This window comes from Ranitomeya imitator, chromosome 3 (assembly GCF_032444005.1).
Source record: "Ranitomeya imitator isolate aRanImi1 chromosome 3, aRanImi1.pri, whole genome shotgun sequence".
NCBI classification, from domain to species: domain Eukaryota; kingdom Metazoa; phylum Chordata; class Amphibia; order Anura; family Dendrobatidae; genus Ranitomeya; species Ranitomeya imitator.
Window position 1 is genome coordinate 662,275,171 of NC_091284.1, and position 288,358 is coordinate 662,563,528.

The window sequence follows — 288,358 nt, forward strand, 5'->3', positions numbered from 1 at the left end:
TAAGGTTTAGTCCCCCCCTCCACAAAAAAAAATCATGATGCAACTTTTAAGGTTCTTGCACCCAAAATGCAGCAAAACCTGATACCCTGCATTTTTTACGGTGTTTATGCTGCATGTTTGCACTTACCTATTACTTTCTATGGGTGGAAAACGTTGACAAAACTCTGAAAGAGGTTACATGCTGCAGTTTGCAAAAACACAGCAGTTTTCAAAATCAGTCAGGAAAAAAAACAATGCGCGTGCATGATATTTCTGAAATCTCATAGCTTTTGCTGGCACTGTAGAACACAGCTTAAAATTTGCATAAAAACATGCAACAAATTAAAAAAAACGCAGCAAAATCACAGCGTGTGAACATAGCCTAGCTCTCATCTGTTACTGGAGTGGAACTTGAACTACTCTCCACGGTCAACCAAGTGTTTCAGTGTGGAAAAATATGATGTATAAAAACAAGTAATAACTCAAAATAGGTACAATAAAACTAAGAAAAAGAATGTATAATGATATTATGTAGTTTCATACTGTGAATGTTGGTAGAAATGGAAAAACTCTTCACGTATATCTGAAGTGTTTCATGGTATCTCTTGAAATCCTCTTAATTGAAGGCTGCCCCATACTAGAACATGGATTACCAAGAGTTCAATCACAGATACATGGAGTAATCTGAAGTACAGTAAGATGGATGAGGTATTCCTCATGTAAAATCGTGTTACTTTATACCCTTTTATTTCCTTTCCTTACAATGAAAAATAAATAGTTGTATATCGGATACGTCTATAGTGTCCGGATAGAATATCCCACCCTGGTTTCCATCATAAAATCTTGAAGGCGGTCTTTGATTTCCATAGTTTACACTTTTATCTCCGTCAGTCAGTAATACAACACGTTGACTCTTATAACATGACCTTATAATCACAGACAGCTATCATTTTCATTAACAGACGATTTATCTAACGCGGGCAATCCTACAGTCACCAAAGAATAGTCATTTGTTTTGGTTTTGGTTCCCTTCTTCAGGTTCTTCATTTGTGCTAGCTGCAGTTGGCTTGAGTTGTATGCCAGTGCTGGGATGGTGTTCACTAAAATTAATTGTAAAGGCTTCTTTTCCTCCCTGTACCGGCACTGAATATAGCGCGAGAATGCAGAACGGTAGGTTTTGTTGAAAAGTGTATAAACCAGTGGATTTACTGCTGATGATAGGTAACCAATCCAAACAAATACTTTCAACAATTCTCCAATAACATGCTTGTTGCATAAGTCCTTGCAGAACACAGCCATCACATTAGTGATGAAAAATGGACACCACATAATCACAAAGAGGAAAAACACAATCCCCAGGACCTTGGAGGCTTTTTGCTCATTGCTGATGGACTGCATAGTTTTTCTTCCATACGGAGCTAATTCTTTTGGCAAAGAACGCTGAAATAGTTTCTCAGATGAAAGAGATGTTTGCGGGAGGAAACTGAACAACGCAAGCTTGCTCTTTGCCCCCAGGTTATTGAAACACAGGTCAGCTTCTTTCTGGAGTGATTTTATAGTTAAAAAGTATGTGACCACCATTATGATTAGAGGAATGAAAAAAGCCACAAAGGAACCAACAATGATGAAGAGATCATCAGATAAAGAACAGTTTTCTTGGTTGAATACTTTGCTGTCGTCCTGGAGGCCGAACACAGGCACTGGCATGGAGATACCTGAAGAAAACATAAGAAAAGTGGTAAATATTAATAGTTCTGGAGGCTGAATATAAGGCTACGGCCATGTTAACACGTTTACTATTTGGTCAGCATTTTACAACAGTATTTGCAATCCAAAACCAGAAGTGGAACAATTAGAGGAAAAGTAGAATAGAAACACGTCACCACTTCTGTATTTTTCTCCCACTTCTGGCTTTGGCTTACAAATACTGAGGTAAAATACTGACCAAATACTGAATGTGTAAACGTGGCCTTGAGAAGACCACCAACCTTGCACATTTGATGTAGAGTCACACTACCTGGTCTGCTTCGATTGCTTCACATTACCGCCATTGCAGAGACCGGCAGTGGTAAGTTTGAATCACGTCTCTCCTGCCTTTACTCTGCAGCTAAAGCATGCTTTATTCGTAGCCTAGCACCTTTTGTCACTGGGTTGGCCATCTTGGATGCAGGACAACTGATACACTGGCCTCAGCAGACTAATCTGGAGCCAAAGGGAGGGTACCAATTATGATGACCACACATGACAAATGCATTGTCACTTTTCAGTGTTAGGGTGGAGGGTTGCTTTAACACTGCTGACAGCTGCCCTCCAACTATCATCTAGAAGAAAGGTAATTGTGACCACTTATCCTGGGGTGACTTCCCACTCAGCAAAGCTAACATTAACTTCACACACTAGGCATCAAGCAAGGAAGAATGGTCATGATCACATGCAGACATATTATGACACCATTGCATTGGGTTGTACTGCAATTACTGTATATAGAAATCAAAACCCTTGCATGCCAAAAGTCAGTGTGTCACCTCACTACATATCTCCCACCATGGGTTTTATATATATATATAGTTGTTAGACACATTCTATTTTATTGTGTTTTTAGGATAAACAGATAATAGCCCACAGTGTCAACCATATACTCGTTCACTTAAAGCAGCAGGAGAACATGCTGATACTGTGAGAGCTGAGAATGTTTTACTTTGTGATTACAAAGCAAGAGAAAAACAGCAGATGTCATGATGTAAAGATCACAACCAAGAGAAGTTTGCAGATAGATTGTAGTGGATAGAAAGAATAGGATTGTCTGTGAAAACATATTAGTGATATAAGGATACTAACTGAATTTATTACCATCTACACAGATGAATATTGTCGCATGGTGCCTGTACAAACAAGCACTTTCACAATTAACTGCTTATTCAAAAAAGCAGCTGTTCTTGAGGATTTAACAGTTTTGTTTGCATCTCGTTTCCTAGGAGACCGACCATCACTGCTGACTAGCTTGCAAGCACTTCGCGGAAACTTTTTAGGATTAGGAGATACTGTACAGGGGCACTACAGAAATCCAGTCCAGTTCCAGTTGCAAAATATTGCTTAGAAGCTTGTAAGCTCTGCACATGGTCTGCTGTCTAGTGGCGGTGATTGGTCTCCAAGATGGCGAGCTGTAAAGAAAAGGATTAATAGCTGAAAATTTTAATAAGCTGTGATTTGCTACACTTTTTGTAATTAAAACCAACCCTTTAACTATTTTTAGGCATATTTATATTATTACATAATGTAGTAGGAGTGTGCAAGGAAAAATTTGGCAGCCATATCATAGACTCAACATGTCCCTGCGTTAGTGTTTGTTTCCCTTCCTTATCCTTTACATGACTTTTGGGCCATTTTCCACACTCCCTTGTTCCATGGGAAGGAGAGTGGGACTAGCGATGGCTGGTCCCCCTCTAATGCAAGGGGTCAGGAATTAATATACACTGTCCTAAACTATAATTTGTTGTTCAGTACTTTAACCAGACATTCCCACAAGTTCACATGATAGTATTAACCCCTTTACCCCCAAGGGTGGTTTGCACGTTAATGACCGGGCCAATTTTTACAATTCTGACCACTGTCCCTTTATGAGGTTATAACTCTGGAACACTTCAACGGATCCCGGTGATTCTGACACTGTTTTCTCGTGACATGTTGTACTTCATGATAGTGGGAAAATTTATTTGATATTACCTGCGTTTATTTGTGAAAAAAACGGAAATTTGGCAAAAATTTTGAAAATTTTGCAATTTTCCATGTATGAATTTTTATGCCCTTAAATCACAAAATACTTAATAAGTAACATTTCCCACATGTCTACTTTACATCAGCGCAATTTTGGAACCACATTTTTTTGTTAGGGAGTTATAAGGGTTAAAAGTGGACCAGCAATTTCTCATTTTTACAACACCATTTTTTTAGGGACCACATCACATTTGAAGTCATTTTGAGGGGTCTATATGATAGAAAATAACCAAGTGTGCCACCATTCTAAAAACTGCACCCCTCAAGGTGCTCAAAACCACATTCAAGACGTTTATTAACCCTTTAGATGTTTCACAGGAATTTTTGGAATGTTTAAAGAAGAATGAACATTTAACTTTTTCACAAAAAATGTATTTCAGCTCCAATTTGTTTTATTTTACCAAGGGTAACAGGAGAAAATGGACCCCAAAAGTTGTTGTACAATTTGTCCTGAGTACGCAGATATCCCATATGTGGGTAAACCACTGTTTGGGCGCATGGCAGAGCTCGGAAGCGAAGGAGCGCCATTTGACTTTTCAATGCAAAATTGACAGGAATTGAGATGGGACGCCATGTTGTGTTTGGAGAGCCCCTGATGTGCCTAAATATTGAAACCCCCACAAGTGACACCATTTTGGAAAGTAGACCCCCTAATGAACTTATCTAGATGTGTGGTAAGCACTTTGACCCATTAAGTGATTCACAGAAGTTTATAATGCAGAGCCTTAAAAATAAAAAATCATATTTTTTCACAAAAATGATCTTTTCACCCCCAATTTTTTATTTTCCCAAGGGTAAGAGAAGAAATTGGATCCCGAAAGTTGTTGTACAATTTGTCCTGAGTACGCTGATACAACATATGTGGGGGTAAACCACTGTTTGGGCGCATGGGAGAGCTCGGAAGGGAAGGAGCGCCGTTTGACTTTTCAATGCAAAATTGACAGGAATTGAGATGGGACGCCATGTAGCGTTTGGAGAGCCACTGATGTGCCTAAACATTGAATCCCCCCACAAGTGACACCATTTTGGAAAATAGACCCCCTAAGGAACTTATCTAGATGTGTGATGAGCACTTTGACCCACCAAGTGCTTCACAGAAGTTTATAATGCAGAGCCATAAAATAAAAAATCATATTTTTTCATAAAAATGATTTTTTCACCCATTATTTTTTATTTTCCCAAGGGTAAGAGAAGAAATTGGACCCCAAAAGTTGTTGTCCAATTTGTCCTGAGTATGCTGATATGTGGTGGGGAACCACCATTTGGGCGCATGGGAGAGCTCGGAAGGGAAGGAGAGCCATTTGGAATGCAGGCTTAGATGGAATGGTCTGCAGGCGTTACATTGTGTTTGCAGAGCCCCTAATGTACCTAAACAGTAGAAACCCCCCACAATTGACCCCATATTGGAAACTAGACCCCCCAAGGAACTTATCTAGATGTGTTGTGAGAACTTTGAACCCCGAAGTGTTTCACTACAGTTTATAAGGCAGAGCCGTGAAAATAAAAAATAATTGTTGTGGAAAAAAAAAAGTTTTTTTAGCCCTCAGTTTTGTATTTTTCCAAGGGTAACAGTTGAAATTGGACCCCAAAAGTTGTTGTCCAATGTGTCCTGAGTACGCTGATACCCCATATGTGGGGGGAACCACCGTTTGAGTGCATGGCAGAGCTCGGAAGCGAAGAAGCGCCATTTGTAATGCAGACTTAGATGTATTGGTCTGTATTCATCACATTGCATTTGCAGAGCCCCTGATGTACCTAAACAGTAGAAACCCCCCACAAGTAACCCCATATTGGAAACAAGACCCCCAAGGAACATATCTAGATGTGTTGTGAGAACTTTGAACTCCCAAGTGCTTCACTACAGTTTATAACACAGAGCCGTAAAAATGAAAAATCCTTTTTTTTCCACAAAAATTATTTTTTAGCCCCCAGTTTTGTATTTTTCCAAGGGTAACAGTTGAAATTGAACCCCAAAAGTTGTCCAATTTGTCCTGAGTACGCTGATACCCAATATGTGGGGGGAACCACCGTTTGGGCGCATGGCAGAGCTCGGAAGGGAAGGAGCGGCATTTGGAATGCAGACTTAGATGGATTGGTCTGCAGGTGTCACGTTGCATTTGCAGAGCCCCTGATGTAACTAAACAGTAGAAACCCCCAACAAGTGACCCCATATTGGAAACTAGACCCCCCAAGGAACTTATCTAGATGTTTTGTGAGAACTTTGAACCCCCAAGTGTTTCACTACAGTTTATAAAGCAGAGCCGTGAAAATAAAAAATCCTTTTTTTTCCACAAAAATTATTTTTTAGCCCCCAGTTTCGTATTTTTCCAAGGGTAACACTTGAAATTGAACCCCAAAAGTTGTCCAATTTGTCCTGAGTATGCTGATACCCAATATGTGGGGGGAACCACCGTTTGGACGCATGGCAGAGCTCGGAAGGGAAGGAGCGGCATTTGGAATGCAGACTTAGATAGATTGGTCTGCAGGCGTCACGTTGCATTTGCAGAGCCCCTGATGTAACTAAACAGTAGAAACCCCCCACAAGTGACCCCATATTGGAAACTAGACCCCCAAGGAACTTATCTAGATGTGTTGTGAGAACTTTGAACCCCCAAGTGTTTCACTACAGTTTATAACGCAGAGCCGTGAAAAAAAAATATTTTTCCACAAAAATAATTTTTAGCCCCCAGTTTTGTATTTTCCAAAGGTAACAGGAGAAATTGGACCTCAAAAGTTGTTGTCCAATGTGTCCTGAGTACGCTGATACCCCATATGTTGGGGTAAACCCCTGTTTGGGCACACGGGAGAGCTCGGAAGGGAAGGAGCACTGTTTTACTTTTTCAACGCAGAATCGGCTGGAATTGAGATCGGATGCCATATCGCGTTTGGAGAGCCCCTGATGTCATAAGCACACAAGAAACAGAAGCCACCAAAAATGTCCGCACACCACCAGAGTAATATGTAAAAAATACAAAAGCTTTATTGGTAACATCATTTAAAAACATTTAAAACCATGTACAACGCCCTCCGTACATACATAGTTATAATTGTGCCCACTGCGTGCCGCAAAGAATACCATATAATAATGGACCGTATGCACAACCGTCCATAAATCCTAAATACAATATCAAGATAATATTAATAAACAAACTGTATAATATACCAGCATAGCATGGACAGTTCAAAATAATGAAAGCCTGATAGCAAAAGCCGCCCCATCATAATACATGGCCCCCCGCACACTGTCCCTATAAATCCAGGGAGTATAAAGTAGAATAATACCCTAGACAAGAGAGCAAGTGTCTCCAAAATGAACCAACATACCCAGTAAGATCGTGAGCCACAGAAAATGCAGAGGCACAAAGGTATGCGCTTGAGAGGCACCAAGGAGCAGAGGCTCAGTTATGAGGCTAGGCTACCGCAGGGCAGTAATAACCGGAGGGAAAGGCCAACAGCTTTGTCAGGGGAAGTGGCTGTACCATATCCAATGAGGCTTTTAAATACCTGATAATTGACTGACTTGCCTGATCCAATCTGTAGCTGGCCGGAAATGGAGACCGGAAAACCGGAAATGATGCAAAGAAGGGCAAAGAATAGGTACGTACTGAGTATAGAGTAGCGCATGCGCCGGCAAGAAGGTCAGGCAGCACAGAAGGTATCGAGGAGCTGGATTACAAATGAATGAATACCGCGCAAGCGCAGCTCCCGGGAGCAGAGATGGTGACAGTTCTGAACACACAACTGTCAGCATATCCGGAGCAAGCTGATAATGGGCGCAAGGAAGGACCTACATCGAAACCAAGGGGTAACGGGAACAAAAAAACGCCAAATGAAACTTGGTATGATAGTGAGATATGGCCTAAGGGGAAGAATTGTAATATTGAGGCAAAGAAATACAAAATACAGTTACAAATAATACATGCAGATAACATTGCTATACCATCAACCAATAATTTTTTTTTTTTTTTGTATATGCTTGGATTTTTCTAAACACCTTATGGTGTTTGTTCTTGGGCTTGGCAGCACACGGTTTATTCTAGCCTTTTGTTATTAGAGTAGATACTTAATATATTCAGTGGCTTGTCTGTATCCTTGTGGTTGGCATGGATTGGAATGCTAGGGAAGCGGCATGGAAGGCCTCGGCCTCTGCAGCATTTATGGAGACTACTGGTAAAGGTCCGGATTCGGATTTTGCACCTATGTATCTATGGAGCTTACTGCAGCGCAGAAACATGGTATTAGATTACTTTGGAACATCAGGTGTCTGGAGGAATACTTAAAATTAAATTTAGTACCAAGGGGATTAAGGATATCCATCTTCCCAGCATGGGAACCCTCGGGTACCTTCCGCATGACATAGGAGGAAGGGTTGCTCCGTTGCTCAGAAATCCTAATCAATATGCTTATTGCACATGGTAGGGAACTGTTGGTACAGGTGAAGACTGAAATCAAGGATTTGGAAAGCAGGCTCAGTAAATTTGATGAAGTATCACAAGTCCAGCCCTTCAAAGTGAAACTTAAAGAGGGACTAGACAGATATGATAAAGAAATTATGGATAAGAAAAGATCCAAATTTTTGAGGGATAAATCGGATTTTGATCAAAATATTGCCTATAAATGGAGACATCAGGGTAATCAACGCCGGGGACCTAAAAGTGGACAGGGTCCAATCAATTCCTCCCGGAATATTCCAACAACAGATGGCCCCTCGTCAAGTGATTTTTTATCATCCGCGGAAAGCGACATAGAACCAGGACCCGGACCAGGCGAGGGCGCGGGAGACATAGGTCTCTTTACCCGGATCACCAGGAACAGGGGATACAGACCCCCATATCACAACAAACGGAGGAAACAACACAAGTGATCCCGTCAGCGACTAATAATGATGGTGAGTCGGCTAATCGGACTGAGCATGACACACTGCAGATCGTTAATTTGTCCCAATATCAATTAACATCTATAGAGATGGCAGTATTAAGGAGAGGTTTGACGTTTTCGCCCGCACAAAGTACTGATAAATTCACTCTGATCAAAGATCTTTTTTTGTTCTGTAGGAAAATTGTCCTACAGGTTTTGAATAAACAGCCACACAGGTTTTCTTCTTTGGATCAGACTGAACACAGAGTTTTCCAGGACCTAATGGAGCTTCTGCAAGAGGGTGAGTCCAGTACAGGTAGGCCCAAATTTCCTCACAAGAACAAGTCTTCTGTATGTCCACCCTTATCTATTGTACCATCTGTTAAGATCTTCTTCGAGATGGTTAAACAAGATATTGAAGCATTACCCCCTAAGACAGGCGTTAGGCCTAATTTAACTCCTCAGGAACAACGGACCCTATCTGGCCTAAAATCTAATAAGGAATTTTTAATTAGGGAGGCGGATAAGGGGGGTAATGTGGTCTTGTGGCCTCATGAACTATATCTCGAGGAAGCAAATAGGCAGTTGAGTAACCAGCAATTCTACCGCAGATTACCTTCCAATCCTACGGGGGTGTTTTCTATCAAATTGAGAGCTCTCATGATAGGGCGTTCGAACTGGGAGTCATCAGTACTAATGAATGGGACTTCATTTGGGTAGAGGAACCAATCATATCTACGTTTTACATGTTACCCAAAGTACATAAGAGCATTAACAAACCTTCGGGTCGACCAATTGTATCTAGCATTGGGAGTCTCTGTGAAAAGGCGTGCACATATATTGACTTTTTTTTACAGCCATTTGTACTTAATTTACCATCCTACACCAGAGACTCCTCACACTTTATCAGCAGATACAAGGGGTTGGACCTGTTACCGGGAGAAATTATGGTTACTTGTGACGTAGAGTCTCTCTACTCGAACATCAATCATGATGATGGCTTACGGGCGGTGACGTTCTTTCTTGATCAACAAACCAACTCGGACAGAATGCATGACTCCTTCATTATTGATTTACTAAGTTTTATTTTGAGACACATTTTTTTCTTATTTGACAGGACTTTTTACATCCAGACATCCGGTGTGGCGATGGGGGCACGCTGCGCCCCAGCCGTTGCAAATCTTTTTTTAGGGTGGTGGGAGTTCACGTTCGTCTATGTCTCCAACCTATTCACCAGCAAGGTACGGCATTGGTCGCGATTCATAGACGACATTTTCTTTATTTGGTCAGGTTCTATTGAGGAATGTCAGGAATTTTTGGACGACCTCAATCATAATTCTCTCGATATTTTTTTGACTCACCAGTTCTCTTCCGATGCAGTTCAATTCTTGGATTTGGAGATCAAATGTCAGAATGGCAAACTATCTACCTGCCTGTATCGGAAACCCACAGCGGTCAACAGTCTGCTGGAATATCGCAGTTTTCACCCAAGACACACGAGGGATGGGATTCGGAGAGGACAGTTTCTCAGGGTGAGAAGAAACTGCACCAATGATGAGGACTTTCGGAGGGAAGCGCATGATCTTACGGAACACTTTAGGAGGAGAAACTACCCTAAGAAATGTATCTCTCGTGCCTACCAGGGAGCAAGATCACAGTCACAGGATACCTTGTTGGTTTCAACGAAGAAGAAAACGGACAATTTTGCACGTTTTATCTTGGGATATCATACCCAGTGGAACCAGGTAAGGAGTATCCTGAATAATCACTGGAGAATTTTGACCACTGATACACAGACGGCACAGGTAGTAAGCCCATGACCCTTAGTGACTGCCAAAAGGGCCCCTAATTTTAGGGACATACTGACGAGGAGCCACTACACCAGGCCCACCCATAGACTCAACCGGGGTATTGTCCTGAAAGGATCTTTTCCGTGTGGGAATTGTACTGTATGTCCCTACATGCATCCCACATGTGATTTGTTCATTAATCCCACCGATCAGATGTCACATAAACTTAGGTCCTACATCAATTGTAGAACATCTAATGTCGTCTATGCCATTATTTGTACTTGCCCTCGTATCTATGTAGGCCAGACTTCACAGGAGCTGCGCCGAAGGATACAGGAACACTTTTCAACGATCCATACAGCGGCGGCTGATAGGGATAAGGGCAAGACTCTAACCACGGTGGCAGCCCACTACCTGACTCATCATGCTGGGAGTTACGCCAACACGAGGGTGATTGGTTTGGAACACCTTAGGACCTCTGGTAGGGGTGGTTCACTACACAAGAAACTGTTGCAGGTAGAGTCCCGTTGGATTTACCTGCTCCACTCCGTTACACCCTATGGGATTAATGAAGATCTCCTCTTTACAGGTTTTCTTGGATGATCTTCCTTCCCTCTTTGAATATCAGCCTTACACTTCGTTGGGTGGTGCATATAACCCAGTGACCTATGTATAACTGGAGAATCGTACTGGCTGGTGAACTAGGTTACGGAGACTCTTGATCATTATCTTTAACTTTGGAAGAAGGATTATTATGGACTATCAACAAGGCATCTTATGGGATCTTTCCTTTTCTGATTTGGATGAAGCCTTTCTGCATATGGAGTCTGGAGTACATATGGACTTTTATTGAATATACGGCGGAAATACAGATATGGATGTGCACCCATATTGATCTATGAATTTTCTGTGATACTATATTGTTGGAATCTATGCTTTTATAGTGTTGTTTTACTATTCTTATATACAAACAACTGGATCCCGGTTTAATTTTTTGATCCAAATGTATATATATAGTTATTTCAGTAACATTGTTTAATGGTATACCCATTTATCCACATAAGTATTCTTGTCTATCTGCTATTTATGCATTTATTGGTTGATGGTATAGCAATGTTATCTGCATGTATTATTTGTAACTGTATTTTGTATTTCTTTGCCTCAATATTACAATTCTTCCCCTTAGGCCATATCTCACTATCATACCAAGTTTCATTTGGCGTTTTTGTTCCCGTTACCCCTTGGTTTCGATGTAGGTCCTTCCTTGCGCCCATTATCGGCTTGCTCCGGATATGCTGACAGTTGTGTGTTCAGAACTGTCACCATCTCTGCTCCAGGGAGCTGCGCTTGCGCGGTATTCATTCATTTGTAATCCAGCTCCTCGATACCTTCTGTGCTGCCTGACCTTCTTGCCGGCGCATGCGCTACTCTATACTCAGTACGTACCTATTCTTTGCCCTTCTTTGCATCATTTCCGGTTTTCCGGTCTCCATTTCCGGCCAGCTACAGATCGGATCAGGCAAGTCAGTCAATTATCAGGTATTTAAAAGCCTCATTGGATATGGTACAGCCACTTCCCCTGACGAAGCTGTCTTTGAACAGCGACACGCGTTGGGCTTTCCCTCCGGTCATTACTGCCCTGCGGTAGCCTAGCCTCATAACTGAGCCTCTGCTCCTTCGTGCCTCTCAAGCGCATACCTTTGTGCCTCTGCATTTTCTGTGGCTCACGATCTTACTGGGTATGTTGGTTCATTTTGGAGACACTTGCTCTCTTGTCTAGGGTATTATTCTACTTTATACTCCCTGGATTTATAGGGACAATGTGTGGGGGGCCATGTATTATGATGGGGCGGCTTTTGCTATCAGGCTTTCATTATTTTGAACTGTGCATGCTATGCTGGTATATTATACAGTTTGTTTATTAATATTATCTTGATATTGTATTTAGGATTTATGTACGGCTGTGCATACGGTCCATTATTATATGGTATTTTTTGCGGCACGCAGTGGGAACAATTATAACTATGTATGTACGGAGGGCGTTGTACATGGTTTTAAATGTTTTTAAATGATGTTACCAATAAAGCTTTTGTATTCTTTACATATTACTCTGGTGGTGTGCGGACATTTTTGGTGGCTTCTGTTTCTTGTGTGCTTATGACTTTGTATATCAGCCATCAGTCTTGCACCCCCTTGACTTATCTAGTTTATTAGTGTAGTGCGCTAGCTATTTTTTGTATTTGCTTGGAGAGCCCCTGATGTGCCTAAACAGTGAAAACCCCCCAATTATAACTGAAACCCTAATCCAAACACACCCCTAACCCTAATCCCAATGGTAACCCTAACTCTGACACAACCCTAACCCTAAACCCAACCCTATTCACAACCGTAAATGTAATCCAAACCCTAACTTTAGCCCCAACCCTAACCCTAACTTTAGCCCAAACCCTAACTGTTGCCCTAAACCTAGCCCCAAACCTAACCCTAGCCCTAACACTAACCCTAGCCCCAACCCTAACCTTAGCCCCAATCCTTACCCTAGCCCCAACCCTAACCCTAGCTCTAACCCTAGCCCCAACCCTAACCCTAACTTTAGCCCCAACCCTAACCCTAATGGGAAAATGGAAATAAATACATTTTTTAAATTTTATTATTTTTCACTAACTAAGGGGGTGATGAAGGGGGGTTTGATTTACTATTTATAGCGGGCATTTTAGCGGATTTTTATGATTGACAGCTGTCACACACTAAAAGACGCTTTTTATTGCAAAAAATAGTTTTTGCGTCTCCACATTTTGAGAGCTATAATTTTTCCATATTTTGGTCCACAGAGTCATGTGAGGTCTTGTTTTTTGCGGGACGAGTTGACATTTTTATTGGTAACATTTTCGGGCACATGACATTTTTTGATCGCTTTTTATTTCGATGTTTGGGAGGTAGAATGACCAAAAACCAGGTATTCATGAATTTCTTTGGGGGAGGGGCGTTTATACCGTTCCGCGTTTGGTAAAATTGATAAAGCAGTTTTATTCTTCAGGTCAGTACAATTGCAGCAATACCTCATTTAAATAATTTTTTTATGTTTTGGTGCTTTTATACGATAAAAACTATTTTATATAAAAAATAATTATTTTGTATCGCTTTATTCTGAGGACTATAACTTTTTTAATTTTTCGCTGATGACGCTGTATGGTGGCTCGTTTTTTGCGGGACAGGATGACGTTTTCAGCGGTACCATGGATATTTATATCCTTTTTTGTGATCGCGTTCCAGTTTTTGTTCGGCGGTATGATAATAAAGCGTTTTTTGCCTCGTTTTTTTGTGACAGTGTTCACTGAAGGGTTTAACTAGTAGGACAGTTTTATAGGTGGGGTCATTACGGACGCGGCGATACTAAATATGTGCACTTTTATTGTTTTTTTATTTAGATAAAGAAATGTATTTATTGGAACAATTTTTTTTTCTATAATTAGGATTTTTTTTTTTTTTTACACATGTGAATTTTTATTTATTTTTTACTTTTTTGCATTGTCCCGGGGAGGGGGGGACATGATACTATAGGGTCAGATCGCTGATCTGACACTTTGCACAGCACTGTGTCAGATCAGCGATCTGACAGGCAGGGCTGCAGGCTTGCCAGCTCCTACTCTGAGCAGACGCTGGCAAGCCACCTCCCTGCAGGACCCGGATGGAGCCCCGCGGCCATTTTGGATTCGGGGCTTGCAGGGAGAAGGAGGTAGGAGACCCTTGCAGCAACACGATCACATCGTGTTGCTCAGAGGGTCTCAGAGAAGCACGCAGGGAGCCCCCTCCCTGCGCGATGTTTCCCTATGCCCCCCGGAACGCTGCGATCATCTTTGATTGCAGTGTACCAGGGGTTAATGTGCCAGGAGCGGTCCGTGACTGCTCCTGGCACATAGTGCCGGATGTCAGCTGCGATAGTCAGCTGACACCCGGCGGCGATCGGCCGCGCTCCCCCCGTGAGCGCAGCTGATCGCGCTGGACGTACTATTCTGTCCTTGGGAAGTAGGGCCCACCCCACATGGACAGAATAGTATGTCCAATGGTAGAAAGGGGTTAAAATATTGTCAGATTTTCATTAAAAATGGACGATTTTTAATCTGTATTGTCATCAGTATGGCATTAATTTTTATACATCAGCAGTTATTAACCCCTTCACGACATGTATGGCGCATGTCTGGTCTCCCCCTTTGATGTGGGCTCTGGCGCTGAGTCCACATCTTTTCCTGCACATCATAAAATTTCAACAGCTGACATGTGCCCCTAACAGCCGCCGGTGGAATCGCGATCCACCCACAGCTGTTAACCTGTTAAATGCCGCTGTCAATACAACAGCATTTAACATGATCACGTCGTATCACGAATCCTGCCCATCGGTGCTCATAGCAAGTGAGAATTTTTGCCACACAGAGCAGGGCTGAAGCCCTGCTATGTGTAGCATAAGCAATCGGATGATAGCAGCTTCTAGTCTCCCATGGAGACTATTGAAGCAAGTTTTAAATAGAAAAAAAAGTTTTCAAATAATAAAAAAAATTAAATTTAAATCACACCCCATTCAAAATAAAATAATAATAATAAAAAAAAAAATACACATACAGTACAGACCAAAAGTTTGGACACACCTTCTCATTTAAAGATTTTTCTGTATTTTCATGACTATGAAAATTGTACATTCACGCTGAAGGCATCAAAACTATGAATTAACACATGTGAAATTACCGTACATACTTACCAAAAAACTGAAACAACTGAAATTATGTCTTATATTCTAGGTTCTTCAAAGTAGCCACCTTTTGCTTTGATGACTGCTTTGCACACTCTTGGCATTGTCTTGATGAGCTTCAAGAGGTAGTCAGCGGAAATACATAGTAACATAGTAACATAGTTAGTAAGGCCGAAAAAAGACATTTGTCCATCCAGTTCAGCCTATATTCCATGATAATAAATCCCCAGATCTACGTCCTTCTACAGAACCTAATTGTATGATACAATATTGTTCTGCTCCAGGAAGACATCCAGGCCTCTCTTGAACCCCCCGACTGAGTTCGCCATCACCACCTCCTCAGGCAAGCAATTCCAGATTCTCACTGCCCTAACAGTAAAGAATCCTCTTCTATGTTGGTGGAAAAACCTTCTCTCCTCCAGACGCAAAGAATGCCCCCTTGTGCCCGTCACCTTCCTTGGTATAAACAGATCCTCAGCGAGATATTTGTATTGTCCCCTTATATACTTATACATGGTTATTAGATCGCCCCTCAGTCGTCTTTTTTCTAGACGAAATAATCCTAATTTCGCTAATCTATCTGGGTATTGTAGTTCTCCCATCCCCTTTATTAATTTTGTTGCCCTCCTTTGTACTCTCTCTAGTTCCATTATATCCTTCCTGAGCACCGGTGCCCAAAACTGGACACAGTACTCCATGTGCGGTCTAACTAGGGATTTGTACAGAGGCAGTATAATGCTCTCATCATGTGTATCCAGACCTCTTTTAATGCACCCCATGATCCTGTTTGCCTTGGCAGCTGCTGTCTGGCACTGGCTGCTCCAGGTAAGTTTATCATTAACTAGGATCCCCAAGTCCTTCTCCCTGTCAGATTTACCCAGTGGTTTCCCATTCAGTGTGTAATGGTGACATTGATTCCTTCTTCCCATGTGTATAACCTTACATTTATCATTGTTAAACCTCATCTGCCACCTTTCAGCCCAAGTTTCCAACTTATCCAGATCCATCTGTAGCAGAATACTATCTTCTCTTGTATTAACTGCTTTACATAGTTTTGTATCATCTGCAAATATCGATATTTTACTGTGTAAACCTTCTACCAGATCATTAATGAATATGTTGAAGAGAACAGGTCCCAATACCGACCCCTGCGGTACCCCACTGGTCACAGCGACCCAGTTAGAGACTATACCATTTATAACCACCCTCTGCTTTCTATCACTAAGCCAGTTACTAACCCATTTACACACATTTTCCCCCAGACCAAGCATTCTCATTTTGTGTACCAACCTCTTGTGCGGCACGGTATCAAACGCTTTGGAAAAATCGAGATATACCACGTCCAATGACTCACCGTGGTCCAGCCTATAGCTTACCTCTTCATAAAAACTGATTAGATTGGTTTGACAGGAGCGATTTCTCATAAACCCATGCTGATATGGAGTTAAACAGTTATTCTCATTGAGATAATCCAGAATAACATCCCTCAGAAACCCTTCAAATATTTTACCAACAATAGAGGTTAGACTTACTGGCCTATAATTTCCAGGTTCACTTTTAGAGCCCTTTTTGAATATTGGCACCACATTTGCTATGCGCCAATCCTGCGGAACAGACCCTGTCGCTATAGAGTCCCTAAAAATAAGAAATAATGGTTTATCTATTACATTACTTAGTTCTCTTAGTACTCGTGGGTGTATGCCATCCGGACCCGGAGATTTATCTATTTTAATCTTATTTAGCCGGTTTCTCACCTCTTCTTGGGTTAGATTGGTGACCCTTAATATAGGGTTTTCATTGTTTCTTGGGATTTCACCTAGCATTTCATTTTCCACCGTGAATACCGTGGAGAAGAAGGTGTTTAATATGTTAGCTTTTTCCTCGTCATCTACAACCATTCTTTCCTCACTATTTTTTAAGGGGCCTACATTTTCAGTTTTTATTCTTTTACTATTGATATAGTTGAAGAACAGTTTGGGATTAGTTTTACTCTCCTTAGCAATGTGCTTCTCTGTTTCCTTTTTGGCAGCTTTAATTAGTTTTTTAGATAAAGTATTTTTCTCCCTATAGTTTTTTAGAGCTTCAATGGTGCCATCCTGCTTTAGTAGTGCAAATGCTTTCTTTTTACTGTTAATTGCCTGTCTTACTTCTTTGTTTAGCCACATTGGGTTTTTCCTATTTCTAGTCCTTTTATTCCCACAAGGTATAAACCGCTTACAGTGCCTATTTAGGATGTTCTTAAACATTTTCCATTTATTATCTGTATTCTTATTTCTGAGGATATTGTCCCAGTCTACCAGATTAAGGGCATCTCTAAGCTGGTCAAACTTTGCCTTCCTAAAGTTCAGTGTTTTTGTGACTCCCTGACAAGTCCCCCTAGTGAAAGACAGGTGAAACTGTACAATATTGTGGTCACTATTTCCTAGATGCCCGACCACCTGCAGATTTGTTATTCTGTCAGGTCTATTAGATAGTATTAGGTCTAAAAGTGCTGCTCCTCTGGTTGGATTCTGCACCAATTGTGAAAGATAATTTTTCTTGGTTATTAGCAGAAACCTGTTGCCTTTATGGGTTTCACAGGTTTCTGTTTCCCAGTTAATATCCGGGTAGTTAAAGTCCCCCATAACCAGGACCTCATTATGGGTTGCAGCTTCATCTATCTGCTTTAGAAGTAGACTTTCCATGGTTTCTGTTATATTTGGGGGTTTGTAACAGACCCCAATGAGAATTTTGTTACCATTTTTCCCTCCATGAATTTCGACCCATATGGACTCGACATCCTCATTTCCTTCGCTAATATCCTCCCTTAAAGTGGACTTTAGACAAGACTTTACATAGAGACAAACCCCTCCTCCTCTCCGATTTTTACGATCCTTTCTAAACAGACTGTAACCCTGTAAGTTAACTGCCCAGTCATAGCTTTCATCTAACCATGTCTCGGTTATTCCCACTATGTCAAAGTTACCTGTAGATATTTCTGCTTCTAGTTCTTCCATCTTGTTTGTCAGGCTTCTGGCGTTTGCAAGCATGCAGTTTAGAGGATTTTGTTTTGTTCCAATCTCCTCGCTGTGGATTGTTTTAGAAATGTTCTTACCTCCCTTCTGAGTTTGTTTTCCTGGATCTTCTTTGTTCAAGTCTAATGTTTTTCTTCCCGTCCCCTCTTCTTCTAGTTTAACGCCCTCCTGATGAGTGTAGCGAGCGAAATGGTTTTTAATTCACAGGTGTGCACTCTCAGGTTTAATAAGTGGGATTTCTTGCATTATAAATGGGGTTGGGACCATCAGTTGTGTTGAGCAGAAGTTTGGTGGATACACAGCTGATAGTCCTACTGAATAGACTGTTAGAATTTGTATTATGGCAAGAAAAAAATCAGCTAAGTAAAGAAAAACAAGTGGCCATCATTACTTTAAGAAATTAAGGTTAGTCAGTCTGAAAAATTGGGAAAACTTTGAAAGTGTCCCCAAGCGCAGTTGCCAAAACCATCAAGCGCTACAAAGAAACTGGCTCACATGAGGACCACCCCAGGAAAGGAAGACCAAGAGTCACCTCTGCTTCTGAGGATAAGTTTATCCGAGTCACTAGCCTCAGAAATCGCAGGTTAACAGCATCTCAGATTAGAGACCAGGTCAATGCCACACAGAATTCTAGCAGCAGACAGATCTCTACAACAACTGTTAAGAGGAGACTTTGTGCAGCAGGCCTTCATGGTAAAATAGCTGCTAGGAAACCACTGCTACGGACAGGCAACAAGCAGAAGAGACTTGTTTGGCTAAAGAACACAAGGAATGCACATTGGACCAGTGGAAATCTGTGCTTTGTTCTGATGAGTCCAAATTTGAGATCTTTGATTCCACCGTATCTTTGTGCGACGCAGAAAAGGTGAACGGATGGACTCCACATGTCTGGTTCCCACCGTGAAGCATGGAGGAGGAGGTGTGATGGTGTGGGGGTGCTTTGCTGGTGACACTGTTGGGGATTTATTCAAAATTGAAGGCATACTGAACCAGCATGGCTACCACAGCATCTTGCAGCGACATGCTATTCCATCCGGTTTGCGTTTAGTTGGACCATCATTTATTTTTCAGCAGGACAATGACCCCAAACACACCTCCAGGCTGTATAAGGGCTATTTGACCAAGAAGGAGAGTGATGGGGTGCTATGCCAGATGACCTGGCCTCCACAGTCACCAGACCTAAACCCAATCGAGATGGTTTGGGTTTTGAGCTGGACCGCAGAGTGAAGGCAAAAGGGCCAACAAGTGCTAAGCATCTCTGGGAACTCCTTCAAGATTGTTGGAAGATCATTCCTGGTGACTACCTCTTGAAGCTCATCCAGAGAATGCCAAGAGTGTGCAAAGCAGTCATCAAAGCAAAAGGTGGCTACTTTGAAGAACCTAGAATATAAGACATAATTTCAGTTGTTTCACACTTTTTTGTTAAGTTTATAATTCCACATGTGTTAATTCATAGTTTTGATGCCTTCAGTGTGAATGTACAATTTTCATAGTCATGAAAATACAGAAAAATCTTTAAATGAGAAGGTGTGTCCAAACTTTTGGTCTGTACTGTATTTGGTATTGCCACATTCAGAATCGCCCAATCTATAAATGTATAAAAATAATTAATCTGATCGGTAAGCGTCGTAACGAAAAAAAAAATCAAACCGCCAGAATTACATTTTTTTTTGTAGTTACAACATTGCATTAAAATGCAGGAAATCAAAACATTGTGTCCAAACCAAAATGGTAACAATAAAACCATCAGCTCATCACGTAAAAAATAAATTTTCACCCAGCCCCAGATCACGAAAAATGGAGATGGCTACGAGTCTCATGACTCAAACAATGACGCATTGTTTCATATCTACGAACTCGTAATGACCTCGAGAGTCATAATGGCAGGTCAGGTTTAGCATTGGGTGAACATGGTAAAAACAAAAAAACGATTGTGGCATTGCACTTTTTTTGCAATTTCACTGCACTTGGATTTTCTTTCCCCTTTTCCAGTACACTATATGGTAAAACCAATGGTGTCTTTCAAAAGTACAACTCATTCTGCAAAACAATTTCTCACATAGTCATATAGATGGAAAAATAAAAAAGTTATTGCTCTGGGAAGAAGGGGAGCAAACAACATAAACTCAAAAGGGGGTAAAATTTTCAAGATCAAATACAGTTTTTTTTTTAACTATGTTAACAATGTCAATGCAAACTAGTAGTCAATATGGATGACCTGCATGGGATCCAATGTTTTTTGGGCAGCCATACCCACAGTCTTGAATAGTGAGTTAATGCAAAGTACAGAAGAGAATAGTGTATGCTAACATTTTTTTACGCAGACATCTGGTAAAAAAAATAATCACCTCATCAGCCCAATTGAATAAATTGGGCTGTATGATATCAGTTTTTTACATGGATAGCCCCCGAACTGAAAATATGGTTGTGTGAACATAACCGAATAGTAATAGAAAGCTGCGAGTTATCTGCAATCCGTATACAGTATAGTGTATGGCTGCTTCTATTGGTAGAAGGCCAAGCTGTCCATACAGCACTTGGTATCAGTATGATTGTAGACTGTGGGGCAGATAACCAGCATATGCACAACAAAGCTCAGCTATAGCAGCACAGCAATAGTTGAGAGAACTGCAATCCCAGCTAAAGGCAACCTGATGATGTCTGGTAAGAGCTCGCCCTCCTTATCAGATATGGAGTAGGTGAAAGCAGCTACTGCCACTTATGGCTGGGTGAGTGTAAAATCTGCTGCCCAGAAGTGCCCACCACTGTCAATCTGTCAGCAGCATTTGTCAGCTCCGCTCAATTGCTTCTAATGGGCAGTCATGTGGCAAGTTGTGCTGAACCACCCATTTACCTCTCTGATGGAGAAATGAAAAAAACCCAGGCAAATTGTAATGTTAACTCATTAGATGAAATTATATACACAGAAATCTACCTGTGATTAGGAAAAAAACTTGGCTGCTTTCTTTCATACATGGCATCACTTCTATCTAGTGTCTTTGACTGGTATTGTAGCGCTTCCCCATTTATACCAAATGCAACAACTGGAAAAAACTACTAATTTCCCTTATTTATTATCTGTTAATATAGGGGTCCTGACAATAATAAGTAGATAATAGGGAGCAGTAAGACGGCCATATAAATCGGACCGAGATCAGACCGCAATGCACGGATTGGCTGGTGGCTTTCCCTACCCGAACGTGACGGTTTCATATATTTCAATGCATCTGTCAAGCTTGGGTCAGGAGAGCCAGTCCAAGCATTGTGGGCCGATCTCAGTCCAATTTATACTGCCGTCTGACTGCGCCCTCCAGGGAATTCTGTACATGTATTTCTCAGATCTATACATTTATAATTACCAAGGGTAAACTGCAAATACCATATAACCCTATTAGTAGATCTTTATGGTCTATTTGCCAGTGTTGGATGTGCTGAATTTTACGTTTCTGTGATCGGATCTGCATTCCTTAATGTCATCTTCATGTCAACATCACAAAACAATCCACTAAAGAAATTTCTCACTGTGTTTATCTCTATCAAATCAATCTTTGCGTCTTTGTTATCTTTATCAGTTTTCCTTTCATGCGGTAACACAGTAGGGAATGAGTCACGAAGTGGGGAAGGGAGGGCTGCGGAAAGCATAAGATTTAGGTCATCCAGAGTGAATTGCAATGTGAAAGCCCCATGCAGTGTACAGCATTAGTGCTTCAAGAGTCCTACTTAGAATGGCAATATTTAGTTACATTCCTCCTCCTTCAAAATGATGCAAAATGCAACAGGGAATTGAAGAATCTGTTTAAGCTTGACTTGTCATCTGCCATGCAGTAATATTATGTAACAGGATCTTCCTAAAAAATGGATGTACAATAAAACGTATACACTTCTAATGCATTATATTCAGCCTCTCTTGTAAATGTCATAATTCTATAATAATGTGCTAATTCTTTAATATTTTATATATAATTATTCTTAGTGATTTTGAGCAAATAGAAGCAAATATACAGTATTGTATTCTATGTCCATTGTGTCTTATGCATGAGTGTATATACTGTGTTTCTCTGGAAACAAAGTGTTATATTAAAAGAATGGTATTTAACAGGGAGAAATGCAAGATTACACATATGGGCAAGAAAATGAAAATTACATCTACTGAATGGGAGAAATAGAACTAAGCAACAGCACATGTGAAAAAGACTTGGGTATACTAATCACAGACTGCACATGAGTGAACAGTGTGATGCAGCAGCAAAAAAGGCAAACAGTTCTGGGATGTATTAAGAGAAGCATAGAGTCTGGATCACGTGAAGTGAATATCTCCCTCTCAGGTCTGGTTTTAGAAAAAGTGGGGCCCCAAATGCTCACATATTGCACCATCACACAGAATCATTTCTGTTGTATTTACTAGCACTAAGTTCAGCGTAATCGACAATATTGAAGTCATTCAACGCTTGTTTCCTGGCCTCTTTATGGTATGTGCCCACGATCTGTAATGTCTGCTGCATCCAAAGCGCTGTCGGCTATTGAACACAGGTGAATCCGCATTTGTTCATTGCACTGTGAGGATTCACCGCATCCAATACATTGTACGGGTGAAATTTATCTTGCAGTCCCCCTCATAGAGTGTAATTAAGTACCCTCATAGAGTATAATGCAGCCCCTTCAGATTATAACGTAGCCCCCTCAGAGTATAATGCACCCCCTCAAAATAAAATGCAGCCACTTCAGAGTATAATGCAGCCCAACTTCACACAGTATAATGCAGCCCCCACTCCCGCACAGTATAATTCAGTCCCCCCAAACACACACAGTATAGTGCAGCCCCCTTCACACACACAGTATAATGCAGCCCCCAGAGTATAAAACAGCCCCCTCAGAGTATAATGCAGCCCAACACACAGTATAATGCAGCTCCTCAAACACACAGTATAGTGCAGCCCCCACACACACAGTATAATGCAGTCCCTTAAGAGTATAATGTAGCCCCCAGAGTATAAGGCAGCTGTACACACAGTATAATGCAGCCCCACCTCACAAACACATACACTGTATAGTGCAGCCCCCACACACAGTACAATGCAGCCCCCCACACACAGTAATGCAGCACCTACACACACAGTATAGTGCAGTCACCCTACACACAAAACATTATAGTGCAATCCCCCACACACGTTATCATGCAGCAGACAAACACACACAATACTTACCTCTCCTCCTTGTTCCATGTGAGAAATAGATCACTCTGTTTGTAATGACTCTATATAATATGAGTTTCACTTTTTGTACTGAAGAACTGAAATAAATTAACTTTTTGATGATATTCTAATTTTGTGAGAAGCACCAGTATTTCATATAAAGTTGGTGCGAATTATTTCACACAACCCATTCCATCGGCCATGGCTGTGGTCTGTGGCCCCTGGACAGGAGAGAGAACTGCCTCTCACCTGGTGGCATCAGCAGCCCTTATTTTGATTTGCTATCCTGGAATGACTTCATCATTGTGGCTTGATGCACATGTGATGTCGCACCAGGCCACATAATCAAAAGAAGACCTGCAGATGCCACCAGTAAGTGGTGGACCTTCTTCTGTCTAGCGACTACGCACCACATGACTCCATGAAATTGGAAATGTTAATAAATTCACAATAACTTTAATTACAAACAATTTCTTACTATACTATCTCAAATAATTCTATAATATTAGAAAGCTATGAACAGCTTCACATTCTGTCTTTACATAGACAGACTGTACATGATATAGGCTGAAGTTTTCTAAGCAAGTCGTTAAAGCATATTTGGTAACGACAGAGAAAAGCTGCGGGTAGGGAAATGTAGTATTATATGCTGAACATTCTGAGCAGAGAGCAGTAGTTTGTCATAAAGGGTGGCTGTCCACTCTGGCTCAGAGAGGGATCTGGAGCAGAAGAATCCCCTCTTTGATGACCACTTTCTCTAAAAGGATATTGCAGTTGAAGACCTAGGCTTGAAATCAGCTTTACGCCGAATCACACTACCGTACAATACGGCTGAGTGCTATGCAATAAAACATCGCATAGCACTCGTTCCAGTGTTACTCTATGGGGCAATTCAGATCAGCATACTTTTTCTGTGCCGTATTTGGCATGCGTGTGAAATCACAGCATGCTGCGATTGGCACCAAGACTTGGCCGTGTCTCCGCTCACTCACACTCATATAAGTCTATGGGTGCGAGTGACACAACACACGACACTCGGATATCATCCGAGTGCGGTGCAATACACACCGATGCCAGCAACGGAGATGCAGAAATTACTTTCTCCGCCTCCTCCACAGCTGTGCTCCAGCCCTCTCTGTGCGAGAGGTTTGGGGCACAGTAGCATGACACTCGGTTTCCGTACGCAGCAGAGCAGGAGCCGAGGGTCATTAGCATATCGCATCCGATGCCATACGATAGTGTCACCCCAGCCTTAGGGTATGTGCACATGTAGGATGGTCCACTGAGGATTTTTCCGCAGCGGATTTGATAAATCCGCAGGGCAAAAACACTGCGTTTTTCCTGCGGATTTATCGCGGATTTACCGCGGTTTTTGTGCGGATCCCACTGCGGTTTTACACCTGCGGTTTTCTATTATGAAGCAGGTGTAAACCGCTGCGGAATCCGCACAAAGAATTGACATGCTGCGGAATGTAAACCACTGCGTTTCCACGCGTTTTTTTCCACAGCATGTGCACTGCGGATTGCGTTTCCCATAGGTTTACATTGTACTGTAAACGCATGGGAAACTGCTGCGGACCCGCAGCTGTGGAAACGCTGCTGATCCGCAGCAAAATCCGCAGCGTGTGTGCATAGCTTAAGAGAGACAGTTGCATAAAACATACATACTAAAGAGCCTATCCTAAAAGCAACAAAATACTGTAAAGTGTGAAGATGGGTAGGCAAAATAATCCAGCCCAGTGAGATTGGTTGCCCTGGACGAATCAGAAACAAAAAGTGTGGTCGCCATCAATCACAAAAAAATCTTATTCTGGAGAAAGTGCTTTTTTTTGTAATATTTGAGACATATGTAATTCGCCTCAAACGGTCCGGGACAGCAAAAGGGCTGGAAGCAGTGACTCGTGGGCGGCACACAGTGGCCACCTCCTCCACCTCATTCCGACAACTCGAATTCACCAGTATTTACTTTCTCGTGGTGCAGTAGTGGTGAATATAATGTGGAGGAGAGAGCTATCGGCACTACCAAGCAGGTGTGATGACTTCATTAAATTGTGCCTGCTGTGGAGCCTAGGTCTCCAGTGTATTGACTAGAGCAGTGCGCCCAGGAAAACAGGGGTAGAGGTGAGTAGGGTTTGTTTATTTTTTACTGTCATTCACTTTTAGTGGGAATATGTGGGGCCATAATTATGCGCTGTGGTGGCCATCATAATGTGTTGGGGTCTATAGGGAATCAAACTGTGATGGTTATCATTCTGCATATAGGGAGCTGTGGGGGATTATACTATATAGGTGTAATAATTATGTGTGTTGGATCATACTTTTTGTGGGGCTGTCAGGGCCATCATATGATTGGCTGCTGGTGGGGGTTCATACTGTGTGTGGAACTGTTGGGGTATTCCTATTTTGTGGGGGCCATCATACTGTGGTATCATACCTTTTAGGAGGCTGTAGAGGCTCATACTGTGTGCGAGGCTGCAAAGTCATCTTACTGTGTTGTGGAGGCTATAGGGGAATCATACTGTGTATGGAGGCTTTGTGGTCCAGTGTAATGTGTGGGTGCCGTAGGACCATTATTCTGTGTGTAATAGCTGTGGGGACAGCATATTGTGTATAGGGGACTATGGGGATATCACACTGTTTTGGGGGACGCTGATGATCATAGTACAAAGTCTGAATAATAGTAGCAGTACGATTTACAGCATTTTTAAAACTTTCTGAAAATCAGTAAATTATATCGTTTTGGTCTGCTGAATAAAAAGCAATAAAATTAATTTATAATGATATATATTAATGATAACATTGAACAGAATTAATTTCAATGTATTGGTTTGGCCGTCCGCAACAGTCAGTCTCTCATGTGGCCCTTCAGAAAAATTAATTGCCCACCTCTACAGTAAGATTATTTAAAACACTGCTATTCCTCCTCTAATTGTGTATTTAAATCCCATCACTGGAAATATGGAAGTATAGTGATCATGTGAGAATTATTTGCAGACCTCGTACATTTTCTCATTGCTACATTGATTATTACTTTCATTTGTGTTTTCTATCACAGCAAAAACCTATTTAACAGAAGTTGCATTTACCGTGACCGGACACGTCTGTTCTTACTAGGAAATATATGTGTTTATACTGTATGTGTGTAATATATCTTATACTTCTTTCAACAAGATTTCATATTTCAAAGACAGTTGTATAAATCAAGCATCAGTGTTTGTCACATCTTCCCTTTTTACCAGTTTTTTTCAGTATGAGAAAATCCTCCAACAATTCATGTGCCATTCATGAGGCTTGTGTTTATTATTGCACTCTGCATGTATGATGTATTGGAAACATAATCCTTTTACATTTTAGGAAACAAAATAAACAGCTACAGAAATTATTGATCAAAGAACATTTTAGCAACTATAATATATTATTTCATCTTTTTTTTTTTAAATATGACATACACACTTTTCTTAAAAAATGCCATGTAATCCAAATTAAATTCTTATCAGAATTTTCCATCAGCATTTGTAAAACTCAATAGTGGTGCAACTCATCCAGCTTTTCTTTCTGTAGGCTCCAATCCTGGTTTTGGCTTAAAAATACTGATCCAAAATGTAACCCGAATAGTCAAGTGTGAATGAGGCGTAACATCCTTCTATATGCATTAATCCTCTTAATGACGCATGCCGTATTTGTACAGCGCTTGTTGGGTGCCTCTAGCAGAAGGAAGTGGAACCAAGCTCCTGTTAGGGATCTGCAACACAGGACTAAGGTAGAAGGGGGAAAACTGACCCTGCACTATGACTAAGCTGAAACCCTACGATGGAGTGGGCGACCCATTCCTTGCGAATAGACCCACCGGCGATCCTAGGTTAATCTCAAACGAATCTCAAACAAAGATAAGGGGAAGGGATTTCCTAAAAGAACTAAGGACTGGGTACAAAAAACGATCACTTCCTAATAGAAAACACAGAGAAGGCTGCAGAAACCAATAGAAAACAGAAACTAAGGCTAGCAGAACCAGAGATACCAGCACTGCACAAATAACACACACAGAACACAAAGCAAAGCACCAAGCTAGAGCTCAAGCGGATTAACACTGTTGTCCAGCAAGGACTGGGAGGCAGGTGCTAATAAAGAGCGATACAAACACCTGACCCAAGACAAACCCGGCACCAGAGGAAAAAGACCAGCAGCCAGAAAATCACAAGAAAATGGCGGATAGTCACAAACTAAACAGATTCTAACAGCTCCGCCCGCTGCTGTTAACCTTTTAAATGTAGCTTGTAATCTCTGTCAGTGGCACTTAAAGCCCCGTCACACATAGCGACGCTTGAGCGATTCCGACAACGATACGACCTGTCAGGGATCGCTCAAGCGTCGCTATGTGGTCGCTGGTGAGATGTCAAACAGTGAGATCTCACCAACGACGCAGCAGCGATGCGGCGACCTGTAGCGACCTGTAGCGACCTGTACAACGATGCTATTTCATGACGATTCAATGGGACGTCCTGTCAGCGAGGTCGTTGGTAAGGTGTCAAACACAGCGATGTGTGCTACCCAGCGGGACCTCAACGATCAAAAAATGGCCCAGGCCATTCCGACACGACCAGCGATCTCACAGCAGGGGCCTGGTCGCTGCTATGTGTCACACATAGCGAGATCGCTACTGAGGTCGCTGTTGCGTCACAAAACTTGTGACTCAGCAGCGATCTCGCTAGCGATCTCGCTGTGTGTGACGGGGGCTTTACAGCACGCACGGTGCACCGCTTCATGTGCCCATCAGCCCCTCTATCACATGATTGCGGGGTGTTGATGAGTTATAATGGGTGTCGGGGGTCAGCTGAAGACCCCCTGCCTACCATAACAATGCTTCTATTAAGATAAGATGGTGATCTGTCCTATATACTGCAATATAATTTTGGGTTCAAGTCCTATAAGGGGATGAAAAGAAAATAAAGAAATAAACACATATGATACTGCCGCGTCCGAAAAAGTCCAAAGTAACATAATGTGAAATCAATTAACCTGAAAATTGTAACAAGAAAAAAAAACAAATCAGCAAAACTGTGATCTTTCAGTCATTGCAGCTTTGCAAAAAAAATTCAATAAGAAGCAATTAAAATCTTGTATCTACTCCAAAATGGTATAAAAACAACCATCAGCTCGCCATGCAAAAAACAATTCCTCACACAGCTCTACTGATGGATAAAAAAGTCAAGGGTCTCGGAAAATGGCAGTACAAGTATATTTTATTTTTTGAAATATTTGTATTTTTTTTTTACCACTTAAAGATGCACGTTTGGAATTGCTGTAGTTGTATTGATCTGGAAAATCATTTTTTACCGAACCATGAACACCTTAAAAATAAACCCCCGAAAAACAAATGCAAATGTATTATTGTGGGTTTTTTCACAATTTCACTGCACTAGTACCAGTAGTTTGTTTTGCCCTGTTTTGCCGTACATCACATGGTAAAATAGATGGTATCATTCAAAAGTATAACTCATCTCATAATACGTAAGGTTTCATACGGTTAGGTAAGCGGAGAATTAGGAAAAGGGTATGGCTCTTGGAAGGTGAGTAAAAAACAAATGCTGAAAAAACAAAAATGATCTGGTCCTTAACCCCTTCATGACCGGTGGATATTTCGTTTTTCCGTGTTCGTTTTTCGCTCCCCTCCTTCCCAGAGCCATAACTTTTTTATTTTTCCGTCAATTTGGCCATGTGAGGGCTTATTTTTTGCGGGACGAGTTGTACTTTTGAACGACATCATTGGTTTTAGCATGTCGTGTACTAGAAAACGGGAAAAAAATTCCAAGTGCGGTGAAATTGCAAAAAAAGTGCAATCCCACATTGGTTTTTTGTTTGGCTTTTTTGCTAGATTCACTAAATGCTAAAAATGACCTGCCATTATGATTCTCCAGGTCACTACGAGTTCATAGACACCTAACATGACTAGGTTATTTTTTATCTAAGTGGTGAAAAAAAATTCCAAACTTTGCTAAAAAAAACAATTGCGCCATTTTCCGATACTCGTAGCGTCTCCATTTTTCATGATCTGGGGACGGTTGAGGGCTTATTTTTTGCGTGCCGAGATGACGTTTTTAATGATAGCATTTTGGTGCAGATACGTTCTTTTGATCGCCCGTTATTGCATTTTAATGCAATGTCACGGCGACCAAAAAAACGTAATTCTGGCGTTTCGAATTTTTTTCTCGCTACGCTGTTTAGCGATCAGGTTAATACTTTTTTTTAATTGATAGATCGGGCGATTCTGAGCGCGGCGATACCAAATATGCGTAGATTTGATATTTTTTTTTATTGATTTATTTTGATTGGGGCGAAAGGGGGGTGATTTAAACTTTTATGTTTTTTTTATTTTTTTCACATTTTTTTAAACTTTTTTTCTTAACTTTTGCCATGCTTCAATAGCCTCCATGGGAGGCTAGAAGCTGGCACAGCACGATCGGCTCTGCTACATAGCAGCGATCTGCTGATCGCTGCTATGTAGCAGAAATGGAGGTGTGCTGTGAGCGCCGACCACAGGGTGGTGCTCACAGCCACCGCTCATCAGTAACCATAGAGGTCTCTGGGACCTCTATGGCTACAATATACAAGCATCGCCGACCCCCGATCATGTGACGGGGGTCGGCGATGACGTCATTTCCGGCCGCCCGGCCGGAAGCGGTAGTTAAATGCCGCTGTCTGCGTTTGACAGCGGCATTTAACTAGTTAATAGGTGCGGGCAGATCGCGATTCTGCCCGCACCTATTGCGGGCACATGTCAGCTGTTCAAAACAGCTGACATGTCCCGGCTTTGATGCGGGCTCACCGCGGAGCCCTGCATCAAAGCAGGGGAGCCGGCATCGGACGGTATAGTACGTCCGATGTCGGTAAGGGGTTAAGGGATTAAATAAACTCTTTTGTACATTGTGAGTGCCGCAATTCTTTATTCTTCTGTGTAGAATTTAAAGTTTGCTATCCTGTCTGATGTTCATTGGAGACCGTGATTTGTGCTATACAAAGCAGTACTGTACTGTAGTATTGGAGTGTATAGTAGAAGCGATCATATGACTGCAGGTTCAATTTCCGTCAGGGGACTAACAAATACAGTGAAAAGAAGAAAAAATATATAAAAGTTAAAATCACCTCCTTATTCTCCCATTAAAAATAATGTTAAAAAATTCACATATTTGGTGTCCTTATTTCCGTGAAAGTCCAATCTATCAAAATCTGAAATTAATTAAACTGATCTGTAAACTCTGCAATTCCAGAAAAATTTAGCTTTACGGTTTTTAAGCCTCCACAACACCACAAAATTGCAATAAGGAGCGATCATACATCGCATCTTTTCCCAAAATTGTATCAATATAAATATTACAGTGCCTACAAGTAGTATTCAACCCCCTGCAGATTTAGCAGGTTTAATAAGATGCAAATAAGTTAGAGCCTTCAAACTTCAAACAAGAGCAGGATTTATTAACAGATGCATAAATCTTACAAACCAAAAAGTTTTGTTGCTCAGTTAAATTTTTATAAATTTTAAACATAAAAGTGTGGGTCAATTATTATTCAACCCCTGGGTTTAATATTTTGTGGAATAACCTTTGTTTGCAATTACAGCTAATAATCGTCTTTTATAAGACCTGATCAGGCCAGCACAGGTCTCTGGAGTTATCTTGGCCCACTCCTCCTTGCAGATCTTCTCCAAGTTATCTAGGTTCTTTGGGTGTCTCATGTGGACTTTAATCTTGAGCTCCTTCCACAAGTTTTCAATTGGGTTAAGGTCAGGAGACTGACTAGGCCACTGCAACACCTTGATTTTTTGCCTCTTGAACCAGGCCTTGGTTTTCTTGGCTGTGTGCTTTGGGTCGTTGTCTTGTTGGAAGATGAAATGACGACCCATCTTAAGATCCTTGATGGAGGAGCGGAGGTTCTTGGCCAAAATCTCCAGGTAGGCCGTGCTATCCATCTTCCCATGGATGCGGACCAGATGGCCAGGCCCCTTGGCTGAGAAACAGCCCCACAGCATGATGCTTCCACCACCATGCTTGACTGTAGGGATGGTATTCTTGGGGTCGTATGCAGTGCCATCCAGTCTCCAAACGTCGTGTGTGGTTGGCACCAAAGATCTCGATCTTGGTCTCATCAGACCAGAGAACCTTGAACCAGTCAGTCTCAGAGTCCTCCAAGTGATCATGAGCAAACTGTAGACGAGCCTTGACATGACGCTTTGAAAGTAAAGGTACCTTACGGGCTCGTCTGGAACGGAGACCATTGCGGTGGAGTACGCTACTTATGGTATTGACTGAAACCAATGTCCCCACTGCCATGAGATCTTCCCGGAGCTCCTTCCTTGTTGTCCTTGGGTTAGCCTTGACTCTTCGGACAAGCCTGGCCTCGGCACGGGAGGAAACTTTCAAAGGCTGTCCAGGCCGTGGAAGGCTAACAGTAGTTCCATAAGCCTTCCACTTCCGGATGATGCTCCCAACAGTGGAGACAGGTAGGCCCAACTCCTTGGAAAGGGTTTTGTACCCCTTGCCAGCCTTGTGACCCTCCACGATCTCGTCTCTGATGGCCTTGGAATGCTCCTTTGTCTTTCCCATGTTGACCATGTATGAGTGCTGTTCACAAGTTTGGGGAGGGTATTAAATAGTCAGAAAAGGCTGGAAAAAGAGATAATTAATCCAAACATGTGAAGCTCATTGTTCTTTGTGCCTGAACTACTTCTTAATACTTTAGGGGAACCAAACAGAATTCTGGTGGGTTGAGGGGTTGAATAATAAATGACCCTCTGAAAAGACTTTTCACTAGGGTTGAGCGAAACAGGTCGAACATTTTCAAAAGTCGCCGACTTTTGGCGAAGTCGAGTTTCATGAAACCCGATCCGACCCCTGTGCGTGGTCGGCCATGCGGTACGCGACTTTCGCGCCAAAGTCGCGTTTCAATGACGCGAAAAGCGCCATTTCTCAGCCAATGAAGGTAAACGCAGAGTGTGGGCAGCGTGATGACATAGGTCCTGGTCCCCACCATCTTAGAGAAGGGCATTGCAGTGATTGGCTTGCTGTCTGCGGCGTCACAGGGGCTATAAAGGGGAGTTCCCGCCGACCGCCATGTTACTGCTGCTGATCTGAGCTTAGGGAGAGGTTGCTGCCGCTTCGTCAGAAGCAGGGATAGCGTTAGGCAGGGTCCATTAACCACAAAACCGCTTGTGCTGTAGCGATTTCCACTGCCCAACACCACCTTCGGTGTGCAGGGACAGTGGAAGCTCCTTTTTTTTTTTTTTTCCTCAGCGCTGTAGCTCATTGGGCTGCCCTAGAAGGCTCCCTGACAGCTGCATTGCTGTGTGTACGCCGCTGTGCAAACCAACTGCTTTTTTCAAAGCACAAATCCTCTTGTTCCTTCCTTTCTGCACAGCTATCTTGTTTGTTTGTCCACACTTTTTATTTAATTTGTGCATCAGTCCACTCCTTATTGCTGCCTGCCATACCTGGCTGAGATTACTGCAGGGAGATAGTAATTGAAGGACAGTTCCTTTTTTTTTTTTTTTTTTTTTTTTGTGGGAGATTAAGATTGACATTTCTGCTAGAGTGCCATCTCTGTCTGTGTCATCTCTCACTCAGTGGGCCATAGAAAGCCTATTTATTTTTTTGCTTGATTTAGGTTCCAAAATCTACCAGAAAAAATCACAACATCAATCAGTGGGAGAAAAATATTGGCCTCAGGGCTTGTGTGCCACTCCTTACTCCTGTGTGTGCCATCTCTCACTCAGTGGGCCATAGAAAGCCTATTAATTTTTTTGCTTGATTTGGGTTCTAAATTCTACCTGAAAAAATCAATAAATCAATCAGTGGGAGATTAATATTGGCCTTTGGGCTTGTGTGCCAGTCCTAAGCGTGCCATCTCTCTCTCTCTCAGATAGTGGGCCATAGAAAGCCTATTTTTTAATTATTTTATTGGGTTTATAAATTTTCCCTGGAAAAAAAAAAAAAGTGGGAGATTAATATTGGCCTCTGGGCTTGTGTGCCAGTCCTGAGCGTGCCATCTCTCTCACAAATAGTGGGCCATAGAAAGCCTATTTATTTTTTTGGTTGATTTGGGTTCATAATTCTACCTGAAAAAATCAATCAATCAATCAGTGGGAGATTAGTATTGGCCTTTGGGCTTGTGTGCCAGTCCTAAGCGTGCCATCTCTCTCTCTCAGATAGTGGGCCATAGAAAGCCTATTTATTATTATTTTTTTTATTGGGTTTATAAATTTTCCCTGGAAAAAAAAAAAAGTGGGAGATTAATATTGGCCTCTGGGCTTGTGTGCCAGTCCTGAGCGTGCCATCTCTCTCACAAATAGTGGGCCATAGAAAGCCTATTTATTTTTTGGGTTGATTTGGGTTCCTAATTCTACCTGAAAAAATCAATCAATCAATCAGTGGGAGAAAAATATTGGCCTCAGGGCTTGTGTGCCACTCCTTACTCCTGTGTGTGCCATCTCTCACTCAGTGGGCCATAGAAAGCCTATTAATTTTTTTGCTTGATTTGGGTTCTAAATTCTACCTGAAAAAATCATTAAATCAATCAGTGGGAGATTAATATTGGGCTTTGGGCTTGTGTGCCAGTCCTAAGCGTGCCATCTCTCTCTCTCAGATAGTGGGCCATAGAAAGCCTATTTATTATTATTTTTTTTATTGGGTTTATAAATTTTCCCTGGAAAAAAAAAAAATGGGAGATTAATATTGGCCTCTGGGCTTGTGTGCCAGTCCTGAGCGTGCCATCTCTCACAAATAGTGGGCCATAGAAAGCCTATTCATTTTTTTGCTTGATTTGGGTTCCAAAATCTACCTGAAAAAAATCACTAAATCAATCAGTGGGAGATTAATATTGGCCTCTGGGCTTGTGTGCCACTCCTGACTCCTGTGTGCGTCATCTGTCACTCAGTGGGCCCTAGAAAGCCTATTTTTTGTTTTATTTGTTTTCTAAATTCTCCCTGAAACAATCATTTTATTTTCTTTGGTTTCTAAATTATTCCTGAAAAAAAATCATTTTTTTTGTATTTTTTTTTCTCTCAAGTCTCCCTGAAAAAAAAAAAAAAAAAAAATCTGTGGGAGATTCATATTGCCCCTTCTGCTTGTGTGCCAGTCTTGACTCCTGGGTGTGCCATCTCTCTCTCTCTCCCCAATTGTGGGCCATAGAAAGCCTATTAATTTTTTTGCTTGATTTGGGTTCCAAAATCTACCAAAAAAAATCACTAAATCAATCAGTGGGAGATTAATATTGGCCTCTGGGCTTGTGTGCCACTCCTGACTCCTGTGTGCGTCATCTGTCACTCAGTGGGCCCTAGAAAGCCTATTTTTTGTTTTATTTGTTTTCTAAATTCTCCCTGAAACAATCATTTTATTTTCTTTGGTTTCTAAATTATTCCTGAAAAAAAACATTTTTTTTGTATTTTTTTTTCTCTCAAGTCTCCCTGAAAAAAAAAAAAAAAAAAAAAATCTGTGGGAGATTCATATTGCCCCTTCTGCTTGTGTGCCAGTCTTGACTCCTGGGTGTGCCATCTCTCTCTCTCTCCCCAATTGTGGGCCATAGAAAGCCTATTAATTTTTTTGCTTGATTTGGGTTCCAAAATCTACCTGAAAAAAATCACTAAATCAATCAGTGGGAGATTAATATTGGCCTCTGGGCTTGTGTGCCACTCCTGACTCCTGTGTGCGTCATCTGTCACTCAGTGGGCCCTAGAAAGCCTATTTTTTGTTTTATTTGTTTTCTAAATTCTCCCTGAAACAATCATTTTATTTTCTTTGGTTTCTAAATTATTCCTGAAAAAAAACATTTTTTTTGTATTTTTTTTTCTCTCAAGTCTCCCTGAAAAAAAAAAAAAAAAAAAAAAATCTGTGGGACATTCATATTGCCCCTTCTGCTTGTGTGCCAGTTTTGACTCCTGGGTGTGCCATCTCTCTCTCTCTCCCCAATTGTGGGCCATAGAAAGCCTATAAATTTTTTTGGTTGATTTGGGTTCCAAAATCTACCAAAAAAAATCACTAAATCAATCAGTGGGAGATTAATATTGGCCTCTGGGCTTGTGTGCCACTCCTGACTCCTGTGTGCGTCATCTGTCACTCAGTGGGCCCTAGAAAGCCTATTTTTTGTTTTATTTGTTTTCTAAATTCTCCCTGAAACAATCATTTTATTTTCTTTGGTTTCTAAATTATTCCTGAAAAAAAACATTTTTTTTGTATTTTTTTTTCTCTCAAGTCTCCCTGAAAAAAAAAAAAAAAAAAAAAAATCTGTGGGAGATTCATATTGCCCCTTCTGCTTGTGTGCCAGTCTTGACTCCTGGGTGTGCCATCTCTCTCTCTCTCCCCAATTGTGGGCCATAGAAAGCCTATTAATTTTTTTGCTTGATTTGGGTTCCAAAATCTACCAAAAAAAATCACTAAATCAATCAGTGGGAGATTAATATTGGCCTCTGGGCTTGTGTGCCACTCCTGACTCCTGTGTGCGTCATCTGTCACTCAGTGGGCCCTAGAAAGCCTATTTTTTGTTTTATTTGTTTTCTAAATTCTCCCTGAAACAATCATTTTATTTTCTTTGGTTTCTAAATTATTCCTGAAAAAAAACATTTTTTTTGTATTTTTTTTTCTCTCAAGTCTCCCTGAAAAAAAAAAAAAAAAAAAAAAATCTGTGGGAGATTCATATTGCCCCTTCTGCTTGTGTGCCAGTCTTGACTCCTGGGTGTGCCATCTCTCTCTCTCTCCCCAATTGTGGGCCATAGAAAGCCTATAAATTTTTTTGCTTGATTTGGGTTCCAAAATCTACCAAAAAAAATCACTAAATCAATCAGTGGGAGATTAATATTGGCCTCTGGGCTTGTGTGCTACTCCTGACTCCTGTGTGCGTCATCTGTCACTCAGTGGGCCCTAGAAAGCCTATTTTTTGTTTTATTTGTTTTCTAAATTCTCCCTGAAACAATCATTTTATTTTCTTTGGTTTCTAAATTATTCCTGAAAAAAAACATTTTTTTTGTATTTTTTTTTCTCTCAAGTCTCCCTGAAAAAAAAAAAAAAAAAAAAAATCTGTGGGAGATTCATATTGCCCCTTCTGCTTGTGTGCCAGTCTTGACTCCTGGGTGTGCCATCTCTCTCTCTCTCCCCAATTGTGGGCCATAGAAAGCCTATAAATTTTTTTGCTTGATTTGGGTTCCAAAATCTACCAAAAAAAATCACTAAATCAATCAGTGGGAGATTAATATTGGCCTCTGGGCTTGTGTGCCACTCCTGACTCCTGTGTGCGTCCTCTCTCACTCAGTGGGCCCTACAAAGCCTTTTTTTTTTTTTTTTTCCTAAATTCTCCCTGAAACAATCATTTCATTTTATTTGTTTTATAAATTCTTCTGTAAAAAATAATTTTTTTTTAATTTTTTTTTTTCTGAAGTCTCCCTTTTAAAAAAAACAAACACAAATCAGTGGGAGATAAATATTTACATTTGCGCTTCAGTGACAGTCCTGCGTGTGTGCCATCTCATTTGTTGCCAACAACAACAGAGTGTGTAACATTGTGGCTGATTTTCGTTGTGGTCTCACCCACCTGTAAAGGGGTAGCTAAATCATACTGAAGTTATAGCTCACCGTGTAAGTTGTGTGACAGCAACAAATACCGTTCGTTTGGTAACGTTTTTAAAACAATGAGGAAGTCTGGTGGAAGAGGTCGTGGCCGGGGGCGTTCATTGTCAGCTGGTAATGAGGGTAGTGGTAGTGGTGGAGCATCAGCTGGTCGTGGGAAAAAAAATATTGCACCTAAGTCTGGAGCTGTGGAGCCAGGTTCGTCGTCTGGCTACACAAGGCCTCGAACGCTCCCTTTTCTGGGAGTAGGAAAACCGCTTTTAAAGCCGGAGCAGCAAGAGCAAGTTTTGGCTTATCTTGCTGACTCAGCCTCTAGCTCTTTTGCCTCCTCTCGTGAAACTGGTAAATGTCAAAGCAGCGTGTCGTTAGTGGATGTTCACGGTCAGGGACAAGTCGCTTCCTTGTCCTCTTCAGCAAAAACAACAACAGAGAAGAATGCAGCAGGCGACACAACGGGTTACTCCATGGAGCTCTTTACACATACCGTCCCTGGCTTAGAAAGTGAAGCAGTTAACAGTCCATGCCCATTACAAGTTGAATCTGACATGGAGTGCACTGATGCACAGCCACAGCCAGACTACTATCCTGGTCCTTTGACTCAGACCACAACATTGCCATCGCAGGGTGCTGATCAAGAATCAGACCCTGATGAGACTATGTTGCCCCATCACGAACGCTATACCACCAACCGACACGGTGACACAGACGAAGTTGCACACGAGCTACAAGAAGAGGTAATAGATGACCCAGTTCTTGACCCCGATTGGCAGCCATTGGGGGAACAGGGTGCAGGCGGCAGCAGTTCTGAAGCGGAGGAAGAGGGGCCGCAGCAGGCATCAACATCGCAACAGGTTCCATCTGCCGGGCCCGTATCTTGCCCAAAACGCGTGGCAAAGCTAAAACCTGTTGGAGGACAGCGTGGCCATCCGGTTAAAGCTCAGTCTGCAATGCCTGAAAAGGTATCCGATGCTAGAAAGAGTGCAGTCTGGCATTTTTTTAAACAACATCCAATTGATCAGCGCAAAGTCATCTGTCAAAAATGTTCAACTACCTTAAGCAGAGGACAGAATCTGAAAAGTCTCAATACAAGTTGCATGCATAGACATTTAACCACCATGCATTTGCAAGCCTGGACTAACTACCAAACGTCCCTTAAGGTTGTAGCACCCTCGGCCAATGAAGCTAGTCAGCAACGCAACATCCCTTCCGGCAGTGTAGGGCCATCATTTTCCGCACCACCTGCAGTATCTGTGCAGGTTTCTTTGCCAGGCCAAAGCCGTCAGGGTCAGGGAATCACCAGTTTCATAGTAGGAAACACTGCATCTAGGGCACCGGTGGCAACAATACCATCTCCCACCGTCTCTCAGTCTGCCATGTCCACCGGCACCCCCGCTAGTTCCACGATCTCCAGCTCTCCAGTCCAGCTCACCCTACATGAGACTATGGTTAGAAAAAGGAAGTACTTAGCCTCGCATCCGCGTACACAGGGTTTGAACGCACACATAGCTAGACTAATCTCGTTAGAGATGATGCCCTACCGGTTAGTTGAAAGCGAAGCTTTCAAAGCCCTGATGGACTACGCTGTACCACGCTACGAGCTACCCAGTCGACACTTTTTTTCCAGAAAAGCCATCCCAGCCCTCCACCAGCATGTTAAAGAGCACATCGTCCATGCACTCAGGCAATCTGTGAGCACAAAGGTGCACCTGACAACAGATGCATGGACCAGTAGGCATGGCCAGGGACGTTACGTGTCCATCACGGCACACTGGGTAAATGTGGTGGATGCAGGGTCCACAGGGGACAGCAAGTTTGGGACAGTTCTGCCTAGCCCACGGTCTAGGAAACAATTGGCTGTAGCCGTTCGCAACCCCTCCTCCTCCTCTTCGTCCTCCTGCAGAAGCGAGAGCTCGTCCACAGACCGCAGTCGCACAACCACTCCATCCGCAGCTGCCACTGTTGCACACCAGGTCTCCCATTATGGGGCAGCTACTGGCAAACGTCAGCAGGCTGTATTGGCTATGAAGTGTTTGGGCGACAACAGACACACCGCGGAAGTTCTGTCCGAGTTCTTGCAGAAAGAAACGCAGTCGTGGCTGGGCACTGTAGATCTTGAGGCAGGCAAGGTAGTGAGTGATAACGGAAGGAATTTCATGGCTGCCATCTCCCTTTCCCAACTGAAACACATTCCTTGCCTGGCTCACACCTTAAACCTGGTGGTGCAGTGCTTCCTGAAAAGTTATCCGGGGTTATCCGACCTGCTCCTCAAAGTGCGTGGACTTTGCTCACATATCCGCCGTTCGCCCGTACACTCCAGCCGTATGCAGACCTATCAGCGTTCTTTGAACCTTCCCCAGCATCGCCTAATCATAGACGTTGCAACAAGGTGGAACTCAACACTGCACATGCTTCAGAGACTGTGTGAACAGAGGCGGGCTGTTATGTTTTTGTGGGAGGATACACATACACGGGCAGGCAGTAGGATGGCAGACATGGAGTTGTCAGGTGTGCAGTGGTCGAAGATTCAAGACATGTGTCAAGTCCTTCAGTGTTTTGAGGAATGCACACGGCTGGTTAGTGCAGACAACGCCATAATAAGCATGAGCATCCACCTAATGCGTCTGCTGATGCAAAGTTTGACGCACATAAAGGATCAGGTGTCTGCAGCTGAGGAAGAGGAAAGCCTTGATGACAGTCAGCCATTGTCTGGCCAGGGCAGTGTACAGGACGAGGTAGCGGGCGAAGAGGAGGAGGAGGACGAGGAGGATGATGGGGATGATTATATTTTTAATGAGGAAGCTTTTCCGGGGCCACTGGAAATTGGTGGCGCGGCAAGGCCGGGTTCTGGTTTTTTGAGGGACACAAGTGACGTGGATTTGCCTGAAACTGCCCCTCAACCAAGCACAACCGCAGATTTGAGAACTGGAACTTTGGCCCACATGGCGGATTATGCCTTACGTATCCTCAAAAGGGACACACGCATAACTAAAATGATGAATGATGACGATTACTGGTTGGCCTGCCTCCTTGATCCTCGCTATAAAGGCAAACTGCAAAATATAATGCCACATGAGAACTTGGAACTAATATTAGCAACCAAACATTCAACTCTTGTTGACCGTTTGCTTCTGGCATTCCCTGCACACAGCGCCCGTGATCGTTCTCACACGAGCTGCAGGGGCCAGCAGACCAGAGGAGTTAGAGGGGCAGAAATCAGAAGTGGCGTTGGCCAGAGGGGTTTTCTGACCAGGTTGTGGAGTGATTTTGCTATGACCGCAGACAGGACAGGTACTGCAGCATCAATTCAAAGTGACAGGAGACAACATTTGTCCAGTATGGTTACAAACTATTTTTCATCCCTTATCGATGTTCTCCCTCAACCGTCATTCCCATTTGATTACTGGGCATCAAAATTAGACACCTGGCCAGAATTGGCAGAATATGCATTGCAGGAGCTTGCTTGCCCGGCAGCTAGTGTCCTATCAGAAAGAGTATTCAGTGCTGCAGGTTCAATACTAACAGAAAAAAGGACTCGTCTGGCTACCCAAAATGTAGATGATCTAACCTTCATTAAAATGAACCACAACTGGATTTCGAAATCTTTTGCCCCACCTTGCCCGGCTGACACCTAGCTTTCCTATGAAAAGGTCTTGCCTGTGGACTATTCTGAATGCCTTTTCCAATCTCGTAATTTTCAGCACCTGATTGTCCAGCATACGACATGTTTACACCTCACTAAATGGCCAAACTCCCCACACGGGGCCGTGGTATCGACACTTGGCGACAGCACCCGTGAGAGTGCAGTTTGTCTGAAGAGGTGGGTGAGCCCGCTTTTGGTCGATGGCACTGCCACTGGGCCCCTCCTAGTACAATAAAGTGTCTCTGGCGGTGGTGGTGCGCACCCAACGTCAGACAAACCGTTGTAATATGAGGGGCCCTGGGCCTGTACTGCCGGCCACAAGACAGTTTCCCCCCACCCCAGCTCAAACAGTGCTCTACCACTTGCAAAATTATCTCACAGCTCCACCAATGTTTAGTCTATGCGCTGACATCCTTCAATGCCTGCCACTGACAATACCATTGTATTGACATTTTTGTTATGTTAGGCCTTCGATGCCTGTCTGTGGTCACTCCTTCCACTAGGCCTCCACTGACCACACCACTGCTGCCCGTGTACCCCTGGAACCAATTTAAAATTGCCTACAGCCATGTGTTATTATTTTAGGCCTTCGATGCCTGTCTGCGGTGACTCCTTCCACTAGGCCTCCACTGACCACACCACTGCTGCCCGTGTACCCCTGGAACCAATTTAAAATTGCCTACAGCCATGTGTTATTATTTTAGGCCTTCGATGCCTGTCTGCGGTCACTCCTTCCACTAGGCCTCCACTGACCACACCACTGCTGCCCGTGTACCCCTGGAACCAATTTAAAATTGCCTACAGCCAGCCCAATTTTTTTATTTTAGGCCTTCGATGCCTGTCTGCGGTCCATTCTTTCAACTACTACTACACTGACCAGGTCACTGCTGCCCGTGTACCCCTGGAACCAATTTAAAATTGCCTACAGCCATGTGTTATTATTTTAGGCCTTCGATGCCTGTCTGCGGTCACTCCTTCCACTAGGCCTCCACTGACCACACCACTGCTGCCCGTGTACCCCTGGAACCAATTTAAAATTGCCTACAGCCATGTGTTATTATTTTAGGCCTTCGATGCCTGTCTGCGGTCACTCCTTCCACTAGGCCTCCACTGACCACACCACTGCTGCCCGTGTACCCCTGGAACCAATTTAAAATTGCCTACAGCCATGTGTTATTATTTTAGGCCTTCGATGCCTGTCTGCGGTCCATTCTTTCAACTACTACTACACTGACCAGGGCACTGCTGCCCGTGTACCCCTGGAACCAACATCAGAAAATATAAAAATAAGTATTTTGCTTACAAAAAAGAAAATACTGGAGAGATATCAAATGCAGACATTTTAACATTAAAAACAAACACACAACTAAAATCTGGTACAGTACTAAAAATGGCCACCAGCTACAATTACTTTCTCCTGCAAGTAGTTAACTGAAAGGTTTTTTAAATTGAAAACACAGATATGGCATCCACCGAGTGTTGTCCTGTCGCGTCTTCTTTATATTATTGCCGAGAAGATGCAAAACAATGAAAATAATAAAATCATTAATTACCAAAATAATAGAGAAAGTCAACACCACATTGCAAATAAACATTCATTCCAAATAAAGAAGCAGGGCGCGTCTGAGGGTGAGTATATACCTAATAAGAATATAATCACCCTCGGACGCGCAATGCTTATTTCCAACAGCCTTCCTTCCTAAGAATCAGCCCTTCCGTGGTGTAGAGAGACGTTGTGTTACACTCCAAGGTGTTCCCCAGGTTGCCTTTCCTGAGCTTCGATCTTCCGGCTCTCGTTTAGTAGTTGTTGGAAACTACGCTGCATTAGGCCTTCAAATTGGGTATGGGGTGTAGAGAGAGGGTGTGTTACACTCCAAGGTGTTCCCCAGGTTGCCTTTCCTGAGCTTCGATCTTCATGCTCTCGTTTAGTAGTTGTCGGAAACTACGCTGCATTAGGCCTACAAATTGGGTATGGGGTGTAGAGAGAGGGTTTGTTACACTCCAAGGTGTTCCCCAGGTTGCCTTTCCTGAGCTTCGATCTTCCGGCTCTCGTTTAGTAGTTGTTGGAAACTACGCTGCATTAGGCCTTCAAATTGGGTATGGGGTGTAGAGAGAGGGTGTGTTACACTCCAAGGTGTTCCCCAGGTTGCCTTTCCTGAGCTTCGATATTCCGGCTCTCGTTTAGTAGTTGTTGGAAACTACACTGCATTAGGCCTACAAATTTGGTATGGGGGAAACTTTGGCGCATCTGCGGTCCCTCCTTCCTCTAGGCCTCCACTGACCTGTCTACTGCTGCCCGTGTTCCCCTGGAACCAATTTTAAATTGCCTACAGGCAGCCCAATTTATTATGTTAGGGCTTCGAAGCCTGTCTGCGGTCCCTCCTTCCACTAGGCCTCCACTGACCTGTCTACTGCTGCTGGTGTAGAGAGAGGGTGTGTTACACTCCAAGGTGTTCCCCAGGTTGCCTTTCCTGAGCTTCGATCTTCCGGCTCTCGTTTAGTAGTTCTTGGAAACTACACTGCATTAGGCCTACAAAATGGGTATGGGGTGGAGAGAGATGGTGTGTTACATTCCAAGGTGTTCCCCAGGTTGCCTTTCCTGAGCTTCTATCTTCAGGCTCTCATTAAATTGTGGTTAAATGGAACAACTGCATTTGGCGTACTAGTTGGTTTGGGGCCTACTATCGGTGTCTGCCACTCCTTGCTGTTCTCCTGGTTTCCTGTCCTGAAATTCCATTTTCAGGCTCTCGTTAAGTAGTTGTTAATGTTAGACTGCATTTGGCCTACTAGTTGGGTTGGGGCCTACTATCGGTGTCTGCCACTCCTTGCTGTTCTCCTCCACTGAACAAAGCTGTGCCGCCTGTTTACTACGGTTGCCAATTTTGAACTGCATTTCGACTACTTACTGATTTGGCCCTACTCTCTGTGTCAGCCTCTCATTCCAGTTGTCCTCCACTGCAATGCCCCCTGGTTATTCCTGTGTTACCAATTTTGAACTGCATTTAGCCCACTTTATTCTTTGGGCCTATATCTGTGTTTCCACTTCATCGTGCCCATTGCCCAGCCAGTGATAGATGAGTCTGCTGGTACATTGACCCATAACGCAACATTCCCCGTGCATGCTACACAACAACATTGTGACCCTGCTGAAAGTCAGGTTGCTCTTCCCGCATACCATACCACCTTACACGGGGACAAAGAGGAAGGTGCAGATGAAAGTGCAGGTTCCTTCATCAGGTGGGGGGAGGAATACTAGTTGGCGACGTCACTGGCACAGGGCCTCTCATAGTACGCAAAAGTGTTGCTGCCGGTGGGAGGCGCCCCCGCCGTGCAAACACACCGCTGTACTTTGAGGGGCCCTGTGCCAGTGCCAATGCCAACAAGTGGGCCCCCCCTGCTTGCTCAGGATCACAGCACTTGCAAAGTTGAAATACTTACCTCTCCCTGCTCCACTGCCGTGACGTGGTCCAGATTTCCTGGGCCCACTAATTACTTGAACCAGCCCTACCCCACACAACTTTAGCCAAATGACCCCCAATTTCAAATGCCTTCCAATTATTATAAGGTAAATTACGCTTGACAAGCTTCATTAAGAAGAATGGATGGTTTTGACATTAAAATGGGCACTCTAGGTGTTTTCCTGGCCCCCACTCACTGCCGACTATGCTGCCCCATTGACTTGCATTGGGTTTCGTGTTTCGGTCGATCCCGACTTTACGTCATAATCGGCCGATTTCACTCGACCCGACTTTTGAGATAGTCGGGTTTCGCGAAACCCGGCTCGACTCTAAAAAGGTCAAGGTCGCTCAACTCTACTTTTCACAATTTAAAAAAAAACAAAACAAAGAAATAACATTCTTTTTTGCTGCAGTGCATTTCACACTTCCAGGCTGATCTACAGTCCAAATGTCACAATGCCAAGTTAATTCCAAATGTGTAAACCTGCTAAATCTGCAGGGGGTTGAATACTACTTGTAGGCACTGTATGTCAGAGAACAAAAAGCAAGATTTCACACAGCCACATCAATCATAATTGAAATCTTACAGGGCTCGGAATATGGTGACACAAGTAGTTTTATTTTACAATATTTTTTGTCACTTAAAAAAAGACAAAAAACATTGCTATGTCTGTTTGGTATCCCTGTGATTGTACTGACCTGGAGAATCATATTGCGAGGTAATTTATACCTTACAATGAATTCTATAAATAATGAAAAATTTTTTTTTGCCGATTAGTGCTTTTTTGTTAGCAATTTCACTTGGATTTTTGTTTAGCAATTTCACTTGGATTTTTTTTTACCGCTTTCCAGTACTTAACATGATAACAAGAATGTTGCCACTTAAAATTACAACTCGCCCCACAAAGAACAAGCCCTCATATGGCTATGTCGACTAAAAAAAATACATTTTGGCTTTTGGGAGAAGAAGTAAAAAGCAAAACACAAAAACGGAAGATTGCCATTTTTAAACACAGAAAGAAGTTAAATAGCTTTGGATTGCAAATTCATTTCAATAATGCAGCGAATGTAATCACTCAGCATATGTGCTGAGGGTCCACAAAGACGTAACCCTAGGCTGGGAAGGCTAGGAATTGTCTGCTGAATTTAAGCGGCTTCACGTAGAACATTCTATGAATATGACTCGTTCCGTACAAAAACTTGTTGAAAACGCAGCATTCAGTTGTAACAGAAGAACTGTTGAGAGCCAAATTGGAGGTAAAAACTAGAAAATCGATTCTGGAATATATTGAAAAGAATTGAGAAAAAAAGTAATTTCTTTTCAGGCAGACGTAAAAGAAAATAAGGATAAATAAGTTCCAGGCAGAGATAAAAGGGAAAGAAGGATAAATAAGTTCCTAAGCGATAAGCAAGATTTTAATAGTGGGAAATAGTGGAGTAGCAAGAAGAATAAACGGATTCACAAATTTAAGAATCAAAAGGACACAGAATACTAGACAACAGACTAGGGATTGGGCTCCTTTTATGGAGATGTACTACAACAACAGTATGATGGACATTCCTAATGTCCAGGTGGCTGATGTTGGGGAAACCCAAAGGCACCGCATTAGAAATGGTCGACAAAAACAGAAAAAGCAACAAAAACATTGTCAAGAACAAGCAAGTGTCTTAGAAACCGTAGGAGAACTTGCTAAGGATAGCCAATACAGTACAGTTTGTGTACCAATTAATATTGTACACCATTAATGATTTATATTTCCTTAACATTCACCTATCAGTTGATTGCTTATTAGCGTTATCGAAGGGGTTTAATTTTTGGATAACTAATAGTTTTACATTTTGTGATTTCGAAATCGACTTGTAAAAGGCTATAGATTAATTTACATCTCTTATATGCAGGTCAGGACAAGCAGACTGATAGAGAGAAATAACATTAATTATGAATCCTTTGGGATTTAGTGTTAGCCCTCATTTTACAACCAAGGATTGAAGTTGACCATGTCCATTAGTTGATGTCTCGAATGAGGACTGAGCAATTTAGAAGAAGATTAACTTCACCAATGTAACGCTATCTACGGTGAATTTGCCCTTTTCTGCCGATTCAGCTCTAGATTTATTTTCCCAACAATTATTAAAAGACGTTTAAAGGTAGCCTGTCACCAGAATTTCCCAATATAAAGTTGGGCCAGTACTAGTAATCCCTCTTCCACAGCATTCTAGTATGCCGCATATATGTCCCCAATTCCCTATGCAAGTCTCAAAAAAGAGACAGCTAGTTCCCCAGTAAGCGGCTTAGTAGTGGAAACAGCCACAGCCTCGTCCATCACTCGTTAATCAATTGCGTAATTGCCCTAATGATTGGAGGCAGCACGTTGCATTCCCCTGACAACCTGGTGGCAGGGGTGAGATCTGGGTAAGCTCTCTGGTGTCATCTGCGACAAACTGGTAATAGTGGTGGGATCTGCAGGACCTTACGGCTTAATATCTTTGACATATTTTATATGCGCATGCTGCCAGGAGTGGTGATAGATATAATTCCTTGATGAGGAAGCAGGCGGCGTTGATACTACAGATACACTGGGTTCTCTTTGTTTAAATGACCAAAATGATTTAAGTCATTAACTATAAATATTTTACGTTTCCTCCATGATATCTTTTTAATTGATTCTTTTATTGCATAATAAGTAGTATATTTGCATGCAGTTTTTAGTGGTGAATAGTGTGTCCTCTGTGTGTTTTGCAATGATTGCATACATACATTTGTATGTAAGAAAATAATATGACATCAGGCATCATAGCCTACAGGAAGCATAACCAAAACAGCTGCTGCTGAGAGTCTTTGTTCCATAATGTGGCCATGTGTACTCACTAAAGAAACAAGAAATGTTTTTACCAATGGTGAGGGCCATAATTCTCTCTTTTTTTCTGAGTGGAAGTCTAATATCTTGATAATCATTGTTATTAAATAATTATAATATAATAATTCAAATTAAGAATATGGAGTAAATTAAACATGTAAAATGAAACAGACTTCTCATTAGAAGTCACATGCATTATGTCAGATCCCAGACAAACTAATGAAATATGTACTGCAACATATGTTTATCCTGCAGTATTTTACAATATGCACTATGTTTTTTTTAGCATTAACTACACTAATGGGAAGAAAACATGAGTTAAAATTACTAACTGTCCATTTCAATTTAGTTTTCCCATAATATGTTAAAAATCTAATAAAGTAAGATATAAGGGTAGCTGTACTTTCACTTACTGTACTTTCAAGTAACTTTTAGAGAAAACTGTTTTGCGTATATACATGAGGAATAACTGTATTTCTGGCCATTACTGATACACACCTCTCTCGGTTATCTCTGTTTGCTTCCTCTGCGTCCATTGCCCTCTGCTGCGCTCCACGATGGCTTTTCCCGGTTGCCCTAAGTAGATCTCCCTAGACATATTTAAGGCCCATTAACACACACCTGTGTTTTAGGATTAATTTTATAGTGTTCCTTATTTGATATTCTCCCTTATCTGTACTACTGTTTTTCAGCTCACATCCATCCCACGTCATCTATCCGTCTGCACCTGAGTTTCCAGTTAGTTCTAGCCCCCACGATTCCATGTGTTCTCTAGAAGCTGCACTAACACCTGGGATCAGTGTGACCATACAAACCAGAGGCTTAGTGGATCCACTTCACTTGGTAATCCCTTACAATTACATGATGTGTATCCTACATTTTTACCAGTTTTTGACCTCCAGGCTCTATCTCTAACTTACAATTCACTCTGACTTGCTGGGTAAATACTAATTGCAAGCTAACTTGTGTCTGAAGTCATGACAGTTCTAATGCATTGCAATGCTGGTGCAATCAGACTGCAGAAAGTGAAAGTCCCATAGAGGGGGTAAGTAATAAAAAGGTGTACAAAATTTAAAAAAAAAAAATCACGAAATAATGAATTGTACCCATAAATAAATATATTTAAGAAAAAAAGTACACATATTTGGTATTGCTGCCTCTGGGACGACCCTACCTATTAAACTGTTCCACCAGTTAACCCCTTCAGTGAACACTGTAAAAAAAAAACCGAGGCAAAAAATGATGTGTTTTCATCATACCACCGAACAAAAAGTAGAATAAAACGTGATAAAAAACATGAAAGTAAATATAGATGATATTTGCTGATACTTTTTGAAGGACTATTTGGTCATCATGGTGGCTCAGTGGCTTTTCAGCGCTGGGGTCCTGGGTTCAAGGAGTGTTTGTGTGTGGGTTTCCTGTGGGTACTCCAGTTTCCCCCAAACTCCAAAGACATACTGCTGTATCTGTTTGTCCCAAATTAAACATAATCCCACAATGTCTGAGGCAGATGATTCATCCTCAGTACAGCTCCTTCTTACTTCTCATGCACAATGACCTCAGTACAGGTCTCAGAGCATAGCTGGAGCACACTTTTCCATATTAGTCAAGGAGTCATTTCCAGAGTACAGGTTCCAATGGCAATTAACATAGGCACAGACCTGTCAATTCAGGGTAGTGGGAGGGGAGAAGTCACCGGGGACCCACCTGTCCAAAAAGTTTCCAGAACTGCTCAGTTCCTGGCTTTTAAAGTATGTGCAACATGTATCACCTGTCAGGTTCACTTTAAATCAACATACAATTTAAAGGAGTTGTTCCCTTTCAAAAATGCTTTTTTCCCTATAGATTTCCTTAATGGTAAAAAAATAAATCGTGCTTTATTTACCCTGCCTGGAACAAACGCTGAGTCTTGGTGCCGATTACATCACATCAGAACTGCAGACTACATGAGGAATCGGGAGCAGCCACCGAGATTTAATGCTAGACCCGGGCAGGGTAAATAAAGTGCTATACGTATATTCTTTTACTACTAAGCTAACCTATAGGAAATACTTTTTTGAAAAATTCATTTAAGTACTTCAGCCGTCATCCAGGGTCTTCACCATATAAGTCTTTAAAGTTTAAGAGGCTTAGTAACTTCTGCACTGGAAAGCAGATTTCACCTACTTTCATTGATTTGAGATGTCCATCTCTGAAAATTAATGTAAATTGGTGTGTAAGAATTTATGTAGCTTTACAATATGGATGAACAACGGCCAATAGACAGTCCAGGGGCTGTACCTGGAGAAAAACAGCATACCTTTTTTCTAGCATAGCCCCTTTAATGTAAGGGTATGTGCACACAACATCAACTGAACCCGCCGAGTTCTTCAAGCAGAAAGCGCTTTACCTTTTTTTCCTGCAGCTTCTTTTATGTTGGTTTTTGGACGGTTCTTGAATCTTTTTCCTACAGTTTTGGTCCTTCAGAGTTTTTTTGGGAAGATTTTCCCATTTTTTTTACGTCTTGCCATCGTTTTCTGGTCATCTTTTCACCCCATTGAACAATGCTAGCAGTTTTAAAAGGAAAATTAATTGAAAGACTCTCCCACATCTAGGCGTCGTTTTGGCATCTTTTGAGCTTTCTCATTGAAGTCGCTCTATACTTTACAAGACAGAGTGGAAAATGCCTGAAGAATGGTCTGCTTACTTCTTTTAATTGCTTGCCGTTTTTAGAAACCTGAAGTGGTTAAAAGATGTTCAAAAGCCTGAATGTTTACACAGTGTCTCCTTTTTACTAAGAAATTATAGGTTTTTAAGGTGATTTCCGTGGCAGAATGTGCCTGAAAAAGACATTTTATGCACATACCCTTAAAGGGAGCCTGTCACTTGAATTTGGCGGGACCGGTTTTCGGTCATATGGGCGGAGTTTTCGGGTGTTTGATTCACCCTTTCCTTACCAGCTGGCTGTATGCTGGCCGCAATATTGGATTGAAGTTCATTCTCTGTCCTCCGTAGTACACGCCTGCGCAAGGCAAGATTGAACTCGGAAAACTCCGCCCATATGACCGAAAACCGGTCTCGCCAAATTCAGGTGACAGGTTCCCTTTAAGGGCAGCATGGTGGCTCAGTGGATAGCACTGCAGTCTTGTGGTCCTGGGTTCAAATCCCGCAAAGGACAACATCTGCAAAGAGTTTGTGTAGGTTTCCTCCTACATTCCAAACACATACTGAAAGGGAATTTAGATTGTGAGCCCCATTGGGCACAGTGATGATAATCTATGTAAAGAGCTGCAAAATATAATAGGCCTATATAAGCAAAACATAATAAAAATTATACAGATTCCCACCAGGCATATTTATGTTAGCGCTTTTGCAGTTGTTATTCAGCAGGCTCACCACGTTTTCTATGTGTAATACGGTAGTTTAAAACTTAATATAATAAACTGCACACAGAAACCATACTTTAGACCAAAATACAACACATTTTAAACAATTGACTGGCTGTGATAGACGTGGAAATTGTAAAACTGTGCACAGGTAAACTGGGGATAAAGTAACAAGTAATTGTGCAACTATGTCCTTTGGTTGGAGATATGTTTTATGTAGAGCCGCTGTGAAGCAGAACAACAATATTACATCCCCTTAAATGCTGGTTACAGTGTCTGGGGATGATGGAAAAAGCACTCATGTGCACAGTTTCTCCATAAGATACAATGTTATTTCAAATACTCGTTACACGAAGAGCTATAATCACTCTTAATAGCTGTATTTCAACAGGACTTGAATGAACTACACGAATATAGTCCAGATACATACTGTACATGCTGTTTTTAAGCAGCCACCTTTATAATAATACAGCAGCTTTAGATGGATTGAAACCTGTGCCTAATGCCATAAGTATTTATAGGGATTTATATTGTATTGTCTTTGCTTTTATTTTTAATGCAAATTTATTATTTTTCAAGGTATGATTACACGTATACATCTAATTCATTAAAGCAGGATGAATTAAAAAAAGTAAGGCATTTACTGCCCACTTTGATGAATTAATGTTAAAGGGAACCTGTCACCCCGAAAATCGCGGGTGAGGTAATCCCACCGGCATCAGGGGCTTATCTACAGCATTCTGTAATGCTGTAGATAAGCCCCCGATGTTACCTGAAAAAGGAGAAAAAGACGTTAGATTATACTCACCCAGGGGCGGTCCCGCTGCTGGTCAGGTCGGATGGGCGTCTCCGGTCCGCTCCGGCGCCTCCTATGTTCTTTCCATGACGTCCTCTTCTGATCTTCAGCCACGGCTCTGGCGCAGGCGTACTTTGCTCTGCCCTCTTGAGGGCAGAGGATAGTACTGCAGTTCGCAGGCGCCGGAAAGGTCAGAGGCCCGGCGCCTGCGCACTGCAGTACTTTGTCTGCCCTCAACAGGGCAGAGCAAAGTACGCCTGCGCCGGAGCCGTGGCTGAAGATCAGAAGAGGACGTCATAGAAAGAAGATAGGAGGCGCCGGAGCGGACCGGAGACGCCCATCCGACCTGACCAGCAGCGGGACCGCCCCTGGGTGAGTATAATCTAACGTCTTTTTCTCCTTTTTCAGGTAACATCGGGGGCTTATCTACAGCATTACAGAATGCTGCAGATAAGCCCCAGATGCCGGTGGGATTACCTCACCCGCGATTTTCGGGGTGACAGGTTCCCTTTAATATTCCTCTTGAGTCTTTGCAGTTTAAGATTTAAAGAAAATCTGTCAGCAGGTTTTTGCTATATAATCTAAGAGCAGCATGAGGCTATGGGCCCAATTCCCGTAACGTGTTACTTACTGGGATATGTGTTGCTGTTTCATTAAACTTTGTGTTTTATCAGCAGGAGATTATCACTAGAGGACTAGTTGCCTCTTGTTATGTAGTCCTCCTGCTTTGTGTAACTCCGCCCCCACAACTATTCGACAGTTTTCGACAGAAAGCTGCCAATCAGTGTTGTGGGCAGGGTAAGGCTATATTCAAATGTCTAGTAGTGATCAGTTAGAACGGATACAGCCGCTATCTGTCGGCAAGAAGGTTATGTAGATACAACTTTTTACCCCGTTTTTAAATAACTGATCTCTACTGGATCAGTTTTGTTTAACATTGAAGTCTATGGAAAACGGATCCGTTAATTAGACATCCATTTTTCTTTCATTTATAACAGATCTGATTTTTGCTTACTGAAAAACGCATCCGGTCCTGGATCGAGTAAGCAAAAAAACAGATGAAAGAAATACTGTACAATAAAAGAAAAACGGATAGCTGATTAACGGATCTGTTTTCCATAGATGTTAAAAAACGGATCCAGCAGAGATCAGTTATTAAAAAAGGAAGAAAAAATTGTGTCTGCGCAACTTTTATGCAAGCAGATTGCGGCTGAATGCATTCTAACTGATCACTACTGAACAAGTACAGGCTGGAGCAGGCGCCCATCCCCCATGCGGCGCTAAGTGGAGGCCGACATGACAGAGGTTGGGAATAAAGGAAGGTGGGAATGAGTCATTTTAGGGAGGTGGGTTTATGGTAATGAGAGGGGGGTTTATAGGGCTAATGGGGGTAGAGCGAGGCACTTTCCCGCTCTGAAGCGCAGCAAGTAGTCTTCCTCGCTGCTCAACTTACCATGTCCTCGGTAGCGCAGGTCCTGGAGTCCCTCCGGCAGGCAGCGGAGAGGCAGCCGCCGGGTTGGCTTGAAGCCTAGGTGGCAGGGATCATCGGCGGCGGAAGCGGTTCAGTGGACATGGATCCTGAAGGACCGCGGCGATCCCGTCGGGTACATCCCCTGAGCGGCTATCCAGGCCTCAACGCTGGCACAGGAACCCCTCCAGGGACCCTCTAGGCCGGGCGCCTGCATGCAAACGTCCCAGCAGGCCCCGGTCTGGGAGGAATCCACCGGCCGGGCTGAGGCCTACAGCGTTGTGCGGGCCTTCCCGCTCTGTGCCGGGGTCGGAGTCAGCGTGCACTGGGGCTGCAGAGGATGCCAGAGACGTCACAGCAGGCTGCCGGGGTAGCTCACCTGGCAGGCATCCTGCTACGTCACCGGAAAGGAGTCAGCGGTGGGGTCACGCGACTGATGCAGCGGCAGGTGGCACCCCAGTGGATACGGGGTTGCTGCACCTAACAGCAGATGGCGCTCCTGGCGCAAGTCAGCACAGGAGTGCTGGCGGTGGATCCCAGCATCCCTCTCCACATCATGGAGCGGGCAGGGGGTCTGGATTCAGCAGGGATGCCCCAGTTTATGGGCCCGCTGGCTCATCTGCAAGCAACAGACTCTCCGTTTCCAGGGCGGTCAGGCCCTCGGCTTCGTTATCAGCGGGATCCATCGGGTCGGTGATTAGCGGACCTCCTCTCCCAGAGGGTCCTGGGGGAGTCTCGAGGTCATCATTGGACGGGACGGATGCACGCTCAGCGGCTGGAGGGATCACAGCTCTCTCGCAGCCTGGTGAGTATAGCTCTATGTCTAGTTCATCTACGTTGTTATCTTAGTCTGTAGGGGTCGGTCAGGTGGGGGTGTCGGGCGTAGATAGTCAGGGCGCTCGGGCCTGTTCTGCTATATGGATTCAATTGGGGAAGCGCATCAGGTATATGGGGGTCAGGCGTGGCTATGATATGACGAGCAGTTTAGGCAGAGAAAGGCGATATGGCCTGCTATACATTGGGATCAAAAGGATATTGGCTTATGGCTTCGGGTGATGGCACCCACACGGTTGGGCCAACCCTTTCAGGGTGGGGCCGGGGGCACCGGCCAGCCCGCATCTCAAGGGACCGCTGCGGGGTCCGGGAGTCAGTCGGGGGGCAGAAGTATGGCTTATGCTGGCAATTTAATGAGGGCCAGTGCAGGTTCGGCTCTACGTGCCGGTTTAAGCACGTGTGTTCGCACTGCAGTGGTTCCTCCCATGGTGCCGCAAGATGTTTTAAAAAGAACAAGTCAAAGACCGAATCCAGTAATTCAAAAGGGGGCGACACCGGTGAAGCTGGGCGCGATGGCCCCTTATCTAAGTAGGTACCCTGACAGGAAGGGGGCCGAACTGTTACGGTCTGGTTTTCAGGATGTTTTAAGATACCGGTTCCCCCGTTTGTTATCCCTAGGTCTTTGAAAAACCTCAGGTCTGCTGAGGAGTATGCTGGTGTGGTCACTGAGAAATTGTCGAAGGAGGTTGCATTGGGCAGAATGTCAGGGCCATTTCAGAACCCCCCTTGTGTGGATTTGGTGGTCTCCCCGTTGGGTGTTGTGCCTAAAAAGGAACCTAATAAGTTCAGGCTGATTCACCATTTGTCGTACCCCCGGGGTAGATCTGTCAATGATGGGATTGACCCTGAACTCTGCTCGGTCGTTTACACGTCATTTGATGAGGCAGCCCGTTGGATTCGTCGTTGTGGTAGGGGAGCGCTTTTGGCGAAGATGGACATTGAATCCGCTTTCCGCTTGCTGCCGGTTCACCCTGAGAGTTTGAGATTATTGGGGTGTTTTTGGAACGGCATGTTTTTTGTGGACAGATGTTTACCGATGGGCTGTTCCTTTTCATGCTCGTACTTCGAAGCGTTTAGTTCGTTCATTGAGTGGGTTGTGCGGGACACATCGGGTTTTGATTCAGTTATCCATTACTTGGATGACTTTTTGTACATTGGTCCTGCGGATTCCAGGTGCTGTGAATTCATTTGGCGATCAGTTTGTTGGGTGGCAAAGCTCTTAGGTGTGCCGTTGGCTCCGGGTAAGACTGAAGGGACTTCTACATGCCTTTCCTTCTTGGGCATTGTTATTGACACAGTGAACTGGGAATTTCGGTTACCGGAAGAGAAGGTGGTTGCTTTACGGCTTGAGGTTGCAAGGGCGAGGTGTGTGAAGAAGTTGCAGTTACGTGAGGTTCAGTCACTGCTTGGTAAATTGAATTTCGCATGCCGCATTGTTCCGATGGGGAGGGTTTTCTCCCGTAGACTAGCTGCCGCCACGAGCGGGGTTAGCGCGCCGCAGCATTTTGTACGCCTAACAGCTGAACACAGGGCTGATTTGGAGGTTTGTGATAATTTTTTGGCAGATTACAATGGTAGGTCTTTGCTAATGGAGGATGTTGTGGTTAGCACGGAGTTGGATTTGTTTACGGATGCTTCTGGCGGTGTAGGTTTTGGGGCCTACTTCAGAGGACAATGGTGCGCTATGAGTTGGCCTGCTGAATTGTTCATGCACGGCTTGGTAAAAAATGTGACTTTGCTGGAGATTTTTCCCATTTTGGTGGCGGTGCACTTGTGGAAGTCTGAGTTTTGTAATAGGAGAATCTGGTTTAATTGTGACAATATGAGCGTGGTGTGTGCTATCAACAGCCTATCAGCATCTTCACCTCCGGTGATACGGGTTTTGCGGCAGCTAGTGTTGCCCTGCCTGTCTTTGAATGCGCATGTTACCGCCACTCATGTTCCTGGGGTTCAGAATTCCATTGCTGACTCATTGTCTCGTTTGGAGTGGGATCGATTTCGTTTGCTGGCTCCGACGGCGGAGGAACTGGATCTGGAATGCCCACCGGAACTCTGGAGCGTGGTCTCAGGGCAGCAGACCAATTGATACGGGCTTTCTTGGCTCCCAGCACTTGGGCCGCTTATCAGTCGGTATGGGGAGCATGGGAAGGGTGATTGGAATCCTGCCAGGGTGGAGGTTCTGCGGAAGATCGGGTGGGCGCCTTATAGTTGTGGCTGAAATACGGGGCTAGGGTGGGCTGGTCCGCCGCAAAGGCGGGGCGTATTTGTGCAGGTTTGGCTTTCGGCTTTAAACTTAGGGGGCTTAGAGATTTGACTAAAGTGTTTTTGGTCCTGCAGGCGTTTAAGGGGTTTGGTCGACAGAGCGGTGTGGGGGACCGCCGACGCCCGGTTTCTTTCCAGATGTTGGAATCTTTGGGGGAGCGGCTGCCGGAAGTTTGTGTTTCGGATTTTGAAATTGCTCTTTTCCACTTGGCTTTTTCCTTAGCCTTTTTCGGGGTGTTACGGATCGGGGAGCTGGTGGCTCCGAGCAGGTGCAGACGTGGAGGTTTGCTGGCTAAGGACGTTTTACTGGCTAATGGCTGTTTGGAATTTTGGATTCGGCGGTCAAAAACGGATCAGCTGGGGAGGGGTCGAAGGGTGGTGTTGGGGGCAGTGGTTAATTCGTTGATGTGCCCCATTCGTTGCTTACAGGGGTTCCTTAGTTTCGAACCGGAGAGGTCTGGTCCTTTGTTGTGCCATGCAGATGGGTAATTTCTGTCAAAGTTTCAGTTCATAGCGGTTTTTAGACAGGGCTTAGCGCTGATGGGTTTGGACACGTCTCGGTTTGCCTCGCATTCCTTTCGGATCGGGGCAGCGACTGAGGCTGCTTCGGGTAGTTTGTTGCCCGAGGTGGTGCAGAGAATCAGGAGATGGGAGTCAAACCGTTACAGGAGTTACATTCGGCCCTGAAGGGCTGGGGGTCGTTATGGGGTTTAGAGTGTTGTTTGTGCGGTGTTCAATGTTAAGTTTTCCCCTTTTGTTGTAGGTGCCAAACCCCTCTTGGTCTGGATATTGAGACATTCTTATGTCCATTGGGGCGCTCGACGGGCCGATATGCGGCGAGATGGACGGCAGCTCGGTTTCCATCGGGATGTGGCGGTCGTTCGCTGGTTAGGTTTCCGGGGCATGGAGTGGAGCAGGGTCAGCCAGGAGGTGCACAACAGTGCTCAGCTTGACAGGCCTCCAGACATCCTGATGCTCCACGCGGGAGGCAACGATCTGGGTGTTCATCCTTTCCAGGAATTGGTAAGGGACATTAAACATGACCTCTTACGCTTGTGGTTGACTTATAGTGGTCTAACGGTGGTTTGGTCGGATATCGTGCCGCGCAGGTGTTGGTGCCACTCGAGATCGTTAAGATTAATAAGGCTCGGATCAAACTTAATCGAGCTGTGTCCGGTTTTGTACAGCGGAATGGGGGAGTGGCGGTGCAGCATGTGGAGCTGGAGGACAGGGGTGAGGAATTTTTGTTGGGTGACGGTGTGCACCTAAACACTGTGGGTATTGATTTATGGGCACTCGATTTACAGCAAGGTATCGAGAGGGCCATGGCAATTCGGTGTGGTGGGATCTCAGGTCTTTGAGGTGGTCAAGAGACCCTCATTGTGGCGGTTGGGAGGGGTCCTTGAAGTTGGTGCTAAATTGCGCTGGGGGGTCCGTGGGTATATGGATTCCTCAGTTGGTCTTATGTGGTGGTTATTTGGTCTGGTGATTTTGGGGGGATTTGGCCCAGCGGTGGCTTGATCCTCAGGGGTTCAATGGACGATGGCACCCTTCGGGGTGATTTGGTGCTCCCGAGCCAGGGGGTAACGGCTGGGAGTAAGTTACGGTTGGTTCGTCCACTGTTTGTTACGGTTTGTTTAATCACCAGAATTCAAGCTTCAAAGACCCACCCCCAATTTATTTATTATGGTTATTTATGTAATGTTAATTTTGTTTGTTTAATAAAGGCTGCTGTGGCCAAATTTATCCAACAATGGCTTTGGTGTCGTTTATGGGTTTAAGGGGGGGGGGGGATCTTCGGTTCCAGGGGGCTGGAAAAAGGTTAGGTACCCTACGAGGATTGACCACACCATTTTCATGCAAACATCACCTTATAAAGAGCTCAGCATTCAGGGAACTGGTAGATCTTCAACAGATAAAATTGTGAATTTTTCAAAACTACAAGTAACACTGTAAATGATACATTGCTGGAAAGGGGGTCTCTGCTCCAGAGAGTGCTGCTCTCAGATTACAAGGCAAAAACCTGGTGACAGATTCCAATTTCTGTCCAAAATATCAGCCATTTTCCAATTTACTATTGTGACTGTTCTTATTCATTTCACTAGGATTTGAGCTATAGTATACGTGAACGGCTATTACATGGAACAGTGCTATTCTGGCTCCAGATGGCGCCAGAGCTGAAAACAGCTGATCGGTAGGGGTGCTAGGTTTCGGAGCACTGATTTAATATTAATGACCTAACAAAAAGTATTGGACAAACCTTGATGTAAAAGTATCTGTAATTTTTTTTTACCTTTTCAGAACTTTTCCAAGGCTATTTACAGTCTTTTCCTATGTAAAGTAAAGGAAATAATTATTGTTCCCTTGCTGAATTTGTAAGTTTGCCAACTGACAAAGACATGAAGAGTCTATAATTTTAAGGGTAGATCAATTTTAACATTGATGCATGTAAAGAAGCTGCGGAGACACCATCACGTGTTTCTCGACGCAAGCAGTGAATAGCCAGGCCTTTCCCCGGGAAGGAACAACCACGGGAAGGGCAGCATCCTATGAAGGAAAGCCACCTATGCCAAGCATGGTATCCATCCACAGACAGCTGTTTCGGGGTTTTTGCCCCTCATCAGTGTGGAGTAGGAATCTGGCTATTAGGAGCAGTGCCTAGTAAAAAGGTTATAAAGGCACAGATGATTGGCCTCGGGGAGACCAAAACATCCAACACCGCGGAGACACCATCACGTGTTTCTCAACGCAGTGATTCCAGAACACTGCCCCCATCCCTAATGTAACGGGGGGTTGTGAAGGTCTTCAGACAGCTCACTGGTTTTATCCATCATGAGATGTTTCTTGTGTGGCACCTTGGTAAGGAGTCACCATTTTATACAGCAGGACATCAGTTGAACGAGCCAATATTATTTTTATTAAGTGCCAAGATTGCGTTCTAATTACTGATAGATTTCAGCTGGTGTCAGGACTTTCCATGGCTTTTTGCACCTCTTTCTTTATGTGTTCAATACTTTGTCCCTGTGTAATTTCTCATTATAATGCATAACTTAATTTATGGACATCTATGGTTTAATTTCTTTGCATGTGTGGATTGGATGGGCTGTTACCGACATCTGGTGAAAATTTCATGTCAATAGTCAATCCCCGAAACAGCTGTCTGTGGATGGATACCATGCTTGGCATAGGTGGCTTTCCTTCATAGGATGCTGCCCTTCCCGTGGTTGTTCCTTCCCGGGGAAAGGCCTGGCTATTCACTGCTTGCGTCGAGAAACACGTGATGGTGTCTCCGCAGCTTCTTTACATGCATCTGCATATTTCCCATAAGGGATGGGGGCAGTGTTCTGGAATCACTGCGTTGAGAAACACGTGATGGTGTCTCCGCGGTGTTGGATGTTTTTGTCTCCCCGAGGCCAATCATCTGTGCCTTTATAGCCTTTTTACTAGGCACTGCTCCTAATAGCCAGATTCCTACTCCACACTGATGAGGGGCAAAAACCCTGAAACAGCTGTCTGGAGTGAGGTTTTCTGGAGCAATCCAGACCCTTTTGCAGAAAATTCTGTTTTTTTCTGCGATCGTTTGTACCGACAGCTTTGAAGATGAGTTATGTGAAGAACACCATCCGAGTGACGTTGGAGCCATCTATCCGGGCAAGGAACAGCGTGGTCTTTATTGTACGTGACCCTATTGAGGAAAAGGCTGGAGGAAAGCGGGAGAACATCTGTAGCATCAATGAGTTCCCTAATCAAGGTAGCTACGATGTTACTTTTATGTCGGAGCATTATTGCCTGAATGTCTATGAGTGGTTTCGGAATCATGCCGGAGATCCCTGTTTGAAGGGAGTCAAATGTGAACCACTGTTTGGTCTTCAGGAAAGGCAGGTGACTATCACTGTCTATAACCCCTTTACTGAACCTGCATTGTTGGAGAGCTTCCTCTCACAGTATTGTGACTTAGTTTCAAAGGGAGAGAAGCAAGTGAACTGTTTAGGAATCTTCAATTGTCGATACAAATATCGTGTAAAGTTCAGAAGAGATCCTGGCAGTGTGGGTGGGTTCAGACACCCTCCGGCGAACTTCTCTGTGGCAGGGCATAGGGGTTTCCTCACGTACCCTGGGCAGCCTCTGTTTTGCAGGAGATGTTTCTCTTTTGGACATGTCCAGGCAGACTGCCAGAAGGGGCAATGTTGCCGAAACTGCAAGAAGGAGGGGCATATGGCTGGTGATTGCCCGATGGCTAAGACCTGTGACGTGTGTGGTAGTAGTGACCACATGTATAAGGATTGTCCGTGGAGGGCGCCTAGACGCTCAGAGAGTGAATGGAGAGAGGAGGAGGAGAGAAGGAGGAGGTTGGCGACTATCAGGAAGGAAACTGAAAGAATGGAGAGAGAGGAAAGGAGGGAGAGGGAGAGGGAAAGACGCTCTGTGACTCCAGATGACATTGTGCTAGCACCCCGTGGTGCTATGAGTGATGCACAGAAGGAAGATAAGGAGTTTTGGTTGGCGGCAAAAAAAGTAGAGAAGGGGTTTAAGAAGAAGGAAGAAGATCAGGAAGAAGATGAGGAAGAAGATGATGACTCTACTGTGCCTGAAATGTTTTCTCTTGAGGAAGCAATGGATGCAACGGAGGAAGACGTGCGTATTTCTGAAGCTGAGAGCCCTGTGCACCCCTCAGATCCTCAGAATATTAGAGGGCTTTCTTCAGATCAGGACAGGGGTGCGAATAAGTGTCAGAGGGAGGAGGATGGGGAAAGTGATGAGGCATGCAGTAGTATGCCTAAGAGGAAAATTGGGCCAGCTAAAAAAAAAATGGAGTGAGCACGAAGGGGTTAGTGGTTCAGAGACTTGCTGTTCAGTCCGAATGGCAGAGGAGGACAATGGTGATACTGGGTAAAATGAAAGCTCAGTGGATCTGTTGTTTTTTTTTTTTCTCTCCTTTCTGTGAGTCTTGACCTTTGTCAAGGGCTTTTTGTGTAATGTGTGTAGTTTTGTGGTAATTTTTGCATTGTTTTTTGTTTTTATAGTATGGGTTTTTCTATAGTTTCTCAAAATGTGAGAGTTTTTAAGAAAGCGAGGAGGAGAGCAGCAATTTTGGATTTTTTAGCTATGCAGAGTGCATCTATTTTTTGTTTGCAAGAATGTGGGATTGTGGATGGTGTGAAAGGGGATGAGTGGTCTTATGGTGCGTCTGTGTGGTCTGGTAGTGCAAATAATAGAAATGATGGTGTGGGTATTTTAGTTAAGGGGCAGGAGGTGGTTTTGAATAATTATTTGGTGGTGGAGGTGGGGAGGTGTATCTTAGCAAATTTTGAATATAAAAATGCTAAGTTTTGTGTTATCAATATTTATGCGCCAGTAGAAAAAAATGAGCGTAAGTTATTATTTGAAAAAGTGAAGCTTTTTGTTCCAGGAAGAGTGCCTGTGGTGATTGTGGGTGATATGAATTGTGATGTGGGGGGAGTGAATGTGGATGTGTCTGGAAAAGTTTTGCTGGAGTTAGTTACTGACTTTGATTTGAGTGATATGCAGCGTGTGTGTAAGGTTAACCCTTTGTTAGATACCTTTTTTTCTGATAGTGGAAGAGCACAGTCCAGGTTGGATTATTGTTTTATTTCTAAAAATATTATTCCTGTTGGATATAAGCATGATAGGGTCATTTTTTCGGACCATGTTTGTGTGTTGTGCGAGTTAGATATTAATGTTAGTGGTGTGTTTGGAAAGGGTTTGTGGAAATTAAATGTGAAATTGTTGGAAAATGAAGCTGTGAGGAAGGAGTATGTGAGAAAGTATGAACAGTGGTGTAAAAGTAAGGAAAGTTTTGGGAATGTTTGTGAGTGGTGGGATTGGGTTAAGAGGCAGACAAAAAAGTTTTTTAAAAGTGTGGGGTATGAATTTGCGGCAATTAAGAGGGAAAAGTTTGTTAAGTTGAATGCCCGTTTATGTTTATTGTATAAATTGAGGGAAGGAGGAATGGAGGTGGAGGAGGGGATAAAAAAGGTTAAAAAAGAAATTAAAGAGTTTTTGGAAGAGAAAGGGAAGAGTATTATTTTTAGGGCAAAAATTGATAGAATGGAGCAAGATGAAAGGTGTTCGAGGTTTTTCTTTAAAAAGGTTTTTGGGAAAAAGCAGAGTATGGGTGTTTTGAATGCAGAGGATGGAAGAGAGGTAAGTGGGGAGGATATGTGTGAACATGTGGCTAAGTTTTATGAGGAGCTGTATGCAGTGAAGTGGAGGGATGAGGCTTTGGAGGAGGATGTACTAAGTGTATTAGAAAATAAATTGAGTGAGATGGAGAGAGAGAGAGTGATGGGTGAGGTGACAGGTGATGAGGTATGGAAGGTAATGAATAGCATGGCGTTAAATAAGACTCCAGGAGAGGATGGTCTTCCTATAGAGTTTTATAGGGTGATGTGGCATGTGATTGGTAAGGATTTTGTGGATGTGTGTAAGTATATGTGGTCTAGTATGGAGGTGGCTGAGAGTATGCGTGCAGGGATGGTTGTGTTAATACCTAAAAAAGGAGATTTGAAGAGTTTAAAAAATTGGAGACCGATAACGTTGTTGAATTGCGATTATAAGATCTATGCGAAAGTAATGGCGAATAGGATGCGTGATGTGATAGAGAGTGTGATTGGGGATGAACAGTGTTGTGCGGTGCCTGGGAGACGTATACATGAGTGTGTGTGTATGTTGAGAGATTGTTTGTGGGACTGTATGAGTCGGAAGAAGAGTGTATTTGTTTTGAGTTTGGACTTTGAAAAGGCGTATGATCGGTTATCACATAGTTTTTTGTTCCGGGTATTATTGAGAATGGGGTTTCCGCCTGATTTTGTTTGGAGGGTGAGGAGCTTATATAAAGACATTTATAGTTGTGTTTTGATGAATGGTTCTGTGGGTAGAAGAGTGAATGTTTTTTCAGGTGTGCGACAAGGTTGTCCTTTGTCTCCTGTGGTTTTTATTTGTGCGATTGAACCGTTGCTTTGTATGTTGAGGAAAGATAAAGTGATTAGAGGAGTACAAGTGCCAGGAGGTGGAGGGAGGGAATGGAAGGTTAGTGCTTATATGGATGACGTGTGTGTGTTGTGTGATTCAGAGTATTCTGTGAGGCGGGTGAAGTTATTGGCATCTATTTTTTGTGGTGCGTCAGCATTTAAGGTGAATTGGGAGAAGAGTGAGTGTAAGGTTTTTGGGGGAGGGGTTTTAAGTAAGGATGTAGGAGTGAATGAGGTGACTGGGTCTATTAAGGTTTTGGGGGTGAAATTTTCAGAGAGTTTGGATGGGAAAGAAAGTTGGGATGATGCGAAAGGAAAGGTTGAGCGGAAGTTATGTTTTTGGAAGATGAGAAGTCTTTCGTTTTTTGGAAAAATCTTAGTTATTAAAAGTGTGATTTTGCCTATTTTCTTATATATTGCAGTGGTCTTTCCGCCGGGGTATATGTGTATGAGGGGGTTAAATAGGATTCTGTTTGTGTTTTTGTGGAATTCTAGAATGGAGAGGGCTAGGAGGGAGGTTTTGGTGAAACGTTTAGAAAAAGGTGGGTTGGGTTTTTCAAACCTTGAGGTGTTTTTTGGTGTAAATATTGTGGTTTTTGTGTTGAGGGTGATTAGGATGGATGGCAAGTTTTCTTGTCTGTGTAGGTTTTTGTTTGGGGCGTATTTATTTTGTTTGAAGTGGCGAGAGAGGGATCTGAGGTATCCGGTTGCTTTTGACGTGCCTAGATGGTATGTGTGGGTTTATAAATTTTTGGTGAAGTATGAGTTATGTGATGTGGATGTTAGGTTGTTGAGTAATAAGAAGGCTGTATATAGGATGATTGAATGTAGAGAGACAGAGTGTGGAATAAACATGGTAAGAGGGAATGATATAGAAAAAGTATGGAAGAAAGTGCGGTTAGACGGTATGACGAATAGGCAGAGTGAGATTCTGTGGCAGTCTTTGCATGGAGTGTTACCAGTTAGAGAATTTCAGAAGAATCGTGGGTTGGGGAGAAATGATATGTGTCCAAGAGGTGGGTGTGGTGGAAGGGAAAGTGTAATACATGTGTTTTGGAATTGTCATTATGCTAGGGAGGTGATTGGAAGAATGGGACCGTTGTGTAAAGAATTGTGTGGTGTGAGCTTGTTATCATTCGAGTTGTTCATGTTTGGCTTGGGAATGTGTGATGGAGTGAAGGAGAGAGTGTTGTGGTTAATAGTTGCATGTATAAAATAAGTATTATGGGATGTGAGGAATGTGTATGTTTTTAAGAGAAAGGAAATTGTAGTAAAGAATAGTCTAAAAGTGATTTTGGGGAAGATGTATGTGTGTTTTCTATGGGATAAAAGAATAAGGGGGGAGGTGGATGCCGAAGGGATTTGGAAGGTGAAGAAGTGGAGATACCTTGTAAATATGTCTTGACTTGCTTTTTCTGATGTTGTATTAAACTGAAATTTTCCGATGATGATGGGAACAGCTTTTGTGTTTTGGATTTGACGCAGCTGTTTGGGATTTTTCTTTGGTCTTGGATTTCTGGACCGTGGATTTTCCCATCTGAGGGAAAAAGAAAAAAAAAAAAAAAAAAAAAGAAACAGCTGTCTGTGGATGGATACCATGCTTGGCATAGGTGGCTTTCCTTCATAGGATGCTGCCCTTCCCGTGGTTGTTCCTTCCCGGGGAAAGGCCTGGCTATTCACTGCTTGCGTCGAGAAACACGTGATGGTGTCTCCGCAGCTTCTTTACATGCATCTGCATATTTCCCATAAGGGATGGGGGCAGTGTTCTGGAATCACTGCGTTGAGAAACACGTGATGGTGTCTCCGCGGTGTTGGATGTTTTGGTCTCCCTGAGGCCAATCATCTGTGCCTTTATAGCCTTTTTACTAGGCACTGCTCCTAATAGCCAGATTCCTACTCCACACTGATGAGGGGCAAAACCCCGAAACAGCTGTCTGTGGATGGATACCATGCTTGGCATAGGTGGCTTTCCTTCATAGGATGCTGCCCTTCCCGTGGTTGTTCCTTCCCGGGGAAAGGCCTGGCTATTCACTGCTTGCGTCGAGAAACACGTGATGGTGTCTCCGCAGCTTCTTTACATGCATCTGCATATTTCCCATAAGGGATGGGGGCAGTGTTCTGGAATCACTGCGTTGAGAAACACGTGATGGTGTCTCCGCGGTGTTGGAAATTTTAACATTGAGAGATAGAATATAAAAAAAATCCAGAAAATCACATTGTATAAATTATATACATTTATTTGCATTTTGCAGTGAGAAATAAGTATTTGATCCCTCTGGCAAACAAGACTTAATACTTGGTGGCAAAACCCTTGTTGACAAGCACAACAGTCAGATGTTTTTTGTAGTTGATGATGAGGTTTTCCATTCTCCCATTGATGCGGTTAAGTAGTCCTGCGCCCTTAGTGGAGAGACACCCCCAAAACATAATGTTTCCACCTCCACGCTTGACAGTGGGGATGGTGTTCTTTGGGTCATAGGCAGCATTTCTCTTCCTCAAAACTCGGCGAGTTGAGTTAATGCCAAAGATCTCAATTTTTGTCTCATCTGACCACAGCACCTTTTCCTTGTCACTCACAGAATCATCCAGGTGTTCACTGGCAAACTTCAGATGGGCCTGCACATGTGCCTTCTTGAGCAGGGGGACCTTGCGGGCCAGCAGGATTTTAAAGCTTTACGGCGTAATGTGTTACCAATGGTTTTCTTGGTGACTGCAGTCCCAGCTGCCTTGATATTATTAGCAAGTTCCCCCATGTAGATTTAGGCTGATCTCTCACCTTCCTCATGATCAAGGATACCCCACAAGGTGACATTTTGCATGGTTTCCCAGATCGTTGTCGATTGACAGTCATTTTGTATTTTTCCCATTTTCTTACTATTGCACAAACAGTTGTCTCCGTCTCACCCAGCATCTTACTTATGGTTTTGTAGCCCATTCCAGCTTTGTGCAGGTCTATGATCTTGTCCTTGACATCCTTATAAAGCTCTTTGGTCTTGCCCATGTTGTAGAAGTTAGATTCTGACTGATTAGATGAGTCTGTGGATAGGAGTCTTTTATAAAAGTGACTATGTGAGAAAGCTGTCTTTAATTCAAGTGACGAGTTGATTAGGAGCATCTAACTGGTCTGTAGGAGCCAGACCTTTTAATGGTTGGTAGAGGATCAAATACTTATTTCTCACTGCAAAATGCAAATACCTTTATATCATTTATACAATATTTATACAATGTGATTTTCTGGATTTTATTTTTTTTGATAGTCTATCTCTCAATGTTAAAATTAACCTACCCTTAAAATTATAGACTGTTCATGTCATTGTCAGTGGGCGAACTTACAAAATCAGCATCCTTCACTGTATCTGTAGCATCTTTTGTCAGCTTGAGGCTGAGCCTACTGCTTATCTTCCTATATCTAACCCTGTAAAGCTGTATTTTAAGTGTGAACAGGACCTCTCCCATTACAAGCTATCTCAGAGTGCTCTCTTTGATACAAGGTATAAGGCCGGAGTCACAAATGCGAGAAAGACGTCTGTATCTCGCATGTGAAAACCAAGCTCTGGCGTCGGCACTTGGGAGCGGAGCGTGCGGCTCCATGTGTTGCTGTGAGGCCGCACGCTCCGCCCTGGAGTGCTGGCGCCAGAGCTTGGTTTTCACATGCGAGACACGGACGTGTTTCTCACATGTGTGACTCCGGCCTAAGAAGGAGTAATATTTTATCTATCTAAAGAGTGAAAGTGGTTTCCCTGGGAGAAAAAGAATGTTGAATCTGCGGGTCCTGTAACATGCACTTCACCCATGCTACACCTTAATTGGCTTATCCAACTTGAGTAACAAAAGTAGAAGGCAGTAAAAAAAATATAGTGAAACCTCTCCAAAAGATCATCTCTCTGAGAAAACCACACCCTTTTCCAGGCCAGATTGTGTAAGATATTCAAGCCTTGTATATGTTATCTTTACTGACCACCTTCTTTGAGAAGACTACCTTTTAGGTGACCACTTTTTGATGCAATTTTAATATATCTACAGCGGGCGAAATAAATATTGTACACGTCACTAATTTTCTAAGTAAATATATTTCTAAAAGTTATATTGACATGAAATTCTTACGAGATGTTGGTAACAACCCTGTTGTGAATTCTGTGGTCAAGCTCCCGCCTGTGGTCATGAGTGGTACTTCAGCTGGTTCTGTCTATGAGCTTCCTTTGGTGGATGTGAGTGGGGCTGCGGCTTCTGAGTTTCCTTCCTCAGGTGACGAGGTTAAGTCGTTAGGTGCTGCTCTATTTAACTCCACCTAGTTCTTTGTTCCTGGCCTCCAGTCAATGTTCCAGTGTTGGTCTTGTTCTCTCCTGGATCGTTCTTGTGGCCTGTCTACCCTGCATAAGCTAAGTTTTGCTGGTGTTACTTTTGTTTGCTATTTTTTCTGTCCAGCTTGCTATATTGGTTTTTCTTGCTTGCTGGAAGCTCTGAGACGCAGAGGGAGCACCTCCGTACCGTTAGTCGGTGCGGAGGGTCTTTTTGCGCCCTCTGCGTGGTTGTTTGTAGGTTTTTGTGCTGACTGCAAAGCTATCTTTCCTATCCTCGGTCTATTCAGTAAGTCGGGCCTCACTTTGCTAAAATCTATTTCATCTCTGTGTTTGTATTTTCATCTTTACTCACAGTCATTCTATGTGGGGGGCTGCCTTTTCCATTGGGGAATTTCTCATGTTTACGGGCAGCATGGTGGCGCAGTGGTTAGCACAGCAGCCTTGCAGCACTGGGGTCCTGGGTTCTAATCCCACCCAGGACAACATCTTCAAAGAGTTTGTATGTTCTCTCCGTGTTTGCGTGGGTTTCCTCCGGGCACTCCGGTTTCCTCCCACATTCCAAAGACATACTGATAGGGATTCTAGATTGTGAGCCCCAATGGGGACAGCGATAATAATGTGTGCAAAACTTTAAAGCGCTGCGGAATATGTTAGCGCTATATAAAAAAAAAATAAAGATTATTATTATTATTATAAGAGGTCTGGATACACATGATGAGAGCATTATACTGCCTCTGTACAAATCCCTAGTTAGACCGCACATGGAGTACTGTGTCCAGTTTTGGGCACCGGTGCTCAGGAAGGATATAATGGAACTAGAGAGAGTACAAAGGAGGGCAACAAAATTAATAAAGGGGATGGGAGAACTACAATACCCAGATAGATTAGCGAAATTAGGATTATTTAGTCTAGAAAAAAGACGACTGAGGGGCGATCTAATAACCATGTATAAGTATATAAGGGGACAATACAAATATCTCGCTGAGGATCTGTTTATACCAAGGAAGGTGACGGGCACAAGGGGGCATTCTTTGCGTCTGGAGGAGAGAAGGTTTTTCCACCAACATAGAAGAGGATTCTTTACTGTTAGGGCAGTGAGAATCTGGAATTGCTTGCCTGAGGAGGTGGTGATGGCGAACTCAGTCGAGGGGTTCAAGAGAGGCCTGGATGTCTTCCTGGAGCAGAACAATATTGTATCATACAATTATTAGGTTCTGTAGAAGGACGTAGATCTGGGTATTTATTATGATGGAATATAGGCTGAACTGGATGGACAAATGTCTTTTTTCGGCCTTACTAACTATGTTACTATGTTACTATGTAAGGTAGGCTTATCTTTCTATCTCCAGGGCTAGTTAGTTTCTCAGGCTGTGCCCGAGGCGCCTAGGTCTGGTCAGGAGCACTCCACGGCTACCTCTAGTGTGGTATGATAGGATTAGGGATTGCGGTCAGCAGAGTTCCCACGTCTCAGAGCTCGTCCTATGTTATTAGTAACTATTAGGTCACCTTGTGTGCTCTTAACCACTAGGTCCATTGTGGTTCTGAATCACCAGTGTTAGGACTGGCGGAACGCACCAAGAAAGATGATACAGATGCTTTCGCAGTCCGGGGTCCACCGTGCAGGTGAAAACCTGCTGCTAGTAAATACAGGCTATATGGCGGTACACTAAAGTATATACACGTGGGTTCAACCTCACCCAGCGTGAAGGGAGCAATCCTGTTGCGTCACAGGATCGCGGTACCGCACCTAAAGCGCGAGCGAGTAGTCAGCGTACTTAACCCCAACTGGGATTGAAGTCCGATTAGACCCTCGCTGGCACTACACCGCAACTGGGTGTGTAAGGTAACTAAATATAAATATATGAATGCACAGGAGTGCGAGCAATGCCGCACTGACGGACGCCACCAACCACACTGGCTTGGGTATGGAAAGCGCAAGGCAAGCGCACGGCGCCGTACAGGCGGACACAGCAAGAGGACGCTGCAATGTGTGTTTCGTGCTGTTGGATAAGTCGGGCGCTAGATTAGCAAACATACACCTTCCGCGAACAGACATTCAATAGGGAGGGTTATTTAAAGAGCGACTTTCACTCACAACACACACACATATTTACAAGACAATACTAGCGCATGGCCATGCGGTCATGCGCAGTTTATATAGTTGCAGCACAGGAAGTGGCTACAGAACTTTTGCCCTTCCAAGACCTGCCAAAAGGACCAATGGGATGTGCTGCAGCACCTGAGCATGTGACCCTCGATCTCCAACAGGAGAACTTGCCCTGGGCATGCTCAGTGCGTGCAAACAAGGACTTAGATCCAGAAACGTCCACTCGCCGCTGCCCAGCACTGGCCTTAATGGCAGAAGCAGGAAAAGCAGCAGCAACTCTTCGCACAGAGTCAGACTGAGCGAGACGCTGGGATCGACGTCCCTGCTGAGCAGACTCCACTGCGGCTGGAGGAGAATGGGAGACCGCAGTGGAGACGGATCGAGATTCCCCCTGTGCAGCAGAGGAAACTCGACTCCTAACATTACCCCCCCTCCTAGGGCCCCCCCCTCCTTGGGCCTCGCTACGTTCGAAGGCAGCAATGAGCTGCGGAGCCCGAATGTGCTCAACAGGCTCCCAGGACCTGTCCTCGGGACCATAACCCTTCCAGTCCACCAAATAAAATTTTTTACCACGCACCACCTTGCACCCCAAAATAGCGTTCACCTCATAATCGTCCATAGACGAACCCGATGTCCCAGCAGATGACTCGGAGAACCGGGACATATACACGGGTTTCAAGAGGGACACATGAAAGGTGTCGGTGATACCCAGGTGTGGCGGAAGGGCCAAACGATAGACCACAGGATTAACCTGCTCGAGGACCTTGAATGGGCCCAAGTAGCGAGGAGCAAATTTAGTGGACTCAACTCGCAGCCTGATGTTACGGGCGGAGAGCCACACCAAGTCGCCAGGAGCAAAGGTCGGAGCGGGGCGCCGATGAGCATCGGCGGAGGACCTCATTCTCTCCTTAGAGGCCTGAATGGCATCCTGAGTGCGGTCCCAAATATCCCGTGCCTCCACAGCCCAGTCTGCCACCCTGGAGTCGGCGGAAGACACGGGCATAGGCACAGGTACCCGTGGATGCTGACCATAGTTGAGGAGGAATGGGGTTTGTCCAGTGGAGTCGGCTACGGCGTTGTTCAGTGCAAACTCTGCCCATGATAGCAAGGATGCCCAGTCATCCTGCCTGGCTGAAACAAAATGTCGCAGGTATGTGACCAAGGTCTGGTTGGCCCTCTCTACCAACCCATTCGTCTCGGGATGATAAGCGGACGAGAGATTCAACTCAATACTGAGAAGACGACAGAGCTCTCTCCAGAACCGAGACGCAAACTGGGGACCCCGGTCACTGACAATTTTGTCTGGCATACCATGCAGGCGGAAGATATGTCTAATGAACAACGCTGCCAAGGCCCGTGCAGAAGGTAACCGTGGTAGCGGCACCAAATGCACCATTTTTGAGAAATGATCGGTGATGACCCAAATGATGGTACAGCCGCGAGACTTGGGCAAACCCACAACAAAGTCCATCCCGACCATCTCCCAGGGCCTATCTGCCACCGGCAGGGGATAGAGCAAACCAGCTGGCCTTTGACGCGGAGATTTATTTTTGGCGCAGGAGACACACGCCAGAACATAATCCCTGACATCCCGGACCATATGCGGCCACCAGTACGTCCTCGCCAGTAGCTCAGATGTCCTCTTTGTCCCAAAGTGTCCACCCACCCTGGACGAATGAGCCCAAGAGAGAACCTCCGGTCGCAAATTAATGGGCACAAAAGTCTTGCCCAGAGGCACAGACTCTAGCGAAACCGGCGCCACGGTTCTCAGGCTCTCGGAAGGGACAATAAGCCGAGGCTCCTCTTCCTCCTCCTCAGTTGACATAAGGGAGCGAGAGAGAGCGTCAGCACGGATATTCTTCTCCCCGGCGAGATAATGAAGAGAAAAGTGGAGCCGGGAGAAGAACAGGGACCATCTGGCCTGGCGAGAATTTAGCCGCTGAGCTGTCTGCAAATAGACCAAATTTTTGTGGTCCGTGTAAACTTGGAAGGGAAACCGCGCACCTTCCAGAAGGTGTCTCCAATCCGAAAAGGCCAACTTCATTGCTAGCAACTCCCTGTCCCCGATGGAGTAGTTCCTCTCCGCTGGCGTGAAGGTCTTAGAGAAGAAGAAGCATGGATACTTCCGACCTTGAGCATCCTTTTGGTAGAGGACTGCTCCAGCACCAACGGACGAGGCATCCACCTCCATTAGGAAAGGCTTATCCACATCGTGACGATGTAAGATGGGAGCGCTAGCAAAGGGGGACTTAATAGAAGTGAAGGCCTTGGAGACCTCTTCCGACCACAATTTGGGGTTCGCTCCCTTCTTGGTGAGGGCTACCAAGGGAGCCACCAGAGTTGAGAAGTGGGGAATGAACTGGCGGTAATAGTTTATGAACCCCATAAAGCGCTGCACCGCTTTAAGAGAATGGGGTTCTTGCCAGTCCATCACAGCCTGTAGTTTGGCAGGATCCATAGCCAATCCCTGGGCGGAGATGATATAGCCCAGGAAATGTAAGGACTCCTGCTCAAACACACACTTCTCCAACTTCGCATAAAGAGAGTTTGCCCGTAGGAGGTCGAAGACTTTGCCAACATCTCTCCGGTGGGAGTCAATATCAGGAGAAAAGATGAGAATATCATCCAGATAGACTACCACCGAGGTGGAAAGCATATCCCGGAAGATGTCATTGACAAAGTCTTGGAAAACGGCAGGTGCATTACAGAGCCCGAAGGGCATCACCAGATACTCATAGTGCCCATCTCTGGTGTTAAATGCCGTTTTCCACTCGTCCCCCTCACGGATGCGAATCAGATTATAAGCACCCCGCAGATCTAGTTTAGTAAACACTCTAGCTCCCCGAAGCCTATCAAAAAGCTCAGATATCAACGGCAAAGGGTACTTGTTCTTAACTGTGATAGCATTAAGACCCCTGTAGTCTATGCATGGACGTAGTTCTCCATTCTTCTTCTGCACGAAAAAGAACCCTGCCCCAGCAGTTGACACTGACTTCCTGATGAACCCTCTTGCCAGATTCTCTTGTATGTACTGAGACATTGCCTCCGTTTCCGGGAGAGATAATGGATAGACTCGACCCCGGGGAGGCTCAGCACCAGGCAAGAGATCAATAGGACAGTCATAGGGGCGATGGGGCGGAAGAGTCTCCGCTGCCTTTTTGGAGAACACGTCTGCATAAGACCAATATTGCTTGGGGAGAGAGGAGAGATCTGCGGGTACCTCTGTAGTAGTAACCTGAACGCACTCTCGATGACACCTGTTCCCACAAGATTCACCCCATCCCAGAATTCTGCCTGAGGACCACTCGATGTGAGGAGAGTGGTACCGTAACCAAGGTATCCCCAAGAGAACCTCATCAATTCCCTCAGGAATGACGAGTAGAGATATAATCTCCTGATGAGATGGTGACATGGACAGAGTGAAAGGGATAGTTTGATGTGTAATCTGTGTGGGCAGTGTCGACCCATTCACCACTCGTACCGTTACTGGTTGAGATAGCATGACCAGAGGAATTGCGTGACGTTGGGCGAAGGCTGAAGACATAAAATTGCCCTCCGCCCCAGAATCCACGCAGAGTTCCACCGAGTGAGAGGATGAGCCCAATGTTATTGTCCCCTTAAAGGACAATTTGGAGGCAAACGTCGTCGTGTCTAGTGCACCTCCACCAACTACCACTAGACGCTGAAGTTTCCTCGACCGCTGGAGACATCTGGAGGCAAGATGTCCAGACTGTTGGCAAAGATGACATATCTGGAGTGCACGAGCGGTCCAAGACTTAGATCCTGCTCGAGACTCTACCACAGGCTCATGGAGCTCAGGAGCCTGGTCTGGAGATTCCAAAGGTTTGGCGAAGGTGGGAGCCAGCCGAAACCTCTGCCTACACTGGGCTCTCTCTAACCTCCGCTCGTGAAAACGGAGATCAATTCGAATGGATAGAGTTATTAATTCCTCCAGTGTGGCGGGAATTTCCCTAGTGGCCAGGGCGTCCTTAACGTGGTCAGCCAGCCCCCTCCAAAATATTGGAATGAGGGCTTTATCCGACCACTCCAGCTCAGATGCTAAGGTGCGGAAGTGGACGGCAAAATGACTGACCAGGGATGAGCCCTGAGTCAATGCCAACAATTGGAGCGCCGTATCATGGGTGACACGAAGTCCCAAAAAGACCTGTTTCAGAGTGCTCAGAAACAACGGAGCACTCTGCACCACATGATCGCTACGCTCCCATAGCGGCGTAGCCCACTGCAATGCTCTGTCCGACAGAAGAGACACTATAATTCCCACCTTAGCCCGCTCTGTAGGGAAACGAGAGGCCAGAAGCTCGAGATGGATAGAGCACTGACTCACGAAACCCCTACAAGACTTACTGTCACCAGAGAATTTCTCTGGAAGCGGGAGGCGAGTTAGAGTCGGGACAAGAGCAGCAGTGGACAAGGTGGCTGCAGCAACACTCGCAGCCTGTACAGCGACAGCAGTGACATCCACAGCTGAGGTTGAACGCTCAAGAGCCGCCAACCTTCCCTCCAGCTGCTGGATGTACCGCTGTGAACGCTGATCGTCCATCATTTACTAGCCAGACCCTGGCGCTAGTATTATGTTAGGACTGGCGGAACGCACCAAGAAAGATGATACAGATGCTTTCGCAGTCCGGGGTCCACCGTGCAGGTGAAAACCTGCTGCTAGTAAATACAGGCTATATGGCGGTACACTAAAGTATATACACGTGGGTTCAACCTCACCCAGCGTGAAGGGAGCAATCCTGTTGCGTCACAGGATCGCGGTACCGCACCTAAAGCGCGAGCGAGTAGTCAGCGTACTTAACCCCAACTGGGATTGAAGTCCGATTAGACCCTCGCTGGCACTACACCGCAACTGGGTGTGTAAGGTAACTAAATAAAAATATATGAATGCACAGGAGTGCGAGCAATGCCGCACTGACGGATGCCACCAACCACACTGGCTTGGTATGGAAAGCGCAAGGCAAGGGCACGGCGCCGTACAGGCGGACACAGCAAGAGGACGCTGCAATGTGTGTTTCGTGCTGTTGGATAAGTCGGGCGCTAGATTAGCAAACATACACCTTCCGCGAACAGACATTCAATAGGGAGTCAGACTGAGCGAGACGCTGAGATCGACGTCCCTGCTGAGCAGACTCCACTGCGGCTGGAGGAGAATGGGAGACCGCAGTGGAGACGGATCGAGATTCCCCCTGTGCAGCAGAGGAAACTCGACTCGTAACACACCAGTTCATAACACAACCCATCTAACCCACACAGGCAAAGAAATCAAATCATAGATGTCCATAAATTAAGTTTCCACTTCCAGATTATGGCCCCAACAGTGCTCACTAGAACCTTCAATAGTTTAGCAATTCTTCTCTAACCAATGCTATGTTTTACAACAATAAGGTTGTGAAGGTCTTCAGACAGCTCACTGGTTTTATCCATCATGAGATGTTTCTTGTGTGGCACCTTGGTAAGGAGTCACCATTTTATACAGCAGGACATCAGTTGAACCAGCCAATATTATTTTTCATTAAGTGCCAAGATTGCGTTCTAATTACTGATAGATTTCAGCTGGTGTCAGGACTTTCCATGGCTTTTTGCACCTCTTTCTTTATGTGTTCAATACTTTGTCCCTGTGTAATTTCTCATTATAATGCATAACTTAATTTATGGACATCTATGGTTTAATTTCTTTGCATGTGTGGATTGGATGGGCTGTTACCGACATCTGGTGAGAATTTCATGTCAATAGCTACTTTAGAAATATATTTACTTAGAAAATTGGTGACATGTTGAATATTTATTTTACCTGCCGTATATATGAAAAATGGGGTGGAGCAGAACTAGCACAATATGAGAAGTTTGTGGGAATAATCATGAACATAAGCTATATAACCCACTATTACTAGCAAGGCATACCAGATCAAAACAGAAGCAACACCTTTAAGCTGAGCTCCGCCCGCTGCTGTTAACTTCTTAAATGCAGCTGTGTATCACTAACAGCAGCATGTAGAACGTGCAATCTGGGTGGAGCGATGTTCCACAAAGCTATTGGCTCCCTGCTATGTGACTCTACGTACCAATGGATTGCCTAGGCAGCAGGTGGTTTGCTGAACATCCTGCGCCTGCCATCTTAGTACTTCTCTGAAGATCAGCCTGTACCTGATGTACATACTGTAGGAGCCCATGATTATTAACATTTGATACAATTTTATATGTGATCAGACAATCGCAGGTTCTAGTCACCTAAGGGGAGTAAAAAGATAAAATATAAAACATGTTTTTTTAAAATCTAGAAAAATTTGAATCAACTCCCTTTTTCACCCACTAAAAATAAGTATACTGTATATATACATATTTTAGATAAACATATTTAGTATCACTGCCTCTTTAAAAGTCCGATCTGTCAAAATATAAAATGAATTTACTGGATCAGTAAACACCATAAAAGAAAAAAAAAATTGAAATATGAGAATTGCATTTTTCTGGTCAGCGCACCACTGCAAAAAAATTCAAGACGAAGCAATTGAAACATATCCTGAAATGATATTGATAAAAGCATTAACTTGCCACGCAAAGGCACAAGCTTTCACATGGCTCCATCGACTGAAAAATATAAAATGTTACAAGTCTCAAAACAAGGAGATATAACCAGTTTTTTTCCCCAAATGTACCCATTAAATAAAAAAAGACAACTAAAAATGTTTAGTAGGATGCTCGCAATCATACTGACTTGGAGAATCTTATTGCCAGGTCGTAACAACAAAACCCCCCCAAAAATTGCATTGTTTTGTGCAATTGCACCGCACATGGATTCCCCCCCCCCCCCATTTTTTAGTGAATTAAATGGTAAAATGAATGTTGTCATTCAAAACTGCAACAAAAAACAGTACTTCATATGGCTGCATGCACAGAAAAATATAAAAGGTATGGCAGGAAAGGAAGGAAAAAACGAAAACACAAAGAAAAATGGAAAACTGCCTGTTCTGGAAGGTGTTACAACTCTTTAGCCCCTTCACGACATGCGCCGGACATGTGCTGAGCCCACATCTTTCCTGGCACATGTCAGCTGTTTTCAACAGCTGACATGTACCTCTAACAGCTGCGGCACAATCGCGCCGGAAATCCAGCCCATCGGCGTCTGTGTCACATGACCGCAAGTCACCAATGGGTTTGCATGACAATCAGAGGTCTCCTGCAGACCTCTATGAATGTCACTGCTGGATTGCTATGAGCGCCGCAAGGTGGTCGGTACGCATAGCAAGTCAGCAATTCTGCTACATACAGGCGATCATCAGATCGTTTGTATGTAGCAGAGCTGATCAGGTTATGGCAGCTTCTAGTCTCCCATGGAGATTATTAAAGCATGCCAAAAGTTAAAAAAAAATGTTTTTAAAAATATTAAAAAAAAAAAAAGTTCAAGTCACCCCCTTTTTCGCCCCATTCAAAATAAATAAAAAAATCAAACATACACATACTTGGTATCGCCACACTCATAATCGCCCAGTCTATCAAGCTATACAAAGAATCTGTAAACAGCATAGCGAAAAAAAGTCAAAACACCAGAATTACGGTACGTTTTTTGGTCAATGCAACATTGTATCTAAATGCAATAACGGACAATGAAAAGATCTTGTCCACACCAAAATGCTATCATTAAAAATGTCAGCTTTGCACGCAAAAAATAAGCCCTCACCCACCCCAAGATCACGAAAAATTGAGCTACGGGTCTCGGAATATGATGCAGTTTTTATTTTAACACAATTTGGATTTTTTTTCACTACTTAAATAAAAAAAAAACTAGACATTTTTGGTTTCTATGAACTCATCATGACCTGGAGAATCATAATGTCAGGTCAGTTTTAGCATTTGGTGAACATGGTAAAAAAATAAATAAAAAAAAACAGTTGTGGAATTGCAATTTTTTGGCAATTTCACCGTACCTAAAACTTTTTCCCCATTTTTGAGTACATGGTAAAACCAAAGGTTTAGTTTAAAAGTACAACTTGTCCCTCAAAAAAACAAGCCCTCACATGGCCATATTGATGGGAAAATAAAAAAGTTATGGTTCTGGGAAGAAGGGGAGCGAAAAACAGAAGCGCAATAGTGATGAGTGAGTAAACTCGTTGCTTGGGTTTTCCCGAGCACGCTCGGGTGACCTCCGAGTATTTGTTATTGCAGATAAGCTGAATACATGTGGGAATTCCCTAACAAACAGGCATTCCTCACATTTATTCAGCGTAATAACAAATACTCGGAGGTCACCCGAGCGTACTCGGGAAAACCCGAGCAACGAGTACACTCGCTCATCACTAAAACGCAAAAACAAAAAAGGGCACCGTCTTGAAGGAGAAATCAACTTTACAAATCTCTATAGCTACAAATTTCTACAAAAGAAGTTTGGGCAACAGTTTCTTTGTCAATAGAGTACAAGGAATATATTGTTTTTTCCACTCATAAATCCATATGGCAATATAATAATAATAATTTTTATTTATATAGCGCCAACATATTCCGCAGCGCTTTACAAATTATAGAATGAAATATAATATGACTATTAATACAATTGTGGACTCTTATCTCCAAAACAAGCAATAAATGTCTATTGTAGCACAGCATGCGGCCCATCCAGCATGTGTCGGTGTGCACACTAGAACAGATTATCTTTTAAACACATTGCTAAAATGATGCCCTAAACGGCTTAAACAAGATATATTTCCCTTAGATGTTTTTGGAAACTCACTGAATTAAATTTTAATGCTCGGGATTTATTTTGATGATCAAAGGAAAGTTGCAGTAATGATGTTTCCAAGATGAAAATCTCCCATAAGTGTTCCAAAAATCGTTATGTACTTACTGCATGAATGAAGGCAAAACAACATTGAAAGAGTAGTTTTTGTTTGTAACTTTTTAGCCCAGTTTATGCAGTAATACTTGTTATGTTAATAACATTATAGGCTTAATCGGAATCTCTGACTTTGCATAAGTCATATCTCTCCCATTGTGAGCACCTTAAATGAGTGGTCCAATGGTCAAAATAATTTTCCTCCTAAATCTGTCTTTTTAATGCCATAATATAACCTATTTTCTTATATACTTGAATTAAAAATGTCATATCCTTCACTAACTACACTGACTGTTTATGTAATTTTTTTTTTCCACTTTTTGACGATGTTTCATTTGAGAATCCCAGTGTATGATAGGATACTCAAGCAAAGCGTAGTCAGGGGGCAGGTGCTACGGTCACGGCTGCAGCCTCTGCCCCATCTCTGACATAAAGCATCATCATTGACATCCATTTCAGGGGCTGGGCTTGTCCCTGTTTGCTGTGCACTGTGCAATGTGCACATTGACAGCGCACTGTCTGTTGATCAGCTGTAACGAGCTGGCAACAGAATGTGATGTCAGACTAGCTGACATGCAAAGACAAGTTCCTTTGCAATTGTGATGCTGGTTTCTGCACGCTGAGTATTCTGCTGATCTCAGCCGGCAACAGAGAGCGCTCTGTCATTGTGCACATCGCCCATTGCACAGCACGCAGGGACTAGCTCAGCCCCTGAAATGACTGTCACTGATGATGCTTTCTTTCAGGAATGGGGCAGAGGCTGTGGTGGTGGTGACCGCAGGCTCTTCCCGCTGATGATGCTTCATTTTGTGTATGCCAGGAAGTACTGGGATTTTCAAATGAAGTGTCATCAAAAAGGAGGTGAAATAAGAATAATAGTAATTTTAATGCAAGTATGTTAGAATGGAATGTTTAATGCAAGTATGTTAGAATGGAATGTTTAATGCAAGTATGTTAGAAAATAGTTTAGATTATGGCATTAAATAGATAGGGATTTATTAGGTGTCACGAATAACAGTCGAGGGGTCACGCGGATCCCACCACTGCCACCAATTGTGAAAGATAATAGCTCGGCGGTCACACAGATTACACCTATCATGGGAATTCCGTGACAGAGTGGGGTCAGTTGATTGGTGTGCCTGGTGACACATACACCTGCAATTGTTAGAATGGCTTCACCCTCCTGTCAGCAGTTCTGGCTTTATTTGCTCTTTTTCTGCAAGGGTTAAACTGCTTAGTGGGACTCTTGGAGTTCTCTGTCTTACTGTATCAACCTTTCTGAGTTTGTGCAGGTTTAATAACGCACTTTCTGGCTTCTTTCCTTCCCAGTGATAGTTTACCACTTCTTGGTTTGGAGTTGAAGGAGAGTTCAGATATAGGAGCTGGTGATTGGAGTTGTTTTCAAGAGATTTATGCCTGGATTTAGTTAGTGTGTTTCCTAATCCTCTCCCCATTTGGTTTGTCCCACTTACTCCTATTGTGATTCTCACTCAGTCATTTTGTGAACGTTTCTGTATGATTGTGATTTTCTTTTAATCCTATCTGTTTTGCTTTGTCTGTCAGGTGTGTGTTATTCCTCCATCACATGCCTCCATCACACCTATCCTCAAAAAGCCCTCTCTTGACCCATCCTGTGTCTAGTGCACCTCCACCAACTACCACTAGACGCTGAAGTTTCCTCGACCGCTGGAGACATCTGGAGGCAAGATGTCCAGACTGTTGGCAAAGATGACATATCTGGAGTGCACGAGCGGTCCAAGACTTAGATCCTGCTCGAGACTCTACCACAGGCTCATGGAGCTCAGGAGCCTGGTCTGGAGATTCCAAAGGTTTGGCGAAGGTGGGAGCCAGCCGAAACCTCTGCCTACACTGGGCTCTCTCTAACCTCCGCTCGTGAAAACGGAGATCAATTCGAATGGATAGAGTTATTAATTCCTCCAGTGTGGCGGGAATTTCCCTAGTGGCCAGGGCGTCCTTAACGTGGTCAGCCAGCCCCCTCCAAAATATTGGAATGAGGGCTTTATCCGACCACTCCAGCTCAGATGCTAAGGTGCGGAAGTGGACGGCAAAATGACTGACCAGGGATGAGCCCTGAGTCAATGCCAACAATTGGAGCGCCGTATCATGGGTGACACGAAGTCCCAAAAAGACCTGTTTCAGAGTGCTCAGAAACAACGGAGCACTCTGCACCACATGATCGCTACGCTCCCATAGCGGCGTAGCCCACTGCAATGCTCTGTCCGACAGAAGAGACACTATAATTCCCACCTTAGCCCGCTCTGTAGGGAAACGAGAGGCCAGAAGCTCGAGATGGATAGAGCACTGACTCACGAAACCCCTACAAGACTTACTGTCACCAGAGAATTTCTCTGGAAGCGGGAGGCGAGTTAGAGTCGGGACAAGAGCAGCAGTGGACAAGGTGGCTGCAGCAACACTCGCAGCCTGTACAGCGACAGCAGTGACATCCACAGCTGAGGTTGAACGCTCAAGAGCCGCCAACCTTCCCTCCAGCTGCTGGATGTACCGCTGTGAACGCTGATCGTCCATCATTTACTAGCCAGACCCTGGCGCTAGTATTATGTTAGGACTGGCGGAACGCACCAAGAAAGATGATACAGATGCTTTCGCAGTCCGGGGTCCACCGTGCAGGTGAAAACCTGCTGCTAGTAAATACAGGCTATATGGCGGTACACTAAAGTATATACACGTGGGTTCAACCTCACCCAGCGTGAAGGGAGCAATCCTGTTGCGTCACAGGATCGCGGTACCGCACCTAAAGCGCGAGCGAGTAGTCAGCGTACTTAACCCCAACTGGGATTGAAGTCCGATTAGACCCTCGCTGGCACTACACCGCAACTGGGTGTGTAAGGTAACTAAATAAAAATATATGAATGCACAGGAGTGCGAGCAATGCCGCACTGACGGATGCCACCAACCACACTGGCTTGGTATGGAAAGCGCAAGGCAAGGGCACGGCGCCGTACAGGCGGACACAGCAAGAGGACGCTGCAATGTGTGTTTCGTGCTGTTGGATAAGTCGGGCGCTAGATTAGCAAACATACACCTTCCGCGAACAGACATTCAATAGGGAGTCAGACTGAGCGAGACGCTGAGATCGACGTCCCTGCTGAGCAGACTCCACTGCGGCTGGAGGAGAATGGGAGACCGCAGTGGAGACGGATCGAGATTCCCCCTGTGCAGCAGAGGAAACTCGACTCGTAACACACCAGTTCATAACACAACCCATCTAACCCACACAGGCAAAGAAATCAAATCATAGATGTCCATAAATTAAGTTTCCACTTCCAGATTATGGCCCCAACAGTGCTCACTAGAACCTTCAATAGTTTAGCAATTCTTCTCTAACCAATGCTATGTTTTACAACAATAAGGTTGTGAAGGTCTTCAGACAGCTCACTGGTTTTATCCATCATGAGATGTTTCTTGTGTGGCACCTTGGTAAGGAGTCACCATTTTATACAGCAGGACATCAGTTGAACCAGCCAATATTATTTTTCATTAAGTGCCAAGATTGCGTTCTAATTACTGATAGATTTCAGCTGGTGTCAGGACTTTCCATGGCTTTTTGCACCTCTTTCTTTATGTGTTCAATACTTTGTCCCTGTGTAATTTCTCATTATAATGCATAACTTAATTTATGGACATCTATGGTTTAATTTCTTTGCATGTGTGGATTGGATGGGCTGTTACCGACATCTGGTGAGAATTTCATGTCAATAGCTACTTTAGAAATATATTTACTTAGAAAATTGGTGACATGTTGAATATTTATTTTACCTGCCGTATATATGAAAAATGGGGTGGAGCAGAACTAGCACAATATGAGAAGTTTGTGGGAATAATCATGAACATAAGCTATATAACCCACTATTACTAGCAAGGCATACCAGATCAAAACAGAAGCAACACCTTTAAGCTGAGCTCCGCCCGCTGCTGTTAACTTCTTAAATGCAGCTGTGTATCACTAACAGCAGCATGTAGAACGTGCAATCTGGGTGGAGCGATGTTCCACAAAGCTATTGGCTCCCTGCTATGTGACTCTACGTACCAATGGATTGCCTAGGCAGCAGGTGGTTTGCTGAACATCCTGCGCCTGCCATCTTAGTACTTCTCTGAAGATCAGCCTGTACCTGATGTACATACTGTAGGAGCCCATGATTATTAACATTTGATACAATTTTATATGTGATCAGACAATCGCAGGTTCTAGTCACCTAAGGGGAGTAAAAAGATAAAATATAAAACATGTTTTTTTAAAATCTAGAAAAATTTGAATCAACTCCCTTTTTCACCCACTAAAAATAAGTATACTGTATATATACATATTTTAGATAAACATATTTAGTATCACTGCCTCTTTAAAAGTCCGATCTGTCAAAATATAAAATGAATTTACTGGATCAGTAAACACCATAAAAGAAAAAAAAAATTGAAATATGAGAATTGCATTTTTCTGGTCAGCGCACCACTGCAAAAAAATTCAAGACGAAGCAATTGAAACATATCCTGAAATGATATTGATAAAAGCATTAACTTGCCACGCAAAGGCACAAGCTTTCACATGGCTCCATCGACTGAAAAATATAAAATGTTACAAGTCTCAAAACAAGGAGATATAACCAGTTTTTTTCCCCAAATGTACCCATTAAATAAAAAAAGACAACTAAAAATGTTTAGTAGGATGCTCGCAATCATACTGACTTGGAGAATCTTATTGCCAGGTCGTAACAACAAAACCCCCCCAAAAATTGCATTGTTTTGTGCAATTGCACCGCACATGGATTCCCCCCCCCCCCCATTTTTTAGTGAATTAAATGGTAAAATGAATGTTGTCATTCAAAACTGCAACAAAAAACAGTACTTCATATGGCTGCATGCACAGAAAAATATAAAAGGTATGGCAGGAAAGGAAGGAAAAAACGAAAACACAAAGAAAAATGGAAAACTGCCTGTTCTGGAAGGTGTTACAACTCTTTAGCCCCTTCACGACATGCGCCGGACATGTGCTGAGCCCACATCTTTCCTGGCACATGTCAGCTGTTTTCAACAGCTGACATGTACCTCTAACAGCTGCGGCACAATCGCGCCGGAAATCCAGCCCATCGGCGTCTGTGTCACATGACCGCAAGTCACCAATGGGTTTGCATGACAATCAGAGGTCTCCTGCAGACCTCTATGAATGTCACTGCTGGATTGCTATGAGCGCCGCAAGGTGGTCGGTACGCATAGCAAGTCAGCAATTCTGCTACATACAGGCGATCATCAGATCGTTTGTATGTAGCAGAGCTGATCAGGTTATGGCAGCTTCTAGTCTCCCATGGAGATTATTAAAGCATGCCAAAAGTTAAAAAAAAATGTTTTTAAAAATATTAAAAAAAAAAAAAGTTCAAGTCACCCCCTTTTTCGCCCCATTCAAAATAAATAAAAAAATCAAACATACACATACTTGGTATCGCCACACTCATAATCGCCCAGTCTATCAAGCTATACAAAGAATCTGTAAACAGCATAGCGAAAAAAAGTCAAAACACCAGAATTACGGTACGTTTTTTGGTCAATGCAACATTGTATCTAAATGCAATAACGGACAATGAAAAGATCTTGTCCACACCAAAATGCTATCATTAAAAATGTCAGCTTTGCACGCAAAAAATAAGCCCTCACCCACCCCAAGATCACGAAAAATTGAGCTACGGGTCTCGGAATATGATGCAGTTTTTATTTTAACACAATTTGGATTTTTTTTCACTACTTAAATAAAAAAAAAACTAGACATTTTTGGTTTCTATGAACTCATCATGACCTGGAGAATCATAATGTCAGGTCAGTTTTAGCATTTGGTGAACATGGTAAAAAAATAAATAAAAAAAAACAGTTGTGGAATTGCAATTTTTTGGCAATTTCACCGTACCTAAAACTTTTTCCCCATTTTTGAGTACATGGTAAAACCAAAGGTTTAGTTTAAAAGTACAACTTGTCCCTCAAAAAAACAAGCCCTCACATGGCCATATTGATGGGAAAATAAAAAAGTTATGGTTCTGGGAAGAAGGGGAGCGAAAAACAGAAGCGCAATAGTGATGAGTGAGTAAACTCGTTGCTTGGGTTTTCCCGAGCACGCTCGGGTGACCTCCGAGTATTTGTTATTGCAGATAAGCTGAATACATGTGGGAATTCCCTAACAAACAGGCATTCCTCACATTTATTCAGCGTAATAACAAATACTCGGAGGTCACCCGAGCGTACTCGGGAAAACCCGAGCAACGAGTACACTCGCTCATCACTAAAACGCAAAAACAAAAAAGGGCACCGTCTTGAAGGAGAAATCAACTTTACAAATCTCTATAGCTACAAATTTCTACAAAAGAAGTTTGGGCAACAGTTTCTTTGTCAATAGAGTACAAGGAATATATTGTTTTTTCCACTCATAAATCCATATGGCAATATAATAATAATAATTTTTATTTATATAGCGCCAACATATTCCGCAGCGCTTTACAAATTATAGAATGAAATATAATATGACTATTAATACAATTGTGGACTCTTATCTCCAAAACAAGCAATAAATGTCTATTGTAGCACAGCATGCGGCCCATCCAGCATGTGTCGGTGTGCACACTAGAACAGATTATCTTTTAAACACATTGCTAAAATGATGCCCTAAACGGCTTAAACAAGATATATTTCCCTTAGATGTTTTTGGAAACTCACTGAATTAAATTTTAATGCTCGGGATTTATTTTGATGATCAAAGGAAAGTTGCAGTAATGATGTTTCCAAGATGAAAATCTCCCATAAGTGTTCCAAAAATCGTTATGTACTTACTGCATGAATGAAGGCAAAACAACATTGAAAGAGTAGTTTTTGTTTGTAACTTTTTAGCCCAGTTTATGCAGTAATACTTGTTATGTTAATAACATTATAGGCTTAATCGGAATCTCTGACTTTGCATAAGTCATATCTCTCCCATTGTGAGCACCTTAAATGAGTGGTCCAATGGTCAAAATAATTTTCCTCCTAAATCTGTCTTTTTAATGCCATAATATAACCTATTTTCTTATATACTTGAATTAAAAATGTCATATCCTTCACTAACTACACTGACTGTTTATGTAATTTTTTTTTTCCACTTTTTGACGATGTTTCATTTGAGAATCCCAGTGTATGATAGGATACTCAAGCAAAGCGTAGTCAGGGGGCAGGTGCTACGGTCACGGCTGCAGCCTCTGCCCCATCTCTGACATAAAGCATCATCATTGACATCCATTTCAGGGGCTGGGCTTGTCCCTGTTTGCTGTGCACTGTGCAATGTGCACATTGACAGCGCACTGTCTGTTGATCAGCTGTAACGAGCTGGCAACAGAATGTGATGTCAGACTAGCTGACATGCAAAGACAAGTTCCTTTGCAATTGTGATGCTGGTTTCTGCACGCTGAGTATTCTGCTGATCTCAGCCGGCAACAGAGAGCGCTCTGTCATTGTGCACATCGCCCATTGCACAGCACGCAGGGACTAGCTCAGCCCCTGAAATGACTGTCACTGATGATGCTTTCTTTCAGGAATGGGGCAGAGGCTGTGGTGGTGGTGACCGCAGGCTCTTCCCGCTGATGATGCTTCATTTTGTGTATGCCAGGAAGTACTGGGATTTTCAAATGAAGTGTCATCAAAAAGGAGGTGAAATAAGAATAATAGTAATTTTAATGCAAGTATGTTAGAATGGAATGTTTAATGCAAGTATGTTAGAATGGAATGTTTAATGCAAGTATGTTAGAAAATAGTTTAGATTATGGCATTAAATAGATAGGGATTTATTAGGTGTCACGAATAACAGTCGAGGGGTCACGCGGATCCCACCACTGCCACCAATTGTGAAAGATAATAGCTCGGCGGTCACACAGATTACACCTATCATGGGAATTCCGTGACAGAGTGGGGTCAGTTGATTGGTGTGCCTGGTGACACATACACCTGCAATTGTTAGAATGGCTTCACCCTCCTGTCAGCAGTTCTGGCTTTATTTGCTCTTTTTCTGCAAGGGTTAAACTGCTTAGTGGGACTCTTGGAGTTCTCTGTCTTACTGTATCAACCTTTCTGAGTTTGTGCAGGTTTAATAACGCACTTTCTGGCTTCTTTCCTTCCCAGTGATAGTTTACCACTTCTTGGTTTGGAGTTGAAGGAGAGTTCAGATATAGGAGCTGGTGATTGGAGTTGTTTTCAAGAGATTTATGCCTGGATTTAGTTAGTGTGTTTCCTAATCCTCTCCCCATTTGGTTTGTCCCACTTACTCCTATTGTGATTCTCACTCAGTCATTTTGTGAACGTTTCTGTATGATTGTGATTTTCTTTTAATCCTATCTGTTTTGCTTTGTCTGTCAGGTGTGTGTTATTCCTCCATCACATGCCTCCATCACACCTATCCTCAAAAAGCCCTCTCTTGACCCATCCTATATATCTAGCTATTGCCCTATATCACTTCTCCCCTATGCCTCCAAGCTACTGGAACAACACATCTACCTTGAACTGTCCTCCCATCTCTCTTCTTGCTCCCTCTTTGACCGCTTACAATCTGGCTTCCGGTCACACCACTCCACTGAAACTGCCCTAACTAAGGTCACCAATGACCTCTTAACTGCCAAGAGCAGACCTGGGCAAGATGCGGCCCACGGGCCGCATCCGGCCCGCTTGATGATTTTAAACGGCCCGCCGCCCGCGGCACCGCTCGGCCAGCCGCCAGAGACAGTGCAGCTGCTGCACGTTGCTACGGTGCTACCAGCCAGGTTCCCCTTCTCTTCCGCCACTCCAGCGCCTGCGCCTGTGCACCCTGCGTTGAAACCCCTGTCCGCTGAGAGGCGCTGACCGCTGCTGGCACTTCCGCATCAGGGAAGCGCCAGCAGCGGGTGACGTCACTGAGCGTGACACAGGCTGCTGCGCTGCTCCTTCATCCGTTGTGCCGGACGCCGGTGTTCTGTGCGGCTGTACTGTTGTAACTTGTGGGGTCGGACGGTGCCGGTGGTCGGTGGTAAGTGCTCCATACCGCGGCCGCGGGGACCGGGTAATGGAGCTGCCTGGCGCCTGCCTGCGTTCATGCATGATAGGGGGGAGGGGGAGGGAGTAGTGGCCAGCCCTGGGGGGATGCGGATGGGGGCAGCACAAACAGGAAATTATGGGGCTGTGGGGCACAATTATTAGGAGTCAGGACAGTATGATGGGGGCACAAGTGACAAATCAGGACAGTATGGGCCCCATACTGTCCTGATTTGTCACTTGTGCCCCCATACTGTCCTGATTTGTCACTATGGGGGCACAAGTGACAAATAAGGACAGTATGGGGGCACAAGTGACAAATCAGGACAGTATGGGGGCACAAGTGACAAATCAGGACAGTATGGGGGCACAAGTGACAAATCAGGACAGTATGGGGGCACAAGTGACAAATCAGGACAGTATGGGGGCACAAGTGACAAATCAGGACAGTATGGGGGCACAAGTGACAAATCAGGACAGTATGGGGGCACAAATGAAATCTGGACATTATGGGGGCACAAATGAAATCTGGACTTTATGGGGGCACAAATGAATGAAATCTGGACATTATGGGGGCACAAATGAATGAAATCTGGACATTATGGGGGCACAAATGAATGAAATCTGGACATTATGGGGGCACAAATGAATGAAATCTGGACATTATGGGGGCACAAATGAATGAAATCTGGACATTATGGGGCACAAATGAATGAAATCTGGACATTATGGGGGCACAAATGAATGAAATCTGGACATTATGGGGGGAAAAAATGAATGAAATCTGGACACTATAGGGGCACAAATTAATGAAATCTGGACATTATGGGGGCACAAATGAAATCTGGACATTATGGGGGCAGAAATAAAATGTAAATGTCTGCATTGTTTAACATACTGTTTGTTTATGAAAAGATGAGTTAATTATATTTGTCCGGCCCTCTGAAACCATCCAAATTTCTCATGCGGCCCCATGGCAAAATTAATTGCCCACCCCTGGCCAAGAGCAAGCGACACTACTCTGTCCTCCTCCTCCTGGACCTGTCGGCTGCCTTTGACACAGTGGACCATTCCTTATTATTACAGACCCTCTCATCCCTTGGCATCATAGACTTGGCCCTATCCTGGATCTCATCATACCTAACAGACCGGACATTCAGCGTCTCCCACTCACACACCACCTCCTCACCTCACCCCCTATCTGTCGGAGTCCCACAAGGTTCAGTCCTAGGGCCTCTGCTCTTCTCCATTTACACCTTAGGCCTGGGACAGCTCATAGAATCCCATGGCTTTCAGTATCATCTCTATGCTGATGACACTCAGATCTACATCTCTGGACCAGATATCACCTCCCTACTAACTAGAATCCCTCAATGTCAGTCCACTATTTCATCCTTCTTCTCCGCTAGATTTCTGAAACTTAACATGGACAAAACAGAATTCATCATCTTTCCCCCATCTCACGTGACCCCCCAATGAATCTATCCATTACAGTAAATGGCTGCCCACTCTCCCCAGTCCCACAAGCTCGCTGCCTCTGGGTAATCCTTGATGCTGATCTCTCCTTCAAACCACATATCCAAGCCCTTTCCAAACTATTCTAAACTCTGCTGCCCGACTAATCCACCTGTCCCCCCGCTATTCCCCAGCTTCTCCCCTCTGTCAATCCCTTCACTGGCTCCCCATTGCCCAGAGACTCCAGTACAGAACCCTAGCCATGACGTACAAAGCCATCCACAACCTGTCTCCTCCATACATCTATGACCTCGTCTCCTGGTACTTACCTACACGCAACCTCCGATCCTCACAAGACCTCCTTCTCTACTCCCCTCTTATCTCCTCTTCCCACAATCGTATACAAGATTTCTCTCGCGTATCACCCCTTCTCTGGAACCCTCTACCCCAACATATCAGACTCTCACCTACCATCGAAACCTTCAAAAAGAACCTGAAGACCTACCTCTTCCGGCAAGCCTATAACCTGCAGTAACCATCGATCGACCAAACCGCTGCATGACCAGCTCTACCCTCGCCTACTGTATTCTCACCCATCCCTTGTAGATTGTGAGCCTTCGCGGGCAGGGTCCTCTCTCCTCCTGTACCAGTTATGACTTGTATTGTTTAAGATTATTGTACTTGTTTTCATTATGTATACCCCTCCTTACATGTAAAGGAGGAATAAATTGCGCTATAACAATAAATATAACAATAAATAATAATAATTCCAAACACTTCTGTGCCATACCTCCCTGGGTGTGGGAGGAAATAGATAAGTGTTCCTATAGGAGCATAGCAAGGTACGAGATCCCGGCATCCAAACCATCAGGGGTAACCTGGGGGACAGGGATAGTCTAGGGTCCTCCTAGCTTAAGGGACAGGGTAGGTGCCCATTGTCCCTGGAAATCATACTGCAATATCGTGACACCACCACTGTTAGAAGGTTAGAATGGCCTTATAGTGATGTGAATGAATGCATTCTCTTCATCCCTATGGCACAAGGTATCTCTCATAATTATCGGATCAATACAAACTCCAATATTCATAACTGGACAACAGAGACAGAGTATCTATGAAAGAGGTTTTGATGAGAGGAAGCTTATGCCTGGGAAGGCAGTTCTCATCCTCTGTGTAAACGAATCTCAGACTGGTTGTCTATCTCTCAGCAAATCTCCATGCTGTAATTACCTGGCGACCCCAGGGGGCTGCTACTGTTAATGGAGATATAGGTGTTAGCTCTCTTTCTCTCTTCCACTGTTATAATTAGTTTTCTCACTTCCTAAAATGTTTAATGTGAGGATGATGAGTCCCCTTCTCTTGAGATATCTGTATAGATTTAATTTTTTTCTCTATGACAGAAGGAAAATGACTTTGACCTTCTGACCCCTTTAAATAATGTGGGCATAATTTACATATCAATATACCTTGCTTGTTGTATTCATGTGAAATCTTTCACTTCAGCAAGTTCCCTTTTTCCACGTCTCCTATAGCAGGGGTGTCAAACTGCATTGAGGGCTGCAAACAGGTCATGTTTTCAGGATTTCCTTGTACTGCACAGGTGATAATTTAATCACCAACTCATTATTTGTGTAGGTGATTAAATTATCACCTGTGCAGTACAAAGAAATCCTGAAAACATGACCTGTTTGCAGCCCTTGAGAAATGCAGTTTGACACCCCTGTCCTATAGGAACAGGCTTTCATAGCCTAAAAGTAAATTTAGCCCTGTATGAACATGTTAGTACTGCTGCTAATTTTGAACGTATGCATACATTGCATTTTATGCCTGATTTCTTGGTTGTTTAGGCTATAAAAAATTATATTAAGAACCTTCTCTATGCCCTGTACACTGAGGCTCTGTCCACATGTCTAATTGTCTTCCATTGCAAACATAGCAAAAACAAACGTAAATAGGAAACCAAAGTTTTCATTTTTGAATGGATCCATTTTTGAAAGATAAAAAAATGAAAACTATTTTGCACCCATTTTTTTACGGATTCGTTTTTACTAAAGGTATCCCTGAACACCTCTATTGTTCTGAGCTTGCACAATGTTAAAAACTGAATATATTAATGGATAGCATAACAGACAACAATGATACGGATCCATTTCCCGTAGATTTCAGTGATATATACACACGTGGTCAAATTTATTTGTACTCCTCGTTTAATGACAGAAAAACCCACAATGGTCACAGAAATAACTTGAATCAGACAATAGTAATAATAAAAGATCTATAAAATGAACAAATGAAAGTCAGACATTGCTTTTCAACCATCCTTCCACAGAATTAAAAAAAAAAAAAAACTCATGAAATGAAAGGTGTCTACAATCTTGGAATCAGTGAGTGGGCCTGTATATAGGGCTACAGATACTCACTGTGCTGTTTAGTGACATGGTGTGTATCACACTCAGCATGGACCAGAGGAAGTGAAGGAAAGAGTTGTCTCAGGATATTAGAAAGAAAATTATAGACAAACATGTTAAAGTTAAAAGACCTATACAAAGAGCAAAAAACATATATGCTCCGCCATATTAAACTACTGAACAACCAAGAAAATAATGGACACTAGGGCTACGAAAATATAACATCTTTTATTGAAAACCAAGTTTCTAAAATGTAACACGTAAGTATAAAAATACAAGTAAAAGATGCAATAATGAAGAGAAGGGTGAACCTAGTACCACACACAGTTAACAGCTAATGAAAAATGGAGCAGATCAATAATATCAAATCAGCAAACCATGCATACATATATATACGTGAGTGATCCTCCGGGTATTGAAACTTCAAGTTAAAGGCCTGAAAAGAACCTAACACAGACTATTACACAAAGTTGTGATAGAAGAGTATGGGCCACTTGTTGTGAGTTCTGTTTTTGGGCTCCCTCTGGTGGTTACTGATGGTACTGGGTGATTTGTGTTCTGCTGTCTCTGGTGTCCACCTGTTCTATTAGGATTTGGGAGTTTCCTATTTAACCGGGCTTTCTTGTCATTTCCCCGCCGGCTATCAAGGTTATCAGAGTGTTTTGTTACCTCAGCTTCTGGCTTCAGTAATCTTCAGGACAAGCTAAGTTTTTGATTTTCTTGTTCCACGTTCTGCTTTATTTTTGTCTTGTCCAGCTTGCATGTAATTGTTTCTTTGCTGCTGGTTGCTCTAGTTGGCTGTAATTGCTCCTCATGTTCCATGAGTTGGAACATGAGTTCAAGTAATTACAGGATGGTTTTTTGAAGGGTTTTTTGCTGACCGCGCAGTTTACTTTTGTATCCTCTGCTATCTAGTTTTAGCGGGCCTCATATTGCTGAATCTGTTTTCATACTGTGTATGTGCCTTCCTCTCATTTCACCATCATTATATGTGGGGGGCTGCTATTTCTGTGGGGTATTTCTCTGGCGGCAAGAGAGGTCTGTGTTTCTTCTAATAGGGGAAGTTAGATCTTCGGCTGGTGCGAGACGTCTAGGATCAACGTTGGCACGTTCCCCGGCTATTGTTATTTGTGTGTTCAGGTTTAGGGTCGCGGTCAGCTCAGGTTCCATCACCCTAGAGCTCGTTGGTGCTTGTCCTTTTGTGATTCTCTGCCATTGGAATCATGACAGTATAGCCGGCCAAAATGTTTGGGCTGAAGTAGGAGGAAAAGTAGTCTGAGGAAGTTTTTTTTTTTTTTTTTCTCTCCTCTGAGGTTGCTGCCTAGCCTTAATTGCAGCCTGGCTGATTTTTTTTTTCTTCCTCCTCTTAATCCTTGAATGGCTCTGACCTTAGCTGTTTATCATGGATGTCCAGAGTTTAGCTTCCAGCTTGAATAATCTTGCTGCTAAGGTTCAAAATATACAAGATTTTGTTGTACATGCTCCTATGTCTGAACCTAGAATTCCTATTCCAGAGTTCTTTGCTGGAGATAGAGCTAGTTTTCTGAATTTTAGGAACAATTGCAAGCTGTTCCTTTCTTTGAAATCTCGCTCTTCTGGAGACCCTGCTCAGCAGGTTAAGATTATTATATCTTTCCTGCGGGGTGACCCTCAAAATTGGGCATTTGCATTGGCACCAGGGGATCCTGCGTTGCTTAATGTGGATGCGTTTTTTCTGGCATTGGGTTTGCTCTATGAGGAACCTAACCAGGAGATTCAGGCTGAAACAGCTTTATTAGCTCTCTCTCAGGGGCAAGATGAAGCAGAAATATATTGTCAAAAATTTCGGAAATGGTCAGTGCTTACTCTGTGGAATGAGTGCGCCCTGGCTGCAAAGTTCAGAGATGGCCTTTCTGAGGCCATTAAAGATGTTATGGTGGGGTTCCCTGCGCCTACGGGTCTGAATGAGTCTATGACTATGGCTATTCAGATTGATCGGCGTTTACGGGAGCGCAAACCTGTGCACCATTTGGCGGTGTCTTCTGAACAGGCACCTGAGATAATGCAATGTGATAGAATTCAGTCCTGAAGTGAACGGCAAAACTATAGGCGGAAAAATGGGTTGTGCTTTTATTGTGGTGATTCAGCTCATGTTATATCAGCATGCTCTAAACGCACAAAAAAGGTTGATAAGTCTGTTGCCATTAGTACGTTACAGTCTAAGTTCATTCTGTCTGTGACTCTGATTTGCTCATTATCATCCATTTCCGTCGATGCCTATGTAGATTCAGGCGCTGCCCTGAGTCTTATGGATTGGTCATTTGCCAAGCGATGTGGGTTTAGTCTTGAGCCTCTGGAAGTCCCTATTCCTTTGAAGGGAATTGACTCTACACCTTTAGCTATGAATAAACCTCAGTACTGGACACAAGTGACCATGCGTATGACTCCCGTTCATCAGGAGGTGATTCGCTTCCTGGTATTGTATAATTTACATGATGTTCTAGTACTTGGTCTGCCATGGTTACAAACTCATAATCCAGTCCTTGACTGGAAAACAATGTCTGTGTTAAGCTGGGGATGTCAGGGGGTTCATGATGATGCACCTCCGATTTCTATCGCTTCATCTACTCCTTCTGAGGTTCCTGTATTTTTGTCTGATTATCGGGATGTTTTTGAGGAGCCTAAGCTCAGTTCGCTTCCTCCTCACAGGGATTGCGATTGTGCTATAGATTTAATTCCTGTCAACATATCAACCAACATAAACGGTTATTAAACCGTGCGCTGGAAAAAAGTGTTAATGCTCTTTTTTGTAAAAAGTTATAACTTTATTGAAAACACATAAATACACATATATTTAAAATCCAACAATACCTCTGAACCAAATAACTGACAGGTAAGCGTTATAAACAACAATTGTTCAAGCGGGATCACCAATACAAAAATTTAGATATATTGTAATAGTTCTGGAGAAACGTGTTCTCTCAGACAAGGCACTATATCATAAACAAATACAGTTCCTATATGGCAAAAAGTAAGCAGAATACAGACAGATGTGAATTAAACTAGACCAAAAATTAGTCCAGATCAATATCAAACCCGCTTATATACCCTCCTACAATGAATCAGTGTTGCTGTTACCGAGAATACCATTTGTAAGGCAATGCAAAGACCAAATGTAACTATGAATGGTGAGCTGGACACTGAGCCATACGAATCAATTAAACAAACAATCCAATGTGTACGTGCTCACCAACAAATGCATGCCGTATCCTCTAACACATAATCCTCACTAAAGGCACATATTGCTAACCATAATAGAGAGTGCACATAGAGTCAAAAACTATCTCAGTCAAATGCATATTACCCTAAAGATTGGTGATCCTTGCTAGCAGCCGCGTGGCACGCTATTCCTTGTCAGAACCCCGACGCGCGTTTCGCGACAGCTTCCTCCTGGGGGCGTGTCTATACAGAGGCATCACAGAGCCTTTAACCAACCCTTGACCAATCACATTCATGAAGAGGCGGTCCCGACTTCTCACTACCTCCCCACACATCTCTATAGTAACACTAGGACGCGAGGTTACGTGGTAAGTATGAGCGCCGCCAAGTTGTCACGGCAACCCGAACCACAACGCTAACAGCTGATCATGCTAACAGCTCCCCGCAAACCGCCTGTATATCCACACGAAGATGGTAACAACAGGCGAGCTGCACCGAGTATAATTAAAAGTAACAACATCAGACGGGCTATATATCCATACGGAGTAACACCAGCAGGTCTACTCTATGTCTGTTCATATCTCCATGGTAACCACAATAGCCGAATTACGTGGGTAAGTATAAACCTTGCTGGATTCTCTCCGTAATTCAAAACACTGACGCTCCCTCATAGTAGTGATATTCACTCATCGCAACCTACTCATTAGTGTGTCCAAAATGACAATATCAGGCTGGCTGCAACTTTATTTACACCCACACCTGTAGATAGATAGCACTTGTTATCGGCAGTGAATACCGCATTAAACATGGTAATACTAGAATTGGCAGACCCATAGCGGTGCGGAACGTACAGAGTGGGTACATTAATTATACGTTACTTAACCCCAACGGCAAACAAGAATGAGCCCGTTTCAGCCATGTTTAGATAAAATTGGTAACCTTATACATACAGGTCAGACCCATATAAGAGTCAGCAGACAACTTGAACAACAAGGGCTGACAAAGCCTTATTCCTACTGTAAAGAAAGGAACCGAAATCAGAATATTGTATCTCATATGTATAGTACTCACAAAACTATTAGACCCATTACCGTGCACAAATAAATGGACCGCTAAAAAATGATTCAACCACACTGGAAGACCTAAATAATCCACAGGGACTAGAGGCATGTGGACCTACTACATTCATAAATTTATTTACTAACCTTATACAAATATCGTCAAAAATTATGAATGAATAATTTAAATAAATAAATAAAAAAAAAAAAAAAAAAAAAAATTGCCAGTGAAAAAACAACCACCACGGATGGCAAGAGACGGCTGGGAGCTCCCCTGCAGGTAGAGATACCCAGCTATACACTTAGCCTCCGATCAGGTAAGTATACTAAAAGTAGAATACCAAGTGCAAAACTACCAATTATAAACAACATATTCTAGTGAAATAACAAACTCATACAAATAGAAATGTAACTAATAAATTAAATCACAGTCGCCACCGTAATGGCCACAGGAGCCTCAAAAAATAAAATATCAAACCACCAATATCTAAGTGTGAAAAATATATGTGTTATTTTAAAAAAAGATAATTGATGAAATTACAAATACTAAGTATGAACAATGCATGTATGAGGGATAGAGAATGTGTGGGGAGGTAGTGAGAAGTCGGGACCGCCTCTTCATGAATGTGATTGGTCAAGGGTTGGTTAAAGGCTCTGTGATGCCTCTGTATAGACACGCCCCCAGGAGGAAGCTGTCGCGAAACGCGCGTCGGGGTTCTGACAAGGAATAGCGTGCCACGCGGCTGCTAGCAAGGATCACCAATCTTTAGGGTAATATGCATTTGACTGAGATAGTTTTTGACTCTATGTGCACTCTCTATTATGGTTAGCAATATGTGCCTTTAGTGAGGATTATGTGTTAGAGGATACGGCATGCATTTGTTGGTGAGCACGTACACATTGGATTGTTTGTTTAATTGATTCGTATGGCTCAGTGTCCGGCTCACCATTCATAGTTACATTTGGTCTTTGCATTGCCTTACAAATGGTATTCTCGGTAACAGCAACACTGATTCATTGTAGGAGGGTATATAAGCGGGTTTGATATTGATCTGGACTAATTTTTGGTCTAGTTTAATTCACATCTGTCTGTATTCTGCTTACTTTTTGCCATATAGGAACTGTATTTGTTTATGATATAGTGCCTTGTCTGAGAGAACACGTTTCTCCAGAACTATTACAATATATCTAAATTTTTGTATTGGTGATCCCGCTTGAACAATTGTTGTTTATAACGCTTACCTGTCAGTTATTTGGTTCAGAGGTATTGTTGGATTTTAAATATATGTGTATTTATGTGTTTTCAATAAAGTTATAACTTTTTACAAAAAAGAGCATTAACACTTTTTTCCAGCGCACGGTTTAATAACCGTTTATGTTGGTTGATATGTTGATATGTTTAGAAGAGTGTTGCCCCCCCCGAGTTTGAGGGTATGGGTTTGGGTAATATGTTTACATATTGTATTTCTGTCTGTAGGCAGTATACCCGGTTCCTTACAATGGATTTTTCGGCCAGAGAATCTAGCTGGCGTAAAAAAGCTTCAAGCATTTTTCATTCCAGTACCTCTCAACCTATGACCGAATTTTTAAATACAGAAAAAGAAACTATGAAACAGTATAAAAATTTTGTACATAAAAAAACCAAGGTGTGGTGGACTAAGACGACACTTGAAAATTATGTAAGTCAGAAGATAATTCCACGAGGTTTGCGGGTTCAGTTGTACCCTACATTTGATTTAGGTGAACAACATCTGATAGACCGCTGGATGGCAGCCGCCTCGGCTTGTTCTTTAGAGTTTCTCCAGATAATCATAGAAAGCAATACTATATCTATAAAGAAAATTGAGGATGAGATTAACAAATTAGATCTCTCCCTTAAAAAAGATGTCAAAAAGGAACAATTGGAAACCTTCTTGAACGAGATTGAAGGTGATCTTGAAAAATGGGAAAAGGAAATCTGTACCATAAAAACAAAGAAATATCTGAGAGATGTGACAGATTATGAAAATAATAAGATCTATAAATGGCAGAATCCACGGTCTACTAATGAAAAACGGAAGGCCAGATCAGAATCGTTTAGCTCTATATCCTCTATGTCTGATGCGAGTACATCAAATCAAGGCTCAGACAGCAATCCATGGCACAAACGCACCAGGCATGGTGGGAATTCTAATTCAAGTGATTTTTTTAAAAAGAGGACATACCAAAGAAAAGATAAAATGAAGGTGATTAACTTATCTGAACATATATTGTCACATGAGCAGTTGTCAATTCTTGAAAAAGGTCTTACATTTTGTCCTTCCTATACTTTAGATGCATTTACATCAGTGAAGGATTTGCATCTGTTTTCAAGAAAATTAATTTTAAAAAAACTACACTATAAGGGACAAAGGGACGATATATTTGATACTGATTATGAAAGGGAGGCCTTGGCCAATCTGGAGGCTCTTGAACTTGAGAATAATCCTATTCAGGTGAGTGGTTTCCCTGAACATTTGATTGGAAAATCCAAAAAATTCCCATCATTAAATTTGTGTCCGGCGGTGGAGGTTTTCACCAAGCTGGTGACCAGAGATATTGAGGAATTGTCACAAAAAGGCTTTGGGTCCTCCAACATCGGACAGTCTGAAAAACAAGCCTTGCAGTCTCTTAAAGAATGGGATGATGTAATCTACAAAGCAGCTGATAAAGGCGGCAACTTGGTCATTTGGCCTCGTGCACTTTACGAAAAACAAGCCTATAAACTGCTAGACGATAAAAAGTGCTACAAAAAATTAAGCACTAATCCCATCAATTTTTATCAAGATGAATTAATTGGGATTTTGGAAAGGGCCTTCATTGAAGGCATCATTCCTAAGAGATTGCTTGAGCTAATTAGGAATATGCGTCCCCGTATGCCTACACTATACCTAATTCCGAAAATACACAAAGACCCCGTTGACCCTCCGGGTAGACCAATTGTGTCAGGCAACGGGGGTCTTTGTGAGGTAGTGACGCAAGTCCTGGACTATTACCTCAAGCCTCTGGTTAGCCAGTTACCATCGTTTATAAAAGATACTACGGCAGCTCTGCAGAGGCTGGACAGTCTCCATTTGGGCCCTAATAGTGTGATGGTCACTGCGGATGTAGAGGCTCTCTACACTTCAATTAGACATCATGATGGAATTCGAGCAGTGGCATGGTTTCTGGAGACAAGCAATATAGACAGGAACTTGAATTTGCTGTTGTTGGAATTGTTGGAGTTTGTGTTATCACACAACATTTTTTTATTCGGGCAGGGCACGTATCTGCAATTACAGGGTACCGCCATGGGGGCTTGCTGTGCCCCCTCCTATGCAAACCTTTTTCTGGGGGCTTGGGAAAGGGAGATTTTCATCAGCAATCCCATCCCCCAGAATAATCTCATCCAAGGTTGGATGAGATATATAGATGATATCTGGTTTGTATGGGAGGGGAGCACTGGCGAACTCAACACTCTAATGACGGCCCTCAATCACAATGAATTGAATATAAGATTGACTTTTAAATATGGTAGGTCCATTGACTTTCTTGACTTGCAGATACGTGCCCTGCCTGAAGGTGATCTTGTCACCAATGTTTTTCGCAAGCCCACTGCCACAAATTCGCTTCTTCATGCGGATTCTGCCCACCTACCATCTACGATCAAAGGGATACCAGTCGGGCAATTTTTGCGTGTTCGACGCATTTGCTCAAGGGAAGAAGATTTTAACACCCAAGTGGAGGATCTTACTACAAGATTTTTACAACGTGGCTACAATGAAAAAACAATTCGAAGAGGCTTGGTGAGGGCGAAGAAAACCCCTAGAAACACTTTGTTGTACAACAATTCCACCAGGATGAAGAAGGAGAATGACCAAGTTCGCCTTATCACTGGTTATCACAATAAGTGGTTCCAATTTAGGCGGATTATTGAAAAACATTGGTCTGTGTTGCAAACTGATCCGGTCTTAAAACAAATTTTGCCTTTAAAACCTTCTATTGTGGCTAAGAGATCCAGGAACATCCAGGACATATTAGTACACAGTCATTACGTGCCAATCAGGAAGAATAAAGGACCAAGCCACGATCTCATTGGATTTTTTCCTTGTGGTAGATGCAAGGCCTGTGCCAACTGTGTCAAAGCCAAAACATTTTCTAACTTTGATGGGTCAAGAGTTTATGAAATTAGAACATTTCTCTCGTGTGGATCTAAGGGAGTGATATATCACTCGACCTGTCCATGCGGTAAGATCTATATAGGTCTCACGACGAGAGAACTTAAGATACGTGTCCGTGAGCATTGTTTAGACATTATAAAGGCTAAAACAGTAAATGACATTACTAGTCTTAAAACACTCCCAAGGCACTATATGAAATTTCATAATTGTGACCCAAGCCTGATGAAGGTAAAGGCTATTGATACTGTAAACATGGGCCCAAGAGGAGGCGATTTGGCCAAGAAATTGGCTCAAGTCGAAAGCAGATGGATCTACCGTCTGGGGACCCTGGCACCTCAGGGCCTCAACGAGAATTTGGGCTTTGGGGCCTTTTTGTGACTTGCATTTTCTCAGTGTCGTTATTATTCATGGTTTCACTTCGGTCATTTTTAACATTTAGTTTGTGTGTCTTTTGAGGTTGTTTTTAGTGTTTTTATTGGTTTTTAATTCTATTTTCTTTTTCATAGAGTCTTTCCATCCTACCATGTGGTGTGTGTCCAAGGATTTATCATCTGATTTTTTGTCCTGTGATTGAGGACAGCCAATCTTGGCCTCATCTCATCTCATATGGACCATTGTGGAGTGTTATGTAACCAAGCTGTGGATACTGACGACATGGAATACTTATAATTGCCTGCATCAATTCCCATCAGTGGACAAATAGCGCTGAGCCATGGTTTTTCAGCCCTGGCTCGACCTCTTCTGCCAGAGATGGATATGTTGACATCGGGATTCTTCAGTCACCAAGCATGATTAAGACTTTGTGCATTATTATTCTGAATGAAATACCTGCATGGTTCATATGCTCTGAATGCTCCTACTACAAAAATATGGACTTGAGGGGCCTCTTCAATATATTTAAATTAAGCGCTAAGGGATGAATATATTTGTTTGACCATGCAGTGTTATATATAGCTATAGTCTCTTCTCAAATTTTGTTCTACAATCGATTAATAACAGAGTTTGTGTATCTAGTGTATTCACAGTAATGAGTTTGTCAGGCTTTATTTAAGAGAGACTGGTTTTGGCTGTTGTTAATACTTTCTCTATCCCTCATACATGCATTGTTCATACTTAGTATTTGTAATTTCATCAATTATCTTTTTTTAAAATAACACATATATTTTTCACACTTAGATATTGGTGGTTTGATATTTTATTTTTTGAGGCTCCTGTGGCCATTACGGTGGCGACTGTGATTTAATTTATTAGTTACATTTCTATTTGTATGAGTTTGTTATTTCACTAGAATATGTTGTTTATAATTGGTAGTTTTGCACTTGGTATTCTACTTTTAGTATACTTACCTGATCGGAGGCTAAGTGTATAGCTGGGTATCTCTACCTGCAGGGGAGCTCCCAGCCGTCTCTTGCCATCCGTGGTGGTTGTTTTTTCACTGGCAATTTTTTTTTTTTTTTTTTTTTTTATTTATTTATTTAAATTATTCATTCATAATTTTTGACGATATTTGTATAAGGTTAGTAAATAAATTTATGAATGTAGTAGGTCCACATGCCTCTAGTCCCTGTGGATTATTTAGGTCTTCCAGTGTGGTTGAATCATTTTTTAGCGGTCCATTTATTTGTGCACGGTAATGGGTCTAATAGTTTTGTGAGTACTATACATATGAGATACAATATTCTGATTTCGGTTCCTTTCTTTACAGTAGGAATAAGGCTTTGTCAGCCCTTGTTGTTCAAGTTGTCTGCTGACTCTTATATGGGTCTGACCTGTATGTATAAGGTTACCAATTTTATCTAAACATGGCTGAAACGGGCTCATTCTTGTTTGCCGTTGGGGTTAAGTAACGTATAATTAATGTACCCACTCTGTACGTTCCGCACCGCTATGGGTCTGCCAATTCTAGTATTACCATGTTTAATGCGGTATTCACTGCCGATAACAAGTGCTATCTATCTACAGGTGTGGGTGTAAATAAAGTTGCAGCCAGCCTGATATTGTCATTTTGGACACACTAATGAGTAGGTTGCGATGAGTGAATATCACTACTATGAGGGAGCGTCAGTGTTTTGAATTACGGAGAGAATCCAGCAAGGTTTATACTTACCCACGTAATTCGGCTATTGTGGTTACCATGGAGATATGAACAGACATAGAGTAGACCTGCTGGTGTTACTCCGTATGGATATATAGCCCGTCTGATGTTGTTACTTTTAATTATACTCGGTGCAGCTCGCCTGTTGTTACCATCTTCGTGTGGATATACAGGCGGTTTGCGGGGAGCTGTTAGCATGATCAGCTGTTAGCGTTGTGGTTCGGGTTGCCGTGACAACTTGGCGGCGCTCATACTTACCACGTAACCTCGCGTCCTAGTGTTACTATAGAGATGTGTGGGGAGGTAGTGAGAAGTCGGGACCGCCTCTTCATGAATGTGATTGGTCAAGGGTTGGTTAAAGGCTCTGTGATGCCTCTGTATAGACACGCCCCCAGGAGGAAGCTGTCGCGAAACGCGCGTCGGGGTTCTGACAAGGAATAGCGTGCCACGCGGCTGCTAGCAAGGATCACCAATCTTTAGGGTAATATGCATTTGACTGAGATAGTTTTTGACTCTATGTGCACTCTCTATTATGGTTAGCAATATGTGCCTTTAGTGAGGATTATGTGTTAGAGGATACGGCATGCATTTGTTGGTGAGCACGTACACATTGGATTGTTTGTTTAATTGATTCGTATGGCTCAGTGTCCGGCTCACCATTCATAGTTACATTTGGTCTTTGCATTGCCTTACAAATGGTATTCTCGGTAACAGCAACACTGATTCATTGTAGGAGGGTATATAAGCGGGTTTGATATTGATCTGGACTAATTTTTGGTCTAGTTTAATTCACATCTGTCTGTATTCTGCTTACTTTTTGCCATATAGGAACTGTATTTGTTTATGATATAGTGCCTTGTCTGAGAGAACACGTTTCTCCAGAACTATTACAATATATCTAAATTTTTGTATTGGTGATCCCGCTTGAACAATTGTTGTTTATAACGCTTACCTGTCAGTTATTTGGTTCAGAGGTATTGTTGGATTTTAAATATATGTGTATTTATGTGTTTTCAATAAAGTTATAACTTTTTACAAAAAAGAGCATTAACACTTTTTTCCAGCGCACGGTTTAATAACCGTTTATGTTGGTTGATATGTTGATATGTTTAGAAGAGTGTTGCCCCCCCCGAGTTTGAGGGTATGGGTTTGGGTAATATGTTTACAGATTTAATTCCTGGTAGTAAATTTCCTAAAGGTCGTTTGTTCAATCTGTCAGTGCCAGAGCATACTGCTATGCGGGATTATGTTAAGGAGTCCTTGGAAAAGGGACATATCCGTCCATCTTCGTCCCCTTTGGGAGCAGGTTTTTTTTTCGTGGCCAAAAAAGATGGGTCCTTGAGGCCTTGTATAGATTATCGTCTTTTGAATAAGATTACCATAAAATATCAGTATCCTTTGCCTTTGTTGACTGATTTGTTTGCTCGCATTAAGGGGGCTAAATGGTTCACTAAGATTGATCTACGGGGTGCGTATAATCTTATACGAATAAAGCAAGGTGATGAGTGGAAAACCGCATTTAATACGCCTGAGGGCCATTTTGAGTATTTGGTAATGCCTTTCGGACTTTCTAATGCTCCTTCAGTCTTCCAGTCCTTTATGCACGATATTTTCCGTGAATATCTGGATAAATTTATGATTGTGTATTTGGATGATATTTTGGGTTTTTTCTGATGACTGGGAGTCTCATGTTCAGCAGGTCAGGAAGGTGTTTCAGGTCCTGCGGGCTAATTCCTTGTTTGTAAAGGGCTCAAAGTGTCTCTTTGGAGTCCAGATGATTTCTTTCTTGGGGTATATTTTTTCCCCTTCTACTATTGAGATGGATCCCGTCAAGGTTCGGGCTATTTGTGACTGGACGCAGCCTGCATCTCTTAAGAGTCTGCAGAAGTTCTTGGGCTTTGCTAATTTCTATCGTCGTTTTATAACTAATTTTTCTAGTGTTGTTAAGCCTTTGACGGATTTGACTAAGAAGGGTGCTGATGTTGCTGATTGGTCTCCTGCGGCTGTGGAGGCCTTTCAGGAACTTAAACGCCGGTTTTCTTCTGCTCCTGTGTTGCGTCAGCCTGATGTTTCGCTTCCTTTCCAAGTTGAGGTTGATGCTTCTGAGATTGTAGCGGGGGCGGTTTTGTCACAGAGAAGCTCCGATTGCTCGGTGATGAAGCCATGTGCGTTCTTTTCTAGAAAATTTTCACCCGCTGAGCGGAATTATGATGTGGGTAATCGGGAACTTTTGGCCATGAAGTGGGCATTTGAGGAGTGGCGTCATTGGCTGGAGGGTGCTAGAGATCGTGTGGTGGTCTTGACTGATCACAAAAATCTGATTTACCTTGAGTCTGCCAGGCGTCTGAATCCTAGACAGGCTCGTTGGTCACTGTTTTTCTCTCGTTTCAATTTTGTGGTTTCATACCTGCCAGGTTCAAAGAATGTGAAGGCGGATGCTCTTTCTAGGAGTTTTGTGCCTGACTCCCCTGGAAATTCTGAGCCCACTGGTATCCTTAGGGATGGGGTGATTTTGTCGGCTGTCTTCCCAGACTTGCGACGTGCTTTGCAGGAGTTTCAGGTGGGTAAACCTGATCGTTGTCCGCCTGAGAGACTGTTTGTTCCGGATAGTTGGACCAGTAGAGTCATCTCCGAGGTCCATTCTTCTGCGTTGGCAGGTCATCCTGGAATATTTGGTACTAGAGACTTGGTGGCCAGGTCTTTTTGGTGGCCTTCCTTGTCGAGGGATGTGCGTTCTTTTGTGCAGTCTTGTGAGGTTTGTGCTCGGGCTAAGCCTTGCTGTTCTCGAGCCAGTGGATTGTTGTCACCTTTGCCTATCCCGAAGAGGCCTTGGACGCACATTTCCATGGACTTTATTTCGGATCTCCCTGTCTCTCAAAAAATGTCCGTCATCTGGGTTGTGTGTGACCGCTTTTCTAAAATGGTTCATCTTGTACCCTTGCCTAAGTTGCCTTCCTCCTCTGAGTTGGTCCCTCTGTTTTTCCAGAACGTGGTTCGTTTGCATGGGATTCCGGAGAACATCGTTTCTGACAGGGGATCCCAGTTTGTGTCTAGATTTTGGCGGACGTTCTGTGCTAAGATGGGCATTGATTTGTCCTTTTCGTCTGCATTCCACCCTCAGACGAATGGCCAGACGGAGCGAACTAATCAGACCTTGGAAACTTATTTGAGGTGTTTTGTTTCTGCTGATCAGGATGACTGGGTTACCTTTTTGCCGCTGGCCGAGTTTGCCCTTAATAATCGGGCTAGTTCTGCTACCTTGGTTTCTCCTTTCTTTTGTAATTCGGGTTTCATCCTCGTTTTTCCTCTGGTCAGGTGGAGCCTTCTGATTGTCCTGGAGTGGACATGGTGGTGGATGGGTTGCATCGGATTTGGAGTCATGTGGTGGACAATTTGAAGTTGTCCCAGGAGAAGGCTCAGCAGTTTGCTAATCGCCGTCGCCGCGTGGGTCCTCGACTTCGTGTTGGGGACTTGGTGTGGTTGTCTTCTCGTTTTGTTCCTATGAAGGTCTCTTCTCCTAAGTTCAAGCCTCGGTTCATCGGTCCTTATAGGATCTTGGAAATTCTTAACCCTGTGTCGTTTCGTTTGGATCTCCCGGCATCGTTTGCTATTCATAATGTGTTCCATCGGTCGTTGTTGCGGAGGTTTGAGGTACCTGTTGTTCCTTCGCTTGAGCCTCCTGCTCCGGTGCTGGTGGAGGGAGAATTGGAGTATGTTGTGGAGAAGATCTTGGATTCTCGTGTTTCCAGACGGAAACTCCAATATTTGGTCAAGTGGAAGGGTTATGGTCAGGAGGATAATTCTTGGGTGGTTGCCTCTGATGTTCATGCTGATGATTTGGTCCGCGCTTTTCATAGGGCTCATCCTGGTCGCCCTGGTGGTTCTCGTGAGGGTTCGGTGACCCCTCCTCAAGGGGGGGGTACTGTTGTGAGTTCTGTTTTTGGGCTCCCTCTGGTGGTTACTGATGGTACTGGGTGATTTGTGTTCTGCTGTCTCTGGTGTCCACCTGTTCTATTAGGATTTGGGAGTTTCCTATTTAACCGGGCTTTCTTGTCATTTCCCCGCCGGCTATCAAGGTTATCAGAGTGTTTTGTTACCTCAGCTTCTGGCTTCAGTAATCTTCAGGACAAGCTAAGTTTTTGATTTTCTTGTTCCACGTTCTGCTTTATTTTTGTCTTGTCCAGCTTGCATGTAATTGTTTCTTTGCTGCTGGTTGCTCTAGTGGGCTGTAATTGCTCCTCATGTTCCATGAGTTGGAACATGAGTTCAAGTAATTACAGGATGGTTTTTTGAAGGGTTTTTTGCTGACCGCGCAGTTTACTTTTGTATCCTCTGCTATCTAGTTTTAGCGGGCCTCATTTTGCTGAATCTGTTTTCATACTGTGTATGTGCCTTCCTCTCATTTCACCGTCATTATATGTGGGGGGCTGCTATTTCTGTGGGGTATTTCTCTGGAGGCAAGAGAGGTCTGTGTTTCTTCTAATAGGGGAAGTTAGATCTTCGGCTGGTGCGAGACGTCTAGGATCAACGTAGGCACGTTCCCCGGCTATTGTTATTTGTGTGTTCAGGTTTAGGGTCGCGGTCAGCTCAGGTTCCATCACCTAGAGCTCATTGGTGCTTGTCCTTTTGTGATTCTCTGCCATTGGAATCATGACAGCCACTATACCGAGGGGAGGGAGGAGAAGGCTCCAAATCAAATAAATATATAGAAGAGCGTATAATCAGGCAGCAAGGTGGTACAAGAGAGGAATAAAGCGAGTGAATCAAATGCTCAGATCCGGATGGTATAGAGTGCAATCTCACCCTATCCTGGCATACTCACAGATATACTGAAGAAATAATGCTAAAGGATCCCCTGTATATACAGCAAAGAGGGACAGTGCCACAGCCTATGCCTACCAAATAACTAAAGGGGAAAAAAGGTTGTACAGAAATCCGGTGCGATGTAAAGCATGTACCAACCTGCTGCTGCTGCCGTGTGTGGACAAGAGGCCCCGACACGCGTTTCGCAATGTGGCTTCTTCGGGGGGCGCGCTGTTAAAGTTAAAGTTATAAGACCATCTCTAAGCAGCTTGATGTTCCTGTGACTATAGCTGCACATATTATTCAGAAATTTAAGATCCATGGGACTGTAGCCAACCCCCCTGGACGTAGCCGCAGGAGGAAAATTAATGACAAATCAAAGAGACGGATAATACGAATGGTAACAAAAGAGCTCAGAAAAACTTCTAAACAGATTAAAGGTGAACTTCAAGCTCAAGGAACATCAGTGTCAAATCGCACCATCCGTCGTTGTATGAGCCAAAGTGGACTTCATGGGAGGCAACCAAGAAGGACACTATTGCTGAAAAAAATCATAAAAAAGCCAGACTGGAATTTGCCAAACTACATGTTGACAAGCCACAAAGCTTCTAGGAGAATGTCCTATGGACAGGTGAGACAAAAATTGAACTTTTTGGCAAGGCATATCAGCTCTATGTTCACAGACGGAAAAATTAAGCATATAAAGAAAAGTACACTGTCCCTACTGTGAAACATGGAGGAGGCTCTGTTATGTTCTAGGGCTGCTTTGCTGCATTTGGCACAGGGTGTCTAGAATCTGTGCAGGGTACAATGAAATCTCAAGACTATCAAGGGATTCTAGAGAGAAATGTGCTGCCCAGTGTAAGAAAGCTTGGTCTCAGACGCAGGTCATGCAACAGGACAAAGACCCAAAACACACAGCTAAAAAACACCCAAGAATGGCTAAGAGGAAAACATTGGACTATTCTGAAGTGGCTGTTGTGAGTTCCGTTCTGGAGCTCCCTCCTGTGGTTGCTAATGGTATGTTTGCGAGTTCTGCCCTTGGGCTCCCTCTGGTGGTTTCGAGTGGAACTGCTGCTCCGTTAGGTAGCTGTAGCAGCTGCCTTCACTAATCGCCTTGCCTGGGTTTGTTATTTAAACCTGCTCTGGGCTTTAGTCCATGCCTGCTGTCAATGTTCTTGGTTGGATTTGATTCTTCCCTTGGATTTCTCATATGGCCAGTCCTTGTCTGCAAAAGATAAGTTTTGCTAGTTTGTTTGTCCATTTGTTTGGACTCTATTGCTTTGCATTTTGTCTCTTTTGTCCAGCTTGTCACTATGTCTTATTTAGGCTAGCTGGAAGCTCTGGGAAAGCAGATTTGCCCCTTCACACCGTGAGTCGGTGTGGAGTTCATTTTTGTAAACTCTGCGTGGATTTTGTAGTTTTTAATACTGACCGCACAGTATCCTTTGCTCTCTGTCTATCTAGTTTAGTATTGGCCTCCCCTTTGCTGAATTCTAATTAGCTTTCTATTTCCTTCTTTAGGGGTAGTTATATCTTAGGCTGTGACGAGGTGTCTAGGGAGTGTCAGGAACATCCCACGGCTATTTATAGTTGTGTTGTTAGGATTAGGGACTGCAGTCAGTAGAGATACCACCTTCTCAGAGCTCGTTCCATGTTGCGTTTTAGCCACCAGGTCATTTCAGTGTGGCCTCTTAACCACCAGGTCATAACAAGTGGCCTTCCGTGAACCCTGACCTAAATTCTATTGAGCATCTTTGGAAAGAGCTGAAACATGCCGTCTGGAAAAGGCAACCTTCAAGCACAACACAACTGGAGCAGTTTGCTCTTGAGAAGTGGGCCAAAATATCTGTCAAGAGGTGCAGAAGTCTCATTGACAGTTACAGGAATCGTTTGATTGCAGTGATTGCCTCAAAAGGTTGTGCAACAAAATATTAAGTTAAGGGTACCATCATTTCTGTCCAGGTCTATTTCATGAGTTTTTTTTTTTTTTTAATTCTGTGGAAGCATGGTTGAAAAGCAATGTCTGACTTTCATTTGTTCATTTTCATAGATTTTTTTTATCTATTATTACTTTTGTCAGATTCAAGTTATTTCTGTGACCATTGTGGGTTTTTCTGTCACTAAACGAGGGGTACCAACAATTTTGACCACGTGTGTAAACCATATACTTTTTCATATCTGCTTTTCTATCCAGACAAAAATGTTACACAGAATACTATTTTTGTTCCAGCTCAAAAACTGATAGCAGCTGGAAAAACTGAAGACATTTTTGGATCTTACATTTCCATGGTGATGAATGCCTCCTGTATTTCAATGTTTTATTTCCATTTTTATGATTCCAAAACAGATTAAAAAATGGAAACAACTACTGGACATGTGAACAGAGCCTATAAGAGTCACTAAGCGAGTGTGTATATAGCTTCATATTCCTGCAGATAAAGGCCCTGATTAGCCAAACTGGTGATTTTCACGCTGATCTTCATAAGGGGGCAGGGTGAAGTGCAGGGCACCTGATTAATTAAGAGGTCCTGGCCTCTTAGTGAATATGGCGAGTCACGAAGTAGTGTGTGCCTGCATGTGCACCTTGCCACAAAACTTACTCAAGTAAGGTATGCCACCGCTTGTCTTGAATGTGATGATCAGAGGTCACCTTACCTTATCATAACTGCATCCTTCCCCAGCTTCACCAATTTTGTTGGAGCTGGGTAAAAATGTCATGAAAGCACCAAAAAGAATTGCACATTGCTCAAAAATGTTGCACCGTTTCACAGCTTTTTACACCAGTTTTCTGGCATAAGTGTTGATGAATCAAGGGCAGAGTGTCTATTTGTAGAGGTCCTGGAGCTTCATATTCTAGTGACAAAGTCTTTGAAGGACAAAAAAAATATTCTAAAGAGGCCCATCTACATTAATGAAAATTCAACCAAATGTATTTTTGTCCATGCATCATAGATATTGGAGAAAAAATGGACTGGGAATTCCACAAATCTAATCACAGTTTTAAAGATTTTTAGACATTTCAAACAAATCATTATCTCAGTAAATACAGCTCTGGCAAAAATTAAGAGACCACTGCAAAATGTTCAGTTTGCCTGATTTCTCTTTGTATGTATATTTTTGAGTAAAATGTACATTTTTCATTTATTCTATAAACTTCTGACAACATGTCTCCGAATTTCCAAGCAATACATTTTGTATTTTTTTCTGACAAAGAAAAATTGTCAAAATAAAAAAAAACAACAAGTGCTTTCATACCTCAAATAATGCAAAGAAAAAAAAGTTCATAATCATTTAGAAACAACAATACTAATGTTTTAACTCAGGAAGAGTTCAGAAATCAATATTTTGTGGAATAACCATGATTTTTAATCCCAGCCTTCATGCGTCTTGGCATGCTTTCCACCAGTCTTTCACACTGCTTCTGGCGCAAAAATTTAAGCAGTTCTTTGTTTGATGGCTTGTGATTATCAATCATCCTCTTGATTACATTATAGAGGTTTTCAGTGGGGTTTAGGTCTGGAGACTGGGCTGCCCATGACACGGTTTTGATGTGGTGGTCTCTTAACTTTTGCAAGAGCTGTACAAGAACAGGGGAACTAGTTAAATCCTATCTGTGGTTTAAGTTTTTTATTTTATCTTTCAGAAAGCAAATAGGCTGAAGAAACTTATTCCTGGAAAATCAATTTGAGGCCCAACAAAAATGTAACACAAATTGACCCAACAATCCATCGTACAAATGTTGGTTCCTAATCATTATTCCATAATAAAATGACTTCTGAACAACTGACATTTGTTATTTGATTGCATGTTCTATGCGGATATAAAAAAATCATTTTTGTCAGCAGCACGTCCTTGAATAAATAACAATAATGAAACCTGTTGCTTACAAACGAATGTATGAATGTTTGTCGGCAGATGTTGCCAATGATTGCTGATTGGTGCTCATCACTGGCTTATTATCTTGAAAAGGGGTTTTGAAGGAATGCAATTTACTTGAAGACTTTACTTGCACCTATTTCTGTACTATACCCATGGCTACACAGCAGATTTTTCTAGCTCAGAACAAATAAATGTATTTTAATAATATACTAAAGTTTTTGAAATGTATGTCAAGTTATCTGAAAGCACTAAGGCTTCAATTTATCAAAGTGTTTACGCCAGAAATGTGGCATAAAACACAATTGAAAGGTTGCAACAATTTTGCGCATTGCGACATTGTGCAAAAATGTTCCAACTTTTGCCGTTTTACGGCATAAACTTTGCATAAATCAATTCAAATAAAAAAACTTTTGATACAGAGAGATACGAGAGTAGCAATCCCTCACATCTCTTTTTGTGGTTTATTGGAAACATCATATCAGTAATCTACCCACTAGCTCAGAAATGCAAATTTAGAGATAGATCATACATAGGGGAAATCTAATGAAAATGCAAGACACAAGTTGCGTAATAGCCAAAAATAGTGTTATCAATCTTGTACATACTTGACAGCTTATTCTGAAAGTCACATGAATCTACAGGTGAGCTATAAGGATAAAACTCTGTAAACTGCGCCTATATGGCTCAGCAAATATTTGTTGCTATTTTGTTTCATGTTTGGCGTAGAGAGACAGTATTATGTTTATGACTCAAAATCTCATTTTTTTCTTGACACACAGTGATTGACAAGCTACAAAGTGAGTGCTTCAAATTTATTAAAAAATAAGGAGTCCACTTCAATCTCTTGACATTGAGCAGAGCTTCGGAGCGGCAAATGATACTTGGTGACTATGTACTGAGGCGCAGCCGTCTGGTACTCTATATGACCTTATGCTGCACCCAAACATCCCTAATTAATTGCACATAAGCTGTATACTTAGTTCCATTAATATGGTCAACTCCAATAAGCAGAAAGCAGGGAAATCTTTCTAGAACATTTCCTTGGGTTTGCCAGTTTTGATGATCATATAGACAAAAAGCCACTAAAAATATAACAAATGTTACCCAATTCATCCACCAGCTCAGTCACTAATGTAGCCTATTCAATGCCCAATCTTTTTTAAATGTTTCCTTTTGTTATAATCCTAAATTTTGTGATCATGTCAAGGCTCCCAGTATGGTTGAACCTTTTGCATAAGCTAAAATTGCTCCCTATTTCTTGTATCTAAGGGTTGACATTTTTCCTTGTGGAGAGTGATATGCCAGGCCTGCGATGCCAGTGTGAGGAGGCTTATAAGGCCTGCAATGTTCCTCTGCAAAATTAAATATGCAAATTGCCTCTTCAAAGAGGAAGAGGGCTTGAATTCTAGTGCCAACTATTGGAAGCAGCAATGCTACAAGTCAATATCAACCTTTTATTGAGTCTTGTCATATGACTTAGGATAAACGCCAAACCTTAATCTTTATCCTAAGTCATTTGGCAAGACTCGTTAAAAGGTCTATATTTCCATTTTTCCGTGTTCGTTTTTCTCTCCCCTCCTTACCAGAAGCATAACTTTTTTATTTTTCCGTCAATTTGGTCATGTGAGGGCTTATTTTTTGTGGGACGAGTTGTACTTTTGAACGACAGCATTGGTTTTACCATGTCGTGTACTAGAAAACGGGAAAAAAATTCCAAATGCGGTGAAATTGCAAAAAAAGTGCAATCCCACACTTGTTTTTTGCTTGGCTTTTTTGCTAGGTTCACTAAATGCTAAAACTGACCTGACATTATGATTCTCCATGTCATTACAAGTTCAAAGACACCTAACATGACTAGGTTTTTTTTAATGTAAGTGGTGAAAAAAAATTCCAAACTTTGCTAAAAAAAAAAAAAAAAATTGCGCCATTTTCCGATACTCATAGCGTCTCCATTTTTCGTGATCTGGGGTTGGGTGAGGGCTTATTTTTTGCGTGCCGACGTTCTTTTGATCGCCCGTTATTGCATTTTAATTCAATGTCGTGGCAACCAAAATAACGTAAATCTGGCATCTCTAATTTTTTTTCTCGCTACGCCGTTTAGCGATCAGGTTAATGCTTTTTTTTTCTTGATAGATCGGGCAATTCTGAACGCGGTGATACCAAATATGTGTAGGTTCGATTTTTTTTTTTTTTTATTGATTTATTTTGAATGGGGCGAAAGGGGGGTGATTTAAACTTTTTTTTTTTTTTTTTTCACATTTTTTTTAACTTTTTTTTTAACTTTTGCAATGCTTCAATAGCCTCCATGGGAGGCTAGAAGCAGGCACAACGCGATCGCCTCTGCTACATAGCAGCGATCTGATGTTCGCTGCTATGTATCAGAAATGGCGCTCACAGCTACCGGCGATCAGTAACCATAGAGGTCTCAAGGACCTCTATGGTTACTATTTAGAAGCATCGTCGACCTCCGATCATGTGACGGGGGTCGGCGATGCGATCATTTCTGGCCGCCCGGCCGGAAGCTGTAGTTAAATGCCGCTGTCTGCGTTTGACAGCGGCATTTAACTAGTTAATAGGCGCGGGCAGATCGCGATTCTGCCCGCGTCTATTACGGGCACATGTCAGATGTTCAAAACAGCTTACATGTCCCGGCTTTGATGCGGGCTCACCGCCGGAGCCCGCATCAAAGCGGGGCTTCTGACCTCGGACGTACTCTCCCGTCCGAGGTCAGAAAGGGGTTAACTTTTAGGATTTCTACTTCCAATAGATGACCCTAGAGTTCAAGTTTTCTTTGCTTTCTTATTTTTCACTTAATGATCTCCCAATGCTTGCTTAATCCTTCTAAAGATCATATGTAGAACTGCTCTATTTCTCAATACACCGTAATGTATGTGTGTATGATAGCACATGGCACATCAACTTCTTCTTACGTCTGACCCCAAGCAGATGCTGCTATCTTGACCCTCTGAGTCTTGTTCTTTAGACAGCCATTTTATTGTACCCAATTGAAATGGGTTTATTTTTTAGCCTGGTTTGTTTTTATTGTGTTTTTATCTAGAGGTATTTGCTTTTGTAAATGTTCTAATAAATGGCGTATGTTCCCCCCCTTTTTTATCTGCAATGATATATTTGCATATGTAACTACAACTGTTTTGTGATTCGTCGCCTTGGGGTTAAATACTGCTTCCTTTCTATGACTAATAAACATCCACCTGAAGAAGACGGCGTGTGCCGTTGAAACGCGATGTGGTTCAACCCAAACTGGTGTCTCTGTCCTCTATCCTGCGCTCCCGTGACCGGTTTTCCTTTTTCACGTGCAAGCAACTTCCCCGCTGGGGGTATCCTGCTGGAACTGCGGAGATTTTTTGGTGTCGTATGATCAAATGGCAGCAGTTACTATTGAATTATTACTTTACTATTACAACTGGGACGCGGTGGCTCTTTTCTACATTTTCTATTGGCAAAATAAAGTAGAAGTATTAAAGATGTTAATAAAAAGTAAGGCTCTACAACTAGCTATTTGTCACGTCTCCGGTATCTGTAAGGTGGCTGTTATTCTGTCACAGTTTGTCTTTATAATTAGCTTCCTATGCCTGAAATATTACCGCACTTACCCACAGATATAGTCCATACAGCAATTATTTTAGTAAAAGCCTTGGTTCTTGAGTTGAAGCGGCTGTGATGGATAGGGTTTCGTATTGCAATATACCGATCCAGTGAAATTGCACAGAGATGCATAATAGAAGCAGTGGAGAAAAGTACATCCAAATATATCCAGACAGGACACAGCTTTCTATGTAACGGCCATTCATAGTCTATGAGATAAGAAAAAGTAATATTTTTTAGAATAACATTATGAAATTATAGCAACATTTACAAAGAGTTTTATTTATTTTATGCAATTAATATTAATAAATATATAAAAATAAACATATATTGGAATCTAACTTTTATACAATAGAATGTAAAACTTGCACTAAGATTAATTAATATAGAATAAATCATGAAAATATTACTCTATTAACTAAATAAAATACATGAAATATATATAAATATGGAGTGAATATTTTATTATATTGACTTTAGAAATAAAATGCAATGAATAATATATAATATATGCTAAACATTTGACTATTTTGGCTATTTAAATGATAGGCAATAAATAATGTATAACTATGCACTGAATATTTTAGTACATGACTATATAAATTAGGTAAGATCCTGCGGACAACTTATAATGTAGAATTTGTTGCAGGTAATGAGCCTTGTTTTTTTTCACTAATGGTTTATGTGCCATGATTTTGGCTGAATATCTGATGGTTGACTAAACTCCCTCCAATAGCCAAAAATATCAACGTGAAAATATTAATAATAACCAGTTATTATGACCAATATGGCTGTTCTAATTTTTACAAAATATTGATATTTTTATAACAATAAAAGGGAATTACCAAACTGTAGCTACAGAGGTAACTTCTACTTTTGGGGGTGGGCTCATGTCCTTGAGTGACAGTTTTGACCCGGGAGCTTTATCCTGTTACAGCACATTTGCGGTCTGCCAGCATTTGTTCTGAGTCCACACTACTGTATTTAAATATAGAGCTAACAGAGCATTTGAAAAACCAAAGCACACAGCTCTGGAAAGTGAGAGCTGTGATTTGGAGAACTGCTCTGGAGGCTGCTACAGCAAAGGAGCAGAGAAGGAGAGGGAAGGAGATGAACAGCTAACTACTGTACAGAAATCAGCAGGCTGAAGAGAGCTGGCTGGTATGTTAGGAGTTAACTTCTCTACTGGAATGTAGATATTTTGGCAAACTCTAAGGGTATGTGCACACGTCAGGTTTTTTTCCTGACAAAATCCGGAGAATTCTGGCAGAAAATCGCGTTTTTTTCCGTGCGGATTTTTCGCGTTTTTTTGCGCTGATTTTTTGCGGAATTTTTGCGTTTTTTTTTTTTTTCTTGAAAGTCATTTTGGCTTATAAATCCGCAAAAAATCCGCAAAAAGAATGAGCATGTCCATTTTTTTTGCGGAATGCGTTTTTTTTGCGGTAAAAAACGCATCCATCTGAACAAAAAATCCGGAATGCATTCTAAATGATAGGATGCATATTTTTAGCGTTTTTGATGCGGAATTATAGCGTTTTTATAGCGAAATTCCGCAAAAAAAAACGCTAAAAATCCGGACGTGTGCACATACCTTAACACTATGTAAGATAAAAGCTTTCACAGCAGGAGATTGACAGCAGGAATAAAAAGTCACTTGTAAACTTGCTTTTCATGCTGTCCAACTAACTAAATCAACTTAATAACATAAGATGACCTATTTAAGGTATATGTTTAATTTTAGATTTAGGGTGGAAATTCTCTTTTAAAATACTTTCACATATCCTATACATCTTTGCTGCAAATATGGAAAGAAGTACCATAATCACATCTTTTGTCACTTCATATTGCTCTCTAAAGTCTCCAGAATACATTAAAAAGCTTCAGTCAATTTACCTTACAGTAAATAATCAGCATTACAAAAATCATGTGCTAATTAAAGGGAATATTTCAGCAGTTTTTTGCTATATGATTTAAGAGCACCCTGATTCCAACAATGTGACACTTGCAGGGCTGCTTGCTGTCATTTTGATACAATCATTGTTTCTCTGCTTCAGATCTAGCAGTGCTCAAAATGGCAGCTTTCTGTTGTGTACATTGCACATTGACAGAAAGGTGCTAAATAGTGATGAGAAAGCAGTAAACTACTCAGGTGCTCGGTACTCAAATGGAGCACTTTAGAATGCTCGGGTGCTCGATTCGAGTACAAAGCATAATGCATGTCAATGAAGAAGTCAAGCATATTTCCAGAAGACTTTTACTCGATGGCTGTCGGGTCGGAGGATAGAGAGAGAGAGAAAGCGGCAGAGAGAGAGAGAGAGAGAGAATTCCTGGTTTCAGTGCTGCGCAGCTCAGTAACCCGAGCTCCATGCAATACTTGGCACTGCTTGGTACTCGATTGAGGACCCAAATGACTGCTTACATTTACTAAATGGATCTCAGAAGCTTGCTGTATCTTGTTATATGAATTAAGCTACTTTCATTTATCTATTTGAGGCTGCAGGCAACCATCATGTTATTCTTTATGTTTTTGTTGGACAAAATATAGATCCTAAATTAATTAGTAGTCATGCGTGGAAGTGATCGTTACTCAAGTTTGCCTAGGGTGCAACAGCCACAAAACATACAGCCGTGTGGACGTGAACATGTCACTGGAGCACCCGCAATACTCAGTTCATACCCGAGCACCCTATGTAAACTCGAGTAACAATCACTTGTGCTCATCACTATTAAATAGCACAATATTTCAGATCTTAAAATAAAAGGCTATAAAAAGGAGACATTCATTGTAAAGGGCTATTCCCACAATCCTTAGTTATTCCCGATCTATAAAATAATAGAGGATAATTTACTGACCGATGAGGGTCTGACCACTGGGGGTCCCATGGTCTTTGGGAACCAGGCTCTTCAAAGCTCTATCTTGAATTTTTGAATGGATAAGAGGTGTGCATATTAGACCTTCACCCCATTCATTGTCTATTGGACTACTAGAAATAACCCATCACTTTACTCAGCTTTTTCTGTTAGTCTCATGATTGACCTCCAGTCTATTCTAAACTGGGCTTTGCAAAGTCTGGTTAGTTCCTGGGATCCAGAGCCCATTATCAGATATCAGGAAAGCCCCACATACACATTAGATGGCCAAACAGTGCTCTGGCCAATCATTCGTCTGACAGCCATCTTTCCTAACTCTCAAATTCACAGGAGAGCTCACTCTATGAGAAAACCACCAACTAAAGGTACCGTCACACTGAACGATATCGTTAACGATATCGTTGCTTTTTGTGATGTAGCAACGATATCGTTAACTAAATCGTTCTGTGTGACAGCGACCAACGATCAGGCCCCTGCTGGGAGATCGTTGGTCGCTGGGGAAAGTCCATCACTTTATTTTGTCGCTGAATCTCCCGCTGACATTGCTGAATCGGCGTGTGTGACACTGATCCAGCGATGTCTTCACTGGTAACCAGGGTAAATATCGGGTTACTAAGTGCAGGGCTGCGCTGAGTAACCAGATGTTTACCCTGGTTACCGTTGTAAATGTAAAAAAACAAACACTACATACTTACATTCCCGGTGTCTGGTCAGGTCCCTCGCCTTCAGCTTCCCGCACTGACTGGTGAGCGCCGGCCAGCCGTAAAGCAAAGCACAGCTGTGACGTCACCGCTGTACTTTACGGCCGGCGCTCAGTCAGTGCTGGAAGCTGAAGGCGAGGGACCTGACCAGACACCGGGAATGTAAGTATGTAGTGTTTGTTTTTTTAAATTTACAACGGTAACCAGGGTAAACATCGGGTTACTAAGCGACCAATCAGCGACGCTGCAGCGATCGACATCGTTGTCGGTATCGCTGTAGCGTCGCTTAGTGTGACGGTACCTTAACACATCAGCTTATCTCCAGGAGAACAATGCGATTGTCAGTCTGAAATCAGACATGTAAATTGATTGTCGACTGAAGCCAACACTATCTATGGGTTTGGCACTCATTATACTAGTAGGGGCTTATTTCCAGGATCAAAAGTTTACTTACGTTTATTGCGATGCAAGCGAAGATAGCTTTATCTATTTTAAAAGGTTCCCTACATACTTTTTTTTTTGAAAAGTTGATTAAATTCACAGACTGAAATGAGGAATGGCAAAGTATGACTGCTGCCAGTCTAGATTTGAGCTACACATATAAGTCATGTCTGGGAATTACAACTAGAAGTAAGTTTGAGCCGAGTGCAGAAAGGGGCAAGGACAATTATTTTTGAATATCACATTTAGGGACATTTTATGATATTTCTATGATTAATGGAGGTACCGTATATACTTGAGTATAAGCCGACCCGAGTATAAGCCGACCCCCCTAATTTTGCCACAAAAAACTGGGAAAACTTATTGACTCGATTATAAGCCTAGGGTGGAAATGCAGCATTTACCGGTGAATTTCAAAAATAAAAATAGATCATTCTTGCCCCATAGCTCTGCCATATAGTGCTCTGCACCGTTCATATTTCCCCATAGCTGTGCCATATAGTGCTCTGCACCGTTCATTATTGCCCCATAGCTGCCATATAGTGCTCTGCACCGTTAATATTTCCCCATAGCTGTGCCATATAGTGCTCTGCACCGTTCATATTGCCCCATAGCTGTGCCATATAGTGCTCTGCACCGTTCATATTGTCCCATAGCTGTGCCCCATATAGTGCTCTGCACCGTTCATATTGTCCCATAGCTGTGCCCAATATAGTGCTCTGCACTGTTCATATTTCCCCATAGCTGTGCCCCATATAGTGCTCTGCACCGTTCATATTGTCCCATAGCTGTGCCCCATACAGTGCTATGCACCGTTCATATTGTCCCATAGCTGTGCCCCATATAGTGCTCTGCACTGTTCATATTGTCCCATAGCTGTGCCATATAGTGCTCTGCACCGTTCATACTACCCCATAGCTGTGCCATATAGTGCTCTGCACTGTTCATATTGTCCCATAGCTGTGCCATATAGTGCTTGCACCGTTCATATTGTCCCATAGCTGTGCCATATAGTGCTCTGCACTGTTCATATTGTCCCATAGCTGTGCCCCATACAGTGCTCTGCACCGTTCATATTTCCCCATAGCTGTGCCCCATATAGTGCTCTGCACCGTTCATATTGTCCCATAGCTGTGCCCCATACAGTGCTCTGCACCGTTCATATTGTCCCATAGCTGTGCCCCATATAGTGCTCTGCACCGTTCATATTGTCCCATAGCTGTGCCATATAGTGCTCTGCACCGTTCATACTACCCCATAGCTGTGCCATATAGTGCTCTGCACTGTTCATATTGTCCCATAGCTGTGCCATATAGTGCTCTGCACCGTTCATATTGTCCCATAGCTGTGCCATATAGTGCTCTGCACTGTTCATATTGTCCCATAGCTGTGCCCCATATAGTGCTCTGCACCGTTCATATTGTTCCATAGCTGTGCCCTATATAGTGCTCTGCACCGTTCATATTGTCCCATAGCTGTGCCCCATACAGTGCTCTGCACCGTTCATATTTCCCCATAGAGCTCCACATATATCTGTACCATTGCTGCTGCTGCAATAAAAAAAAAAAACACATACTCACCTTTCTTGCTTGCAGCTCCCAGCGTCCGGTCCCGGCGTCTCTCAGCACTGACTGATCAGGCAGAGGGCGCCGCGCACACTATATGCGTCATCGCGCCCTCTGACCTGAACAGTCAGCAAGAGGACGTGAAGACAGAGCGGCGCCGGGAAGACGGAGCGGCGCCCGGCGGCTGGAACGCGGACAGGTTAATATTACATACTTACCTGGTCCCGACGTCCGGCTCCTTCTCCCGTACAGCTGTCTTCGGTGCCGCAGCCTCTTCCTCTATCAGCGGTCACCGGCACCGCTGATTAGAGAAATGAATAGGCGGCTCCACCCCTATGGGAGGTAGAGCCGCTTTCTCATTTCTCTAATGAGCGGTCCCACGTGACCGCTGAAGAGGGGAAGAGCTGCAGCACCGAAGACCGTGGGACAGGCGGGGAGCGCCAGGATCGCTGGGACTAGGTGAGTATGCCTCAGCGCCCTCACCCCCTCACCCGCCGACCCTGCCACCCACCTTGACTCGAGTATAAGCCGAGAGGGGCACTTTCAGCCCAAAAATTTGGGCTGAAAATCTCGGCTTATACTCGAGTATATACGGTAATTTGAATTGACCATTTTGAATTACATGTAACTTACCATCCCCTACTAACACTTTATAAGAAGAAATAGAAAAAAACAGCAATTCTACTCTTGTTTTTTGACGTTTTCTCATGCTAACGTGTGACATTTATTCTGTGGTTCAGTACAATTATGGAGATACCAAAGCTAATCAGTTTAATTTCCATGTTAATACATTTGTACAATTAATACACTGAAAAAAACACTTGCTTTTGTGTCACCATATTCTAAGAGCCATAAATTTTCCATTTTTCCGCATGATAGCTTAATTTCTACATACAGTTGTGCTCAAATGTTTACATACCAAGGCAGAATTTTTGCTTTCTTGGCCTTTTTTCAGAGAATATGAATGACAACACCAAAACTTTCTTCACTCATGGTTAGTGGTTGGGTGAAGTCATTTATTGTCAAACTACTGTGTTTTCTCTTTTTAAATCATAATGACAACCCAAAACATCCAAATGACCCTGATCAAAAGTTTACATACCCCATGTTAGGGTTGGTGGATTGCACTAAATAAATTTAATAGAGACGTGCAATAGCAACCTGGGGTCCACCGTGCAGAGATGTAAAGCTGCAGCTAATGTGAACAGTGACGGAACACAGCGAGCGATTGCTTGGACACACTGAGTTAAATTCCACTCAGTGACCAGCACATGAAATAAACATGCAAGCAGAAACAAAACTGATGCTTTGCTATAGAGCTGTGTCACTCACATACAGTAACAGAATAGATGTTCTGCAATAGCGCTGTGTCACTCGCACACAGAAACAGAGCAGGTATGGCGCTAGACATGACCCCTGTTAACCTCACAGGGGAACGTAACTCGCTAACAGGGTAAAAGGCAGACAGTGGTCTTACAATCAGCAAGTGCATTCAACCAACTCCTGTCCGGAGGTGCCGGAATTCTAATGGCTAAACGCCAGCACTGAATTCATACAGACAAACTCCTCTAAGGAGAACGAGAATTCTAATGGCTTCCTGCCGACCCTGAGCACAAAATGGTAAAGACCACACTGGTGCAAAGTCCCATACACACATGTTACATAGATGATACGAGCGCACCCGCATGCACCTCTGGGACCCTTTTATATGTTCAGTTCATGTCCAGTAGGACAGGACCTTGCTCGCTCACCGATCCGGAGCTGCCACATCACCAGGACAGTTGAGGACTGACCACCAATGAGACGCTGCCACATCACGAGCATGCTCAGTAGGGTGATTACTGGACTTAGCCTTCAGAGCATCCCTTTGTCGTTGCCTGCTGCTGGTTACCATAGACTTGGCTGAAGAGCCAGCAGTAACCAGACAAACAGCACGAGCCTGAGCAAGATGCTGGGACTGATGTGTATGCTCAGCAGCACCCACAGCACCTATGCAGCGGAAGAATACCGGCACCTAACACCCCATTTCTTAATACTGTGAATTGCTCCCTCTAACATCAATGACAGCTTGAAGTCTTTTGTGGTAGTTGTGGTTGAGGTTCTTTATTTTCTCAGATGGTAAAGCTGCCCACTCTTCTTGGCAAAAAGCCTCCAGTTCCTGTAAATTCCTGGGCTGTCTAGCATGAACTGCACGCTTGACATCTCCCCAGAGTGGCTCAATGATATTGAGGTCAGGAGACTGAGATGGCCACTCTAGAACCTTCACTTTGTTTTGCTGTAGCCAATGACAGATCGACTTGGCCTTGTGTGTTTGGATCGTTGTCATGTTGGAACATCCAAGTATGTCCCATGCGCAGCTTCCGGGCTGATAATTGCAAATTTGCCTCCAGTATTTGCTGATAATGTGTTGCATTCATCTTTCATTCAACTTTGGCCAAGTTTCCTGTGTCTTCGTAGCTCACACATCCCCAAAACATAAGCAATCCACCTCTGTACTTTACAGTAGGAAAGGTATTCCTTTCATCACAGGCCATGTTGACCTCTCTCCAAATGTAACATTTATGGTTGTGGCCAAAAAGTTCAATTTTGGTCTCATCACTCTAAATTACCTTGTTCCAGAAGCTTTGAGGCTTGTCTCTGTGCTGTTTTGCGTATTGTAGGCGAGATACTTTGTGGCATTTGTGCAGTAATGGGTTTCTTCTGGCGACTCGACCATGCAGCCCATTTTTCTTCAAGTGCCTCCGTATTGTGCATCTTGAAACAGCCACACTGCTAGTTTTCAGAGAGTCCAGTATTTCAGCTGATGTTATTTGTGGGTTTTTCTTTGCATCCTGAACAATTTTTCTTACAGTTGTGGACAAAATTTTTGATGATCCACCTGACTGTGGTTTTGATTTTACAGAGCCCCTGATTTTCCATTTGTTAATAATTGTTTGAAAGCTGCTGACTGGCATTATCAGTTCCTATGATATCTTTTTGTACCCCTTTCCTGTTTTATACAGTTCAACTACCTTTTACCTTAGTTCCGTTGACCATTCATTTGCTTTCCCCATGACTCACAATTCAGAAACATCAGTGGCTGGATGAAAGATGCAAGCATCTGTCTGGATCCCAGAAACTCACTCAGCTTTTATGCACACACACTAATTACAAGCAAACAGGTCACAGGTGAGGATTTTCCAATTGAAATAATTTTTCAATTGGAAACATTGCAGACGGTCTTTTACTTGTTTTTAAGGAAATGTGTCTAATTTATTATTAATAAAAAGTAGTTATGATTTTTTTAAATTAGTAATTAACAGTTATGAATTATTATTATCTTTTTTTCCTGCTGCGGGGAGCTGCAATTTATATTTGTGTCTGTATAATGTGTCAACACATGACAGTTTCACACAGAAAATAAGGCACATGCAGGACAAAGAAGACTAAGAACGGTCTCCAGCCATCTCCTGAGCTGTGGCCGTCTCAGGTGTGCACTTTGCATGCATTCTGCATTCTGCGCAGTTAGCTTGCCACTGTGGTTTTCAAACCCAGCAAGATTCCCTGGGCTCCACAAAGACTAAGTTTACACGAATTAACCAGTGGCAAAAAACATTACCATTACTGATTGACGGTCATTTAATAGCCTGTTTGAACAGACAGGAATAAACGATGACCACTGAGTGATCTATAATAGATTGCTCTGTGCTCCTTAGCTCTCAACAGTGAGAATCCTGTTTACACAGGATGATAATAATAATCTTTATTTTTATATAGCGCTAACATATTCCGCAGCGCTTTACACACATTATCATCACTGCCTCAATGCATTAACCTAACGATCCCTGTGTGGCCTATATTAAAAAAAAAAAAAAAATTAATTAACTGGTTCATGCAGCTTTACATGAACACCCAAGCCTTACACTATGGCTGGTCCGAATAACTATAGCAATTGTTACCATCCACCTCTCGTGTCTCCCCTTTTCCTCATAGTTTGTAAGCTTACGAGCAGGGCCCTCACTCCTCTTGGTATCTGTTTTGAACTGTATTTCTGTTATGCTGTAATGTCTATTGTATGTACAAGTCCCCTCTATAATTTGTAAAGCGCTGCGGAATATGTTGGCGCTATATAAATAAAAATTATTATTATTATATTATTATCACTGTCCCCGATGGGGCTCACAATCTAAATTCCCTATCAGTATGTCTTTGGAATGTGGGAGGAAACCGGAGTACCTGGAGGAAACCCACTCAAACACGGGGAGAACATACAAACTCCCTGCAGATGTTGTCCAAGGTGGGATTAGAACCCAGGACCCCAGCGCTGCAAGGCTGCTGTGCTAACCACTGAGCCACCAGGATGATGCACCACCAAGGACTATGATCTTTGCACTTCACTAGCGTCTTGCTCATTCATCCGGTGATCGGTGGGTTTTTTACACACTGAAAGATTATTGTGAAACAAGCAATATTGTGAACACTCTGCCACTATTTTCTTTCAGTGTAAATGCTGCATAAATCTTTGCCGGCCAGAACCTATAAGTGGATGTGGAAGCAATGCGAACAGTTGCAGCTTCGGACAATACAAACCTTGGTATGCTCAGACAGGTTTGTTATGGAAGGACTGTTGGAGTGGGTAGGAGCTTTAAGCACATTAACGTGGGCTGCTTTAATTTGTGTTCAGGGCTACTTTACCAAAACCCAACGCCATAGCCTTGTAAGTGGACAACCAGCTGCTCCACTGACAATAGGGCAAGCAGACATGTGAGAATCACAGTACAGTCACTAATTAAGTGGCGCCGCACTGTGATTTCAAATGTTATCCTTTCCCCTTCCCTTGTGCACACCCAAAAGGGGATGGTAGGAGGGTTCACTACATGCAACCAATGAAATACTCATTCCTAATTTGTTCACATTACATTCACACGTTCAGTGTTTGTCAGTATTTTACCTCAGTATTATAGTATGATAGAAACACGTCGCCACTTCTGTATTTATCACCCACTCCTGATTTTGGCTTACGAATACTGATGTAAAATACTGACCAAGTACTGAACGTGTGAATGTGGCCTCACAGAATTGGTTTTATGAAGTTTCTGAGTATCCATTAATTTCTGACTGGTGATATATATGATTATTAGCCAATGTCTGTCTATGAAGTGCACATAATTACATCACCCAGCTTTCCACACAGACTTTCCTCTGCTCCTAGCATTCTCATGGTATGTTTATCAGCTAACCCCAGCTTACCCTGTGATATTTATGACCTTGTTTACTCAGGCCTGATTGTATGCATCTGGTTCACTCTTAATTCTCTGACCAAGATGAGCTGAGATCACTCCCCTCTGCTTCACACCTGAACGCACTTAGTTTGCCATATATTGCATAGTATTAAGGTACCGTCACACTTAGCGACGCTGCAGCGATACCGACAACGATCCGGATCGCTGCAGCGTCGCTGTTTGGTCGCTGGAGAGCTGTCACACAGACAGCTCTCCAGCGACCAACGATGCCGGTAACCATGGTAAACATCGGGTAACTAAGCGCAGGGCCGCGCTTAGTAACCCGATGTTTACCCTGGTTACCATCCTAAAAGTAAAAAAAAACAAACACTACATACTTACCTACCGCTGTCTGTACCCGGCGCTCTGCTTCTCTGCACTCCTCCTGTACTGTCTGTGTGAGCACAGCGGCCGGAAAGCAGAGCGGTGATGTCACCGCTCTGCTTTCCGGCTGACCGACGCTCACAGCCAGTACAGGAGGAGTGCAGAGCACAGCCACACACGCCGATTCAGCGATGTCTGCGGGGAGTCCAGCGACCAAATAAAGTTCTGGACTTTCTTCCCCGACCAGCGACAGCACAGCAGGGGCCTGATCGCTGCTGCCTGTCACACTGGACGATATCGCTACCGAGGACGCTGCAACGTCACGGATCGCTAGCGATATCGTCTAGTGTGACGGTACCTTAAGTCTGCAATGACTTCAGTCTGCAGTGTGATCCCTTAGAAGTGTGTCCTTAAAAGTGTGGATTACAGTAGAATTAAAACCTGAATTGAACCTGAAGGGAACTGAAGGTAACTGGCCAGTCACTGTAAACAATGTTTCTCTTAGTTTTCACTTTCACCCCTATAATCCTTCACTTTCTGCTACCTCCCCTGATCCCTACACCAAGTAAGGAACTGTTCATCTCCTCTTCAATCCTCCCCATCCACCTCACCTCCTCCTCCAAACTGTTCCTTAACATACAATCCTCTGTCTCCAAGCACAGACAGCCCCCTCACACCCTCTCCTGCTCCCACCTGCTAACACTTTCTCTGCTCCTTCTTACTGCTGGTGATATCTCTCCAAATCCTGGTCCTCCTCACCATATTCCCACAATCATTTCTACCTCCCATCCACGCTCTAGCACAAACTTCCGTAACCCCTCTAACCTAATACCCATTCACCCAGCCCCCACTTCCCCAGTCCCACTAACGGGAGCTCTGTGGAACGCTCGCTCTGTCTGCAACAAGCTCTCCTACATCCATGATCTCTTTGTTACTACCAAACTTTCCTTCCTCGCCATCAATGAAACCTGGCTCACCCCCTCTGACTCAGTCTCCCCTGCTGCACTCTCTTACGGTGGCTTCCACCTTTCCCACACACCCCGCCCCAGCAGCAAACATGGCGGAGGAGTTGGTTTTCTCCTGTCAGATAACTGCTCCTTCACCCAAATCCCACTGCCACCCTCTGTTACCCTCCCTTCATTTGAGGTGCACTCTATGCGCATCTATTCCCCCACCAACCTCCAACTGGCTGTCATTTACCGCCCCCCAGGGCCAGCCACCATCTTCTTTGACCACTTCACCACGTGGCTACTTCATTTCCTTTCTGCGGACATCCCCACTATCATCATGGGCGACTTCAACATACCCATTGACACTTCCCTCTCAGCTGCCACTAAACTTCTATCTCTCACTTCCTCCTTCGGCCTCACTCAATGGTCTTCTGCAGCCACTCACAAAGACAGTCACACACTGGACCTCATCTTCACCCGCCTCTGCTCTCTATCTAACCTCTCTAACTCACCTCTTCCACTCTCTGACCACAACTTTCTCACATTCTCATCTCTCTCCACTCCATGTCTACAATCCCCACCCCACAAACTTTCACACCGTCGCAGAAATATTAAACATCTTGACCTACATTCATTCTCTGAATCCCTCCTCCCCCTCACAGGCATAAGTTCCATACACAATGCGGATGACGCTGCTGCTCTATATAACACCACAATAGCTGTAGCTTTGGAATCTGCTGCCCCACTTACACATACCAAAGCTCGCAAAATCAACAGACAGCCCTGGCACACCAGCCTGACCAAAGAACTTAGGCGAGCTTCCAGGGCTGCTGAGTGCAGATGGAAAACATCCCACTCTAACGAGCACTTCATCACAGTCAAACAGTCCCTCACTACTTTCAAGACCACACTCGCCACAGCTAAACAAACCTACTTCTCATCTCTCATAACCTCTCTCTCTCACAACCCTAAACAGTTATTCAACACCTTCAATTCTCTCCTCCGTCCCCCAGCACCTCCTCCCTCCCCACTTATCTCTGCTGAAGACTTTGCCTCATTTTTCAAGCAGAAGATTGATAGCATTAGAGACAGTTTTGGTCAACAACCCCCAGAGCTCTTCCTCCCGATTTCCCAGCCCTCCACCTCCAAAACCAACTTCTCCACCATTACAGAAGATCAACTCTCCACTCTACTCTCAAGATCACATCTCACCACCTGTGCACTTGACCCACTCCCATCCCACCTCATCCCAAACCTCACCACAATCTTCATCCCAACCCTAACCCATCTCTTCAACTTATCACTAACAACTGGTGTCTTCCCCTCAAGCTTTAAACATGCCTCCATCACACCTATCCTCAAAAAGCCCTCTCTTGACCCATCCTCTGTATCTAGCTATCGCCCTATATCACTTCTCCCCTATGCCTCCAAACTACTGGAACAACACGTCTACCTTGAACGGTCCTCCCATCTCTCTTCCTGCTCCCTCTTTGACCGCCTACAATCTGGCTTCCGGTCACACCATTCCACCGAAACTGCCCTAACTAAAGTCACCAATGACCTCTTAACCGCCAAGAGCAAGCGACACTACTCTGTCCTCCTCCTCCTCCTCGACCTGTCGGCTGCCTTTGACACAGTGGACCATTCCCTATTATTACAAACCCTCTCATCCCTTGGCATCGCAGACTTGGCCCTATCCTGGATCTCATCATACCTAACAGACCGGACATTCAGCGTCTCCCACTCACACACCACCTCCTCACCTCGCCCTCTATCTGTCGGAGTCCCACAAGGTTCAGTCCTTGGGCCCTTGCTCTTCTCCATTTACACCTTTGGCCTGGGACAGCTCATAGAATCTCATGGCTTTCAGTATCACCTCTATGCTGACGACACACAGATCTACATCTCTGGACCAGATATCACCTCCCTTCTAACCAGAATCCCTCAATGTCTGTCCACTATTTCATCCTTCTTCTCCGCTAGATTTCTGAAACTTAACATGGACAAAACAGAATTCATCATCTTTCCCCCATCTCACGCGACCCCCCCAACGAACCTATCCATTACAGTAAATGGCTGCCCACTCTCCCCAGTCCAACAAGCTCGCTGCCTCGGGGTAATCCTTGTCGCTGATCTCTCCTTCAAACCACATATCCAAGCCCTTTCCACTTTCTGCCGACTTCAACTCAAAAATATTTCACGAATCCGTTCATTCCTCAACCATGAATCTGCAAAAACCCTAGTCCATGCCCTCATCATCTCTCGCCTTGACTACTGCAACCTCCTGCTCTGTGGCCTCCCCTCTAACACTCTCGCACCCCTCCAATCTATTCTAAACTCTGCTGCCCGACTAATCCACCTGTCCCCCCGCTATTCCCCGACCTCTCCCCTCTGTCAATCCCTTCACTGGCTCCCCATTGCCCAGAGACTCCACTACAAAACCCTAACCATGACGTACAAAGCCATCCACAACCTGTCTCCTCCATACATCTGTGACCTCGTCTCCCGGTACTTACCTACCCGCAACCTCCGATCCTCACAAGATCTCCTACTCTACTCCCCTCTTATCTCCTCTTCCCACAATCGTATACAAGATTTCTCTCGCGTATCACCCCTACTCTGGAACCCTCTACCACAACAAATCAGACTCTCGCCTACCATCGAAACCTTCAAAAAAGAACCTGAAGACCCACCTCTTCAGACAAGCCTACAACCTGCAGCTACCACCGATCGACCAAACTGCTGCATGACCATCTCTACCCTCACCTACTGTATTCTCACCCATCCCTTGTAGATTGTGAGCCCTCGCGGGCAGGGTCCTCATTCCTCCTGTACCAGTTATGACTTGTATTGTTTAAGATTATTGTACTTGTTTTCATTATGTATACCCCTCCTCACATGTAAAGCGCCATGGAATAAATGGCGCTATAACAATAAATAATAATAATAATAATGTCAGCATTCAATCATCAATTACAATAAAATAATGCAAGTTAAAACACCATTGATAATAACTCTGTATTTCAGCTAAAAAGTTCTTCATTATAAGGGAAAGAGGGAATATTAATTTTCAATGAGTGCTGTAGAACATTTCTGTCAATTTGCTCCAACGGTTCAATAACATCATTGACTTATAACTTGACGACGTGTATTGCATCAAAACATTGGCTACAACTATGTGCACTGGAATATTTTACTTTCAACTGGCAAATATCTAATTGCAAAAAAATGCTTCAACTAATTGTGATTGTTCAATCATAATTAAGGATAACATTCAAAACCTAATTTAAATGAAAAGAACTGTATAATGAAAATGAGCCATTGCCTTATATTCTGATGTGCAGTATGTATGCAGTTATGGTTATAAAGGATTGGAAAGGGCTTGTAAGCTCTTCATTCCTTGCCTAAGAGATCAGCCACCACTGTTTCTGAAAAGACTACAGAAGCGTTCACAGCATCGGCAGAAACAGTGTAGGGCTTGTGCACTGCTATACGAGTGGTCCGGCAGGAGCGGAGTGCTTCTGCACAGTCGCTTGAGCAGGCTGTTGTATCTCTAGAACCGGACCCCCACCTATATACAATGCAAAGACTACAGTTGTAAGGAGTGTCAGAAAAAAAAAAGACTGTTCAAACAAAACACAGCACACTGGGGGGGCTATTGCCCTTTTCAAATCGAATCTTTAGTGTCCAAATGAGCTGCTCCATTTGCCAGGAATTGTTCTTTATTCAAAAATGTTAATGAGGCGCTTGGTGCATTTATCTCCCCCCCTCCATCTTCCTTGATTGACAACATCGGGCATCTTATTAGCATATTTGGATAAAGTACAGTATAATGTGGCAAATGCAGCATGTGGACATGAGAGGCGCAATTTTGATTAGGGCTATGTCCCCAACAAGGTGTTTTAAGGGCCTGTAAAAAATAATTCTTAAATATGTTGTCCACTACTTTGTCATTGAAGACTTATCCTGGCACCTGTCCAACACCTGACACCCTCACCGATCAGCTGCTCTTGTTGTCAACAGCGGCGGAAATACACAGTACTTAAGGTACCATCACATTAAGCGATGCTGCAGCGATATAGACAACGAGCCGATCGCTGCAGCGTCGCTGTTTAGGTCGCTAGGAGACGTCAAACACCGGCAACAGCAGAACGATGCAGGAGCGATCCAGTGACGTACTTATCGTTCTCGTTGGTTGTTGCTTCATGAAAAAACATTGCAGGCATCGTTGTTTTTGCTGTCAAACATGACGAATCACGCCGACCTGACGACCAAATAAAGTTCTGGACTTTCAGCTCCGACCAGCGATGTCACAGCGGGATCCTGATCGCTACTGCGTGTCAAACACAACGAGATCGCTATCCAGGACGCTGCAACGTCACGGATCGTTGTCGTTCTCATTGGAAAGTTGTTCAGTGTGAAGGTACCTTTAGTCTTCTGATAATGTCTGCAGCTGAGTACTGCACATCCGCCTTCTATTCAAATCAAAAGGCAGCAGATGTACAGTATCCGGCCATGACCACGGTCAGAAGATGGAGCAACTTCACAATTGAGTATCTTTGGCCGGTGACTACCGACACCGAAAACAGCTGATCAGCATGGGTGTGGGACCCCGACCAATCAGACATTGAAGTACTGCTATTAGTATGTAACATATTGACTTGTCACCTATATCATCTGTAACCAATGCCATCAGAATGTTTTGAAATAGTAAAGTTGTGAAGGTCTTGAGACAGCTCCATGGTTTTACACATCATGAGATGTTTCTTGTGTGGCACTTTCGTAATAAGACACCTTTTTAAAGGCCATCAGTTGAACCAGCTGATATTATTTTCACAAAGTGGCAGGATTGCTTTCAAATTGCTGATAGATTTCAGCTGCGGTCATGACTTTCCGTGGCTTTTTGCACCTCTCTTTCTTCATGTGTTCAACACTTTTTCTCTGTGTCATTTCTCATTATTACACATAGCTTAATTTATAGACATCTATGGTTTGATTTATTTGCATGTGTGGATTGGATGGGCTGTTACTGACATCTGGTGAGAATTTCATGTCAGTAGCACCTTTACAAACATATTTGCTTGGAAAATTGGTGACATGTTTAATACTTATTTCACCTGTTATAAGTGTATTTTTCTCAGATAGATATTTGGGAATAATGTCCAGTCTTGCGAGAAACATTATTAGGAAAGTTTTGCCTCCGTCCTTTAATGTAATTCTTGAATGATTGATTGATTGGTTTTAGTGGATATATTGCAATGTACAGAACATATGCCTCACTGAAGGGTAATAATGATCAAGTCAAAGCTGAATTATTAGCGGCATAAATCAAACCTATATTAGCAGCACCAATGTATATTGGATAGGTTATGAGGTTATAAGACACATAGTCTTGTGATAAATGAGATGCATCTCTATGGTAGATTGCCACACTGATCTCAGATACAGTGTAACATTGTTGGTTGCTATTACATTTCAGTAAATTACAACATTATGCAACTGCCATTCAGAATTTTTTAAATTTATCATCTGACAAAAAAAAGGCTGAAAGTAGATAATGATCCAAATTATTGCACAATATTTATGCTAAGTGGTTCTTTTTAGCAAATGGTCTCTTTCATGGTTTATTTAATAAGATTATGTCTGTGTGACCCCTTAATGACCAAGCGATTTTTCATTTTTGAGCTTTTTTCCACTCCTTTTCCAAGAGCCATAACTTATGAGCCATATAAGGGCTTGTTTTTGTTACGGCAGGGTTTCGAACACGTTCTCAGCGCCACCCTACTTGCTGCATTCACTATTTTGCTTCCACAGCGCCAGAACATCTTCATGTCCTGCCTTGTGCTCACTGCAGGTTTTGCTACTGGAGAATCTGCCAACTGGCTATAGGGAGGCGCATCCACATCCTGCAGGAATTTAATCCTGCTTTGTCCTGCAGAGTTTGCCTTCCCCAGCCTATCATTAGGCAGCAGTGAGTTTAGGCAGCTCCTCCGACCACTACTTGCCCAATTGTTGGTTCTGAGTTGCTTGTCTCTGGCTCCTGTGGGTGCATTGTTTGTTCTATTTTTCCTGCTATTGACCCTGTTTATTTACCATTTATCCTGACCTTTCCACTTCTGACCTTAGCTTTGTACTCCGATCCTGTGTTGCCTGCCCTATCTGTGGACCATATGACTATGCCTCTACCTCGCCTTCCTGTACTGCACCGTCCTACTAGCCAATGCAGTCCCAGGGCCTGCCCTGCAATGGTACCTGGTGTCTACTGGCATCCTAGTCTATCCTCAACATCAGCGGTCCTAGTGAAGACCCAGTAAACACTTAGTCATGCCTCTCCAGGGTAGGTGACACGCCCACCAAGGCCATAGCGAGGCCATGGCGTATTCGGAAGCGGATCAGACAGTTCTTTGGGAAAGTCATGGGGCCGTGACCTGACTCCGTGGCCTTGGCTATGCCGTAAAATGGGGAATATGTATATTGGATTTAACGTGACACCACCTGTGGTGTTCGGCAACAGATGGCCGATGCTGCTAAAGGAGACTGCTGGGGCTGATGGTGACGCAGCTGAGATGGTTCTGCTCCCCACAGGTGGAGCAGGGCCCCAGGGCTACCGGTTATGTTTATGTCAGGCTTCGTGAGCCTTGTAGTGCAGGATTCAGGATGCAAGAGATCACTGGATGACAGAAGGACTGTAGTTTTCTTTTCCTTTACTTGATGGTTGATAGTACAGACCGGGGAACTGGTAACAGATCGTGATGGAGAGGCGGGCAGCCTGGAAGCAATTTTTTATACACCTGGCCAGGTAGGTACAGAGCTCTTCCTTCTGTGCTGTCCTCCCTTTTTCCTTGCTGCCTCACCGCTCGTCCTCCTGCAGCTAACTGTCTTTCTCTGTTTTTAAAAACTCACCGTTGTCCGCATGGCAGGCAACTCGAGCCTATCACAGGTGCCGCTCCTTTGTGTCAGCTCCAGGCTCTGGTATGCTGCTGTGCTGCCAGGTATTAGATCAGGCCAGGAGACCTGCAGTCCCCTGCCCTCCGGATTTAGCTGCTGGGACTTCAGTACCCACGCAACCAAGGACACCGGTATCCGGTTCCTAGCGCTCAGCTCTGGAGCAAGTTTAATCACAGCTCCACTCCCCAGGTTCTGCTCTACTTCTCTCCTACTGACACGTGGTATGGAGACCCCTCCTTGCTTCCAGGCATGACATTACTCAATGTGAGAGAGGCAATGCCACTGTGGCAACCGGACTCCTGGGGTGCCACATTAGCGGCACCACATGGCTCGTGGCGCAGTGGATCAACATCCACCAGCGTTATAATTGCATCACCTGTGCAATGCTAAGGAAATCCTGAAAACATGACCTGATGGTGGGCCTTGAGGACTGGAGTTGGGGACCCCTGCCCTAAAGGGTATATTGCGCAGTGGATCCATACCCACCAGCGATACAGTTTTTTTTTGTTAAATGAGTTTCAGTTGTTTGTGTGGTAAAATTGTTAAAAAAACAATGATACTGCCATTTTTTTTCATTTTGTGATAAAAAATTACCTCACTACATAATTCTCAACCAAAAAGAAATTAGAAATGTTAGGTGCCCCAAAACGTTACCAACAAAGACCCTAACTTAAACCAGCCACCATTCAGTTTCATTATCTGTCACTGGAAATATAGGGTTGTCCCACATTACTGGTAGAACAAAAACTCTGGAAAAGTGACATGGCTCGCACTCCCTCAAATAAAATCCTGTTAAATCTGTGCTCCCAAATCCAAATGCCTCTCTCCTTCTGAGCCCCACTGTGAATAAACCGCAGTAAGAGGCCCTGTAGTGGGGATAGTGTACCTAACAATTCTTTAGAAGCACAAGCTGGGCACAATGTATAGGGATGATGAAATATATGGGGGCACTACGCTGTATGGAGGCACAATGTATGGACACTAAACTGGCATATTTACAATTCTCCAGAATAAAGCCTGGTGTGGATGTCACAAAACAGTAATTGCAGCCGTAGATTAGTTAATTGATGCAATTTCTACAATGAGGCTATTCTGGCACCTTAGTAGCTTTGCAAATGTCACCCGCAAACTATTCTAGCAAAATCTGTTCTCTAAAAGCGACGACATATAGGGAGGGCATCATCACACTCAGGAGAAATTGTGCATTAAATTTTGGGGTCCAGTACTACCGATTAACCCTTGTGTCACAAATTTACAGCAAAGTGAAAAAAAATCACCACTAAAAAGTTATATTTCCATGTCCCAATGCTATAAACTTCTGTGGGGCAACAGTTGATTCAAAATACTCACTACACCACTAGATGAAATTCTTGAGCAGTGAAGTTTCCAATATTTGGTCAATTGTGTTGGTTTCTGCTGTTCTGGCACCTCAGGGGCTCGGCTAATGTAGCCCACAATCTACTCAAATGGAATCTGCATTCTAAAGGCCAAGTAATGCTCCTTCCCATTCGATCCCTGCTGTGTGCTCAAACAGTAGAGTTGCAATGCCCACCAGGGCTGTGAAGTACTCGCAACCGGGTCAGACAGTTCTTTGGGGAAGTCACGGGGCCGTGACATGACTCCGTGGCCCTGAGAGAGCAAGAAAAATGCAAGGGGTTGAAAAGTTATATGGGATTGATTCGTGACCCCACCCGTGGTGTTCGGCAAGTGATGGTCGACACTGTGGTACAGGTCCACTGGGGGCCAATGGTGACACAGTAAAATGGTACAGCTCCCCACGGGTAGAGCGGGGTCCCAGGGCAATTATAGGGTCAATTTGATGATGGTAACTGTTCTGATACAGAGCAGGTGACGCAGTAAATAATTCTGAGGACACAGTTGGGTGCAGTCTTCACAATTTGCTCACAGTCTTTAGGTTACAACCACCAGCTGGGTGCTGTGTCCTCCGGGTCGGTGGTCCAGCCAGCTCTCAGGTAATTTGGGTGCACTTTCCGGGACCCCCTTCTTGTCTACCTTTCCAGGTCGCCTTTCTGTGCTGGCTCACACCCTTCTGCCCTGCGCCTTACACACAGTGTCCCAAGCCAGCAGCCTCAGGTGCTGTCCGGCGAGGTCCTCTTGGTCCCCTTGACCTTATGTGGCTGCCTTTTTAGCGATTGTGTGTAGATTTGGCTGTCACACATACAGACACCACAGCCACCAGTTTGCTAGCTGAGTCCTACAGTCTCTCCACTAGTCTGGGGCCGGTCCCTACTGCGACCTGGTCCCTCCACTCAACTACGGTTGGCGTGGATTCGAGCGCCACGGGTGGATTCTTCACTTCCCTGGCCCTTAGGACCCCTTCTCTCTGGAGCTCCTCTCAGACACCTCCGTCCTCCTCTCACTCCTCACAGACTCTACTGACTCCGCCTCTCTCCTGTCTGCATGACAACACTTCACTCCTAACTGTCACTCTCTCCACCCACACCCTCTACCTAGTCCCCCCTCCAGCCTGAGATGGGGCCCTCCCTAAATAGGGTTTGCCCAGATCCCCTGGCCTGGAGTGGTGTTGAATGCTAAAGTGCGGGTACCGGGTAGTGCCCCCTTCTTACCCGAGAACGGGGTACCACACCTCTGGGTGAGGTGCAGTACCTCTGTGGCGACTGGACCCTCAGGGGCACCACAGAGTCACAACCACAATTGGGGTATCACTGTTTGGTAAAAATTGCATAACACATTATGGGTTCCATTTTCTACTATTACCCCTTGTGTATATTATAAATTTGGAGCTAAAACAGTATTTTATTGGAAAAAAAATAATTTTTTGTTTTCACGTCTAAATGCTACAAAATTTTGTGAATCACCTTTAGGTTAAAAAATGTTTAGTACAATACCAGTTGAGTTCCTTAAGGGGTCTAGTTCCCAAAATGGGGTCACTTGAGGGGGTTTCCTGCTGTTTTTGACATGTTAGGGGCTCTGCAAATGCTCCAAAAATCAAATAACACTCTTTCCTTTCCGAGCCCTGCAATGTGCCCAAACAGCAGTTTTTGACCACACATGGGATATCATTGCATTCAGGAGAAATTCTCCTATTATCCATTTTTAAAATGACAAATTTGGGGTTAAAACCACATTTTATTGGAAAAAACATCATTTTTGTTTTCATATCCACATTTGAAAAAGTTCTGTCAAGCACCTGTGGGTTCAACGTGCTTATCACATCTCTAAATAAATTCCTTGATTGGTGCAGCTTCCAAAATACGGTAACTTGTGGGGAGTTCCTGCTGTTTAGGTACATCGGGGGCTCTGGAGATGCAGATATCGCATGCAATCTTTTTCAGTCAAATTTGTGTTCCAAAATTGAAATGCTGTCCCTTCCCTTCCAAGCCCTGTCATTTGTTCAAACAAAGGATTCTGACCACAAGCAGGAGGATCCAGGGATGGTGGAGGTACTGGGGCGGCTCGGGGGACCCCATTACTCTCTCATCTGGTATGCTAGATCATATCAGAGGAGAAAGAAATGAGTGGTAAAACAGACTTATTTTTTGTGATCGCTGTTATTTAGTGAATAACCAAATATTATTTGGAAGACACCGCACACTCTAGTATTTACATATGCAAAATAGTGTAAATTTATTCAACATCAATAACACATGGGAGCAAATTACAAATATATAGTAAGCGACCAATATAGTAACATGACGTTTCGACTCTCCCGAGTCTTAATCATATAATCGCTTGGTATACTAGTAATACGTATGCATAGCAAATCCTTGTCTAAAGGTATGAGTGGGGCTAAATTGTGGCGAAGCGGTATGTAGCCAATAAAGAGGAGCTGCTCTGTGTGTGTGACCTGAGGATTCCTGCTTGCTGAGCGGCACTCCCGCACCATGCTGATGCTGGTGGTACCTTAATGAGCGGTACCACGTGACCACTCAGCACAGGAAGAGCTTCCGGTGCCAAGACCATCTGAGATGCAGCGATGACATGAGGAGGGTATGATGTCTTCACAGCCACCAACTCCAGCCACTGCTTCGCTGCTCCCCCTCCGGCTTCCTGAACAATGTCTCATGTATAAGCCAAGGGGGGCGTTTTCAGCACAAAAAAATGTGCTGAAAATCTTGGCTTATACACGAGTATATACGGTATTTTGTACCGCATGGCTAACTGGTTTAAGAATATCAAAATTGAAAGTCTGAAAATTGCGAATTTTTCAAAATGTTTGTCAAAGTTTTGATGCTTTCACAAATAAACGCAAAACATATTTACCTAAATTTCCCGCTAACATATTATACAATACAATCTTGAAATCTCTCAAAATCACTGGAATACATTGAAGCATTCCAGAGTTACCACATGAAGTGACACCGGTCAGTATTCAAGAATTTGGCCTGGCCATTAGCATTACAATTGGCTCAGTCAGTAATGGGTTAAAATATTTCTGGGAATAGAAGAAAAGGAAAGAAAATGTCATTATGATTGAAATACTAAAATCTTTATTTCACAAATCATATTCATTTTGTCTAGGGTGATAGCTACTGTTGTACATCAAAATTGCTGCTGTCATTGTTAGATTGACAAAAACATGTCCTAGTATGTTAATAGCTCATGTGTCTGTAAGCATGTGCCATATGAAGTAACACAGTTGAAACATGGAGATAGCGTAACAGCACATGATTTAAGTTATCTCCAGGTCACAGTAGCTACCTAGTATTCAGAATAACAGGGTGGACAGCAGTATGAACAGCTTTTTACTTCTGCTCCCCTGGTACGTTTGGTATTGGATTAGAAGACTGGGTTGACAGCAGTGTAAGCAGCCTGTTTTTACTTCAGCACACCTTGTATATCTAGTATTAGATCACAAAGGCAAATTGGACAGCAGTGTGAGCAGCCTCTTCTTGCCCCTAGACCTCTGGTATATCCAGCATTAGACCAGAATGACATGGTGGAAACAGTGATCCTTGGCTAGATGAAGAGAATGGGGCATCAGACTGCGCTGCTCGCCTGTCAGGATAATGTACCAGAGAAGTCCAAATAGATGTAATAGAGAATAGACTTTATTTATACGCGTTTCGTGGTGATCACACCACTTCCTCAGGACAGTCTATACACATACACATACACATAAAGGGTCTTGTATTTATAGCAAAAGAAGGCACATGGAGACACCTCCTTTCAAAGTGGAAACAGTGTGAGCAGCCTCTTTAGCTCAGCACTGCTGTTATCTCCATGATTAGATCAGATAAAGCGGACAGCTGTTGGAGCAGCCTCTTCTTACCTCAGCAACCCTGGTATCTCCAGAATTAGATCAGATAGGTATGGTGGACAACATTGTGAGCAGCCTTTCTTATTTCAGCGTCCCTGGCAATTTCCAGTATTAAATCAGATAGACAGGGTGAACTGTGAGCAACCCCTTCTTACCTCAGTACCCCTGGTATCTCCACTATTAGATCAGATAGACAGGGTGGACAGCACTGTGAGCAGCCTCTTCTTACCTCAGTACCTCTGGTATCTCCACTATTAGATCAGATAGACAGGGTGGACAGCAGTGTGAGCAGCCACTTCTTACCTCAGCACCCCTAATTTCTCCAGTATTAGATCAGACAGACAGGGTAGACAGTATTGTGAGCAGCCTCTTCTTACCTCAGCACCCCTAATGTCTCCACTATTAGATCAGATAGACAGGGTAGACAGCAGTGTGAGCAGCCTCTTCTTACCTCAGCACCCCTAATATCTTAAAAAGATAAAGTTGGGCTGAACGCCCTAGCCAGCTCACCGACTGCCCCTGGTGCATGGAACTCCATCGGGTCTGACGTGGATCTGCAAATTTTCGAAGAGTAGACGTTCTAGCTCCTGCCTATCCACGATCTTAGAGGATTCTGCAGTTTGTAATGTTTTATCATTTAAAGAAATAAAGGAATGATGTTTTAAGGAGCTGGAATGTCTACTCTTCGTAAACTCCTAATATCTCCAGTATTAGATCAGATAGGGTGGATAGCAGTGTGAGCAGCCTCTTTTTATCTCAGCACCCCTAATATCTCCAGTATTAGATCAGATAGAGTGGACAGCAGTGTGAGCAGCCTCTTCTTATCTCAGCACCCCTAATATCTCCAGTATTAGATCAGATAGGGTGGACAGCAGTGTGAGCAGCCTCTTCTTATCTCAGCACCCCTAATATCTCCAGTATTAGATCAGATAGAGTGGACAGCAGTGTGAGCAGCCTCTTCTTATCTCAGCACCCCTAATATCTCCAGTATTAGATCAGATAGGGTGGACAGCAGTGTGAGCAGCCTCTTCTTACCTCAGCACTTCTAATATCTCCAGTATTAGATCAGATAGAGTGGACAGCAGTGTGAGCAGCTTCTTATCTCAGCACTTCCAAATATCTCCAGTATTAGATCAGATAGAGTGGACAGCAGTGTGAGCAGCCTCTTCTTATCTCAGCACTTCTAATATCCCCAGTATTAGATCAGATAGAGTGGACAGCAGTGTGAGCAGCTTCTTCTTATCTCAGCACCCCTAATATCTCCAGTATTAGATCAGATAGAGTGGACAGCAGTGTGAGCAGCCTCTTCTTATCTCAGCACTTCTAATATCTCCAGTATTAGATCAGATAGAGTGGACAGCAGTGTGTGCAGCTTCTTCTTACCTCAGCACTTCTAATATCTCCAGTATTAGATCAGATAGAGTGGACAGCAGTGTGAGCAGTCTCTAGTTAGCTATCCACTCATGGTATGTCCACTATTAGATCAGAATATCCATTAGAACCACATCTTCATACCCATGAAAGGAGAGACCAGAACTTATTGCACTGGTTCACAAGCACCTGTCCTATCCTATTAACATTCTAGCACGGGTTTCTATCAGTGTAACAAAATGGTGGCTATTTTAATGTCTATAGTGATAACTTCCCTAGACCAAACATTTGAGTTTCTAATTAATTGTAGTTAGGAATTTATTAATTATGACATTTCCTTGGATGTATTTATTTCATTTCCTGAGAACTCCATCAATGATGGTGAGTGACAACCTCTTGGAACACCATTTCTGCTTGTCTGTTAGTCTCTTAGACCCCTTACGCATTTTTTCAGAACGATGTGTATTTCCTTGTAACACTAGAAACTAATGTTAATGAAGTCTGGAGCTGCTAATGTCTCTGCTAGAATAAATTACTATATGGTCTGAAGATTTATTTTTATATTACACTTGTGTCCATCTGAGACTGATTGTGTTTAGATCTTCATCTCTGTCTGTCTCCAGTTCTGGATGTGCCTTCAGTTTAAATGTAAGGTTCCATTATATTCTGATATACGTAAAAAAATTGTCAGAATGTAAGAGTTTGTAAACGTATAGCACCAAAAATGTTATTCAGTGCTTGTTACTCGGGAACTAAGAATTTTATTTTATAGGTTATATATTTTCATCATTTCATTACACTGCTGCTGATTTAAAGGTACGGTAAGTGTCTGTGTCTTACCGATTCCCTTGTTGTGAAATAGAATGAGTGATATGTCAATATTAGAACTCATCTCCTTGCCTGTAGTAATGTAATTTACTTGTTACCAGTAGGGGGCGCTGTAGTCCTACAGAAATTCAATACACAAACAGCTGCCTGCCTGAAATGAAGGCATGTATTATCTATATGTGTTTACTATGCTGTGTATCCAAATTAAAACTATAACTGATCTCCTAATAATTAGCCATTATTCTAGGTTTATAGATGAAAACAACAGTCCAATAACATGCATTACTATTATGGTGCCGTTGTCATTAAGTTATGAATTAATTTTGTATAATAAAATACACTATATATTATGTTTGCAATGCACTTTCCTGCCTTAATTAGCAATTAGCATTCATATAGTGGATATCTAACAAACTCTTGAATGGAGCGCCACGCAAGCCACTTATTCCGTACCGTCGTCTCGATGTGCTATGTATAATTTATGAACTTTGCCTATGATAAATATTTTACTCGTGCAAGGTTCACATCACGTTTAGTGAACACTATAAGTATGTACTGTAGGTGTCAGGAGGATCTCCTGTCCGAAGGCTTCAATGTGTCCCATTGTATAGGCATGCAGAGTAAATATTTTTTTTTTACTATTTCCCATATGGAAATAAGTGATTTACTACACTATTTCATACTGAAAAATCAAAGTTACATCTGTGCCATAGAGGCCAAAAGGACACCAGCTTAGTCAGGTTAGCAGAAAACGGTAAATCTAATTTATCAGCAACAAGTTTCATTTGGAGTAGTATGAATATGAGGAATTCTACGTTCAGGTCATATTAAATAAAAATATCTGAGTATCTGACTGTTTATTTGCTTCTTCCCTAAATAATCCCTAGAACATTGTTGGGCAGTGGCATAACTTGAAACTCATGGGCCCCGATGCGAAAGCTCCAACGGGGCCCCCAAATATTTTAAATCTTTGATAGCAATAGTCTTTTTCTATAGGTCAAAGGGACCTTTAGGGCCCCCTAAGCTCCAGGGCCCAGGTGCGATTGCAACCCCTGCACCTGTTGTAGTTACGCCCCTGTTGTTGGGTATTCACATACATTCATGTACATTTGTAATTACGGACAGTGTTTGCCATATTGTACTTACCATACAGAATATTTAGCATAGAGATGGGCATAACAAGGAATCCTATAAGCATGTCAGCTATGGCAAGGGACATAAGAAAATAATTAGTGGCATTCTGAAGCTTTTTTTCCAGAGACACAGCCATGATCACTAGTATATTCCCAGCAATGGTCAACACGATGACTGTGACCGTCAGAAGGGCCGGCCAATTCTTTTCTAGAGAAAAAGAACTTCCTTCTGGATTGAGACGTGTTACATTTCCCGAGTTCAAGGTCCAGTTGAAAATATCAGTGGTATTATCCCCTCCAGCTGTGGGTTCACGGTTGTCTGAGTTTAGATGGAAGAGAGAGCTCTTGGAGATATTCAGAAAGTTCTCCTTTTCAAGAATATCCATATTTAATCCTGAGTTTTGCAGAGAATTGGTATGAAAGAACAGAAGGGAGTAACTTTTCTCAAGCATTGGTCTGCTTTTAATCCACTATGGAGAGGTTTATAAGAGTTGGTCCAGCATCCTACTGAGAAGCTCACTTGGGTGTCCACCATAAGTCTCTGTGTTGTAAGATCCATAGGTTCCTCAGCATAACTGCAGGTCAGGAGAGCAATTTTCTGCGGTTCCTTTTATACTCAGGCATCAGATACCAAATGCATTTAATCCAGTCTGAACGGATGTTGCATTAGGTAGTTTTCAGCAAGTGACAATCATCCTAAACTGTAATCTTTCTCCCAGTGTTTAAGTCCTTCACCTCCCGAGGAATCTGAGGAAAACAATCACAATAGTAATTCATCTGTAAGTGCCACCCTGAGAATATACCCGTCCTAGAAATTGAAAAAAAAACAATCTCCCTGCGAATATAATTGTCCCAAGGTGAATCTCTACATCTGACGTCTGATCAATAATAACTGTAGATTACAGTAGCTTGGTGTATTACGACTCACTTTACAGCTCCGTAAAAGACTTACGTTGGCTTTTTTAACCTTCGTCAGGCTGCATAATTTTACGTTAACAGGCTGCAGAGGTACAATTGTACCTTCATATATATTTTATTGAAATTTGGCCAATAGATTCTGGACCAAAACTGCAGAGATGTCATGAAATTTCAGCCCCCTACGGCTTTTTCGAAAAAAAAAAAAAAGTTATTGCAATTTTAAAACGGAATAGTTACAATTGTACCCTACTCAGCCGGACGAAGGTTAAATTAATTGGGATTATGAATGTTTTTTTTTTTTACATATGCAAGAAGAAAAGGTTGATTAATGCAAACAGTGCCAGTGATAAAATGCATTATGACTGCACGAGAAACAGAAACAGTGCACACGTTTAGAAAAGTCACTTACAAGAGTTGGACAATGTGAATTCCATTTCCAGCCTGTGCTTTCCTCGTCTTTTCCGCACTCTCTAAATGTACAGTATGATCATTTCCAGCAGGATTTTACGGAGCTCACATGTCCCTGTCGGATTGAAGGCAGCTCTCTTCCCCTATTACAGATCTGCTCAGCTTGTTGACTTTCCAACACCACATTGTAAGGAAAAAGCTCACAGATGAGAATCCGGAAAAGCTGAAAAAATATACAGTTTTGTTTTTAATTAAAATTCACAAGGCGGAAGCTCCACCAGAAAGAGCAGTCTCCACAATGAGCTAATATAGTGATTTCCCCAGGAATAGCATTTCTTCCAGAGTGCCTGGGTTCAGTCTTACAGACCTCCCACTACAAACCATGTCATAAACTGCTAGGTAGCAGCTGACAATAGTGGTCCGCGTTCCTCCCCAATCTGTGCTTTCTCTCATCATTTTACACAGCACGATTTAAGAATGGCTTGTAGAGTATCTGGAAATGAAAATATCTAAGAATAACCACATACGGTGCAATGACACATAGGAAGGGTTAATTCTGTATATGACAGGGAGCACACACCAGTCATGTTGGATACCAGCTATGTAGGATATTCCTGGATGTAAAGGGTTCTAATTGTGACAGTCGGCTATTTATGCAGGGTCTTCTTCCAAGAATAACGATATACGTAACAGATCTGGGAACAATCTATTCTCTCCAGGCGTGATTTGGGATTTATTGTGTCTGTCCCCCACAATCTGCTCATTTGTTGTATAGTAATATTACATTACTGTGATTATTACAATTCTCTATTTGCGCCAAAAGAGGATGTTTGGTACAAAGAAGTTGAAAGAATGCCCAGTCTATTTTTTGGACAGTGGAAAAATGTATTAATTTCATAAATAATCTTCATTCTTTTGCAAGCATTATGTTAAAACAGAGCAGTAATTGAGACAATTTTAAGGAAACGCCAATACAGTTGGCCTATAATGGGGACACTTTACCAGTGCATTTCTCTAGATATCTAACAATTACCTGTATATACTGTACATGTTAGTTCTAAAGAGCAAGGGGAGATAAGTGTAATCCCTGATCGCTGGGGAAATGAAGAAAATTAGTCTGGGAGATCCATGTTGTCAGATTTCTGACCAGTGTGCAATGCCCAATAGATGCTAGAATGCAGCAGATACTAATGACAGCCATGAAAGTCACACATATGAGCCATCCTGCAATATTGAAGCTGAATATTTGTAACATCAAAGACTAAAGATCACATCGTTTTAGAAGTGCAGCAGCCGTCATTTTTCATTAGTATTTACGGCACTGTACAGTAGTGTTCAAAATAATAGCAGTCCAATATGACTAACCAGATTAATCACTGTTTTTGGTATAAATTATATTCCCACATGTCCAACAATTTACCAGTTGGTGCAGTAGATTCCAAGAAAGCCAACAGACTCGGCATTCATGATTCTGTGAAGAAACAGGTGTGAATCAGGTGGCCTTTATATAAGGGTGAAGTCAGGTCATGTTGTACCTGCATTTCTCCTTGAAAGCCTGAGAAATATTGGTCGTTCAAGACGTTGTCCAATAGAACAGCGTACTTTGATTAAAAAGTTGATTGGAGAGAGTAAGGCTGTGTGCACACGTTGCTGATTTTTTGCGTTTTTTTCCGCGTTTTTTTGCTATAAAAACACTATAAAACCACAAATAAAAGCATACATTATGCATCCCATCATTTAGAATGAATTCCGCAATTTTTGTGCACATGATGCTTTTTTTCCCGTGAAAAAAAATGCATCGCGGTAAAAAACGCAGCATGTTCATTAAATTTGCAGTTTTTTTGCGGATTTCCCACTATATAATGCATTGGGAAATGTCTGGAAAAATCCACAAAAAAACGCACCAAAAACGCAGTAAAACGCGCAAAAAACGCTCAAAAAGCGCATGCAGATTTTTTGCAGAAAATTTCAGGTTTTTCTCAGAAATTTCTGCAAGAAATCCTGAACGTGTGCACATAGCCTAAAACTTATAAAGAAGTGCAGACAGTGATCGGCTGCTCACCTAAAATGATCTCCAATGCTTTAAAATGGAAAGCCAAACCAGAGAAACATGGAAGAAAATGGAAGACTATCATTCGAAAGGATGGAAGAATAGCCAGAATGGCAAAGGCTCAGCCAATTATGAGCTCCAGGATGTGGTTACCTGTGATTACTGTGACAGTGTGAAGCTAATCTCTTAGCAAAAAGTCCCTGCAAAGTTCCACCTTTAAAAAAATACAACATGTACTGGATACAATTTGCCAAAGTACACAGCAACTGGCCTAAAGAGAAATGGAGAAACATTTTGTGGACTGATGAAAGTAAAATTGTTCTTTTTGGGTCCAAGGACCTAAGGCCGTTTTCACACGTCAGTGGCTCCGGTACGTGAGGTGACAGTTTCCTCACGTACCGGAGCCACTGACACACGTAGACACATTCAAATCAAGGCATCTGTGCAGATGTCATTGATTTTTTGCGGACCGTGTCTCCGTGTGCCAAACACGGAGACATGTCAGTGTTCGTGGGAGCGCACGGATTACACGGACCCATTAAAGTCAATGGGTCCGTGTAAAACACGTACCGCACACAGACGTTGTCTGTGTGCAGTCCGTGTGCCATGCAGGAGACAGCACTCCAGTAAGCGCTGTCCCCCCCACATGGTGCTGAAGCTGCGCTTCATATCTTCTGTGCAGCAGCGTTTGCTGTAGAGAAGATATGAATAATCAATTTTTTTTGTTGTTTCTCATGTTTAAAATAAAGGTCCATGTCCCCACCCCCTGTGCACCCCCCCCCCCCCCCCCCGCTGTTCTTAAAATACTCACCCTGCTCCCTCACTGGCTGGCGCTGCTTCCTGTCCTGGCCGCACCTTCTACTGTATGAGCGGTCACGTGGGGCCGCTCATTTTCAGTAATGAATATGCGGCTCCACCCCTATGGGAGGTGGAGCCGCATATTCATGACTGTAATCGGCGGCCCCACGTGACCGCTCATACAGTAGAAGGTGCGGCCAGGACAGGAAGCAGCGCCAGCCAGCGAGGGAGCCGGGTGGGTATTTTAAGAACAGCGGGGGGGGCGCACAGGGGGTGGGGACATGGACCTTTATTTTAAATATGAGAAACAACAAAAAAAATGGATTATTCATATCTTCTCTACAGCAAACGCTGCTGCACAGAAGATATGAATCGCGGCTTCAGCAGGATGCAGGGGACAGCGCTAAAATTTAACGCTGTCTCCTGCACGGTGCATGTGGTACCCAGTGGGCACACGGGCGGCACACGTGTGCCGCCCGTGTGCCACACTGATGTGCCACACTGATGTGCCACAGAAACGCACGGGCACACGGATAATTCCGGTACCGATTTTTCCGGTACCGGAATTATCTGGACATGTGAGACTGCCCTAATACAGTTAGTCAGATGACCCCCTACACTCCCGTGTAGCGGTGGGATATGGGGTAAAAAAGGGTTAATACCACCTTGCTATTGTAAGGTGACATTAAGCCAGGTTAATAATGGAGAGGCATCAATAAGACACCTATCCATTATTAATCCAATAGTAGTAAATGGTTAATAAAACACACACACGTTATAAAAAAAAGTATATTATTGAAATAAAGACACAGGGTGTTGTAATAGTTTATTATACTCTCAATCCAATTGAAGACCCTTGTCACCTGAAACAAAGTTAAAATAAAAAATCAACATTATCCCATACCTTCCATCATTCAGTCTTGTCCCACGCTGTAAATCCATCTGAAGGGGTTAAATAATTTTACAAGCAGGAGCCTGCTAATGCAGCCACCCCTGCCTGTAAAAATTGGGGAATGAATGGAAAGCAGGGGAACATAGCTACCTAGACTTGCGGTGCTGCGCCCCCTGCTGGCATAACCTCAGATGAACTCGAGCGTGGGAATTTTTCTGAATATTTTCTCACGCTCGAGTTCATCTAAGGTTATGCCAGCAGGGGGCACAGTCTAGGTAGCTGCGTTCCCCTGCTTTCCATTCTTTCCCCAATTTTTACAGGCAGGGGTGGCTGCATTAGCAGGCTCCTGCTTGTAAAATTATTTAACCCCTTCAGATGGATTTACAGTGTGGGACAAGACTGAACGATGGAAGGTATGGGATATTGTTGATTTGTTATTTTAACTTTGTTTCAGGTGACAGGGGTCTTCCAATTGGATTGAGAGTATAATAAACTATTACAACAACCTGTGTCTTTATTTCAATAAAATACTTTATTCCTAATGTGTGTGTGTTTTATTAACCATTTACTAGTATTGGATTAATAATGGATAGGTGTCTTATTGACACCTCTCCATTATTAACCTGGCTTAATGTCACTTTACAACAGCATGGTGGTATTAACCCTTTATTACCCCATATCCCACTGCTACACGGGAGTGGGAAGAGAGTGGCCAAGTGCCAGATTAGGCGCATCTTACAGATGTGACTTTTCTGGGGTGGCTGGGGGCAGATGTTTTTAGCCGGGAAGGGGGGGGGGCAATAAACTTGGTCCCTCTCTAGGCTATTAATATCTGCCCTCACTCACTGGCTTTACCATTCTGGCAGAGAAAATTGCGCGGGAGCCCATGCCAGTTTTTTCCGCAATTTAACCCTTTATTTTAATAGCTAGAATCCCCAAATTTTGCACACACACTTCTAACATTAGTAGTGAGGAATATGCAAAAAAAAAAATGGTATATAAAAAGGTTTACTGTATGTAAACCATGTCTCATATCATGTCGGGTTTGGGAAGGAGATAGCAAAAGCCAGCAATTGAATTACCGGCTTTTCTGCTATCTAGCGCTGTATGAAATATACATATATATATATATATATATATATATATGTGTATATATATATATATATATATATATATGTGTCTCACTGACATATATACATATATATATATATATATATATATATTCTAGATGGTGGCCCGATTCTAACGCATCGAGTATTCTAGAATATGCATGTCCACGTAGTATATTGCACAGCCACGTAGTATATTGCCCAGCCACGTAGTATATTGCCCAGTTACGTAGTATATTGCCCAGTGGCGTAGTATATTGCCCAGTGGCGTAGTATATTGCCCAGTGGCGTAGTATACAGCACAGAGCCACGTAGTATATTGTACAGCGACGTAGTATACAGCACAGAGCCACGTAGTATATTGCCCAGCTACGTAGTATATTGCCCAGCCACGAATGTAAAGCACTGCGGAATATGTTGGCGCTATATAAATAAAAATTATTATTATTATAATTATTATGAATGTCACAGGTTCAAAAATAAAAAATAAACATATACTCACCTTCCGATCCGAGGGCCCCTTGTAGTTCTGTCGCATGTGCGCGGTGCACGCAGCAGCTTCCCGTCCCAGGGTGTGATGACGTTGTGGTCACATGACTGTGACATCATGGCAGGTCCTTCTCGCGCAGGTGCGCAGGAGCTGTGATGACGTCGCGGTCACAGGACAGTGACGTCATGGCAGGTCCTTGTCGCATACCATCCTTAGCACCAGAAACTGCCGCTTGCATGGAGCGGTCACCGGAGCGTCGCGAAAGGTGAGTATATAATGATTTTTAATTTTTTTAAATTATTTTTAACATTAGATCTTTTTACTATTGATGCTGCCTATGCAGCATCAATAGTAAAAACTTGGTCACACAGGGTTAACGGCGGTAACGGAGTGAGTTACCCGCGGCATAACGCGGTCCGCTGGCATTAACCCTGTGTGAGCGGTGACTGCAGGGAGTATGGAGCGGGCGCTGGGCACTGACTGCAGGGGAGTAGGGAGGGACTAATCGGACTGTGACCGTCGCTGATTGGTCGCGGCAGCCATGACAGGCAGCTGGCGAGACCAATCAGCGACTTGGATTCCATGACAGACAGAGGCCGCGACCAATGAATATCCGTGACAGAAGGACAGACAGACAGAAAGACGGAAGTGACCCTTAGACAATTATATAGTAGATATATACACTGTATATATGTTTTAACGAATATTTGAGCCCATGGATATATTGTAAGTCCGTTTTGCAAGCCGGCGAGAAAATCTCGCTGTACGGATTACATACGGAGGATGACATGCGCAAAATATGCTGCCACACCCTGCCTATGGATGAAATACGGATCACTATTTTGGGAACATTTCTGCGTATTACGGTCGTAAAAAAAAAGGACCGTATTTTCATACGCCTAGTGTGACGCCGGCCTTAAAGGTTTACTACACTCTCTGCTGGATGCTATTTACCAGTGTAGCTATACTGTATTCTACCATATATTGAATTGGCTGCGTATATGATTGATAGTTGTTGAAGGGTGCTGGAATGACAATTCATATGGATTTACCTTTGACCTGTGGTTCCATTGTAGTTTTATCCATCTCAGAATCCCACAATAGTGTTGTATGTTATGAATTTTTATACCATAGTGTCTAATAAAATAATTGTTTTACATTTCAATTTGATCCTTTATGTGCATTTCTTTCTTTATATAGGGTAACTATATTTTTGCGCTGGATTTTCTAGTTAGTAATTCCTTGTATGGGCACAGGTGCTACATGCATTAATACTGTGCATTGTTATCTAAATCTGTTTACATGTTTGTCACAGTGCAGACACTATTTGTCAATGCTATATGTATGGATAACTTATGGTACTGTTATGTAAGCACTGTATACTATTACTGCTGCATGATTTAATAATTTCATCTCTGCATTGTACTATTATGTGGTCAGTTTATGCAAGACTATATTTATAGTTCATACATTCCTTGTATTTGCCTAAATTCAACCCAAATACACATGGTTCACCAATATATGTACACTCCCTACTTACAGGCATACAAACACTAAACAAAACACATACTTTAGAGCTGTCTACAAGATTGTGATCGAGCACACATGTTAGATTCTTGAATGCACACATAAAGTTAGAGGCAGATTCATCAATACCGGCATCTTACATGCCATTCTTAAGGCCGGTCTCACACGTCCAGATAATTCCGGTACCGGAAAAATCAGTACCGGAATTATCCGTGTCCGTGTGTCCGTGTGCTTACCGTGAACATCAGTGTGGCACACGTGCGGCAGCCGTGTGCCGCCCGTGTGCCAACTGAGTACCACACTGGGTACCACACGGACCGTGCAGGAGACAGCGCTACAAGTAAGCGCTGTCCCCTGCATCTGGTGCTGAAGCCGCCATTCATATCTTCTCTCCAGCAGCATTCGCTAGAGAGAAGATATGAAAAATCCTTTTTTTTTATGTTTAAAATAAAGATCCCTGTCCCCACCCCCCTCCCACCCCCTGTGCGCCCGGCCGCTGTTACTAAAATACTCACCCGGCTCCCTCGAAGCGTCCTCTCCGCGCCGCACCTTCTCCTATATGAGCGGTCACGTGGTGCTGTCCATTACAGTCATGAATATGCGGCTCCACCCTTATGGGAGGTGGAGCCACATATTCATGACTGTAATTGGCGGCACCACGTGACCGCTCATACAGGAGAAGCTGGCGCTGAGAGGACCCTGCGAGGGAGCCGGGTGAGTATTTTATTATCAGCGGGCGGGCGCACAGGGGGTGGGAGGGGGTAGGGGACAGGGATCTTTATTTTAAACACAAAAAAAAAAAGGATTTTTCATATCTTCTCTTTAGCGAACACTGCTGGAAAGAAGATATGAATGGCGGCTTCAGCACCACGCTGGGGGGACACCGCTTACTGTAGCGCTGTCTCCTGCACGGCGCACGGACTGCACACGGACAACGTCCGTGTGCGGTATGTGTTTTACACGGACCCATTGACTTTAATGGGTCCGTGTAATCCGTGCGCTCCCATGAACACTGACATGTCTCCGTGTTTTGCACATGGACACACGGTCCGTGAAAACACGCTGACATGTGCAGAGACACATTGATTTCAATGTGTCTACGTGAGTCAGTGTCTCCGGTACGTGAGGAAACTGTCACCTCACGGACCGGAGCCACTGACGTGTGAAACCAGCCTAATACAGGGTCAACTAGAATAAGGTGACCGGTCACCTGAACGCTCATGTGACCGCGACATCATCAAAGGACCTTCACTCACTGCATTCTAAGGAACGGTGGGAGATGCTAGCAGCGCTGTGAGCCAGGGGCCGTCCGAGGGTGAGTATATCCATGTTTTTTATTTTTATTCTTTATTTTTTACATGAATATGGATCCCAGGGCCTGAAGGAGAGTCTCCTCTCCTCCAGACCCTGGGAACCACACGCCGTATAAGATGACTGGGCGTATAAGATGATCCCCGTCTTATACGGCGGGTATATCCCAAATTCCATATTTTATATGGAAAAGTTGGGGGTCGTCTTATACGCCCAGTCGTCTAATACTCCAGAAAATACGGTAGTTTATTTGCAAAAAACTAAAAACATAATTGCAAGAAATCCATGGTGATCTAAAAGCAATGCGTTTCAAACACTGAGATATGTTCTTTTTCAGTGCTAATGGCAGAATGTGCCAGTATATACCCCATTGCAACAAATGGGATTAATTAAACAAAACATGTAATAATAAAATCATGCAAGGTAGTTAAAACAATTGGTCATGCAATTCATCACAAAGAACATTTCACACATTTACCAGAAAGGAGAAGCTGAAATATTAGTAATGGTACACAATCTCTTCATGAGAATTTAAGCCAGTGGGAAAATAAGCTCCTTGATTGTATATCCAGAACTCCTCTCTGGTTAGCAGACATCTTTTCAGGTCTCCTCTAGATAACTTTTGCACCCTTTATATGCCAGTCAGTTTTACAGGTGCAGTAGAGCAATCGTGATGAGTAATAAGGTGCTTTGAAGCATGGGATACTGAACAGTTTGCACTGGAGGGAGAAAGGATATTGGTAAGATGTTCAGATATACGTAATTTAAGCTTAAGCTCCTCCGATGAGGATTCTTTAGATAGCAATTCCATTGACACAGATTTCCGTGGTGATCTACGATATTTTCGTAAAACCAAAAATTGCAGACATTCAAAAAACGCTAAAGACGTGGCTGATGCAAACATTCCAAGTACCACAGATGTGGTGACTTGCTGCAGAAGGAATTTTTAAACAACACTTTTCCAAATGTCTTAAATTTGTCACAGCACATATTGACAGATGCACAGACTGAATGAAGCTTTGGGAATAAAAATTGTTCCAGACAAAAACTTTGATCTATTTAACACCTTGATGGACATTAATCGGTGTATATGCAATCTTACAGTCAAGAAGCATTTTATTGCATCCTACTGGCCAACCTCTAAAGCCCCAGATAATAACTACATTCTAAATGAATTTCGGGGTCTTTTCTTTCCAGAACAGATGGTGCTGATGGACTTAAAAAGTTTGCAAAAGAACAATACACTGACTGAAAGGAATATTTATAAGGTCACATGTTTCAACATGAAAAATCCTTTCTTCTATCCCTTACAGTCACGAGTGGATTGCATGGAATGTTTCCAAGGTGTAATTGAAAGAGAGCAAAAAAACTTGGACAGCTATACTTAATCTCACAGACATTATACCAATTTATCTCAGGCACAATTGCATGCCTCACAGGATTTAAAAAAATCGTTAGACATTACCATAAGAATGGCAGATAAAGGAGGTATAGTAGTGGTAACAGTTACCAATGCTTATTTTTCCCAAATTAAATATATGTTGGAGGATGAGTCCATTTATCAGAAATTAATGCACGATCCTACATCTAAAATCCAGTAAGTCATTAACAAAATTATCCGGGATGGCATCTCTTTTCGAGTTCTTACCCCTACAGAGAGTAATTATCTCACAGTTAATCACCCCATTATTCTAATAATGCATGCTCTCCCCAAAGTAGATAAAGAAATGGATCCACCACCAATGAGACCCATTATTTCGGGCATTGGCTCAATTTCAGAGCGCCTCAGTGAATGGCTAGATTCACTTCTCTAACCTTTGTCACAAAAAACTCCGGGATTTTTAAAGGACTCCTGTTACATATTGAACCAATTTGCAAGTATTATCTGGACAGATGAACTCTCTTGGCTTAGCTGTTACATAGTCGCATTATACACTTCCATCCCACATGATATAGCACTTGAAGCCTTGGAATTTCATCTTGCCAAAAACAGCAGTTATTCAGATGATTTATGTATGTACAGTCATTCAATTCCTAAAGAATTGTAATTACTTCTCTTTTGACAAAAAAAAATTTCTACAGTGTAAAAGAGTTTCTATGGGCGCTAAACATTTGTCCAATTCAGCCAATCTAATTATGGCTTATGGGGAGGAAAGTTATTTGTACATCCAGAGAATCCATTTCTCACATCCATATTCTGGTATTGTAGATATATAGATGATTTGTTGCTAATATGGAAGAGAGATATTGTTAGGACTGGCAGAACGCACCAAATAATAATTAGAGAAGATATAAGGTGTGTTCCCAGTCCGGGGTCCGCCGTGCAGCTGAGACACCTGCTGCTTGGTAATGATGGACTATATGGCGGTCTAATGTGAGTTTCACCGGGTATGAAGACAAATACAATAATCAATAAGCATGTAGTAATATGAATGGCCGAGAGCATGTTCGGTACCCAAGAAAAGCTCTCCCATATATCAAATAACAATATATATATACAGGAGTGTCACTCCTAATCCAAATTATGAAATACTAGCGAAAAAGGGAGCATAGACACTAAAAATTCTTTAGAAAAAGATATATAGATATTTTATTAATTACAAATATCAAGAAATTACATGCAAATAATTACATACATGACAGAATACATAAAAATTCCAACATGTGGAGAGGAGAAAAACCAACTAGTACACTGAAGGTTGGGCACACATCCATAATATGACCTAGGTAAGTATCAAAAAAAGGGTTCCTAGGATATCAATAGTCCTACAATGAGGGATCGTCTCCCAGATACCAGAGCCCCATATTAAACTAGAAGTCATACGTTTCATGTTCAAACATATCTCTAAGGCAATATGAACTTACCCATAATAAGTCAGGATTCTTGTGTGGCTTTCCCACAACCCCTGACGCGCATTTCGCGTAATCGCTTTCTCAAAGGGGGAGTGATAAGAGTGTCTCGCTTCTATTGCACCATTTATAGGAAGTCGGTACACCAGTGTAATTGGCGCATGCGCACCTAAACCCCACATACAAAAAAGTGCACACTCTATAGGTGTCATTATGCGGCGCGCATGGGTGCGAAAAATCACCCATGGTACCTGATATCCATCCGCGCCGCACATATTATAGACGCCATAAAGATTAGGCAGTGCCGGGTAGATCAGGCTGCACATGCGCACTACTCGCGCCAACATGACCGGAGCAATATGGTGTCAACACAGGAACTGAATAAGCCCCAGTCGGAGCCACACTGCGCCTGCACGTAACCCCAATCTCACATCCCTAGACAAGCGTTTACATCGCCATGGTAATCGGGCTGCGCATGCGCACTACTCACGCCGACATGACCGGAGCAAACAAGGTACCCGCACCAGAACTGGTTAAGCCCTAGGTCAGAGCCACACTGCGCCTGCGTGTAACCAGCGTCTCATATCCCTAGACTCACGATTACATCGCCAGGATGACTCAAGTAGTAGTGCGCACGCGTGCAGTGTGCCATGATGCTAATGGGCTACAGACACGAAGACATGGGTAATAGTGTTATACCTTATATAAGATCCCCACGCCTATGTGTACCCTATGCGGACATTGAACAAAAAGTATCATACATTCCATATAGCTCGGGACACTATAAATTAGAATATTATACATAAATACCATGTTATGTATAAGATCAGATGTATGGACAATTTGTACTGAAGGCTTCTAGGTCACCCTGTCCACACATCAGTACACAAAAGAAATTATACTCAAGAGAAGAAAGGGGGGGGAAGGGAGAAAGGGGAACATAGAGAACATAACTAAGATATATTAATATACATATAATACAAGTGAAAGTGTAGACAAATACATAGCAGTGATAGCGAGTCCTAACTCGAAATGCAGAACGCTATAAAATAAAACATAATGTTTTCAAATTATTCACATATCATAAACAATTTTTGATAACTGTTGTGAATTCTGTGGCTGAATTCACTCCTGTGGTCACAAGTGGTACTGCAGCTTCTGAGCTTCCTCCCTCAGGTGTTCTGGTGAGCTCGTTAACTGCTTCATTACTTAACTCCGCCTGATGCTGCTATCCTTGCTCCTTGTCAATGTTTCAGTGTTGGATCTGAGCTTCTCCTGATTGTTCCTGTGACCTGCTGCTCTGTATAACTAAGTGCCTTTTGCTTTTTTGTTGCTTTTTTTCTGTCCAGCTTGTCTTTTGTTTTGCTGGAAGCTCTGAGACGCAAAGGGTGTACCGCCGTGCCGTTAGTTCGGCACGGTGGTTTTTTTTTGCCCCCTTTGCGTGGTTTTGCTTTAGGGTTTTTTGTAGACTGCAAAGTTCGCTTTACTGTCCTCGCTCTGTCCTAGAATATCGGGCCCCACTTTGCTGAATCTATTTCATCCCTACGTTTTGTCTTTTCATCTTACTCACAGTCATTATATGTGGGGGGCTGCCTTTTCCTTTGGGGAATTTCTCTGGGGCAAGTCAGGCCTATTTTTCTATCTTCAGGCTAGCTAGTTTCTTAGGCTGTGCCGAGTTGCCTAGGTAGTTGTTAGGCGCAATCCACAGCCGCTTTTAGTTGTGTTTAGGATAGGATCAGGTGTGCAGTCTACAGAGTTTCCACGTCTCAGAGCTCGTTCTTGTATTTTTGGGTATTTGTCAGATCACTGTGTGCGCTCTGATCGCTATGTACACTGTGTTTCTGGATTGCCTTCATAACACCTGTCATTAGCAAACATAACAGTACAAGGAGCCAAACTAATGATTCTCAATAGAGGGAAAGAAAAAGTTCTGACATCATTTTTTTTTTTTTTTTCTGCTCTGTGTTCACTTTTTTTTTTTCCCCTAGACATTTGGGTGATTCTGGACACAGGTGTGGACATGGATATTCAGGGTCTGTGCTCTTCAATGGATAATCTCGTTATAAATGTACAAAAAATTCAAGATACTATTGATCAGAAATCTATGTTAGAACCAAGAATTCCTATTCCTGATTTGTTTTTTGGAGATAGAACTAAGTTTCTAAGTTTCAAAAATAATTGTAAGCTATTTCTGGCCTTGAAACCTCATTCTTCTGGTAATCCTATTCAACAGGTTTTGATTATTATTTCTTTTTTGCGCGGCGACCCTCAAGACTGGGCATTTTCTCCTGCGCCAGGAGACCCTGCATTGAGTAGTGTCGATGCATTTTTCCTGGCGCTCGGATTGCTGTACGATGAGCCTAATTCAGTGGATCAGGCTGAGAAAAATTTGCTGGCTTTGTGCCAGGGTCAGGATGATATAGAAGTATATTGTCAGAAATTTAGGAAATGGTCAGTACTCACTCAGTGGAATAAATCTGCGCTGGCAGCTTTGTTCAGAAAGGGTCTCTCTGAGGCTCTTAAGGATGTTATGGTGGGATTTCCTATGCCTGCTGGTTTGAATGAGTCTTTGTCTTTGGCCATTCAGATCGGTCGACGCTTGCGCGAGCGTAAATCTGTGCACCATTTGGCGGTACTGCCTGAGGTTAAACCTGAGCCTATGCAGTGCGATAGGACTATGACTAGAGTTGAACGGCAGGAATACAGACGTCTGAATGGTCTGTGTTTCTACTGTGGTGATTCCACTCATGCTATTTCTGATTGTCCTAAGCGCACTAAGCGGTCCGCTAGGTCTGCCGTCATTGGTACTGTACAGTCCAAATTCCTTCTGTCCATTACCTTGATATGCTCTTTGTCGTCGTTTTCTGTCATGGCGTTTGTGGATTCGGGCGCTGCCCTGAATCTGATGGATTTGGATTATGCTAAACGTTGTGGGTTTTTCTTGGAGCCTTTGCGGTGTCCTATTCCATTGAGAGGAATTGATGCTACACCTTTGGCCAAGAATAAACCTCAATACTGGGCCCAGCTGACCATGTGCATGGCTCCTGCACATCAGGAAGTTATTCGCTTTCTGGTGTTGCATAATCTGCATGATGTGGTCGTGTTGGGGTTGCCATGGCTACAAACCCATAATCCAGTATTGGATTGGAATTCCATGTCGGTATCCAGCTGGGGTTGTCAGGGGGTACATGGTGATGTTCCATTTTTGTCGATTTCGTCATCCACCCCTTCTGAGGTCCCAGAGTTCTTGTCTGATTATCAGGATGTATTTGAAGAGCCCAAGTCCGATGCTCTACCTCCGCATAGGGATTGTGATTGTGCTATCAATTTGATTCCTGGTAGTAAATTCCCTAAAGGTCGATTATTTAATTTATCCGTGCCCGAACACGCCGCTATGCGCAGTTATGTGAAGGAATCCCTGGAGAAGGGACATATTCGCCCATCGTCATCACCACTGGGAGCAGGGTTCTTCTTTGTAGCCAAGAAGGATGGTTCGCTGAGACCGTGTATTGATTACCGCCTTCTTAATAAGATCACTGTTAAATTTCAGTATCCCTTGCCATTGTTATCTGACTTGTTTGCTCGGATTAAGGGGGCTAGTTGGTTCACTAAGATAGATCTTCGTGGTGCGTATAATCTGGTGAGAATCAGGCAAGGAGATGAATGGAAAACTGCATTCAATACGCCCGAGGGTCATTTTGAGTATCTAGTGATGCCGTTCGGACTTGCCAATGCTCCATCTGTGTTTCAGTCTTTTATGCATGACATCTTCCGTGAGTATCTGGATAAATTCCTGATTGTTTACTTGGATGACATTTTGATCTTCTCAGATGATTGGGAGTCTCATGTGAAGCAGGTCAGAATGGTTTTTCATGTCCTGCGTGCTAACTCTTTGTTTGTGAAGGGATCAAAGTGTCTCTTCGGTGTGCAGAAAGTTTCATTTTTAGGGTTCATCTTTACCCCTTCTACTATCGAGATGGATCCAGTTAAGGTCCAAGCCATCCAGGATTGGATTCAGCCGACATCTCTGAAAAGTCTGCAAAAGTTCCTGGGCTTTGCTAATTTTTATCGTCGCTTCATCTGTAATTTTTCTAGCATTGCCAAACCATTGACCGATTTGACCAAGAAGGGTGCTGATTTGGTTAATTGGTCTTCTGCTGCTGTGGAAGCTTTTCAGGAGTTGAAGCGTCATTTTTGTTCTGCCCCTGTGTTGTGTCAGCCAGATGTTTCTCTTCCGTTCCAGGTCGAGGTTGATGCTTCTGAGATTGGAGCAGGGGCGGTTTTGTCACAGAGAGGTTCTGATTGCTCAGTGATGAAACCATGTGCTTTCTTTTCCAGGAAGTTTTCGCCCGCTGAGCGTAATTATGATGTGGGCAATCGAGAGTTGCTGGCCATGAAGTGGGCATTCGAGGAGTGGCGTCATTGGCTAGAAGGAGCTAAGCATCGCGTGGTGGTATTGACTGATCATAAGAACTTGACTTATCTCGAGTCTGCCAAGCGCTTGAATCCTAGACAGGCCCGTTGGTCGTTATTTTTTGCCCGCTTCGACTTTGTGATTTCGTACCTTCCGGGCTCTAAAAATGTGAAGGCGGATGCTCTGTCTAGGAGTTTTGTGCCCGACTCTCCGGGTTTATCTGAGCCAGCGGGTATCCTCAAGGAAGGAGTCATTGTGTCTGCCATCTCCCCTGATTTGCGGCGGGTGCTGCAAAAATTTCAGGCGAATAAACCTGATCGTTGTCCAGCAGAGAAACTGTTCGTCCCTGATAGGTGGACTAATAAACTTATCTCTGAACTTCATTGTTCGGTGTTGGCTGGTCATCCTGGAATCTTTGGTACCAGAGAGTTAGTGGCTAGATCCTTCTGGTGGCCATCTCTGTCACGGGATGTACGTACTTTTGTGCAGTCCTGTGGGATTTGTGCTAGGGCTAAGCCCTGCTGTTCTCGTGCCAGTGGGTTGCTTTTGCCCTTGCCGGTCCCAAAGAGGCCTTGGACACATATTTCGATGGATTTCATTTCTGACCTTCCCGTTTCTCAAAAGATGTCAGTCATTTGGGTGGTCTGTGATCGCTTTTCTAAAATGGTCCATCTGGTGCCCTTGGCTAAATTGCCTTCCTCCTCTGATTTGGTACCTTTGTTCTTTCAGCATGTGGTTCGGTTGCATGGCATTCCTGAGAATATTGTTTCTGACAGAGGTTCCCAGTTTGTTTCAAGGTTTTGGCGAGCCTTTTGTGGTAGGATGGGCATTGACCTATCCTTTTCCTCGGCTTTCCATCCTCAGACTAATGGCCAGACCGAACGAACCAATCAGACCTTGGAAACATATCTGAGATGTTTTGTTTCTGCAGACCAGGATGATTGGGTGTCCTTTTTGCCGTTGGCTGAGTTCGCCCTTAATAATCGGGCCAGCTCGGCTACCTTGGTTTCTCCATTTTTTTGCAATTCTGGGTTCCATCCTCGTTTCTCTTCAGGACAGGTTGAGTCTTCGGACTGTCCTGGTGTGGATTCTGTGGTGGATAGGTTGCAGCAGATCTGGACTCAGGTAGTGGACAATTTGATCTTGTCCCAGGAGAAAGCTCAACTTTTCGCTAATCGCAGACGCCATGTGGGTCCCCGACTTCGTGTTGGGGATCTGGTTTGGTTATCTTCTCGTCATATTCCTATGAAGGTTTTCTCTCCTAAATTTAAACCTCGTTTTATTGGTCCGTATAGGATTTCTGAGGTTCTCAATCCTGTGTCTTTTCGTTTGACCCTCCCAGACTCCTTTTCCATACATAATGTATTCCATAGGTCGTTGTTGCGGAGATACGTGGCACCTATGGTTCCATCTGTTGAGCCTCCTGCCCCGGTTTTGGTGGAGGGGGAATTGGAGTATATTGTGGAGAAGATTTTGGATTCTCGTGTTTCTAGACGGAAACTCCAGTATCTGGTTAAATGGAAGGGTTATGCTCAGGAAGATAATTCCTGGGTTTTTGCCTCTGATGTTCATGCTTCCGATCTTGTTCGTGCCTTTCATGCGGCTCATCCTGGTCAGCCTGGGGGCTCTGGTGAGGGTTCGGTGACCCCTCCTCAAGGGGGGGGTACTGTTGTGAATTCTGTGGCTGAATTCACTCCTGTGGTCACAAGTGGCACTGCAGCTTCTGAGCTTCCTCCCTCAGGTGTTCTGGTGAGCTCGTTAACTGCTTCATTACTTAACTCCGCCTGATGCTGCTATCCTTGCTCCTTGTCAATGTTTCAGTGTTGGATCTGAGCTTCTCCTGATTGTTCCTGTGACCTGCTGCTCTGTATAGCTAAGTGCCTTTTGCTTTTTTGTTGCTTTTTTTCTGTCCAGCTTGTCTTTTGTTTTGCTGGAAGCTCTGAGACGCAAAGGGTGTACCGCCGTGCCGTTAGTTCGGCACGGTGGTTTTTTTTTGCCCCCTTTGCGTGGTTTTGCTTTAGGGTTTTTTGTAGACTGCAAAGTTCGCTTTACTGTCCTCGCTCTGTCCTAGAATATCGGGCCCCACTTTGCTGAATCTATTTCATCCCTACGTTTTGTCTTTTCATCTTACTCACAGTCATTATATGTGGGGGGCTGCCTTTTCCTTTGGGGAATTTCTCTGGGGCAATTCAGGCCTATTTTTCTATCTTCAGGCTAGCTAGTTTCTTAGGCTGTGCCGAGTTGCCTAGGTAGTTGTTAGGCGCAATCCACAGCCGCTTTTAGTTGTGTTTAGGATAGGATCAGGTGTGCAGTCTACAGAGTTTCCACGTCTCAGAGCTCGTTCTTGTATTTTTGGGTATTTGTCAGATCACTGTGTGCGCTCTGATCGCTATGTACACTGTGTTTCTGGATTGCCTTCATAACACCTGTCATTAGCAAACATAACAGATAACCATATAGTGAAAAGTGTACTGTGCATTTTAGTGCATGAATGAAATACCTATATAGCATTCAGAATATATACTTATAAAATTATCCCCCTAAAAACTTCTTGCCCATTCAATCCGAGTCCCAGCAGGGTATCATTCAAATACCGATTCAATAAGATTTATCCGTGGTATAAAAGGTCTTGGGCTGAGATTGAAAAGTGGTGCAGAGATTTGCATATCACATGTAGGGAATTCAGAATATCGATACTAAATACGAAAAAGAGACACACATAATTAAAAACATACCATGATTCCAAATTACATTCTTTGTCAATTATCTATGATCTAACTGCACACGAAAAAGCTGTGGGGACAAGGCCTCCTGGTCCAGCAAAATGTATTACCCAAACTGCAAATCATGGCAAATCACAAAAAGGGTACAAATGTTAATTTTTCGTTTAAGCCCTTTGGTGATATTGGTGACAATCCACCTGCATTCACGTTGGGCAAGAACTTGTTTCAGATTCCCACCCCTGGCACCTCCATGGACGCGGTCAATTCCCCTCACACTCAAACCCCTGGAATTACATCCATGGCATTCCCTAAAATGTCTAGGTAGGGTCTTTAATGTTGAAATGTCAAGTACGTCTTTCGCCGCTTTAATGTTGCGGACGTGCTCCCGGGTCCTGATTTTAAGTTCCCTTGATGTGAGACCTACGTATATCAGGGAGCAGGGTCAAGTGGCATAGTATACCACATATGATGTCTTACAAGAGATATATTCTCTGATTTCGAATTCCCTGCTCCCATCAGATGACTTGAAGGCAGGGCCGGACTGGGACTAAAATTCAGCCCTGGCATTTGAAGTCACACAGGCCCACTTGTCGCATAACTGTATAATATCTTTGTACACTTGTAGGTTACAAGAAGTGAGGGGAGTGTAACACGACTATATAACATAATTACAGCTGTATCCAGCATTACAGCTCAGTCCCCATAGAATGTGATACAGCACAGCCCCCATAGAATGTAATACAGCACAGCCCCCATAGAATGTAATGCAGCACAGCCCCTATAGAATGTAATGCAGCACAGCCCCCATAGAATGTAATACAGCCAACCCCCATAGAATGTAATGCAGCAAGCCCCCATAGAATGTAATGCAGCCAGCCCCCATAGAATGTAATACAGCACAGCTCCCATAGAATGTAATGCAGCAAGCCCCCATAGAATGTAATGCAGCACAGCCCCATAGAATGTAATGCAGCACAGCCCCCATAGAATGTAATACAGCACAGCCCCAGAGAATGTAATACAGCACAGCTCCCAGAGAATGTAATGCAGCCAGCCCCCATAGAATGTAATACAGCACAGCCCCCATAGAATGTAATACAGCACAGCCCCCATAGAATGTAATACAGCACAGCTCCCATAGAATGAAATGCAGCCAGCCACCATAGAATGTAATGCATCACAGCCCCATAGAATGTAATGCAGCCAGCCCCCATAGAATGTAATGCAGCACAGCCCCATAGAATGTAATGTAGCACAGCCCCATAGAATGTAATGCAGCCAGCTCCCATAGAATGAAATGCAGCCAGCCACCATAGAATGTAATACAGCACAGCCCCCATAGAATGTAATGCAGCCAGCCCCCATAGAATGTAATACAGCACAGCCCCATAGAATGTAACGCAGCACAGCCCCCATAGAATGTAATGCAGCACAGCCCCTATAGAATGTAATGCAGCACAGCCCCCATAGAATGTAATACAGCCAGCCCCCATAGAATGTAATGCAGCCAGCCCCCATAGAACGTAATACAGCTATCCCCCATAGAATGTAATACAGCACAGCTCCCATAGAATGTAATGCAGCCAGCCCCCATAGAATGTAATGCAGCACAGCCCCATAGAATGTAATGCAGTACAGCCCCCATAGAATGTAATACAGCCAGCCCCCATAGAATGTAATACAGCACAGCCCCCAGAGAATGTAATACAGCACAGCTCCCAGAGAATGTAATGCAGCCAGTCCCCATAGAATGTAATACAGCACAGCCCCCATAGAATGTAATACAGCACAGCTCCCATAGAATGAAATGCAGCCAGCCACCATAGAATGTAATGCATCACAGCCCCATAGAATGTAATGCAGCCAGCCCCCATAGAATGTAATGCAGCACAGCCCCATAGAATGTAATGCAGCACAGCCCCCTAGAATGTAATGCAGCCAGCCCCCATAGAATGTAGTGCAGCACAGCCCCCATAGAATGTAATGCAGCACAGCCCCCATAGAATGTAATGCAGCACAGCCCCCATAGAATGTAATGCAGCACAGCCCCCATAGAATGTAATGCAGCCAGTCCCCATAGAATGTAATGCAGCCATGCCATGTAATAATAATAAAAAAACACTAACTCTACTCAACTTTCCTCTTGCCCCGCGCTGCTCCAGCCTCTGGTCTCAGCAGCTGCAGTCTGCCCGCCCGGTCACACAGCAGGTGCGCGATGATATGATGTCATCGCGCACCCGCAGTGTAAGCGCCGGCAGAGGGGGGAATGATGGGAGAGGGAGCGACAGCAGACGCTCTCTCCCCATCATTGCATTCAACTGAACCGGCGTCTATGACGCCGGTATAGATGAATGCGGGGCCGGCCTGGGAGTGTGCCGACAGCGGGGGGAGTGTGCCGACAGCGGCACACTTGAGCGGCCCACTACTGCCATCGGCCCTTCTGGCATTTGCCAGAACTGCCCGATGGCCAGTCCGGCCTGCTTGAAGGTCCCACATCTCATTATATTGGGGCACGCCACGCAGGATCCGCATGGAAAGCAGCCTTGCCTATTATCACCCTGATTAAACATCTTCGACTGTCTTGCCACATAGTGGCTACTTACTAGCTGATCCTTCAGATTTCTATTTCTTCTTTGTATCATCAATGGAAACTCTGACAAATGAGTGGCCAGGACATTGTCACTGCGCAATATCGGCCAATGCTTCCTCAGAATTTCCCGCATTTTGTCCCAATGACAATTGGAGGTTGAAATATAGCTCAGTTTATAGTCACTTCTCTGTTTAGTTCTTTTCTCAGAGGGTTTAAGCAAATCATTCCTTCTCGTAGACTGTGCACGCCTATATCCCGATTTGATACATCGGGTGCTGTGTTCCCTGGCCTTAAACCTATCTGTAAGAATAACAGACTGCTGTTCAAAACGGACATCTGTAGAGCACACTCTCCTGTTCCTGCGGTATTGGCCAACTGGGATGGCTTTTATAGTGGAATAGTTGTGGGCAGAGGAGGCATGTTGGAGAGAATTTACATAGGTTTCCTTCCTGTATAAGTCGGTTTCTAATTGTCTGTCCTCCCCAACCCACAAACTAATATCCAAAAAGTCAACATGTTTTTTGTGCCACTGGAAAGTAAATTTCAAATTAAACTAATTATCGTTCAGTTGTTGCATAAAGTTCAATAGACTGGCTTCGCCACCCTCCCAAAACATCAGTACATCATCAATGTAGCGAAACCAGCCTATTACTGGGTCACTCCCCCTTTGAGAAAGCGATTACGCGAAACGCGCGTCAGGGGTTGTGGGAAGGCCACACAAGAATCCTGACTTATTATGGGTAAGTTCATATTGCCTTAGAGATATGTTTGAACATGAGACGTATGACTTCTAGTTTAATATGGGGCTCTGGTATCTGGGAGACGATCCCTCATTGTAGGACTATTGATATCCTAGGAACCCTTTTTTTGATACTTATCTAGGTCATATTATGGATGTGTGCCCTACCTTCAGTGTACTAGTTGGTTTTCCTCCTCTTCACATGTTGGAATTTTTTATGTATTCTGTCATGTATGTAATTATTTGTATGTCATTTCTTGATATTTGTAATTAATAAAATATCTATATATATTTTTCTAAAGAATTTTTAGTGTCTATGCTCCCTTTTTCGCTAGTATTTCATCACCCGGTATGAAGGAAGCAAACCCTGTTGCGTCACAGGGCCGCGATATCGCACAGAAAGCGCAAGCAAAGCGACACATAATTCTGCCCCAAGACTCAGGGTAAGAGTCCCTTTAGATCCCTTGCGCTCGACAGTGTTACTGTGGTGCCAGGGAATTAACTAAACAAAACATTTACCGCACCAGAGTGCGTGCAGCGCCGCTCTGGCGGACGCCACTAGGGCTAGGAAAGCCCACTATCTGCGCATGGCGCCGCTCTGGCGGTCGCTGCTAACTAGATTCTGTATCTTGTGCTAATGTGCAGGATAGCACTGTCGGGCACTAGGTAGCTCTACCATTTGCGAGCAGGCATCAACACTAGGGATGGGAATGATTCGGAGCTTTCATCCATCGACAGGCATTCATCCACACACACAAGTTAGCACATGGCCGTGTGGCCATGCAAACCTTTTATAGTAGTAGCGCTCCGGGACCTCCCTGGTGGTCTAATAGGAGCCGCAACAGGACCTGAGCAGTTTGGAGAAGGCACTCTTCAAATATCAGGGACCTGGAGCAGTTTGCCAAAGAAGAATGGTCTAAAATTTCAGCAGAGCATTGTAAAAATACTCATTGCTGGTTACCGGAAGCGGTTGGTCGCAGTTATTTTGGCTAAAGTTTGTGCAACCAAGTATTAGGCTGAGGGTGCCAATACTTTTGCCTGGCCCATTTTTGGAGTTTTGTGTGAAATGATCAGTGTTTTGCTTTTTGCTTCATTCCCTTTTGTGTTTTTTTCATTTAAGACAAAATAAATGAAGATAATAATACCAAAGAATTTGTGATTGCTATCATTTTCAGGAAGAAACTGAGTATTATCTGACAGAATTGCAGGGGTGTCAATACTTTTGGCCATAACTGTAGGTATTTGACCAGGGTCTGGTTGGCCCTCTCTACCAACCCATTCGTCTCTGGATGGTACGCTGAAGAGAGATTCAGCTCAATACTATGTAGGTGACAAAGCTCTCTCCAGAACCGAGACGCAAACTGGGGACCCCGGTCACTGACAGTCTTGTCAGGCATACTGAGTAAGCGGAAGACATGTTTGACAAACAACACCGCCAAGGCCCGTGCAGAAGGTAACCATGGGAGAGGCACCAAATGCACCATTTTAGAGAAATGATCGGTAACTACCCAAATAACCTGTTATGCCCACAGGGCATGGGGAAATATAGTGGACTCACTAGACCACTGATGGAGCAGTGGTAGCTGTATACCCGGTACACAAGAGACAGGAGAATGGCTTCAAAAAGCAAAGGTATTTAATTAAATTAAGTTTTAAACAAACAGAAAGAGGTGCCTGAGAGAAGTACCCACTGGACCACAACACTGAACCACGTAGTGGAGCACCGGGCAAGGTGTACCCCTATACAGGGATTCCCCCGTCACAACACCAGATGGCCTAAATGCCGTAGTACCCGGACCAGAGGGATGACCCGTACAGACCGTATTAACAAGACGGTGGAATTCAGGCTCTATCAGTGAAGAGGATCCTGGAAGCTCTGTGTAGTTTTGGAAAGGCTGATCCAGCCGGCAGCAATATCTGGATAGTTCTGCGAGGAGCAGCTCAGTCAGCCTGGAGTGGAAACCGGAGAGTCCAGAAGGATCCAGAATAGGGAACTGCCAGCGGAGGATACTGAGGAGACAGAGGGATTAGAAAACCAAAAGTAAACTACACTTTGCAGAGCAGAGCACAGCAGAGTGTGGACTGAGCAGAGGGCCATAAACAATAGAATGAACACATTGTCCAGGCACCTCCCATAATGGGAGGATGCCTTTTATGCACAGAGCATCATAGCACAGAGAGCCTTAATAGAGGCTCTGCTGTTTTAAGTATGTGCAGGAAGCGGGGCGCGCCTCCTAAGAGCATTTCCAGGAGACCTGCCAAGAGGATGCAGGTTCTTAGCAGAGAAAGGAGCCGCTGATCGTCTGGAGCCACGGACAGGGTGAGTAGTACCAGTGGAGCTGTGTGAAAGGTGCCGGTCTCCCTTCACAGCAGAGACCGAACCTGCAGCTGAGGGCATGATATAACCGTTCAGCTGCGGGACTTGGGTAAGCCAACCAAAAAGTCCATCCCAACCATCTCCCAGGGCCTATCAGCCACCAGTAGAGGGTAAAGTAGCGCAGCAGGCCATTGTCGAGAAGACCTATTCTTGGCACAGGAGATGCACGCCCGAATACAGTCTTCGACGCCACGGGCCATATGCGGCCACCAGTACATCCTCGCCAGAAGCTCAGATGTCCTCTTGATCCCGAAATGTCCACCCACCCTGGATGCGTGAGCCCAAGAGAGAATCTCCGGTCGCAAATTAGATGGCACGAAAGTCTTGCCCGGGGGCTCAGACTCTAGCGACATCGGAGCCACAGTTCTCAGACTCTCAGAGGGAACAATTAGCCGATGCTCCTCCTCCTCCTCTGATGACACCACGGAGCGTGAGAGAGCATCGGCGTGAATGTTCTTCTCCCCGGATAGGAAATGAAGGGTGAGGTGGAACCGGGAGAAGAACAGGGACCATCTAGCCTTGCGAGAATTTAGCCGCTGGGCTGTTTGCAAATACACCAAATTCTTTTGGTCAGTGTAAACTTGGAAGGGAAAGCGAGCCCCTTCCAGGAGGTGTCTCCACTCTGAAAAGGCCAACTTAATTGCTAGCAACTCCCTGTCCCCGATGGAATAATTCCTCTCTGCCGGAGTGAAGGTTTTGGAGTAGGAGAAGCAAGGATGCTTCCAACCTTGAGCGTCCTTTTGGAAGAAGACCGCTCCAGCATCGACAGATGAGGCATCCATCTCAACAATGAAGGGCTTATCTACATCGGGACAATGCAGAATGGGAGCGCTAGCAAAATGTGACTTAACAGATAAGAAGGCCTTGGAGACCTCCTCCGACCACAATTTGGGATTCGCACCCTTCTTGGTGAGGGCTACCAAGGGAGCTACCAAAGTGGAGAAATGGGGAATAAACTGGCAATAATAATTAATGAACCCCATAAAGCGCTGCACCGCTTTGAGAGAATGAGGTTCCTGCCAGTCCATCGCTGCTTGTAGCTTGGCAGGATCCATAGCTAATCCTCGGCCTGAGATGATATAGCCAAGGAAATGTAACGACTCCTGCTCAGACACACACTTCTCCAACTTGGCATAGAGGGAGTTTGCCCGTAAGAGGTCGAAGACTCTGCAAACATCTCTCCGGTGGGAATCTATATCTGGAGAGTAGATGAGAATATCATCCAGATAGACTACCACCAAGGTGGAGAGAATATCCTGGAAAATATCATTCACAAAGTCTTGGAAGACGGCTGGGGCTGTTGTGAATTCTGTTGTCGGGCTCCCTCCTGTGGTCATGAATGGTACTTCGGCTGGTTCTGTCCATGGACTTCCTCTGGTGGGTGTTTCTGAGTTTCCTTCCACAGGTGACGAGGTTAATTCGTTAGCTGCTGCTCTATTTAACTCCACTTAGATCTTTGCTCCAGGCCACCTGTCAATGTTCCAGTATTGGCCTAGTTCACTCCTGGATCGTTCTTGTGACCTGTCTTCCCATCAGAAGCTAAGTTCAAGCTTGGTCTTTTTGCACCCTCTGCGTGGTCTTTTTGTAGGTTTTTGTGCTGACCGCAAAGTAACCTTTCCTATCCTCGGTCTGTTCAGTAAGTCGGGCCTCACTTTGCTAAATCTATTTCATCTCTGTGTTTGTATTTTCATCTTTACTCACAGTCATTATATGTGGGGGGCTGCCTTTTCCTTTGGGGAATTTCTCTGAGGCAAGGTAGGCTTTATTTTTCTATCTTCAGGGCTAGCTAGTTTCTTAGGCTGTGCCGAGTTGCATAGGGAGCGCTAGGCGCAATCCACGGCTATTTCTTTTGTGTTTGATAGGTTTAGGGATTGCGGTCAGCAGAGTTCCCACGTCCCAGAGCTTGTTCTTATTATCAGTAATTATCAGGTCATTCCGTGTGCTCTTAACCACCAGGTCCATTATTGTCCTGACCACCAGGTCATAAGATGGGGCATTACAGAGCCCAAAGGGCATCACCAGATACTCATAGTGCCCATCCCTGGTATTAAAAGCCGTCTTCCTTTCATCCCCCTCACGGATGCAAATCAGGTTGTAAGCACCCCACAGATCTAACTTAGTAAATACCCTCGCCCCTCAGTCTATCGAGCTCAGATATCAAAGGCAGTGTGTGCTTATTCTTAATGGTGATGGCGTTAAGACCCCTAATAGTCAATACATGGATGCAATTCTCCATTCTTCTTTTGCACAAAGAAGAACCCCGCCCCCGCAGGTGACACTGACTTCCTAATGAATCCTCTTGCCAGATTTTCCTGGATGTATAGTGACATTGCCTCCGTCTTCGGGAAAGACAGGGGATAGACTCGTCCCTGGGGAGGCTCTGACCCAGGCAAGAGATCAATAGGACAGTCATAAGGGCAGTGAGGCAGAAGAGTCTCTGCAGCTCTCTTGGAGAATATGTCCTCATTAGACCAATAGTGTTTGGGGAGAGAGGTAAGATCTGCGGATACCTCTGTTGTGGCAACCTGAATGCACTCCCTCAGACATTTGCCCTCACAAGATTTACTCCATCCCAGAATTATCCCAGAGGACCACTCTATATGTGGAGAGTGGTAACACAACCAAGGTATCCTTAGCAGAATCTCTTCTATTCCCTCAGGAATGACAAGAAGGGAAATGATCTAATGGGATGGAGACATGGATAACGTAAATGGGATAGTCTGGTGTGTAATTTGTGAGGGCAGTGTCAACCCATTCACCACTCTTACGGTCAACGGTTTGGCTAGTATAACCAGGGGTATTGTGTGCAGTTGGGGGAAGGCTGAGGACATGAAATTCCCCTCTGCCCCGGAATCCACACAAAGCTTGACCGTAAAAGTGGAAGGGCCAAAGATAATTGTCCCCTTGAAGGACAATTTGGAGTAAAACGCCGCTGTGTCTAGTGAACCTCCTCCTACAGTTACTAGATGCGGTCATTTCCCCTGCCACTGTGGACATTTCTTGTTATAATGTCCTGACTGCTGGCAGACATTACAGACCATGGGTATTCGAACTGCCCGGGACTTAGGACCCGCTCGAGAAACCTCCATGGCATCATAGGGCTCGGACACCTGAACAGGGGATTCCAGAGGCTTGGCGAAGGTTCGTGCCAGCCGAAACCTCTACCTACACTGGGCTCGCTCCAACCCCCGCTCGTGAAAGCGGAGGTCAATGTGAGTGGATATAGATATCAGCTCCTTCAGTGTGACGGGAATCTCCCTAGTGGCCAAGGCGACCTTCACATGGTCCGCCAGTCCTTTCCAGAACTTAGGGATAAGGACTTTATCCGACCACTCCAGCTCAGATGCCAAAGTCCAGAAGTGGACGGAAAAATGACTGACCATAGATGAACCCTGTGTCAATGCCAGCAGTTGGAGCGCCGAATCATGGGTGACATGAGGTCCCAAAAAGACCTGTCTCAGAGAGTCCAGAAACCTTGGAGCACTCTGCACCACATGATCATCACATTCCCACAGCAGCGTTGCCCACTCCAACACCCTGCCCGACAACAGGGAAACATGGGAGAACGTGCAGCCAGGAGCTCAAGGTGTATGGCACATTGACTCATGAATCCCCAACACAGCTTACTATCACCAGTAAACATATCAGTTAGCGGGAGAAGGGATAAGGTCAGAGCAGGGGTTTTAGTGGACAAACTGGCTGCAGCTACGCTAGCAGCCTGAACAGCGACCACGGTAACATCCACAGCCGAGGTTGTACGCTCTAGAGCCACCAACTTACCCTCCAGCTGCCGGATGTACCGGTGTAGACGCTGTTCGTCCACCATTACAAGCCAGAACCTGGAGGTAGTGTAATGTTAGGACTGGCGAAACTGCTAACTAGGGCAGCATGGTGGTGCAGTGGTTAGCACTGCAGCCTTGCAGCGCTGGGGTCCTGGGTTCTAATCCCACCCAGGACAACATCTGCAAAGAGTTTGTATGTTCTCTCCGTGTTTGCGTGGGTTTCCTCCGGGCACTCCGGTTTCCTCCCACATTCCAAAGACATACTGATAGGGATTCTAGATTGTGAGCCCCATCGGGGACAGTAATGATAATGTGTGCAAACTGTAAAGCGCTGCGGAATATGTTAGCGCTATATAAAAATAAAGATTATTATTATCTTGTGCTAATGTGCAGGATAGCACTGTCGGGCGCTAGGTAGCTCTACCTTTTGCGAGCAGGCAACAACACTAGGGATGGGAATGATTCAGAGCTTTCATCCACACACACAAGTTAACAAGTTATATCATTTCCACATCCACATTTGTTAAACCTCTGTCAGTTAACACTATCTTATATGTCACCAGCAGCCATCCGAAACACACATTAAAATCACTTCCAGTGGGCGAATTTGTTATGGAACTGCAACACAGAACTAGAATAGAAGGGGGAAAACTGACCCTGCACTCAGACTAGGCTGATACCCTACGATGGAGTGGGCAACCCATTCCTTTTAAATAGACCCACCAATGATCCTAGGTTAACCTCAGCGAAGACCTATAGATAGGGTGAAGGAGATCCCTGAAAGGTCTAAGGACTGGGTATAAAAACAGGTTACCTCCTAATAGAAAACACGGAGACGGCTGCAGAAACCAACTGAAAACAGAAACTAAAGATAGCAGAACCAGAGATCCCAGAACTGCACAATATCAAACACAGAAAGCTATCAAAGCACCTAGCCAGAACTCTAGCAGATTAACACTGTTGCCCAGCAAGGAATGGGAGGCAGGTGCTGGGTAATAAAGGGTGATACGATCACCTGACCTAAAGCAAACCAGCACCAGGGGAAAAAGACCAGCAGCCAGAAAACCACAACAAGATGGTGGATGGCCAAAAACAAAACAGATCCTAACAGTACATCCCTTTTACGAGGATCCTCCAGATCCTCTTGGCCGAGCCATATTTGGAAATCTCCTGTGAAAAGCCTTAATCAGCCTTGAGTTCAAGACGTCCTCAGCTTTCACCCAGGAATTATCCTCGGGACCAAAACCCTTCCAGGACCCGAAATACTGCAACCTTCCTCTGTGCCACCTGGAATCTAAAATGCATGAAATTTCAAACTCGCTGTCCTCATCAACTGGGGAAACAATCGGCATCGCCTCCTTATCTGGTGTGTCAACTTTCTTCAGTAAAGATACATAAAAGCTGAATTAATTCTCCAGGACGAGGGGATGTCTAATCTCACTGCTGCTGAGTTGACAACCTGAACCACTTCAAAGGGTCCTACAAACTTTGACCCCAGTTTTTTAGAAGGGATCTTCAAACACAGATTCTTAGAGAACAACCAGACCATGTCCCCAACTGCAAACAACACCTCCCTTCTTTTCTTGTCAAAATATTTCTTTGTCCTCCTATTTGCCTCCTTCAGATTATGGCGTACATTGGTCCAAACCCTGTCCAAATTTCCAGAAAAACTCTCCTCAGGCATTGCTGCCCCAATCTTTGAAAATGGACCGAAAGATGGATGCCTCCCTGTACAGCAAAAAAAAGGAGAACATCCAGCTGAGGAAGATGTATGATTATTAAGAGCAAACTCAGCTAGTGGTAGATATTCCGACCACATCTCCTGATTGTCTGCTACAAAACATCTCAAAAACTGTTCGATGTCCTTGTTCTTCCTTTCGGTCTGTCCATTGGAATCTGGATGATAACCTGACGAAAATGACAAATGAACCTTTAATCTGTCACAAAACGCACGCCAAAAGTGAGCCACAAACTGTGGTCCTCTATCGGAAACAATGTCCGTGGGAACCCCATGGAGCTTGACAATCTCTTTCACAAATGCCTTAGCTAGAGTCTTGGCGCAGGGTAATTTATTGAACGGGACCAGATGACACATCTTACTAAACCAGTCCACAACAACCCAGATGACAGAAAAACCCTCTGAGACCGGCAGATTGATGATAAAATCCATAGCAAGATGTGACCATTGCGAACTAGGAATCTTCAAAGGGCACAGCAACCCTGCAGCCGGGGCATGTGAGGCCTTTGACCTAGCGCACACAGTACACTGACGCACCCACTTGATGATTTCTCTTTGCCATCCTGGCCACCAAAAACTTCGACCGATCGACTTTCTAGTTTCCTAAATCCCTGGATGACCGAGACTCATGACATTCAGCAAACAAAGCTCTCTGCAAGGCTCTAGGCACAAATAATTTACCATAGGGAGTGTTAGTTGGTGCAGCATTCTGGGCCTCTATGATGCTACTCTCCAACTCAGAACCCAATGCTGCCACCACTATCCCTTTCTGCAAAATACATTCCTCCTCAGTATTAACTGCTGGAGAGAAACTACGAGATAAAGCATCGGCTTTAACATTTTTTGTCCCAGGGATATATGTTATGAGAAATGAAACCGGGCAAAAAACAGAATCCACCTAGCTTGACGGGCATTCAAACGTTTAACAGAATCCAGATATATCAGATTCTTATGATCAGTAAAAACCTGTATCGGATGTCTAGCCCCCTCCAAAAAATGTTGCCAATGCTCAAACGCAAATTTAATGGCCAGCAACTCTCTGTTCTCAACATCATAGTTGAGCTCAGTTTCCAAAAATCTTTTAGAAAAGAAAGCACAGGGATGCACCCCATCCTCCCCCTCTTGGGACAGAACTGCCCCCACCCCTACTGAAGAGACATCAACCTATACCAGAAATGACTTGGTCTCATCTGTCTGGATCAAAACAGGAGCAGAGCTAAACTTTTCCTTGAGATGCTCAAAAGCCTTAACCCATTAACTACCAATGTCCTTTTTTTGGGACGCCTAATCTTTTGCTTCTAGCAACTAAGATTTTATAATTTTTATAATTAGGTCCAATTTTTTGTGTTGTGTTTGTAAAATGAATTTTTTCAAAATAGGAAATCATGGCATTGTCATTTTTAATTGAATATTGTGACGCCCTTTTCTGAAAAATCCGTAAAATGAAAATTTATAATCTGGTAAGTAATGGGTTAACAGCCTCAGAGGACCATTGAACAGTATTAGAACCCTTCTTGGTGAGATCAGTTATAGGTTTAGTGATCACAGAAAAATTCTTTATGAATTTTCTGTAATAATTAGCAAACCCTAAAAATCTCTGAACCGACTTCAAACATTCAGGCCTAGGCCACTTTAATACCGCCTGACTCTTCACCGGTCCATCTCAACCCCATCACTGGAGAAAAGATACCCCAAAAAACTCATTTTCTGAACTGCAAACGTGCACTTCTCCAATTTAGCAAAGAGTGAGTTTTCACTCTAAATCTGTAGAACTTTGCGGACTCTCTGCCAATGGGACTCCAGATCGGACGAGTAGATCAAAATATCATCCAAATAAACAATAACACTCCTACCGATTATGACCTCAGAATGTCATTTATGAAATTTTGAAAAAATGCAGGCGCATTAGTAAGGCCAAAAGGCATCACCAGACACTCAAAATGACCTTCTGGGGTATTAAAGGCTGGTTTCCATTCATCGCCCTCCTTCACCCGCAGCAAATTATATGCCCCTCAAAGGTTAATCTTAGAGAACCACTTCGCTCCGGTTAGTTGGTTAAAAAAATCAGGAATCAGTGGCAATGGGTAAGGATTGTGCACAGTGATCTTATTAATCTTCCGAAAATCCAGACACGGCCTAAGGCCCCCATCCTTCTTTTTGACAAGAAAGAATCCTACAGCCACAGGGGACTTAGAGGGTCTTATATGACCTGCAGCTAAACAAGTGCCAATATTCAAAAAGGGCTCTAAAAGTGAACCTGGAAATTATAGGCCAGTAAGTCTAACCTCTATTGTTGGTAAAATATTTGAAGGGTTTCTGTGGGATGTTATTCTGGATTATCTCAATGAGAATAACTGTTTAACTCCATATCAGCATGGGTTTATGAGAAATCGCTCCTGTCAAACCAATCTAATCAGTTTTTATGAAGAGGTAAGCTATAGGCTGGACCACGGTGAGTCATTGGACGTGGTATATCTTGATTTTTCCAAAGCGTTTGATACCGTGCCGCACAAGAGGTTGGTACACAAAATGAGAATGCTTGGTCTGGGGGAAAATGTGTGTAAATGGGTTGGTAACTGGCTTAGTGATAGAAAGCAGAGGGTGGTTATAAATGGTATAGTCTCTAACTGGGTCGCTGTGACCAGTGGGGTACCGCAGGGGTCAGTATTGGGACCTGTTCTCTTCAACATATTCATTAATGATCTGGTAGAAGGTTTACACAGTAAAATATCGATATTTGCAGATGATACAAAACTATGTAAAGCAGTTAATACAAGAGAAGATAGTATTCTGCTACAGATGGATCTGGATAAGTTGGAAACTTGGGCTGAAAGGTGGCAGATGAGGTTTAACAATGATAAATGTAAGGTTATACACATGGGAAGAAGGAATCAATATCACCATTACACACTGAATCGGAAACCACTGGGTAAATCTGACAGGGAGAAGGACTTGGGGATCCTAGTTAATGATAAACTTACCTGGAGCAGCCCGTGCCAGGCAGCAGCTGCCAAGGCAAACAGGATCATGGGGTGCATTAAAAGAGGTCTGGATACACATGATGAGAGCATTATACTGCCTCTGTACAAATCCCTAGTTAGACCGCACATGGAGTACTGTGTCCAGTTTTGGGCACCGGTGCTCAGGAAGGATATAATGGAACTAGAGAGAGTACAAAGGAGGGCAACAAAATTAATAAAGGGGATGGGAGAACTACAATACCCAGATAGATTAGTGAAATTAGGATTATTTAGTCTAGAAAAAAGACGACTCAGGGGCGATCTAATAACCATGTATAAGTATATAAGGGGACAATACAAATATCTCGCTGAGGATCTGTTTATACCAAGGAAGGTGACAGGCACAAGGGGGCATTCTTTGCGTCTGGAGGAGAGAAGGTTTTTCCACCAACATAGAAGAGGATTCTTTACTGTTAGGGCAGTGAGAATCTGGAATTGCTTGCCTGAGGAGGTGGTGATGGCGAACTCAGTCAAGGGGTTTAAGAGAGGCCTGGATGTCTTCCTGGAACAGAACAATATTGTATCATACAATTATTAGGTTCTGTAGAAGGACGTAGATCTGGGGATTTATTATGATGGAATATAGGCTGAACTGGATGGACAAATGTCTTTTTTCGGCCTTACTAACTATGTTACTATGTTACTATGTATGTATTCCTTTAAGGCCTCCCTCTCGGGAATCGTCAGATTAAATAAACGACTCTTAGGAAGTGTGGCACCTGAGACGAACTCAATAGCGCAGTTGTCATCTCTATGGGGTGGTAGAGCTTGCGACTCAACCTCCGAAAATACCCTCCAGAAATCCTGAATGGCTTCAGGTAGCTCCTTCTTCACAACAGCAGCAAGATGAACATTACAACAATTACCATAACATCCCTGACCCCAGGACCTTATAGTACTAGACGACCAGTCCAGCAAAGGATTGTGCATTTTTAACCAGGGTAAACCCAGGACGACTGTGCAAGGTAATTTAGCAAGGACAAACAAATCTATACACTCCATATTCACAGTAAGTGGGAACCCGGTAACCTTTCGAGAAATACACCCATGTTCCAGAGGAGTCTTATCAATAGCCAGAACAGGAATAGGCAATGACAATGGTTCAGAATCAAACTTATATTTGTCTAGGAATTGTTGATCAATCAAATTAAGTGCAGAACCACAATCCACCATTACCTGAAAATCAATGGAATGACCATGATATGTAGTATTACCATAAAAAAAAACTCCTGCGGATTGTAAAAATGTAATACAAACTGGAGTGTTACTCCTACTGACTTTTTTTTAAAAATTTCTTACCACAATACAAGCATAGCTCTTCAGAAAACCTCTTCTCCCTCTCCTTGGAACGAGGGGACATCGCCCCAAGTTGCATCGGTTTCTCGCTGTCGATGGGGCTATCCTGAGAGATGGGGTTCAGCATTATAAGAGCCTTCTCTTATTTCTGTCTGTCTCTCAATCTTCTATCCACACGGATAGCTAACTGCATAACAGTTTCCAAAGTATCAGGTGCAGGATATGCAAGGAGCAAATCTTTAACTCTTTCACTCAAACCTGCTAAAAACTGACTCTTGAGCGCTGGGTCATTCCACCTGACCTCTGCAGACCTTCGACTGAACTGGGTGCAATACCTCTCAGCATCAACAGAACCCTGTTTAAGCTATCTGAGCTCTGCCTCAGCTGATGTGACCCGATCAGGATCATCATATAACAACCCCATAGCAGAAAAAATGCTTCTACTGATGTCAAACAAGAATCATCAGGATGTAATTAAAATGCCCAGATTTGGGGTTCTTTTCGCAATAAAGACATAATAATCTCCACACGCTGTAATTTACTCCCTGAGGATCTGGGTCTAAGCCGAAAATATAGTAAACATGCATTTTTAAATGTAAAAAATTCCTGCCGTTTACCAGAAAAAAACTCAGATAATCCCACCTTAGGTTCTTCAGAGCATGCTCCAGAGTAATTACTCATATGCTGTTGCAGGTCGGCTACTTCCAAAGTTAACCCTTGCAAGTGTTGAGCAAGTTCTTGGACGCTGAACATAATGAAGGAATCCGGGAGAGAATTTTTTTTTTGTATGGCTGCAGAAACTTTTACGGAACTGCAACACAGAACTAGGCTAGAAGGGGGAAAACTGACCCTACACTCAGACTAGGCTGATACCCTACAATAGAGTGGGCGACCCATTCCTTGCGAATAGACCCACCGACGATCCTAGGTTAATCTCAGCAAAGACCTATAGATAGGGGGAAGGAGGTCCCTGAAAGATCTAAGGATTGGGTATAAAAACAGGTCACCTCCTAATAGAAAACACAGAGACAGCTGCAGAAACCAACTGAAAACAGAAACTAAAGATAGCAGAACCAGAGATCCCAGAACTGCACAATATCAAACACAGAAAGCTATCAAAGCACCTAGCCAGAACTCTGGTTAAATCACCCCGATTTCTTTAAATGTGGCACTAACAAATGCTGCTACGTGGAGCGCCCCCACATCAGGGCAGGGGGGTACTCAGATCCGGGCCCTTCTGTAGTCAATGGGGATGTCACGGTGGCTAGACCCGGTCCGTGGCCCTTTGAGGGGCGTCCAATAAAAGGACAACAGTTTATAGGATAATGTTCGTGACGTCACCTGTGTTGTTCGGTCAGGGTGACCGACACTGCTTTGGGGTCCGCTGGGGTGATGTTATGGCAGCTAGATGGTATACCTTCCCACAGGTGAAGTATGTCCCCAGGGCTTCCCAGAGTGTAGCTGGTGGATGGTGGATGTTGTGAGGTGCAGTGAATAACGAGGACACAAGGGTGCAGTCTCTTTACATTTACTGAAGGCTTCAGCATCCACAGTCCAGAGTAGGGATCACAGGGTAGGCAGAGTCTGGCCGGTCTGAAGGCAAATCCAGAGTCCCCTTATCCATGTGGAATTCAATAGCCTTCCCCTAGCGCACAGTAATACAGTAGGTCTCTACTTGCATGAGCTCCAATAAGGTCCTCACTGATGTTACTCCTCTCACTGTTCCTCGTGGTCGGATAGAACAAAACACGTATGACCGGTGGCCTGAGGCTTTTTATAGGGACCCTAGAGACGCCCCGGCCCCCACAAGTTGCCACCGTGCCTCCTGTGTATGATGGGTCGGGCAGCCAATGTGGAATTAACTGTCCTGCCAGTCTCTGAAGTAACGGCATAGAGCTCTTTACTCCCTCGATGATCTGGCTACCGGTGCTGCCCTTAAGAAAGAGGCAGCCTGCTTCTAGCTGGTCTCCCTCTGATGTTTCACTCCTGTTGCTATGACTTCGTTGCTCACTCACTGCAACACACTTCCTTCCGTGTCCTTTCCTAGGATGCTGCCGCTTGGGATGCAGGCGCAGCTCCGTATCCTTCTCCCTCTGCAGACCTTCCGTCTGCTCTCTTCTCCTCCTCCAACTGTTCTCACTAACTTTCTAACCAACCCACCAGTTTTACCTAACTGTGAGGAGTGGCCTAGTAGATTGAACCTTTGCTCCCCCTGGTGGCTGGAGTGTGAAATGCATGTATGTGGTTGTGATACCTGGACAGAAGATCTCCTTCATTACCTTCAGACGTAACATCACTCCCCCTTGTGGAAGAATAACATTACTGCAACGAACCAGGACTCTGGGGCGCTGCATACGCCCACACAAAGATTTGCTAATCATGATGCATCATAACATTTTAAACTTAAACAGTACATTGATTGTAATTGACAGAATGTGGTCTACATGATTCAATGCATTAAATGTAACATGGCTTATATAGGCTGTACCACTAGAAAGCTTAAAGTATATAAATCTGAACATCTTACCAATATCCTTTCTTCCTCCAGTGCAAACCGCTCACTATCACATGCTTTACAGAACTTTATTACTCATCATGATCGCCCTACTACATCTGTAAAAGTGACTGGCATTTAAATGGTGCAAAAGTTACCTAGAGGAGGAGACCTGAAAGGTGTCTGTTAACCATAGAGACGTTCTGGATATATTGTCTAGGAGCTCATTTTCCAACTGACTTAAATGCTCTTAAAGAGATCATGTACCCTCACTAGTCTTCCAGCTTGTTCTTTCTATCAAATTTGTGAAATGTTCATTGTGATAGATCACATGACCAGTTGTTTTAAACTACCATGCATGATTTTGTTGTCACATATTTTGTTTAATTAATCCCATTGGTTGCAATGGGGTATATATCGGGCAATGGTTCATTCTACCATTAGCTTTGAAAAAGAACATATCTCAGTGTCTGAAATGCATTGCTTTTAAATCACCAAGGATTTCTTGCAATTTTGTTTTTAATTTTTTGGAAATAAACTACATACTTTTTCACTTAGGAAGATGGATATTCTCTTTTTCTTGTTACTTGCACGTGTGGCCACACGATCCCTGCTTCTGCCTGCCATCAACCGTCCATGTAAGCTGGTTTTTCCTTTTTTCTGTGGACTCTGGGAAATTCCACTGTGGTGAATTTGAACTGCGGTGAACTCGCCTCTGCACCGTGAAACTTTTTCTCAATGTGCTAGTGGTGATCACACGCAGGGGAGGTCACCTCAGTTCATTGGCTCAGCTGAGAGTGCAGCCTCAGTGACCAGAGGAAACCTCGATGAGGTCACCGTTGCCCACTGATGCTGCACTCCCAACAGCTCATTCATCAGTGGTTCTCAGCCAGGACGGTTGCATTTTGGCACCGTCCAGGTTGCAAACAAGAAATCCCCAGACATAGATTACAGTTTTGGACAGAATGTCATACAGGTGAGGGATATTGTTGTTTTTTAATTTTTGTTTTATTACAGTAGACAAGTGATTTAGTGGAATGGGCATTAGGTGAGTATAACTGTGTTTGTTATTTTTAAATAAAAAAGGATAAGTGCGTTTTGTTTTTATTTCAAATAAAAGTTTTTATTCTTGCTGTGTCTTTATTAATAATACATCTATAGGATTAGTAATGGATGCCACTCCATTACTAAGCCGTGGGCTTGAACTTACCAGACAATATAAAGGTGACATAAACCACACAAATATGAACCCTACTAGCCACTGCTACAAGGCATGTGGGAAGAGCCGGGCAAAGTGCCAGAATTGATGCATCTAATAGATGTGCCTTTTCAGAGGTGACTGCCTGCTGCTATTTTTAGGCTGGGGGGGGGCAACATCAATGGCTTCTTACCAGTCTGAGAATATCCGCACCCAGCTGTCTGCTTTAGCAAGGCTGGTTGTCAAAAATGGGGGGACCCCACACTGTTTTTTAAATTATTTATTTAAATAATTTAAAAAACAGCCTAAGGACCCCTCTATTCTTGATGACCAGACTTGTTGAGGGTTGCAGCCCCCACCTGTGAGTGTTGCCTGGCTGGTTATCAAAAATACATTTATTGAGAGCGCAGGAGCCGGCTGATGAATACTCCCATCAGCCGCCGCCTGCTTTCTCTGTTATTAGCGGCAGAAGGCGTAGGCTGATGTGAGCAGTAGTTTCATCAGCTGACACCAGTGACTGGAGGTAAACTTTTTATCTCCGATCAAAACTGCGGGCTCACGCTGTCATTTGACAGCTTGGGAACTGCGGCAATAATGATTTTTACAGTGGATCAGAAGCATTTCTTGCTATGCGGTCATGCACATGAGAGCACGACAAACACCCTGTGTTCGGACGGCCAAACCTGAACAGTAGCACGGACTTCGAGGTGACCTGATGGTAAGTATTCTGTAGTGTCCTTAGTACTTTTGCCAATATACTCAGAGGAAATCGAGCGCAAGTGCTGTCAATAAAGCAGGCACAGTGCGCCTGCATCACACAGGAGTAGACATCAAAGAACGACAACATAAACATTAATACATGCATCGAAAATCCAAACTGTAAAGAGATAGGAAGTATCACAAATTATGCTGTGGAGGTTGATATGTCTCTTCAGTAGGAAATATGCATCCAGATACCACTGTTGTCACACAAAAGGAGTTATAGGCAAAGAAGATGAGTACATGCATACATCAACCGGAGACTACTAGACAAAAAAAAAAAAATGATAAAAACATAATTACAGCAATCATGAAAAATGACATTTTCAATGTTCATGCATGGCAGGACCAGTGATCATAAAAAAATTGGGCATAACGAATATTATCATTTAGACCAGAAGGGTGTAATGTCCCAAGTGTCTAAATCCATCTAAATTTAACCTATACACACAAGGCCTATATCCACAAAAAACTAAATAAATGTGTGGAATAGAAAGGATAGATTCAGTGCTAATTAAATATGAAACTCATATAGAAAACAAGCACCACCAAGAATCAATAGGTAAAAAGATATCAAAGCTTTATTGTAAACAATTACGTAAAATACAAGGATGTGACAGAGGTAAGCCAAAACTGAGTGGGAGTGTATAGAAATTAAAGATTAAGTAAATTGCTCAGTAGTTTATACAGTTATATGAAAAAGTTTGGGCACCCCTATTAATATTAAGCTTAATGTTTTATAAAAATTGGTTTTTTTGCAACAGCTATTTCAGTTTCATATATCTAATAACTGTTGGACACAGTAATGTTTCTGCCTTGAAATGAGGTTTATTGTACTAACAGAAAATGTGCAATCTGCATTCAAACAAAATTTGACAGGTGCATAAGCATGGCCCCCCCCCACCAGAAAAGTGACATTAATATTTAGTAGATCCTCCTTTTGCAAAAACAACAGCCTCTAGTCGCTTCCTGTAGCTTTTAATGAGTTCCTGGATCCTGGATGAAGGTATTTTTGACCATTCCTCTTTACAAAACAATTCCAGTTCAGTTAAGTTTGATGGTCGCCGAGCATGGACAGCCCTCTTCAAATGATCCCACAGATGTTCAATGATATTCAGGTCTGGGGACTGGGATGGCCATTCCAGAACAGTGTAATTGTTCCTCTGCATGAATGCCGGAGTAGATTTGGATCAATGTCTTGCTGAAAGATCCATCCCCTGCGTAACTTCAACTTTGTCACTGATTCATGAACATTATTGTCAAGAATCTGCTGATACTGAGAGGAATCCATGCGTCCCTCAACTTTAACAAGATTCCCGGTGCCGGCATTGGCACACAGCCCCGAAGCATGATGGAACCTCCACCAAATTTTACTGTGGGTAGCAAGTGTTTTTCTTGGAATGCTGTGTTTTTTGGCCGCCATGCATAACGCCTTTTTGTATGACCGAACAACTCAATCTTGGTTTCATCAGTCCACAGGACCTTCTTCCAAAAAGAAATTGGCTTCTCCAAATGTGCTTTTGCATACCTCAGCCGACTCTGTTTGTGGCGTGCTTGCAGAAACGGCTTCATTTGCATCACTCTCCCATACAGCTTCTCCTTGTGCAAAGTGCGTTGTATAGTTAACCGATGCACAGTGACACCATCTTCAGCAAGTTGATGCTGCAGCTCTCTGGAGGTGGTCTGAGGATTGTCCTTGACTGATCTCACCATTCTTCTTCTCTGCCTTTCTGATGTTTTTCTTGGCCTGCCACTTCTGGCCTTAACAAGAACTGTACCTGTGTTCTTCCATTTCCTTACTATGTTCCTCACAGTGGAAATTGACAGATTAAATCTCTGAGACAGTTTTTTGTATCCTTCCCCTGAACAACTATGTTGAATAATCTTTGTTTTCAGATCATTAGACAGTTGTTTTGAGGAGCCCATGATGCCACTCTTCAGAGGAGACTCAAACAGGTGAACAACTTGCAAGTGGCCACTTTAAGTAGCTTTTCTCATGATTGCATACACCTGGCTATGAAGTTCAAAGCTCAATGAGGTTAGAAAACCAAAAAGAGTGCTTTAGTAAGGCTACTTTCACACTAGCGTTAACTGCAATCCGACACAATGCGTCGTTTTGCAGAAAAAACGCATCCTGCAAAAGTGCTTGCAGGATGCGTTTTTTCCCCATAGACTTGTATTGACGACGCATTGCGACGGATTGCCACACGTCGCATCCGTCGTGCGACGGATGCGTCGTGCTTTGGCGGACCGTCGGGAGCAAAAAACACTACATGTAACGTTTTTTGCTCCTGACGGACCGCTTTTTCCGACCGCGCATGCGCGGCCGGAACTCCGCCCCCACCTCCCCCGCACCTCACAATGGGGCAGCGGATGCGCCGGAGAAATGCATCCGCTGCCTCCGTTGTGCAGTGCGTTAAACGCTAGCGTCGGAATCTCTGCCCGACGCATTGCGACGGGGAGATTCCGACGCTAGTGTGAAAGTAGCCTTAGTCAGTAAAAAGTAGGTAGGAGTATTTAAAACAAGAAAATGATAAGGGTGCCCATACTTATGCACCTGTCAAATTTTGTTTGAATGCAGATTGCACATATTCTGTTAGTACAATAAACCTCATTTCAAGGCAGAAACATTACTGTGTCCAACAGTTATTAGATGTATGAAACTGAAATAGCTGTTGCAAAAAAAAAACAATTTTTATAAAACATTAAGCTTAAGATTAATAGGGGTGCCCAAACTTTTTCATATAACTGTATATACCCAGTAGTAGTAGTGATATAAGATCTGAAATAGAAAAGTATATACCAGAGCAAAGCAAACTCCAAAAGGGCAGTGTACCACATCTAGAGACAATCAAACAAGATATGTCTGGATCTGATCATACGATCATGATAATTACCTGAGAGTGCCTGGAGCCCTGTGATGTGTCCCCAACGCGCGTTTCGGCGCTACAGCCTTCTTCCGGAAGATTCAAGTTGAGCAAGTCTCTTGGAGACTCTGCCTCCACGGACATTGACATCAATCATGTCAATACCTCTGACACTGAAAAGGTTGCCATCACAGTTATGATGAGATTTAAAATGACATGGGATTATCTTAAGCATGGATGCATCCACATGTGTTGCCGCAGCGGCAATACCAATCACGTGCTCTCTAGTGCATACTTTTAGTTGCCGCAATAGCGTAGCTAGCAGGGGTGCAGAGGGTGCGGCCGCCCCGGGCCCACCGCTCACAGGGGCCCACCTGGAGCTATGCTACACTTAATTATATCAGCGTGCACAGCCCGCGGTAGAGAAGAGGGAGACATGATCTCTCCCTGCACTACCGCGGGCTGAGCCTGTGGCTGAAGAGAGAGGAGCATATTCCCCAAATATGTACCTGACAGCTGCCTGCCTTCAGTATACTGAAGACACGCCCACATTGCACGCTGAGGGGGCATGCAATGTCTGCTGCAGAGCAGACAGGAAGGAGCATCTTTTTCCAGTGAGAGAGGAGCAGGACACAGTGGTGTAAGTACAGCTCACACTTCTACTCTATCTGCTGATAACACCCAGCAGGATTCCTGTGCTGTATCTGCAGATACTAAGGCACTGAAGATTTATGGCGGCTGGTCAGTAATGTGCACTCATAGAGTGAGTGACCCTGCCTGCAGGACCCCACAGATGAGGATATACAATATGTCTCTTACCTATATATACCATATATGGGAAAGAGTCAAATATCCTCATCTCTGGGGTCCTGCAGCCAGGGTCACGACTTTCAATGCACATTACTGACCAGTCTTGTCAGTGTATATATATATATATATATATCTATCTATATACATAATTGTCTAAGGGTCACTTCCGTCTGTCTCTCCTTCTGTCACGGTTATTCATTCGCTGATTGGTCTCGGCAGCTGCCTGTCATGGCTGCCGCGACCAATCAGCAACGGCCACAGTCCGATTAGTCCCTCCCCTACTCCCCTGCACTCACTGCCCGGCGCCCGCTCCGTAATCCCCTCCGCTCACCGCTCACACAGGGTTAATGGCAGCGGTAACGGCCCGCGGTGTAACGCGCTCCGTTACCGCTGCTATTAACCCTGTGTGTCCCCAACTATTTACTATTGATGCTGCCTATGCAGCATCAATAGTAAAAATAGGTCATGTTAAAAATAATTAAAAAAAACAAAAAACCTGCTATAGTCACCCTCCACCGCCTTTCCCGCTTTTCTGGACGCTCCTGGGACTGCTCCATTGGAAGCGGCAGCTTCCGCTCCCAGGGCTGGTGTGCGACAAGGACCTGCTGTGACGTCACAGTCATGTGACCGCGACATCATCATAGGTCCTGCTCACACCAGCCCTGGGACCGGAAGCTGCCACTTGCAATGGAGCGATCACGGGAGCGTGGCGAGGAGCGAGAAAGGCGGCGGATGGTGAGTATAGCAGGACTTCAACGGGCCTTCGGAAGGTGAGTATATGGTTATTTGTTTTTTAAGTCTCTATACTACGTGGCTCTGTGCTGGGCAATATACTATGTGGCTGGACAATATACTACGTGGCTGGGCAATATACTACGTGGCTGGGCAATATACTACGTGACTGGGCAATATACTACGTGGCTGGACAATATACTACGTGGCTGGGCAATATACTATGTGGCTGGGCAATATACTACGTGGCTGGACAATATACTACGTGGCTGGGCAATATACTATGTGGCTGGGCAATATACTACGTGGCTGGGCAATATACTACGTGGCTGGGCAATATACTACGTGGCTGGGCAATTTACTACGTGGCTGGGCAATATACTACGTGGCTGGGCAATATACTATGTGGCTGGGCAATATACTACGTGGCTGGGCAATATACTACGTGGCTGGGCAATATACTACGTGACTGGGCAATATACTACGTGGACATGCATATTCTAGAATACCCGATGCGTTAGAATCGGGCCACCATCTAGTATATATATATATATATATATATATATAAAGACACTGGTCTGATAAGACCCCAACCCATATATATGTTCTATCCTGTAGCCTGGGTCAGGATCCTATCAGACCAGTGTCTGCATGATTTCATATCAGTAAATCTAAGGTGGTAAACACGAAAAATAAAAAACACAAAATATGAAAAATAAAAGGTAAAACCTTTTATTAAAAAAGTTGAGGATGAATATATATTTACTATATGGAGACCCGATGCTATCGCATTGGGAGGGCGGTAATGTCACGATGGGGTCAGGCTTTGTAGCGTTGAGAATCTCTCCCCCCCATGTGCTTGCCCACCTATCCACTCTCTCTTTCCCCGTCTGTGCTCTCTTCTTTGACCTGTCTACCCTATGTGCTCTGCGCTCCTCTTGTACAAAGATGGCGGCGGTCAGTGAGTCATTCAGCTGATCCTGGCAGTGGCATGTTTGCAACGGTGTTCCGCTGGTGGTAACGCACAAGAGGATGAGTATAAAGTGTGTGTGTGTGTACTGCCTACGGCGTTTACAGTGTGTGTGGGTGTGTGGTGCGTACGGCATATACAGTGTGTGTGGTGCGTACGGCGTATACAGTGTGTATGGTGGACGGTGTTCAGCTGGTAGTACCGCGCAAGAGGCTGGTATCGTAAACAGTTTCCAAATTGAGATACCCATCACTTGGGTGTCCCAATATGGTGGTCGGTGAACTTCTGCCTCTTAGAATTCTGGGATCTGGACACATCTGGACGGAACAGGATGTGAAGACATTACAAGGTAAGTATATATTAAGATGAAAAATAGCCAGACAGAAGAAAATAGAAACAGCAAGTAGGTGCATATAGAAAATCACATATGGGTGCGGGTCCATTTACATATACTCAGTCTAGACCACAAGATCCCCAAGGGGGAGAAGAGGAAAAAGGAACAGAAGAGCCAGGGGGTGTACTTTTTTCTTTAGATGGGTAATATTCTACCTCCCCCTCTTTTTTCTGATTCCCTCATTTCCATTTCCCTCTTTGGGGTCTTGTCCAGACAAGAGTATTCCTTTAGGGTTACCTGGACACATTCAGGGAGCTATACCCATATGATGGCCTCTATACACACCCACTGGCTGTTTCTTCTATTTATGTCTTTGTCATATATTTCAGGGCTGTGCAAGTACCAGCCCCCAGAGAGGGACAGACAGTGACCAGAATCCAAGGAGTGGGAGCTACAGCGGGTTCCATTATACAGAATAGAAGCTAATGCGGGGGTCATTATACAGCGTGGACACTAATGCAGGGGTCATTATACAGTGTGGAAGCTAATGGAGGGGTCATTATAAAGTGTGGTAGATAATGTAGGAGCCGTTACACAGCGTGGGACCTAAGGCAGGAGTCATTATACAGTGTGGGAGCTAACGCAGGGGTCACTATACAGTTTGAAGGTTGCTGTCGGGCCATCATACAGTGTAGGGGCCTATATACAGTGTGGGGACTACTGTGGGGGCCTGTAAAGAGTTTGGGGCTACTGTGAGAGCACAAAGGAGACATTGTACTATGTAAGGGCACAGTTGTGGCATTACTATGTGATGCAGTATGAGGAGCATTGCATTTGTACCACACAGCAGGAGCAGTAATAGGGACACATACGGCAGCCGGGGCTCAGTATTGGGGTATCAGGTGCAGTAATAGGGACACATACGGCAGCAGCGGCTCAGTATTGGGGTATCAGGTGCAGTAATAGGGACACATACGGCAGCCGGGGCTCAGTATTGGGGTATCAGGTGCAGTAATAGAGTCACATACGGCAGCAGCGGCTCAGTATTGGGGTATCAGGTGCAGTAATAGGGACACATACGGCAGCAGAGGCTCAGTATTGGGGTATCAGGGGCAGTAATAGTCACATACGGCAGCAGAGGCTCAGTATTGGGGTATCAGGTGCAGTAATAGGGACACATACGGCAGCCGGGGCTCAGTATTGGTGTATCAGGTGCAGTAATAGAGTCACATACGGCAGCAGAGGCTCAGTATTGGGGTATCAGGTGCAGTAATAGGGACACATACGGCAGCCGGGGCTCAGTATTGGTGTATCAGGTGCAGTAATAGAGTCACATATGGCAGCAGAGGCTCAGTATTGGAGTATCAGGTGCAGTAATAGGGACACATACGGCAGCAGCGGCTCAGTATTGGGGTATCAGGTGCAGTAATAGGGACACATACGGGAGCAGAGGCTCAGTATTGGGGTATCAGGGGCAGTAATAGGGACACATACGGCAGCAGTGGCTCAGTATTGGGGTATCAGGGGCAGTAATAGGGACACATACGGCAGCAGTGGCTCAGTATTGCGGTATCAGGGGCAGTAATAGGGACACATACAGCAGCAGCGGCTCAGTATTGGGGTATCAGGTCCAGTAATAGGGTCACATACAGCAGCAGCGGCTCAGTATTGGGGTATCAGCAGGATGAGGGGTTTGTGCAGGTTGGGAATAGATGGTGATGGCTGGAATATGAGAAGTGAAATGTGTCTTTGTTGTATTCTCTGCAGACGAGTCCTGGGTGGAGAAGTCGCCATGTCGGTCTGGACCAGATGGAAAAGGCGGGAAAAGTGATCGATTCCATCAGAAAGAACGTCAGTGGTAAGTCATCATCTGTAACTGTGCTGTAATCACTTGTATGCTTTGTAGGACTGGTATCTACCCCTATATGGTCACAATATGGCGGTAAAATCAGTATTGGTCTTGTGGAGATGGTTTTTTTTTTTTAGTTGCAGCAGGATCATTTGCTGACGTTCTCCTACGTCCACTATTAGGGTGCATCACCATAGTTGTAATCAGAGGTTAGGGGCCCACTCAGATGTCTCGCCCCCCCTGGGCTGAACCCCTAGCTACGCCTCTGAGTTGCCGTGTTGTCAATCCAACAAATTTTGGTGCACGGACACATAGCATAGTAGATTACATTCATACTACTGCATGTGAAACTTATCCTGATCTCATACTGTCAGGATTGACTGGAGTCAGCCAACGTATCACAGCGATTAATGTTAGGACTTGCCATGCAGCGACCACATGGGACGCATCCACATCTCTCCGTAAAGGTTTCAAGAAACAGGAGGACTGGTTCACTGACATAGTGACTATGGACCAAATGGTCATGTAGGTTCCTGGATCAATGCATCATAATGGCGGTCATTTCAGGTAAAAAACTAGAAATAACAGGAGCAGCCCTAAGGATAGGCTAGGTCTTGTCGAGTGCTCTCCTCATCAATATAAATTGCGAGTGGAAGTTGGTGATAAATCGAACAATATCCTGGTCTTTGCCGATAATTTATACAAGAGGGCATGTCTTGCAGAATATTCCGTCCTATTATAGGCTTTTTATCATGCGATTGTTATAGCCACATTCAAATAGCAATAGGTTAAGGTCCTCAGCTTGTGGTGCGAGGTGAACTTCAGTAGAACATAGTCTACGAAGATGCAAAAATTGTCCCGTTGGGACCGATTAGATCATATGCCCGTGATGTGAGGAGGAGGCGTGCAGTAGCATATTGGTAAAGGTGGATTTGCAAAATATATTAGCCTGCATTTCATCATTATTATCCCTCCACAATGTAACATCCAAAAATGTGATGGTATCATGGTCACATTGGTATGTAATATAAATGTTGCGGTCATTGATATTCAGGAAAGTCATAAATTCAGGTAGGGACTCAATGGATCCCTGCCAGATCAGCAAGATGTCATCAATGTACCACATCCAGGAAAAGACGCTGCCCATTGACAATGGCTGATCTAACAGGAGGAGGTCAATGAATGTATCTAGATGTGTGGTGAGCACCTTGATCCCAGGTGCTTCACAGGAGTTTAGAGCCATGAAAATAAAATAAAAAATTCCCCCAAAAATGTATTTTAGTTCCAAATTTTTTATTTTCACATATGTAACAGGAGAAAATGGAACCCAAAATTTGTTGTGCAATTTCTCCTGAGTATGCCAATACCCCATATGTTTGGGAAAACTACTGTATGGGAGAAAGACAGGGCTTGGAAATGAAGTAGTGACCTTTTGGAATACAGACTTTGCTGGAATAGTCTTCGGGCGCAATGTCGCGTTTGGAAGCCCCTTATGTGCCTAAACAGTGGGAAGTGACCCCATTTTGGAAGCTACACCCCTCAAAGATTTTATCAGGAGGTATAGTGACCTTTTTGAAACCACGGGTACTACACAGAATTTGAAAACATTAGGTCATCATATTCATTTTTTCATGAAAAAGTTGTTTTATCTTGATGTGTGTAGTTATCACAATGAATAATAGGTGAAAACGGACCCCATCATTTGTTACACAATTTCTCCTGAATGTGGTGATAACACATATGCGGTCAAAAACTTCTGCTTGGGCATATGGTAGAGCTAAGAAAGGAAAGAGTGCAATTTGTCTGGAATAGATTGTGAATGCCATGTTGCAGTTGGAGAGCCCCTGACATGCAAAACCAGCAGAGACCCCCTCATGTGACCATATTTTGGAAACTAGACCTGTCAAAGAATTCATCTAGGAATGTACTGAGAATTGTTAACCTTCAGGTGATTCACAAAACTTTATAACATTCAGCTGCGAGAACAAAAAAAATAATATTTTTCACTAAAATACTGTTTTAGCACCAAATTTGTAATATACCCTGGGGTAATGGGAGAAATTAGACCTCACAATTTGTTATGCAATTTCTTCCAAATGTGGCAGTACCCCATATATAGTTGCACATTACTGTTTGTGCACACGTCAGGGATCTGATAGGAAGGAGCGCTACTTGGCTTTTAGAACACAGATTTCATTTGAATAGATTGTGGGCTCCATTAGCTGAGCCCCTAAGGTACACAAGAGTTAAAGGGCCACTGTCACCCCCTCCAGCCGTTATAAACTAAAAGAGCCACCTTATGCAGCAGTAATGCTGCACTCTAACAAGGAGGCTCTTTTAGTTTTTTGTTCATGTATTCCCAAAATAAAGTGCTTTGAAACTTATCCAAAATACCTCTCTTTGTCCATGGAGGCGGGTCCTCACTCCCCAGCTTGAACCGGTACTCTGCCGTCACTCACATCTTCAGGGGATTTCGGCGCCGCCCCCTCCGTGCTTTTTTCGCTTCAAAACCGGCGCCTGCGCTGTGTACAACTGTGTGGGGCAGGCGCAGTAAGCTCTGGCCGTCTGACGTCCCAGCCAGGCTTGCAGACTGCGCCTGTGCGGCCGCCCTGCCTATGAATCCCAGCCCCGCACTGTGCATAATGCATAACACACTGCGGGGCTGGGATTCCCAAGGTGGGTGGCCGCACTGCCCGCACAGGCGCAGTCTGCAAGCCTGGCTGGGATGTCAGACGGCCAGAGCTTACTGCGCCTGCCCCACACAGTTGTACACAGCGCAGGCGCCAGTTTTGAAGCGAAAAAAGCACGGAGGGGGCGGCGCCGAAAGCCCCTGAAGATGTGAGTGACAACAGAGTACCGGTTCAAGCTGGGGAGTGAGGACCCGCCTCCATGGACAAAGAGAGGTATTTTGGATAAGTTTCAAAGCGCTTTATTTTGGGAATACATGAACACAAAACTAAATGAGCCTCCTTGTTAGAGTGCAGCATTACTGCTGCCCAAGGTGGCTCTTTTAGTTTATAACGGCTGGAGCGGGGTGACAGTGGCCCTTTAATAGGTGAAACTGGACACCATAATTTATTATGCAACTTTTCCCGAATGCGGTGATGCCCTATGTGTCATAAGAAATTACTGTTTGGACACACGTCAGGACCAAGAATAAAGGAGCACTATTTGGCTTTTGGAGCACAGATTTGGGTAGAATAGTTTATGTGCGACATTTGCAGAGCTGCTAAAGTGCCAGAACAACAGAAAACCCCCTTTTTAGAGACTGCACCTCTTAATAAATTCATCTACTGCTGCAGTGACTATTTTATAACATCCATGCCATGCTTTTTTTCTGGAGAATTACAAATATGCCAGTTTAATGCCCATATATCATACCCCCATAAGTGTAGAGTGTCCTATATTTTAGTGCCCCCATTCATTGTGCCCAGCTGGAGCTCCTGGTGACACACACCCCGTAAATTGTTAAGTGCTCTGTCTCCACTACATTAATACCAAACATGTGGCCTCTTACTTTGGTTTAGGCATGTGGGGCTTAGAAGGAGGGGCAATTGGATTTGGTAGGGCAGAATTCACTGGACTTTATTTGAGGGGGCGGGAGCCATGTCACTTTTCCAGAGTTTTTGTTTTACCAGTAATTTGAGAACCCTCTATATTTCCAGTGACAGATGAGATGGACCTGAGTGGGGGCTGGTTTTGTGCAGGATAAATTATGGTTTATATTGGTAACATTTTGGGGTACATAACATTTTTCGATCGCTTCCAGAATAAGGCTGGGATCACTATCTTGTGCTCTATGTAGAGCACTTATGTTGGGGTTTCCGTGTAAATCCCCCAAAAATGCCATTTAGATGAAAACCCCACCAGAACCATCCACCATAATGAGGCAGATGGAGACACTTCGTACTCCATTTCGCATCTGCTCCTGTGCTATCCAACTTTTTAGGTGTGCACAGATCTGTGGTCGCCCACAATTGTGCGCTATAAAGACACCGAAAACGATGGGACATCGCAGGTACAGAGGCCAGTTCAACGTGACTCTATTTGACTCATAAGTGAGTGGTTCTGTTGGGGATTTTGTATGAATTGCAGTTTTTGTGAATTTACACTGAGACACAGACGTAAGTGCTCAGTGGAGAGCACAGGATAAATGTGAGCCGAGCCTTATTCTGTTTTTGCGAGGTAGAATGAACAAATAGGCAGTGGTTCTTATTTTTTCACGGTTCACCGTGCAGTATAAGTGTTAAGGCAGATTTATTCTTTGGGTTGGTGCGATTACAGTGATAACAGATGTAAATAGTTTTTGTTAGGTTTTTCTGCTATCACAGAGTAAAAATGTTTTGTTATAAAAAGTATTTTTTTCATGTCCATATTCTGAGAGCTGTAACTTTTTTATTTTTTGCCTTACAGAGCTGTATGAGGGCTTGTTTTTTGCGGGATGTGTTGCATATTTTTCTGGTACTATTTTGGGATATATAACATTTTTTTATCGCTTTTTATCCAGATTTTTCAGACACAGAATGAACAAAAACCAGCAATCCAGTTATGGTTTTTATTTTTTGTTTGCTTTGTTCACCATGCGGTGAAAGTGATAAGATTACATTCATTACTTTGCTATAATCCTCCAACAACAAAGTTTTCAATTCTGCCCTTAAGCTTAAAATTTTAGAATGTGTTTCTTCAGAGGGATTTATTTTATTTTTGTCTCTTCTTCTGTTATTTTTTGTGATATATTTTGAATATTTTCCCTAGTTTGTGTTTTGAGTTGAGCATTTAACTGAATAAGATCACCTCTAATAACCGCCTTGTGGGTATTCCAAATAGAAAAAGGGGAAATATTTTGAGTAGAATTCTCCTGGAAATAGAAAACCATTGCTTTTTCTATTTTCTCCTTGAATGCAGGGCATCAAAGAAAAAAAGAGTTTCATTTCCACCCCCTAGAATTGTTCCCATTGACAACTGATTTCATAGAAGAATTTATTGGTGCGTGAACAGACCATGAAATGTTCCCTATGTTGATGTCCTTATATCTCTGAAGAGAAGTGATATTGGTTAAAACCAAATCAATTCTCGAAAAATGACTGTAAATTCACTAGATGAAGAATTCAGACATCTAAATGCATCAAACAATTGCTGTTTGATGATCCAGTTTTATAAGGTGAACATTTTAACCCCTGGGTGTGGCTGTTGTATCCATTGCTTAGTCAGGAATAATATTAAAATCCCCCAGAATAAATAAATCCCCTTTCTGATGTTTTTGGACTTTTTTCATTAGTTTGTCTAGAAATGTGATTTGCCCACTATTAGGAGCAAACAAATTAACTAGAGTATAAGTGAGCATATCGATTACACAGATAAGAATGTGGAATCGCCTGTTAGTATCAGTAATTTCCTCTAACAATTGAAAAGAGACAGTATCCCTGATTGCCGTAATCACTCCTGCCTTTTTTGTCTAAGGAGGATCTAAGAGTATAAGGCAAATTCTTATGAGAAAATTTAGGTGCATTAATAGACAGTTTTGTTTCTTGGAAAGCAATTACGTCACAATTTGGGTTTTTAGCTTCTTTCCAAGCAGAGGGCTTCTTAATGGGGCTATTAAGTCCTTTTACATTTAGAGATAAGATTTTTACTGCCATTTATAATACAGAATGAGACTGCATGGGAAAGCCAGAAATTCTTATTTGTGAATATTACCTCTCTTCGAGCGAGAATATTGTTACGTGTTACGGAACCACTCAGCACCCAGAATATGTTGTGCAGTGAAATGTATGTATAATAGGTTCCATGTGAGATGCATGTCCCTAATGCATCAGCCCACAGGCTGCGCCCTGGGCAGAGGGGACACAATATTCCCCTTTTGTCCTCCCCCACCTTTGTAGTTCCCACAGTAAATATCGTGAGTCTCCGGCCACCTGCGGCTATTGTAATGTATGTCTGGCCTACAGCTTTTCTATTGGCCTGCCCTCTGCATCTGTGTGATATATTCTGTGTCCTGTGAGTAAAGTTTTGTCAGACTGGAAATACGTGGAGAAGCAGTGATCTTTTATATGCGCCCATGTAACCAAGCAATTCCAGCCAGCGTCCTTCATTCAGACTCCAGCCAAAGCAGAGTGGACCTCCTAAAACACTGGGTGGTACTGAAAGAGGTAACCCAGCTTGGTAGACCCCGTTACACTGGTGGCAGACAGCGGGATATGATACCCTTTCTACAGGAGGAAAGGAATGAATAGAAAACAACTACTAGAAGTTAAAGAGGACTACATTAAAAGATCTGGTGGAAGCCCGATGGTTGATCGCCAGCAACAAAACAAAAGCGGATTTGATAGCAGCCATCATGGAACACGACAGTGCAGTGCCCCCCAATGTGAACGTGGAGGAGACTGAATTCTAGAGGGAGGTAAAGAACAGACTGGCGTTCTATGGCCCAAACCCTGCAGTAGAGATCATACGAGAGGTGATGGCTGATGTGCGTACTGATCTGAAGGAAAAGATGGCTGAGTGGACCAGGATAGAGCTAGCCAAGATGGAGATGGCAGAGCGGACCAAAGTGGAGCTGGCCAAGATAGAGATGGCAGAGTGGGGAGAGGAGAGTCAGCGAGCAGGGGGAGCTCTGGCCTTTGACCAGATACCTTCAACAGTAAGCCACAAAAAGATCCAGTATAATGCCTTCCAACAGTTGGGGGAGGCAGAGGAAGACAGTGATGGCTTTCTTCAGGACTTTGAGCGGAAGTGTGCCCTTCATCAAGTGAAGCCGGAGGAACGGGTTCAGATTCTGGCCAGCAAGCTGACAGGCCGGGCAGCGGACGCCTATCGCACGGTACCTGATGAGGACTATATGGACTATGAGCGGATCAAAGAAGTGATCTTGGCCCTGTATGCGCTGACACCAGAGGCATACCGATAAAAGTTATGCAGACTTATAAAATGCGTAACCGATACCCAGACTGAATGGGCATGTAAATTACGGCGGTCACTGCTACAGTGGGTACAAGGGAGCCAAGCAACCACTAAGGAGGATGTCCTCCAGCTCTTCTTGTTAGAACAATTCTTTAATGGACTAACCCCCGAGACACAGGAATGGCTTCGGGACAGGCGGCCAACGACTCTTGAGGAAGCCGCTCGTCTGGCCGATGAACATCATGATGCCAGGAGGCCTCAGTTGTCCAGATCAAAGATAGTCACTAGGGGTCCGCCCATAGACCTGGAGGGCCCCAAACAATCGAAGATTGTAGGGGGACCAGCTAGAAACCCGGCCTACCACAGTCCCCCTGGGGTGCGATGCCACACCTGCCGTCAGCTGGGCCACCTGCAAAGACAATGTCCCAACCGGACTCAGCATACCTAGTGGCCAAAGGCGGGAACAGCTACCTTCAGCCGGGCTGCTGTACACTGCTACCAAGGCGAAGCTGACCCGGCATTGGGGGCTACGACTAACCAAGGGGTGGAAGAGATGGAGGAAGTGCTGCATGAAGTAGACCCCGTGCAGGCAGCCCGGGCAGATAATCGACAACAGCATCGACAGGTCATGTGGGTTAATGGGAAACGTATGCAGGGACTAAGAGATTCCGGGGCAACTTTGACCATTGTGAAGCCTCATCTCGTCTGGGACCAAGAGAAAATGGACCGGACAGTGGCAGTCCGTGTAGCAGGGGGAGCTATACATCGACTGCCCACTGCCAGGATTCACTTGAACTGGGGAGTCGGGGATGACCTTGTTGAGGTCAGCTTGATGGAGGATTTGCCTGCAGATGTCTTGCTGGGAAATGACTTGGGGCCCATGTTGTCTGCCTTCTCGGTTGCCCCTCTGGCTGAGACATATTCTGTGACCACCCGGAGACAAGCTCGAGCTGCGGACGCGGAATCACACTCAGAGGAGGCCCAGGTAAGATATCCCAGCCCTACACGTATTGTCATAGCCAGACACATTTCTTGGGCCACCCCAGATGAATTTAAGAGGGAGTTACTTGAGGATCCTTCATTGGAGGGATATCGTGGGAAGGCACAGGAGGGGAGAGGGGTACTGGAAGGGGAACAGTTTGTATGGAAGCAGGGACTCCTTTACCGGATCACAGAGCAGCACCACACAGGGACGAGCCCCACTATAAAACGACAGCTGGTAGTTCCCAAGAAGTATAGGCAGGAGTTACTGCAAATCTCTCATGACATACCCTTGGCCGGGCACTTCGGCGTTAGTCGCACCAGGCATCAGCTGACACAAAACTTCTTTTGGCCGGGGGTAACCTATGATGTTCGTCAGTACTGTCAGACCTGTGACAGATGCCAGCGCATTGGCAAGAGGGGAGATCGATGCAAGGCCAAATTACGCCCCCTCCCCATTGTGGAGGAACCATTTAGCCGAGTAGCGGTCGATCTGATAGGGCTGTTAAGGTACCGTCACACTGAACGATATCGCTAGCGATCCGTGACGTTGCAGCGTCCTGGCTAGCGATATCGTTCAGTTTGACACACAGCAGCGATCAGAATCCTGCTGTGATGTCGTTGGTCGCTGCAGAAAGTCCAGCACTTTATTTTGTCGCTGGACTTCCTGCTGACATCGCTGAATCGGCGTGTGTGACGCCGATTCAGCGATGTCTTCGCTGGTAACCAGGGTAAACATCGGGTTACTAAGCGCAGGGCCACGCTTAGTAACCCGATGTTTACCCTGGTTACCAGCGTAAAAGTAAAAAAAAAACAAACACTACATACTTACCTTCCGCTGTCTGTCCCTCGGCGCTCTGCTTCTCTGCCCTGTGTAAGCACAGCGGCCGGAAAGCAGAGCGGTGACGTCACCGCTGTGCTTTCCGGCCGCTGTGCTTACACAGGGCAGAGAAGCAGAGCGCCGAGGGACAGACAGCGGAAGGTAAGTATGTAGTGTTTGTTTTTTTTTTTACTTTTATGCTGGTAACCAGGGTAAACATTGGGTTACTTAGCGCGGCCCTGTTCTTAGTAACCCGATGTTTACCCTGGTTACCCGGGGACTTCGGCATAGTTGGTCGCTGGAGAGCTGTCTGTGTGACAGCTCTCCAGCGACCAAACAGCAACGCTGCAGCGATCCGGATCGTTGTCGGTATCGCTGCAGCGTCGCTTAGTGTGACGGTACCTTTAGCCAAACCCAGTCCATCAGGGAAAAGGTATATATTGACAGTGGTAGATTACGCCACATGGTATCCAAAGGCGGTTGCGTTACGTAACATACTGGCAGAGATGGTGGCGGCCGCCCTGCTCCAGGATTTCTCACGGGTTGGATTTCCCCGGGAGATTATCTCGGACCAGGGTACCCAGTTTACAGCAGAGGTGACCAACCAACTGTGGAAGCTGTGTGGTGTAAAGTCCATTAGAAGCGCCCCGTACCACCTGCAAACCAGTGAGTTGTGTGAAGGCTTTAATGGGACGTTAAAGCAACTCATTGGGACTTTTACCAGGACCTACAGGGACTGGGAGAAATTCTTGCCACACCTCCTGTTTGCCTATCGGGAGGTGCCCCAAGAATCCACGGGGTTCTCCCCGTTCGAGCTGGTATACGGGAGATGGGTAAGGGGACCCCTAGACTTAGTGCTATAACATTGGGAAGGGGAGGGCCTCATAGAAGGGATACCTATTGTACCCTATGTGCTGGAATTCTGGGACCACCTACAGGAGCTGACCCAGGCTGTACGTGAGAACATGCAGGTGACCCAGCGGCGCCAGCGCGTATGGTACGATCGGAGGGCCAGAGAGAGCACCTTGGAATTAGGACATAAGGTCCTGGTGTTAGAGCCCACTAGGAAGAACAAGTTGCAAGCTGCATGGCAGGGGCCCTACCAGGTAGTGGGGAAAATAGCCAACATGACCTATAATGTCGCAGATTGTGATGACGCCAGTGTTATCCGCATGTTCCATGTGAATATGCTGAAGCCCTACCGGGAGCGCCCTGAAGAGTTAGTGGCCATCTGTGCACCTGAAGCAGAGGATTTAGCTGGACTTCCCTTGCTGGATGTCTTAGGGGAAAGGACTCAGTCTAAAACATGGGACCAGATACGCTTGGGTGAAGACCTAGGCCCCCGGGAGAGACAGCAGGCGGAGGAGTTGTTGAAACAGCAACCAGAACCATCCAAGATTGATGCCATAGCCAAATGGCCCACCCCACGCACTAAAACCCAGGTCATGGCATTTCTAGGGACAGCGGTGTATTACAGGAAATTCGTTCCCAATTACAGCAGCGTAGCCAAGCCCCTCACTGATCTGACCAAAACCGATCTGTTAAGGATCAGACTGTGTATGCCGATCGCGTCGTTGAAAAGGGGAGCCGTGTTATGTGTTACGGAACCACTCAGCACCCAGAATATGTTGTGCAGTTATATGTATGTATAATAGTTTCCATGTGAGATGCATGTCCCTAATGCATCAGCCCACAGGCTAGGCCCTGGGCAGAGGGGACACGATATTCCCCTTTTGTCCTCCCCCACTTTTGTAATTCCCACAGTAAATATCGTTAGGCTCCGGCCACCTGCGGCTATTGTAATGTATGTCTGGCCTGCCGCTTTTCGATTCGCCTGCCCTCTGTATCTGTGTGATATATTCTGTGTCCTGTGAGTAAAGTTTTGTCAAACTGGAAATACGTGGAGAAGCAGTGATCTTTTATATGCGCCCATGTAACCAAGCAATTCCAGCCAGCGTCCCTCATTCAGACTCCAGCCAAAGCAGAGTGGACCTCCTGAAACACGGTGTGGTACTGAAAAAGGTACCCCAACTTGGTAGACCCCGTTATAAATATCAATGGTTCACGTAACATCAAATAACAAATAAAAGGATAAAAACACTATAAAGCAACATCTCAAAAACCACAACCAAAACACAACCAGACACAGATTCTTCTCAGATGATCTGGTAACAAGGTCTGGGAACAAACAAGACAAAATTCCCACGGACCTCATATTAGAAAAGGGGGAAAAAGTTCAGCCAACTCTGCATCTGAGTCCTATAAAATAACCTATAAAATAAAAGTCAGAAGACATCACTAATGAACAAAAGATACTATAATAATCTTCTTAGAAGCCCATTAAATTCTGTAATCCAGGGTTACATCTCTTCTTCATGCTCATCCAATGTAGGTTTTTTTTCTTTCCCTGAAATGTTATATTCCTTTAGAAATTTCTGGACTTCTGTTGGATCTTGAATCACATACCTTTTTTTATTGATGAAAACGATTAATTTTGTAGGAAAACCCCATTTATATGAGATGTTCTTATGTCTTAGGATTGTAGTGAGTTCCACAAAGGATTTCCTAGCCCTTAATGTCTCCCTTGAAAAGTCTGCATACACTTTAACGGCTTCATATGGAGAAGGACGTTTTTTGTATTTCCTGAGATAATCAAGTAAGCACTCTTTAGTACGGAAAAAATGGTCCTCTTGGAACATAATTTTTTCTCCAAGCAAGAAAAGCCTCTTCATTTGATGTCTTTTTACTTTGCCAGAATGCTTTTAATCAGAGTTGCCACTAGGAATTTTGGGGCCCCACACTGGCAACATTTTCAGGGCCCCCTTGAGACTCTGCCCAGGCGCCACCTCAGCCTCGCCTCCACCCCTCAAATTGTCCACAGTCAAAAAATTTTTTAAGCCTCCACCATGACAAGGTAGACTCTTCTGGCTGGGCCCTACTCTACTCTATCCTATTAATCATTTCTTACAATATTCAATACAATTTAGGTATATTTTTATTTATTTTTCAATTTGACCAATAATATCACATACAGCTGACAAATACCACCGCACCATGACCAGACACTATAAGACCACCACATAGTGACCTATAATACCACATACAAAGAACAAATACTGTCACACCATGTCCAGACCACATATTACCACCACAGTGACCAAATAATATCACAATAGGGACAAATACAACCACACCATGTCCAGACCACATATTACCACCACAGTGACCAAATAATATCACAATAGGGGCAAATACCACCGCACCATGTCCAGACCACATATTACCATCACATGATGAATACCATATACAAGGAACAAATGCCACCACACCATGACCAGACCACGTATTACCACCACATAGTGACCAAATATTAGCACATAGAAGGAACAAATACTGCCACACCATGTCCAGACCACATATTACCACCACAGTGACCAAATAATATCACATACAAGGGATAAATACCACCGCACAATGTCCAGACCACATATTACCATCACATGATGAATACCACATACAAGGAACAAATACCACCACACCATGGCCGGACAACATATTACTACCACATAGTGACTGAATACTAAAATACTGATTAGTAATAAGAGAACAATACTAATATCACTATAAGTGACATTAGACACAGGAGACCTGTACTTAGTATACAGTGTTTGTGTACAAGTAATATAGTGATCACCGGAGACATTTTACACAAGAGCTACGGTATGTATATAGTGTATAGTGAAAAGGTAACACAGTGATCACTGGTGACATTGTACACAGCACCGCTGTATATAATATACAGTGTATAGTGTCAGTGTACAGGTAACTTACCAGTGACATCTCTAGGTGAAGTCTGTTATGATCAGGTGGCCTTGGAACAACATGAAAAGACCTTCGCTGGAGTAGTGGTAACTATACAGACTGCTAACCCTGAACTTATCACAGACACTAGAAGTAGCCGTGGGGTGTACCTATCAGATCTAGACACCTCGACACAGCCGGAGGACTAAATTTCCCTAAAGATGGAAAATAGGAAAACTGACTTGCCTCAGAGTAGACCCCCAAAGTATAGGCAGCCCCCCACAAATAATGACGGTGAGTAGGAGAGGAAAAGACACGCAGGTGGAAAACATATTTAGCAAAGGAGGCCACTTCTACCTAGATAGGAAAGTATAGTACAGGATACTGAGCGGTCAGCACAAAATCTACAAAATATCCACCGCAGAAAAATACAAAAACTCCACCACCTAACTAAAGGTGTGGAGAGTATATCTGCAACTCCAGCGAATCCAACCAGACTGAGAAAACAACAGGACAGTCGAAGCTGGAACAAAATAGAAACTATGAACAGCACTGAAAAATAGACACACAGCCTGTGAGCCCAAGAAAAAGAATAAGACACTTATCTTTAGCTGAAATGGCAGCAGGCAGGAGAGGCCAGGAGAGAACCATTACTGGCAATAGAACATTGACAACTGGCAGGGATTAATGAGTCCTGCAAAGCTAAATACCCCAGTCAGCCTTGCAATTAGCAGATACACCTGTCCAATCCTGCAGTCCAGGCACAACTGCATTACCATCTACAACCACCGGAGGGAGCCCAAAAGCAGAATTCACAACAGTACCCCCCCCTCGAGGAGGGGTCACCGAATCCTCACCAGAGCCCCCAGGCTGATCAGGATGAGCCCGATGAAAGGTATGAACCAAATCAGCGGCATGGACATCAGAGGCAGAAACCCAAGAATTATCCTCCAGGCCCTAACCCTTCCATTTGACAAGGTACTGAAGCTTCCGCCTCGAAAAATGAGAATCCAAAATCTTCTCAACAACATATTCCAACTCCCCATTGACCAACACAGGGGCCGGAGGATCAACAGGGAACAACGGGCTCCACATATTTCCGCAACAAAGATCTATGGAAGACATTATGAATAGCAAAAGATGCCGGAAGCGCCAGGCGAAAGGACACCGGATTAATAATCTCAGAAATCCTATAAGGACCAATAAACCGAGGCTTAAACTTAGGGGAAGAAACCTTCATAGGAACATGACGGGAAGATAACCAAACCAGATCCCCAACCCGAAGCCGGGAACCAACACACCGACGATTAGGGTTGAGCGAAACAGGTCGTTCATTTTCAAAAGTCGCCGACTTTTGGCAAAGTCGGGTTTCATGAAACCCGATCCGACCCCTGTGCGGGGTCGGCCATGCGGTACGCGACTTTCGCGCCAAAGTCGCGTTTCAATGACGCGAAAAGCGCCATTTCTCAGCCAATGAAGGTAAACGCAGAGTGTGGGCAGCGTGATGACATAGGTCCTGGTCCCCACCATCTTAGAGAAGGGCATTGCAGTGATTGGCTTGCTGTCTGCGGCGTCACAGGGGCTATAAAGGGGCGTTCCCGCCGACCGCCATGTTACTGCTGCTGATCTGAGCTTAGGGAGAGGTTGCTGCCGCTTCGTCAGAAGCAGGGATAGCGTTAGGCAGGGTCCATTAACCACCAAACCGCTTGTGCTGTAGCGATTTCCACTGCCCAACACCACCTTCGGTGTGCAGGGACAGTGGAAGCTACATTTTTTTTTTTTCCCCCTCAGCGCTGTAGCTCATTGGGCTGCCCTAGAAGGCTCCCTGATAGCTGCATTGCTGTGTGTACGCCGCTGTGCAAACCAACTGCTTTTTTCAAAGCACAAATCCTCTTGTTCCTTCCTTTCTGCACAGCTATCTTTTTTGTTTGTACACACTTTTTATTTAATTTGTGCATCAGTCCACTCCTTATTGCTGCCTGCCATACCTGGCTGAGATTACTGCAGGGAGATAGTAATTGAAGGACACTCCCTGTGTGTGCCATCTCTCACTCAGTGGGCCATAGAAAGCCTATTTATTTTTTTGCTTGATTTGGGTTATAAAATCTACCTGGAAAAATCACTACATCAATCAGTGGGAGAAAAATATTGGCCTCAGGGCTTGTGTGCCACTCTTGACTCCTGTGTGTGCCATCTCTCAGTCAGTGGGCCATAGAAAGCCTATTTATTTTTTTGCTTGATTTTGGTTCTAAAATCTACCTGAAAAAATCACTACATCAATCAGTGGGAGAAAAATATTGGCCTCAGGGCTTGTGTGCCACTCCTGACTCCTGTGTGCATCATCACTCACTCAGTGGGCCATAGAAAGCCCATTTTTTTTTTTTTTTTGCTTTATTTGGGTTCTAAATTCTACCTGAAAAAATCAATAAATCCATCAGTGGGAAATTAATATTGGCCTTTGGGCTTGTGTGCCAGTCCTAAGCGTGCCATCTCTCTCTCTCAGATAGTGGGCCATAGAAAGCCTATTTATTATTTTTTTTATTGGGTTTATAAATTTTCCCAGGAACAAAAAAAAAAAAAGTGGGAGATTAATATTGGCCTCTGGGCTTGTGTGTCAGTCCTGAGCATGCCATCTCTCTCACAAATAGTGGGCCATAGAAAGCCTATTTATTTATTTTTTTTTGGTTTTATAAATTCTCCCTGAAAAAAAAAAGGGAGATTAATATTGGCCTTTGGGCTTGTCTGCCAGTCCTAAGCGTGCCATCTCTCTCTCTCTCTCAGATAGTGGGCCATAGAAAGCCTATTTATTATTTTTTTTATTGGGTTTATAAATTTTCCCTGGAACAAAAAAAAAAAAGTGGGAGATAAATATTGGCCTCTGGGCTTGTGTGCCACTCCTGACTCCTGTGTGCGTCATCTCTCACTCAGTGGGCCATAGAAAGCCTTTTTTTTGTTTTATTTGTTTTCTAAATTCTCCCTGAAAAAATCATTTTATTTTATTTGGTTTCTAAATTCTTCCTGAAAAAATCATTTTATTCTATTATTTTTTTTTCCTAAAGTCTCCCTGAAAAACAAAAAAAACAAATCAGTGGGAGATTAATATTGCCCTTTCTGCTTGTGTGCCAGTCTTGACTCCTGGGTGTGCCATCTCTCTCTCTCTCTCCAATTGTGGGCCATAGAAAGCCTATTATTTTTTTAGCTTGATTTGGGTTCCAAAATCTACCTGAAAAAATCACTACATCAATCAGTGGGAGATAAATATTGGCCTCTGGGCTTGTGTGTCACTCCTGACTCCTGTGTGCGTCATCTCTCACTCAGTGGGCCATAGAAAGCCTTTTTTTGTTTTATTTGTTTTCTAAATTCTCCCTGAAAAAATCATTTTATTTTATTTGGTTTCTAAATTCTTCCTGAAAAAATCATTTTATTCTATTATTTTTTTTTCCTAAAGTCTCCCTGAAAAAAACAAAAAAAACAAATCAGTGGGAGATTAATATTGCCCTTTCTGCTTGTGTGCCAGTCTTGACTCCTGGGTGTGCCATCTCTCTCTCTCTCTCCAATTGTGGGCCATAGAAAGCCTATTATTTTTTTAGCTTGATTTGGGTTCCAAAATCTACCTGAAAAAATCACTACATCAATCAGTGGGAGATAAATATTGGCCTCTGGGCTTGTGTGCCACTCCTGACTCCTGTGTGCGTCATCTCTCACTCAGTGGGCCATAGAAAGCCTTTTTTTTGTTTTATTTGTTTTCTAAATTCTCCCTGAAAAAATCATTTTATTTTATTTGGTTTCTAAATTCTTCCTGAAAAAATCATTTTATTCTATTATTTTTTTTTCCTAAAGTCTCCCTGAAAAAAAAAACAAAAACAAATCAGTGGGAGATTAATATTGCCCTTTCTGCTTGTGTGCCAGTCTTGACTCCTGGGTGTGCCATCTCTCTCTCTCTCTCTCCAATTGTGGGCCATAGAAAGCCTATTATTTTTTTAGCTTGATTTGGGTTCCAAAATCTACCTGAAAAAATCACTACATCAATCAGTGGGAGATAAATATTGGCCTCTGGGCTTGTGTGCCACTCCTGACTCCTGTGTGCGTCATCTCTCACTCAGTGGGCCATAGAAAGCCTTTTTTGTTTTATTTGTTTTCTAAATTCTCCCTGAAAAAATCATTTTATTTTATTTGGTTTCTAAATTCTTCCTGAAAAAATCATTTTATTCTATTATTTTTTTTTCCTAAAGTCTCCCTGAAAAAAAAAACAAAAACAAATCAGTGGGAGATTAATATTGCCCTTTCTGCTTGTGTGCCAGTCTTGACTCCTGGGTGTGCCATCTCTCTCTCTCTCTCCAATTGTGGGCCATAGAAAGCCTATTATTTTTTTAGCTTGATTTGGGTTCCAAAATCTACCTGAAAAAATCACTACATCAATCAGTGGGAGAAAAATATTGGCCTCAGGGCTTGTGTGCCACTCCTGACTCCTGTGTGCATCATCACTCACTCAGTGGGCCATAGAAAGCCCATTTTTTTTTTTTTTTTGCTTTATTTGGGTTCTAAATTCTACCTGAAAAAATCAATAAATCCATCAGTGGGAAATTAATATTGGCCTTTGGGCTTGTGTGCCAGTCCTAAGCGTGCCATCTCTCTCTCTCAGATAGTGGGCCATAGAAAGCCTATTTATTATTTTTTTTATTGGGTTTATAAATTTTCCCAGGAACAAAAAAAAAAAAAGTGGGAGATTAATATTGGCCTCTGGGCTTGTGTGTCAGTCCTGAGCATGCCATCTCTCTCACAAATAGTGGGCCATAGAAAGCCTATTTATTTATTTTTTTTTGGTTTTATAAATTCTCCCTGAAAAAAAAAAGGGAGATTAATATTGGCCTTTGGGCTTGTCTGCCAGTCCTAAGCGTGCCATCTCTCTCTCTCTCTCAGATAGTGGGCCATAGAAAGCCTATTTATTATTTTTTTTATTGGGTTTATAAATTTTCCCTGGAACAAAAAAAAAAAAGTGGGAGATAAATATTGGCCTCTGGGCTTGTGTGCCACTCCTGACTCCTGTGTGCGTCATCTCTCACTCAGTGGGCCATAGAAAGCCTTTTTTTTGTTTTATTTGTTTTCTAAATTCTCCCTGAAAAAATCATTTTATTTTATTTGGTTTCTAAATTCTTCCTGAAAAAATCATTTTATTCTATTATTTTTTTTTCCTAAAGTCTCCCTGAAAAAAACAAAAAAAACAAATCAGTGGGAGATTAATATTGCCCTTTCTGCTTGTGTGCCAGTCTTGACTCCTGGGTGTGCCATCTCTCTCTCTCTCTCCAATTGTGGGCCATAGAAAGCCTATTATTTTTTTAGCTTGATTTGGGTTCCAAAATCTACCTGAAAAAATCACTACATCAATCAGTGGGAGATAAATATTGGCCTCTGGGCTTGTGTGCCACTCCTGACTCCTGTGTGCGTCATCTCTCACTCAGTGGGCCATAGAAAGCCTTTTTTTTGTTTTATTTGTTTTCTAAATTCTCCCTGAAAAAATCATTTTATTTTATTTGGTTTCTAAATTCTTCCTGAAAAAATCATTTTATTCTATTATTTTTTTTTCCTAAAGTCTCCCTGAAAAAAAAAACAAAAACAAATCAGTGGGAGATTAATATTGCCCTTTCTGCTTGTGTGCCAGTCTTGACTCCTGGGTGTGCCATCTCTCTCTCTCTCTCTCCAATTGTGGGCCATAGAAAGCCTATTATTTTTTTAGCTTGATTTGGGTTCCAAAATCTACCTGAAAAAATCACTACATCAATCAGTGGGAGATAAATATTGGCCTCTGGGCTTGTGTGCCACTCCTGACTCCTGTGTGCGTCATCTCTCACTCAGTGGGCCATAGAAAGCCTTTTTTGTTTTATTTGTTTTCTAAATTCTCCCTGAAAAAATCATTTTATTTTATTTGGTTTCTAAATTCTTCCTGAAAAAATCATTTTATTCTATTATTTTTTTTTCCTAAAGTCTCCCTGAAAAAAAAAACAAAAACAAATCAGTGGGAGATTAATATTGCCCTTTCTGCTTGTGTGCCAGTCTTGACTCCTGGGTGTGCCATCTCTCTCTCTCTCTCCAATTGTGGGCCATAGAAAGCCTATTATTTTTTTAGCTTGATTTGGGTTCCAAAATCTACCTGAAAAAATCACTACATCAATCAGTGGGAGATAAATATTGGCCTCTGGGCTTGTGTGCCACTCCTGACTCCTGTGTGCGTCATCTCTCACTCAGTGGGCCATAGAAAGCCTTTTTTTGTTTTATTTGTTTTCTAAATTCTCCCTGAAAAAATCATTTTATTTTATTTGGTTTCTAAATTCTTCCTGAAAAAATCATTTTATTCTATTATTTTTTTTTCCTAAAGTCTCCCTGAAAAAAAAAAAAAAAAAAAAATCAGTGGGAGATTAATATTGCCCTTTCTGCTTGTGTGCCAGTCTTGACTCCTGGGTGTGCCATCTCTCTCTCTCTCTCCAATTGTGGGCCATAGAAAGCCTTTTATTTTTTTAGCTTGATTTGGGTTCCAAAATCTACCTGAAAAAATCACTACATCAATCAGTGGGAGATAAATATTGGCCTCTGGGCTTGTGTGCCACTCCTGACTCCTGTGTGCGTCATCTCTCACTCAGTGGGCCATAGAAAGCCTTTTTTTGTTTTATTTGTTTTCTAAATTCTCCCTGAAAAAATCATTTTATTTTATTTGGTTTCTAAATTCTTCCTGAAAAAATCATTTTATTCTATTATTTTTTTTTCCTAAAGTCTCCCTGAAAAACAAAAAAAACAAATCAGTGGGAGATTAATATTGCCCTTTCTGCTTGTGTGCCAGTCTTGACTCCTGGGTGTGCCATCTCTCTCTCTCTCTCCAATTGTGGGCCATAGAAAGCCTATTATTTTTTTAGCTTGATTTGGGTTCCAAAATCTACCTGAAAAAATCACTACATCAATCAGTGGGAGATAAATATTGGCCTCTGGGCTTGTGTGTCACTCCTGACTCCTGTGTGCGTCATCTCTCACTCAGTGGGCCATAGAAAGCCTTTTTTTGTTTTATTTGTTTTCTAAATTCTCCCTGAAAAAATCATTTTATTTTATTTGGTTTCTAAATTCTTCCTGAAAAAATCATTTTATTCTATTATTTTTTTTTCCTAAAGTCTCCCTGAAAAAAAAAAAAAAACAAATCAGTGGGAGATTAATATTTCCCTTTCTGCTTGTGTGTCAGTCTTGACTCCTGGGTGTGCCATCTCTCTCTCTCTCTCTCCAATTGTGGGCCATAGAAAGCCTATTATTTTTTTAGCTTGATTTGGGTTCCAAAATCTACCTGAAAAAATCACTACATCAATCAGTGGGAGATAAATATTGGCCTCTGGGCTTGTGTGCCACTCCTGACTCCTGTGTGCGTCATCTCTCACTCAGTGGGCCATAGAAAGCCTTTTTTTGTTTTATTTGTTTTCTAAATTCTCCCTGAAAAAATCATTTTATTTTATTTGGTTTCTAAATTCTTCCTGAAAAAATCATTTTATTCTATTATTTTTTTTTCCTAAAGTCTCCCTGAAAAAAAAAAAAAAATCAAATCAGTGGGAGATTAATATTTACATTTGTGCTTCAGTGACAGTCCTGCGTGTGTGGCATCTCTCTCATTTGTTGCCACCAACAACAGAGTGTGTAACATTGTGCCTGATTTTCGTTGTGGTCTCACTCACCTGTAAAGGGGTAGCTAAATCATACTGAAGTTATAGCTCACCGTGTAATTTGTGTGACAGCAACAAATACCGTTAGTTTGTTTACGTTTTTAAAACAATGAGGAAGTCTGGTGGAAGAGGTCGTGGCCGGGGGCGTTCATTGTCAGCTGGTAATGAGGGTAGTGGTAGTGGTGGAGCATCAGCTGGTCGTGGGAAAAAAAATATTGCACCTAAGTATGGAGCTGTGGAGCCAAGTTCGTCATCTGGTTACACAAGGCCTCGAACGCTCCCTTTTCTGGGAGTAGGAAAACCGCTTTTAAAGCCGGAGCAGCAAGAGCAAGTTTTGGCTTATCTTGCTGACTCAGCCTCTAGCTCTTTTGCCTCCTCTCGTGAAACTGGTAAATGTCAAAGCAGCGCGTCGTTAGTGGATGTTCACGGTCAGGGACAAGTCGCTTCCTTGTCCTCTTCAGCAAAAACAACAACAGAGAAGAATGCAGCAGGCGACACAACGGGTTACTCCATGGAGCTCTTTACACATACCATCCCTGGCTTAGAAAGTGAAGCAGTTAACAGTCCATGCCCATTACAAGTTGAATCTGACATGGAGTGCACGGATGCACAGCCACAGCCAGACTACTATGCTGGTCCTTTGACTCAGACCACAACATTGCCCTCGCAGGGTAATGATCAAGAATCAGACCCTGGTGAGACTATGTTGCCCCATCACGAACGCTATACCACCGACCGACATGGTGACACAGACGAAGTTGCACACGAGCTAGAAGAAGAGGTAATAGATGACCCAGTTCTTGACCCCGATTGGCAGCCATTGGGGGAACAGGGTGCAGGCGGCAGCAGTTCTGAAGCGGAGGAGGAGGGGCCGCAGCAGGCATCAACATCGCAACAGGTTCCATCTGCCGGGCCCGTATCTTGCCCAAAACGCGTGGCAAAGCCAAAACCTGTTGGAGGACAGCGTGGCCATCCGGTTAAAGCTCAGTCTGCAATGCCTGAAAAGGTATCCGATGCTAGAAAGAGTGCAGTCTGGCATTTTTTTAAACAACATCCAATTGATCAGCGCAAAGTCATCTGTCAAAAATGTTCAACTACCTTAAGCAGAGGACAGAATCTGAAAAGTCTCAATACAAGTTGCATGCATAGACATTTAACCACCATGCATTTGCAAGCCTGGACTAACTACCAAACGTCCCTTAAGGTTGTAGCACCCTCGGCCAATGAAGCTAGTCAGCAACGCAACATCCCTTCCGGCAGTGTAGGGCCACCATTTTCCGCAACACCTGCAGTATCTGTGCAGGTTTCTTTGCCAGGCCAAAGCAGTCAGGGTCAGGGAATCACCAGTTTCGTAGTAGGAAACACTGCATCTAGGGCACCGGCGGCAACAATACCATCTCCCACCGTCTCTCAGTCTGCCATGTCCTCCGGCACCCCCGCTAGTTCCACGATCTCCAGCTCTCCAGTCCAGCTCACCCTACATGAGACTATGGTTAGAAAAAGGAAGTACTTAGCCTCGCATCCGCGTACACAGGGTTTGAATGCCCACATAGCTAGACTAATCTCGTTAGAGATGATGCCCTACCGGTTAGTTGAAAGCGAAGCTTTCAAAGCCCTGATGGACTACGCTGTACCACGCTACGAGCTACCCAGTCGACACTTTTTTTCCAGAAAAGCCATCCCAGCCCTCCACCAGCATGTTAAAGAGCGCATCGTCCATGCACTCAGGCAATCTGTGAGCACAAAGGTGCACCTGACAACAGATGCATGGACCAGTAGGCATGGCCAGGGACGTTACGTGTCCATCACGGCACACTGGGTGAATGTTGTGGATGCAGGGTCCACAGGGGACAGCAAGTTTGGGACAGTTCTGCCTAGCCCACGGTCTAGGAAACAGTTGGCTGTAGCCGTTCGCACCCCCTCCTCCTCCTCTTCATCCTCCTGCAGAAGCGAGAGCTCGTCCACAGACCGCAGTCGCACAACCACTCCATCCGCAGCTGCCACTGTTGCACACCAGGTCTCCCATTATGGGGCAGCTACTGGCAAACGTCAGCAGGCTGTATTGGCTATGAAGTGTTTGGGCGACAACAGACACACCGCGGAAGTTCTGTCCGAGTTCTTGCAGAAAGAAACGCAGTCGTGGCTGGGCACTGTAGATCTTGAGGCAGGCAAGGTAGTGAGTGATAACGGAAGGAATTTCATGGCTGCCATCTCCCTTTCCCAACTGAAACACATTCCTTGCCTGGCTCACACCTTAAACCTGGTGGTGCAGTGCTTCCTGAAAAGTTATCCGGGGTTATCCGACCTGCTCCTCAAAGTGCGTGGACTTTGCTCACATATCCGCCGTTCGCCCATACACTCCAGCCGTATGCAGACCTATCAGCGTTCTTTGAACCTTCCCCAGCATCGCCTAATCATAGACGTTGCAACAAGGTGGAACTCAACACTGCACATGCTTCAGAGACTGTGCGAACAGAGGCGGGCTGTTATGTTTTTGTGGGAGGATACACATACACGGGCAGGCAGTAGGATGGCAGACATGGAGTTGTCAGGTGTGCAGTGGTCGAAGATTCAAGACATGTGTCAAGTCCTTCAGTGTTTTGAGGAATGCACATGGCTGGTTAGTGCAGACAATGCCATAATAAGCATGAGCATCCCCCTAATGCGTCTGCTGATGCAAAGTTTGACGCACATAAAGGATCAGGCGTCTGCAGCTGAGGAAGAGGAAAGCCTTGATGACAGTCAGCCATTGTCTGGCCAGGGCAGTGTACACGATGAGTTAGCGGGCGAAGAGGAGGAGGAGGACGAGGAGGATGATGGGGATGATTATATTTTTAATGAGGAAGCTTTTCCGGGGCCACTGGAAATTGGTGGCGCGGCAAGGCCGGGTTCTGGTTTTTGGAGGGACACAAGTGACGTGGATTTGCCTGAAACTGCCCCTCAACCAAGCACAACCGCAGATTTGAGAACTGGAACTTTGGCCCACATGGCGGATTATGCCTTACGTATCCTCAAAAGGGACACACGCATAACTAAAATGATGAACGATGACGATTACTGGTTGGCCTGCCTCCTTGATCCTCGCTATAAAGGCAAATTGCAAAATATAATGCCACATGAGAACTTGGAACTAATATTAGCAACCAAACAATCAACTCTTGTTGACCGTTTGATTCTGGCATTCCCTGCACACAGCGCCTGTGATCGTTCTCACACGAGCTGCAGGGGCCAGCAGACCAGAGGAGTTAGAGGGGCAGAAATCAGAAGTGGCGTTGGCCAGAGGGGTTTTCTGACCAGGTTGTGGAGTGATTTTGCTATGACCGCAGACAGGACAGGTACTGCAGCATCAATTCAAAGTGACAGGAGACAACATTTGTCCAGTATGGTTACAAACTATTTTTCATCCCTTATCGATGTTCTCCCTCAACCGTCATTCCCATTTGATTACTGGGCATCAAAATTAGACACCTGGCCAGAATTGGCAGAATATGCATTGCAGGAGCTTGCTTGCCCGGCAGCTAGTGTCCTATCAGAAAGAGTATTAAGTGCTGCAGGTTCAATACTAACAGAAAAAAGGACTCGTCTGGCTACCCAAAATGTAGATGATCTAACCTTCATTAAAATGAACCACAACTGGATTTCGAAATCTTTTGCCCCACCTTGCCCGGCTGACACCTAGCGTTCCTATGTAAAGGTCTTGCCTGTGGACTATTCTGAACGACTTTTCCAATCTCGTAATTTGCAGCATCTGATTGTCCAGCATCCGACATGTTAACACCTCCCTAAATGGCCAAAGTCCCCACACGGGGCCGTGGTATCGCCACTTGGCGCCAGCACCCGTGAGAGTACTGTTTGTCTGAAGAGGTGGGTGTGCCCGCTTTTGGTCGACGGCACTGCCACTAGGTCCCTCATAGTACAATAAAGTGTCTGGCGGTGGTGGTGCGCACCCAACGTCAGACACACCGTTGTAATATGAGGGGCCTTGGGCCTGTACCGCCGGCCACAAGACAGTCCCCCCCCCAGGTCAAACAGTGCTCTACGACTTGCAAAATTTTCTCTCACAGCTCCACCAATGTTTAGTCTATGCGCTGACATCCTTCAATGCCTGGCACTGTCAATACTATTGTATTGACATTTTTCTTATGTTAGGCCTTCGAAGCCTGTCTGCGGTCACTCCTTCCACTAGGCCTCCACTGACCTGTCTACTGCTGCCCGTGTTCCCCTGGAACCAATTTTAAATTGCCTACAGCCAGCCCAATTTATTATGTTAGGGCTTCGAAGCCTGTCTGCGGTCCCTCCTTCCACTAGGCCTCCACTGACCTGTCTACTGCTGCCCGTGTTCCCCTGGAACCAATTTTAAATTGCCTACAGCCAGCCCAATTTATTATGTTAGGGCTTCGAAGCCTGTCTGCGGTCCCTCCTTCCACTAGGCCTCCACTGACCTGTCTACTGCTGCCCGTGTTCCCCTGGAACCAATTTTAAATTGCCTACAGCCAGCCCAATTTATTATGTTAGGGCTTCGAAGCCTGTCTGCGGTCCCTCCTTCCACTAGGCCTCCACTGACCTGTCTACTGCTGCCCGTGTTCCCCTGGAACCAATTTTAAATTGCCTACAGCCAGCCCAATTTATTATGTTAGGGCTTCGAAGCCTGTCTGTGGTCCCTCCTTCCACTAGGCCTCCACTGACCTGTCTACTGCCGCCCGTGTTCCCCTGGAACCAATTTTAAATTGCCTACAGCCAGCCCAATTTATTATGTTAGGGCTCCGAAGCCTGTCTGCGGTCCCTCCTTCCACTAGGCCTCCACTGACCTGTCTACTGCTGCCCGTGTTCCCCTGGAACCAATTTTAAATTGCCTACAGCCAGCCCAATTTATTATGTTAGGGCTTCGAAGCCTGTCTGCGGTCCCTCCTTCCACTAGGCCTCCACTGACCTGTCTACTGCCGCCCGTGTTCCCCTGGAACCAATTTTAAATTGCCTACAGCCAGCCCAATTTATTATGTTAGGGCTTCGAAGCCTGTCTGCGGTCCCTCCTTCCACTAGGCCTCCACTGACCTGTCTACTGCTGCCCGTGTTCCCCTGGAACCAATTTTAAATTGCCTACAGGCCGCCCAATTTATTATGTTAGGGCTTCGAAGCCTGTCTGCGGTCCCTCCTTCCACTAGGCCTCCACTGACCTGTCTACTGCTGCCCGTGTTCCCCTGGAACCAATTTTAAATTGCCACAGCCAGCCCAATTTATTATGTTAGGGCTTCGAAGCCTGTCTGCGGTCCCTCCTTCCACTAGGCCTCCACTGACCTGTCTACTGCCGCCCGTGTTCCCCTGGAACCAATTTTAAATTGCCTACAGCCAGCCCAATTTATTATGTTAGGGCTTCGAAGCCTGTCTGCGGTCCCTCCTTCCACTAGGCCTCCACTGACCTGTCTACTGCTGCCCGTGTTCCCCTGGAACCAATTTTAAATTGCCTACAGCCAGCCCAATTTATTATGTTAGGGCTTCGAAGCCTGTCTGCGGTCCCTCCTTCCACTAGGCCTCCACTGACCTGTCTACTGCTGCCCGTGTACCCCTTGAACCAACATCAGAAAATATAAAAATAAGTATTTTGCTTATAAAAAAGAAAATACTGCAGAGATATCAAATGCAGACATTTTAACATTAAAAACAAACACATACAACAAAAATCTGGTACAGTATTAAAAATGGCCACCAGCTACAATAACTTTCTCCTGCAAGTAGTTAACTGAAAGTTTTTTTCAATTTAAAACACAGATATGGCATCCACCGAGTGTTGTCCTGTCGCGTCTTCTTTATATTATTGCCAAGAAGATGCAAAACAATGAAACTAATAAAATCATTATTTACCAAAAAAATAGAGTAAGTCAAAACCACATTGCAAATAAACATTCATTACAAATAAAGAAGCAGGGCGCGTCCGAGGGTGAGTATATACCTAATAAGAATATAATCACCCTCGGACGCGCCCTGCTTCTTTCCGACAGCCTTCCTTCCTAAGAATCAGCCCTTCCGTGGTGTAGAGAGAGGGTTTGTTACACTCCAAGGTGTTCCCCAGGTTGCCTTTCCTGAGCTTCGATCTTCATGCTCTCGTTTAGTAGTTGTCGGAAAGTAGGCTGCATTAGGCCTACAAATTGGTGGAGAGAGATGGTGTGTTACACTCCAAGGTGTTCCCCAGGTTTCCTTGCCATTGCTTCGGTCTTCCGACTCTCGTTTAGTAGTTGTAGAAAACTACACTGCATTAGGCCTACAAAATGGGTATCGGGTGGAGAGAGATGGTGTGTTACACTCCAAGGTGTTCCCCAGGTTGCCTTTCCTGAGCTTCGATCTTCCGGCTCTCGTTTAGTAGTTGTTGGAAACTACACTGCATTAGGCCTACAAATTGGGTATGGGGTGTAGAGAGATGGTGTGTTCCACTCCAAGGTGTTCTCCAGGTTGCCTTTCCTGAGCTTCGATCTTCCGGCTCTCGTTTAGTAGTTGTTGGAAACTACACTGCATTAGGCCTACAAATTGGGTATGGGGTGTAGAGAGATGGTGTGTTCCACTCCAAGGTGTTCCCCAGGTTTCCTCGCCAATGCTTCGATCTTCATGCTCTCGTTTAGTAGTTGTTGGAAACTACGCTGCATTAGGCCTACAAATTGGCTATGGGGTGTAGAGAGATGGTGTGTTCCACTCCAAGGTGTTCTCCAGGTTGCCTTTCCTGAGCTTCGATCTTCCGGCTCTTGTTTAGTAGTTGTTGGAAACTACACTGCATTAGGCCTACAAATTGGGTATGGGGTGTAGAGAGATGGTGTGTTCCACTCCAAGGTGTTCTCCAGGTTGCCTTTCCTGAGCTTCGATCTTCCGGCTCTCGTTTAGTAGTTGTTGGAAACTACGCTGCATTAGGCCTACAAATTGGCTATGGGGTGTAGAGAGATGGTGTGTTCCACTCCAAGGTGTTCCCCAGGTTTCCTCGCCAATGCTTCGATCTTCATGCTCTCGTTTAGTAGTTGTTGGAAACTACGCTGCATTAGGCCTACAAATTGGCTATGGGGTGTAGAGAGATGGTGTGTTCCACTCCAAGGTGTTCCCCAGGTTTCCTCGCCAATGCTTCGATCTTCACGCTCTCGTTTAGTAGTTGTTGGAAACTACGCTGCATTAGGCCTACAAATTGGCTATGGGGTGTAGAGAGATGGTGTGTTCCACTCCAAGGTGTTCTCCAGGTTGCCTTTCCTGAGCTTCGATCTTCCGGCTCTCGTTTAGTAGTTGTTGGAAACTACGCTGCATTAGGCCTACAAATTGGCTATGGGGTGTAGAGAGATGGTGTGTTCCACTCCAAGGTGTTCCCAAGGTTTCCTCGCCAATGCTTCGATCTTCATGCTCTCGTTTAGTAGTTGTTGGAAACTACGCTGCATTAGGCCTACAAATTGGCTATGGGGTGTAGAGAGATGGTGTGTTCCACTCCAAGGTGTTCCCCAGGTTTCCTCGCCAATGCTTCGATCTTCACGCTCTCGTTTAGTAGTTGTTGGAAACTACGCTGCATTAGGCCTACAAATTGGCTATGGGGTGTAGAGAGATGGTGTGTTCCACTCCAAGGTGTTCCCCAGGTTTCCTCGCCAATGCTTCGATCTTCATGCTCTCGTTTAGTAGTTGTTGGAAACTACGCTGCATTAGGCCTACAAATTGGCTATGGGGTGTAGAGAGATGGTGTGTTCCACTCCAAGGTGTTCCCCAGGTTTCCTCGCCAATGCTTCGATCTTCATGCTCTCGTTTAGTAGTTGTTGGAAACTACGCTGCATTAGGCCTACAAATTGGCTATGGGGTGTAGAGAGATGGTGTGTTCCACTCCAAGGTGTTCTCCAGGTTGCCTTTCCTGAGCTTCGATCTTCCGGCTCTCGTTTAGTAGTTGTTGGAAACTACACTGCATTAGGCCTACAAATTGGGTATGGGGTGTAGAGAGATGGTGTGTTCCACTCCAAGTTGTTCTCCAGGTTGCCTTTCCTGAGCTTCGATCTTCATGCTCTCGTTTAGTAGTTGTTGGAAACTACACTGCATTAGGCCTACAAATTGGCTATGGGGTGTAGAGAGATGGTGTGTTCCACTCCAAGGTGTTCTCCAGGTTGCCTTTCCTGAGCTTCGATCTTCCGGCTCTCGTTTAGTAGTTGTTGGAAACTACACTGCATTAGGCCTACAAATTGGGTATGGGGTGTAGAGAGATGGTGTGTTCCACTCCAAGGTGTTCTCCAGGTTGCCTTTCCTGAGCTTCGATCTTCCGGCTCTCGTTTAGTAGTTGTTGGAAACTACACTGCATTAGGCCTACAAATTGGGTATGGGGTGTAGAGAGATGGTGTGTTCCACTCCAAGGTGTTCCCCAGGTTTCCTCGCCAATGCTTCGATCTTCATGCTCTCGTTTAGTAGTTGTTGGAAACTACGCTGCATTAGGCCTACAAATTGGCTATGGGGTGTAGAGAGATGGTGTGTTCCACTCCAAGGTGTTCTCCAGGTTGCCTTTCCTGAGCTTCGATCTTCCGGCTCTCGTTTAGTAGTTCTTGGAAACTACACTGCATTAGGCCTACAAATTGGGTATGGGGTGTAGAGAGATGGTGTGTTCCACTCCAAGATGTTCTCCAGGTTGCCTTTCCTGAGCTTCGATCTTCCGGCTCTCGTTTAGTAGTTCTTGGAAACTACACTGCATTAGGCCTACAAATTGGGTATGGGGTGTAGAGAGATGGTGTGTTCCACTCCAAGGTGTTCTCCAGGTTGCCTTTCCTGAGCTTCGATCTTCCGGCTCTCGTTTAGTAGTTGTTGGAAACTACACTGCATTAGGCCTACAAATTGGGTATGGGGTGTAGAGAGATGGTGTGTTCCACTCCAAGGTGTTCCCCAGGTTTCCTCGCCAATGCTTCGATCTTCATGCTCTCGTTTACTAGTTGCTGGAAACTACGCTGCATTAGGCCTACAAATTGGCTATGGGGTGTAGAGAGATGGTGTGTTCCACTCCAAGGTGTTCTCTAGGTTGCCTTTCCTGAGCTTCGATCTTCCGGCTCTCGTTTAGTAGTTGTTGGAAACTACACTGCATTAGGCCTACAAATTGGGTATGGGGTGTAGAGAGATGGTGTGTTCCACTCCAAGGTGTTCTCCAGGTTGCCTTTCCTGAGCTTCGATCTTCCGGCTCTCGTTTAGTAGTTGTTGGAAACTACGCTGCATTAGGCCTACAAATTGGGTATGGGGTGTAGAGAGATGGTGTGTTCCACTCCAAGGTGTTCCCCAGGTTTCCTCGCCAATGCTTCGATCTTCATGCTCTCGTTTAGTAGTTGTTGGAAACTACGCTGCATTAGGCCTACAAATTGGGTATGGGGTGTAGATTAAATTGTGGTTAAACGGAACAACTGCATTTGGCGTACTAGTTGGTTTGGGGCCTACTATCGGTGTCTGCCACTCCTTGCTGTTCTCCTGGTTTCCTGTCCTGAAATTCCGTTTTCAGGCGCTCGTTAAGTAGTTGTTAATGTTAGACTGCATTTGGCCTACTAGTTGGGTTGGGGCCTACTATCGGTGTCTGCCACTCCTTGCTGTTCTCCTCCACTGAACAAAGCTGTGCCGCCTGTTTACTACGGTTGCCAATTTTGAACTGCATTTCGACTACTTACTGATTTGGGCCTACTCTCTGTGTCAGCCTCTCATTCCAGTTGTCCTCCACTGCAATGCCCCCTGGTTATTCCTGTGTTACCAATTTTGAACTGCATTTAGCCAACTTTATTCTTTGGGCCTATATCTGTGTTTCCTCCTCATCCTGCCCATTGCCCAGCCAGTGATAGATGAGTCTGCTGGTACATTGACCCATAACGCAACATTCCCCGTGCACGCTACACAACAACATTGTGACCCTGCTGAAAGTCATGTTGCTCTTCCCGCATACCATACCACCTTACACGGGGACAAAGAGGAAGGTGCAGATGAAAGTGCAGGTTCCTTCATCAGGTGGGGGGAGGAATACTAGTTGGCGACGTCACTGGCACAGGGCCTCTCATAGTACGCAAAAGTGTTGCTGCCGTTGGGAGGCGCCCCCGCCGTGCAAACACACCGCTGTACTTTGAGGGGCCCTGTGCCAGTGCCAATGCCAACGAGTGGGCCCCCCCTGCTTGCTCAGGTTCACAGCACTTGCAAAGTTGAAATACTTACCTCTCCCTGCTCCACTGCCGTGACGTGGTCCAGATTTCCTGGGCCCACTAATTACTTGAACCAGCCCTACCCACCACAACTTTAGCCAAATGACCCCCAATTTCAAATGCCTTCCAATTATTATAAGGTAAATTACGCTTGACAAGCTTCATTAAGAAGAATGGATGGTTTTGACATTAAAATGGGCACTCTAGGTGTTTTCCTGGCCCCCACTCACTGCCGACTATGCTGCCCCATTGACTTGCATTGGGTTTCGTGTTTCGGTCGATCCCGACTTTACGTCATAATCGGCCGATTTCACTCGACCCGACTTTTGAGATAGTCGGGTTTCGCGAAACCTGGCTCGACTCTAAAAAGGTCAAGGTCGCTCAACTCTACCGACGATGGTTAGCAAAACGTTGAGCCTCCTCCTGAGACAGCACCAAATTGTCCACGACATGAGCCCAAATCTGATGCAACCTGTCGACCACAGAATCCACACCAGGAAGGTCAGAAGGCTCAACCTGCCCAGAAGAAAAACGAGGATGAAATCCAAAATTACAAAAAAAAGGCGAAACCAAAGTAGCCGAACTAGCCCGATTATTAAGGGCAAACTCGGCCAATGGCAAGAAAGCCACCCAATCATCCTGATCAGCAGACACAAAGCATCTCAAATAGGTCTCCAAGGTCTGATTAGTTCGCTCAGTCTGGCCATTTGTCTGAGGATGAAATGCAGAAGAAAAAGACAAATCAATGTCTTGATTGGCACAAAAGGCCCGCCAAAACCTAGAAACAAACTGGGAACCTCTGTCGGACACAATATTCTCTGGAATACCATGCAAACGGACCACATGCTGAAAAAACAACGGAACCAAATCAGAAGAAGAAGGCAATTTAGGCAAAGGCACCAAATGAACCATCTTAGAGAATCGGTCACAAACAACCCAGATAACTGACATCCTTTGGGAAACAGGAAGATCAGAAATAAAATCCATAGAAATATGCGTCCAGGGCCTCTCAGGGACCGGCAATGGCAAAAGCAACCCACTAGCACGGGAGCAACAAAGCTTGGCCCGTGCACAAGTCCCACAGGACTGCACAAAAGACCGCACATCACGCGACAAAGAAGGCCACCAAAAGGACCTACCAACCAAGTCTCTGGTACCAAAAATCCTAGGATGACTAGCCAACACAGAACAATGAACCTCAGAAATCACTCTACTAGTCCATCTGTCAGGAACAAACAGTTTCCCCACAGGACAACGGTCAGGTTTGTCAGCCTGAAATTTCTGAAGAACCTGTCGTAAATCAGGAGAAATGGCAGAAAGGACCACCCCTTCCTTCAAAATACCGACTGGTTCCAAGACCTCAGGAGAATCAGGCAAAAAACTCCTAGAGAGGGCATCAGCCTTAACATTCTTAGTACCAGGAAGGTACGAGACCACAAAATCAAAACGAGAAAAAAACAAGGACCATTGAGCCTGTCTAGGATTCAACCGTTTGGCAGACTCGAGGTAAATCAAATTCTTATGGTCGGTCAAGACCACAATACGGTGCTTAGCTCCCTCAAGCCAATGTCGCCACTCCTCAAACGCCCACTTCAAAGCCAACAACTCCCGATTGCCGACATCATAATTGCGTTCTGCAGGTGAAAATTTACGGGAAAAGAAGGCACACGGTTTCATCAAGGAACCAACAGGATCCCTCTGAGACAAAACGGCCCCTGCCCCAATCTGAGAAGCGTCAACCTCAACCTGAAACGGAAGAGAAACATCTGGCTGGCGCAACACTGGAGCAGAAGAAAAACGACGTTTAAGTTCTTGAAAGGCAGAGACAGCCTCAGAGGGCCAATTCGCCACATCAGCGCCCTTCTTAGTCAAATCAGTCAAGGGTTTAACCACGCTGGAAAAATTAGCAATGAAACGGCGATAAAAATTAGCGAAACCCAAAAATTTCTGAAGGCTCTTCACGGATGTGGGCTGAATCCAATCATGAATGGCCTGAACCTTAACCGGATCCATCTCTATAGATGAGGGAGAAAAAATAAAGCCCAAAAAGGAAACCTTCTGCACCCCAAAAAGACACTTAGACCCTTTCACAAACAAGGCATTGTCATGAAGGATCTGAAATACCATCCTGACCTGCTGCACATGAGACTCCCAATCATCGGAAAAAATCAAAATATCGTCCAAATATATGATCAAGAATTTATCAAGATAACTCCGGAAGATATCATGCATGAAGGACTGAAAAACAGATGGAGCATTAAAGAGTCCGAATGGCATCACAAGGTATTCAAAATGGCCTTCGGGCGTGTTAAACGCAGTTTTCCATTCATCACCCTGCTTTATACGAACAAGATTATAAGCCCCCTGAAGGTCAATCTTAGTAAACCAACTAGCTCCCTTAATCCTAGCAAACAAATCAGAAAGCAAAGGCAAGGGGTATTGAAACTTGACCGTGATCTTATTTAAGAGGCGATAATCAATACAGGATCTCAAAGATCCATCTTTCTTAGCAACAAAAAAGAACCCGGCTCCCAACGGTGAAGAGGATGGATGAATATGCCACTTCTCAAAAGACTCCTTAACCCCTTCATGACCAGGGGATTTTTCGTTTTTCCGTGTTCGTTTTTCGCTCCCCTCCTTCCCAGAGCCATAACTTTTTTATTTTTCCGTCAATTTGGCCATGTGAGGGCTTATTTTTTGCGGGACGAGTTGTACTTTTGAACGACATCATTGGATTTAGCATGTCGTGTACTAGAAAACGGGAAAAAAATTCCAAGTGCGGTGAAATTGCAAAAAAAGTGCAATCCCACATTGGTTTTTTGTTTGGCTTTTTTGCTAGGTTCACTAAATGCTAAAAATAACCTGCCATTATGATTCTCTAGGTCATTACGAGTTCATAGACACCAAACATGACTAGGTTATTTTTTATCTAAGTGGTGAAAAAAAATTCCAAACTTTGCTAAAAAAAAAAAATAAAAAATTGCGCCATTTTCCGATACTCGTAGCGTCTCCATTTTTCGTGATCTGGGGTCGGTTGAGGGCTTATTTTTTGCGTGCCGAGATGACGTTTTTAATGATAGCATTTCGGTGCAGATACGTTCTTTTGATCGCCCGTTATTGCATTTTAATGCAATGTTGCGGCGACCAAAAAACGTAATTCTGGCGTTTCGAGTTTTTTTTCCTGCTACGCTGTTTAGCGATCAGGTTAATACTTTTTTTTATTTGATAGATCGGGCAATTCTGAGCGCGGCGATACCAAATATGCGTAGATTTGATATTTTTTTTATTGATTTATTTTGATTGGGGCGAAAGGGGGGTGATTTAAACTTTTATGTTTTTTTTATTTTTTTCACATTTTTTTAAACTTTTTTTTTTAACTTTTGCCATGCTTCAATAGCCTCCATGGGAGGCTAGAAGCAGGGACAGCACGATCGGCTCTGCTACATAGCAGCGATCTGCTGATCGCTGCTATGTAGCAGAATTGCACGTGTGCTGTGAGCGCCGACCACAGGGTGGCGCTCACAGCGACGGGCAATCAGTAACCATAGAGGTCTCAAGGACCTCTATGGCTACAATGGAGACGCATCGCCGACCCCCGGACATGTGACGGGGGTCGGCGATGACGTCATTTCCGGCCGCCCGGCCGGAAGCGGTAGTTAAATGCCGCTGTCTGCGTTTGACAGCGGCATTTAACTAGTTAATAGGTGCGGGCAGATCGCGATTCTGCCCGCGCCTATTACGGGCACATGTCAGCTGTTCAAAACAGCTGACATGTCCCGGCTTTGGTGCGGGCTCACCGCGGAGCCCTGCATCAAAGCAGGGGAGCCGGCATCGGACGGTATAGTACGTCCGATGCCGGTAAGGGGTTAATATAACTCCGCATGGCGGTATGTTCAGGTACAGAAAGGTTGAAAAGTCGACCCTTAGGAAACTAACAGCCTGGAATCAAATCAATAGCACAATCGCAATCCCTATGCGGTGGAAGGAAACTGGACTTAGGCTCATCGAATACGTCCTGAAAATCAGACAAAAACTCCGGAATTTCAGAAGAGGAAGAAGGGGCGATTGACATCAGAGGAACATCATTATGAACACCCTGACAACCCCAACTAGTTACAGACATGGACTTCCAATCCAAAACAGGATTATGGACCTGCAACCACGAGAAACCCAGCACGACAGCATCATGCAAATTATGCAACACCAGAAATCGACAATCTTCCTGGTGGGCTGGCGCCATGCGCATGGTCACCTGTATCCAAAACTGGGGCTTATTTTTAGCCAAGGGTGTAGCATCAATGCCCCTTAAAGGAATAGGATTCTGCAAAGGCTGCAAGGGAAAACCACAGCGCCTAGCAAAATCAAAGTCCATCAAATTCAAGGCGGCGCCTGAATCCACAAACGCCATGACAGAAAATGACAACAATGAACAGATCAAGGACACAGATAGCAGAAATTTAGGTTGTACAGTACTGATGTTGAATGAACTGGCGACCCTCTTTGTCCGCTTAGGGCAGACAGAAATGACATGAGAAGCATCTCCACAATAAAAACACAACCTATTGAGACGTCTGAAACCTTGTCATTCCGTTTTAGACAGAATCCTACCACACTGCATAGGCTCAGGAATTTGCTCTGAGGATAACGCCATAGCGCGCACAGTTCTGCGCTCCCGCAAGCGCCGGTCAATCTGAATGGCCAAAGACATAGAATCACTCAGATTGGAAGGTGTGGGAAACCCCACCATAACATCCTTAACGGATTCAGAAAGACCCTTTCTGAAAATTGCCGCCAAAGCATCATCATTCCATTTAGTCAGCACAGACCATTTTCTGAATTTCTGACAATACAATTCAGCCACCTCTCGCCCCTGAGATAAGGCCAACAAGGTCTTCTCAGCTTGATCCACAGAATTAGGCTCATCATACAATAACCCCAATGCTTGAAAGAAAGAATCAACATTAAGCAAAGCAGGATTGCCAGATTCCAGGGAAAATGCCCAATCCTGTGGGTCACCACGCAGCAGGGATATGATGATTTTAACCTGCTGAATGGGATCAATAGAGGACCGGGGTCTCATTGCAAAAAACAGTTTACAGTTATTTTTTAAACTCAAAAATTTGGATCTGTCACCAAAAAATAAATCCGGAATGGGAATCTTAGGTTCTAAAGTAGGAGTCTGAACAATATAATCTGAAATACCCTGCACCCTAGCAGCAAGCTGATCCACATGAGAAGCTAACTCCTGAACATTCATGTTAGTACTAGGTTCCTCAGCCACCCAGAGATTAAGAGGGAGGAAAAGATAAAACAGGCTAAGGGAAAAAAATGGCTCAAAACCTTTCCTCCCTTCTTCTGAGATGCAATTAACTCATTGTTGGCAAGTTGTACTGTTATTATCAGGCGGCCTTGGAACAACATGAAAAGACCTTCGCTGGAGTAGTGGTAACTATACAGACCGCTAACCCTGAACTTATCACAGACACTAGAAGTAGCCGTGGGGTGTACCTATCAGACCTAGACACCTCGACACAGCCGGAGGACTAAATTTCCCTAAAGATGGAAAATAGGAAAACTGACTTGCCTCAGAGTAGACCCCCAAAGTATAGGCAGCCTTCCACAAATAATGACAGTGAGTAGGAGAGGAAAAGACACACGCAGGCGGAAAACAGTTTTAGCAAAGGAGGCCACTTCTACCTAGCTAGGAAAGTATAGTACAGGATACTGAGCGGTCAGCACAAAATCTACAAAATATCCACCGCAGAAAAATACAAAACTCCACCACCTAACTAAAGGTGTGGAGAGTATATCTGCAACTCCAACGAATCCAACCAGACTGAGAAAACAACAGGACAGTCGAAGCTGGAACAAAATAGAAACTATGAACAGCACTGAAAAATAGACACACAGCCTGTGAGCCCAAGAAAAAGAATAAGGCACTTATCTTTAGCTGAAATGGCAGCAGGCAGGAGAGGCCAGGAGAGAACCATTACTGGCAATAGAACATTGACAACTGGCAGGGATTAATGAGTCCTGCAAAGCTAAATACCCCAGTCAGCCTTGCAATTAGCAGATACACCTGTCCAATCCTGCAGTCCAGGCACAACTGCATTACCATCTACAACCACCGGAGGGAGCCCAAAAGCAGAATTCACAACAGAAGTCCTTCATCTTAGCTTTTCATCTTCATCCAGCACAGATAGCCGTAACTTCTTCCAGCCAGAGCTCGTCTCTACAGGAAATAACACAGCTATCTAGAGTACCGCTTGCAGAACACATTACTTATTTTTTTCCCAATTCTAAACTACACCAGATGAAGAAAAAAAGGCGACAGTGTTGCTCCACACAGTAACAGGACTGCCTCCCCGATTTAAAACAGTATCCTCAAAAAATAAAATAAATGCATCACTGCAGTAATAATATCCTCCATCCTGGCCCCGTGTGTCTCATTCCTGGCTCCAGCCATATATTCTCTCATCCTGCTTCCATGTGATGTCCCCTCCTGCCTCATATGATCTCCCCATCGTGCCCCATCTGTCCCATGATTCTACCCCATCTGCCCCATGATTCTGCCCCTTCTGCCCCATGATCCTGCCCCATCTGTCTCCATAGCATCCATCCTGTCCCATGATTCTGCACCATGTGTCTCCATCCTGCCCTATGATCCTGCACCATGTGTCTCCATCCTGCCCCATGAGCCTGCCCCATTTGTCTCCATCCTGCCCCATATTCCTGCACCATGTGTCTACATCCTGCCCCATATGTCTCCATCCTGCCCATCTGTCTCTATCCTGCCCCATTTTCCTGCACCATGTGTCTACATCCTGCCCCATGATCCTGCACCATCTATCTCCATACTGCCCCATATTCCAGCCCCATCTGTCTCCATCCTGCCCCCTATGTCTCCACCGCCCCTTGTGCCTTCAATCCTGCCCCCATGTCTCCAATCCTGCCTTGTGTCTCCAATTCTGCCCCATGTCTCCATTCTGCCCCATGTCTCCCATCCTGCCCCCATGTCTCCCATCCTGCCCCGTCTCCATTCTGCCCCTTGTCTACATTCTGCCCCATGCATCTCATCCTGCCCCTTGTCTACATTCTGCCCTGTGTCTCCCATCCTGTCCCTGTGTCTCCCATCCTGCCCCCATGTCTCCCATCCTGCCCTCTGTCTCCATTCTGCCTCTTGTCTACATTCTGCCCCATTGTCTCCCATCCTGCCCCTGTGTCCCCATTCTGCCCCTTGTCTACATTCTGCCTCCGTGTCTCCCATCCTGCCTCCATATCTCATCCTGCCCGCTGTGTTTCCATCCTGCCCCCTGTGTCCATAATCTTGCCCCATCTCTATTCTGCTCCCGTGTCTCCCATCCTGCCCCCATGTCTCTTATCCTGCTCTGTGTCTCCATTTTGCCTTGTCTCCATTCTGCCCTGTGTCTCCATTCTGCCCTGTGTCTCCATTCTGCTCCGTGTCTCCATTCTGCTCCGTGTCTCCATTCTGCCCCGTGTCTCCATTCTGCCCCTTGTCTACATTCTGCTCCCATCCTGCCCCATGTCTCCCATCCTGCCCCATCTCCATTCGGCCCCATGTCTCCCATCCTGCCCAATCTCCATTCTGCCCCCATGTCTCCCATCCAGCCCCATCTCCATTCTGCACCGTGTCTCCCATCCTGCCTCCGTGTCTCCATCCCGCCCCGTGTCTCCATTCTGCCCCAGTGTCTCCAATCCTGCCCCTTGTCTACATTCTGCCCCGTGTCTCCCATCCTGCCCCTTGTCTACATTCTGCTTCGTGTCTCCCATCCTGCCTCCGTGTCTCCATCCCACCCCGTGTTTCAATTCTGTCCCGTGTCTCCAATCCTGCCCTCTGTCTCCATTCTGCCCCTTGTCTCCATTCTGCCCCTGTGCCTCTCATCCTGCCCCCATGTCTCCCATCCTGCCCCCGTGTCTCCATTCTTCCCCGGGCAGGATGGAGACACATGGTCCTTGTGTCTCCATTCTGCCGGTGAAACATATTGTGGCTTACCGATTTCAGTAAATTAAAAAAAAAAAAAATGTTTTCATTACCTTGCCGCACTACTGCGGCAATGATGAACCCTCCAGGCGTTTCAAGCGCGCACTTGCCGGTGAATGACAATGACGTCATACACCGGCGTCGTGCGCGCTGAGGTCAGCTGGCAGCCTCCTATTGACTGCCGGCTTTAACTATTGCTGTGCGGGCCCGCACTGCAATAGAGTAACTGAGCCTGCGTCTCAGATGCAGGTTCAGTTACTGCACCTGCAGAATCCTGCCGCTGGGGCTTGATGCATGCCCCCTCTGCTGATCAGGCTCCATATGCCAGTCAGAGCAGTAATGCCCTGATGGTGGCCCTGCTTCTAATCTATACTTTGTTTTATGCTATTTTTGTACTTGGTATGTCAATTGTTGTGGTGCAACTATGTTAAGATGATCTTCACTTCCCTTCATTTTCCTTCTCTCCTCTTCCTCCCTAACCCCTTTCCTCTTTTCCTTTGCTTGGTTACCTTCCTTTCCCTTCATTGCTTTCCTGACCCATTATCTCATATACTGTAAAAATCCCCTAATAAAAAGAATTTTGAAGAAAGTGATAAGATTTATTTGTTTGTTGGGTCAGTACGATTACAGTGATACCAGTTTAATATATTTTTTATGCTTTGCTATTTTTACACACTAAACAATATTTTCCAAAAATTATTTTTTTTTTTGCATCGTCATATTTTGAGTTGCAACTTTTTTATTTTTCTGTCAAATGAGTCATGTTAGGGTTTGTTTTTTGCGGGTCAGATTGGTGTTTTGTACTATTTTTTTTTATATATGACTTTTTGATTGTTTTTTATTCACTTCTTTGTGAGTCTGTATGATAAAAAAAGTGACATCTTTGCCATATTTTTTATATTTTTTTACAGCGTTTACCACATAGAATAAATACCATGCCAGTTTTATAAGTTAGGTGCTTTTTTTGTATTTATTTAACTTTTTTACTTATACATGGGGGACATGTTATTTTGGTTACTGGTCTCACTGACTGTGCTTGTGAGAATTAGTTTATAGCTGGATCTTACAGGCCACCATACCTTGGTGTCATCAAATGACCTCAGGGTAGCATGGTAACCAACAACACCATCACTGGGATCCAATGGTTATAAAGGGGTCTTGTAACCCCCTTTCAGCCAATTTTAATTTGGGGGGCTTATTAGCCCCGATCGGTAATCATGTCATGTACAGCTGACATCCGTGGGAATATCGGCTGCCGGGTGGCGCTGTACCTTTAGTTTAGTTCGTAGACCTAATCTTCTGAAGTTTCTCATATATCAAGAACATGATGGACATGCAGGCAGGAGTAAGAAATGGCGAATTCACTAAAAGGGGCAGACTTCTTAATGAATTAGGCTAGGTTCACACTTGCGTTGTGCAGTCCGTTCAACACATCCGTTAAACGGACTGCACTAACGCAAGTGCCGACTTTGACACTGCGCTAGCGCAGATGGAGCATCTGCTAGCTCCATCTGTGCTAGCAGTGCGCTAGCAGTGACAGACCCGGAAACGCTGCAGCCTGCGTCTCGGGTCCGTCACTCAATGACGGCACATCGCTAGCGCATGCCCATTGTGGGCGTGCGCTAGCGATGCGTCCGCCATTTAAAGTAATGGCAGCGTTAATGGACTGCGCTACACCGCATTATGCCGCGGTGTAACGTAGTCCGTTAAATGGGTCACACTAGCGCAGTGTGAACCCAGCCTTAGGTGCACCTTATACTGGCGGGCGCTTCTCCAACAGTGTTAAACCAGTCAAGGACTGGGTTACATTTCTTGTTTAAGTTGTTATTTCATCTTATTATTAAGTAACGGCCTTCATATTTATTTCAAGCTATGGCGACTTGATTAATGAACGATCTGTAGGAAGATCGATCTTGTACAAGCTTAGATAGGTCCACCAGGGTCTTCTACAGCATTATCTTGAAAGTATCAAGCTATAGGTCTGCTGCAATAGACTCTAATGGTATTAACTCCCTCCTCTGCTTGCTGTCTGTCATCTGCTGCTTTACCATCTAGAAACATAATTTAATGTGTTTGCTAATTCATTGGTATAATTTATCTGTTGCATTGCACTTAAAACTAAAGGCCCCTTCACATTAAGCGACGCTGCAGCGATACCGACAACGATCCGGATCGCTGCAGCGTCGCTGTTTGGTCGCTGGAGAGCTGTCACACAGACCGCTCTCCAGCGACCAACGATGCCGGTAACCAGGGTAAACATCGGGTAACTAAGCGCAGGGCCGCGCTTAGTAACCCGATGTTTACCCTGGTTACCATGCTAAAAGTAAAAAAAAACAAACACTACATACTTACCTACAGCCGTCCGTCCTCCAGCGCTGTGCTCTGCTTCTCTGCTCTCCTCCTGTACTGTCTGGGAGCCGGAAAGCAGAGCGGTGACGTCACCGCTCTGCTTTCCGGCTCACAGACAGTACAGGAGGAGAGCAGAGCACAGCGCTGGAGGACAGACAGCGGTAGGTAAGTATGTAGTGTTTGTTTTTTTTTACTTTTAGCATGGTAACCAGGGTAAACATCGGGTTACTAAGCGCGGCCCTGCGCTTAGTTACCCGATGTTTACCCTGGTTACCAGTGAAGACATCGCTGGATCGGTGTCACACACGCCGATTCAGCGATGTCAGCAGGAGTCCAGCGATGAAATAAAGTTCTGGACTTTATTCAGCGACCAACGATCTCCCAGCAGGGACCTGATCGTTGGTCGCTGTCACACATAACGATTTCATTAACGATATCGTTGCTACGTCACAAATAGCAACGATATCGTTAACAATATCGTTATGTGTGAAGGTACCTTTACTGTCCACTTACTATCCATGACTGGGATCAGTGTAGATCTTATCTGGTGGAAGGTGTGAAAGTAGATTTTACCAGGCTGAGTGTCTTTGATCATCTTTTCAAAGAAAAAAAAAAAAACCCCTGGTGTGCTAGCCAGCTGCCAAATTATCCTCAACCAGTTCCCACAATCCATCTCTTCTGGGCTATAAATTTAGAACCTTCCTTAGGGGTGCACGCAAGTGGGGGTGCACGCTAGCGTCCCATAAGCAAAGCGTCACAGAAGATAAGCGTCGTGACACCGCAGTTATTCCATGGCAGTTAGTCAGGGCAGGAGTCAGGTAACCCACACTCTGCTCTCCCTTCTATCCATGTGCATTATTCCTATCCTCCTATGCTCCCTTGCAATCCACATTCACCGCCCAATCCCCCCTCCATCACGACTCGTATACATCAGCTCCTCTCTCCTTCCCTCTCCCATGTACAGCTCCCATGCACTTCTCACCTTCCTGAAAAACCTCAGTCCATCTTACCCAAACAGACTGCATAAAAAAACTTCATACAATCCCAAAAGCTACTTGCTTTTTATCTTCCTACTCCTGCTGATATCAGGAGACATCTCCCCAAACCCCGGTCCACCATCCACCAACCTCAGCCCCTACCCTACCTCACATCGAAACCTTACTAATCTTACTAATATTAATTGCACTCCTTCATCCCCTCCTTCTTTTAATTGTGCCCTTTGGAATCCACGGTCTGTATGTAACAAGCTTTCTTTCCTACACAATTACTTTCTGAAAAACTCTCTGAATCTGCTGGCCCTCACGGAAACCTGGATTCAGGATTCTGACACTGTCTCTCCTGCTGCCATTACCCATGGTGGCTTACAATTCTCCCATTCCCCGAGACCAACAAACAGACCTGGTGGTGGAGTTGGCATACTCCTGTCCCCACAATGCACTTTCCAGGTCATCCCCTCAGTTCCATCACTCTCATTCCCTTCTTTTGAGGTCCACACCATCAGGCTCTTTCGCCCCCTCTCCCTCAGAGTAGCGGTCATATACCGGCCCCCAGGCTCACCCACCCGCTTCCTGGACCATTTCTCTGCCTGGCTGCCGCACTTCATGTCCTCAGAACTACCAACCCTTATCCTGGGAGACTTCAACATCCCCATTAACAGCCCCACTTCCACATCTGCATCCCAGCTTTTGTCACTAACCACTTCTCTCGGCCTCTCACAGCTCTCAACCTCTGAGACACACAAGGACGGTAACACCCTGGACCTGGTTTTTGCCCGGCTCTGCTCAATCTCCTACATAGATAACTCACCGCTTCCCCTCTCTGACCACAACATTCTCTCCTTCACACTCACATATCCTCGCTCACCCCAGCACCCTCCTACACACCATTCAGTCAGAAATCTACAAGCCATTAACCCTCTTACACTTTCAGACTCCCTATGCTTATCATTGTCCCCAATCTCTTCCTTTTCCTGTCCTGATCTGGCGGTACATCACTTCAATGACACTCTTAGAAGCACCCTTGACCAAGTAGCTCCCCTCACCCTCAGGACCTCCAAACACAGAATAAAACAGCCCTGGCTCACATCGCAAACCCGATTTCTCCAGCGATCCTCTAGGTGTGCTGAACGCTTATGGAGGAAAACACGCACACCAGAAGACTTCATACACTTCAAATTTATGTTAAGGACCTATAACTTTGCCCTTCACTTCGCTAAACAGACCTACTTTACCACTCTGATCTCCTCACTATCCAACAACCCCAAGAAACTTTTTGACACCTTTCACTCCCTCCTCAGGCCAAAAGCACAAGCCCCTATCACAGATATTTGTGCTGGTGACCTGGCCTCCCACTTCATAGAGAAAATAGACAATATCCGTCAGGAAATCCGCTACCAACAACTAAGTTCAGTGACTCCCATCCCTCCCCTCATTGCCCCTGGCTCACTCTCCACATTCGATCCCATCACAGAAGAAGAAGTCTCCAAGCTCCTCTCCTCTTCTAGTCCGACTACATGCACTACCGACCCCATTCCCTCACATCTCCTCCAGTCTCTCTCTCCAGTTGTCACAAGTCACCTAACTACAATCTTTAATCTCTCCCTCTCCTCTGGCATTTTCCCCTCCTCCTTCAAACACTCTATCATTACTCCATTACTAAAGAAACCCACCCTCGACCCATCCTGCACAAACAACTACAGACCGGTCTCCAATCTCCCCTTCATCTCTAAACTCTTGGAGCGCCTGATATACTCCCGCCTTACCCGTTACCTCTCCACTCACTCCCTCCTAGACCCTTCACAGTCCGGTTTCCGCCCCCTACATTCGACAGAAACTGCACTCATCAAAGTGACCAATGACCTTCTGACAGCAAAACGTAATGGTGACCACTCTCTGCTCATTCTTCTCGACCTTTCTGCAGCTTTTGACACTGTTGACCACCCTCTCCTGCTCTCTAGGCTCCAGTCACTAGGCATTAAGGACACTGCTCTCTCCTGGTTCTCCTCCTATCTTTCTGACCGCTCCTTCAGTGTTCTGTTCTCTGGCTCCACTTCATCTCCTCTTCCTCTCACTGTTGGGGTACCTCAGGGCTCAGTCCTTGGCCCCCTTCTGTTCTCTCTCTACACGGCCCCAATTGGACAGACCATCAGCAGATTTGGCTTTCAGTACCATCTTTATGCCGACGACACACAACTATATACGTCATCCCCTGACCTTACCCCCGCTGTACTACAGAATGCCACTGACTGTCTGTCCGCAGTCTCCAACATCATGTCCGCTCTCTATCTGAAACTCAACCTCTCCAAAACTGAACTTCTTCTGCTCCCACCATCTAGTAACCTCCCTAAATCTGACATTTCCCTCTCCGTGGGTGGCACCATAATAACACCCCGGCAGCAGGCGCGCTGTCTGGGTGTTATGTTTGACTCCGATCTCTCCTTCACCTCCCATATACAATCTCTTGCCCGCTCGTGCCGCTTACACCTAAAGAACATCTCTAGAATCCGCCCTTTTCTCACCATGGAGACAGCTAAAACCCTCACGGTCGTTCTGATCCACTCCCGCCTGGACTACTGTAACGCTCTATTAATTGACCTCCCCCTCACTCGACTTTCCCCTCTCCAGTCCATCCTTAATGCAGCAGCCAGGGTCGTCCATCTGGCTAATCGTTACTCGGACGCGTCCGCTCTTCGCCAGTCGTTACACTGGCTGCCCATTCATTACAGGATACAATTCAAAGTACTTGTTCTCACCCACAAAGCTCTCCACAGTGCGGCACCCCCTTACATCTCCTCCCTCATTTCTGTCTATCAGCCTAACAGACCACTGCGCTCTGCAAATGACTTTCGGCTAACCTCTGCACTAATCCGTACCTCCCACTCCCGACTCCAAGACTTCTCCCGTGCTGCGCCAATCCTCTGGAATGCTCTACCCCAAGATATTAGGACCATCCATAATTTGCATAGTTTTAGGCGCTCGCTCAAAACACATTTGTTCAGAGCGGCCTATCACGTTCACTAATCAAAGTTATGTTATGTTTGTGTGTGTGTAGCCCATTCACTATCCCCATCTATTCCCCAACCCCTGAAGATGGCTGGACCATGATTGTAAATACATCATTGTAAATACACACCTGTACTTTGTATCTCCCCCACCTCATTGTAGATTGTAAGTTCTCACGAGCAGGGTCGTCTTATTTTGCTTTAATTATTGTATTGTTAACGTTGTTACTTATGACTTTTGTGTTTGAAACTGTTAAACTGTAAAGCGCTGCGGAATATGTTGGCGCTATATAAATAAAGATTATTATTATTATTATTATTATAGATTTGCTGGTCTTCCTCTTCACCTTGTTCTTTCTTTTCTACTGAACGTGATGTCCTTCTCCAGTTATAGCTTTATTCGCATGATGTGTTCAAAATAGGCAAGTTGTAGCTTGGTGATCCTTGCTTGAAGTGACATGTCTGTCTTAATTTGCTCCAGATTTGATTTGTTTGTTCTTCTTGTCATCCATGGTATGGATAGCATCATTCTCCAGTACCTTTATAATATAACATATTAGAGAAATCTGCTTCTTTCTCCTCCTGGATTCATTTTCAAAATTCTCGATTCCTTTGATCCGTCTATTCTTCCAACCATAATGTACCGTATTTCTCCAATGATTTCTCTTTTAGTTTTATGTGTATGATGGCGTAAGTTAAGTGGCATAACTTGAAGAATTTGCTGGGAATGTGTAGAAATGCCCTGTCTTGCCCATGCTCTGCCAAATTTGACAGATCTGACTGGAACTGGCGTGAATTTTTTTTCTTTTGTAACTTTTCTAAGTGTTTTATGCCAGAACTTTTTAATGAATTGGGTCCAAAAAGTCAATTTTGAGAAGAGCCAGAAATCTGGAATTTTCCTATAATGCCAATAATATCATACTGTTCTGAGACTACTCAGTTACAGCGCAAAAAATAGAAGCAGATTAGAAGACTTTAAGAAAAGATTGCGTAAAGAGGGTCATCATTATGAAATCTTATATCCTGCGAAATTCAAAATCCTATATAATGAGCAGTCGTTTTTCTTTTTCACCTGAAGAAGCTTTAAGTGGCTTGATGGAAATGACATTCCATAGTCATCATGAAGAGTGGATGTTTGATTGGCTTGCTCTTTAGATATTTCCATAGTCAGGTTTATACTATGCAGAATTAGTGCAATTTCTATTTTGGCAAATCAGATAATTTATATGTCTGCAAAGCTGAAGAGTATTTCTCCTGTTTCAGGATGGGCATAGGAGTTGGCGGGGATGTCGAGAGGGTGAATTAGCATAATAGAAATCAGATTCAACAGGTGTAGTTGGTTTTAGAAGAAGTTGTGAATTATGCTTGTAAAATGGTTGGTGAGAGTCAAAGTTGTTTTTCTTCCTCTTGCATTTATTTATTTATTTTTAATAAAAAATGAATATGAAAGTTTCATTTTGTAATATTTGAGGTGCTAAAGAGAAACATAAAAATGTAGCAACATTTAATGCACTAAATAATAATTTCCCAGCTATTGTCTATCTGGTAGACACACATTCACTGTAGAATTCAACCAATCTGTTAACCTCTTCCCAACCGGGCTATTTCCCATTTTTGTGCTTTCATTTTTTTCCTTGTCTTCTTCCATGAGCCATAACTTTACATTTTTTTATTGCCACCTAAGCGTGCGAGGGCTTGTTGTTTTTTTTTTGCAGGACAAGTTGTACGTTTGAATTACACCATTCATTTTATCATGGAATGTTTGGGAAAACTACATTTTTTTTGTGTGCCACGAGATGGTGAAAAAAAATCACATTTCCGCAATAGTTTTTTTTAAATTTTCATTACATGATAAAAAAATGGCATGGTAATTTGATTCTTCAAGTCAGTATGATTACGGCAATGTCAAACATGATGATATTCCAACTTTTTTTGTTACTTAAGTGGTGAAAGAAATGTGGAAATTCGTAAAAGAAAATATAGTATTTCACTTGGGTTGCCATTTTCCAAGACCTGTAATTTTTTAATTTTTCAGTTGATGGGGCTATGTGAGCTGACTTTAAAAAACAAAAACAAAAAAACACTTCTTCACCAGTTCATTTTTTCCAGTGTTGCAGGTGTCAAAAATTGGCAATTTTAGTGTTTAGATTTTTTTTCTCATTACAGCGTTTACCAAAGAAGTTAATTAATTTTATATTTTCATATTTTGACTTTCATGGACATAGAAATACCAATACCACATATGTGTATTTTTTTTTAGTTCTTCACTTTTACAGTAATGGGTGAAAAGGGGAAGTGATTCAAGTTTTTATATTTTTTCTATAATTTTTTTCATATTTAATTATTTTTTAAACTTTTTACTGTAGCTTGTAGTTCTCTCGGGGACTTGAATCTGCAATTATCTGATCTGATGTACTGTACATAGCAATACAACAGCATTGCTTTATATAGGAAAAATCAAGGTGCAATTATGGCAGCCATGGGTTCTTCAGCATACCCCCGCTGTCATGGCATCACATAATCATTCTCATCTATTAAAGCAGCACACCCCTCTTAAATCACATGCTGTTAAAGCAGCTCATTCACCAGTGGTTTTCAGCCTGGATGGTGGCATCTTGGCACCGTCCAGGTTGAAAACTATGTAGCCCTCAGACATGGATTACGGCGTGGGACAGAACGACAGACAGGTATGGTATATTGATTTATTTTTATTTTACTTTTATTACAGAAGATAGAGGGCTTTGATGGAATTAGGCGAGGTCGTAAGTATGGTTTAATTGAGATTATTAAAGGAGTCTGTGTCATTTTTTTTCAATTAAAGGATTTTATTCTGGCTGTGTCTTTATTTAACATATAACTATAAGATTAGTAATGGAGAGGCGTCTTATAGACACCTCTCCATTACTAAGCCATGGGCTTGATGTCACCTGACAATACAAAGGTGACATCAACCCCAAAAATATTAACCCACCTTGCCACTGCTACAGGGAAAGTGGGAAGAGTCGGGCAAAGCACCAGAATTGGCGCATCTATTAGATGGACCTTTTCTGGGCAGCTGCGGGATGCTGTTTTTAGGCTGGGGGGCTCATATCAATGGCCCCTTACCAGTCCTCAGCTGTGAGCTTTAGCAAGGCTGGTTGTCAAAAATGGAGGGGACCCCTACGCCATTTTTTAAAAATTATTTATTTACATAATTAAAAAACAGCATGGGGACCCCTCTATTCTTGATAACCAACTCTTCTGAGTGCAGAAAAACAAGCTTGCTATATATGCAAATAATAAAGCCTCAAGAACTGATGACATTTTTTATGTGTCCTATAAGAGGTTTGAGAGCGAGATAAGTGGGCACCACCTGTTTATGTTAAGTATATTTATCTTGCTCCATTTATGAAAGAGGCTGACATAGTGTTAATTTTGAAATAAAGAAAAGTCCCATAAGTGTTTTATTCTTATCAGTCTATTTCTTTACTAAATTCTAATGTAAATGATTCTTGCTCATACATTAGCTACTAGAATATCAAAAATAATTACTAGAATTGTTTATGCAAATCAGTATAGTGTTATGCCAAATAAATCATCCAGACTAAATATTATGAGAGTAGTTTTCCTTTTCAATCTGGTCTATAGAGTGTGTTATCTTTAGAGGCCTCCAAGTCTTTTAATTTCATTGAATTGGAATTTATATAACATATTTTAGAAAATGTTGTTTTAATCCACTTTTAGAAAATGGGTAAAAACCTTTTATGCTACTACATGAGGAAGAATCAGATTAAATAGACGGTCCTCAAGATTTTTCCAATTTCAAAAGGGAAAAAGAGATGGCTGTCCTTTATCTCCCCTCCTGTACTCCCTGGTAATGGAACCACTCGCTCGTGCTATTCAATCTGATAAATTGTAGGTTTTATGTATCCAGAGAGACCGGAGAAGATTAGTCTATATGTGGATCATATCTTACTCTCTCTTGTGTGTAGTCCCTAGACAAAGTAATGGACATTATTGATAAATTTGGCAATTTTTCTGTCAGTTGAGTTAAATAAATACCTGTTTACTCCAATTAGATTTAAATCCAGTTAATTTACAATATAACGGTAGCTTTAACTTTTTGAGAATGTATGTTTCCAGATCTCCAAGACAGAATGCGCATTTGAATCTTGATCCAATGATTCATAAAATGAAAGACAAGATGAAGATCGGGAAATGGTTTCCCCTTACCTTTTCATCATGAATAGAAATGGGAAAAATTATTTTTCTTCCATAGCTCCAATATATTCTTGATAATGAATTAAGGACCTTTTTTTAGATTGCTTGACCAGATAATAAATGATTTGACCTAGAGGGAAAACCACTCCAAATCACACATAAATGTATTAAATACCCTATTGATGATGGAAGGTTGAAAAAAAAGCGTATTCTAGCAGGACAGCTAAGCATGATAGAAAAAAGTATGATTTTTTTTATGTACCTTGTTACAAAATTCACCAAGCTGTTTGGGTTTAAAATATATGTTGAAGATTTTGGAGTCTGGGCAATTAACCGCTCCTAAATTTAAACGGTTTCCATTACTAAAGTTCGTCTAAGGATGGTGGATAGTGATGAGCGAATACATTCAGCACTATTTGTTACTCGCACCAATAGTACGCTATTCAGGCTATTCATTACTCAGCGAGAAATTTGGAATTCGTCTTGGTGACCCACCCAGCATGTTTGGAGCTTAATTTGCAGCCAATGAACATGCTGGGCTTGCTTGCCAATCACAGTAATGCCAGCGACATCTTTGGTGTGGCATTACTGTGATTGGCTGGCCTTACAGAGTCAAAGGGAATACTTAATCTCTACTGGCACCATCTTGCGAACATTGCAGCCAGAAACATGTAGTTAGAGCGTAGTATAAGAGTAGGGAGAGTGAAGGAAGCGTGTAGGGAGAGTTTGTGATTCCAAAAAGCTCTTTTAAGAGCTCATGTGGGTGAAGATTAGTACTTTGTTAAGTGGAGATAGCATACGAAGAGATTTAATACTAGGGAGAGTGAAAGGCAGGCACTTGGGTGTGATCACATCATCATTGCAAGTACATGCTGCAGATCTCTGCTAGTTTGCATTGTGTTGTATAGTTTAGGACTAGGAACACACCGTGGGGTTAGGGAGAGATAGGCAGGGTTTCATCCACTACCATAATTTACAAATTTTAGAGCCAAATAATATTAGTTAGTACCAGCATATACTAAACCAATTTTTTTGGAGCTGCATAATATTCCTGCGTACCAGTATATTAAAAAACTTTTTTTTTTACAGCTTAATTATATGCTTTGGTGCCAGCATATAGTAACATCCTTTTTTAAAAGCTAATTGCTAAATAATATTGCTCACTCATTGCTTAAATAGCTAATATTTATCTAGCAGTTGTGCGACTGGCGCAAAACCTGCTGAGCTACAGAAACTTCACTATTTACCAGTTATTTCCCTGGGTCTGCTGTTGGTGTGTCCCATGAAAGGCAATATAAAAAAATCAAAAAGATTTTTATTGGTTAAATAAATAGCATATTTTTATTTAGTACCTGTGCAACTGGTGCAAAACGTGCAGAGAAACTCAAACGTCACAATTTACCTGTTGCAATAATTTTCCTTGTCTGCTGTTGCCATATGTTAGCAAGGCGATATAAAAAATACTAATTTTCTATTGGTTAAATAAATAGCGTATCTTTATTTAGCAGTTGTGCGACTGGCGCAATCCGTGCAGAGATAAGCAAACATCACAATTTACTATTGGCAATAATTTTCCTAAGGGCTGATTCCCACTTGCAATGAAATCAGACTAATGCAATCCAATTAAAAATCGGATTGCATTTGGACCAGTGTTATACTATCATTGTGTGTTCATCTTCGTTTTTTTCAGCTCGGATAGGATCATGATCGGACTGGAAAAAACTCACAGCATGCTGCTATTGTAATTGGAAATCGGATCGCATCCTGCAATAGAAGTCAATGGGTGCGAGAAAAAAAATATCGCAGAGCACTTGGAACATGCAAATGCAGTCCTTATGCACCGATCTCCTTTGAAAAGCCGCCTGCAATTCATCTGCTGCATACAGTAAAATCACAGCGTAACAGGTTAGAATAGATACAATGTCAATGACACATATATATATATATATATATATATATATATATATAACATACATAGTTAGGAGAAAAGCTGTCAATTCAGCAGCCACACACTGTAAAATCACAGCAGGAGCCGACAGGATAGAATACAGTATATACATATAGAATAGATATATAGATGCCAATGACATATACAATTAGTACAGTATGTGTGCAAATTACTGTACATGTATTTAATTATTTAAAGATTATTTTTCTAAAAAAAATGCCATGGGCTCCTCCGTAATTTTCTTAACCAGCAGCGGGAAAACCGACGGCTGGGGGCAAATGTTTAAATCCTGGGAAGGGGGTAATACTCATGGAGCTTCCCAGGCTATTAATATCAACTCACAGCTGTATACATAGCCTTTACTGGCTATTAAAATGGGTGACCGCCAAAAAATGACGTAGGGTCACACTATAATTAATTACCAAAAAAGGCTATGTAGAGAGCTGTGGGCTGATATTAATACCCTAGGAATGGGCCATGGATACTGCCCCCCAGGCTAAAACATCAGTTCTCAGACACGCCATAGAATCATAGAATGGTAGAGTTGGAAGGGACCTCCTGGGTCATCTGGTCCAACCTCCTGCTCAAAGCAGGATTCACTAATTCATCCCAGACAGATGTCTGTCCAGCCTCTGTTTGTAGACTTCCATGGAAGGAGAACTCACCACCTCTCATGGCAGCCTGTTCCATTCATTGATCACCCTAACTGTCAAAAAGTTTTTTCTAATATCTAATCTGTGTCAAGGTGGTTGGAACCAACGGTCTCAAATTTGGACTCATCAGATTTCCACTGGTCTAATGTCCATTCCTTGTGTTAGCCCAAACAAGTCTCTTCTGCTTGTTGCCTGTCCTTAGCAGTGGTTTCCTAGCTGCTATTTTACCATGAAGGCCTGCAGCACAAAGTCTCCTCTTAACAGTTGTTGTAGAGATGTGTCTGCTGCTAGAACTCTGTGTGAAATTGACCTGGTCTCTAATCTGAGTTGCTGTTAACCTGCGATTTCTGAGACTGGTGACTCGGATAAACTTATCCTCAGAAGCAGAGGTGACTCTTGGTCTTCCTTTCCTGATGCGGTCCTCATGTGAGCCAGTTTCTTTGTAGCGCTTGATGGTTTTTGCCACTGCACTTGGCAACACTTTCAAAGTTTTCCCAATTTTTGGACTGACTGACTTTCATTTCTTAAAGTAATGATGGCCACTCGTTTTTCTTTACTTAGCTGCTGTATATATACATTGCACATTACCACTTCTCCTGTACTGTATATATACACTGCACTATTTACACCGCACAGTACTCCTCCTCCACTCCTCTATATATACACTGTACAGTACCACTTCTCCTGTCCAGTACATATACACTGCACAGTGCCACTTCTCCTGTACTGTATATATACACTGCACAATACTACTTCTCCTGTACTGTATATGTACACTGCACAGTACCACTTCTCTTGTATATATAACTCTGCACAATACCACTTCTCCTGTCCTGTGTATATACACTGCACAGTACTACTTCTCCTGTACTGTATATGTACATTGCACAGTACCACTTCTCTTGTATATATAACACTGTACAATACCACTTCTCCTGTCCTGTGTATATACACTGCACAGTACCACTTCTCCTGTCCTGTATATATACACTGCACAGTAGCACTTCTCCTGTCCTTTATATTTACACTGTACAGTACCACTCCAGTCCTGTTGTTGGAGAGGTGTCATTGGACTTTGGGAGGGTTAATATTGGTTTATTATTTTCAGTATTCCTATGGGAAAATAAAAAAATATTGGAAAACCCATTTAAATGGATTATCCCATGAACTTTCCAATCAATGTGGGTCCGACCTCTGGGACCCCCATGATCCTGAGAACCGGAGCTGTAAAGAACACCATGTAGATAGAGCTGTGGTTGATCATGCGCCCTACGGTGCCATTCACACATGGCTCTTCAAATAACACCTTTAAGAGGATTGTTAAGGGGCACAACGAAGTATAGCAAAATTCCCTAATCAGGAGTGGGGGGAGTGTTATAGTATGTGGGCTGGTGGGGTTTGTGTGGCATGGCTGGTATTTGTCCCAGTCCGGCTGTGGCAGACCTGAAAAACTTAAAATCACAGAAGTCTACTCCCTAGACTCTTTATATACTTGGTTAATGTTTGAATTATCATTTTCAGTTGACCTGCAAAGATTGCCATTTTGGACATTAATTCAGTAAGTTAAAATAATAAGTTGGCTACATGTGGTGGCTTCGGTGCCTTCTCTGCAAAATTAAGTGATTGTGTAGAGGAGCAGTAAAAAGACCACAGTGCCACCGGACTGATTTTAAGATGTCATGTGATCGCTGGATGTGACCACAACCTGTTCCTGCTTTCTCCTGTAATATGGGCTGCTCTTCTCTGACGGGCAGTACATCTGTAGCTTATGAAAAACTTTCCAATCCTGGTTAATGATTGCTCCCAAGGGAAGGTGCACACGACCGTTTTGTACCTACATCCGAGAAAAAAAGTCCTATTATTCTGATTAGAGTTTGATCAAAGATTGATCACAGTGGGATCACTTTTCTCATAAGTGGAGAAAAAAAAGTTTCTCCACTTTCTCCATTCAGTCAGTTCACGAATATGGTACAGCACTCAGTCTGACTGGCATAATAATAATAATCTTTATATAGCGCTAACATATTCTGCAGCACTTTACAGTTTGCACACATTATCATCGCTGTCCCCGTTGGGGATCACAATCTAAATTCCCTATCAGTATGTCTTTGGAATGTGGGAGGAAACCAGAGTACCCGGAGGAAACCCACGCAACCACAGAGAGAACATACAAACTCTTTGCAGATGTTGTCCTTAGTGGGACTTGAACCCAGGACTCCAGCGCTGCAAGGCTGCTGTGCTGACCACTGCGCCACCGTGCTACCCATTGCTGATTTTGATCCGACACTCGTATCAAAATTGATATGTCACCTATTTTTTTCCTCTGACCATTCGGCTTTTGGAAAAAATCTGGCATGTGCACAGCACGGTAGAATTATGTGAGTACAGGTGCTATCCGTCAAAACCACCGGTAGCACTCGTCCGATATAAACAGTCTTGTGTACCTGCCCCAACAGTGACAAAATTTTTTAATGTGCATAGACATTTGCTCAGCATGTATCTCACTCTTTGATTAGGTGAAGAAAACAGTGCTAAAATAAATATAAGGAGTGTTTAGAGGTTTAGAGATTCTTACAGGATGTACAAAAACAAAAGAGTTAATCTGTACTTGTCAGCTTTTCTGAACCTAAGTCATAATACATTCAAGAAAGATTTATGGACTTAACTTGTTGTTAGTAATGTTAAGTACTTATTTGACCCTAGAGTTGTACACTGCCCCACAGTTCATTGTAGACTAATCGTTTTGTCTCAGCTGTCTGAACTAACCATCTACTAGCTAAGTTGCAATAAAAAACTTCTAGCTTTCAATAATAAAACAGCACTGTTATTTTTATTTTATTTCTTTTTAATCCTTGATCTATAGTAAATGGTCATGTGCTTTTGATAAGGCTGGTTTCACACGTCAGTGGCTCCGATACGTGAGGTGACAGATCCTCACGTACCGGAGCCACTGATACACGTACACACATTGAAATCAATGCATCTGTGCAGATGTAATTGATTTTTTGCGGACCGTGTCTCCGTGTGCCAAACACGGAGACATGTCAGTGTTCGTGGGAGCGCACGGATTACACGGACCCATTAAAGTCAATGGGTCCGTGTAAAACACGTACCGCACATGGACGTTGTCCGTGTACAGTCCGTGTGCCGTGCAGGAGACAGCGCTACACTAAGTGCTGTTCCCCCACTGGTGCTGAAGCCCCATTCATATCTTCCCTGCAGCAGCGTTTGCTGTAGAGAAGATATGAATATTCCTTTTTTTTTGTTTCTCGTGTTTAAAATAAAGATCCATGTCCCCATCCCCCTCCCACCCCCTGTGCGCCCGCCCGCTGTTCTTAAAATATTCACCCGGCTCCCTTGCTGGCTGGCGCTGCTTCCTGTCCTGGCCGCATCTTCTACTGTATGAGCGGTCACGTGGGGCCGCTGATTACAGTCATGAATATGCGGCTCCACCTCCCATAGGGGTGGAGCAGCATATTCATTACTGTAAATGAGCGGTCCCATGTGACATGGATCTTTATTTTAAACATGAGAAAAAAAAAAGGAATATTCATATCTTCTCTACAGCAAACACTGCTGCAGGGAAGATAAGAATGGCGGCTTCAGCACCAGATGCAGGGGACAGCGCTAAACTTTAGCGCTGTCTCCTGCACGGTGCGTGTGGTACCCAGTGGGCACACAGGCAGCACACGTGTGCCGTACGTGTGCCACACTGATGTGCCACAGAAACGCACAGGCACACGGACACAGATAATTCCGGTACCGATTTTTCAGGTACCGGAATTATCTGGACATGTGGGACTGCCCTAAGACACTTGAAACATGTTTTATGTGTAAAAAATAAAAAAATTGTGATACATTTTCTGTTCTGAAAGTATTGAAAATTACAACTCATCCCACAAAAAAGAAATCCCTTCATGGCTATATTGCTGAAAATTTTTTAAAAAAAGTTATAGATTTTGGAATAAGGGGAGAAAAAAATGAAAGTGCAAAAATGATAAACCACCCAATTCTTAAAGGATTAAAGTGTCCAGGAGTGTAGAGGCCAAATACAATAGCTCGTATCTCTAATTTGTGATCTTAGTAGTAATGTGTTAAAGAGGTCATGATTATAGTAGGGATGGGTGAACCCGAACATCTAGTTTCCATGCACGGCCCCTGAACACGGACTTCTTGCTGGGTGACAAGGCGAGAAACGCTGGCTCTGATCGGCAGCAAATTCATTACTGCAGTCAGATCACTGCGGTTCCCACGCTGTCACACAGATGACCAACAGTAAAAAGGTTACCGCTGGTCACAGGCGTCAACTGATGAGAGTTCTACTCTCATCATCCTACGCCATGTCTTGTGAGGTTGGTTTCGAGTTCGGGTACCGTTCTGGTACCGAAACTGGACTTTTTTTTAAAAATGTTTGGCCAAACCTGATGGACCCAAACATCCATGCCCATCACTAGTTAATAGCTGCAAATGTGTATTTTGTTAGCTGGTGTAAGTTGGTGTTTTCATAAATCTGGTTTTGGTTTTATTTGTTTCTCTGCCTCTCCAATCCTGAGATATAGACCTCTTTCTAGTGTATGTAAATCTGGTCTTTTTAGCTAAGAGGGCCTGATCCTCAACTCTGTTCTATGAGTTTTCTTGGTGACCACACCCAGTTGGATAAGAAGTCTGTATAAGGAAACAGATTCAGTGGAGCAATCACATTTAGGCAGTTATATATATATATATATATATATATATATATATATATATATATATATATATATATATATATACTGTATATATATATATATATATATATATATATATATATACATATATATATATATATATACAGTATATATATATATATATATATACAGTGGGGCAAAAAAGTATTTAGTCAGTCAGCAATAGTGCAAGTTCCGCCACTTAAAAAGATGAGAGGCGTCTGTAATTTACATCATAGGTAGACCTCAACTATGGGAGACAAACTGAGAAAAAAAAATCCAGAAAATCACATTGTCTGTTTTTTTTAACATTTTATTTGCATATTATGGTGGAAAATAAGTATTTGGTCAGAAACAAAATTTCATCTCAATACTTTGTAATATATCCTTTGTTGGCAATGACAGAGGTCAAACGTTTTCTGTAAGTCTTCACAAGGTTGCCACACACTGTTGTTGGTATGTTGGCCCATTCCTCCATGCAGATCTCCTCTAGAGCAGTGATGTTTTTGGCTTTTCGCTTGGCAACACGGACTTTCAACTCCCTCCAAAGGTTTTCTATAGGGTTGAGATCTGGAGACTGGCTAGGCCACTCCAAGACCTTGAAATGCTTCTTACGAAGCCACTCCTTCGTTGCCCTGGCGGTGTGCTTTGGATCATTGTCATATTGAAAGACCCAGCCACGTTTCATCTTCAATGCCCTTGCTGATGGAAGGAGGTTTGCACTCAAAATCTCACGATACATGGCCCCATTCATTCTTTCATGTACCCGGATCAGTCGTCCTGGCCCCTTTGCAGAGAAACAGCCCCAAAGCATGATGTTTCCACCACCATGCTTTACAGTAGGTATGGTGTTTGATGGATGCAACTCAGTATTCTTTTTCCTCCAAACACGACAAGTTGTGTCTCTACCAAACAGTTCCAGTTTGGTTTCATCAGACCATAGGACATTCTCCCAAAACTCCTCTGGATCATCCAAATGCTCTCTAGCAAACTTCAGACGGGCCCGGACATGTACTGGCTTAAGCAGTGGGACACGTCTGGCACTGCAGGATCTGAGTCCATGGTGGCGTAGTGTGTTACTTATGGTAGGCCTTGTTACATTGGTCCCAGCTCTCTGCAGTTCATTCACTAGGTCCCCCCGCGTGGTTCTGGGATTTTTGCTCACCGTTCTTGTGATCATTCTGACCCCACGGGGTGGGATTTTGCGTGGAGCCCCAGATCGAGGGAGATTATCAGTGGTCTTGTATGTCTTCCATTTTCTAATTATTGCTCCCACTGTTGATTTCTTCACTCCAAGCTGGTTGGCTATTGCAGATTCAGTCTTCCCAGCCTGGTGCAGGGCTACAATTTTGTTTCTGGTGTCCTTTGACAGCTTTTTGGTCTTCACCATAGTGGAGTTTGGAGTCAGACTGTTTGAGGGTGTGCACAGGTGTCTTTTTATACTGATAACAAGTTTAAACAGGTGCCATTACTACAGGTAATGAGTGGAGGAAAGAGGAGACTCTTAAAGAAGAAGTTACAGGTCTGTGAGAGCCAGAAATCTTGATTGTTTGTTTCTGACCAAATACTTATTTTCCACCATAATATGCAAAAAAAATGTTAAAAAAACAGACAATGTGATTTTCGGGATTTTTTTTCTCAGTTTGTCTCCCATAGTTGAGGTCTACCTATGATGTAAATTACAGACGCCTCTCATCTTTTTAAGTGGTGGAACTTGCACTATTGCTGACTGACTAAATACTTTTTTGCCCCACTGTATATATATGCAAGTAAATCATGAAGTAACACGCGATAGCACTCACCAGTCCTGGAGTCAAAGGTTCCTTCAGGAGGGGACGACGGCCGTTTCGCACTTCACACAGTGCTTCTACGGGTCCATTGTTGGACCCGTAGATGGCCGTCGTCCCCTCCTGCACACTCCTTTCACTGCTGAATAAAGGAACCTTTGACTCCAGGAATGGTGAGTGCTATCGCGTGTTACTTCATGATTTACTAGCACTTGATCCCTTTGTCTTCTCACGCTGAGCACCTCCTGTTGTGTATCGGATATATATATATATGTATATATATATATATATGTATATATATATATATATATAAACTGCTCAAAAAAATAAAGGGAACACTAAAATACCACATCCTAGATATCACTGAATGAAATATTTCAGTTGCAAATCTTTATTCATTACAGAGTGGAATGTGTTGAGAACAATAAAACATAAAAATGATCAATGTAAATCAAAATGATTATCCCATGGAGGTCTGGATTTGGAATGATACTCAAAATCAAAGTGGAAAATCAAATTACAGGCTGATCCAACTTCAGTGGAAATGTTTCAAGACATGGAAATGATGTTCAGTTGTGTGTGTTGCCTCCATGTGCATGTATGACCTCCCTACAATGCCTGGGCATGCTCCTGATGAGGCGGCGGATGGTCTCCTGAGGGATCTCCTCCAAGACCTGGACAAAAGCATCTGCCAACTCCTGGATAGTCTGTGGTGCCACGTGACGTTGGTAGATGGTGCGAGACATGATGTTCCAGATGTGTTCAATTGGATTCATGTCTGGGGAACGGGCGGGCCAGTCCATAGCTTCAATGCATGCATTATAAGGAACCCAGGGCCTGAGGATCTTATCTCGGTACCTAATGGCAGTTAGGCTACCTCTGGCGAGCCCATAGAGGGCTGTGCGGCCCTCCAAAGAAATGCCACCCCACACCATTATTGACCCACTGCCAAAGCGGTCATGCTGAAGGATGTTGCAGGCAGCAGATCACTCTCCACAGTGTCTCCAGACTCTGTCATGTCTGTCACATGTGCTCAGTGTGAACCTGCTTTCATCTGTGAAGAGCAGAGGGCGCCAGTGGTGAATTTGCCAATCCTGGTGTTCTGTGGCAAATGCCAATCATCCTGCACAGTGTTGGGCTGTGAGCACAACCCCCATCTGTGGACGTCGGGCACTCAGACCATCCTCATGGAGTTTGTTTCTAACTGTGCAGACACATGCACATTTGTGGCCTGCTGGAGGTCATTTTGCAGGGCTCTGGCAGTGCTCCTCCTGTTCCTCCTTGCACAAAGGCTGAGGTAGTGATCCTGCTGCTGGGTTGTTGCCCTCCTATGGCCCCCTCCACGTCTCCTGGTGTATTGGCCTGTCTCCTGGTAGCGCCTCCAGCCTCTGGACACTACACTGACAGACACAGCAAACCTTCTTGCCACAGCTCACAATGATATGCCATCCTGGATGAGCTGCACTACCTGAGCCACTTGTGTGGGTTGTAGAGTCCGTCTCATGCTACCAGGAGTGTCAAAGCACAACCAACATTCAAAAGTGACCTAAACATCAGCCAGAAAGCATTGGTACTGAGATGTGGTCTGTGGTCCCCACCTGCAAAACCACTCCTTTATTGAGTGTGTCTTGATATTTGCCAATAATTTCCATCTGTTGTCTATTCCATTTGCACAACAGCATGTGAACTTGATTGTCAAACAGTGTTGCTTCCTAAGTGGACAGTTTGATTTCACAGAAGTTTGATTCACTTGGAGTTATATTCTGTTGTTTAACCCTTAGTGACAGAGCAAATTTGGTACTTAATGACCGAGCCAATTTTTACAATTCTAACCACTGTCACTTTATGAAGTTATAACTCTGGAACGCTTCAACGGATTCCGCTGATTCTGAGATTGTTTTTTCATGACATATTGTACTTCATGTTAGTGGTAACATTTCTTCGATATTACTTGCGATTATTTATGAAAAAAATGGAAATATGGCAAAAAAAATTTACATTTTGCAATTTTCAAACTTTGTATTTTTATGCCCTTAAATCAGAGAGATATGTCATGAAAAATAGTTAATAAATAACATTTCCCACATGTCTACTTTACATCAGCACAATTTTGGAAACAAAATTTTTTATTTTTTTTTCTTAGGGAGTTATAAGGGTTAAAAGTTGACCAGCAATTTCTAATTTTTACAACACCATTTTTTTAGGGACCACATCACATTTGAAGTCATTTTGAGGGGTCTATATGATAGAAAATAACGAAGTGTGACACCATTCTGAAAACTGCACCCCTCATGGTGCTCAAAACCACATTCAAGAAGTTTATTAACCCTTTAGGTGCCCTCACAGGAACTGAAACAATGTGGAAGGAAAAAATGAACATTTAACTTTTTTTTGCAAACATTTTAATTCAGAACCATTTTTGTTTAATTTTCACATGTGTAAAAACAGAAATGTAACCATAAATTTTGTTATGCAATTTCTTCTGAACACGCCAATACCCCATATGTGGGGGTAAACCACTTTTTGGGCGCACAGCAGAACTTGGAAGTGAAGGAGCGCCGTTTGACTTTTTCAATGCAGAATTGGCTGGAATTGAGATCGGACGCCGTGTCACGTTTAGAGAGCCCCTGATGTGCCTAAACACTGGAAACTCCCCACAAGTGACACCATTTTGGAAACTAGACCCCTTAAGGAACTTATCGAGATGTGTGGTGAGCACTTTGAGCCCCCAAGTGCTTCACAGAAGTTTATAACGTAGAGCCGTGAAAATAAAAAATCGCATTTGTTTACACAAAAATGATTTTTTCGCCCACAAATTCTTATTTTCACAAGGGTAACAGGAGAAATTAGACCACAAAAGTTGTTGTGCAATTTCTCCTGAATACGTCAATACCCCATATGTGAGGGTAAACCACTGTTTGGGCGCACCGCAGAGCTTGGAAGAGAAGGAGTGCCGTTTTACTTTTTCAATGCAGAATTGGCTGGAATTGAGATTGGACGCCATGTCGCGTTTGGAGAGCCCCTGATGTGCCTAAACAGTGGAAACCCCCTACAAGTGACACCATTTTGGAAACTAGACCCCTTAAGGAACTTATCTTGATGTGTGGTGAGCACTTTGAACCTCCATGTGCTTCACAGAAGTTTATAACGTAGAGCCTTGTAAATAAAAAATCACATTTTTTCTACAAAAATGATCTTTTGCCCCCAAATTTTTATTTTCACAAGGGTAACAGGAGAAATTAGACCACAAAAGTTGTTGTGCAATTTCTCCTGAGTACGTCGATACCCAATATGTGGGGGTAAACCACTGTTTGGGTGCACCGCAGAGCTTGGAATAGAAGGAGTGCCACTTTACTTTTTCAATGTAGAATTGGCTGGAATTGAGATCGGACGCCATGTTGCGTTTGGAGAGCCCCTGATGTACCTAAACAGTGGAAACCCCCCACAAGTGACCCCATTTTGGAAACTAGACCCCTTAAGGAACTTATTTAGATGTGTGGTGAGCACTTTAAAACCCCAGGTGCTTCACAGAAGTTTATAACGTAGAGCCGTGAAAATAAAAAATCGCATTTTTTCTACAAAAATGATCTTTTTGCCCCCACATTTTTATTTTCACAAGGGTAACAGGAGAAATTAGACCACAAAAGATGTTGTGCAATTTCTCCTGAGTACGTCAATACCCCATATGTGGGGGTAAACCACTGTTTGGGCGCACCGCAGAGCTTGGAAGAGAAGGAGTGCCGCTTTACTTTTACAATGTAGAATTGGCTGGAATTGAGATCGGACGCCATGTCGCGTTTGGAGAGCCCCTGATGTGCCTAATCAGTAGAAACCTTCCACAAGTGACAGCATTTTGGAAACTAGACCCCCCATGGAACTTATCTAGATGTGTGGTGATAACTTTGAATGCCCAAGTGCTACATAGAAGTTTGTAATGCAGAGTCGTGAAAATAAAAAAATATATTTTTTTTTCCACAAAAAAGATTTTTTAGCCCCCAAATTTTTATTTTCACAAAGGTAACAAGAGAAATTGGACCCCAAAAGTTGTTGTTAAATTTATCCCGAGTATGCTGATGCCCCATATGTGGGTGTAAACCACTGTTTCGGCACACGGCAGAGCTCGGAAGGGAAGGAGTGCCGTTTTGGAATGCAGACTGGTGGGCGTTATGTTGCGTTTACAGAGCCCCCGATGTACCTAAACAGTAGAAACCCCCCACAAGTGACCCCATTTTGGAAACTAGACCCCCAAGGAACTTATCTAGATGTGTGGTGAGAACTTTGAATGCCCAAGTGCTTCACAGAAGTTTAGAATGCAGAGTCGTGAAAATAAAAAATATTTTTTTTTCCACAAAAAATTTTTTTGTAGCCCCCAAGTTTTTATTTTCACAAGGGTAACAGGAGAAATTGGAGAACAAAAGTTGTTGTACAATTTTTCCCGAGTATTCTGATGCCCCATATGTGGGGTAAACCACTGTTTGGGCGCACGGCAGAGCTCGGAAGGGAAGGAACACCGTTTTGGAATGCAGACTTAGATAGAATGGTCTGTGGGCGTTATGTTGCGTTTGCAGAGCCACTGATGTACCAAACAGTAGTAACCCCCCACAAATGACCCCATTTTGGAAACTAGACCCCCCAAGGAACTTATATAGATGTGTGGTGAGAACTTTGAATGCCCAAGTGCTTCACAGAAGTTTATAATGCAGAGTCATGAGAATAAAAAATATTTTTTTTTCCACAAAAAAGATTTTGTAGCCCCCAACTTTTTATTTTCACAAGGGTAACAGGAGAAATTGGACCCCAAAAGTTGTTGTCCAATTTATCCCGAGTACACTGATGCCCCATATGTGGGGGTAACTCACTGTTTGGGCGCACAGCAGAGCTCAGAAGGGAGGGAGCACCATTTGACTTTTTTGAGCACAAAATTGGCTGTCGTGTTTGGAGACCCGCTGATGTACCTAAACAGTGGAAACCCCCCAATTCTAACCCTAACCCCAACACACCCCTAAACCTAATCACAACCCGATCCATAATCCTAATCACAACCCTAACGATAATTACAACCCTTACCCCAAAACAACCCTAATGTCAACCCTAACCATAACCCTAATCAAAACCCTAAATCCAACCCACCCCTAATCCTAATCTCAACCCTAACCTCAAACCTAACCCTAATCCCAATACACCCCTACCTAATCCCAACTCTAACCTTAACCCTGATCCCAAACCTAACCCTAATCCCAAGCGTAACCCTAATGCCAACCCTAACCCTAATACCAACCCTAATCCAAATCCTAACCCTAATCCCAACTCTAACCCTAACTTTAGCCGCAACCCTAGCCCTAACTTTAGCCCCAACCCTAGCCCTAACGCTAACCCTAAATTTAGCCCCAACCCTAACCCTAACCCTAAATTTAGCCCTACCCCTAACCCTAAATTTAGCCCCAACCCTAACCCTAATCCTAAATTTAGCCCCAACCCTAACCCTAATTTTAGCCCCAACTGCTTTCTCCTGCCGGCCGGCAGATGGCGACGGATGGCGGGCGCACTGCGCATGCGCCCGCCATTTTGCTTCCCAAAGAAGATGCCGGCGGCCAGGAGAAGAATCAGGAGGACCCAGGGACACCGGTAAGTATAATAGGGTCCCCGAATCCCCCTATTTCAATGTCCTCTGATGTGCGATCACATCAGAGGACAGAGAATGACAGATCGCTTTTTTTTTTTTGCAATCACCGGTAAACGGTTAATTACCGGCAATCGCAAAACAGGGGTCAGTAAAACCGACCTGGATCATGTTCTTTGGGGTTTCGGCTACCCCCGGCAGCCGAGACCCCAGAGATCCTCCCGGTGCAGGCTGGCGGGCGCATGTGCCCGCCATTTTTTGCCGGAAAAAGATGGCGGCGCCCATTGGGAGCCACGAGGAGCATCGGGGGAGACAGGTGAGCATCGGGGGGCTATCTGGGACCCCTTTTCTCTGTCCTCTGATGTGCGATCGCCGGTAAATGGTTAATTACCGGCGATCGCAAAAGCGGGGTCGGTAAAAACCGACCCGAATCATGTTCTCTGGGGTCTCGGCTACCCCCGGCAGCCGAGACCCTGGAGAAAATCGGACTCTGGGGGGCGCTATTTACTTTTTCCACAGCGCCGTTAATTAACGGCGCTGTGGTCTAAGTACCCTTAACTGCCGCCGTTAAAAGGCGTATCGGCGGTCGTTAAGGGGTTAAGTGTTCCCTTTATTTTTGAGCAGTATATATTTATAATTTGGAGTGGTGAAGGGTTTAGAGGGGTTGTCTTTTCAGAATTCCACCCACTCCCAGAAAACACCAAGCTAATCAAGAGTAATATTAACAGCTTAGGGTTCTCCCTCCCTTTTTTCAAAGAGCCGTAACTTTTTTATTTTACGTCTCATAAAGCCAGGGCTTGTTTTATGAGGGACTAGTTGTATTTCTGATTGACACCATTTTATCATACGGTTCACTGCAAAATGTGAAAAAAAAATTCAAGTGAAATGAAGCGCAATTGCATAATTGTTTGTTGGGTTTTGTTTTCTCGGTATTCATTCTGCAGTAAAAAGGACCCAGAAATATGATTCTGCAGGTCACTTATGACAATGTCAAAATTGCATTTTTTAAAATGTATTTATGTAGTGAAAAACATTTCAGAAGTTCATAGAAAAAAAATAGCTTGAGTCGCCATTTTCCAAATTTACATTTTTACATTTTTATTTTTTGTCAGTGGAGCTGTGTGATGGCTTATTTTTTGCATGGTAACCTGATGATTGCATCTTAATCCTAATATCATTAATGATAGCACTTTGATATTTTTCTCTCTTTACAGTATTACAGATTGGGTTCATTGATTTGATATTTCATAGATTTGACTTGTCTGTGCTTGTTGATACCAAATATGTTTTTTTTTTTTAATTTCTTTATTGTTATCTGGGGGAAAAAAGGGGGTGATTTGAATTTTTTTTCACTTTAAAAAAACTTTTCTTTGTTAGTTCTTTTAGTGGACTTGAACCTGCAATTGTCTAATTGCTACAGTACTACTATATGCAGCGATATCACAGCATTGCTGTATATAGTGAACATCACTGTCTTCTATGACGTCTAGCCACAGGCTGAACGTCACAAAGGAGATCACATGACAGGCCCAACCCATCAATTCCCTGCTATTATTTTGCAGGGAAGCCAATGGCCACCCAAACTGACGTCCATGCCCAAGCGCGGTGCTTAAAGGGGCATTCTCATCTCCAAGATTCTATGCCAATATGTAGTAGGTGTAATAATAATATTATTAGCAAATACCATGGATACCTAAGCTACTGCAATGATATGCACATGGGCTGAGTGACTTAGCAGATTGAAATACCCCATTAAATACCACTGCCAGCAATTGACAGCACGTTGACTCTTTCTGTTAGAGTCAGATGCCAGAATTCACCGAATAGCACCAATTAAAACATCGGTGAGCGGGGGCACCATTGTGCAGGTTGAAGGGTGCCAACCTTCACTGGTAGGAAGGGAATCCATCCCCTTTTACCGTATAAATAAAATCATATTTTTTGTCAATACAGACCCATATCATAAGGGGTTAAAATTTAAAATATTGTTATTGGATTTTTTATATTGTTGTTATTATTATTATTATTATTATTATTATTAAAAGTTATGTTTTAATTGGTGCTATTCGGTGAATTCTAAAATCTTTTTTGGTACCTATTCATTTGATTTACGGTGAACAGTTAGAGTAAGATGTCAGCTATATATATAATATAGAAAGAATCTACCCTCTGTGGAACAGGCTCTGTTTCTGAGCCCACTCCAAAGTCTCTTACGTGGTCCATGAAGGTGCTTGTAATTGAAGGGTTTCTCGAGTCTTCCAGAACAAAACTGCTTTTACAGAAGTACCTTCTATTTTGCATAGGGTCATACTAAATATAATACCACTTTGTTTGCTATCAAGCTTGTAACAAGTGGGGTCCGGGTAAGGTGGACTAAGATTTGTAGATATTTGTGACCTGACAGCAATGTTCGAATGATTTTGCAGTTGCAGTGTAGTCTCTCATTACAAAATAATTGAGTTGCATGTTACTATCATGAGCCTATGTTTCTGTCTTGCTTAGGAAAATCTTGAGAAAATGGCTTATATTGGTGCAGTCACAAAATCATGTGCAGTCACGTATACTAATATATGAGTGTAACCTGTGAAGACCTCCGGTAGTGCCAGCCTTTAATATACTTTAATATCAATCATAAATTAGGACAACTTCATATTAAAATTGAAATGCATAACAATGAAAGGCTTTTTACAGTTGACTAGAGCCTGTCTCTAAGTATTTCTTTTTTGACAGTTCTCTTAATACGCTAAAAAAGTGACAAAGCTAAATTAAACTGTAGAATAATGACTATTATGATAAGAATATCTACGAAGACAATGGGCATATAAGATAGGAAATATTTAAAGTACTGCGTAGTAACTCATATTCATGTGTATTTACCTGAAGAATGATTTAGAGTACTTCTAGCATTAAATTATTCTATCTATAGAAATATGCACCATTTCAAATAGTGCATAAAAGCATATAAGCAGAAAACATGTCAAGGATGGAAGGAGATTGTGTTATCAGACAATGTACAGGAAGATGTATCACAGTGAGAGGAGGGTAATATTCGAGATATTTAACTTCATGGGTTTTTACTAGGGTTGAGCGACCTTGACCTTTTTAGAGTCGAGCCGTGTTTCGCGAAACCCGACTATCTTAGAAGTCGAGTCGAGTGGAATCGGCCGATTATCGCGAAAATTCGGGTATCGCCCGAAACACGAAACCCAATGCAAGTCAATGGGGGAGCATAGTCGGCAGTGAGTGGAGGCCAGGAAAACACCTACACTGCCCATTTTAATGGCAAAAACATCCATTCTTGTTAAAGAAGCTTGTCAATCGTAATTTACCTTATAATAATTGGAAGGCATTTGAAATTGGGGGTCATTTGGCTAAAGTTGTGGGGGGTAGGGCTGGTTCAAGTAATTAGTGGGCCCAGTAAATCTGGACCACGTCACGGCAGTGGAGCAGGGAGAGGTAAGTATTTCAACTTTGCAAGTGCTGTGATCCTGAGCAAGCAGGGGGGCCCACTCGTTGGCATTGGCACTGGCACAGGGCCCCTCAAAGTACAGCGGTGTGTTTGCATGGCGGGGGCGCCTCCCACCGGCAGCAACACTTTTGCGTACTATGAGAGGCCCTGTGCCAGTGACGTCGCCAACTAGTATTCCTCCCCCCACCTGATGAAAGAAACTGCACTTTCATCTGCACCTTCCTCTTTGTCCCCGTGTAAGGTGGTATGGTATGCGGGAAGAGGAACCTGACTTTCAGCAGGGTCACAATCTTGCTGTGTAGCGTGCACGGGGAATTTTGCGTTATGGGTCAATGTACCAGCAGACTCATCTATCACTGGCTGGGCAATGGGCAGGATGAGGAGGAAACACAGATATAGGCCCAAAGAATAAAGTTGGCTAAATGCAGTTCAAAATTGGTAACACAGGACTAACCAGGGGGCATTGCAGTGGAGGATAACTGGAATGAGAGGCTGACACAGAGAGTAGGCCCAAATCAGTAAGTAGTCGAAATGCAGTTCAAAATTGGCAACCGTAGTAAACAGGCGGCACAGCATTGTTCAGTGGAGGAGAACAGCAAGGAGTGGCAGACACCGATAGTAGGCCCCAACACAACTAGTAGGCCAAATGCAGTCTAACATTAACAACTACTTAACGAGAGCCTGAAAATGGAATTTCAGGACAGGAAACCAGGAGAACAGCAAGGAGTGGCAGACACCGATAGTAGGCCCCAAACCAACTAGTACGCCAAATGCAGTTGTTCCGTTTAACCACAATTTAATGAGAGCCTGAAGATAGAAGTTCAGGAAAGGCAACCTGGAGAACACCTTGGAGTGTAACACACCATCTCTCTACACCCCATACCCAATTTGTAGGCCTAATGCAGCGTAGTTTCCAAGAACTACTAAACGAGAGCCGGAAGATCGAAGCTCAGGAAAGGCAACCTGGAGAACACCTTGGAGTGGAACACACCATCTCTCTACACCCCATACCCAATTTGTAGGCCTAATGCAGTGTAGTTTTCAACAACTACTAAACGAGAGCCGGAAGATCGAAGCTCAGGAAAGGCAACCTGGAGAACACCTTGGAGTGGAACACACCATCTCTCTACACCCCATACCCAATTTGTAGGTCTAATGCAGCGTAGTTTCCAACAACTACTAAACGAGAGCCGGAAGATCGAAGCTCAGGAAAGGCAACCTGGAGAACACCTTGGAGTGGAACACACCATCTCTCTACACCCCATACCCAATTTGTAGGCCTACTGCAGTGTAGTTTCCAAGAACTACTAAACGAGAGCCGGAAGATCGAAGCTCAGGAAAGGCAACCTGGAGAACACCTTGGAGTGGAACACACCATCTCTCTACACCCCATACCCAATTTGTAGGCCTAATGCAGTGTAGTTTCCAAGAACTACTAAACGAGAGCCGGAAGATCGAAGCTCAGGAAAGGCAACCTGGAGAACAACTTGGAGTGGAACACACCATCTCTATGCACCCCATACCCAATTTGTAGGCCTAATGCAGTGTAGTTTCCAAGAACTACTAAACGAGAGCCGGAAGATCGAAGCTCAGGAAAGGCAACCTGGAGAACACCTTGGAGTGGAACACACCATCTCTCTACACCCCATACCCAATTTGTAGGCCTAATGCAGTGTAGTTTCCAAGAACTACTAAACGAGAGCCAGAAGATCGAAGCTCAGGAAAGGCAACCTGGAGAACACCTTGGAGTGGAACACACCATCTCTCTACACCCCATACCCAATTTGTAGGCCTAATGCAGTGAAGTTTCCAACAACTACTAAACGAGAGCCAGAAAATCGAAGCATTGGCGAGGAAACCTGGGGAACACCTTGGAGTGGAACACACCATCTCTCTACACCCCATACCCAATTTGTAGGCCTAATGCAGCGTAGTTTCCAACAACTACTAAACGAGAGCCGGAAGATTGAAGCTCAGGAAAGGCAACCTGGAGAACACCTTGGAGTGGAACACACCATCTCTCTACACCCCATACCCAATTTGTAGGCCTAATGCAGCATAGTTTCCAACAACTACTAAACGAGAGCATGAAGATCGAAGCAATGGAGAGGAAACCTGGGGAACACCTTGGAGTGGAACACACCATCTCTCTACACCCCATACCCAATTTGTAGGCCTAATGCAGCGTAGTTTCCAACAACTACTAAACGAGAGCATGAAGATCGAACCAATGGCGATGAAACCTGGGGAACACCTTGGAGTGGAACACACCATCTCTCTACACCCCATACCCAATTTGTAGGCCTAATGCAGCGTAGTTTCCAACAACTACTAAACGAGAGCATGAAGATCGAAGCAAAGGAGAGGAAACCTTGGGAACACCTTGGAGTGGAACACACCATCTCTCTACACCCCATACCCAATTTGTAGGCCTAATGCAGCGTAGTTTCCAACAACTACTAAACGAGAGTATGAAGATTGAAGCTCAGGAAAGGCAACCTGGAGAACACCTTGGAGTGGAACACACCATCTCTCTACACCCCATACCCAATTTGTAGGCCTAATGCAGCGTAGTTTCCAACAACTACTAAACGAGAGCATGAAGATTGAAGCTCAGGAAAGGCAACCTGGAGAACACCTTGGAGTGGAACACACCATCTCTCTACACCCCATACCCAATTTGTAGGCCTAATGCAGCGTAGTTTCCAACAACTACTAAACGAGAGCATGAAGATTGAAGCTCAGGAAAGGCAACCTGGAGAACACCTTGGAGTGGAACACACCATCTCTCTACACCCCATACCCAATTTGTAGGCCTAATGCAGCGTAGTTTCCAACAACTACTAAACGAGAGCATGAAGATCGAAGCAATGGAGAGGAAACCTGGGGAACACCTTGGAGTGGAACACACCATCTCTCTACACCCCATACCCAATTTGTAGGCCTAATGCAGCGTAGTTTCCAACAGCTACTAAACGAGAGCATGAAGATCGAAGCAATGGAGAGGAAACCTTGGGAACACCTTGGAGTGGAACACACCATCTCTCTACACCCCATACCCAATTTGTAGGCCTAATGCAGCGTAGTTTCCAACAACTACTAAACGAGAGCATGAAGATTGAAGCTCAGGAAAGGCAACCTGGAGAACACCTTGGAGTGGAACACACCATCTCTCTACACCCCATACCCAATTTGTAGGCCTAATGCAGCGTAGTTTCCAACAACTACTAAACGAGAGCATGAAGATTGAAGCTCAGGAAAGGCAACCTGGAGAACACCTTGGAGTGGAACACACCATCTCTCTACACCCCATACCCAATTTGTAGGCCTAATGCAGCGTAGTTTCCAACAACTACTAAACGAGAGCATGAAGATTGAAGCTCAGGAAAGGCAACCTGGAGAACACCTTGGAGTGGAACACACCATCTCTCTACACCCCATACCCAATTTGTAGGCCTAATGCAGCGTAGTTTCCAACAACTACTAAACGAGAGCATGAAAATTGAAGCTCAGGAAAGGCAACCTGGAGAACACCTTGGAGTGGAACACACCATCTCTCTACACCCAATACCCAATTTGTAGGCCTAATGCAGCGTAGTTTCCAACAACTACTAAACGAGAGCATGAAGATTGAAGCAATGGAGAGGAAACCTGGGGAACACCTTGGGGAGGCAGACACCGTTAGTAGGCCCTACCAAAGTTGTACACCCGATGCAGTTTTAAAATTCCTAGAGGCTGAAAACAAGACTATTGACGCTCAGCTTTTTTCAAAGGAACACAGCTGAATTGAGTGGCGCAGACAGACACAGGTAGTAGGACTCAAACCAAAAATGTGGCTCACTGCAGCAGAAAAAAGTTACAGGGGTACACAAGCTGCAGTGCTCTGGGCAGTGGAGGACAATTTCAATAGTGAACCGCAGACAGACTTTGTACGCCTACTATTAAAAAAAGGATGCTCTATGCAATTATAAATAGGTTCTAGGGGTACACGGGCAGCAGTGGTGTGGTCAGTGGAGGCCTAGTGGAAGGAGTGACCGCAGACAGGCATCGAAGGCCTAAAATAATAACACATGGCTGTAGGCAATTTTAAATTGGTTCCAGGGGTACACGGGCAGCAGTGGCCTGGTCAGTGTAGTAGTAGTAGAAAGAACGGACCGCAGACAGGCATCGAAGGCCTAAAATAAAAAAATTGGGCTGGCTGTAGGCAATTTTAAATTGGTTCCAGGGGTACACGGGCAGCAGTGGTGTGGTCAGTGGAGGCATATTGTAAGGAGTGACCGCAGACAGGCATCGAAGGCCTAAAATAATAAGACATGGCTGCAGGCAATTTTAAATTGGTTCCAGGGGTACACGGGCAGCAGTGGTGTGGTCAGTGGAGGCCTAGTGGAAGGAGTGACCGTAGACAGGCATCGAAGGCCTAAAATAAAAAAATTGGGCTGGCTGTAGGCAATTTTAAATTTGTTCCAGGGGTACACGGGCAGCAGTGGTGTGGTCAGTGGAGGCATATTGTAAGGAGTGACCGCAGACAGGCATCGAAGGCCTAAAATAATAACACATGGCTGTAGGCAATTTTAAATTGGTTCCAGGGGTACACGGGCAGCAGTGGTGTGGTCAGTGGAGGCCTAGTGGAAGGAGTGACCGCAGACAGGCATCGAAGGCCTAAAATAAAAAAATTGGGCTGGCTGTAGGCAATTTTAAATTGGTTCCAGGGGTACACGGGCAGCAGTGGTGTGGTCAGTGGAGGCCTAGTGGAAGGAGTGACCACAGACAGGCATCGAAGGCCTAAAATAAAAAATTGGGCTGGCTGTAGGCAATTTTAAATTGGTTCCAGGGGTACACGGGCAGCAGTGGTGTGGTCAGTGGAGGCCTAGTGGAAGGAGTGACCGCAGACAGGCATCGAAGGCCTAAAATAATAACACATGGCTGTAGGCAATTTTAAATTGGTTCCAGGGGTACACGGGCAGCAGTGGCCTGGTCAGTGTAGTAGTAGTAGAAAGAACGGACCGCAGACAGGCATCGAAGGCCTAAAATAAAAAAATTGGGCTGGCTGTAGGCAATTTTAAATTGGTTCCAGGGGTACACGGGCAGCAGTGGTGTGGTCAGTGGAGGCCTAGTGGAAGGAGTGACCGCAGACAGGCATCGAAGGCCTAAAATAATAACACATGGCTGTAGGCAATTTTAAATTGGTTCCAGGGGTACACGGGCAGCAGTGGCCTGGTCAGTGTAGTAGTAGTAGAAAGAACGGACCGCAGACAGGCATCGAAGGCCTAAAATAAAAAAATTGGGCTGGCTGTAGGCAATTTTAAATTGGTTCCAGGGGTACACGGGCAGCAGTGGTGTGGTCAGTGGAGGCATAGTGGAAGGAGTGACCGCAGACAGGCTTCGAAGGCCTAACATAACAAAAATGTCAATACAATGGTATTGTCAGTGGCAGGCATTGAAGGATGTCAGCGCATAGACTAAACATTGGTGGAGCTGTGAGATAATTTTGCAAGTGGTAGAGCACTGTTTGAGCTGGGGGGGGGAACTGTCTTGTGGCCGGCGGTACAGGCCCAGGGCCCCTCATATTACAACGGTGTGTCTGACGTTGGGTGCGCACCACCACCGCCAGAGACACTTTATTGTACTAGGAGGGACCCAGTGGCAGTGCCGTCGACCAAAAGCGGGCACACCCACCTCTTCAGACAAACAGCACTCTCACGGGTGCTGTCGCCAAGTGTCGATACCACGGCCCCGTGTGGGGAGTTTGGCCATTTAGTGAGGTGTAAACATGTCGTATGCTGGACAATCAGGTGCAGAAAATTACGAGATTGGAAAAGGCATTCAGAATAGTCCACAGGCAAGACCTTTTCATAGGAAAGCTAGGTGTCAGCCGGGCAAGGTGGGGCAAAAGATTTCGAAATCCAGTTGTGGTTCATTTTAATGAAGGTTAGATCATCTACATTTTGGGTAGCCAGACGAGTCCTTTTTTCTGTTAGTATTGAACCTGCAGCACTGAATACTCTTTCTGATAGGACACTAGCTGCCGGGCAAGCAAGCTCCTGCAATGCATATTCTGCCAATTCTGGCCAGGTGTCTAATTTTGATGCCCAGTAATCAAATGGGAATGACGGTTGAGGGAGAACATCGATAAGGGATGAAAAATAGTTTGTAACCATACTGGACAAATGTTGTCTCCTGTCACTTTGAATTGATGCTGCAGTACCTGTCCTGTCTGCGGTCATAGCAAAATCACTCCACAACCTGGTCAGAAAACCCCTCTGGCCAACGCCACTTCTGATTTCTGCCCCTCTGACTCCTCTGGTCTGCTGGCCCCTGCAGCTCGTGTGAGAACGATCACGGGCGCTGTGTGCAGGGAATGCCAGAAGCAAACGGTCAACAAGGGTTGATTGTTTGGTTGCTAATATTAGTTCCAAGTTCTCATGTGGCATTATATTTTGCAATTTGCCTTTATAGCGAGGATCAAGGAGGCAGGCCAACCAGTAATCGTCATCGTTCATCATTTTAGTTATGCGTGTGTCCCTTTTGAGGATACGTAAGGCATAATCCGCCATGTGGGCCAAAGTTCCAGTTCTCAAATCTGCGGTTGTGCTTGGTTGAGGGGCAGTTTCAGGCAAATCCACGTCACTTGTGTCCCTCCAAAAACCAGAACCCGGCCTTGCCGCGCCACCAATTTCCAGTGGCCCCGGAAAAGCTTCCTCATTAAAAATATAATCATCCCCATCATCCTCCTCGTCCTCCTCCTCCTCTTCGCCCGCTAACTCGTCCTGTACACTGCCCTGGCCAGACAATGGCTGACTGTCATCAAGGCTTTCCTCTTCCTCAGCTGCAGACGCCTGCTCCTTTATGTGCGTCAAACTTTGCATCAGCAGACGCATTAGGGGGATGCTCATGCTTATTATGGCGTTGTCTGCACTAACCAGCCGTGTGCATTCCTCAAAACACTGAAGGACTTGACACATGTCTTGAATCTTCGACCACTGCACACCTGACAACTCCATGTCTGCCATCCTACTGCCTGCCCGTGTATGTGTATCCTCCCACAAAAACATAACAGCCCACCTCTGTTCGCACAGTCTCTGAAGCATGTGCAGTGTTGAGTTCCACCTTGTTGCAACGTCTATGATTAGGCGATGCTGGGGAAGGTTCAAAGAACGCTGGTAGGTCTGCATACGGCTGGAGTGTATGGGCGAACGGCGGATATGTGAGCAAAGTCCACGCACTTTGAGGAGCAGGTCGGATAACCCCGGATAACTTTTCAGGAAGCACTGCACCACCAGGTTTAAGGTGTGAGCCAGGCAAGGAATGTGTTTCAGTTGGGAAAGGGAGATGGCAGCCATGAAATTCCTTCCGTTATCACTCACTACCTTGCCTGCCTCAAGATCTACAGTGCCCAGCCACGACTGCGTTTCTTTCTGCAAGAACTCGGACAGAACTTCCGCGGTGTGTCTGTTGTCGCCCAAACACTTCATAGCCAATACAGCCTGCTGACGTTTGCCAGTAGCTGCCCCATAATGGGACACCTGGTGTGCAACAGTGGCAGCTGCGGATGGAGTGGTTGTGCGACTGCGGTCTGTGGACGAGCTCTCGCTTCTGCAGGAGGATGAAGAGGAGGAGGAGGGGGTGCGAACGGCTACAGCCAACTGTTTCCTAGACCGTGGGCTAGGCAGAACTGTCCCAAACTTGCTGTCCCCTGTGGACCCTGCATCCACAACATTCACCCAGTGTGCCGTGATGGACACGTAATGTCCCTGGCCATGCCTACTGGTCCATGCATCTGTTGTCAGGTGCACCTTTGTGCTCACAGATTGCCTGAGTGCATGGACGATGCGCTCTTTAACATGCTGGTGGAGGGCTGGGATGGCTTTTCTGGAAAAAAAGTGTCGACTGGGTAGCTCGTAGCGTGGTACAGCGTAGTCCATCAGGGCTTTGAAAGCTTCGCTTTCAACTAACCGGTAGGGTATCATCTCTAACGAGATTAGTCTAGCTATGTGGGCATTCAAACCCTGTGTACGCGGATGCGAGGCTAAGTACTTCCTTTTTCTAACCATAGTCTCATGTAGGGTGAGCTGGACTGGAGAGCTGGAGATCGTGGAACTAGCGGGGGTGCCGGAGGACATGGCAGACTGAGAGACGGTGGGAGATGGTATTGTTGCCGCCGGTGCCCTAGATGCAGTGTTTCCTACTACGAAACTGGTGATTCCCTGACCCTGACTGCTTTGGCCTGGCAAAGAAACCTGCACAGATACTGCAGGTGGTGCGGAAAATGGTGGCCCTACACTGCCGGAAGGGATGTTGCGTTGCTGACTAGCTTCATTGGCCGAGGGTGCTACAACCTTAAGGGACGTTTGGTAGTTAGTCCAGGCTTGCAAATGCATGGTGGTTAAATGTCTATGCATGCAACTTGTATTGAGACTTTTCAGATTCTGTCCTCTGCTTAAGGTAGTTGAACATTTTTGACAGATGACTTTGCGCTGATCAATTGGATGTTGTTTAAAAAAATGCCAGACTGCACTCTTTCTAGCATCGGATACCTTTTCAGGCATTGCAGACTGAGCTTTAACCGGATGGCCACGCTGTCCTCCAACAGGTTTTGGCTTTGCCACGCGTTTTGGGCAAGATACGATCCCGGCAGATGGAACCTGTTGCGATGTTGATGCCTGCTGCGGCCCCTCCTCCTCCGCTTCAGAACTGCTGCCGCCTGCACCCTGTTCCCCCAATGGCTGCCAATCGGGGTCAAGAACTGGGTCATCTATTACCTCTTCTTGTAGCTCGTGTGCAACTTCGTCTGTGTCACCGTGTCGGTCGGTGGTATAGCGTTCGTGATGGGGCAACATAGTCTCATCAGGGTCTGATTCTTGATCATTACCCTGCGAGGGCAATGTTGTGGTCTGAGTCAAAGGACCAGCATAGTAGTCTGGCTGTGGCTGGGCATCAGTGCACTCCATGTCAGATTCAACTTGTAATGGGCATGGACTGTTAACTGCTTCACTTTCTAAGCCAGGGACGGTATGTGTAAAGAGCTCCATGGAGTAACCCGTTGTGTCGCCTGCTGCATTCTTCTCTGTTGTTGTTTTTGCTGAAGAGGACAAGGAAGCGACTTGCTCCTGACCGTGAACATCCACTAACGACGCGCTGCTTTGACATTTACCAGTTTCATGAGAGGAGGCAAAAGAGCTAGAGACTGAGTCAGCAAGATAAGCCAAAACTTGCTCTTGCTGCTCCGGCTTTAAAAGCGGTTTTCCTACTCCCAGAAAAGGGAGCGTTCGAGGCCTTGTGTAGCCAGACGACGAACCTGGCTCCACAGCTCCAGACTTAGGTGCAATATTTTTTTTCCCACGACCAGCTGATGCTCCACCACTACCACTACCCTCATTACCAGCTGACAATGAACGCCCCCGGCCACGACCTCTTCCACCAGACTTCCTCATTGTTTTAAAAACGTAAACAAACTAACGGTATTTGTTGCTGTCAAACAACTTACACGGTGAGCTATAACTTCAGTATGATTTAGCTACCCCTTTACAGGTGAGTGAGACCACAACGAAAATCAGGCACAATGTTACACACTCTGTTGTTGGTGGCAACAAATGAGAGAGATGCCACACACGCAGGACTGTCACTGAAGCACAAATGTAAATATTAATCTCCCACTGATTGTTTTTGGTTTTTTTTCAGGGAGACTTTAGGAAAAAAAATAATAGAATAAAATGATTTTTTCAGGAAGAATTTAGAAACCAAATAAAATAAAATGATTTTTTTCAGGGAGAATTTAGAAAACAAATAAAACAAAAAAAGGCTTTCTATGGCCCACTGAGTGAGAGATGACGCACACAGGAGTCAGGAGTGGCACACAAGCCCAGAGGCCAATATTTATCTCCCACTGATTGATGTAGTGATTTTTTCAGGTAGATTTTGGAACCCAAATCAAGCTAAAAAAATAATAGGCTTTCTATGGCCCACAATTGGAGAGAGAGAGAGAGAGATGGCACACCCAGGAGTCAAGACTGGCACACAAGCAGAAAGGGCAATATTAATCTCCCACTGATTTTTTTTTTTTTTTTTTTTTCAGGTAGACTTTAGGAAAAAAAAATAATAGAATAAAATGATTTTTTCAGGAAGAATTTAGAAACCAAATAAAATAAAATGATTTTTTCAGGGAGAATTTAGAAAACAAATAAAACAAAAAAAGGCTTTCTATGGCCCACTGAGTGAGAGATGACGCACACAGGAGTCAGGAGTGGCACACAAGCCCAGAGGCCAATATTTATCTCCCACTGATTGATGTAGTGATTTTTTCAGGTAGATTTTGGAACCCAAATCAAGCTAAAAAATAATAGGCTTTCTATGGCCCACAATTGGAGAGAGAGAGAGAGAGAGAGAGAGAGATGGCACACCCAGGAGTCAAGACTGGCACACAAGCAGAAAGGGCAATATTAATCTCCCACTGATTTGTTTTTTTTTTTTTTCAGGGAGACTTTAGGAAAAAAAATAATAGAATAAAATGATTTTTTCAGGAAGAATTTAGAAACCAAATAAAAGAAAATGATTTTTTCAGGGAGAATTTAGAAAACAAATAAAACAAAAAAAGGCTTTCTATGGCCCACTGAGTGAGAGATGACGCACACAGGAGTCAGGAGTGGCACACAAGCCCAGAGGCCAATATTTATCTCCCACTGATTGATGTAGTGATTTTTTCAGGTAGATTTTGGAACCCAAATCAAGCTAAAAAAAATAATAGGCTTTCTATGGCCCACAATTGGAGAGAGAGAGAGAGATGGCACACCCAGGAGTCAAGACTGGCACACAAGCAGAAAGGGCAATATTAATCTCCCACTGATTTGTTTTTTTTTTTTTTTTCAGGGAGACTTTAGGAAAAAAAAATAATAGAATAAAATGATTTTTTCAGGAAGAATTTAGAAACCAAATAAAATGATTTTTTCAGGGAGAATTTAGAAAACAAATAAAACAAAAAAAGGCTTTCTATGGCCCACTGAGTGAGAGATGACGCACACAGGAGTCAGGAGTGGCACACAAGCCCAGAGGCCAATATTTATCTCCCACTGATTGATGTAGTGATTTTTTCAGGTAGATTTTGGAACCCAAATCAAGCTAAAAAAATAATAGGCTTTCTATGGCCCACAATTGGAGAGAGAGAGAGAGAGATGGCACACCCAGGAGTCAAGACTGGCACACAAGCAGAAAGGGCAATATTAATCTCCCACTGAATTTTTTTTTTTTTTTTTCAGGGAGGCTTTAGGAAAAAAAAATAATAGAATAAAATGATTTTTTCAGGAAGAATTTAGAAACCAAATAAAATAAAATGATTTTTTTCAGGGAGAATTTAGAAAACAAATAAAACAAAAAAAGGCTTTCTATGGCCCACTGAGTGAGAGATGACGCACACAGGAGTCAGGAGTGGCACACAAGCCCAGAGGCCAATATTTATCTCCCACTGATTGATGTAGTGATTTTTTCAGGTAGATTTTGGAACCCAAATCAAGCTAAAAAAATAATAGGCTTTCTATGGCCCACAATTGGAGAGAGAGAGAGAGATGGCACACCCAGGAGTCAAGACTGGCACACAAGCAGAAAGGGCAATATTAATCTCCCACTGATTTGTTTTTTTTTTTTTTTTTCAGGTAGACTTTAGGAAAAAAAAATAATAGGATAAAATGATTTTTTCAGGAAGAATTTAGAAACCAAATAAAATAAAATGATTTTTTCAGGGAGAATTTAGAAAACAAATAAAACAAAAAAAGGCTTTCTATGGCCCACTGAGTGAGAGATGACGCACACAGGAGTCAGGAGTGGCACACAAGCCCAGAGGCCAATATTTATCTCCCACTGATTGATGTAGTGATTTTTTCAGGTAGATTTTGGAACCCAAATCAAGCTAAAAAAATAATAGGCTTTCTATGGCCCACAATTGGAGAGAGAGAGAGAGATGGCACACCCAGGAGTCAAGTCTGGCACACAAGCAGAAAGGGCAATATTAATCTCCCACTGATTTGTTTTTTTTTTTTTTTTTTCAGGTAGACTTTAGGAAAAAAAAATAATAGGATAAAATGATTTTTTCAGGAAGAATTTAGAAACCAAATAAAATAAAATGATTTTTTCAGGGAGAATTTAGAAAACAAATAAAACAAAAAAAGGCTTTCTATGGCCCACTGAGTGAGAGATGACGCACACAGGAGTCAGGAGTGGCACACAAGCCCAGAGGCCAATATTTATCTCCCACTGATTGATGTAGTGATTTTTTCAGGTAGATTTTGGAACCCAAATCAAGCTAAAAAAATAATAGGCTTTCTATGGCCCACAATTGGAGAGAGAGAGAGAGAGATGGCACACCCAGGAGTCAAGACTGGCACACAAGCAGAAAGGGCAATATTAATCTCCCACTGATTTGTTTTTTTTTTTTTTTTCAGGGAGACTTTAGGAAAAAAAAATAATAGAATAAAATGATTTTTTCAGGAAGAATTTAGAAACCAAATAAAATAAAATGATTTTTTCAGGGAGAATTTAGAAAACAAATAAAACAAAAAAAGGCTTTCTATGGCCCACTGAGTGAGAGATGACGCACACAGGAGTCAGGAGTGGCACACAAGCCCAGAGGCCAATATTTATCTCCCACTGATTGATTTATTGATTTTTTCAGGTAGAATTTAGAACCCAAATCAACCAAAAACATAAATGGGCTTTCTATGGCCCACTATTTGTGAGAGAGATGGCACGCTCAGGACTGGCACACAAGCCCAGAGGCCAATATTAATCTCCCACTTTTTATTTTTTTTCAGGGAAAATTTATAAACCCAATAAAAAATAAATAAATAGGCTTTCTATGGCCCACTATCTGAGAGAAAGAGAGATGGCACGCTTAGGACTGGCACACAAGCCCAAAGGCCAATATTAATCTCCCTTTTTTTTTCAGGGAGAATTTATAAAACCAAAAAAAATAAAATAAATAGGCTTTCTATGGCCCACTATTTGTGAGAGAGATGGCACGCTCAGGACTGGCACACAAGCCCAGAGGCCAATATTAATCTCCCACTTTTCTTTTTTTGTTCCAGGGAAAATTTATAAACCCAATAAAAAAAATAATAAATAGGCTTTCTATGGCCCACTATCTGAGAGAGAGAGATGGCACGCTTAGGACTGGCACACAAGCCCAAAGGCCAATATTAATCTCCCTTTTTTTTTCAGGGAGAATTTATAAAACCAAAAAAAAAAAAATAAATAGGCTTTCTATGGCCCACTATTTGTGAGAGAGATGGCACGCTCAGGACTGGCACACAAGCCCAGAGGCCAATATTAATCTCCCACTGATTGATTTATTGATTTTTTCAGGTTGAATTTAGAACCCAAATAAAGCATAAAAAAAAAAAAATGGGCTTTCTATGGCCCACTGAGTGAGTGATGATGCACACAGGAGTCAGGAGTGGCACACAAGCCCTAAGGCCAATATTTTTCTCCCACTGATTGATGTAGTGATTTTTTCAGGTAGATTTTAGAACCCAAATCAAGCAAAAAAATAAATTGGCTTTCTATGGCCCACTGACTGAGAGATGGCACACACAGGAGTCAAGAGTGGCACACAAGCCCTGAGGCCAATATTTTTCTCCCACTGATTGATGTAGTGATTTTTTCAGGTAGATTTTATAACCCAAATCAAGCAAAAAAATAAATAGGCTTTCTATGGCCCACTGAGTGAGAGATGGCACACACAGGGACGGCACTCTAGCAGAAATGTCAATCTTAATCTCCCACAAAAAAAAACAAAACAAAAAAAAAAACAGGGAGTGTCCAACAATTACTATCTCCCTGCAGTAATCTCAGCCAGGTATGGCAGGCAGCAATAAGGAGTGGACTGATGCACAAATTAAATAAAAAGTGTGGACAAACAAAAAAGATAGCTGTGCAGAAAGGAAGGAACAAGAGGATTTGTGCTTTGAAAAAAGCAGTTGGTTTGCACAGCGGCGTACACACAGCAATGCAGCTATCAGGGAGCCTTCTAGGGCAGCCCAATGAGCTACAGCGCTGAGGGAAAAAAAAAAAAAAATGTAGCTTCCACTGTCCCTGCACACCGAAGGTGGTGTTGGGCAGTGGAAATCGCTACAGCACAAGCGGTTTGGTGGTTAATGGACCCTGCCTAACGCTATCCCTGCTTCTGACGAAGCGGCAGCAACCTCTCCCTAAGCTCAGATCAGCAGCAGTAACATGGCGGTCGGCGGGAACGCCCCTTTATAGCCCCTGTGACGCCGCAGACAGCAAGCCAATCACTGCAATGCCCTTCTCTAAGATGGTGGGGACCAGGATCTATGTCATCACGCTGCCCACACTCTGCGTTTACCTTCATTGGCTGAGAAATGGCGCTTTTCGCGTCATTGAAACGCGACTTTGGCGCGAAAGTCGCGTACCGCATGGCCGACCCCGCACAGGGGTCGGATCGGGTTTCATGAAACCCGACTTTGCCAAAAGTCGGCGACTTTTGAAAATGAACGACCCGTTTCGCTCAACCCTAGTTTTTACTAGTGATGAGCAAGCACTAAAATACTCAGGTACTCTTTACTTCAGTTGAACAAATTGTAATGCTCGCATGCTCAACCCAAGTAATGAGTATAATGGAAGTCAATGGGAAACTCGAGCATGTTTCCGGCGGCCCCCACCCCGGAAAGGTCTGTAGGGGTTTCTAAAAATGCCTGAAAACGATTGAAACAGCGTTGAAATGGCATAGGAACAATATGGGGAAGACCCCTGGAAGCATTTCTGAATCTCAGGTTGGTACTGAAAACAATGTTGTCAGAGTATTATGCCACTTTTACAGTCTGACAATGAAACATACAAAACTGTTCTTAAAATGGATTTTACTGAAAAAAAAGGTAATTGTATATAAGGCAAAACAAATAAGAGAAAAAATAATGCTCATCTACACCTTGGGCTAGGTTCACATGCAGTGTTTTGCTGCTTTTTTTGCACATTTGCATAATTTCAATGGTGAAAAACAGCTTCATGTAATTTTGTCATTTTAATACCTTATCTGGCCATGTAGTGTGTGAGAAATGATCAGACACATTGAAAGAGCACAGTAAAAGAACACAGTAATTAAAGTCAAATGTGGTCAAGGTTCAAAGATATTTTGAGATCATTTTGCTGCCTGTGACCCTGGGTGCCTTGAAATGTGAAGATTTCCAAAGGATTTTGGGTCACAATGTAGTGCCTGGGGTCAGAAAATTGGGTTTGTATCGTAGTAGGTCATTGGTCTTCCAGCAGGATAATGACCCAAACTGACTTCAAGAAGTGTCACGATCCAGTCAGGAGTTTGTTTTCTGCTATACTCACTGTGGACTGGTCATGCGGGGGTTAACACCCTCTGCCTCGTTTTGGAGCTGGCTGGGCTTTTTCAGTCCTCTGCAGTCTGCTGGCCAGTGTCAGTAATAGTTCATGCTTCCAGGCTAGAGCAGCTGACCTGTATTTCCTGGTGATCCTTCTGCCTCTGACTTCCGGTATTTGTGAGAGACCTGTTCCCTATCCCTGACTTAGTGTTCGTCTGGTCGTTTTCTTTACAGTGTATGACTTGGCCTGACATCGGTACCCCGCCTTTTGCTTTCCATCTCTAATACCTCATTCCCCGACCGGCTTTGACTTCTGGCTTGTACACTGACTCCGTCTTACGTCTCTCATTTTGGACATTGTGCTTCCATTTGGCTCTGACTTCTGGCTTGGCTCTGACTTTGTTCATTGCTCTTACCTCTGGTACTTCTGTTCCTAACAGTTTCTGACTCTGCTCATCTGACCACTCATTCGTTACCTGTGACACCTGTGCGGCTGTTCAGTGATGCTACGCTGTGAGTGCACAACCTCCCTTCCCTCACCCGCACCCCCTGGTGGAGGTTGCGCTAAACTGCACTGCAGCCGCATCACAACGAGCATCTAGAAATAAATGGAAACAAAGCACTGGAGAGTTCAGAAGTAGTAATTCCATCTCCAGTAGTGTACAGTCTCCCAACACTACCTCTTACATACAGATACTACAGAGAAACTGTGAATGGACACATAAAATAATTTGTTCTCCAAACACTTTCCACGATAGCAGTATCGGAGGATGTCTCCCCGCCCTAATGGGGGACAGGAAACAAAAAGAGTTTAAATACCTCTCCCCTTTCTACAACCACCAGTGTTTTTCCTCTCCCCTATGGGGTATGAAGAGGTCCTGGATAGTGCTGCCATGGCCAGCAATTGGGAGCACTTCTTACCTATCAATGCCGGGCAGCCAAGGTAGGTGTTTCGCTCTTCTCCTCAGGTGGCTGCTCCCATCTCCACAGCTTGTGTGCGACTCGGGACCCCTTCTCCTGCCCTTCCTGCACCTCCTCATGGGGTAAAGCAGGGTGGTGACATGCATCCTGGGTCCTCCTGTCCCCCCCCCCGGCATCTTCCTCCCTCCCTGCTGCTAGTTCCGGCTTTGCGTGTGCACCGGAAGTGAACGTGCCCAATGTTCCGGTTTGTTCTTGTGCGTTCCATGCTGGAGCACGCGCGTGCCGGCCAGCGTTTTCCGCAGCAGGCAGTGATTGGGGCGCCCTCTTTGGGGTTCCCCCTTCAGACCATAGGGAGGAGGAGCACTCAACTACACTGGGACCTCGATCCTTTAAAATCCTGGTCGGGGAATGCCTCCAAATAAGGCTCATTTGTCTGTGTCCCTTTGTGACTAATGACAGACTGACCTATAGACGGTGACAAACCCTTACTCTCTGCTTCTGTAGAGCCCAGCATTCACCCTCCTACTGTAAGTAGCAGATGTAGGTCCCTTGCTGCACAGGGTATAACCTTATGGGTGACTTAGCATACATTTCTCTCTATTTTTAGGGAGTCAAGGTCCCTGCCCCTAAAAAGGATAAGGTGTCCAGCCACAAGTGTGTGGTATATGTGCCTCCAGACTTCCTTCTGCATATAAGAAGAAGCTTTGCCAGCCTTGCACGGATGAGGTGTTACGTACTGAACAGCCCTCTCTCCTGGACAGCATCAAAACCCTCATAAAACAAGAGGTTCAATCCTCTATGAATACCCTTTTCCAAGCCCTGATACCACAACCACCTCCTCCTAAGAAGAGGAAAATGGCACCCATGGAATCGGACTCTGACTCAGGCGAGATCCGTACCTCTGATTTGGAGGATAATTGGGAGAATGAGGGTTCCACTTCCACCTCCAAGCCCGATCATAAAAAAAATACCTTTTCTCTTCCGATGATATAGAAGAGCTGATTGGTACGGTGAGAAGCACCATGGGAGTAGAGGAGGAGGAAGTGAAACAGTCTGTACAGGACACAATGTTTGGGGGGCTAAAACCTAGGAACCAAAAAGGGTTTCCCATACACGAGAATATTGAGAACCTTGTCCTTCATTAAATGGGGCCTTCCTGAAAAAGGACTTGGTGTCCCTTCAGAGTTAAAAAAAAACACTTTCCGCTGGAAGGAAATTGTTCCTTATGGGAGATCCCCAAAGTGGATGTGCAGGTGTCCACGGTAACTAAAAGGACGTCTCTTTCTTTGAAAGACTCCTCCCAGCTAAAGGGTCCCATGGATCGTAAGATCGAGAGCTTGTTAAGGAAATCCTGGGACACCTCCACCAATCTGCTGAAAATGAACGTGGCCTCTACGTCTGTTGCCAGGTGTTTTTTGCGCTGGCTACATACAGTAGAAAATCACCTTATTTAGGGAACTTCTAGGGAGGAGATACTGGACTCTCTTCCCCTACTCCAAAAAGCAATGGGGTTCCTGGCGGATGCCTCGGCTGAGTCTGTCCGTGTATCAGCAAGATCAACGGTCCTCTCCAATTAATCTAGGAGAGCAAAAAGCTCAAGTCATGGGGGAGGACTCTCGAATTCTAGCCTCAATCCGTCCCATATGGTATGTAGAACCCACATTTTTGTGGAGATTGTTTGCCACTGGGCGAGGAAACCCGACAGTCGACCCCCGACAGGAGAGCAGTCATTGTTTATCAGGGGTCTGCTGATGCTGGGGGACAAGGACATTTCTGCCTTTACCTAGTTTTGGGTAACTCCATCATCCTGTTTTACCTTTCCCCTTCTGGGAAGATTGGTCATGGGAGGGATGAAAAAATCGTTTCCTAGAGCTTTTCTGTTCTGGAAGAGATTTCTTTTTATCCGTAGCCTTGTCTAAAATTTTGTCAAGGGCTGAGCCAAACAAATTGTGTCCCTGAAAGGGAATACCGAAGAGCTTAGTTTTGGAGGTAAGGTCACCCCCCTCAGCATCTGACAATTACCTCCCTATAGTCTCCACACCTTCAAGAGTCTTTGCTGTTGGATCTGCAGGGTATTCTCCAGGCAAATGTGATATCCCATGTACCTCATAAGGAAATAGGGAAAGGCCACTATTCTCACCTATTCTTGGTAAAGAAACGCTCAGGGAAACACAGGACTATCATAAATCTGAGACCCCTGAACCGTGTGATCAAATACAGAAGATTCAAAATGGAATCGATCTGGTCAGCACTCCCGCTTATTGGGCAGGATTGCGTGATGGCTACAGTAGATCTGAGTGATGCCTATTATCATGTGCCGATCCATTTGGATCACAGGAAGTTCCTCAGATTTGCAGTTTCCCACAGTCATCATGTCAGCCATTACCAGTTCAATGTCCTGCCGTTCGGCATTTCATCAGCACCTTGGGTGTTTACCAAGATTATGGCAGAAGCGGTAATCTTTATCAGACAACAGGGTATTCCCATCATCCCATATTTAGACGACTTTCTCATTGTCGCACCGTCCCTCATTTGAACCGGGATGTGACGAAAGTCCTGGAGATCTTGGAAACCCTGGGGTGGATCCTGAATTTGAAAAAATTGGATCTTCATCCTTCACCAAGAAGAAATTCCTGGGAGTTCTTCTGGACTCAGTGAAAAGAACGTCCTTTTTGCCCAGAGATCGTCAGCTTAACCTCGTCCAGAGGATCTCCAGGTTCAGAAACCAGAGGGCACCAACCTTAAAAGACTCAATGTCAATTCTGGGATCACTGACATTGTGCGTACAAGCAGTCTCCTGGGCTCAGACCCATACAAGAGTCCTTCATTCTCATGTCCTACTGTACTCAAAAAAGAACCAAATCGCACTAACCAGGAAAATTCCCCGTCCCAGTCACGTGAAATCTTCTCTCTTATGGTGGCTAAACTCCCAAAACCTCCAACGAAGAGTCAGCTGGGATCACCTTTCCCTGAAGATACTCACCTCAGCCGCCAGTCAGTGAGGCTGGGGTGCTGTAGTGGAAGGATCCCACTTCCAGGGGTTATGGCCCCCAGACATCAGATCCAGCAGCTCGAAAATGAGGGAACTGAAAGCGGTAGAGGAAGTGTTAAAAGCTGCATCGGTCCTCATCCAAGGGCACCACGTACATGTCTTTTCAGACAATATGACCACAGTGGCCTATCTCCGGCATCAGGGAGGCACGAAATACGCCAACCTGAAATCAAGCGCTGCAACGATTTTTTCCTGGGCACAAAAACATCTTTTGTCCATCACAGCAGTACATCTAAAGGGACTGGACAATACCCAAGCAGATTTCCTCAGCAGAAAGGATGTCCACCCAGGAGAATGGTGCCTGAACCAGGAGATTTTCTTGTCCCTGGTATCAAAGTGGGGGAGTCCTGATGTAGACCTGTTTGCCAATGGTCAGAATACAAAGGCGAGAACATATTTCTCCCTCAGTCCTGAGTATGGAGCACAGGGGATAGATGCCTTCTCCCATCCTTGGAAATTTGCCTGGCATACGCCTTTCCACCGATTCTAATTTCAGCAAGAACACTACAAAAAATCTGATCAGATTGAGTCACCATGATTCTGATTGCCCCCATGTGGCCAGGACGAAGCTGGTACAGCGCATTGATGGACATGGCTCAGGAAGGTCATCTTTCTCTGTCCCAGAAGGTCAACTTTCTTCAACAGGGTCCCCTATTACACCCAGATTTACACAGATTAAACCTTGCAGCATGGTTACTGAGGCCAATATTCTAAAATCCAAGGGAATTTCAGATGGAGTAATACAAACTCTCCAGAAGAGTACGAAACCAGTAACCAACGCTATCTATGGCAAAGTTTGGAAACGATTTTTATCCTGGTGTTTCCTGAACACACCTGATCCTTTCCATCCTAATATTGCACAAATTTTAGACTTTCTTCAAAGAGGTTTGGATTTGTGACTCTCGCCTAGTACACTGAAAGTACAGGTCTCAGCTCTTAGTTCCTTTTTTGATCAGGATTTAGCTGGCCATCACTGGGTTAGCCGCTTCATGACCTCTGCAGCTAAGATTCGTCATAGACTTCATAGTCAAGTCCCTCCCTGGGACTTGAATCTGGTCCTTAATAGTTTAACCCAGGATCCATTCGAACCTCTCCCATCTTTGAATATAAAAACCTGTCCCTTAAAACTGTTTTTCTAGTGGTGATTACTACCGCTAGGCGTTTAGAAGAGCTTCAGGCACTATCAATACAAGAGTCATATTTAAGTACCACTACGAATAGCATTATCCTTTGGTTAGATCCTTTTATGCCTAAAGTAGTCTCGGACTTCCATAAAGTTAAGGATATCATGCTTCCTTCATTCTGTCCACATCCCTCCAATGCAAAGGAGGAAGTCTTCCACACCCTGGATGTTTGCAGGGTGGTTCTTTTTTACCTCCAGCAAACTGAAAGTTGGAGGATTGACTAGAGCCTATTTATTCAGTTCTCAGGACGGAATGAAGGTAAGAAGGTGGCTAAGAATACGATTGCTAACTGGATCAAGCAAGCCATCTGTAGAGCATCTACATTGCAGAACCTTCCACCTTTACATCGTTGAAGGCCCACTCTAATTGTTCTGTATCAACATCAGGGCAGAAAGAGGGAACGCATCTTCTGAGCAGATATGCAGAGCCGCCACCTGGTTGTCAGTCCATAGATTCACCAGGCACTACAGACTAAATTTCAATAGGGACTTATCGTTTGGCAGACGAGTTCTGCAGGCTGCTGTCCCTCCCTAAGAAATTAGTTGTTAGTATTCCTCAGATACTGCAGACATGGAAGGTGGCTGGAGAAAATAGAATTAGTCTTACCAGTAATTTGGTTTCTAGGAACTTTCCACCACAGCATTAATTTCCCTCCCTATCGGATATTCTTATTGGATGATTCCTGCACTTGAGTGGTAACTGTTCATGCTAGTGTGTCCAGAAAAAAAACTGGTGGTTGTAGGAAGGAGAGGGATATTTAACCTCTTTGTGTTTCCTGTTCCCCAATAGGACAGGGAGACATCCTCCGATACTGCTATCGTGCAAAGTTCCTAGAAACCAAATTATTGGTAAGACTAATTCTATTTTTGCACACTTTGATGAATTTCTGTGTACAAACACCATCAAAATCATGAAACTGTCGATGACTGCATGGAAAAAAGGCAATAATCCCTGACTAGATGCCGGTCATATGCTATTCCTACTGCCACACCTCACCGTTGACCAATTTACAGATAAGAGCGGTATTAATGTAGAATATAGAAGGGATTTGAATTGGTCCTGAATTTTGTTTTCACTTGTACGTGGCAGCAACAAACTCTGAAGTAATGCAAGTAACACTGGCAGCTTTGATGAATTTCAGAAAACAGATCGCCATAAAAAACATAAATCGGTCAATGAGTGCATGGAAAAAACAGCAGCAAGGCTTAGAATTTATAAGGCAATAATCCCTTAATAGATGCCTGTCATACACTATACCTACTGCAAAACCTCACCATTCAGAAATAGCAGATAAGAGCAGTATTACTGTAGCATATAGAATGCATTTTAAACAGCCACAAAAAGATTTTTTTTGTACGTGGCAGCAACAAAGTCTGGAGGAATGCAAGTAACACTGGCAGCTTTGATGAATTTCAGACTACAGATTAACCTGGGTGAAACCACATGGACCAGGGATCATCCCACCAAACTGTGGGCATAATGCTACTCAGACAAAACAGGGTGAGGGTAAACAGTGTAGCAATGCTTTATTGAACCACAAAGCAGGCAGATAACATGCAGAACAGTCACAGCCAAATATCCAAGATGGTGCACATTACAGAGTCTCACCCTTCCACTCGCTATCCAGGACAAGAGCAGTTGTTACTTCAGAGCTTCCAGGGCTGACTTCCCCACCTGTGGCATACACACACGGATGAGGTAACGACAAGCTTAGGAAGATGATAGTCCATTCAGGTAAAAGGGGCCAGTTGACCGGAGGGTCACAACCTGGCTTCTCCAAATGTATTCATGGATTTGCGATCATCATTGGAGCAGATCTCTATTCTTCCGCCAGTGCCGTGGTCCCCTAAGCTGGCATCCTGTAGGATGTCAAATCTGTGTCTCTTGTGATGGAGCCATGATGTCTTGGGTTCTGTCCTAGAAAGATTCTCTGGTCCTTTGGATGTTTGGATGTATTGGCTGAATATCTGTATCTCTCATACAGAGACATATAACCTCTTTTTAAAGTTAACAAGTGCCGTTCATTTAGGATTCACAGGTAAAGGTGAAGAATGGTGATGAGATCAAGTCACATTATTTGATTATTTAATTTGCTTAGTTTTTCCTCCTCTATTTTAAAAGTCAACAAACTAGTTGGCATGGGCAATGTGTAATCAACATATCATCTGTCCTGGCTGTCACGCAACATGTAGGAAAGGCTAAGTGCAACATGAAGGAATAAGAGAAAAGGAACCAAATACTAGGAAAGAGGGAGAGTGGAGACCCACAGACAGATCTACTGTCACCCTCTCTGCCCTATTGTCCCTATATAGGTTCCACATCCATTGCCGAGCATGATACCTAATTGCTGCCTGACTTTGCCAATAAGCCCTGTGTAACGAATGGAAGCGGAGGCACAGGTGGTGAAGTTCACATTCGTTTTTTATTGATATTTTTGTGGAACCTCGGAACCATGGTCCGGAGGACTCGGAAGTGGGCATGATATGACTACCTGGCCCCAGGCACCCGTGGTAAGTCCTCTCGAACAGGGTTGGAATGGAATGCCTGGGAGACACGGGTGCTACCTCCAATTAGATTCTGGACATGTGGCAGCTATCCCAGCGGGACAGATGGACAAGCAGGGTTAACATGTCATGGAGCTGACTGGTGGGTTCCGGGTGTACGGGTAGGAGCTGGCACAGGTGGTACTGGCATTGTCCAGAGGTATAGATGGCTGAATGTCGGGATGTGATGGAACTGGCATAGACAGAGCGGAAGTAGTCCAGGATAGCCAGGTAACAGGTAGCTGATAGTCTGCGGAGACAGTGTAAGCGGAGCACTGGCAGAACACTTCAGAAGCTAAAGCACACACTAGGCAAAAGTGGAAGCTGGCAACCGAGGATACTTGTTTCTCCGGAACGCTGCCTATGGCGGAGGGGCTAGAAATAGTAATTACTAACACGCCATTGGTCATAAGTGCTTTTTGGAATATGCACACTGTCTCTTTAAGAGGCCGGGAGCGTGCGTGCAACCTAACTACTCTACCCAAGAACCTGCTGGCCGTGTGCCAGGAAGCAGGGGGAAGAGAGGAAGCAGTGGATGCAGCATGACGGTGTATGGCCGGCACAGATTGAGAGTCCCATTGGGGACCCTGCGAAGGTACTGGACAGGGCGTAACACCCTGCACTGGGAAGGACAGGATGTGCGCTAGTCAATCCCCAGTACCACTAAAGATAGATAGCATACACAAAGAATGGGGAAGACTTAGCTTACATAGACTCAGAGAGAAACACGGATGTCCTCCAAACACCAGAGAGGAAGATAGCTGACTGATATAGCTCCAATCCGCAACAGGAAGCTGGAAATAGAAATATCAGCCACTCCTTTCAGCAGCAAGCTGGGAATTATATACACCCGATCCAGGTGTGTCAACTAGAACCTGGGGAGGTTGGTACTGGGTCCTAAAGTCAAAAGGCCCAGGAAGAAATCTGCAAACTGCTGAGACTTTTTGCGGTCAGATACACAGCGACGGTCTGTAGCCTCTGACACAAATACACATCTGGTTAATTAACATGCATTGTTGTGTCATCAAAGCAACAGCAAGACTTAGAATTTAAAAGCTAATAATCCCTTACTAGATGCCTGTCATATGCTATAACTACCTCACCGTAGACAAATTGCAGATAAGAGCGGTATTATTGTAAAATATAGAAGGGATTTGAATTGTCCCTGAATTTTTTTTTACTTGGAAGTGGCAGCAACAAACTCTGAAGTGATGCAATTTATACTTCCAGCTTTGATGAATTTCAGAGTTCAAATCACTGTAAAAAATTTAATTCGGTCAATGAGTGCATGGAAAAAACAGCAGCAAGGCTTAGAATTTATAAGTAGTGTTGAGCATTCCGATACTGCAATATCGGGTATTGGCCGATATTCACTGTATCGGAGTTCCGATACTGAGTTCCGATACTTTTACAATATCAAATACCGGAATCAGAAGTTCCCATAATGCAATGAGCCAGTTTTATTCTATTCAGCCAATGAGGATCCTAAGAAGTGTGGGCATATCCTGTTAGGCATGTTAGCCATGCTAACTAATGGCATGGCTGTGATTGGCTGCTCAAATGTTGTCATGATGCACTATAATGGAGTGTGGGCGGTGCGTGGGCGGTGCATGGGTGGAGACTGCGTGCTGTGTGTGCGGGCGGGGTCTGTGTGTGACCGTCGGGGGTCTGTATGGGCCTGCCGAGGATATCTGCGGGCTGTCGGGGGTCTGTACGGGCCTTTTGGGGGTCTGTGCAGGCTTGCCGGGGGTCTATATGGGCCTCTCAGGGGTCTGTGCGGGCCTCTCGGGGGTCTGTACGGGCCTCTCGGGGGTCTGTGCGGGCCTCTCGGGGGTCTTTGTGCGTGTGTGCAGGCATCGTCCGTTGGGACTACAAGTCCCATCGGGCTATGCCTGCTACGATGACAGTGATTGACACATTAGCCAATGATGAGACAGTAGTAGTAGTCCCATCATCCGGCTAATGTGTTGAATGTAATAAACCAAACACAAACATACATACTACATACAACATACTACATACTACATACATACAACATACATACTACATGCATACTACATACTAGTGATTGACACATTCTAGTGTCACATACACTACATACTGGTGATGACAGTGATTGGCACATTAGCCAATGATGGGACAGTAGTAGTCCCATCATCGGCTAATGTGTTGAATGTAAAAAAACACAAACATACATACTACATACAACGTATTACATACATATTCCATACAAACAACATACATACTACATACATACATGCATACAGCATACTACATACATACATACATACATACAACATACATACTGTTAGGACTGGCGGAACGCACCAAGAAAGATGTAATAGATGCGTTCGCAGTCCGGGGTCCACCGTGCAGGTGAAAACCTGCTGCTAATAAATGGCAGCGTAATATGACGGTGGAAGTGAACCCGGTAAAGCCACAGGTCCGCAATACCGCACTAAAGAGTGCAAGCAAGGAGTCAGCGAACACAACCCCAAGACTCAGGATTGAAGTCCGATTAGACCACTTGCTGACACAATCCCGCAACTGGATGTGTTAGGCAACTCTTATAATTAGGGCACCGAAGTGCGAACTATGCCGTGCTGGCAGACACCACTAAGCACCCAGACGTGGGTCAGGAAGCGCACTACTGGCGCGTGGCGCCGCACTGGCGGTCACAGCAATAGACGCTGATACGTGTGTGACACATTGAGTGGTTAGTCGGGCGCTAGATAGCAGCCATACTCCATACGCGAACAGTCATACAATAGGGTAGGCGTATTTAATGAACGACTTGCACTCACAACAAACACACATATACAATTGTACACTAGCGCATGGCCGTGCGGTCATGCGAAGCTTATATAGCTGTAGCACTTTCAGGACCTTCCAATAAAGGACCAATGGGCAGCTGCCACAGAAGTTAGCCCTTTCAGGACCTGCCAGGAGGACCAATGGGAACCACTGCAGCATCTGAGCATGTGACCCTTGATCTCCAACGGGAGATCTAACCCTGGGCATGCTCAGAAGGGAAAAAGGAGGACTTAGTCCCAAAAGCGTCCGCTCGCTGCTGCCCAGCACTGGCTTTAATGGCAAAAGCTGGAGAAGCAACAGGAAGCCTAAGCACAGAGTGAGACTGAGCCAGACGCAAGGACCGATGTCTCTGCTGAGCAGGTTCACCTGCGGCAGGAGAGGAATGGGAGACCGCAGCAGAAGCGGCCCGAGATTCCCCCTGTGCAGAAGTGGGAACTCGACCCCTAACATTACCCCCCTCCCCAGGGCCCCCCCCCTTGGGCCTCGCCACGCTCGAAGGCAGCAATGAGCTGCGGAGCCCGAATGTGCTCAGCAGGCTCCCAGGATCTATCCTCAGGACCGTAACCCCTCCAGTCCACCAAATAAATTTTTTTGCCACGAACCACCTTGTACCCCAAGATAGCGTTCACCTCGTAATCGTCCGTAGACGAACCCGACGTCCCAGTAGATGACTCAGAAAACCGGGACATATACACGGGCTTAAGGAGGGACACATGAAAGGTGTCGGTGATACCTAGGCGTGGAGGAAGGGCTAGACGGTAAACCACAGGATTAGCCTGTTCGAGGACCTTAAAAGGACCTAAATAGCGAGGTGCGAACTTAGTAGACTCAACTCGCAGCCTGATGTTACGGGCTGAGAGCCACACTAAGTCGCCAGGAGCAAAGGTTGGAGCGGGGCGCCGATGTGCGTCGGCGGAGGACCTCATTCTCTCCTTGGAAGCCCGAATGGCATCCTAAGTGCGATCCCAAATGTCCCGTGCCTCCACAGCCCAGTCTGCCACCCTGGAATCGGCGGAAGACACGGGCATGGGCACAGGTACCCGCGGATGCTAACCATAGTTAACCCTGTTATGAAAGGCAATTCAGAATCACAATGGACATGGAGGTCAGAGCACATACAGTGAACTGACAATAACCCAAAATAATAGAACGAGCTCTGAGACGTGGGAACTCTGCAGACCGCAATCCCTAAGCCTATCAAACCACACTAAAGGTAGCCGTGGAGCGCTCCTGACCAGAACCTAGGCGCCTCGTCACAGCCTGAGAAACTAGCTAATCCTGAAGATAGAAAAATAAGCCTACCTTGCCTCAGAGAAATTCCCCAAAGGAAAAGGCAGCCCCCCACATATAATGACTGTGAGTAAGATGAAAACACAAACATAGAGATGAAACAGATTTAGCAAAGTGAGGCCCGACTAGCTGAACAGAACGAGGATAGGGAAGATAACTTTGCTGTCAGCACAAAAACCTATAAAAAACCACGCAGAGGGGACAAAAAGACCCTCCGCACCGACTAACGGTACGGAGGTGGTCCCTCTGCGTCTCAGAGCTTCCAGCAGGCGAGAAAAACCAATAAAGCAAGCTGGACAGAAAAATAGCAACAAAATAACATAAGCAAAACTTAGCTTTGCAGAGCAGCAGGCCACAGGAATGATCCAGGGAAAAAACAAGTCCCACACTGAAACATTGACAGGAAGCATAGATCAAAGCATCAGGTGGAGTTAAGTAGAGAAGAAGCTAACGAGCTCACCAGATCACCTGAGGGAGGAAACTCAGAAGCTGCAGTACCACTTTCCTCCACAAACGGAAGATCCCAGAGAGAATCAGCTGAAGTACCACTTGTGACCACAGGAGTGAACTCTGCCACAGAATTCACAACAGTACCCCCCCCCCCTTGAGGAGGGGTCACCGAACCCTCACCAGAGCCCCCAGGCCGACCAGGATGAGCCACATGAAAGGCAAGATCGGGAGCATGGACATCAGAGGCAAAAACCCAGGAATTATCCTCCTGAGCATAACCCTTCCATTTAACCAGATACTGGAGTTTCCGTCTTGAAACACGAGAATCCAAAATCTTCTCCACAATATACTCCAATTCCCCCTCCACCAAAACCGGGGCAGGAGGCTCAACAGATGGAACCATAGGTGCCACGTATCTCCGCAACAATGACCTATGGAATACGTTATGTATGGAAAAAGAATCTGGAAGGGTCAGACGAAAAGACACAGGATTAAGAACCTCAGAAATCTTATACGGACCAATAAAACGAGGTTTAAACTTAGGAGAGGAAACCTTCATAGGAATATGACGAGAAGATAACCAAACCAGATCCCCAACACGAAGTCGGGGACCCACACGGCGTCTGCGATTAGCGAAAAGTTGAGCCTTCTCCTGGGACAAGGTCAAATTGTCCACTACCTGAGTCCAAATCTGCTGCAACCTGTCCACCACAGTATCCACACCAGGACAGTCCGAAGACTCAACCTGTCCAGAAGAGAAACGAGGATGGAACCCAGAATTGCAGAAAAAAGGTGAAACCAAGGTAGCCGAGCTGGCCCGATTATTAAGGGCGAACTCAGCCAAAGGCAAAAAGGACACCCAGTCATCCTGATCAGCAGAAACAAAGCACCTCAGATATGTTTCCAAGGTCTGATTGGTTCGCTCGGTCTGGCCATTAGTCTGAGGATGGAAAGCCGAGGAAAAAGACAAGTCAATGCCCATCCTACCACAAAAGGCTCGCCAAAACCTCGAAACAAACTGGGAACCTCTGTCAGAAACAATATTCTCTGGAATGCCATGCAAACGAACCACATGCTGGAAGAACAAAGGCACCAAATCAGAGGAGGAAGGCAATTTAGACAAGGGTACCAGATGGACCATCTTAGAAAAGCGATCACAGACCACCCAAATGACTGACATCTTTTGAGAAACGGGAAGGTCAGAAATAAAATCCATAGAGATATGTGTCCAAGGCCTCTTCGGGACCGGCAAGGGCAAAAGCAACCCACTGGCACGAGAACAGCAGGGCTTAGCCCGAGCACAAATCCCACAGGACTGCACAAAAGCACGCACATCCCGCGACAGAGAGGGCCACCAAAAGGATCTAGCCACTAACTCTCTGGTACCAAAGATTCCAGGATGACCAGCCAACACCGAACAATGAAGTTCAGAGATAACTCTATTCGTCCACCTATCAGGGACAAACAGTTTCTCCGCTGGGCAACGATCAGGTTTATTAGCCTGAAATTTTTGCAGCACCCGCCGCAAATCAGGGGAGATGGCAGACACAATTACTCCTTCCTTGAGGATACCCGCCGGCTCAGATAAACCTGGAGAGTCGGGTACAAAACTCCTAGACAGAGCATCCGCCTTCACATTTTTAGAGCCCGGAAGGTACGAAATCACAAAGTCAAAACGGGCAAAAAACAACGACCAACGAGCTTGTCTAGGATTCAAGCGCTTGGCAGACTCGAGATAAGTCAAGTTCTTATGATCAGTCAATACCACCACGCGATGCTTAGCTCCTTCAAGCCAATGACGCCACTCCTCGAATGCCCACTTCATGGCCAGCAACTCTCGGTTGCCCACATCATAATTACGCTCAGCAGGCGAAAACTTCCTGGAAAAGAAAGCGCATGGTTTCATCACTGAGCAACCAGAACCTCTCTGCGACAAAACAGCCCCTGCTCCAATCTCAGAAGCATCAACCTCGACCTGGAACGGAAGAGAAACATCTGGTTGACACAACACAGGGGCAGAAGAAAAACGACGCTTCAACTCTTGAAAAGCTTCCACAGCAGCAGAAGACCAATTGACCACATTAGCACCCTTCTTGGTCAAATCGGTCAATGGTTTAGCAATACTAGAAAAATTACAGATGAAGCGACGATAAAAATTAGCAAAGCCCAGGAACTTTTGCAGACTTTTCAGAGATGTCGGCTGAGTCCAATCATGGATGGCTTGGACCTTAACAGGATCCATCTTGATAGTAGAAGGGGAAAAGATGAACCCCAAAAATGAAACCTTCTGCACACCAAAGAGACACTTTGATCCCTTCACAAACAAAGAATTAGCACGCAGGACCTGAAAAACCGTTCTGACCTGCTTCACATGAGACTCCCAATCATCCGAGAAGATCAAAATGTCATCAAAGTACACAATCAGGAATTTATCCAGGTACTCTCGGAAGATGTCATGCATAAAGGACTGAAACACTGATGGAGCATTGGCAAGTCCGAACGGCATCACGAGATACTCAAAATGACCCTCGGGCGTATTAAATGCAGTTTTCCATTCATCACCTTGCTTAATTCGCACCAGATTATACGCACCACAAAGATCTATCTTTGTGAACCAACTAGCCCCCTTAATCCGAGCAAACAGATCAGATAACAATGGCAAGGGGTACTGAAATTTAACCGTGATCTTATTAAGAAGGCGGTAATCTATACAAGGTCTCAGTGAACCATCCTTCTTGGCTACAAAAAAGAACCCTGCTCCTAATGGCGACGATGACGGGCGAATATGCCCCTTCTCCAAGGATTCCTTCACATAACTGCGCATAGCGGTGTGCTCAGGCACGGACAAATTAAACAATCGACCTTTTGGGAATTTACTACCAGGAATCAAATTGATAGCACAATCACAATCCCTATGCGGAGGTAGGGTATTGGACTTGGGCTCATCAAATACATCCCGGTAATCAGACAAGAACTCTGGGACCTCAGAAGGAGTGGATGACGAAATTGACAGAAATGGAACATCACCATGTACCCCCTGACAACCCCAGCTGGACACCGACATGGATTTCCAATCTAATACTGGATTATGGGCTTGTAGCCATGGCAACCCCAACACGACCACATCATGCAGATTATGCAACACCAGAAAGCGAATAACCTCCTGATGTGCAGGAGCCATGCACATGGTCAGCTGGGTCCAGTATTGAGGCTTATTCTTGGCCAAAGGCGTAGCATCAATTCCTCTCAATGGAATAGGACACTGCAAGGGCTCCAAGAAAAACCCACAACGCTTAGCATATTCCAAGTCCATCAAATTCAGGGCAGCGCCTGAATCCACAAATGCCATGACAGAATATGATGACAAAGAGCAGATCAAGGTAACGGACAGAAGAAATTTTGACTGTACAGTACCAATGGTGGCAGACCTAGCGAACCGCTTAGTGCGCTTAGGACAATCAGAGATAGCATGAGTGGAATCACCACAGTAGAAACACAGACCATTCAGACGTCTATGTTCTTGCCGTTCAACTCTGGTCAAGGTCCTATCACACTGCATAGGCTCAGGTTTAAGCTCAGGTAATACCGCCAAATGGTGCACAGGTTTACGCTCACGCAAGCGTCGACCGATCTGAATGGCCAAAGACATAGACTCATTCAAACCAGCAGGCATAGAAAATCCCACCATGACATCCTTAAGGGCTTCAGAGAGACCCTTTCTGAATATTGCTGCCAGCGCAGATTCATTCCATTGAGTGAGCACTGACCACTTTCTAAATTTCTGACAATATACCTCTATCTCATCTTGAGCCTGACAAAGAGCCAGCAAATTTTTTTCTGCCTGATCCACTGAATTAGGCTCATCGTACAGCAACCCAAGCGCCAGGAAAAACGCATCGATATTACTCAATGCAGGATCTCCTGATGCAAGAGAAAACGCCCAGTCCTGAGGGTCGCCGCGCAAAAAAGAAATGACGATCCTAACCTGTTGAATTGGGTCACCAGAACAGCGAGGTTTCAAAGCCAGAAATAGTTTACAATTATTTTTGAAACTCAGAAATTTAGTTCTATCTCCAAAAAACAAATCTGGAATAGGAATTCTCGGTTCAAGCAAAGAATTCTGGACCACAAAATCTTGAATATTTTGAACTCTTGCCATGAGCTGATCCACACATGAAGACAGACCTTTAATGTCCATTGCTACAACTGTGTCCTGAACCACCCAAATGTCTAGGGGAAAAAAAAGACAAAACACAGTGCAAAGAAAAAAAAATGGTCTCAGAACTTATTTTTTCCCTCTATTGAGAATCATTAGCACTTTTGGCTTCCTGTACTGTTATGAAAGGCAATTCAGAATCACAATGGACATGGAGGTCAGAGCACATACAGTGAACTGACAATAACCCAAAATAATAGAACGAGCTCTGAGACGTGGGAACTCTGCAGACCGCAATCCCTAAGCCTATCAAACCACACTAAAGGTAGCCGTGGAGCGCTCCTGACCAGAACCTAGGCGCCTCGTCACAGCCTGAGAAACTAGCTAATCCTGAAGATAGAAAAATAAGCCTACCTTGCCTCAGAGAAATTCCCCAAAGGAAAAGGCACCCCCCCACATATAATGACTGTGAGTAAGATGAAAACACAAACATAGAGATGAAACAGATTTAGCAAAGTGAGGCCCGACTAGCTGAACAGAACGAGGATAGGGAAGATAACTTTGCGGTCAGCACAAAAACCTATAAAAAACTATAAATGACCGGGGGATTTTTCGTTTTTCCGTGTTCGTTTTTCGCTCCCCTCCTTCCCAGAGCCATAACTTTTTTATTTTTCCGTCAATTTGGCCATGTGAGGGCTTATTTTTTGCGGGACGAGTTGTACTTTTGAACGACATCATTGGTTTTAGCATGTCGTGTACTAGAAAACGGGAAAAAAATTCCAAGTGCGGTGAAATTGCAAAAAAAGTGCAATCCCACATTGGTTTTTTGTTTGGCTTTTTTGCTAGGTTCACTAAATGCTAAAAATGACCTGCCATTATGATTCTCCAGGTCATTACGAGTTTATAGACACCAAACATGACTAGGTTATTTTTTATCTAAGTGGTGAAAAAAAATTCCAAACTTTGCTAAAAAAAAAAAAAAAAATTGCGCCATTTTCCGATACTCGTAGCGTCTCCATTTTTCATCATCTGGGGTCGGTTGATGGCTTATTTTTTGCGTGCCGAGATGACGTTTTTAAAGATAGCATTTCGGTGCAGATACGTTCTTTTGATCGCCCGTTATTGCATTTTAATGCAATGTCGCGGCGACCAAAAAAACGTAATTCTGGCGTTTCGAGTATTTTTCCCGCTACGCTGTTTTGTGATCAGGTTAATACTTTTTTTTATTTGATAGATCGGGTGAT

General features: G+C 43.9%; 1 protein-coding gene across 1 annotated transcript; it reads right to left on the bottom strand.

The window, feature by feature from the left end:
• Positions 1-589: 589 nt before the first annotated feature.
• HTR2A (5-hydroxytryptamine receptor 2A) lies at positions 590-142,876 on the bottom strand. Its single transcript, XM_069760225.1, has 4 exons — positions 142,574-142,876; positions 141,260-141,993; positions 113,620-113,820; positions 590-1,694 (listed from the first exon to the last, which is right to left on the bottom strand). Exons 2-4 carry the CDS (start codon positions 141,696-141,698, stop codon positions 913-915), a joined length of 1,422 nt encoding a protein of 473 aa, XP_069616326.1. The 5' UTR covers positions 141,699-141,993; positions 142,574-142,876; the 3' UTR covers positions 590-912.
• Positions 142,877-288,358: the final 145,482 nt, after the last annotated feature.

What these genes read in the sequence shown, in the direction of transcription:
- HTR2A (XM_069760225.1), bottom strand. Translation starts at nt 141,698, where the DNA reads ATGCTTGAGAAAAGTTACTCCCTTCTGTTCTTTCATACCAATTCTCTG. An exon ending in TATGCTAAATATTCTGTATG is followed by an intron (nt 113,821 to 141,259) that starts GTAAGTACAATA and finishes CTTATCTCATAG; the next exon opens with ACTATGAATGGCCGTTACAT. An exon ending in TGTATGGACTATATCTGTGG is followed by an intron (nt 1,695 to 113,619) that starts GTAAGTGCGGTA and finishes TGTTTTCTTCAG; the next exon opens with GTATCTCCATGCCAGTGCCT.